The 230,511-nt window shown below is 42.8% G+C and overlaps 8 protein-coding genes across 11 annotated transcripts; 3 read left to right on the forward strand and 5 right to left on the reverse strand.

Annotated features, from left to right (window-relative positions):
- Positions 1–882: 882 nt before the first annotated feature.
- On the reverse strand, positions 883–34,117 carry mef2ca (myocyte enhancer factor 2ca). Of its 3 annotated transcripts, none has more exons than XM_069673018.1 (11): positions 33,937–34,117; positions 31,572–31,675; positions 20,825–20,985; positions 17,982–18,185; positions 9,226–9,369; positions 8,950–9,139; positions 8,819–8,863; positions 7,542–7,708; positions 5,794–5,923; positions 5,580–5,703; positions 883–5,084 (listed from the first exon to the last, which is right to left on the reverse strand). In XM_069673018.1, the coding sequence occupies exons 3-11, from the start codon at positions 20,876–20,878 to the stop codon at positions 4,730–4,732; spliced, it is 1,413 nt and encodes a 470-aa protein (XP_069529119.1). In that variant the 5' UTR covers positions 20,879–20,985; positions 31,572–31,675; positions 33,937–34,117; the 3' UTR covers positions 883–4,729. The 3 variants fall into 3 exon arrangements, with proteins under 3 accessions (XP_069529119.1, XP_069529117.1, XP_069529118.1); XM_069673016.1 differs by having other exon boundaries at positions 8,950–9,142; XM_069673017.1 differs by lacking the exons at positions 31,572–31,675; positions 33,937–34,117 and adding an exon at positions 31,208–31,478 and having other exon boundaries at positions 8,950–9,142.
- A 9,086-nt stretch (positions 34,118–43,203) lies between these two features.
- Positions 43,204–45,712, reverse strand: cetn3 (centrin 3). The gene is made up of 5 exons (XM_069673501.1): positions 45,631–45,712; positions 44,887–45,022; positions 44,491–44,605; positions 44,180–44,371; positions 43,204–43,669 (listed from the first exon to the last, which is right to left on the reverse strand). The coding sequence occupies exons 1-5, from the start codon at positions 45,645–45,647 to the stop codon at positions 43,626–43,628; spliced, it is 504 nt and encodes a 167-aa protein (XP_069529602.1). The 5' UTR covers positions 45,648–45,712; the 3' UTR covers positions 43,204–43,625.
- A 9,519-nt stretch (positions 45,713–55,231) lies between these two features.
- hapln1b (hyaluronan and proteoglycan link protein 1b) lies at positions 55,232–77,575 on the forward strand. The gene is made up of 6 exons (XM_069673196.1): positions 55,232–55,289; positions 72,242–72,376; positions 74,383–74,546; positions 75,586–75,784; positions 76,154–76,456; positions 77,050–77,575. The coding sequence occupies exons 2-6, from the start codon at positions 72,271–72,273 to the stop codon at positions 77,337–77,339; spliced, it is 1,062 nt and encodes a 353-aa protein (XP_069529297.1). The 5' UTR covers positions 55,232–55,289; positions 72,242–72,270; the 3' UTR covers positions 77,340–77,575.
- Positions 77,576–88,380: 10,805 nt separating this feature from the next.
- Positions 88,381–117,321, reverse strand: vcanb (versican b). Its single transcript, XM_069673892.1, has 14 exons — positions 116,928–117,321; positions 113,046–113,220; positions 112,722–112,849; positions 111,872–112,165; positions 105,803–106,573; positions 101,758–101,948; positions 100,327–101,641; positions 98,981–99,094; positions 98,745–98,858; positions 93,717–93,875; positions 92,631–92,713; positions 91,141–91,285; positions 90,295–90,477; positions 88,381–90,206 (listed from the first exon to the last, which is right to left on the reverse strand). The coding sequence occupies exons 1-14, from the start codon at positions 117,319–117,321 to the stop codon at positions 90,001–90,003; spliced, it is 4,272 nt and encodes a 1,423-aa protein (XP_069529993.1). The 3' UTR covers positions 88,381–90,000.
- Positions 117,322–121,130: 3,809 nt separating this feature from the next.
- Positions 121,131–150,076, reverse strand: xrcc4 (X-ray repair complementing defective repair in Chinese hamster cells 4). The gene is made up of 8 exons (XM_069673733.1): positions 150,007–150,076; positions 145,714–145,857; positions 143,523–143,713; positions 138,729–138,895; positions 136,914–137,045; positions 136,400–136,542; positions 131,895–132,036; positions 121,131–122,232 (listed from the first exon to the last, which is right to left on the reverse strand). Exons 2-8 carry the CDS (start codon positions 145,853–145,855, stop codon positions 122,130–122,132), a joined length of 1,020 nt encoding a protein of 339 aa, XP_069529834.1. The 5' UTR covers positions 145,856–145,857; positions 150,007–150,076; the 3' UTR covers positions 121,131–122,129.
- A 10,980-nt stretch (positions 150,077–161,056) lies between these two features.
- zcchc9 (zinc finger, CCHC domain containing 9) lies at positions 161,057–165,661 on the reverse strand. Of its 2 annotated transcripts, none has more exons than XM_069673586.1 (6): positions 165,359–165,661; positions 162,619–163,075; positions 162,367–162,517; positions 162,194–162,286; positions 162,042–162,110; positions 161,057–161,315 (listed from the first exon to the last, which is right to left on the reverse strand). In XM_069673586.1, exons 2-6 carry the CDS (start codon positions 163,051–163,053, stop codon positions 161,203–161,205), a joined length of 861 nt encoding a protein of 286 aa, XP_069529687.1. In that variant the 5' UTR covers positions 163,054–163,075; positions 165,359–165,661; the 3' UTR covers positions 161,057–161,202. The 2 variants fall into 2 exon arrangements, with proteins under 2 accessions (XP_069529687.1, XP_069529686.1); XM_069673585.1 differs by lacking the exon at positions 165,359–165,661 and adding an exon at positions 164,154–164,216.
- LOC138602420 (zinc metalloproteinase nas-4) lies at positions 165,034–167,185 on the forward strand. The gene is made up of 7 exons (XM_069673893.1): positions 165,034–165,045; positions 165,233–165,306; positions 165,393–165,503; positions 166,118–166,290; positions 166,452–166,533; positions 166,599–166,720; positions 166,989–167,185. The coding sequence occupies exons 1-7, from the start codon at positions 165,034–165,036 to the stop codon at positions 167,183–167,185; spliced, it is 771 nt and encodes a 256-aa protein (XP_069529994.1).
- A 5,083-nt stretch (positions 167,186–172,268) lies between these two features.
- On the forward strand, positions 172,269–173,855 carry LOC138602198 (alpha-2B adrenergic receptor). Its single transcript, XM_069673624.1, has one exon. It carries the CDS (start codon positions 172,269–172,271, stop codon positions 173,853–173,855), a length of 1,587 nt encoding a protein of 528 aa, XP_069529725.1.
- Positions 173,856–230,511: the final 56,656 nt, after the last annotated feature.

Genomic DNA, 230,511 nt, shown 5'->3' on the forward strand with positions numbered 1-230,511 from the left:
TATACTCATTTTTGCTGTCTTTACTGGCTCTCCTGAATTTACCTTTTTGATCAATAAAGTATTGATCCTCTGTAGGTCATTAGTATTTTCATTCTAAAAGTCCAGTTGCCTTTTGGATTAAGCTTCGAATATATGTATACGAGTCACGTCAGGTGTCTTTTCCTCTTTGTCCTTTTCAAACACTTTACAGAAACTTTGTTACATTCAGTAAATCTGAACTTTTTTACTTTGGGAGAAAACTTCAGGAGAAAGAAAAGCAGAGTGAGCAGCAGATGAGACAAGAAACAGAAGGAAGATGAGATACTGAGAGAGGGAAGTACGGAGGCCCTGAGAGGCAAAAACAAAAATCTGGTTATTTATTTTCTAAAAATGTCGTCTCTGTGTGTTTGTGACTTAAGAACAGGTACCAGCGTACCTGTGGAGATTTTTTTTTTTTGTATAATAATCTGTTGAAGTTATTTTTTTAAACTGTGACGATACATTTACAAACGTTTAAGTAGTTTTAGCTAGAATAACTTCCTTATTAATATGTAAAATACGTTTTCCCTGTCAAACAGGTAAAAGAGGTTTTGGCAGGTTACATTTCTTTAAATGTTTTAGTGTTTGTTTTTGCAGTACTCATTTCTTCCACAAGAGGCTGCAGTCAGTACGACGACTTTCACCAGATGTTTAATCTTAATTGCCTCTCAGGGTTTTCTCTGGAAGAGATTAGGAGATAAAAACGTGGATATAAAAACATATTTGTTTGATCATTTCACACTCTTTAAGTTTAGAAGCTGTGTTTATATTTTCCTGCCGTCTCTTGCGTGAAAGAAAAATGGCATGCAGCCTTTTTAAAGAAACAGAAACAAGAGGAAGCAATGACGACAAAGCACTCAGACGTTTGTAACAGAGCCTGTATATTTTTGAATATTTTTCTGCAAAATACAAATACTAGCACATTTGTGAGTGAGGGACTTTTCTGTACATGATCTGACTGCGACAACAGTTTGATTTTCTGAGAATCATTGTCTCCAAAGTGGCGACAAAGGCCAGCTTATGCCGCTAACAATCTCTTTAAAGAATATTACACTGGTAGTTATAATTAGAAGCATGTAAAGAGGGAAGTGTACATGAACAGTACAGAGGACATTCACTGATGTCGCCAAATACAAATTAAATCATCTCATCAGGCAGTTACTCATTAAAGAATCAAACCAAAAACACAATAAACAGGCTATTTCACACTTTGGTTAGTTGACACTCCGCCTTCCACCTCCACCCGCTCGCAGTCGACTCCGCCCGGAGCCGGAGGACGAGCTCCTGGCTCTCCTCTCCGCCCGGGCGGCTCTGACCGGGCCGGTGTGGTTCAGTGAATCTGAGCTGGAAGTCACCAACACGGTCATCGTAAAGAAAAGGAGTGCAGAAAAACACATGTGGGCTCTGCCCTTCAACACACGGCTAACGAAAAGGCAGCTAGTGCAGCTAACAGGGGGCTGGAGATGAGAATTTAGACGGGGGCACGTTCAGACAGGCGACCGTGGCCGAGGGTCTGAGCTCCAAATATACAGTTTGTAAACCAAAATATTCAAATGTGACCGACCCTCAGCCACCCTCCGTCTGCTGCAGATACAAACTGTGGACGTCAGTCAGACCGTTCGGCTCTCTGTGGTGTTAGAGCAGCTGAGGGCAACAAGTGTTCACCACGCCTGCAACGACTTTGTAGAGTTACAGCAAAAACATACAGCAGAGGAAAGGAACCAAAGTCCTGGATTTAAGTACAACTTTCCAGTACTTCAGTGTTTTTCATTCTCTAATACTCCTCCTCTTATTGTTCACAAGGTTTTTACTTTGAGCCGAATTAACCTGAGATGTCTTTTCTCTCCAAAACAAACTGGAGATAAAAAACAGTAAAATCACTGAATAAATCAGTTTCACGTTTAAAATGAGCGTTTCTCTGATGCTCTTTGGCAAGATGTTTGGGGCTGGGAAACTTTAACCTAAGGATGATTTAAACTAAAATCCTTCATCCTTCTAAATAACAGAGCTGAATCGACACATAAGTGACTTAAACCAGGAAAGAGGTCAGCTGGAGGAGTCTTAATGTCCGGTCTGCAGGTCGTGTAGAAACTAACATGTAAAACATGAGATGCAGTGGACAGAAGGATTTCTCCCACGGCTGCACATTCTGTGTATATTTGACTACAAAGTCACTGCAGGAAGCTGATGTTGTGCTTTTGCCCTCTGTGTGATTGTCTCTGTGTTTCGACGTCGCCTCTGACACCGGCCGAACAGCAAACTTGAAACTGACCTAAAACCTCCCTGAAAGTTGAATATAAAATGTCTCTGCGTTTATATTACGGTAACTTTATTAAATAGAGCTGCAGACATCCAACAATATCAATTTGATACAATAAGGAATTCAAAAACACAACACTATAAACTTTGTGCAGCAAAGCATCGCTGTCCTGGTGGATATGGCTTTAAGGAGTGCAATCCTGACTCTGACTAAATCCTGCAAAGCTTTCTGCACATGCTCGCTCAACCCCTCTCTCTCTCTCTCTCTCTCTCTCTCTCTCTCTCTCTCTCTCTCTCTGTACGAGGCCATGAGGACGTTTGCTTCAAACTACAGAAGCTTGTTTGTTTCATAGGAAAAGAACGCAGGTTGTTTGATTTTCTATGGAAGCAAAATCAGGCCAAAATAATATAAATCTTTTTTAAATGAAATGCGTCCTCTGTTTCCCCGGCCGTGAAGGATCCATCAGGTGTATCCTTCGTGGCCCAACGTATTTGTTTTAAGTCAATGGAATAGCTAGTGTTACACATGTTTAAGAAAACGAAAGTTAAATTATCTTTGAAAAAATTGGTTGAGTTACGCAACATTAGTTATGCTAGCTAGTTAGCCCGCTAGCTACCTGTTGCTAGGTGACAGGAGGGGCGTTTGGTGACGCAAGGGTAGACCAGACCGTCTCATTTCAGTTCGGCTTTAGCGTCTAAGCAGGCGATGAATGGAGCATCCTCCGTGGACCGCCTCCTTCGAAGGCTGCAGCCCGCGGACTGGGACAGCTGTGGTGTTTAAACTTCCAGAAGGGCAGATGTTTAATTTTACAGATGTAAAAACTTTGAAATAAACAATGAAAATTTGAATAGATTATATACAATGCAAAGAATTGCACTGAGATGCATTTAGATATTTTTAAAATTTGGATTAAGTTGTGCCGTTTAGTGGGAATTAAAATGTGCAAGCTGTCGATCATCTGGTTTTTTTGTAAATGATGTTAAAAACACGGGAAAGAAGTAAAGAAAGGAAACGTTTTGTCTTTGTTTTTTAGGTTTTCATCCGTCTTGTTTTGTTATAAAGAATGTAATAGTTGGTCCTGTTTTCAGGACGTGTGTTTGTTTAGTGTTCTCGTGCTCAGACGCAGCTTCTTTTGCTCGATGTTGCAGAACTTCTAAATAGTTTTTATCATTGGTTACCGTTTTTATGTAGTCTTGTAAAAACACTTTGTAAACCGCTTTTGAAAAGTTTTACATTGTAGTAAATTCAGACTGTAAATAAATCATTTATAATAAATTAAATTCAGTGTATAAGACGCACTTTTAATAATTTTTTTTTCATCTAAAAAGTGGGCTGCGTCCTGTTTCAAATGCAGAGAGGTATGTTATTGTGTTTCAGTATTTCTCCCGACGATGGCGCTGTAATGCGGCGTCATGATCGCCACAGCAACCGCCTCTCTCGTTACTGTAGCCTGAGCTCGACTGCAGCGCCGGCAGCGAGCAGGACCGCACACGCACGGTGAAAGCAGACGGCTGTGATTTGTGTGTTTTGAATGTTTCAAATTAAAATAAATTGAAATAGTGTCGAACACACACGCTTTTCTTAATAAATAGCTATAGAAAACTTTTTTCCCCATAAAGCAGACTGCATTGTATATTCCGGACTTAAGGGTAACAACAGTAATTACTAGTGTCAGATTTGTAGTCTTTTTGTAATTTCTTTGCTTCCATAGTTTTATGTTTGTTGATTGCGTTCACAGAAACAACTGTGAAAAACGTTTACACATCAAAGCTTCTGTTCTCCTCTCTCACACTGAAACCTCCTCGTCTCTTTACTCTCATCATCGCTCCTCCCCTTCCTCTCTCTGTACTTCCTCTCTCTTCCTTCCTGCTTTATTCTGACACTCTTCACCCTCCATACATTCATGTTTAAATGTGCTTTAATATGTTGAACCTGCAACATGGCGTGGACGGAGCTCCGCCTCGGCACGCCTGCTCTCGTGCATGTTTTATTAAACTCACCAGTAGCTTCAGAGTACCAGACTTCTTCACTTTGTTAGTTTGCATACATGTGTGCACATACTGAGTGTGCGTGTAACATATTTACTTATATTCCCCCGACCCCTGAACACACACACAAAACAAGCAGTACATGGACAAACTCTGCAGCTGCATGTTCGACTCAGACGACGAGGATTTATCAAACTGCTGAAAGTGACGTTTAGTGTCGGAGATTCTTGTCGCTCTTCATCGTCAGCGGTTTGATAAACCCTGATCCTCGTCTCTCAGGAGTCTCCCTCAGGTGTAGCTACAGCAGGACATCTCTGACTGTCTGCCCCCCTCACGTACACGTTACCGTTAACATTTAGCACACCCACTCAGTACAGAAGAATATGATAATAATAATAATAATAACAACACTATAAGGTAACTTTGCTAACACCCCTCCCCCTCAGGCTGTCGGCCCCTCCCATCATGTCGCCCACCCCTCTGATAGCCTCATCCGCTTCACCGACGGGCTGTGACGCTCCTCCTGACTGGACAGAGGCCGGAGCAGGAAGTTGTCGTTGCCGTGGTGATCTTCGCGGTCCTCGCTGCCTTCGTACGAGCTCCCGCAGCTGGACGCCGCGCTGTCGCCCGGGGAGCGGCCCGGCTCGTTCGGACCCCGGCCCAGGGCGGAGGAGTATCCCGCTGTGGTCACGCCTCCTCCGAGCCCCACGCCCATCATGCCGATGCAGCGGTCTCTGGGAGGGGAGGCCGGCTCGGACTTGATGTGGAGGTGCTGGTGAGCGGAGGGGAGGTTCAGGTTCGAGTTCTGACACAAGTTCCTGGAAGAAGAGCGGCCCAATTAAAATACATCTACTAAAAGTTCTTGTTTTTGTCCCTAACAGTTATTAAGTGTGTGACAACATGACAGAAAGGATCCCTACAGAGATAGACCTTTTTGTTACAGAGGAAGATGATTGTTTTAACCACAAACAGACGTTACATCGCTCTCTGCAAACACACCAGACTCCATTGAAAAAAAACGTAATTTAACGCCACTGAACTCAGGAGTTGTTGGTCTACTGCTGCCTCCATCTGTTAGTTCGTTTGTGTTATCGTGTGACTTTGGTGATTTAAATAGTAAGTTTGGATCCAACAGTATATTTATGTAACACAAAATAACACAAACAAACTAACAGTTAGAGGCAGCAGTGTTAAAGCAACTACCTTTAAAATGACTGTTTTTATCATGGAGTCTGGTGGCTTCAAAGAGAGTGATGCAACGGTTTAAAAAAAGACGTCATACTATTCAGAAACATTACGGAGAGGATGCTCACCCCATGTGTCCGAGTGCTGAGTGCTGCAGATTCTGGATCTGCTGCTGCTGCCAGCTTGTCATCGATCCAAGACCAGAACCTCCGAACCCAGACAGAGAGGAGAGGTCGCTGCCGAGGGAGAACTCTGAGCGGGACACACAAACGCACTCATTAATCAGATCATACAGGATGAGGCCTCTGCTCTATTACAGGTGCGTGTTTCTGCTGGGCTCACCTGTGCCGTAGGAGGAGGAGAGAGTGGACGGGTACCCGCCCATCCCCTGACCCGGCAGAGTCTGAGCAGAGAGGGACACGGCCGGGGTGGAGAGAGTCTGAGCCGTCTGAGAGTGATTTATTCTCTGGTTCTGCAAAGAGAAGCAGAAATCTTTCAGCTATTGAGCTTAAATACAGAAGAAGTACTCAGATTATTTACTGAGGAATACAAAACTGTGAAAAGAGACAAATAAGGGTCCTGAATGCAGAACCTCATTCAAGTATTAAAGTATGAAAGTAAAACTGTTTAAGTATTATATACAATTTTATAAAGCTATCTGACTATGACGAAGTATCAGGGCCACATTAAAGAAAATAAAACTCTTAACCAGACCCAGAAACAGACATTACATCGTTCTCTTTAATGCCACCAGACTCCATTAAGAAAAACAGTAATTTTAGCTCAAAGAACTCAGGAGTTGTTGGTCTAATGCTGCATCGATCGGTTAGTTAGTTTGAATCATTTTGTAACTCTGGTGCTTTAAATGGTGAGTTTAGATCCAACATTATATTTGTGTAACACACAATAACAAAGAGAAAAAAACTGTTAGAGGCAGCAGTGGAAAAGCAACTACTGCTAAAATGACTGTTTTTGTCAATGGAGTCTGGTGGCTTCGAATGGAGTGACGCAACGGCTGTTTCTAGTTTTACAAAAGGCTTCATGGAGAGGATGCTCACCTCATGTGTCTGTAAAAAAAGCTGTCAGACTATGACGGAGTGTTAGAGCCACATAAAAGGAAAAAACATCTTTGAGAATAAGGACAGAAAAGTGATTTTATGTGAAAATTAGGTGGCTGCTCTTCTGATATTACCCTTCAAAATAAGATTAATTTAAATTACGACTTTATTCTCATAATCTCAGATGTTTTTCTTTAATGTGGCTCTAAAACTGTTGAGTAGACGTATAAAACTGCAACGGAAATATTCAAGTGAAGTGCAAGTACCTCGAGTTTGTTTGGTGCTTTCTGTTCAAGGATGAATGCACTCAAGTATTTTAATTATACATTTACATTTTTTTAGAGGAAATATTTTTCTTTTTTCTAACATATATTTGACAGCTGCATTTACTTTAACTTTCCAGACGCTGAACAGTCGACTAACAGAACTAAAATGAACGTAGAGACGAACGCACAGCAAACTAACAACAAAGGGTTAAAAGTATGCAACGACAGAACAACATAGAAAGTAAAGATAACAGGAGCTATAAAACAAACAGGATTATAAGATACTACGCAGGAAACATCGACTCAGATAAAATGCTAATAAACCTCACGAAATAGATATTAATGTTCAACAATAATAAAACAAATAAAAGACACAAACGATGATGATAAAAAAGTGTCATTAATAAAAACATTAAATAATTAAACACAAATTAAAAGACCGATGAAACAGACTCGTTTGTTTAGGCCGTTAAACAGACGTACAGCATTAAATTAGCATTAGCATTAGCATTAGCATTAAACTGCTGCTCACACATAGATGCATTAAATAAACTAAACTAATGAAGGAAGTGTGGGGACTTTTACTTTGAAACTCTTGTGTCTAATTAAAGAAACACTTACCAGCATGAGATCAAAGTCCTCACACTGCGGCGCAGCGTTAAAGCACAGAGTGAGTTTCATGCATGAACAGGTAAATACACACATTACAAGATGAGACGATCAGACAGGGACGATGTGTGGATGTTAAAGGTCAAAGGTCACTCACGATGGTGGGCATGTTGCTGCACTTGTTGGAGGGGGGCATCAGCGTCCGCAGGTCGGGTTTGCGGCTCATGTTCAGGTGAGGAGGACTCTTCTCCTGCAGGCTCTTAGTCACGCCTCCTGGAGACAGCAGCCCGGGGGAGGAGCAGTGGCTGCCGTAGCTGCCGTTCACTGAGGACGAGCACAGGTCAAAGGTCAAGTTTACATGAAACTTTTATTATTATTGTTATTTTATATTTTATTATGATTCACCACAAGTTTACTACTGTATCTCTGAGTGAAATATAGAAGGGAACTATTTTGTTGGACTATTAGGACATAATTTTATTATTATTAACAGATATCACTTTTAACTTTTAACAGTTTTTTTTATTGTTATTAAAAGAACTTGTGAAATCTCTGGCATAAGAATTTCCTTTGAGATTCATAACGTTCTATTTTATCTTTTAATTTAATTTCAGATCTTTATTTAATTACATTTCTCATATTATTTGGAACATTGTAAATTACAAGCTGTTTTTCACAATACTTTTATTCTTATGTGTCGTCGCTAATTCATCACAAGTCTCAAATGTTTTGCAGCTCTGCAGCTCACTGCAACTTTCATGATCAACTAATCAAATAGTTTCATTAATAAAATCTCTGAAAATACAGTAAAAAAAGTCCATGTGTGTCGTCTTCAAATAATTTATGTTGTCTGTCTACAACTAAAAGAACTTCTTCTCCAATAAAACAAAACTAAATTCAGACGCTTTTACAAGGAAATGTGCCTAAAAGTGACTTCAACTATTATTCAGTTATCAAAACAGATAAAAAATGTATATTCTGTTTATAAACTAAAAGATTTTGTAACATAATTTAACATCATATCAGAGAAACTCTGCAGAAATCAGCAACAAAGAACGGATTATTCTTCCATGACGGACAAACGCGAGTTAAAAATAAATAAATAAATAAATAAAAACATTGCACACAATCAGGATGACAAGATTATGATTACGATTCATTTGTAAGCACATGTTTTCATTTGTAATATCTTTACTTGTTAAATAAATCTTAAATTCCTTTTGTGTCCTTTGATATCGACTCTCGTGTGTTTGATGTCACCGTGCAAACCAAACTTCCTCCAGGACCTTAAGATAAACTCGAGGTGGTAAATTTAGCTTCTCTTCCCTTCATGAAGGAGATTAAATGCTGAACATAAACATGTTTAAACTTTCACTTTCTCTCTGTAAAGCTCTGATTTATGTCTGGAAGATTATAAAGAAGGTGCCGTCGTACCCACGCTGGAGACCACCGTGCCGGGCAGCTCTGATCCCATCAGTCCTGCACACAGAAACAAACATGCTCAGATTCATGAAATCAAACGTCAGGATTATTTAATTCAACAGATCATGTTCATGTTTGCACACCTGCGTTTCCAGCACTGGAGGGCCTCTGAGGGGACATGCTGTTCCTCTGCAGGTTGGGGTGTGTGTGTGAGACGGGCAGCAGGTTATGGTTAGAGAGTCCGCAGCCGACGCCGGGGTGAGAGTACAGCAGCCCGCCGGGGTTACTGCCTGGGATGGAGACGCCCATGTCGTAGTTAGAGGGAGGAAGACCCTGCTGGACGGATCAGGACGAGTCAGCTGGTTAATATAGTCACTGATGTGAGCAGGAAGCAGGAGGTTAGAGAGGTGGAAACTTACGCAGAGTCTCTGTCTGTTGATCATCAGGTCGATGTCCTCGTTGATCTTTCGGTATTTGTCGTCGGACTCTGGGCTCTGACCGGCGGAGTCGTCGGCCTCGATGTCGGGGCTGTCGCAGCCGTTTAATCCTTTCTTACGCAGAGTCTGATCAAAGGAAACACACAGGAACACATCCTGATTAAAACATGACGTTAAACAGTCACTTACAACTTTAAATGTAAAAGAAACTGTCCTTTATTTCAGCCTCTCCAATGTGAACACTGTCTGTTCTTGACAGCAAATTAATTTCTTTTGGTTTTGGACGAAACAAACATTTTACAGGCAATAAATAAAAAAACAATCATCAGATTATTCAGTAATAAAAAAAAGTTGGTTGCAGCCTTGATTGGCTTTAATTTGATGCATAAAACTTGTTGTCAGTGTAAAAATCACTCCCCTCATAATATTAGTGTTCAGGACCAAACAACTTAAAAATCCTAAACACTATATAAATAACAAAATAATAAAGTAAGTTTAACAGTAGTAAAAGAAAACGTGCTGTCTTTCACACGTATAATGTCTGTCTCAGACCTCTGAAGCTTCATATTAACTTCATCCAAACTTAAAAATGAATTTAAAGCAGAATAAGAATTTTGTCTTCCTCATTCTTTTAAATAAAATCACTTTAGGGAACAGGAGGAACAAAAACGACGACCAAAAACCCGAAATGTAGCGACCTCCTTTAAATTGAAAACAAGCAATGTCTGTTTCAGCCACAAGAGGGCGCCATCTGAGCACATATCCCCACAGTGACACTTCCCAGTGTCCTCATCCTCTAACTTTAAGAGTCGGACTGCAGTAAATGATTGAATACAAGATGCACAATCATAGCCGACATGTTTCTACAGAGTAACATAAGAAATATTTATTTTAATGTGTGTAAACTGTACATTAAAGTGTGGACGTGTCAGACGTGTCGGTTCAGTCGAGGATTCTTCTCAGTGTTGTGAAATCTCTCATCTCATGCAGGTATCAGATGATGATGTGTTTGTGTACATGTGCTCAAACACTGACCTTATGTGTGAGTATTTTCAGGTGTTTACTTACATCTTAGTCTCTACCCCACTACGTTTATCTGACAGCTTTATTTACTGTGCAAATCCAGATTATTTATATTAATTATAACAATTCTAAGTGTGTGACAATATAACAGGAAGGATCTCTCTAGAGGCCGACCTTTTTGTTACAGAGGAAGATGATTTTTTTAACCACAAACTGCAGTAACATCGCTCTCTTCAAACACACCAGACTCCATTGCCAAAAACAGCATTTTAACCTTGCAGAACACGGGACTTGTTGGTCCACAGCTGCCTCGCTTAGTTAGTTAGTTTGTATTATTCTGTGATTTTGGTGCTTTAAACGGTAAGTTTGGATCCACAATAATATTTGTTTGACGCAAAATAATATATTCAAAGCTAACTGATATTGGCAGCAGTAGACCAGCGACCCTCCTGTTCTGCAAGGTTAAATTGCTGTTTTTGTCAATGAAGTCTGGTGGCTTTGAAGAGAGCGATGTAGCGGCTGTTTCTGGTTTAAAAAAGGGATTTACTCTCTACTAAAGGGACTTTTGCCTGTAACAGAGTATTTGTACAACATGATATTACTACTTTTATGTAAGAAAAATACTCCGAGTACTTCTCCCACCGCAGTGTGTGTGTGTGTGTGTGTGTTGTACAGTTTGTGGTTTGGCTCTCAGTCTCCTGCTTCAGCACTTCACAGCCCATTAGTCCAGTCTGTCACTGGATGACTGCAACACACACACACACACACACACACTGGGCTCAGCGGTTGGCCCAGTGCAGCTATCCCACTCATCCCAATCATGTCCACCTGTTTGGCTGCAGAGAGGAGGAGTGGGGGTCTGTGGGGAGGGGAGGAGGTGGAGGGGGGGGACGAGGGTGAGGCAGCTACCACCAATGCTAGCGTCGCGACCGGAGGGATGGCCGTAGAAGGCTATTTTTTGCTCGGCGGCGGCTCTCGTCACTCCCATCCCTCCCTCGCAATCTGTCAATCTGGCTCGTCTATTAAAACATAAAACCGACTCCAGCAGCCCACTTCCCCCTCTTCAAACACACACGCGCACACAAACACACACTCGACACCAGAATACACCCACTGCTTCCTTTTTCAATAAAAGAAACGGAGCTGGTGTGGGTAACCTCCTCGATGCATCCTGGAATAGATCATTTCCTTTAAACTTGCTATAACTGATATTTCTGTCCTCCTGTCTGCTGCAGGAACAAACATTAATATTCATCTCTTTTATTAATTATTCAGTAGTTTATTTACACATCCAGCAGAAACAGAGCAGCATGCTCATTCAGGGGAGCGGTGTGATGAATGCAGGTCTTATATTCTCTTGCTTTTAGCTCTGTTTTTGGTCTCCACCAACTCCGAAACAAGCTACCGCCAGTGTTAGCTCAGTTTCTTTCTTGGTTAGATTCCTTCAGAGTTTATTTCCACCTCTGGACTTCTCAAATTGTTTAATTTGATTTATTAAGACATTAAAATACCAAATATTTCATCCTTCAAGGGTCATCCTCTGACCTACTGGAGGGGTTGCGAACCCTAGGTTTTAAACCGCTGGTGTAAACACAGTCTTAGTACTACGACGATTTCCCACTGAAAGATATATCACAGATTGGATATTGAGGCATGAAAGTCCTCAACTAAAGTCCTTCAAAACAGCAGTGGGGTAAATATTCTTTGTACCACTGGCAGGAATGTGTGTGTCAGGGTGTGTGTGTGTGTGTGTGTGTGTGTGTGTGGTGGCAGGTGGTTCGAACAGCTTCCTGGAGGGACTCAGCTGAGACAGCTGAGGAGGGAGGAAGATGCCATAATATCATACCACCCTCCCCTCCCTCCCCTGCTCCTCCTAAACCCCTCCACACCTCCGCCCTCTCCGCTCTACTTTTCCATCGATTGTATTCTTTCTTTTTTTACAGTTGCAGTTCCTTCTTTTGGACTCTTTTTGTGGGTGGTCTCATCCTCCTCCTCCTCGTCCACATAAGATGATGCTCTGAGGTGTACAAGTGTGCTCCAGTGTAAGAATACCACGCTGTGAAAATACTCCACTGCAAGTAAAAGCTGTTGGAGTCTTAATTTCTACAAAATGTTTTGGAATGTCTCCAGTAGATTTTTTCAGCCTGCAGCTGTGAAACAGGCTGTAACGACTGCAACTAAATTCTCAGATTGTTACTCTAAGTGTGTGACAACATCACAGAAAGGTTCCCTACAGAGATAGACCTTTTAGTTACAGAGGAAGATGATTGTTTTAACCACACACAGACGTTACATCGCTCTCTGCACACACACCAGACTCCATTGACAGAAACAGTGATTTTTCCTTGCAGAACACGAGTTGCTCATCTACCTCTGCCTTGATTAATTTGTTTGTTTGTTTGTGTTATTGTGTCTGACACAAATATTTTGTTGGATCCAAACTAACGTCTTAAAAAAGACAAAGTCACACAATAACACAAACAAACTAACAGACATCCTGTGTTCTGCAAGGTAAAATTGCTGTTTACGTCATAGGAGTTAGGTGGGTTTGAAGAGAGCGATATAACGTCTCATCTTCCTCTGTAACGAAAAGGTCTATCTGTGTAGGAAGAGTAACATGTTTCCATCATGCTCTTAAAAAGCCACCAGACTCACTGACAAAAACATTTTACCTCACAGAACACGGGAGTGGTTGGTCTACTGCTGCTTCAATCAGTTGTTTGTGTCGCTGTGTGTTACATGAATATTGTGTTGGATCCAAACTAAACACCAAAGTCACACAATAATGAAATAAACTAATAAATCAAGCCAGGTAGAGCAGCAGCTCCTGAGTTCAGGGGGGTAAAATCAGTGTTTTTCTTAATGGAGTCTGGTGTGTCTGCAGAGAGCGATGTAACGTCTGTGTGGTTAAAACAATCATCTTCCTCTGTAACAAAAAGGTCTATCTCTGTAGGGATCCTTTCTGTCATGTTGTCACACACTTAGAATAACAATCTGAGCCTGTCAGTGGAAACAACAAGAATTTTAGTGGACGACCTTTGACCCATCAAGGATTATGTTGCAGCCATTACAGCTGGATTCACTGCTGCAGGATGTAGAAATCTGCTGGAGACATTTAAAACTTTCTGTACCTGTGAGTCATTTAGACTCCAGAGTAAAGGCCCTGGCTTACTGTTTATGTGTTAATGTCTTACTATAACATCTCTGTTCATATTGTATCTTTTCTTATTCAGCTTATTGTAAAGGGAAATATTCTGCATTTCACAGCTTCTTGTACACAAGTCAGATCCTAAACTGCGTTTCAATGGTACAGAACATGTGCTCTGTGCAATGGCACTTAAATCAATCTATTAAATATATAAATATATAAATACATTACCTTTAATACAAAGGATTTAAAGAAAACTACATGATTACATATACTGTAGGAGGAAGGAAGCATGTATATGGACACAAGACACAGTAAAAGTACTGCTTAAAACAACTCTCCTCCTCCACTGTGACGAGACAGACTGGACCGGTCAGAAGGAAACAGGAAGGAGAGAAGAAGAAGAAGAAGTAGAAGAAGAAGAAGAAGAAGTAGAAGAAGAAGAAGAAGAAGAAGAAGAAGAAGACGAGGAGGTTGTGGAGAACCAAGACTCGGTTACTCAGCCTTAACTTCTCTTCCTCCTCCTTATTTTCCTCCAGCGGCTCACACAGTCATACACTCGTACACCAGGCAAACCACAGTCACACACTCACACACACACACGCACACACACTCACAGCCCCGTCATGGCTATTCTTAGCTGTGTACTGGGCTATTTTTAGACCACTACCGGTTTCCAGCCATTTAGCTGGGAGGGATCGCAGCCAACACAAAGGAACTGGACTAACTCTGAGAGCATATGTGAGCGCCTGTGTGTGTGTGTGTGTGTGCGTGTGTGTGCTGAAAACTTCATCTGTTTCTAATCTGATACACACACACACACACACACACACACACACACACACACACACACACACACGTCAGAGCAGCAAAATAAGGTTAACAGAGCAAAAGTGAGGAATGCAGAACTCCTCCGAGTTAAAAATAGCAGCAAAGTTCCCAGGCTGAATGAACAAATACAATACGCTGATAGTTATCTAGCATGTAGCTTACACTTACACACACACACACACACACACACACGCACACACACAGGGGCAACATGCCAACCCGCCACATGAGGGGGAAAAAAAGATGACCAAAACAAAGGAGCCTCTCTTCGACTAAATTCCTGTCTGGCAGATTTTTCATTGGCGCAGAGTTTTTCACAGCTTTGTGCTCGTACTATCAGACAGTCAGAGGAACGGTGAGAAGTGAATAAAAACTGCACAAATCATCGTTTACGTCATTAATCAGGCTGAAATACTACAGTATACTATTGTCCTCTTCTTTTCCTCTCAGCTTGAAGGATTCTGCTGTTTTTTCTTTGTCTTACGTGATGGAAAATCGAATCTGTCCGAGTTACAGACTCTGAGTCACGAAACAAGTCTGCTCTGAAGACGTCACTTTGGGCTTCAGGAAGTTGTAACAGACATATTACCACCTTGTTCTGACATTTTATAGACGAGGAAACATCACCAGATTAAGTAGCTGCAGAACTCCTGTCTGACACGTGCAGCATACACGCTGGGATAAAGCTCCAGCATGTAGATCCAGTGTTAAATATCGCCATGTTGTTAGCTCTGACCTTTAAAGGCTCAGCCAGTCCGTCATTCACGACGCAGCGCTGCGAGAGTTCAGCTCGGCACTGTGCCTCTCGTTTGCTCAGCCTTCGCTCGGAGTATCGTGCATTTGTTCAGTCACATAGTTGTGTGTTGTTCTGAGGCGCTCACAGGAGAGTCGTTCAGTTACACACACTCACATTAGGATCATTCTGTTGGAGACACTAGGTGCTGGTTCAGTTAGTTTAGCGGTTTTATTTCTATATTTTTCTTCCACTTGAAGATGAAAGAAAATGTTATTAGCTGTAGTTTAGAGTCCTCCTCTTATTGTATTTATCGATTGATTTGAGCAGCACCTATCAGTTGTATTTTCCTCACTTTTGTCGTTGTAACTGCCCTTCTCTGTTAGTGAAAAATGTTGATTTTACCAAACACAGCTGGTTTCATGTTGCTTCTCTTTCCCCTCACGAGCCGGGTCGTAACACACGCTCACTAGCATGTTGTTTGCTATCCCTACTTGATAAACGACCTGTAATCAGCTAATCTTCGATGCTCTGACACAGTGTTTGCTGGTGGCAGCGATATTACACCTGTCTTGGCAGCACAGCACAACTTGTTGAGTGTTGATACCTGTTCTCATTCTTTATAAAGCAGTAACCAGTCTGAGGCCTTTCCCATACTGGCATCTGCATTGAAACAAACGTACATCTAATGCAGAGGAAACTTCTGAAACATCGGTGCAATCTTCTCATAAAAATAGGAATATGCTAAAGAGTAAAAAATAGACAAAGTTCAAATAACTCCTGGAGTGTTAGCAAAGGTTTTCTACATCAGAAATGTGTTGGACCAACAAGTGTTGTTTGTTTATTTAGATTAATCTGATAAAAACAAACAAAAACATGTCAGATTGTCTTGTAGAGATTTTAGGGACGTGATGCATTTGTAAATACTTAAAGAAAGGACATCCCCATAAGCAAAAATATCAGTGTAGACACCAGCTGACCTTTTCTTTTTGCAGAGTTCAGAGGTTTATTAAACTTACAGCACAATACTGCATCATAAAAGAAACCATTATTGTGTTAAAGAACTAAACATGCCCTGAAGAAGACTTTGGCCACACAGAGCACACCTACTGTACAGATTAAGACGAGTAACAACATCTTAGTTGAGTCAAACAAATGAGCTTTACGTCTATCTTCTCATCTCCTAGAAACGTTGAACTATTCCTTTAACACTCCTTTAAGAGAAGCTTGTTTCTCTCTCTCTGGCACGCCCGCCTGTGACCTTGGCACCGCGTCGTGCCATGTGTTGTTGTTTTACCCCGAGAGGTTACACATGTTTCTCAAAGACTTCTATCCGTCTCATCCTCCATTCAGAGAGCCGCAGATTAAACCTGCTGCGCTGGCAGAGCATCAGAAGTGAGCAGCTAACACGGGAATCACCGCAACCATGTGTGACAACACCAGGCCTTTAAGTCCATTTGAAGCTAATAAAACACACTCTGCCTTTTTTCCCTTTAACGTTTCCAGGGATTATTTGGTTCCAGCTTCTCATATGTGAGCACTTTGCTGTAAGCAAAATATATTTGCACTTCTGATCTGTCAAAACGTGACATTAAAGACGTACAATTGGGACATTTTTCACTATTTTTTGACATTTTTAAGGCAAAGTGATTAAAGTGAATCATAAAGAATGACGTGCAATCACCTGTTTTCTAATTTTAGTGTCTCTCTTGTTTTATCTGCAGAAATTTAACTACCCTTTAAACATTTAAAAGTTGTGTCAACAGAAACAAGGTTAGGCACAAAGTTTGGAGGTGTTTTGGTTTGGTAGAAGTGTGCGAGGGTTTAGAAATGTGAAAGTAAAGGACTTAAATGCAATTAAACTGACATATGTTCATGACCTAAAAGCACAAAGACACTAAGAGAGAGAGAAGAACGTGAACACACAGGAAAAGTAAACGTGATGTGAGCGTGGACGGGTCAGTAAATCAGCCGGCCGGTGTGCACCGTGTGGATACGCTGCACAGATGAAGAAGAGGCTGCCTGGGCGGATTAGAGTAACGAGCTAAACTGGATTGCGATAGATTACGGAGGATTACAGAGCGTGTAAGCCGGGTTCTGACGGGGCCGGCCAAGAGTCCATGTGGTGGGCTGCGTGGAGGGAAAGCTCAGGTACAAACACACACACAGGATGTACATGTGCACACGCGAGCGCACACTGGTCTCAAGCTCTAATGCCAAACTTTCACTTTTATTTTGAGGGTCTGCACAAGTTCAAGCAGGTTTCCTGTTAGCACTGTTGTGATTAATAATACTAACAGCAGCCTTTTTATGTTTGTACATTCTGATAAATAGAACATAAGGAATAAAAGTTTGCATCTCCGTCAGTGCAGCAGCAGCAGCAGCAGCAGCAGCAGCAGCAGCAGACTCCTGCCTGCTCTTTGACTCCTGACAGCTTAAGTTTGACCTTGCTGACATGTCGTGCTTAGCCACAGAGTCCACAGTGTGTGAGGGGTGAGGGTGTGTGTGTGTGTGTGTGTGTGTTAGCATGTGTCCAAGCAGGCATACACTTGCTATTGTGTTCTGCTAACACTATTACATAAGTCCAGGCAGACCAAGGTTCAGTGCAGAGCATAGGCCGGCTGTGTTGCTCTGTGCTGTGCAGACAAACATGAACACGGTCCAAAGTAAAGCTGAGGGTCCCTGAAGGGGGCTGAAAACATGCACTGCTGCGTTTCGTTAAAATAAAGCAGTTTCATAACATAAGGAAAATAAACCTGTTTTACATAGTTTCATTTAACGTAAGTTGTTCGTTTTAAATCTTGGACAGATGCAGCCATCAGAGTTTTCCACAAGCGATGGCATTCGAACTCTTTTATATATACACATGTATATATTTTAACCCTTGGAGCTTAAGTTATCCGAGAAACAAGCTAGGCTAATTTTGCTTAATAAAAGGACTTCACTAACTTCTTTTGGACTCACTCTTATGCCAGCAGGTGTATTTATGTGTGTGTGACTTACGTCCACGATGTCGGAGTTGGTCCGGCTCTCGTGCGGCTCGTTGTATTCGGTGTATTTGAGCAGAACTTTGTCCATGTCGGTGCTGGCGTACTGAAACAGCTTGTTGGTGCTGTTGAAGATGATGAGGGCGATCTCACAGTCACACAGCACGCTCAGCTCGTACGCCTTCTTCATCAGACCAAACTTACGCTTGGTGAAGGTCACCTGGACAAATGAGAGGAAAGGTAAATATGGAGAAATACATTTTAAGATGTTAGGGGACATACTGAAGCATTATTAGCTGTTAGCTAGTTTAACAGACCAACAGGAATACTGTCTGTTTTGCAAACAACTGTCTGTGTACTCTCTGGGTTCACACTGACATTTTGGCTCTCCTTGTTATTAAATGAATTGTCAGAAATTCTTCTCAAATATGAACGACACCCACAGGATGAATCTCAAACATTATACTTGCTTAACATGTTAGCATTGTCATGATTAGCTTGCTAGCATTGTTATAATTATAGCATTGCTGTTGCCGGCTTTCATTACAGACTCGCAGAGCTGCTAGCATGCCATTTATATCATAGACAGAAGTGCTAACTGTTAGCATGCTGAACTGGAACCGTGAACATGGTAAACATAATGCCTGCTGATGCATCTACAGGCTAGATCAGTGCTAATCAACTAATGCAAGTATGCTAAAATGCTAAGCTTAGATAGTGAGCATGGTAAACAAAACTGCTAATGTCGCCTATTTACATCGTATGCTAGTTCAGGGTGCTGACGGGCAAATGTTAGCTAGCTCATCAGCAAACCTTAGCTAGCTGACATGGTAAGATGTAAAATATGGCAAAAGCATGTTACCGTTGTGGGAGCATGTTAGCATGCTGATCTTGTAGCACTGTACCTACAGTAACCAGAGCCTTAAAGAGCTGCTAGCATAGCTGACGTCTCTTTGGGCTCTTTTTAAAGTTAAGTGTATTTCGTCAACGTTTCCAGACATCCATTTGTGTGTTTTTATTTCAGTACAATATGAGGTGAAGAAGTTTAGACCCTTAAAATCAATCTGCACTTAAACTACTTTACCGCACATTAATAATGTAACTGAATGCACACTTGATGTTCACTGTGAACACAAGTAAAAAGAATGGAAATCAATGGCTGTCTGAGATGGGAGGAAACGGAAGATTGAGGTGGCTAAAAATAGCTTCAACGGTTTAAGACACGAGCAGACACATTGTCAACAAGCACAGATTATTTAAACCCCCTTGTTTGGGAGGTCAAACCGAATACAAATGTACCTGACATGTTTTAAATAATTCCCTCAGTGTACGGGAAACCTGGGAGCAGACTACGGTAAACACAGAGGGTCAAAGTTGAAGCAGGAAGCGAGTCAGGGATGGATGTTTAGTATGGACACTTCAGGTAATGATACCTCTTTTTATTCTTATCATTCTTTATTTTGTCTTCTAAATAAGTTTGATTAATCCGGACGTTTGTTTGTTGGATGTATTTCTAGCAATAATAATGCTTCTTCAGATCTCATTATTTAATGCTCAAGCTGTAGTGAACCTTGAACTTGTTTCTGTCACTATCAGAGTAGAGCTAAAAGTTATAAACACACTTGTACGTTTCTTTACAGATAATGCTAAACAACACACACATCATTATACCATCACACAGTCGAGGGGAGGACTGTGACGAGGTCAGTCCTGCCCTCCTGCGGGGGTCAGGAAGCACATGTGCCTGCATTTCCTGTCATAACAGGAAGAGAGGAACCGCTCCCCCAGACAAGACTTGAGTGTGTGTTCAGATGTGTGCATTTGTGTGCAAAAATGCAGTTAAGCTCCATTGACAATAATCTCTCATCTCTAATATCTTCTGCAGTGAGCCAGCAGGTCGTGATCGACACACCTCGTAAGAATCATGTGACACAATGTGACCAGTCTGAGGAATGTGTGTATTTATGTTCTTCATGTGGCTGCTCAGTGTCTCACAGAGGGAATTAAAGTGTTTAAGTTTAAGACATCATCATCTGTTAGAGGGATGGCTGCGTCACTTGGACACGGGTGACCTTCGGCTTGATGCTTCTCACAGCTTCAGTTACACAAGAGGAAAAGGTATCGCTACTTCAAAACAGCCAAGAGTTGAAAATGTAATGAAATTAATCACATGTTCTGTGTTCTATATTAGCTGTATCTTGAGAGCTGTTCATCCCATCGACCTCATGCTTGGCGGCCATATTGCTGCGCACCGAAAGGAGGGAAGTGTCTCAGACACAACATTCTGTGTCCACTTGCCTCTGGTTTGATGGTCCACCATTTTTAAACTGTTTTTCGCTTCTCTTCCTCCAAATTCGGAGTGATCGTCACCACATGTGGCACAGACCACCTCTGCAGCAAGCCGGATTTTTCTTTTTCCATGTAGTTTTCCTAAAGCCAGCCTTGAGAGTTTGGTCAAATGTGGTGGGCGGAGCTTCAAGATAGATGTATTTATTGATCCTTGATCTGAAGCTGAAAATTGACATTTATTCAGGGCTTTCTGAATCTGTTAAATAAATGTTTAAGACATGAGCGAAGTCTGGCAAGAAAGCACAGAGAGAAGTGGCGTTTCTGCTGAGATCAGTTGGACGCTGAGCTGAACACAAACAGAAATACTCCCACAGATATTTGGGTGTATGTCAGTGTAGCGACTTCACAGCTAACATGCAGATGGTTCAGCACACAAAACAAATTCATGCAAATGATGGAGGGAAAAATTTGCTTCTCTTTTTGTCTTAAAAGCTGAAACACTGATGTTGGGATGTATTTAAAGGTGACGCGAGGTCAGCATGTACGAGATGCATGTCTTTGTATACTCACATGTCTGTTCCGTTCATCCATAATCCGTGCTATCTGAATCTTTTTCCGCCCCATCTTGACTATTTTGTCTGTTTTTCCTTTTCTTCTTCTTCTCTTCTTCTCCTTTAATCGACTTTCGGCTCCTCACAGTTCCTCACTTCTCTATCCCAAACTGCTGGCTCCTGCAGACACAGAAACAAAAACAAACTCATTAGAGTTAAAAACATGTTACCAAAGCATCAGTCACTCACACATGCCTGCACACGGATGACAGGAAGAGGATCAACTGGTTTCAGGACACTGTGTCACACCCGAAGAGGTGGTGTGGCAACATGGACACTTCTCCATGGCGACAGATGCAAACAGAAACATGTATGAACACAGCGTTTAATCAGGAAAAGTTGGACTGGGTGTGGGTGTCATGTCTGATATAATGCAGAGTTTAACCGCCATGCACGCACAGGCAGGCTGCACTGTATCCCCCTGACACACCCAGAGACGCAGCTTCCTCAGGGGGTTACTGTACCCTCAGGAGGAAGTGAAACAGACGGGCACGTCGGCATGCAAATAACCAAGAGCGATGCGTTTGTCGTTTGTCTCTGTCAGACGCTGTGTTAAAAACATCTGCAGGTTTGACAAACCACATTGAAAGACGGGACTTTGTGTTTCCCGCTCGCCTGAAGCTGAGACGGGACGAGCGGATGTGGTTCAAAAATAAAATAAAGTCAGAGACGAATCAAAGTGTTTTCAAACTGAATAAAAATAATAGGTAAATAACAATTAATAGGTTAATTGTGGTTAACTGAGGTTAAAGTTTCTTCAGGGTTTACAGGTTTCTCTGAAGTGGAGGAAGTTTGAAAAGATGAGTTTGATGTTTGCTTTTAAAGCGAGTTAAGACACCTGTCACTCGAGTCTTTTAATGGGACTGTGTTTCAGATATCAAAGCGGTCAAAGACGGGACACTAGCTGTTGAGATTATAACCTCGAATGGAACAAAGTGTGTTCACTTTGGAGAGAGAAGCTCAGCTGATTATAATGCTGTTATACTTGTAGTTGTGCTAAAATAAAAAAACAAAAGGAGCAGATTCACGGCAGCTTTCAAGGTCAAAAGGTCAAAGAAAAACACATTTTAATGTGTGTGTTACTTAAACAGATCAAGGCTATACACTTACATTTCAAAACAGGGTTAAAACGAAAACCTAAGCGCCCCCCAACACACGGTTTGTGTGCAGAAACTACATCGATGCTTACGCGACTGAGAACATATATCACATGACCACTGTGGTACACTGAGCATGTGCGTGCTGGTGCAAACAGGAAGCAGAATGTTTACTCTTTCTGTTGTTGCTTAGTTGCAGAAACAGCCATGATGGAAATTTAGACCAGAAATCGAACATTGGTGTTTTCTTCGTTGCTGTCCATGGTCTCTCTAAAATAAAACGAGAACAGTAAAAAATAAAGTGTTTTTGTTTTTCTTCCAAATGAAATGAGAAACATGTTCACGGCCTGCCCGGCTGCTTTTGTGTTTCTTCACCACATTTAAGATGTAACTTTGGTTTGTTTCATATTTTCAGAACTGATATAAAATAATAATAATAAAAGTGCAAAAATGACTTCCTTTAAAGCGTTTCCTCGTTGGCAGCAGGTTTCACTCATGCTGCTGGCTGCCTCAATATCATGTGTGCATGACTAAAGTGCATGATGTGTGGAAACATCAGCACACACAAACTCACACTTTTTCTTGCTGTACGAGAAGCACCACAGCCGACCCCTTCAACCTCCTCTGAACTCACACATATTAAACCCCGCCCCCTTTTGTAGCCGTGAGGAGAAGTTCAAATAAGTCGCTGAAGATTACTTTTTACTTTTACCCTCAAATATCGGAACTTTCTACTCCTTACATTTTAAATCAGGCTCCCTCCTTCAGCTTTAATGAGAGGAATTATCAGTTATTTTGATTCTCCACAGAGCGTGTCCCGTTATCGTAAAGATCGATTTCAGCTTCAATGTTTGGGACAATAACTCACAGGGAAGGTGATTTGTTGGTGTATACATCGGGTCACATCACACAGGACAGACGTGTGACATGAAGAAAAGGAGGTGACAGACGTGTGAAGACAAACAGACAGAGAGGGAAACTGCAGCGTGGACAGGAGGCGTCTAGTGAGTGTGATGTCTGTGTTACAGTATATATTTTTTAATTCTGTTTAAAGTTGGAATGATTTCAGTTTAATAGTCTCCAAATATGAGGTGACTTCAGTTAGCTTAGCACAGAAACAGCCGGCAGAAATGTCCTTCAGAGGGACCCGTCTTACTTCACACTGTGAGGACGTTTCACAGCCTGGACGCTGCACTCTCACTGCAGGACACAAGTACAATAAACAGTCTTTTTAACACAAGTATCTGTATCTTCTACTAGACTAAAGAAGGAATATTTGCCTCCTCTGGTCGCCCACCATCCTCTTGGGAGAAAAGTGATATTGTGTCTATTATTGGTTTGATTCTCTGCAAATCTTTTGTTAATCTCTTGTGTGCCACAGGGCCTGAAACACAGGACGGGAGCTCAGAGAGCACAAAGAAGTGACAAAATATGTGTGACACTGTGCAGGACTGTCAGTGCATGCAGTGTGTGTGTGTGTGTGTGTGTGTGTGTGTGTGTGTGTGTGCCATGTGACCCGTGTGTCGCTCCTGAAGCGGAGCTTAAGAGCTTGGGTCGCCGAGTTAACTGGATGTTCACACACGCTGAGACAGACGCACACAAACACAAACACACACGGCAGGTTTTCTTGGCAGCTCGTCGCTGTCATCGCGGCAGGGCCAAAGAGAGAAAGAAAGAGAAAAGGCGTGCTCGCTCTCAGAATATGTGCCAGGCCTCAGGCACGCGGGAGGAAATGGAGAATGAAATTGGGATTCGTGAAGACGTAAGACGATGACGCAGGTGTGCTCTCCGAACAAAAGTGACGAGATGACGACCGCGGAGCTGCTTTCAAGTCCAAACACCTCCTCAAATGTTCCTCTTTCATTCATCTCCCTCATCATCGTCATTATAAGAGTTATTAACAGCTACATTATGTAAAACTAGAGCAGCATTACCAGATTGATCTCATTATTGACTGATTACTTCGTCTACGAGACGTCTGAAAATAGAAAACGTTCACGTGTGGCATCTATAAATGTCTTGTTTAGTTTAGCAAAGAGACCAAACCCCAGAAACATTCCTCCTCCTTTCAAAGCAAACAAGATACTGATGTTTTATAAAAGAGACGAACGAGGAAACAAGGAGAAAACACAACAACACGTGTGCTGCACAATAACCACTGTGACGGCTTAAACAAAGAGACGTCACATGCAGCTTTTCCTGCTTCTGACATGTGTCGTGTGTGTGTCTTCTTCCTCTGAGCCAAAGGGAGAAAATATAAACACCACGTCAGTGAGCCATGCTTTAGTACTGGGGTGCATGTTGCTTTATCACCATGAAAACACACAGATCTTCAATAAGAGGACCAAATACAGAAAGCCGTTTGTTCATATCATCTTACTTGGCTCCCCTTCTGATGGCAGACAACACATCCTCATACCTACGTTTACCTCCGTTTACCTACGTTTACCTCCGTCCTAGAAAACATGTTGTGGAACAGTTTGGACTATCCGGTTAAGTTCAGAAAAAATCTGTTACGGTAAAATAAATGTGCTTCTTGCGTTTTTACATTTCCTACATGGGTCCCATCATGTATGAGATTTGGTTTGATTAGGTTTGGACATAAAAGTACTGCTGGGTTAAGTCAGTGGTTTGGGCTTAGTTAGCTTACGTATGTTGGGTTAGCTTCTGTACGTGAATAACAATGCACATGTAACTTAAGTGACGTAACATACAATCTGTAGGTACTTGGTTTGATGCGGTTTACACACCAACACTACTGCTTTAAGTTTAGGGTAGGAAGAAAACAAGCTATTCATGTTAAAACATTTTCTACTTGCGTTTTTTATTTGACGTACATGCGTAAGATTACGTACGTGATTTAAACTACGTTATTCACGTAACTTAAAAGTGTGGTTTGGTAAGGTTTACACACAAATTTACGAGGTCAAGTTACCTACTTACGTACGTGAATAACAAAGCACATGTAATTTAAGTGATGTAACATTTTTTCGTACACTATAAAGTTTGGTTTAATGAGGTTTAGACACCGAAACTACTTGGTTAAATTTATGGTAAAAAAAAAAACAGAAGTTACAAAATATTTTCTGCTCCTGTTTTTTTTTTTTTTTTACGTTACAGGCGTCATTAAAGTGACATTATTCACACAACATAACAGTTTGGTTTGATTAGGTTTAAACATGAAAACTACTTGGTTAAATTAAGGTTAATGTTAAAATGTAAAGTAATATTAAAAAACATTTTCTAATGTTTTTTTAATTTACGTATGCGTTACAAAACGTACGTGAATTAAGTGACGTCATGTATGTAAGAGATGTTGTTCACGTAACTTAAAAGTTTGGTTTGGTTTACATCATCAAACCTCTTGGTTAACTTAAGAAAGATTAAATAAGTACTTTACTTACATTAGTTAAATGACGTCGTAGGCTACGTACGTATGTTATGTTCATTATCAAGGTTACACAAGTAACTTCAAAACAAGTTTAGGAACAAAAACACTGAGTTAGCTGTAGAGAAAAGATTCTTGTGTCAAAATAAGCACGCAAGTTAAATAAGTTAAATAAATTACGGTATGTACTAAATTTAAAAGAGGTGAACGGTGACTTTTTGTTTCACATGGACTCGTATCCATCGCTGCCGACCGCCACCCTAAATGTACTAATAATTGTAAATATTGGTCATAAATAACGGCACAAATGACCAATAAGGTTATATTTTTGTCTTATCTGTCGTGTGCATTGTATTAGACAGTGAATTGGTTCGTCTGCCAACAGACAACAGTTTTTATGATCAATAAATAAATGATTTCCTCCTTCAGCTCCTTAAATGTGACGGCTTACAGCTTGTATCTGTTTGACGTGGCTGTAATGTTGATTGATTATCATTTTACAAAGAAAGTGAAGATGTCACTTAGAGCTTAGGAAACTTTTTCAGACATTTTAATGACTAAATCTGTAATCGATTAATACAGAAAATAGTCCTCAGATCAATCAACAGTGAGAGTAGTCGATAACTGCAGAGCCGTGTGATTCCACCTCGCTCTGTTATGTTCTGCTCCTTGTTTTCCACATTAGTAATAACTGAATACGAGCTGACAGCTTCTGATATGAAGAAATAATTGATGTGTTTTGCTACAACAAAAGCAAACACTTTGATTAAGCGGAGCGACGTGAAACTATCACACTCATCTGCAGCGAGCAGCAACACGCCAGCCGGAGAGCATTACATGAATATCTAGAGTGTGAGTCACGCTGCCTGTGAGCCTTTACCTCGCTTCACGAAAACAGAACAAGGATCAACACGGTTTAAATTTAGAGCTCCTGCAGACGAGCACACTCAGCATGTTGTCGTGAAAGAGGGAATTTTAGGCCAAAGCGAGACGTGAGGAGCTGAGGGAAGATTGCATAAAACAATAAAAATCAGTGTGTGGGTGTGTGCTGGTATCTGTAGGTATGATTTAATGCAGAGCTTGATCTTTTCCAGGATGACAGCAAATCTCCACCCAACTCACCCTCCACACGCCCACGTGCACAAACCTCCGTGCTATTTTTAGGCTCAGTGTAAAGCAGAAGGACTCCAAAAATAAAAGAATGAACTTTTTACCCCAAACAACAATACGACCGGTTTCTGGTTTCACAGACAGAGAGCGACTGTTGAACAGAGGGAGAGATGGAAATCAGCCATCTCACGCAGTCCTCAGCTGCTCCCATGCCAATTATTTTCCAACAAACCTGCAGAGGGAGAGTTTGGCTGTATGTGGAGGCCTGTTTGCATATGTGCTGTACATACTGTGTGTGTATGCAGCACGCAGCGAGGGCTAATGGGTGACATGTGGCAGTGCCCTTGTATTCCTTGGCAGGACACTCTGCACGTCTCGGTGTCGGACAGCCAGGAAGGGTGGGTGGTCGGCGGAGGGTGATGGGTGAGGGGGGAAGGGTGTTAGATCACAGCATGGGGCTGACAGACAGGAGGTGGATGGACAGTTGTGAACAGTCCCATCCGAATGTCTGAGGCCTTTTTTAGACCTGCTCTACCTTAGAACTGACCTCTAAATCGAGTAAATAGAAAAGCAAAGACGTAAAAACGGCTAATGTCTGACAGAAGGTAGCTAACAAACATCATGGAGCTGTAAAAGTGCTGAATAATTAGAAGTTCATTACTTGCCAAGAGTCAGATGGAAAGATGGACCCAATTACCAATTCTGTACGCTAAGTGTGAAGCTACCGCCTGCAGCTAGCTGACTTAGCTTAGTAACATGAGTGAAAAGACGGGGAAACAGCTAGCCTACAGTCTTTCCTGTGAAGAGTTAAAATGCTAGCTGAGCATTATGTCATATTTTTCTTATCAAACTCATTATTATTATTTTTCTTGTTTGTGCCGAGAATCAGATGAAAAGATTGATACCACTAGCCTGTCTGTATGCTAAGTAGGAAGCTACCACCTGCTGTCACTTAGCTTAGCATACAGACAGTTAAGAACAGGAAATAGCCTTCAATCCTTTTCTAATAAAAACTACTATGATTACGATTTAAGGCCTACCTAACTTTACACAACAAAACCAAGCTGTCTCTCTCCAAGAGAATGTTGATATTTTATCTGTTAGCTTGTTGCTAGTTAGTTATCATTCCTTGCTGCGGAGAAAACTTTAGGGAAAACAACTGACAGTGTAGATGTTGTGCGAGCATCAAATACTCTCCAAATTGAGGTTTCCTCCCTCTGGCAACATTTGTGCTTTTACCTGATCGCTAAAACTGGTCTTTGATAATGCTAAAGAGAAAGGAAAGAGCTGTTAGCATCGCTAACATGTAACACTCAAAGTAAACACTGTCAGATAGGCTGTCTTACAGGAGAATAGAAAGTAAATTCATCTCCAGACGCAGGGTTAGTAACAGCCGACTGAGTGAAGTAGTTCTTGGAAATAAACGGTACCCAGTGGTTCTTAAGAAGACGGGAGAAGGATCTACAAACTTCAGATGGTCGGCCATGTTGTAAAACAAATGCAAAGCCTTGGTTTGATCCCTACAGGCAACTTGAGGTACAAGTATGTTTAGTAGAGAAGGTGGATTCTGTAACACAATCCAGCTTACATTTACATTCAGTTAGTTTTAGGCCAAACTATATAAACTCAATGAACTTTGAAAGATAACACATGCAGTTAAACTGACGTACTGACACAATGACACAGGTTATCCTCAGAATGAAACATTGTAGGTGCAAACAGTTTGTCAAAGTGACAACTCTTTCTGACTGAATAACCACATGACACTGAAACATACACAACATTCGGTGTACTGTATCACATCACACACAAGCCTTCCTCTGTCTGAGCCTCTCTGACTGCAGGCTACTAAACAATATGTTGTGAACTGCTCTCATTACTGTGGGGACGATCATGAAGTGTCCTCTTTATTATCATTTATAGATCATAAACACAGAATTCCCCCTCGGCAAAATGAGGGGCTTTTCATGTCAGCATGTGTACTTGAATTTAGGCTAATTATAAAAGCGCAGTAAGTTTGATGGTCATGTTTGGATGTTTGAAACGAGGCAGAGAAACACGCCAACAAAGATCAAAGTGTCTCATTAACTTTAAAAAATAAATACGGGTTGAATTTGTCCCTTTTAAGGTCTCAAATGTCGAAGCAGGAAACTTGATCTGATAAATGTGGCCTGGTTAGGGATGCCCCCCTATAAGCAGTGAAGTGAGTCACTTTGTGGTGCAGACACCACAACACATGCTCAGCATACGTGGATGATATCACACCAACATCTGTGACATCGTGACAGCCTCTCTTTTAAGCTAATGTGTGAGATTTTTAGACGTCAGGAACCTTTAGAATCGTAATGTGTTACGTTTGTTTTTAGTATTAAAGTAAGACAGTGAGTTGTCTGTACAAACATGGGTAACCTACAAACAGGAGACGCTAACAGCTAATTCGGCTGTTTTTTTATGGTGCCAATTGCGCCATACAGGAATTGTATTTAGACAGTACTTTTCTGACACGCGAACGGCAGTGAGCTACCACAGCATCTGGAGCAACTTGAGGTTGTGTGTTTTGCCCAAGGACACTTTGACATGTGGACAGGAAGAGCCGAGGATTGGACTGCCGACCCTGTGATTAGCGGCCGACCGGCTCTTCCTCCCGAGCCAAAGCCGCCACAGATTTGTAAACAATTTAGACAACAAATTAGCAAAAACATGTTTGACTTCCGCCACATTCACACAAAAGCATAGATTATATATAAGGAGCGGAAAAGCCACCTTGACTACACCCATTGGTTTGTGGAATACATTTTTGAAGACATGTGTTTGGCATTTTTGCCGTCGGCATTTTGGTTTTTTGGGAGTGACCATAGTTTAAAGAGAGGGTGGAAACACCTTGCTACACCTCCATCTGTGGTGGAGCATTGTCAATTACAGGTAGCCCTGCCCTTAATCGTCCCCTGCTTCCTGGTCTGTGTGACTCTCAATGGGAGCATCAGTGACTAAATGAACATCACGCTGTGTTGAAGAAGAATTGAAACTAGAGACTGAGACCATAAACTCATTAGGAACATGTTTACTGAGGGAATAAATTAAGACAGAAGTAGGACCATTTTCTCATAGACCAGAGAGTTGCCCCCTGCTGGCCATTAGAAAGACTGCAGGTTTAAGGCACCTAACATTGTTAAACTCTTCAGCCCAAGGGGCTACGTCCACTTCTTATACAGTCTATAAACAACATTGGTCGACAACTATAGCGTCAAAACTCTTTCTCTTAGCTTACACATTTATTTTTATCAATGGTGTTTGTTTTTCTAAAAGTTGGCGTAGCAAAACCGTGACGTCAAACTATGGATCTACCCTGATGGAAACTTCTAAAGAAGTCCTGGCAGAAAACAGTCCGAAGCGTGACGTGGTATGATGCAGGAAGATAAGATAAGATCACGTGTACTTAAATGATCGGCAGAGAAACTTGTCTTTGGCTCCAAGCTGCTGCATCACGAAACACATGCCAACTACGTCACAGCGCACGGACACACCTGCATAAACAAGCTTAGATTCACATGCAGAGTGTGAGACACAAATAAATAATAAATCCAAGGAATCAAACCACGTGAGTAATAGTCAATGACTGATAAATGACAGTTACCAGTTTGGATGGAAACACCAGCAATACGCGGAAAGATTTTACAACGTGGGCTTCAGGAATGTGGTGTATTAAACACTCAGTTCATCTGTTACCGAGGGTAAATATCCTGAGTCATAATAACACTATCATAACGCGGGTGGGCTTCACAGATCCTGAATTAAAAGGGAATCATACAGAATAAGACCCATGAGGAGAATCGATAATGGGCTTGTAGAAAATATCTAAAGATCGGAGTATTGGACTACGATGTTTTCTGTTATATGCAAGTATTTTAATTTTTCACTGTTAAACAAAAATCAAAAGACAAATAATCACCAAATGTTTGATAATCGAACCGTTTGGGAAAATCTCCAAGCAAAAATGTCAAACAATTCTTGCTCCCAGCTTCTTTAATGTATTTGCTCCATTTTCCCATCAAGTCTTTCGGTTTTCAGATGTTTGACCAAAGAAGCAATTTGAAGACGTCACTTTGGACTTTTAATTAACTTATAATTTTTGGCTAAACGATTATAGTGAAAACAATTAGTGGATCAATTAATACAGAAATAATCATTAGTCGCAGCCCCAGACTGTACTTAAAAGTATTGTTTTGATGTTACAGAGACTGTAATGCAGATCCACCTGCTTTTACTGCATTAAAAAAGTTAAATTTAATGCAATGAATAAACATTTACCTTACATTAAATAAAAAACAAGTACTGCCTGGCTTACCGTCTCGCGATATTATCCAAAGTATTGTATCAAGTATTGCGATAAGTATCATATCACCAGATTCCTACAAAAAGCCTAATCAATAATGGTCTTTGTATTAAATCTTACTAATCCCCACCTCTACCACAAGAGAGATTAATCTGCTCTAAAGGGGGCTAAGGCACAAAGGAGACCCTATTTCTAAGTTTACCCATGTCCCCCAAATCACTAGCTCCGGCCCTGACTCTTCACATAATCATGTGGTAAGAACATCTCATTTTAACGCAAGAAATTTCACTTAAAAATGCCCCTAAACAGAATGATAAAAAATAAAGTGATCATCAAGATTAAAGTAGCTTTAAATGCAAATTCTGGTGCCCATCTTTACAAACTTTCTCCCACTATAACATCAGTTCTTCTTACCCGAGTGTTGCTGTAGAAAAATAACACACCCGCACTCTCATTCCTCACATGGAGCGATAGAAAAGTTCCGACTCTCCTCACGAGTCTCTGCCGGGGGAAGTCTGCCGAGCAGCCCGTTACCCGAGACTCTGCTCCTGGCTGTGAAACTCTAAACGTCCCGGCGAGAAAACAAACCGAAAGTTCTCCGGAGATGTTTCAGCTGCTCCTGACTTTCTCTGATGTGAGCAGAGTTACAGAAAAGATCCACACTGAGACTCGAGGAGGAGGATTATCCCGCTTCTGTTTGTTTCCTGGCGTGTCAAGCCCGCACGCCCAGCATCACACACACGCGCGCGCACACACACAGGTCCTAGAGCTGTCTTACCTCTCAGCTCTTTACTTCCCTCTTCCTGCGTGTCTCCGTCCAGCGGTTCAGTCCATCCGTGGGTCTCCTGGAGCACGCGCGTCTTCAGGCTCGTCAGAAAGCACCTGGAGGGCAGGAGGCGGCATCGTCACGCGCGCGCACACACGCGCACAGAGGAAACAGACAGAAGATGAGAATCGTGAGATATTTTGTTTGAAGTACAGCCTGATGAAAAAAGCTCCCTAAAACTGAAGTAACACCAAAGTTAGAGGACAGAAAATATATTTTTATCTCAATAATTATTTTTTAATTAAATTCATGTTTTCAACAGGTTTAATGTCTGTAAACTGTGAGAATACGCTGTTAAACGCTTATTGTAGTAATAAGGCTCACCACTGCCTCTTAGTGGACACTTTTGAAACTACACCTCAGAGGAAACGTACTTTTTACTCCACATTTACCTGACAGCTTTATTTACTTTACAAAGAAGGATTTTAGAACCAAAACCTGCGAAGAGCTGACAAACACATCCAACAGTTTGAACAAGTCCAGCTGAAGCTCTTAGTCTTAATAACTTCGGACTGTTTTGTTGTTCGTTTTATGGTTCTAGCTTCTTATATGTGACGATTTGCTGCTGTTCCTTAAAATGATTTGAATAATTTGAATGTTTTTTTTAATATTTTAGAGTTCTGTAATGGTGGTTGGACAAAAGAAACATTGTGAAGGGGTCACTCTGGACTCTGACAGAAAAGTGTTTGTCATGTTTCACACATTCATTTCATCCATTGTTCTTTGAAAATAAACATAAAGGCTCCTTTAGTGATTTTTCTTTCTCCTGTCATGCATGAGATATCTATAAATGCATGAGTACATTACTATTCTTCACCTAAGATAATACTTCACTGATACCCTGAGAGGAAATTCAGGATATAAATAAACTGTATATATAAACTGTCATTTCAAAAATATAAAAACCTAATTTCACAAACGTCAGAGTCTAATCAAATAAGATAGAGTCTAATAAATATGTAAGGATTAGTCTTCTTTAATTTTATTTAACACAATCCCATCTTTATTCACGTGGAGAGGCTGTCCTCTCTGAAGTTACATGAACTTATTCATCTATTGATCTGTTTGACTTTTATGTGGTTTAAGAGACTTTGAAATGCAGAAAAACATTTTAAGTCAACAAACATATATGTCATATAATGAGTCATATAATAAACATGTATAAACAATATAATAAAATAATAATTCATAAAATACATTTTAATTAGATGACAGCTGCTCTGTGAACTGTGCGACTCTTTGTCTCTACCTGTGTTTAAATGTCTTGTCACTTTTTATATACGTTCACATTTATATTCATATTTATATTCTACTGAATTTTTTTTTAATTAATCAGACTTTTGGAAATGAGCTATTCCTTTTCTTTACAAGATAACATGAGCAAACAGCAGCCCTGTAAAATCACGTGTTCAAATGCTGCCATGTAAACGTAAAACACAACAATCCTCAACGGAAACAATAAAAAAAAACAAGTTCACATCAGGACACGATTTACATTTGAAACACAATCTGCAAAATTCACGTGGCACAACTTTTAAAACCACATTATTGAACTAAGTCATAAAACATGAATATATATTATATATCATTTCACCACAGCTGCAGCTGCTGTCTGACAAAGCTTATATAACCATGAGTGTTAAATATATTTAAAGCAGCTGTAGTCAATATTTTCATCCTAACAATGGATGAACTGACTGAGTTATGTGACACAAGTCGCTCTAATGATATTTAAGTATGTCTCTCCGTTACATAATGTGTCCACCAGAGAGCGCTGACACGTTATCACGTTATCTAACCCTAACCCTTGGCTTGGTCAAAAACTGTGTATTTAAGGTTTCCATTTTAATCTTACATAATGTTGGTATTGGCCTTCAGTACTGGTCGAGTTCTGCTGATAAACTCACTGTACACGACCTGCTCAGCAGTAAACAGACACAGTAAGAGATTTGCGTGTGAACATGTTGGAGCATTTAGCGGCTCAAGAGGCAGATATTTTAGGTGGTGGAGACCAAAAACAGAGACAAAAGAGAGACAATATTGTCGAGTGACCAAAAAAGTAAGTTGGCAACTGTTTGCTAACATGTTAGCTGAATCAACTTTCTAAGGTCAACTTGTTTCTGCTGCCCCCAAGTGGCCAAAAGAGGAAGAAGAAAAGCTGACACTGCTGCTTTAATCTCTTAACTTGATCTCCAACTTTAACACTTCTTTCTGTAGGTCAACATGTTTCTCTTCTGTCCTCTAGAAATTTTCCTTTAGACTGAGCAAAAAATGCCTCATCAATCACCATCCACTCCTCCTGATCCAGCTCTCTCACCTGTGCTTTTTGTCCTGTCTTCACCTGGAAGGTTCCCCAGCAGCTCCAGCTGTGGGTTCAGTCGGTCGATCCCTTGTATCAAACAAGAACGGATTAAAAAAAGGAAGAAAGAAAAGTGACATTAAGCCAGACCAGCTGGCTTAGAGGAGAGGGGGACCCAGAACTGGGCTGCGTTAGGATCTGAGCTCAGACCGCACTGAGCCGAGGTAGTCTCTGACGCTCAAACACCGCCCCCTCCGTCCTGTCGACACACTCACACACACACACACACACACACACACACACGCACACAGTTACAGTCGTACACTCACACCCTGTGACCTCCGGTGTCCGAGCGGGTCGGTCTGTGGAGGAGCCCAGTCACCTGTCGTTGTCACTCGCGGTATATTTAGCTCGGAGGTGTCAGTGATGCAGCCTGTGTGTGTGTGTGTGTGTGTGTGTGTGTGTGTGTGTGTGTTTCTCTTTGCGTGTGTGTGTGTGTGTGGCAGAGAAAAATGTGTTGCTGACACTCAGGGCCTCGGCGGGCCTCGCTGTAAGAGCCCAGGATTACTGCTCCAAAGACCGCCGGCTCTACACATTACATCCAGAGAGAGAGAGATCAAACCTGCAGGCTTGTCCTACATATCAGCACACGGAGCATCTGCTGGGCCCGGGATTACACCCAGCTGTCCCCTCCTGTCACAGGGAGGAAGAGGAGAGCAGCAGGGTTGGTTGACTTGGGTGATCTATGAATCCATCGGCTATCGGTGCAGAAACACGGCTGAGTCATTGAAAAGCCCAAAACCAACACACCCCCGCTGGTTTCCTCACCAAAGATAAGTGGAGCAGGCAGGACGGAGGGAGCTGACTCACATCCTCCTGAGTCAGGTCATACAACACCAGGATGCTCTTATTGTTATTCAGCTGATGTATGACCTGTTTAGGTCCTCTGATTCTCGCCTGATTACCCAATCCCCATGGATCCGTCCCTTAACAGGTTAGGGAAAGCAGGTGTGTGCTGGAAAGACTCACCTCTGAGCTGCTGGTCCAAATTTGTTTGCAAACTAAGAGAAAAACAGCCTCTCTGTGTCAGTTTCATGTATTATGACTGTTTAAAAAAGTGACTCAGCCACTGTGACGTTCGCCGTTCTGAAGCCACAAGTTTGGCATTTTGTCCATCGCCATCTTGTTTTTTTGTAGCCAGAAGTGACCATATTTGGACAAGAGGGTGCAGCTAGAGAAGAGTGAGGGCTTAGCATACGCTCAGTTATCAAAGTTTGACAGTTATGTCAAAGGCTATTTCATTAGCTGGCTGGTGAGATGGTTAATGAGCTAGGCTATCAAGCTAGGTTTAGTTAGTGCAGACACAGATACCTGCTATGTACACTACCAGTCAAAAGTTTGGACACATTTTCTCATAGAAGCGAATGGGAAAGTGTGTCCAAACCTTTGACTGGTAGTGTATGTGAACAGAACTTTATCACTCCTTGGACGGTCTGTTAGTCCAACAAAGCGCACAGATTATCTGTCTGATATTTACATGAACAAATCTCCAAAAGGCTCCAACAGCACAAACACGGCCCAGAGGTTACGTTCAGTGACTGAGTTAGCTGAGGGGACACCTAGCAGACAGCTAGCAGCTCCCAGCTGTCACTCAAAGAGGCCACGCCCCTTTAATTTAAGCCTTAATATAATGTAAACAGGTGAGCTGTATAAAGATTCTCCCCGTACAGTTGTCATGAAGAGAGAAATGAGCTATAGAGACCCAAACTGTTTTTTGTACCAGGCTGTAAACATGTTTATTTCTGCTGTAAAGTTTAACATGGGGCTCTATGGGGACTGACTCACTGCTGGAGGCAGCCTCAAGTGGACACCAGAGGAACTGCAGAACATTTAGTTTAAAGCCTATTTCTAGCTAGCCAAAATTAGCATCGAAATTAATATTAAAGATGATTTTTTGGGGCTTTTTGCCTTTAATTGATAGGACAGCTGAAGATAGACAGGAAACATTGGGAGGAGAGCGCGGGGACAACATGCACCAAACGATCGGCAGACCGGGAGATGAACCTGCGATAAGTGCAACGAGGACTGCAGCCTCTGTATGTGGGGCGCCTGCTCTACCAACTGAGCTAAACCAGCGCCCCACATCAACATTAATATTAACATGAAGCACGGATGCACCTTGATTATCAAGCTAGTTCTTTTGTTAGCCGCTATATTTGCGTTGGCTAACCCCTCCAGCTCCACCCTCTCGTCCAAATATGGGCACTTCCAGCTCCTGAAAACCTAGAGGGCGACGGACAAGATGCCAAACTTATGACTTTAAAACCATCCCCTTCTCATTTATAGTTTATGGTCTCTTACCAACATATTTTAGAAATCCACTATTTAAAGTTCTATTTTACATCTTGATTGTCAGCATTCTGCTCCACCGTATCAAAGATATAATATTCATCGTTATGTGCAGAGGATTCTCTTCTCACCTGGAGCCTTTCTGCTCGGTCCTGCAGGTCAGAGAGTTTCAGTCAGTGAGGACCTGGTGATGGAAAGGAAACAGTTGAAGCGTGAATGATAATTCCTCCTTAAAATAAACGTTGTGCTTGATTTCCCTCCTACAACACACAGAGACGGAGACGAGGGCAGGCTGTTAGCGTTGAGGCTTCAGGGAATGTGTAAAATGTTCTGGTGTGTTAATTTAACATGTTTTAATTTCCCCTCCGTGGGTTTGCATCCATCCTTTTACCTCCTCCTGAAAAAATAAACATGCTGTTCATGTACCCCCTCCCTTCCCTCCCCTCCCTCCCCCATCGAGCTGTTTAGACTCCTGTCCGCACCGTTTAGACCTGAGGAAAGGGGGAGGAAATGAAAAGAGGTGGGAAGGAGGGGAGACGGCTCACAGCGATTGTTTGTACTTCAGCCTGTCTTCAGGAAGCTGAGAAAACATGAGGCTGAAAATGAATTATGGCAGATTTGAGCTGTCAGGGAAATCATTCTAGTTCTGGTCGGACACAGAACAGTAGATCCATTTTTACCTTAAAGTTATATTATTTTAATGCACGGAGAAATCATTTCCTATAAGATGACCAATAAAAATCTCTATCTAATCTCATCTCTGATCATAATTTCTTACCTTAAAAAAACATCAAGGCGTGCTTATGCAACACATTCACTCACCACAAGGTAACCTTGTTTCAAAGTACCCTGAACGTCTGCTTTAAGGTAGGCCTTAGCTTCGTTTCTAGGTACCCTTCATAGTCGGTTTTAAGGTAAACAAAGCATCAATTCAGCATCTGTTAAGTTATCATTAAGTGGCTGTTTTAAGGTACCCAAACGGGTACCCTTTAGAACCCTTAAGTGCCCTTCAGTGTTGGTCTTAGGGTACCATTTTGTGTTGTTTAAGGTGCCCTAGGTGACTTTTTTAAGGTAGGCAGCTGTTTATCATCTTTTATAAAGTATACTTTAGCTTCTGTTGTTAAGTTGCACTTAGTCATGGTTTTTAGGTACCCTACAAGGTTGTTTAAAGTCCTCTTTAGCACATGTCAGAAGGTTTCCTTTAGCAGCTTTTTTAAGTTACTCAGGCTGTTTTGATATGCCTTTTAGCAGCTGATTAAAGCTACATTTTAGCATCTGTTATAAGGTACCCATTAACATCTGTTTTAAGATAGGCTACCCTTGAGCATCTGTTTTACCATATCCTTAAAGACTGATCTAACATCCCCTGTAGCGCCAGTTTTCAGGTACTGTTTAGCAGCTGAAGGTTCCTTTTCGTAACTATCATAAGGAATCCTTCGTTGTATCCTTAAGGGATCCTTTGCTGCTGTTTTAAGGGACCTTTCAGTGCCCATTCTAAGGTATCTTTCAGTATTTGTTACAAGGTACCTCTTTGCGGACACATTGTTTTCTTTTTCTTGACATTATCACATTCGTTTTCTTATTCTTTTACATATTATATATCGTCTGCATGTCCCATTGTTTCAGGGTTTAAGTACTCTTGTCTCAGTGAATTGATGTCTGCATGTACAGTATATGTATGTGTGCGTAGCTTCATATGTAATGTATAACTGTGTGCTTGTGTTAGCCGGAGTGCATCCATGCCTGCTGTCTGTGTAGGCAGATAGAGTAGGAGGTGGATGAGGTGTTGTAGAAACATAAACAAGCAGTGACAGAAGCAATAAGCTCTGAGAAGAGAACCAGATGTTCTCACAGAAAGATCCAGAAAATATTATGACTGGAAACATTCTGCTGCGTCCGCCTCGTCTTCAGCTTCTCCTCGTCTGACGGATACTCTCCTGTTCCTGCAGTACAAAGTGAAGATCTGATACGTCCTCCAGACAATAATTACACCTGCTTCAGACCAAAACAAGAAGCAGTGTTTTAGTTAAGACATGAAAGTTAAATGTGTGTCCTGGTTAGAGGAAGGGGCCGGACATCGTTACCGAGGCTCCACCCCCCGATCTCTACTGCACACACTCTGAATACAAATAACGTCACCGGCACAAGATGGCAGCGCCCCCATCAGAGGATTTTAGCTTCAAATAAGTACAATGAGAGGTGATGGAGACGCGTCGTCCATCTTTTCGTACAGTCTATGCTCAGACTGTGGTGCGTATGAGAGCTCAGACTGCAGGATCAGGTCCGCTGTGTGTGTTGGGTGAGGTTGGTTGTGTGTGAGAGATAGAGTTACTGTGAAAGCCATGAGCGTGTGTAAACTAATCCATCCTCACCCAACTGCCGAGCATAGTCCACGATCCTCAGCATGTCTCGAGGCATTCCTGCTCATGTCTGCGTCCGCTCCCACAGTGCTCGTCCTCCACACGGACCTGTTACTGTACAGAAACACAGTTTATGTCATGAACTAACATCAAGAAATTATTAAAAAGGTTGAAAAGTTTTCTTACACTTAGAAGGTGGGTTAACCTGCCTGATCTTCAGTGGTGGAATGAAACTAAGCAGAAGTATCTCAGTACTTCTGCTCCACCAAATCTCAGAGGTAAAAAATGTTCATCTCTATGTTTTTAGTATCAAAATTGTCACATTGTTTTGTCAGCTGAGTAATTTCTGGTCGTTCTCCTGAGATCCCCACTTATTTATCTCGTTATGTCGAGATAACGGGATCATTTTCTGTCGATAGAAAACAGAGCAACAGGCTGCTCGCTGTGAGGTCACAGAGCAGGACACGCTGCCATCGCCCACACTGAGGAGGTCAGTTCAGCCCGTTTCTGTGTTAGTTCGATGTTACGGTGGGGCAGCTTTGTTATCTCGAGATAACGAGATAAATTAGATCACGAGAAAACAACTAGAAATTAAATAAAAATGGAGCGTGTGGATGCATGTCCCCTTAGGGCTTCCATAGTTTATTAAACAACTAAATATTCAATTTAGAATTTGAGTCATGATTAAATAAAGGAATTATTTTAGCACAAATAATTTAATATCAAAATAGCTGCGAGAGTAAAAATGTGCATCAAAAGCTTTCAAAGATATTAATATTATTCTCATAAATAATAAACTAAATTACATCAACCAATAATTGATTGTCAGATTATTAATACATTTTTTAGAGTTTGAAAAAGTTGTTTTGGGATTTCTTTTATTTGTCTTTGTGTAAATGTAATTTAATTTGTGTATTTAATTATAATTTAACATATTTATATTTGAATGTTTTCTTGCTTCATCTCTTCAGTCAAACGTAATAAACTTGAATCTTGTGTGTTTGGAGGAGGGGAGCTGTGGAGGCAGACGAACTGAATCAACGAGATGTGATAAAAGATTTCAAAAAACAGAATCGATGCTTCTCAAGTTTCACTTCCTGTTGATCAACGAACCAGCTGATTATTTCAGCTCTAAAGAAAACAGTGTGAAAACATTCATATTAAATTCAGAACGAGCTGCTTCAGATGCCGATCATTCCACGGCGTAGCTCCACTCATGGTGGCCGTGCAGGTTGAGGTCATTCTTACGGGAGGGGTCAAAGGTCACGGCCCCCACCTGGACGCTGGAGTCACACTCCCAGCTGACAGACGTCGTAAACACTCTGCATCACGCTGACATCTCTCTCTGTCCGACAGACGGGGGACTTGTTTGTTAGCTTTTATCTTCAGAGAAATTAAAATGAAACTTTCAGGACGAGTCAGAGTCAGTTCAACTTCAACATATCGGCCCCCTCCTCCCTCCACGTCCCCCTGTCTGAGGGGGGGTCGCAGGGTAAGTGTTGTCACATGGTCGGCATATCTGCTCTAATGACTGACAGGTGGACACAGAGCTGAACTGTGGTTACTGATGAGACGCTGCAGAGACGCCCAGCGAGCAAACACAAGGACACGAAGCGGCGAAACACTTGAAAGGTTCAAACAGTGACACTCATCTCAAGTGTTTTATTGTGACTCTAAAAGACGAGTCAGGGACTGAACGGGGGGGCTGAGTCTTCTGTCTGACAAAGACATTACAGGCGACATTCAACTACTGAAATACAATGATGAGGTACTTGTTCTTTACTTCAGTATTTTCATCGTAACTTAGCAGAAAATGACATTACGGTTGTGCTACAGTCTCTTCTTCTGGTGATGTTACAAAGCAGTCTTTATCTTCATCCCCTCACTAACTGACCTGTAACTGAACCAGGACAATGATCTGTTGTGACATTGGTTCAGCTCTTGTTAGCAGGTCTCTGGTGAGCTGCACATACTGGATGTTCATTAACAGGACGGCTGACAGAAGGAGTATTGTTCTTTAATGTTCAAAGTACTGACTGCTGCAGTTATTCAAAGCGGCCCGACAGAGGTAGAGAGGAGTACGAAGAAACGCAGAGAAGCTGAGAAGAAGAAAGGTTTGAAATGTTCAGACTGAGCTGCAAAAATAAAGCTTTTATTTTCAGACTTTTTATTACAATAGGACCTTTATAAAAGATTTAAATTAGCCAGAAGCGACCATATTTGGACAAGAGGATGGACACGTCGTTGCTATGACTTGATCCTGGTTTGCAGGTTACAGATAGCGTTCTTTAATCCCAGGTAGCCCCGCCCTAAACCCTCCCCTCTTTCTGGTCTGTGTGACTCTAAACGGGAGCATCATCGACTAAATGAACATCATGCTGTGTTGAAGAAGACGTGAAACTAGAGACTGAGACCATAAACTCATTAGGAGCCTCCATGTGCTAAGCTAACATGCTATAGCCCGAACTGAAGAGCAATCAGACCCTGACGAGGTCCACCAGACGGATCTATTTATAGATTTCTCATCAACACACGATTACAAACATTACAAAAGAGTGTGTGTGTGTGTGTGTGTGTGTGTGTGTGTGTGTGTGTGTGTGTGTGTGTGTGTGTGTGTGTGTGTTTGTGCAGTAGTGTTACCCACAGGGGGGCGACTGCGAGGTTGTAACTGGGGAGGAACTGGTTTGGTTTATTTCTGGAGCATGTGGACCAACAGCTGAGCATGTGCCGGTGCAAGGGCAAGTCCTGCTGTCTGTCCCTGCAGGACGGACCAGATCCAGGTTTTGATTATCAACATCAGAGCTGCTGACCTTCAACACAGTCCCTGCAGAGAGTGTGTGTGTGTGTGTGTGTGTGTGTGTCTAAGAGTCCATTATTACTGCATCGCTCTCATTTGTCTCCCTCAACTTCAGACCTCGATTACACAGGAGGGGAACCACAGAGGCCTCCGCCCTGTCATTGTGTGATTGGCTCATGTTATTACCAAAGCAAACTTGGTTGAACCACACTCGTCTTCATCATGTGCGCAGCAGACGAGGGGCTGAGACGGAGGAGAACCAGAGACCTTCACTTAAATCAGTAGTTAAAGGTCTGCAGGGACACAAATGACAGGGAGCTCAGGAGGACCCGCCTAAAGGGTTTCTGTGGTCGGGATTCTGCGTCTCTGCTGCGAGCAAAGACGGTGACAGCAGCTTTACAACACATGCATCATCACAGAGAGTAACCTCAGTGTTGTTTTAAAGTCAAAGTTTGTATCTGAGACTTTGTGGTTTTAAACATGAAGAGGGACGTCTTCAAAGATGCAGAAACATCCATCTCACAGCACGTAACGCTTACGTCAGACTGATCTTTAGCTGTTCAGTGTCACCAAACTCACCATCAGGCTTTAAGAGGAGTCATGATTGAGTGCCGCCCTCTGGTGGACAGCTGAGGTACAGCAGGACTGTCTAAAACGTCCTTATTGTCCTGAGGATGTTTGGCATTCATTTATTATCACTATACCAACGAGTTAGTCTTTCAAACGTTACACTGCCAACATTATAAATGCCAACGAAGGGGACAGAGCAGACCTGGAGTAGAGCCGCTGTATGAAGACATTTCTTGTCCATCAAATGACAACAAAGAGACAGAAAAACAACAACATGGAAACCATAAAACACAAAGAGCACAAAAGAACTAAAGAGGCACAAGAGATGCAAAGCAACTACACAAGACACAAAGTGAACAGAAGCTCAACAACCACAGACATGAAACTACTTAAGAGGCGCAGAAGAAAGCGTAAACCACCTTAAAGCAGAATTATGAAGAGAAAAATAAAAACTAAAGATGTGCAGGAAGAGAGAGACATTGACCAAAGAGCTGCATGTAAACTATGAAGACACAAAACTATGAAGAGACACAAAATGACACAGACAGCAAACACACAAATTGACAACGGATGTAAAAAGAGCAGAGAGCTGAAAAACTGGGACAAAGTAAACCAAGGGAAGAGACAAAACTGCTAAAAAAAGAGCCGCAAAACGACCACGTTACGCTAAACATCTACGAAAAGATGCAGAATGATCAGACGCAAAAATAAGAGACACAAAACAAAGAGGTGCAAAACTACGAAGAAGAGACACAAAACAAGATGATACTTAAAACAGGTGCAAAAAGAAAGATTAGCATCCATCCATTATAAAAAAAACAGTTATTTTTGGCATACTACACATGTTGCTTTTGTTAACATACTACATGCTACATTTAGGCCACGTCAGTACGCACTGCTAGTGTTGTACGGCATCTCAAACACAGCTACAGACAGACAACCTTTCACGCTCACACTCACGGACAATTTAGTCACCACTGACCCTAACGAGCATGTCTCTGGACTGTGGGAGGAAGCCGGAGTACCCGGAGGGAACCCACGCATGCACGGGGAGAACATGCAGACTCCACACAGAAAGGCCCACTACGTCTGAACCGGGATTCAAACCAGGAACCTTCTAGCTGTGAGGGGACAGAGCTAACCACTGCACCACCGTGCAGCCAGTCACAACAATACAAACACACAATAATAATGGAGTTATAATAAGACTTGATGACAAACTGACTTTATTTATACAAAATAAATAAAACATTCAAACATGTAAATTCAAAACACAAATATCAGGTGTTTTTTCTGAAGAATAAACAGACTGAAACACAAACTCACTTACAGTGTGTCACACTGAACATCACATCGCGAATGTAAATCAGCTGTTCATCTTAGCGTCTCAAACGTTTGTCACGCTGTGTTTATGAAGACACACACAGACAGACCTGTGTGATATCAGCAGATGACCCATCAGGACGGACTCGAGCATCGGGATGCATGTTAAACTTTTCACACAGTCTGGCCAGTGAGCGAGTCCAGTCCAGTTCAGACCCTCCAGAGTCCAGCACAGTCACACATTCACCTTCATAATGTTCATGATGTTCAGCCAACATGGACGAGCAGTCCGACCACATCTCTCGTCATCAGGAGTCTCCGGTCATGATGGAGAGAAACTCGTCCTGATTTACTGCAAAGAAAAAAACTATTGTGTCATTTTGATCATTGATGCTCATTTGGAATATATCAAGGAAATGCAACTAATACAGACAAGCCTCATTAATTATTATGATTAAATATCAATGTACTCATTATTTGGTTGGTTTATCATTTATTAATCATGACTATGAAACATCCGAAAAGAGTGAAAAATGTTACAACAGGCCACAAAGACGTCTTCAGACGTCTCTCCAACAGTTTTCAAAGATTTTCAGTTTGCTTTAACATGAAGCTGAAAATAAACGGAGTATACACGTTACGTATACTCGGTACAATCTGAGCCCCTTTCTGACCTTGTTTTTGAGCCACACTACTCACTGAGTCGGACAACATTTCAGCTTTGTCAGGCGCAGTTTGCTGTTCAGTGTCATACTTAAAAAATAAAACTGGGTTGGATGTGCAGGAGCCAACAAGACAGAAGGCTGAACTGTTTGTAACACTGATGATCCAACACGCCTCTTCTGAGAGCTGGATCACTTACTTTCTCCGTCTCCGTCAGTGTCGAACTCGTCGATCATGCTGCGCAGCTCCTCGTCGCTGATGTTCTCGCCGAGTTCTCGAGCGACTCGTCTCAGGTTCCTCAGACTGATCTTTCCGGATTCATCGTCATCGAACAGTTTAAAGGCCTTCATGATCTCCTCCTTCGGGTCTCGCTCCAGGATGCGATCAGTCACTGCGGAAACGTGAACATAGGTATTATACTGAGTGTCATAAGTCATCCCTTACCTCTGATCCCATCATATTTATTGTTCCAACTCTCTGGAGAGAAAACTAAATTGAAGACAAACTTACCGACTTCATTAAAATCATCAAAAGTTATTTTGCCGTTTCCTTCTCTGTCGTAGTCTTTAAGGATTTTCAAAACATCCACTTTCTTCACTTCAAAGCCGAGCGCCCGCATGGCCACCTGTTAGGGTGTTTTCATTATGGCATACAGTTCATTTAAATACAGATTTAACACATTTCTTCTAACATTATCCAGTTTTCTGATAATCCTGTGAGCAGAAATGTCTCTAAGAGATATCATTTTAGTGTCAGAGAAAAGGACAGAAAGATAAGGCTGAAGGTTTGGGCCTTACAGGGAGAACAAAAACACTGGATTCACAGGATTCATAACACAAGACAACACAGGGGCATATTTTCAGAACAGAATATCAAACTGCTGTTGACTGTAAAGTTATTGCCGACCTTCAGCTCATGGTAGTCGATTTCTTTGTCTTTGTCAGTGTCGAACAACTCAAAAGCTTCTTTGATTTCATGTTTCTGATCCTCTGTGAGCTCCCTCCTCTTCTTGCGCTTGTTTTTGTCCGCTGCAAGATCCGGTCTGGAAAGAAAGATGACAGTGTCACACCAAAAACTAAGGAATATGTGTATTTGATTATGAACATTTCCCAAACATAATATAAAGATTAAATAACATAATTTAAGCTATTCTGCCAAGCGTATTGTCCATTTAACTAAAGACTAACTCACCAGGAAAACATGATCATTATATCTGTGAAATTATTGTTAATATCTTAACTGTAGAAATTATTGGTCCTGCATGAGATGCTGCACGGTTTTGTGCATTGCTGATAGTTTATAATGAAAGAACTCGTGCTTTATAAATGCATAAATTCATGATAATTATGCACCCTAAAAGTGCGAAGCAGTTCACTTTTAGCATCTATATTGCAGCCTGACACTTGGAACTAAGTAAGCTATATGAACAGCTAGCTACTATGCTAAATACATTTTATTTATGTCACGATTATACACTTTCAGGTGGTTTGTTAATTGCAGATAAATTAGTAGTCAAACACTGATGCTAACAGCCAAACATGCTAATAGCTAAACTGAAAGAGCTAACATTTGTTTGCGGCTACACGTTAGCGGCGTTAAAATATCCGGACTGGAGAGATTAATAATTGTGGAGAACAAAAAGTACTTTACCGGAGAGAAAGACTCATTCTGTGGTGAATTTAAAGGATTCACAGAAACGTTTCAGCCGCTAATCACACAGATATCACAGCAACACAACACAACAACAAATCCGTTTATCCGCGCTCACAGGGGCGCTTCCTATTGGTCGCTGGTCACCAGGCAGCAGTGAAGTGTTCCTTGATTGGTTTAAATTCTTCTTCCTCTACTGCGGGTTTAACGGCCGTTAGAATCATTAGTGTGTTATTACCGCCATCTAGTGGAGATAGTTTGTCCCGTTCTCATGAAACGGCTCAATTATGTTCTACCAGACTTCAGTCGGCTAATCGTGCTCTTGTTAGTTGGATTAATGGCTTCAATTTCCTCTCTCATTATTATTTTGTCGATTGAAACTAAAGAGGAAATATTGTACTGTTTCTTGTACTCGACTATGTTCACAAAGACTGCTTGGTCGCTGCCCTATTATGTGAAGGGGACATTTTTTGTCTTATTCTTGATGTAATCATAACTGACTCTTCTTTTATATTCCCCTAACTATTTCTCACAATACTCTGAATTTAATAGTAGATTTCTTTCTGGGAACAGTCACTGCAGACCCATCACATCCTGGACACATGTTCTACCTCTTCTCCTCTTGGAGGCACCACTGAGCCAAAAACAAGCATCACAAAGGAGCATCCTTTCCTCTAAATAGAGACTTTAGAGTTACTGACATCTGCAGGCTGCAGGCTATGTTTGCTTTAATTGGCAGGTTCAGATGTGTTCAGTCCCACTTTCTAAATAATTTCTTACCATATATTACCATAAATTATTGAAGAGCGTTGCATTTGCTGCATCTGTCAGGGATATGTTTGACCTTTGACCTTTGTATATTTAAATGAGGTACGTATGTCTCGTTTCCTCACGTGTAGATGACAGAAACATTTCCCAGAGCTGTTTTCTAATCCATCCTGTCCTCATAAATTCAGCCTCTTCAAAGGTTCTCTTCCCTTGTTGACCTCTGACCTCCTCCTCAGCTCTATCACGGATTTCCCACAGAGAGTTCTCAGCAGCAGCGACGGCTCGGTGTGAATGAGGAGCCGCCGGGTCTCTGCTTATCTGCCGGCGAGGCTCCTGCTTCACATGTGTGAGCTGAGATAGAGGCTGGGAGAGAACCCGTATCTGTTCCTCAGAGTCTCGTCTTCGCTGTGACTCGGCCTCTCCCTCCACACTTCCTTTACCTCCGCTCAGTGAGGACGCAAGACAGGAGGGACGTGAAGTACCTCGGATTTACATTTAAGAGCAGTACGTGAGTAAGTGTCCTAAAAATGCAGCGGTGTGCACGTGCAGAGCGACAGCAGAGTTATCTGACATGATTCCACATTTGTTTAAAAGTCAGTCCCACCCAGCTGAGGAGGATGAACTCCCGTAAGTGTACTAAAGCTTTCTATCGAGGAGGAGCGGCCTGTGACTGATGGTGCACAAATATTCTCTATTTCAGTAAATCAGGAATTAATTAATTCATAATTGTTAAATAATAATTGAATAAAATACTTCAAGTTGTTGCTTTTTTTGTCCAGAAACCTCTGAGGAATCTTTTACTATGTTATGACAGTCCGTCCAAAAGATGTTGACATATTTCTCTCCAAACTACAAATATAAACTTCAGGTCGATGCTCGAGGAAGAGTCAGGATTCATCCTCTGAGGACCACGAATGTCAGTCTCTTCTACATACAGACTCCACCAAACATCACTCCAATACAATGCAAATGTTATCTTCTCATGCTAGGGGGATCACAAACATACGGAAGCCCTGAGCGGACATGCATCCATACGTCCGTACTCCGTTAATATTTAACATTACGGTGTTGCGGCTCTGTTATCTCGAGATAACGAGATAAGTAAGTTGAGATCTCGTCGTCATCAAGGGAAAACAGAGTCAATAAAATTTATGGATGCATGTATGGATCTGCTTCGGGCTTCCGTACATGTAGGGTTAAAAAAGTTCTGCATCATATTTAGCTGCAGCACATTAGATATTTTTTAATAAAAATATTAGTAAACCAACAAACAGAGTGAGTAGGTGGGTTATTTTAACTCTTTAGTGTGAAGATTAAGCCAATAATAAAATGATAAACTGATTATAACACTGGAGCCCTTTTCACATGTGCACAATTTCCAGAAAATTTCCAGACAGTCTGCCCCTGAAATTTTCCACAGTTGCCCTTTCGCACACGTCCTTCACAGCCGCAGATTGTCCATGTCAGACAGACTCATGGTCTCATGACGTAAGAAGTACTCTGTGGTCCCCGTAACAATCTCGTTGTCGGCCCTCACAGCCAGACGCTCCTGAATCTCTTCATCTCTCCAGTCTGCAGTAGCTTTGGTACTTGTTGACGCACCTTTTGTTTGTTTGATCAGATTTGTTGTGTGTCGCTCTTCTTGTTTCACACCGGTCACATGATATAAAGGCCATCACCGCGCCCACTCGCTCGCCGTGAATGTTCCTGACTGTTACCTGCTGCGTTCACACGTCGACTCACCCCGACTTCTTGCGGACGTTCACCAGGAGGCTGCAGGAAAAAGTCTGCAGAAAGTCAGAGTGAAGAATTCGTCTGCTTGTGTTCACACATGCAGCCCACCCGGACAATGTGGAGACATTTTCAGGAGCGCAGAGCATGCTGGAAAGGGCTTATGAGATTGCAAGAGTTTCTCGAGATGCAACACCTTTTCATCTAAAATAACCTTCCTCTGCTAAAAGTAGTCCCTTGTGTTTAAAAATGACTTCATGAAGTTCACTCATTTCTCCTTGTGCACGGAGCGGACCTCCTGCAGAGTCCTGATCAGGACTTCAGTAAACCTGGTGTGAGTGCCGTCGTGTTCTGACAGACTGAATCAGAGTCTGTCAGAGTCAGAACAGAAGCAGCTTTCTGAGTCCCGCCCTGCCCCCCCCCCGACTCCATCCTCCGCTCTGTTTACACCACTCGTACTCCGGCGGCTCGCTCTCACATGTGAGCGTCCTCAAAGAGCCGCCTCTGTGCTGCAGCTGATTCTGGATAAGGTAAATACTCGCCTCACTCATTATAACCCCCCCGCCCCCCCTCCTCGAGTTCCCCTCTGGAACAAGGAGCGAGTTCAAGGTGAGGGAGAGAGAGGAGGCTGAAACTCGACCTGAGTCTGAGAGGTGGAGGTCGGACAGAAGCAGCTGGAGTTCACACACAGGACAGAAGCTGCTGCTGCCTTCACTGACCTCACGTGGACTTTAATATATCTCATGTTTAACCTGCCGCTCCCACTGATTCATTAAAGTTATTTTAGGTGTCACAGGTGTTTTTTTACTCACACACAGATTATCTGTCTGATATTTACATGAACAAATCTCCAAAAGGCTCCAACAGCACAAACATGGCCCAGAGGTTACGTTCAGTGACTGAGTTAGCTGAGGGGACACCTAGCAGACAGCTAGCAGCTCCCAGCTGTCACTCAAAGAGGCCACGCCCCTAATGCTGCATCACTTTAAGCCTTAATATAATGTAAACAGGTGAGCTGTATAAAGATTCTCCCCGTACAGTTGTCATGAAGAGAGAAATGAGCTATAGAGACCCAAACTGTTTTTTGTACCAGGCTGTAAACATGTTTATTTCTGCTGTAAAGTTTAACATGGGGCTCTATGGGGACTGACTCACTGCTGGAGGCAGCCTCAAGTGGACACCAGAGGAACTGCAGCGTTTGGTGCTTCAGCGTTGGCTTCATTTTCTTTCCTGGTTGCTGCTTGCTGTAACAGAAGCTTACACACTTTTATATACTTGAACGCACACAATGATCTTCTCCTAACCCTAACCGAGGTGACCTGCAACTTTGCGGCTTCAGACATAAAAAGGTCGGACTCACAGAACTGAGAAATGTTCAAAACTTCAACAACAGAACAAAAGCTGTCCACAGACGAGGAACACGGCCGGCGCTGTGAGAGATCTGAGACGTTGTTTTGCACGTTTGTTTTTACATTTACAATAAAAATCTAATAAAAAACAACATGTGAACAATAAAGCTCTTCTACACCATGAATTGTGAATGGCTGTCCCCACATGTCAGATGTTGGGGTGTGGCTGCAGCATGTTAAAGTCTCAGTGTTCATGTGTGTGTGTGTGTGTTCATGTCATTAAGGCAAATTCCCCTGAACTCCACCCAGAGCGGGACAAAGACCCCCTGTACCCCCGACCTGCTCCCCACCGTGTGGACGTCAGCAGCTTTAAGACGTTTGAGAAGCTGTACAACAAAGGGAGACAACTACTGATCTAAACTTTACAACTCACCTACATCAACCAGTTTTAAAAGAACATTTGTAACATGAGAGAAGGTGTTAATCTGAGCTCATGTGGCTCCTCAGATCAAAGCGGTTGAGGACAGTGTTTGATCTGTTTAACACGATGATCAGCCGATTCTAGTAACAGAAGAAAACTCAAGATCAGAAGCCTTCAATAAAAATGCTGCTGAACAGTAAAACAAAGCTTTAAACACGCAGCACGTCGAGGATCTGCTGCCTGTTTGAGAGTAAAGGAGCTTCATGCGTGTCTCCCGCTCACTCTGCGGAATCCGCCCCGTTAACTGCTCATTGTGTCGGTCAGCGAGCTTCAGCAGAAGGTTAAAGTAATAAAGGGTTGAAAAGGTCAGCACGAGCCTGTCAGCTGTAACGGCTGAACAACAGGATCCTCTCAGAGTAAATCTTCCTCTCATCTTAATGAGTTTGAGTCTCAGTCGTCTGCTGTCCTGTGATGGAGGCCGAGCGGAGAGAGCACTGATGCTCTGAGAGGCTGGAGTGTGTCACACCATGTGGACAAAAGTGTGTGGACAGAGGAGTTATATGCTCACATCGATTCCACCCGATTCCTCTGCATCCAGCATTTTGTTGTTTTACTTGTAATGAGAATCTTCAGACTGCATGCGTCTCTCTACTGAGTGCTTTAGGAGTTTTCTGAGGTATAAAAGGTGCAGGAGAAATGAAGCTTCACATCCAGAGTCTCTGAGACTAAATGTCCCTCTTTTGTCCAGAAAGACTCGACATATGGACCAAAAGGTTTGTCCGAAGTCCAGAACACCTCCAGACATCTTTATAAAACCTATTTTGCAGGATAAACTTCTCCACAACAGAAGGTGCGTTTCGATCGCAGGAACCAGGGTCTAAATTAAGCTCCCTGTGAAGTCCCTGCTTGCTCGGGGGGTAGTACTTTCCAAAGGTCCAGGAACTTTCAGGGCGGGGCCTGGAGAGCTGATTGTTTCTGATTGGTCGAGTAACGTTTTCATTTCACCCGCCATGTTTAAAAGACTGCAGCTGCAAACTCACTGGGCCTTTCCCACAGCTGCTCCCGACACACTTCCACTCCGATAGCACGCTCACGTGGAGGCTCCGCCGCACTGAGGGCCGTCCAAAACCTCTGAGTGTGGAGCGCGTTGTTAAACCCTCCACCAGCGAGTCTGCACCGACGCTGACTTACTAACCAGGTGCAACGCCAGGTGTTATTGCCCGTACAAACGAGGACAGCTTAAATTAAGATGAAGATGAAATCATAAACTGACCTGAACAGGCTGTAAAGACTCGGAAGCTCGGGATGATTTTTTTCCCTCCTAATGTGGAGTGACTTTAACGACTCTGCCTCACTGGTGTTTACGCTTTTGTTATTTGTATGACACGTAACCATGGTTACACGTTTCCTGCCTCCGCTGGAGTGAGGGGCGTTTGTCTCAAAGCTCCGCGCTGCATTTAATCCTTCAGCTAAATGAAGAGCGCTCCGTTCAGCTGCGAGTGAAAGGCCCACTGTTATCATGGTGCTTTGAGATGGATGCTAACAGGCTAACTGTAGTGTCGCATGAGTGATGATACCGGCCCGTTCGTCAGGTTTCATGGCGTCATCTTTGTTCCATGGACTGGCGGTGTAGTGCAGTTTCTTTTATTGCCTAATTTAATGTGCATAATCTTCCCGACTGCAGGCCGCTGTGGAAACGCAGACAACAATGGGCCACAGGAACGGGTTTATGTTGAATAGCACCGAGAGACCGAGAGGCTCTGTGAGAGCTTTTCTCTCTCCTCATTTATTCTTAATAGAATTAAATGATCAATCAGAACAAACAAAGTGCAGCTGGAGAAACAACACAGAAAACAGAGAGCAGCTAGAGACCGGCTCAGTGTTCCCAAACAAATCTACAGTACTGCTATTTGAAGGTTTCCATTAAAGCTGCTTTAGACTTTCACTCCATTTCATGTGACAGCTTTGGTTATGAGCTTCTTTAACTTCTCGTTCTTCACAGGACAAAAGAACGATTTCAATCCCTGCAGATCAGCTGTAATGAGCTGTGCACGGACCTGAAACACGCTGTTGTTCTGAGCTCGTGAAAAGACACATGAAGCTACAAACATGAGAAACTTTTAGATGCATTTCTGTAGAAGTTAAAATCTGAACATCTGCAGCAGTAAAATCAACAAACACATGAATGCAGCAGCGATTAAAAAAAACATCAAAAAGTTAGGTCAGGTTTTGAATGCAGGACTTTTTCAGTATTTTGTCAGTGTTGTTGCACGACTAACGGCTCACACAGAGCTCAAGTTTGGTACACAGGTGATCAGAAAGGTAATGCATTCAAAGGGGCAGAGGCAATGGTTAAAACACAAACACACTCACGAGCATGAGGGCCGCACCGAGGCGACACGAAGGAACAAACAAACTGGCAACGAGAGGGAAGACGCACAGGGTGCACACACAGACAAGCAGGAGACGAGACAGGAAATAAAACAGGAAACTTGAGTGAGTGCTTTTACCAAAGTAAAGGATCTGAACACTTCTGTCACAACTGTTGAATCCTCGACATAACACTGAAGTCGTCTCCAGAGGAAATCTAGCAGCTCACATTCTAATTAAGACGTTTAATTCCCGCTGTCATGTGGAAGCCTTCATGAATTGTGTCCTCAGTAACTCTGAGAAGCTGAGTCTGATCTGACGTCTGGCTTTACGAGTCTCTGTACCCCGAACCAACACATGTGCAGGATTAAAGAGGGACACAGAGTCAGTGAGATGCTGCACATCAGGTGACGGTGAGGCAGAAAGAGAGAGACAGGGATGGAGAGAGAGAGATGGAGGGATGTGATAATGAGAGTGTAATTAATGCTCGGGTGGATGTGTTGTGAAAGCATGCGGTTCATCTGAGCGGAGACAAACCCAACAACCAGGACTGTTCCTCATTAATGTGAAGGCTGGGTGCACACATGTAGACGGAGGACACGTCCCATTCAGCTCAGTGTCTTGAAGAGCACTTCCCCCCTCCACATGCACACGGCGATCCTGGTTTCATTTCACATTTATAAAGCAGTTACAAAATCCCTGTTTACACGATTGTTTGTGATGCTGTGAGTCAGAGCGGGCGTGTCTCTGTTGAGTTTCTGGCTGCTTCACTCTGCAGGATTTATCCTCTCAATCTGATCATGAGTCAGAGAAGACAATAACAAGTGTTCTCTGCCTGTGGACCAAGCATTCAGACTCTACTGCAGCAACAGTACAAATACAACGCTGTGAAAAGACCAGCCCAGTTTCTCTTCCAATGTGGCGGCTGTGTAGGAACTCAGCTAGCGTCACTTCCTCCAGCTTTTTGTTTTGTACTGAAGTCAGGTGACGTACGCCGTGTCCCAGTCAGGGGCTGCGTCCTCCCAAGGCCGTATTTGAAGGCCGATTGTGTCACAGCGGTGCGTCAAAGGCGTTCCTATTTGACAGGCTCATCAGATGTGTCCTCCTTTTCCCGGGCCATGACGGATCCGTCGGGTGCATCCTTCGCGGCCCAACGTATCCCAAGATTCATTGCACACCAATTCAAACGAGATGGCGGCCTCTTACACGGCCGAGGAATACACTTCATCTCAATCAAACAGCCAGCGTTACACATGTTGAAAAACACGAATGCCTTTAAACTAATTTTCTTTAAAATAATAGTTTGTTATGTTTGCTAGTTAGCCTGCTAGCTACCTGTAGCTAGGCGACTTAGAAGCCGACTTTTGTAACTTTCCTACCTTGGTTACAAACCATGAATATGTTAGTTAAATCCAAAACTGAAAATGTGTTTGTGTAATGTTTGTTATGTAACCAACGTGCTGCCATCAGTCCTTTTCCAACCTTAGACAGACGGCCAGCTCTTCTGCGTTTCCAGTGTAGCTAGCTGTCAGAGATAAAGGACTTCCTGTTCCGTGAGCTGCATTGTTAACAGTCCAGTTACCGAGTCGAGATACGTCTAAGAGCAGATCGTTAGCTTAGCATGTCTGTTTTTTTAGAGGTTAATAAAAAGATAAATCGTCATCAAATTTCGCCGATTGGAGACGGGATGCTCCGCCCCTTTTGAGCTCCACAGGGACTGTTCTTCCTGCGTGCGACCGCAGCCTGCTGCTCGTACCTTCAAAGGTTTCATCCAGAGGCAGCCGGATGGTCGAAGTTGTTGACGATGCTTTGAAGCCTGTTGGACGAGAGGAGAAAAATCTTCAACCGTCTCCAGCTGCCTTTGGGATTATTTTCTTGGACCATTAACCGTGTGTTGATTTCTGTTGCATGCAGGCTCAAAAAATGCCAAATGTCTCTAATCAAGCTTCATTTTAAAGTGCAGACAGACGTTTCTCATTGAGTTTTACTAAAGTCATCTCTTTGTTTTGCAAATCAAACCAACATGGCATTTTTTATCTTTGCTAACTTCACGAAGGAGCCCTGCTCGAGCACGTAACCTGCAGTGTCATATTTTGATGCACATGGTCACTAAGCAGCAATAAGAAAGATCAGGTGCAGAAACAGCGCTGAGATTCGTGTTTCAGAACAGACAAATATGACACATCCAAATAATAAGCACACAAGTGGAGGTGGGGGTTCTTTTGGGGGGGCACTCTGTATCATGACCTCCTGCCTGCAGCCGTGCTGTTACATCGGTCTGTACATTAGATTTGGATCAGTTTCAGGTTCAAGTTGTGCAGTGAAATCAGTTAAACCTGTTTTCTGCATCACATCATGGACACGGCTTCTTATTCAACAAACAAGCAGAGAGAGGTTAGAGCCAGGACGACGCTGAGGGTCTTAATGAATATCAGATTAACTAATATAAGTGGACTTACAGATGCATCTGGCAGGTGTTTAAAGCAAACATTAGATTGGAGCAGATGTTCTGTGTGAGCTCTTTAAGGTTTTTATGGGACAGAGCGTCAGGAGGAGCAGAGGAACAACTCCCTGCATCCATCTCACATTGAGCAACAGGGCTGGGGTCCTCCTTTGTTTCAGACTGAAAAACAACTCCTGCAGCTCCACATCAGGTCCGCTTGTGTTCCTCTGCAGTGATGCGGAGCAGAGCGAGAGCCCCGAGGACACACTCCTGATCGCACACAGTTTGGAGCGACAGATGTGGAAATAAAACCTGCAGGTTGGTCCGGAGCTGAGCGCAGTTTTACATACATTTCACCTGCATGCGTCAGAGCGCACACTCCTCACACGCAGGCGGAGGAGGAGTGCGCGTGTTCGCTGCTCGTGCCACACTTTGGTTACCTCCAGTTGGACCCAACAGGAGACTCTGCAAACATCCTCACCGCCTGTTTCTTGCTACCTTCACGTGCGTAACCGTTTAGCGCTTCATTCCGCATCTGGAGCGCCGGAGGAGACAGACTTCACGCGACACAGAGCAGGTACAGAGTTTGTTCTTGTGTTAACGTCTGTAACGATGATCTTAAAGACATTTAAGATTCTTTTCCTCTTCATTTGACGGGTTGTGTTCTAAAGTGATGGGTGCGCGGTTCTTTTTGGCACTTTGCCCGAAGAGTTACACACAGAGAGGACAGAGGGGGATCTGGCACACAGAGACCACTCGGACACCAAACCACAGCGCCGCATGATTGACTGCTTTATTTATTGGAATAACTCACGAATAATGGGGGCGAAAAGTCTGAGAATAATAACAAATAATTAAAACATTTACAAGGAAGGAAAGTTTATTAACTGTTAAAACAACAAATCTCTTTGACATCTTCCCAGTGTTAATAATCAATGTGTCAATCATTTAAAAAGGTGCATTGAGTGACAACCTGAAGCATCAGCTGATGTTTCTGTAGATTCATGAGTTTGACAATGTTTGGTTGAGTCTTAAAGTTCGTCCCTAAAACAAGTCAAACAGTGACTCTGAGATGTGTTAGTGTTTTGGACTCTGATGCATTCACTGTCTTCTTTTCCTCGACCGAGTAATCTGAGCGATTACTCCCTGAAACAGAAAACTGGACCTTTTGCAGATTGAAACAATTTCCCTCCTTGATATTTGAAATGTGATGTTAGAGTACGACTCTCTTTGAGGTCTGGTGACTGGAGGAGAGTCCTCATCAAACAGACAGACCTGCTGTTCCTTTGGTGCATGTTTCGTCTCACAGCTGCAAATGTTGTTAAAGGAGATCCAACAGAAACTCTTAATGCACAATAATCCAGACATGCACAGGTCGAACATTTGCACCGCGTTCGTCTGTCGGCAGAAGCAGAGTTAGATTCAGGTTGACTGCAGAGGATTGTTTGTAACATCTGAATGATGCCGACATGTTCATGTTTTATAAGAGAGAGTTTATGTTCACACAGGGCTCTGGACGTTTGACTTAAATGCTTTAGACCTGTTTGTCTGTTTGTATGAAGTCTGTTTACCTGCAGTGGAGATTATAACTTGTTTGTTTCATATGTTAAGAAACAAAGTCGTGCTTTTACATTTCTTGGCCAGGTGCAGTGACTTTCAGGTGTGTTCAGAGAGTTTCTTGCACAGAGCGACGACAAACAAAGCCGATGCAAAGACATGAATGCACCAGACTTTGAACCGGTAACTTCAATTAAGAGTTCAGAAAGAGTCGTGTCATTCGTGTAGCAGTCGGCCTCCAGCCCAGAAACTCTGCCAAGCCGAGCCTGATCCTAACAGCTCATCACACTGGGCACTGGTCAGCCTCAAGGAGCTGGAAGCAGCAGGAGAGTTCATGCAGACGGGACAGCTGTGTGGACACAGACGTGACTTCCTGAAGGGCGAACATTAGCGGCTTGTGCTCAACCAAACTTAAACTTGTGGACGTAACACGAGGTTACACACACCTTCAGATCTCCACATGTGGCAGCTTCTAGTGAAGAACGAGAGATTGTTTCCTCCTGTTTCCAGTGTTTATGCTAAGCTAAGCTAACCAGCTACCGGTTGGGGCTTCATATTTCACTGTGAAATGTTGAACTATTCCTTTAAGTCCTCTGATTGAAACCATTCAGATCTTCATTCTGTGTAAACAACAGTGAATTTCTGACATTCTCCGTTTGATTGACGGCTTTATTGGCCTGTCGCAACTCGCGTCCCCTTCCCGTCAGTCTTGTGGAGAAGCGGCGTGTGAAATCGTCCCCGCAGCGCTCCATAAACTGAGGTTTCGATCCCTCGCCGCCCGTCAGACGGTCGATGGTGTTTGTGAGAGTGTTCATAGTTGTGGTCGAGCGTGTCGCGCAGCGAGGACGATGATTTAAACCCAGAGAACGTGGAGGGGCTGTGAGCGACACTCAGCCCAACAACCAAGCTCTGTGTGCTGGCTTAGACTGAGCGGCTCCACCCTGACCCCCACCCATTACCCCTGCACCCACCCAACACACACACACACACACACTGAAGGGGGGTGTATTCTCTGCAGCGACACACACACACAGTCGACTCCACTCGGAGTAAATTGCTGGTGATGAGGAAACATGAGTGTGTTTCTGTTCTTTCAGAGGAGCGCTCTGTTTTCTGCTCATGAATAGAAGTTTGTGTTGGGTTGAGAAACGTGTGTTTGCTGCAGCTTTAAAGGAAATGTGTGTGTGTGTGTGCGCGCGTGTGTGTGTGCGTGTGCGTGTGTGTGTGTGTGTGTTCACCACTATTTGAGCAGTAAACACCTTCTTGAGGACACATTTCTTCCGTTTTAGCTCAAACCTTAATGAGGCAGGTATTAAAGGTAAAAACAGTCAGACTTGCTCACAGCTCAAACACGTGACAGTCAGACGAGCCACAGAGAACACACAGGTGTCTTCAGGTGAGTGAAGTCATGTGACTTTGGTGAAGGTGTCTGAACATGACGTTCTCTTTCCCTTCCCGCTCAGGTTCACTCCAAAGCTGTAACGATTTGCTGATTAGCTGATAATGAAATCAATTGCCTGCTTGTTTGATAAGTACGGAAGCCCTAAGCGGACATGCATCCATGCGTTTTATTTTCTCCAATGATTCATTTCAGTTGTTTTCTGGAGATCTCGACTTATTTATCTCAAAGCTAACAAAATGTCAAAGCTGGTTTTGTCGTGATAACGGGATCATTTTCTGTCGATGTAGAAAACAGAGCAACGGGCTGCTCGCTGTGAGGTCACAGAGCAGGACATGCTGCCATCGCCCACACTGAGGAGGGACGTTAAGTTTCTGTGATTCTTTAGAGGAGATACGAGTTCTGATCATGTGACGTTACCGTGCTGCAGCTTTGTTATCGAGATCTCGAGAAAAGAACTGAAATGACTCGTTATCACTGGGAAGTGAATAAAATGTATGCATGTCCTTGTCGGGCTTCCGTAGAGTAAAGGAAAACCGTGTGAATGTGAAAAGTCTTCTTCCATGACAGGAAATATTTTTGACATTTGAGAAAATCAGCTTAGCGTTTTGATGATTGAAACTGATTTCACCCGTTTGTTTTATTAACCAAGCAACTAATAAATTAATCAAGCCAACGATCTACGGATTAATCCATCAGAATACTAAAGTTGGGTCATCTACGGAAGCCCTAAGACTCAAAGCAACCTATAGTCCGTCATGTCTCTCAGCTGAGTCATTGCAAGAATTTAAAACTTATAATTTCCTCTTCTAGGAGCATAATTTGATGTTTTTGGGTTATAAACTACAAAAATGTCTCCCATTGATCTCCAGTACAGATTGGAGATACAGGAGGTAAACAGCAGTGCTGGTTTGGGTCGCTGCATTCACAGTTGTACAACTCAAATCGTCCTCTAAGAGTTATTTAGGAGGGACCAGGCTAGCTGTTTCAAGCCTTTATGCTAAGCTAAGCTAAATGCCTCTGCAGTATCTTGAAGGACCGTTTAAGTTTTACACCGTTTATAAAAAGGAAATGAGACGTCACCCTGAAGACAGCAGCATTAGCCTGTTTAATATCAGACGTAGCTCTGGCCTGTGACCAGAGCTGAACTCTGACCTTTGCCTCTCACCCCTGGCACCTTGAGCTGGGGGTATTAAGCGAGGATAAAACCCCACATACACACCGTCCCTCACCCTAATCCTTCTTTAAAACACAATGCATGCTGGGATGGAGAGTCAGATTAACTTTTAACTGTATGACTCCGTCAGGGTCAAGGCAGCAGTTAACAGAGAGGAGAGAGGGGTCGTAAATTAGCCTCTCACAGGGGGAAGAGGGGGAGGAGAGAGGGGAGGGGGGTTAAGGGTGACAGCAGAGATTACCTGCTCCTTTAAGTGTCAAATGTCCCGGACAGAATAACTGTCATGATTTAAAGTTCAAAGGTTTTATAATCAGGACGTAAAACTTGTGACTCTGCAGAACTAGACAGGGACAATAATTCAGATTGAGTTTCTTTATTCTGTCCCAGAAATTCTCTTTAAAGCAGCTGCAAAAATATGAGCATCAGGAGTTAGTGTCTTCTTATTTCCACACACGACCCTTCAGTATTATCTGGTGATCCTCTGCAGGGGCCCGAGCCCTAGTTTTGGCACTTCTAAACTGAAGCAGTTTGAAGTATTTCAAACTGGACTACGATGGTAAAATGCTGCTTTCACATTGATGACTGTCATTTCTGTGCATATCATCAATAGTTAATAAAACGTGTCCTCAAACCGAAACGACAAGAAAAGATCAGCTGTCAATCAAACGATGTTTATGATCCTTGGATACTGAACAAACACATGAAGAAGTGGATTTAGTATCAATGTGTCAACAAACAAAAAACAACATTCAAAATCAATCTGTGGCACGGGGGGAGAGCGGATCATACACAGGATCAAACTAATTGTACAGGTCAAGAAAAAAATACGGTTTCTTTTCTGTTTATTTAACAGTTTGACAATCCAATCCAACTTTATTAGTACAGCACTTTAAAACAACCACAGAGGAGCAAAGTGCTGTACAGAAGAGAAAAACATTTTACAATCTTCAGGTGTGTCCTGCTAAAAGAACATTCACCTTCTCGGCGCCCGCCCGTCCTTCACCCGGTGCAAAAGCTACAGATTCTGTCCAAATGAAAACCGAAATACTGAAATATATGAATAACAAGTATGAGTATCAAACTTTATCTGAAACGAAATAGCAACAAATAAATAAAGAAATGATGAAATGTAAAATGAAATGATACAAAACTACGTGAAGAGCTCGTGCAGTGGTTTACGTTGTGAAACAGTCGCAGGTTGGTCGCGTGCAGGAAAAGATGATTAGAAACTCATAAAGTTACAGAAATGAGTGAAACACAGGAAGAGTGTAAAAGTGTCATCGATCTTCTCGTCAAACTCTCAGACTGAACATGAAGAACTGTTTACCACAATGAAACACTTTTATTTAAATGTATGTTTTACGTGGAAGTTGAGCCGAACTGCTCGTTCATGAAATAACTTCAGAGATGTTTGGAGTTTAATACTTCTAAAGTTTGAGTCTGTGCTTCAATCACAGAGGAGCGTATGGAGACTCGAGGTCAGAGGGGGGGTTCACATTCAGGGAGTCTGCTGTTGAAAACCTGAAAACTGTCCCATGTGTTCCTAATGAATTCACACGGAGCGTTCTGATTGGCCGTTGGAGCCTTTAAGCACTCTTAACACTCCAGCTGCGTCCCCGGCTGCCACACCTGCCCTCACAGCCGCCCTGTGCTCACACTGAGGACTCTTTGTGGCAGCCATGATGGTGTGACGTGACGTGTAGGTACTGTGGACCGGTTTGAACCCACCGCTCTGACCGCTGAGGAAAACATATGTGAAACTGACTGAGCTATTTGTGAATACCAGAGGCTGTGTTCGGCAAATACCCCGCCCATCACTTCCTACCCCACCCACACACAAATACCTACCAGCTCTCTGAAGTGTCGGTGGACTTTTCCAGAGCAGGTTGTCCCACAGCTGCTCTGCCTGTTACATCAGGGTGTTCCCGGGCCTCTGCAGAGATGCTGGATGAAGCAACTTTCCTGCATCAGGCCGAAAAAAGGAAAGACCCACTCAGACACGAGAGTTCAGTTTACATTTACAAAGAAGTGTGACGCTTTTCTTTACACCACAAACAGACGTTACATCGCTCTCTTCAAAGACACCAGACTCCACTGACAAAAACAGTGATTTTAGCTGCAGAACACAGGAGCTGCTGATCGACCGCTGCCTTAAAGAGTTAGACTCTTTGTGTCAGGGTTTGACTTTGGTGTTTTAAATGGTTAGTTTGGATACAACACAATATTTATGTTACACACAATAAACATAAAAAACAAACCAATCTTTGCAGCAGTAGACAAGAAACATACATTTTCTGCAAGGCAAAAATGGCTGTTTTTTTCCAATGGAGTCTGGTGTGTGTGCAGAGAGCGATGTAACGTCTGTGTGTGGTTAAAACAATCATCTTCCTCTGTAACAAAAAGGTCTATCTCTGTAGGGATCCTTTCTGTCATGTTGTCACACACTTAGAAGAACAATCTGAGCCTGTCAGTGGAAACAACAAGAACTTTTTGCACCATAAAATAAGTTAAAAAAAAGGGCTTGAATGATCCTCTCACTCAGTTTTACACACAGACAGATGGCCGGTCTTATAAAAACAGAAGTGGTGATGGTTTGAATCCCTGCAGTGGTGCTGGGCGTGACCTCTTATCTGTGTAAGTGTCAGCTGGGTGACCTGAAATGTTCTCCAGAGCTCTGAGCTGCAGAAGTCCTGGTTTAGAGACGACGTCACTGAGATAGCAGCACCGTCTCTCAGCAGCCAGAACAGCCTGTCGGGTTATCACCTCTGCGTGTTTATCTACACCAGTTCAGAGTGATGTCAAATGCAGAATTCACATCTGTCCTGTAAACTAAGTGCACCAAAGATCATCAGCAATGTCCCTTTAACCCCCCCAGGGGTTTCTGCTTCGACTTTACTGTCGAGTTTCTGAAACTGACAGTCGTGCCCACTTTGACGCAGCACTTGTACAGGGACTTGGTCAAAACCTCAGCCACACTATGTGCTTACTGCTAGCAGGATGAAACATGCTAAACAAAGATGGTGACCATTAGCATGGCACGCACACTCCCACGCGGATGTTAGGGAACTACAATGCAAACTGTCTGACTTATCAAAAGCATGACTCAAGTGACATCACTCGAGGACAGTTATCACACCAGAGACTTATTACAACTTTGTACACACGCAGCGGTGCTTCACAACACCTGGAAACAAGTGGAAGGTGAAAGATTAGTTTTTTCTTTAGGGAAGTTAATTGTGACGTCAGAGCTAAAGCTTCAAACTGTTCTTTTGTGCTTCCATCCTCAACATGGTGGATCTGAGGTACATTAGGACCGGCTGTGGCCTCTGCTCTGCGACATACCACAGACAGAGAAATACAACACAGAGCTTTACAGCATGGTCTCGTTTCACAACATAAGTCAGTGTTAACATTATGACATGCGTGTAATAGAGTCCATACGTTAATCTGCCCTCCTGAGAGCCGCTGAGGCCTCTGACATCACACTCATAGAGGCCCGGCTGGGTCTCACTCTGCAGACGTCAAAGGATGTTAAACTGAAACATCACCTGAACTTAACTTTTAGGGTAAAGGTAAAGGTGTAAAATCCTCTCAGTCAATCATCGTCATTCTTTTGTTGAAGGGTAATACTTCTGTTTACTGGCTAATGTGTATCTTGTTTATTGAATGACAGCAGGGATGTTTTCGGCTTGTGACCGTGGCCTCCACATGTTCCCACATCCCACAGTGACGACTTGAAATGTTTTTTTGTCCCATAACCAGTCGAAAAATCCAAAAATGTTTCTGTTTAGGAAGATAAACAGATTAAAATCAGCAAATCATCACATTTGTGCTTAAAAGATCAATTAATCATCCAAGTGTTGGATTAAGATTTCTGGTGTTGTGAAGCAGCCCACATGGTGCCAAACATTTCCTTAAGAGAGCTCATATAAGTGTTGCGTGCTGCTTTTTAACCGCGGTGCAGAAGTTAACCAGAAGTGCGTTAGACAAACTCACCTGTGAACCTTAAAGTGTTTTCTTTCATCAAACCAGGAAATGTAGTTTGAAAACTCCTCTGATGAAGCAGAGACCTCACCTGTGTGTGGCTTGCTTCTTCTTCTTCTGGGTTTTACAGCAGTTGGCGTCCATGTAGTTGCATTACTGCCACCTTCAGGTTTTGCTTTCCCTTATTCTCCAACTGTATGAATTCCTTTTGTCCGCTCCAGTTGTCTTTAGAAAAACCAACACCCACTTTGTCCCGTGCTCAGGTTCCACCTGCACACATCGCTCTCTACTCGCCCTGTTGTCCATAATCTTGTCTCTGGTGTTTCTTCCTGGTTGTGCCGACTTCTTTGCCTCTTTATGCTGCATGAGGCAGAGATTTGCTCCTTACTGCCCCCTGTGGCTGAAGACAGAAACAAAGATACTACGAATGGAGGGAAAGGCGAGTTCAGTGGTGTTTCTTCTCATCAACCACAGGGGGCAACAGTGAGCATATTCCACACTGGTGGACAATCATGAATATGAAACACCAAGGTGAAGTTTACTCTTCATCAAAGGACATTTCACCAATAATTTTCAGTAAAACAAAAAAAAAAAGACTTTGAGGATGAAGAGTAAATAGTTTGTTAAACGTACGTCTTTATAAGATCTGCACTCAACAGGAAGTATCCATGACAGCGCTGTGAAAGAGGAAGTCAAAAACAGGCCAAACATGCAGCATGAAATACAGTTTATCACTTAAAGATCCGACAAACAAGAAGCACCAAAAGTGCATTTTTTAAGTGTGAATAAAATGTTACAGGCCTCCGGTGCAGCCAGCGGATATCAGGATACATCATGTCGGATATCCTGCCAATACTTCCTGTTTCGTGCGTCGTCATTGTTTATAATCTGACCTCCAGAGAAATTATCGCGTGATTTTGCAATTGTCGCGTGATCTTGTGATCTCGCAGCTGCTCGGGCCAGCGCTTGTAAAGATGGATGTTTTCACCACCTGGCTTGTTAAAGTCTCAGATAAAGTTTCACCCAGTCAAAGAGCTCAGGACCAGATTTATAGAGTCGTTCACTTCACACACCCATAACACACACACACACACACACACACACACACACACACACACACAAACACACACACACACACACCTGGCCTAGGTTACAGATTTGCAAAATAATGATCATGACTATATTTTTTTGTGAAGTCATGGTGTCTGTCCTCTGACCTCTTTTGTATCAGGTATCTGTTTCTGTTTAGAGTCTGTCCAACATGTCCGCCCTGTACAAACCTCTGTTCCGCACTCCTTTAACTGTTAAACGTCATGAAGTCTTCTTTGTCTTTAATCTTCCATCTTTTCTCTCGGTTCGTGCCCCCTCGGGTCTCCGTCAGACTCGAAGGCTTCTGCTGTTTCACACCTCGTTTAGCTCTGCTGCTGGAGGAGGTTTGTGAGGGTCGGGTGGCGACTCGCTCCCTTCTCAGCTGCCTCATAAATATCTGACAACAACAGACTCAAAGCAGCAGGACGTGCCCTGTGTTTCTGGCCTTAGACTTTGATGTCTCCACAGTGCCAGGACGTTTAATTGCCTGTAAAACTGAACTTAAAATGTCCTTTTGGATTTGAACTGCAGAGATACACCCTGACCAACCACGAACACCAAACCTATTAGAAGAACTGCTCGTGTCATAGATGTGGTCGGAGGCTCTGATGGTGCTGATGGTGCTCTAAGTGTGTTTTCTTCTGACTCACACAAAGCAGAGCAGGTGTGTCTCTTCACTGCAGCTGCTGATGCACTTTAGGTTTATGCTTCAATCACAAACACTCAGACGATTTCCAAAAGGCATGCCATTACTTTTTATGTCATTTTGCAGACTGAATCTGTCCATTTAGACGTCTGAACTTGCTTAAAGGCTTTATTGTTTGGAGAAGAGGTTAAAGGTCGTATAAACATGAGTCTAATGGACTGCATTAGTCGTGTAGAATAAAGAACAGAGCGTTACCAAACATGGAGTGGAAACTTTCTGTGTGTGCCGGCGGCTCGTCTTTGTCAGTTTGTTCTTTCCTCATGATTGTGTCACGTTCACAAAATGCCAGAATCCTGAAGGTCCAGCATTTTAAAGGTTTCAAGACTTCCACCTCAGATTCACACAGCAGTGTCCGAGCAGTGTGACAGTAACTGTGTTAGACACACGCTGCCTCTCCGGTTTGTTTTACCTCACCTCGCTTGGTTCTCTGACCCGCTCTGCTGTTGTGAAACACTTTCATAAGTTTGTTTTTCGACTTTGCAGCCAGAAAACGACACGAGAGTTTTGACTTTTGCCAATGTTGGTGAAGCTTTGGACCGTTTCACAAAACCTTATCCTGCGTCTTATTATGATTGTGCATTGCTAAGATGCATACATTATTTATACATTGGCTCTTATTGGCTCTATTTATGACTACTTGTACTTTCTCTACTTTTCCACTGCAGATCATTTGTGCTCTCTGCAGGAGAGTTTTAGCTCAGCAGTGCAGCATGAAACATCCATTTGACGCCTGCTTTTAGAGGCAGGAACTGAACGTCATTTAACGGATAAACTTGAGCTTTGTGCATTTATATAAGTATTAAGATATGTTGGCTGCTGTTTATGGGTATTCCAGATCTGTCACTCTTTGCCGCTGCAGACCGCTCAACCTAACTACCTAAACTGGGCGGGGTTGTGCAGAATGTCCCGTGAGATTCTCCCCGACCAATCAGTGGTCAATGCACGCAATGTTTCAACTCCCCCTTCTGGTATCACCTCAGCTCGCTTGGAGCCTTGAAGAAGGGATACTTTATTAATCCCCGAGGGGAAATTCAATGTCTTCACTCTGTTATTATTAGGAACATGCTAGACACAAATAGGCCATGAATACACACACAAACAGGACTCCATGGACATGAGCGCTAATTGGAGAGATGTCAGACTGAGGGGGCTGCACATGGACATGCGCCCCGGACAGTTGGGGATTTGGTGCCTTGCTCAAGAACACCTCGATGGCGCCCAGGAAAGGAGCTGGCACCTCTCCAGCTACCAGCCCCCAGGTGTGAGCGGGGTCTGAGGTGTTACTAAAAGAGTGCCAGGTACGGTCCACTTTTGCAGATGTAACTCCCCAAAAAAAGAGACTTCCAAGAGAGTCAAATAGAGCCCTAACGTGCAGTTGAAATGAGGCATGAAAGTCTACAGTCAAGCTAGCAGCGCTGTATTAGCTGTTGTACCTAGGCACAGCTAATTACGGAGCTAAATGCTAACAACAGTGTGCTAATGTCCTCACCATAACAATGCTAAAGTGCTGAATTTAAGCAAGTTTGTTGTTTATGATGTAACCGTCTTAGTTTAACGTGTTAGCATGCTAGCATTTGATAATTAGCTGCGAACACAAAGAACAGCTGGCGCTAACAGGAATGAATGCTCTGCAGGTTTTTGCTCCAACCGAACTCTTTAAAATGGAGCTGATGGTGGCACTAGAGGAAAGGTTTGGTCCTCTGGGGATCATGAATGTCTGCACAACATATGATAGGAGTCCGCTCATTGTTGAGATGTTGCAACATCACACTGACGCAGCTTGAAGAGTTCCTCCTGTTAGTGATGTCATTCATTGATTCCCTGCAGGATTGTGGTGAAGAAATAAGTCGAGTTTGCAATAAAATTATCATAACAGAATAATTTATTTAAACTTTCAAACGCAGAAACTGCTGACCTTTCAAAATAAATCCCCTCCAGTATCAGAGTGTGTGCGAGTGCATGTGTTTGTTTTCCTAATAATCAGAGGCCGGGTGGAGTCCTGCTGCTCCTCAGGGACAACAGATCACTGCAGAAACAACTGCAAGCAAATATCTGAGTCTTACCCCATCACTGGATCTGACCTCCTCCCAGAGAGACATGCTTTCTGTTTGTTGTTTTCTTCTTGTTCTGGAGACGTTAAGGCTCAGTGATATCTGAACATACTGTCGCGAGGCGCTGGGGACTGAAACTCATTAAATACACCCAGAATGAAACCCTCTCTGGATCCCTGCACGGTGCCTCACATGTTACGCTCTCTGCAGACACAAACTGTTACAGCCTCACATGTCATCGTACCCGTCTATGAGCGGGACCGGCAACATGTTTGAGGACAAATAGGTGATGCACTCACACCTGGCCTGTAAAGCCTCGGCCTTGTTTACCCTCCACACAGATGGACGCTGAGGAATGCTGTCACATCTTCGATCTGCTGTGTGTGTGTGTCCAGAGATCTCACACACACACACACACACACACACACACACACACACACACACACAGATGATGTCTTAGCCATGTGCAGGTTTACGTCATAAACAGCTGAGTGTGTTTACAGGTAACACCTGCTCATGTTGCTAACCAGTGGTGGAAGAAGTATTCAGGTCTGATATCCAATGATACACTTCATATATAAACTCATCCTATCAATGATTTTGTCGTAAGACGCGAAAAACTGCGACAAATTTCCCATCTGGAATGAATGGGATGAGGTACAAAAAACTCGCAAATCTGCGACGTTTTTCAAACATCTCCTGCTCTGGCCTACGTTCACCTAGAAACACCATTCAAACTTTAAAATGTAGGCACGGGTCTTGTCTATTTAAGTTGTATTTGTTGTATTCTTTTTTCCTACGATGTTTCGTTTTTGAACGGTGACCCTTTAAAGATGGTGAGTTATTTTGGAAAAATTCAGGATTTATAATGGGTGTGTATTGCGGAATGTTCGTGCAGAGCTAACTGACAGAGTGGAGAGACTCAAAAAAACCTCTCAGAAATTCTCTCTTTCTCTGACGACCCCAGCCACAAATTACACAGTAGAACTGTGATTTTTTCACAGAGTTGTAGCCACACTTGTCTTCTTTCTCCCAATGTGTCTACTTTATCAGTAGGATTTACGGTTTTTGATTTATCTGCCCCTAACCGACAAGAGTAGCTCTCAACTGCTCCATTTACTCCAATGTTAATCGGGAGGAGGATTTTCCAGGATTTTCAAAACTGCACATGTTTTTAACTCGCTCCTATTACCACATTTTAGAAGCTAGGACCACAAAAACTTATGTCTGTGTTCTTTAAGGCCTTTCTGGCTTGATGGTCAAGAAATTTTGCCGATATCATGTTTGGTTTTGAAGAAATGGCAGTAGTTTGACGTCCTAAATGTGAGCCAGAAATCACGCTCAGATCAGCTGTCACAGACACCAGCTGTGGTCACATAAGCCGTTTCTAGGGCTTTCCGACAACCATCACCGTGGCAACCGAGATCAGCTGGGCCAATTAATTGTTCAGACTCCAGCACAGCCCACTCTCGCGATTTCCCAATGGGGAATTGTCTAGTTATTATTGTTGCACATTAAAAAATCATAAAATGTGAGATATTTTGGGTTTATTTTGAAAGTCCAGCCTCAAAATTCTTAATTATAATCACCTACTTCACCGCTTTATTTTGAAAGTCTGACTCGATGGTGCTTATTAATTATTGCTAACTTCACTGCTTTATTTTGACGATCTAATCTGACTTTGCTCATTTATTATCATTAACTTTAACCTCACTGCTTTATTTTGAAAATTAAACCTGGCTTTGCTTGCTTATTATAAATAACTTAACCGCTTTATTTTGACGATCTAACCTGATGTTGTGTACTTTAAATCGCTGTCACCGCTTTATTTTGAAAATGTGACTTAGCTTTTTTACTTTCCTCTCGTTATCGCTGTATTTTGAATCGTCTGTTCGAATATCTCTTACTGCTTACTTTACCTCTTTATTTAAAATGTCAGTGCTGACGTCACATATTTAGAATGACGATCTTTACAGCTTTAGTCCAAAAATCAAACCTGATGTAGCATTATTATTATTATTATTATTATTATTATTGTTATTGTTAATAACTTTATCGTTTTATTTTGAAGTCCTAACCGGACTCTAACTTGTTTATTCATTATTGCTATTTTTTTTGGGGCTTTATTCTAAAAGTTAAAGATCATAGTTAACTACACCACTTTATTTTGAAGATCTAATCTGACTTTGGATATCTATCGTAGTTACCTTGACAGCTTTATTTTGAAAGTCTTACCGGATGTTGTATATTCATTATCACTGACTGCGTATTTGTTATCTCTAACATTACTGCAATATTTTGAAATTTTAACCTGACATTATTTATTATTGCTAATTTTTCTGCTGTATTTTGAAAATCTGACCTGTAATTGCACATTTATTATTGCTAACTGTACCGCTTTATTTTGAATATCTAATCTGACTTTGCTTATTTATTATCATTACCGTAACCACTTTATTTTGAAAGTCTAAACAGATGTTTATTCATTATCACTAACTTCACCGCTTTATTTTGAAAATCTTATCTGACTTTGCTAATTAATTATCTTTAACTTCGTCGCTTTATTTTGAAGATCCAACTTGAGGATTTATGTTGATTACTGCTAACTTCCCCTCTGTATTTGAACCTAACCTGTGGTTGCTAACTTGACTGCTAACCCTGCGTGTGCTGAACTGCACTGACCGGGGACCTAAAAGAGACTGACCAAGCTGACATGTTGTATTAATGGTTTAAGCTCAAATGTAAAACACTAATTTATGAAGTCTCTGTAGCTCTCACATAATTGTACTGGAGTAGAAATATAATCTGTTATGACAGACGAAGTCTCCTGTACAGAACTGATACTCCAGATTTGAACTTAAGTACAGGACTGTTAATGGAGCATGAAACTCCAGCTCTGCATCATTTCTGCTGCTGCAGAGTCCTCTCCTCCTCCTCCTCCACCTCCTCTCCTCCTCCTCCTCCTCCTCCTCCACCTCCTCCACTCTGCTTCAGCTTTTTTTTCTTGCTGTATCTCATCATCTTCATCTCCCTCCGTCTCCTCTCCTCTTTTCTCATTTCACACCTCAGCTGCTCCTCGTCTCCTGCAGAGAAAACTCAAAGTTTTCACCCTGTTTCAAAAGGACAAATCACATCTTCCTCCACTCGCTCCACCTACTTATCCCTGCAGCCCCCCCCTCCTCGTCCTGACCCGGTATGCGTAATGACTATTTTCAGGCAGGGAGGGGTAATCAGAAATGTGTGTGTAACTGGCACAGTGTGTGTGTGTGTGTGTGCTGCAGTTATTCTGCTGACTGCAGGAGCTCCACCTGGCAGAGGGGGCCGGAGCATCAGCAGTTTGGGATGGTGAATGAAGATAAGGGTGGAAGAGGTGGAGGGGGGGGGAAGAGGAATCAATCCAAATGACTACCCCCTCACACACACACACACACACACACACACACGCACACAGTGATCACACACACACATACACTCCCTGAACTCGCACACAAGACTCAAAAGCCCTAACATACACTTTCTATGGAAGCCCAGGGCTGCCAATGTTAAAATCAACTCATTTAATGAAATTGACTCTAAAACAGTCCATTAGGCAGTTTGTTATATATCTGCCTACATCTGTTTTCATTTAACAAACTGTCTCAATTAAAGTATGCCGAATTAGCTATTAGCACTTCCTGTTTGCAGTGCTCCGATGCATGTACACACAGCTATCACTGGATTACTTTGTCAGTGAAGAAAACGTAAAAATGACATTTTTCTAAAGCAAGTTCTGCAGGTACAAGGAACGTCTTTTACTAGCTACAACTTTTATGTGGATTTAAATATATTTATTGACAATAGACAAAAAAAAAAAGTGTGTCCATTGAAAGTGTAAGTCGTAATTTTTGTAAAAAATATGTGTTTAATGTTTGTGTATTTAAATTTGAGTTATGACCCAGAGAAGGAGTTTGATTTTAGTAGCTCAAGCCCAGTTTAAAGTCTCCTTAGCCTCCCAACCCTGGGGGATTGGGACTCAAAGCAAGACAACAAATTAATTTACTTTATAATTAAATTTTAAAATCAAAAAACATTGTTTCAAGTGTCGTTTCAAGTTGTTTCAGAGACTTCAGTTAAATATTGGCAGCTCTGGACTTCCATAAATCAAATGCCTAAAGTTGAAGTCAAACAGTGAATCCCTCTCTCTTCTGGATGAGTGTGTAGAGGACGGGCTGCAGTGAGTGTGGGGTGTGTGTGCGTGTGTAAATGTAGCCTGAGGTGTGTGTGTGTGACGCTGCACTGTGGCACAGTCTCCCTCTGAAGTTGTGGGCTGTCAGTGTGACCGGGACATGCTGCTTCCTCGCTCTGCTGGATGACAGGAAACGTTTACTGCACAGTATGTAGACTGCAGATTCTCATATTAAGGAGTGTGTGCTGTTCTTGTTGTGTAGCTTGTGTAGTGTGCGTCCTCTGTTGTGTGAAGCTTCTGCAGGTTGTGCAACGGAGGTCGATTGTGTGGGATGATTGTCACAGGCTGATTTTTGTATTGAGACAAGTTAAACGAGGAGGCTACGGTCGTGTGTGTGCAGATGATCTGAGTGAGTCGCCTGCAGGCTGCTCTGCTCTCCTGCAGTTGTTACAGCGGGGAGGAAGCAGCACTGCAGATAGAAGCACTGGGTCACACTGTGGACGAGCGTCAGGGCTGGAATAAGACAGAACTAGAGGAGGAGGAAATTTTATTTTAGTCTACATTTTGTGCATTATGTATAAAAACAAAAACGTTACTCGATTCTTATTTCAAATGCAAAATGGTTTATTTTTGGAATTAATATTTAGTGCTCAGGTTTGTTCTTGATTATTTTGACATTTTGGACTATTTTTCATGATTTTCACGCTTATTTTTGACATTTTTACTTAATTTTCAAAATGTTTGCTTTAATTTTTGACATTTTTGCAACTTATTTCAAGATATTAGCCTTTATTTGAAACATTTTTGCCTGTATGTCTGTATGTTAGACCATCAACTTTTTATTTTAGACATTGGTGCTTAATTTTCAACATTTTTGCTCGTATTTTAGACAATTTCACTTAATTTTCAACATTTATTCCTCTATTTTTTTTGGTGACATTTTTGCTTTTATTTTAGACATTTTTACTTTGTTTTCAAGATTTTGGACATTATCGTTTACAATTTGAGTTAATTTGCAATATTTTCTCCTTCATTTCAGACATTTTTAGTTGCTTTAACATTTATGACATTATTTTAGACATTTATGCCTTTATTTTCAACATATTTGATTTTATTTTAGACATTTCTACCTAATTTTTTAAACATTTTTTCCTTTATTTTTGACATTGACATCCTTTATTTCGATATTTTCATCATTTGTACTTTAATCCAAATATTCAAATATAAATGAGTCCTGACTTGATTACATTTCTTCCTAAACCTCTCAGTGAAAATGTGAGTGTGTTTCTGAAGCCCGGCTCTGGTGCTCAGTTGAACCGGTCAGAAAAACCACCGGACCCTTCCCCTGAGACTCTCTCGTCTCTTGTGTAACCCCTCCCTCTCTCCTCTGTGTCTCTGCAGTGACCGGCCCCACAGTTTGGTGAGTGAAGATGATTCCTGTGCTGCTCTGTGCTCTGATCTCTCTGAGTGTAGCACAGAACGACTTAGACATCCTGTACCCCGAGCTGGAGCACTCCAGAACCATCTATGTCACAGGTGAGTACATTAGTTTACTGCTGAGTTTTACAGCTCTTCTTCTTCTTCTCTGGTGTCCTCTCTGAGCTTCGTTCTCGACACTCTCTCTGCAGCGTCGTCTGTTTCCTCCGTTTATCAGCTCATCCTGTGGCTGCGGCTCGCTGATAACGCTGCTATGTGGGGATTATTAGCTCAGGGAGATAAAGTTATCTCAGCTGCACCTACAGATGAAACTTTGTTTGAACAGGTCCAGAACTCAGATACTGTAAGAAAAACACAGCTGAGGTACCGACAAGTATGCTGCTTATGATTTATCTCGAGATCTTCATGTGTCCAGCTGACGTCTGGAATTCAGCCAGTGACACACAAAGCAACTGGTCTATGTCACTGTCATCATCACGCAGTACAAACAGCCTGGCTCATTTAGCAAAGGGAACGTGATGTAAACTCTTGTTCCTCCACACAAGGTTTTACAGAGCTCACAAAATGCTGCGTCTGCTTTTTCTTACAGTGATTTAGTGAACTCTCCACTATCTAGGCTTTGACCCTTGACCTCTAGGAAGTCAAGAATCTTAGCGTTATATGGGTGGATTTCTCTCCTGTGTCATTTATGAGGTCTGAGTCTGTTGGTCTGATTACTTTTGTAACTGATTACTTTTTGTAACTACTATCTTCAGATAACCTTAGTTCTACATGTATGTGGTGGATAATGCATCGAAGTCGCAGCTGTTAACATCAAAACAATCGTCATTTACAAACATCAGAAGTGGCAGCTATAACAAACACTGATTATCTAGCTAGTTATTAATTAATAAAAGGCTGAACTGACAAACAACAACAAACTAGTTTCAAATTAATCTACGACGCATTAATTTACATGTTCATGGTTCGAATCCCGGTTGAGACGTAGTGGGCCTTTCTGTGTGGAGTCTGCATGTTCTCCCCGTGCATGCGTGGGTTCCCTCCGGGTACTCCGGCTTCCTCCCACAGTCCACAGACATGCTCGTTAGGTTCACTGGTGACTCTACATTAGGTGTGATGTGAGTGCGAGCGTGTTTGTCTCTATAGCCCTTTTTACACTGCGGTAACGAAGCTGCACCGTTATGCTGCCATTTTACACTGGACCACGCAACGCCGGCGTGAAGCCACCCCAAAATGTGCGCGAGGTGTAAACATAAAGCACACGCCGCTGTTCCGCCCTGCCGGCTCTGCTGTTTACACTGACGCTGTAACGCTCTGTTACCTCCAATGCCGCCCAATGACCGCTGGGATTAACAGGATAAGCGGTAGATAATGAATGGATGGATTTTTAAACAGTAAATTAATTACCAATTTATAAAGTCGTCATTACAACTCTATAAAACAACTTACTAAGCAGCCTAATGTCTAACTAATAACTGATAACTAACTAAAACTAAGAACTAAACTATTAAGTGAAAACTATCTGATAACTAATGGAAGACTAAAATAAAGCTAACCTGCTAACTAGCTTACAAGCTGAATGCTTTAATGATTCTGTGTAAAAAATAAGGAATAAATAAAAGGGAATAAACACAGTTAAAGGTAACAGCGCTGATAGTGACGGACATGAGAATCAAACAGCAGTCTGATGATTCAGGAAGTGACGGAGAAGAAAAAGCCGACTGTCCCTTTAACGTCCACCAGTACAGAACATCAGAACATCAATGATCCATCAGGTGAACTGATGGACGTTCGTGCTTATGCAGCACTCGGTGAAACGCTGCGGTGGTTAAACAGCTCTGTGAGTCTGTTAGTGACGGAGGCTGAAGGTCACAGCTGCAGAATCCTCTGATGAACAGTTAAAGGCTCTCGTGTGCACAGAAACAGAGCGCGTGTGTTCTTGTTTAAACATAATTAGGCAGGCGAAAAGCAAGAGGACATTATTTAATGGTTCTGGAGGAGATTATTGATTTCTTTCACCCTGACAGGACGGCACAGATACAAGCTGAAGAAGGGAAATCAAAACAGGTCCAGATGTCCTTCATGTTTTTGTGTCTGTGTTTCAGAAAACGGCCCTCGACTCTCGGTCGCAGCAGAGCAAACAAAGGTTTTGTCGAAACGAGGAGGGAACGCGACTCTACCATGCAGGATCCAAAGGGACCAGTCCATGGCACCGAACCGAAAGATGAGGATCAAATGGACCAAGCTGACCTCAGACTACCTGAAGGAGGTCAAACATTCATTTTATAAGACTGCTGTCCGAGGTTTCACAGGTTCTGTTTAAAGTCGTTATGAATAGTGAACTTTAAGGACATGAACACAACAACCAATAGGAGCGCTCTCTCCTGCATTAAGCAGGAAGTAGATAGCACACAGAGAGGGGTGTGTGGAGGGCTGCTGTCACTGTAACTGAATGTGATGCCATAGTTGGACACTGACTGGTGTTAGCACATGGTGTTAGCATGGCAGCGGTTAGCTTCGATGATGAACTCATAACAGTTTGAAGCAGGGAGGATAGAAGTGATTTTGTAGTGGCCTGCTCGCTCGTGCTGCTAGCTCGTGAAGCGTTTTTGCCTCAATCAAGCTGCAGCTTCTGTTTCAGCTCCAGTGTTTGTTTTTCTGCATGTACATTTCCACCAGGTGCATGATGGGAAATAACTGCAACAGTAATCTAGCACTAGTTTTTAACAATGGGGAGTTCAGTGTATGTTCATTAAGATTCTTGCCTGCAGCTACTGTCTGTAGTGCATCCACGGGACGCCGTTCCTAGCTTTAGCACTGATTGACAGTTGGTGGCAGTATTGCGTCAATAATTGCAGCAATACACTTGTAATAAGATGGAGAAAGAAGAGTACAAGGACATGTAAACATGCAAACCTTAGACGGTAAATAAAAAGTAAACGTAGCCACCATTGATTTGTGGAGTAACATTTTAAAGCCTCAAATTTGTCAACTTGGCTGTTGCCATGTTTGTTTCTGGAGCCAGAAGTGACCATACATGGACATGAAAGGTTTAGCTGGACATGAACAAGGTGTCAGCAAACACTAAACTATCAAAGTTACGCAGATTGTGCTCAAGGATTTTCCCCCAGAATGAGCAAACAACAAACAAACAAGTGAACAAGCTAGGTGTGGTGAGCACAGACGCAGATACCTGCTAACAATTGCTAACACATGAATAAGGACGATTTTCACTCACCTAGAGATCTTGGACGGTCTGGTACATGAAACCAGCTTCACAGTCTAACAGAGAAATCTTCTTCATCCAGGTGGATGTTTTTGTCGCGATGGATTACCACAAGAGGAGTTACGGAAGCTTCCACGGACGCGTCCACCTGCAGGGCTCCTCCCCCATGGACGCCTCTCTGGTTATCACAGAACTCACCCTGGAGGATTATGGGAAATATAAATGTGAAGTTATCGACGGGCTGGAGGATGGAACAGCGGTGGTGTCCCTCGACCTTGAAGGTAGAATAGTTTGGTGGAATTACTCTTTAAAATGTCTATAAATGTCATTGTGCTGTAACAGCGAGCTAAATTTAGCATCCTGAGCAGCGAGTGCTCGGGGGAAAGTCATTCAGGAGTTTGTTCCGTAAGCAGAGTGTGCATCAGTGTCGGAGCAGCTTCATTATGTGTGAGAGCAGCCAGAGGATCAGCCATTACTGCCTGAAGCCAAACGCTCTGGCAGCAGGCTGACGGAGCGGCAGCTGTGCTTACACAGCAGGACGTGCTGTCACTTTCAGTCTTTACTTTAAATAACAAGATGGAATAAAAGTCCCAGAGGACAGATCCTGGTTTTGTCTGCTAACTGAAGCTATCACATCTTTCTCCCTGTAGGTGTCGTCTTCCCTTACTTCCCCCGTCTGGGTCGCTACAACCTCAACTTCTACGATGCTGAGCGGGCGTGTCGGGAGCAGGATGCCATCGTGGCGTCCTTTGACCAGCTGTACGAGGCGTGGAGAGGGAAGATGGACTGGTGCAACGCCGGCTGGCTGAGCGACGGGACGGTCCAGTACCCGATCACTGTCCCCAGAGAGCCCTGCGGAGGAAAGAACACGGTGCCGGGCGTCCGAAACTACGGCCTGAGAGACAAGGAGAAGAACCACTATGACGTGTTCTGCTTCACGTCCCACTACAAAGGTGAAGGGTCATCATCTCTTTATGTGTGTGTGGTTCCCTTCATCTAACCAGGCTGCTCCTAAAGACAATAGTGGAACAAAACTCAGACTGTTGGGTAATCTTTCAGAACACATGGGATCAAACGTCCGCCATCTTACCTTGGTATTGGGGAGAGGATTTCTTCTTCTTCTACTTCTAGTGTTTGACAGTTGGCAAACCAGCTTAGAGGTTCATTACCGCCACCAACTGGACAGGAGTGAAACACAGGAAGTGGGATTTGATCAGTCAGAGAAATCCTGTCACATAAATGTCTCTCAACTACGACTCAGATGGACTCGTTCATACCGAAAGAGCCGCTGTAAGGGATCAGATCGATTAGGAATGTAACATTTCTAGTTTCCTGCTATTTGATGATAAGAAATCGTGAGGAGAGATGAAGTTGTACAGGAGAGTCTTGTTGGACTGCAGAACTAGCTGCCATAGTGGCGACCTGCCCGTCCATGAAGTCCCTGAAAGAGATGTAATCAGCTGTTTATTTCACAGGGTGTAATACACTCTGCAGCCTATAGGGGGCGTTTAGCTGACTTCATATCTTGTTCCTTTTTGTCTCCCAGGTCGGTTCTACTACCTGATCCACCCCTCTAAGTTAACCTACGACGAGGCGGTGAGGGCGTGCCAGAAAGACGGAGCTCAAATCGCCAAGGTCGGCCAAATGTACGCCGCCTGGAAGCTGCTGGGCTACGACCGCTGCGACGCTGGCTGGTTGGCCGACGGCAGCGTCCGTTATCCCATCTCCAACCCCCGCCGGCGCTGCAGCCCCACAGAGGCCGCCGTCAGGTTCAACGGCTTCCCCGACAAAAAGCACAAGCTGTACGGAGTGTACTGCTTCAAGGGCCACAACTGAGCTGCAAACACACACTCAAACATCCTGCACACACACATCAGCATGCACACACACACATTCATTCACACACTATTAAGACTGTTTGGAGGTATGAACAAACTGTGATTCTTTATTTCATGGAAACCTTAAGACATTCTTGTCAGATGAGTCATGTTGTTGTAATCTGGGACCTGATACTCTACAAGGGGTAGTTTACACATATTTAAGGTTCATATTATTTAATCAATGCCTTTGAATTGGGGTGGGTGGGTTGTTGTGGGGGGTTAGGGTGGGAGGATATTGTAGCTACAGCCATACTGTCATTCAAGACCGGACTCAACACGTCATCCAACAAAGAAGAACACGTCCGACAGCAGAGAAACTCCTAGTCGGACGGATACTTTGGGCACTTAATCGTTTTGTTCAAGACCTGGAACAACAACGACGAAGCCATGAAACACATGACAAGAGAGAAAAGCTCAAATCCTGCGATACTTGTTTGGTAGGAAAACAAGCCTAGCACAACCAAACCAATCGTTGCCGTCCACATTTTAAGGGTCATTCGGATATTTTTTAAACCTGGGGCCAAATTGCTTCGATCTATTGGGCTCTAAATGACTTATAGATACGAAAAGGATTGGATTAGACCCGATAGTTTGCAGCAGCCTGCAGCCGTGAAACAGGCTGTAATGGCTGCAGCAAAACAGGCTCAGATTGTTATTCTAAGCGTGGTTAATAAAATCATCTTCCTCTGTAACAAAAGAGATCCTTTCTGTAATGTTGCCACACAAACAGACGTTACATCGCTCTCTGCAAACACACCAGACTCCATTGATAAAACTTGACTAATTTTACTTTATGGAAGTTGTTGTTGGTCCACCGCTCATTTGATCATTTGTGGGGGGGTTCTGATTTTGTGAGCTTTAAATGGTTTGTTCAGATGCATCATTATAGCTGTGTAACATACAGTAGCACAAAAATCACAAGCCTTCAAGGCAGCAGTAGACCAGCAGCTCCTGTGTTCTGAGAGGTAAAATAACCGATTTTGTGAATGGAGTCTGGTGTGTTTGCAGAGAGCGATGTAACGTCTGTTTGTGGTTAAAACAATCATCTTCCTCTGTAACAAAAAGGTCTATCTCTGTGGGGATCCTTTCTGTAAGGCCTGACAGAGAACTTTTAGTGGACGCAATTTGAAAAATTACGATTAAATTGCAGCCTGTTTTGTAGCTTGAAGCTAAACCTCTTTGTACTCGTGAGTCATTTGGAGCCTTAATGTATAAAGATTTGGCCCAGGTCGAAAAATACCAGAACTCCCCTTTAACAAGGTGCTACAGCTGGTACTTTGTACTTCATCATACCGTCCAGTGTTTTATGTTTTTATACAAATGTGTTGGACCAAACATCAGTCTCATCACTTAACGGATAAGGAACAGGAACATGTTAGTATCACTTATGTTTTTCTAAGTAAGTAGAATGTTATTATCTAGAAATGTATTTCTGTTTATGACTATTTTTTAATATACTGTAGAATTACTTATGTATAATTTTTTGCCTTTTTGGCCGAACTATCAAAGTCTCTTTGGTTTACATGAAACACAACACAACAAGAGTGGAAGAAATTCTCCACGATGCTTCTAAAGATTTTTGCACTGAACATGTAGAAGATGCTTTAGGGAGGAAGCAAACAGTAGTTGGCCGCGTGCAGCAGTAGAAAATGCCTGGCATGAATAAAAGCAGACTGTGCTGCAGAGTCAGTGTTACAGTGGTTAGACCTTTGAGGCTGTATCTCTGTTTCGCTTCATCTTAGACTTCAGAGCATGACGTAGCTTCTACAAGCAGCTGTCAGTGTAGATCTACACACACTATCTATCTAGCGCCTTGATAAACTGCTATTTTTGATACAAATACTGTAGTTTCTTATAGTGAATGAGTAGAGCCGAGGAAGGCCTCCTCTGTGACCTCTGCCCCTCCGTACGACCCCGCGAGTCAGCCTGTTTAGGTTCCCTGCAAACCTTTGGGGACAAGTCAGATCTGATCATCAAGACTTTTCGTGATCCCTCACACTTTTAGTTTCTGCCAGGTGTCTCAATCAAAACTAAAACAAAAGAAGTCTTTTGATTACATCTTGAAGAAGCACAGGATTATGGGAGTTGTTGTCTTCATTGTTAAACAACCATCGCATTGCACCAAGTTTTATTCATGTCACATTTATGTCATTTCATTCGAATAAATTAGCATCACATAAAGTTAGCTAACGTAAACAGCTAACTGGCTTCCTTCACGAAGCCCCTGGATTTGCGGAATTGACTTTGTAATCGCACCACCTTTAAAACGTCCTCAGTTGTGCTGTTACAGTGTAGTGTGCTGTGTCTGTACTTCAATTAGAAAGATTTCAGTTACACATGCGTGAAATTAACAAAGGAGGGAATTAAACGTTAGCTTAGAGGAGCAAGGCAACATACCGTCCTGGTTTTGCGTAAGGGTCCACCACGTTGAACTTAAACTTTCGTAGTCCCTGCCTGAACTATTAGCAAAGAACTGCGTGCATGTGACCTTATTGGCCCTTCCCAGATTCAGCACTACAAAATACGGATCTCATGTTGACATGTTCGCAGATTGTGCAACCACGCTGCAGAAACAATAATCAAGTGACTAAATGTGACTAAAGTTTAACCAACCACAGTCAGGTGCCACATTTAATCCTTTGAAGATGCTTAACATCTCTGGAGCGAGAAGATAACGCGTTGAAGGTTTGCGTAGGGAACACTTAGTGACTGAATCGCGCAGCACCGTATGGAGTGCTGAGGTCACAGATGGGACTAAGCCAGGCTCTGAGGGAGCACGCTTTTCCTGGCAGCGACGGGCTCCCTGATTGCTATCTAAGCTCTGACCTGTCTCTGAGGCACCGATCGGACCCAGCGGGCCTCCAGCCAACCTGCACCCTCCTGCTGAATGAGACAGAAATACAATACATTCAAAACACCAAGAATTCCTGCGTGGAACCACGAAAAGGCTTCTTCCATGTAGGGGTATCAGAGTGTGAATGGTGCACATTGATCAAGTGTAAGCTCACTGTACACGGTCCCAGCTGGCCCGGACCCTGGGTTAGGTCATCCACTCGGGCCTGGTGCACAGTTAGCTTTACTTGGCTCCATCTTTGACGAGCCACCGAACAATCAGAGTCCTGCCACCCTTATCTCTGAAGACCTGCTGCACAGACTCATTGAAATAGATCTCTGTAATGATTAGCCATGAGACACTGTGGAGAATAAAATGGTGGTTTTACAGAACAACGGCTTTGGTGTCTTCTGCAGTGCTGCAAAACTGACGTGTTTTATTTTCTGTTTTTGTACACAATTTACAAATATTAAGTGTTTATGTGTTACAACATAAAGAAGTCTCTGCTCCAGCCAAGAAACACTAACTGCTTTTTTGTGTTCAGATTTAAGAAACAAGATATTATATGTTAATTATTTTAAAGTTACAGGCACCAGTGCATTATGTATAAGGCGTCAGTTAGCAGTCAGCTAGTTCAGCAGGTGGAAACAGCTAGCCTAGCTCGTCAAACAATCACAAAATCTGCACACCCGCAGCTCTAAAGCTTATTTACTCTGAGAATGAGAAAGTGTTTATTGGTCAAGATTAAAGGTACAGAGTGACTGATGTTTCTGTAAAAAGCAGAACGTTCTTATCATTCATCCGGACGCTCTGATCTCATCATAAAAAGGACAAACACAAAAGAACACGTGATTCTTTTTTCACTTCTCCAAACTCACAAAGCTCACACAGCCTGTTTCCTCCTGGATGTGTTTAAATCTGCACACTTCAGGAGCCAGAGGATGATTCTGTTCTCACCTGTGCACCTGAACACCTCTGACTCGTAGGTCAGTTTGCTGTCAGCTTCAGCACCATGACTGTGCTTGATTTGGATATATGTTCTTAATTGAGGTTTTAACAAGATATCATTTAAACATTTTTATTGTGATCGAGAAAATCACTTTTTTCTGCTCGTGTTCAGGCGGCATGAGAAATGATTCCTGTATACTGTCAGCCAGCGTCCTCAGAGGCAGCATGAAGCTCTGCAGCCCGCGGAGACGTGAACACTTCACTCCAAACACAAACCTGGTTTGCTCGACACAGTTAGGCAGAGATTTAAAGGTCGAGTGAAGCGTATGTTTGTGAATCATCTGCATCATAATTGTTTTACTCTGACCTGCCTCATGTGATCTCTGAGTCTCGTGTTCTTCTGTGGGGATCGTTTACCTTTGCTGAATCGGACTAGCACAGTCACTGTACCAGTAAAGACACCACTCATCAGTTATCGTTTGACCTTTGACCTTAGCGTGAGTGTGTAATCATGGAGGAACAGCTGAGAGTTTGTTTTATGTTCATGTTAACGGTTCACTCAGTAGTAATGACTTCAAACCGACCGGACCGCTGGAGCCCTGCTGCTCATATACAGCCTGTTTACCTCACCTGTCAGCAGGTGATGATGTCATGAACAGTGAGTGGTTCAGTTTACGAGGGTTTCGACAGTAGGTCATGAGTTACGGTTTAACGAAGCCTACTTTCACTTGTCTAGGCTTTCAGGTGTCCTACAGGTACTTTCAGGTGTGTGGAGGGTTCATGCAGGAATGTTTGATTTGATTTCACAACCTTTGTTTTCACAGCAGCTCCAATATTTCACCGTCACTCCTGGAAGCATTTCCTAACATCAAACACTTTCCATACCCGCTCATGACAGGTTCTTATTGAACTCATGAGTAACTTTAGAGTTTTTAAAGTCTCTTTTTAAAGAATTATTTAAGATATAATCTCACAGATCTCAGTTGATGAGGCAAGTCCAGCCTCAACAGATGGGAGTCCAGTTTCTGTGTCTGTAACGCAGACAGTGAAGCCTCCAGAGCAGCTCCACCACATGTAACTCCTCTCTCCTCCTGTCCTTTGTCACGGCTCCATACTGTCCCCAAGCATCGGGGAAGTGTGACGGTCCAGGACGAGTGTAACCCCTGATTTTACACATAATAAGGTCAAACTATTATTCACACAGGATTGTGATTCACACAGAGGTGGAACTGTTTCTGTGATGGTTGGAAAGTCTGAGCGTGACACCTCTCATAAACACGGCCCTGCAGTTTCCACCAGCTCTCTGCTGACGGCTGTTAGCGCTGCTGTTTGGTTTTATTGCTATGAGGCTCAAATGTCTGCATGATGAGTTATTTAGATAGAAAATAATATTAAATGCTTCAATAAGACAAAGTGACTATAATCCAACAGAGATGCTGTGTCAGCTGCAGCACAGTCTGGGGTGCATCTCTTGTCAGTTTCTGTCGTCTCATTTGTGCAGGTTAAGCGTCTCAGAGGCCTGTGGTCAGGTGTTAGAGGCCGGGAAGGATGTGGCTTCACCCATTTGTACAAAGAAAGTAAAACAAAGTCAACAGACGGATGAGAGAGCTGTCAGTCAAGCACGTTTTGTTCACGCCCCCACAGACCTGAGAGGAGGTCCAACAAGGAAACATAAAAACACCTGAAGATTTTACACACAAATGAAATCAGCTGTTTATTAAATATGAAGCATTATTATTGATTCAGTTACCAAACAGGGAAAGAACTTGTACTGAGCAGCACACAGTCGATCAGATCAGAAGCATTTATTTATTCACTCAGTTTAAATCAAAGTCACAACACAGTTCAAATTCTTTTTCAATTGTTAAATCACTTTTTATTTGTTCTTCTCTGATCAGATTAATTTAAAGTCTCCGATTGACCTACAAGCTGCATGTTTTTGGACTGTGGGAGGAAACCGGAGCGCCCGGTGGAAACCCACGCATGCACGGGGAGGACATGCAAAGCTTCACTTCTTACCTCATTCCTGAACGACGCCGACCCGGTTGCAGCTGAAGGTCCTCTTTATCCACGAACAGAAGCGCTGGCAGATGTTCTTCTTCTTCTTCTTCTTCTTCTTCTTCTGTTCCTCGTCCTCGCTTTCCTCCGAAGTCATCGCTGGTGACTGAGGTGGTGCTGAGTCACATGAGACCTCCGATGTCTCACTGGACCCGTCCTGCAAACTAAACACACACACACGCGCGGTCAGAGTTTTGCTCCTGTGATTGTCATGAACTCATAAACACAGAGATGGTAGAAGTTCTCTGATCTTAAAGCAGAAGCAGTTATTCTACAGTTTAGAAAGTAAAAGTCCCTTACCTGTCTGCTCTCTCCTCATCCTCCAGCTGCAGCGTGTTCTCGGAGGCTGCAGGCCGGACCTGGATCACACGGCATAGAGGGGCTGTGGGAGGTGGAACGCTTCCCTCCTCAGTCGTACGCTTCCTGTGTACAAACAATCACTGTTAGTCTGATGTAAAGCTCTGAACCTTTCTGAACACTGCAACAGAAATGGTCCACCAACATGGAAATACTCAAAAACTTTACTTACTGGTCTTCGTGGTCTTTGTCATCTTTGTCGTCTTGGTGGTCTTGGTGGTCGTCTTTGTCATCTTGGTTGTCTTGGTGGTCGTCTTTGTCGTCTTGGTGGTCGTCCTGGGTGATGAACGGATGAGTGAGGACCCCGCGGGGAGTGATCCTCCGGCTCTCATCCACTGTCAGCATGGCCTTTAACAGCTCGATGCACGGCTCTGTCTGCCTCAGCTTTGCCGTTTATTTTCCGATAGATCTAGTTTAGGAAACAAGTGTCAAATCCACCATCAATCAGGTCATCCTCAGGATTCATAAAAAGACACTGCACTGAAAATGTAAGAACTTCACGCTTACTGTTTTCAGGTCATCCGGAGGGGACAATGTATGTCTCCTGAGTGTGACGTCAGGGCTTTCCCCCGATACTCCTCAGGTGTCTAAAAGAAAAGTTCATTGAATTGATTTTAATGTTCTTGTTAAAACAACTCATCAGCTACCGTTTGACAGCATCTACATTATTACTGAGCCATGTCCTCGCTAAAATCTCCATTTGGTCGTGTTATAAGACGGGATTGCAAATACGTTGTTTTCATAACTCGTAGGCTCCCCTTTTCTAGCTAACGTTACTGTTAATGAGCCAACGATACCGTTCGCTAGGAAGTGGCACCTTCTCCATGTTGTGGTGTAACACAACAAACCGTAACGCTGGCGAGGAAATGGTTGAATTGTACCTTTAACTGTTGTTAAATGGGTGATAAGTAATAACTTTTCTCCTAACAGTCCATTGTCTTTACAGTTCCTGATCAATCCCAACGCAGAGACGTGATCATTAGATAGATTCATTAAGTATGATTAGCAAAACTAGATTACAGCATTAGAACAACATTTGTGCTTTCCACCCCGAGCAAGACGTCAGAGGAAAGATCACCGTGTGAACATGTTGAACGAGCTCATTCCTACCAACCAGCTGATCCAAACACACTTAAAGTCTGGTGAGGATGAAACAACTTTTAGTACCTGAAGCCTCCAGGTGTTGGACTCCGTCTTAGTGAAGAACCGGTGTGTCTTTCTCCCCTGGTTGAGAAGATCGTCAGGCGGCACACCCAGAAGATAAACTATGAACTTCATCTGGAGATAAAAGAGCGTCACGTCAGGATATGCAGCAGGAGCGCTTCGTTTCTCGTCTGCTCTACATGCTAATGCTAGTACCTACTGCCAGAGCTAACATTCAGAGATCTCTAGAGCACTAAACATCCCATAATGTCCCTCAACCCTCCTGAAAGTTCACTTCAACAAAGGACAAATCATGTTTTAGTGTTTGTCGCTCACGACAAAAGCTGCACTCAATCTTTTAGGAAAAGAGTGGACAAAAAAAAGTCAGATTAGCAAATGACTTACTGCTTGATATTCAGAGTAGGTTTGGATCATTAGACAGCCAAAGCGCATGATGAAAACCACCTGCCCCAACGCCCACATATCAATGGCCTCTGAAAATGGTCGGCCCAAAGTAATCTCTGGAGCTCTGTGGAAGAACGAATCACAATGAGCCACACCGTCATATTTTAGGATTCAAAGCACACACAGAGAGAACATCTCACAAACCGAATGAATGAAGTGAAAACGGTCCTTTCTCTGCTTCTTACCTGTTACCATTCCCGGCCTGGCTTTAGATCTTTTTATGGCCAAGCCGAAGTCTATCAGCTTGACTTTAAAGGGTCGTGTCCTATTCACCAGCATGATGTTGTCTAGTTTAATGTCCGTATGGATCACCCCGACGCTCTTCAGTGCTTAAAGCGTCTGACTTGTTGTGACATAATAACCCTGGAAACACACTTTCTAATCTGGTCAATTTGTGCAGATCACCATGTTTTAGACGTAGAGCTTCATCAGGTTCTTTTTCAGGACAAAGAAAGAGGCCATTTTGAATAAACTGGATGACCCACATGGAGCCATCAGGTCACTGTATAGAAGGACTTATAACTAATAACATACAGACTATCATCAGGGCTCCACACACCTTCAGTATAAATGGACAGTGGATCATCGTGTACAAAAAGCACAGAGTAATAAAGAGGCTCTATTGAAGTACACTGAAAAATATCCTCAGCGTCATATTAATTAGTAGCTCATTATATGCTTCTTGGCCGCATACATGACATCATGCTAACAGACCGATGCTAAAGCTAACAGGTCAAAGGCCAAACATCAACATCCTCATCAGAAGATCCATGTAGAAGACGTTTAACTAAAAAACATCTTATAGTGTGAAGATGATTAATCCCAACATTAGTTCAGTATTATACGCACAGTGTAAAATCAGACTGCTAACATGAACATGAAAATGAGTGCAGTGAGCTTCTTCATGCTGCATAAAAGACAGAGTGTTAACACCTGTGTTGTTCTTGGATCAACATGTGAACAGACAAGATTTCCTTTGACACATTTTTCAGACGCCTTGTTTTTAATTGCAGCGTACGGGGAAACCTTAGTGGGACCCAAAGACAGGACAATAAAACAGTTCATAAACCACGACTCTGCCTTCGTCTCTTTACACAGGGCTCAATGAGTTCGCCTGTTATCCCAAATATATCATGACAACTCATGAGCAATCAGATTGGAGTCACATTAGAAAATAAGAGTCAGCAGAGTTCATGTCGGCTGGAGCCGGGCAGTAATTGGCTTTAGGATGGCTGTTAGCGGAGGGTGCCAGGTGTAGTTCCTGGGTAATGCAGTAATGTGCTCAACGTGTTTCCAAAGGGAGGAGCGCCGTGCTGCACGAATGTTTTCCCCACAGGAACACCGAGGCCATTCATGGTGCTGCTTACAGCTGAGACTGAAAAACATGCTGGCAAAGAGCTGGACTGTTCGGGGAGCGGAGCGACGGCATTCTGGTGACGTATTGGTTTTTATGTTGATTCATATTCTCGCGCTGGTTTCTGGAGGGCGTTTGTTTTTAGGTGGCAAAGGTGGAACAAGGCAGGTGTCAGGCCGTCGTTTACTAGCACTCCGAATGTACAACAATGACTATAAATAAGCTTACGTACATTTTTCTTTCTACAGTTTTACAGATGTAAAAGTCTAAAGGCTCAGACTGAGAATTCAGGAGGCGCCATCTGCTGACTAACAAGCGTTTCACTTGATTGATGGCTGCATCAAAAAATACAACTGTTGGTGTTCATGCTTTTCTTGTCAGTAACTATATAAATCCCCAAATCTGACAATGATCCCACTGGTGACAGTGTTTATTCAAATCCTTCCTTCTGACTCAAAGAGCTTCAATTTTGTCCAATAACTATTAAAAACACATGAGTTAGCCTCAGCTGTAGCTTCTTCAGACTCAGTCCGACAAAGACCATCCTGCTGCATCCAAATACTCACAAGAGCACCAAATGTGAATAAATCCGCCAATGAAAATAGTCCAAAACAAATGACCTGGTCTCATAAATCTACATACAAATAAAACTTCTTTATGAGTGAAGGTTGCATCAGGTGACACGTCAAACTCTTCCATTAACTTCTAATAACAATAACTTGGATTTATAAGGCGCCTTTTAAGAAAACCCAAACGAAAGAAACACAAGTACAAAGAAGACAAAGTGAGCTGGGTAACGGTCGTTATTGATTGTAGGTCTTGTTGCAAAGAAGGTTTAGAGCAGTTTTTTAAAATGAGTGAATGAGTGAGTCCCAGAGGGTGGGGGCCGCCACACTCTCTCCCCTAAAGTCCACAGGTCGGTGTGGGGAATGGCAAGCAGGCCTGTGTCTGAGGGCTGCAGATTCCAGGATGGGGTAAAGGGGTGGAGGAGGTCAGAAAGGTACTGTGGGGCCAGGGCATGGAGGGGTTTGTAGGAGCGCTTCTGTAGAAAACAGATGCATCCACACATCACCTTGTTCAGTCATAATGGCACCGTTTAACACTGCTGCATTCACACATTTTGGACGTGCTGGGGGTTCTCCTAGAGGAGACCAGACGGGTTGTACGGGGCAGTTATGTCCAATCTGGGGCCTCCTCATTTTCCATGGAGGTCCTACGTGGGTCAGCGTAGATGCTCGACACAGGGCCCAAAATGTAGGACTGCCGCCCATGAAGTACCCATGTTTGCAGTCTAAATGGTATGCCCATCTCCGGCCCATGTTAATGCTTCTGGGTTGTCCAAGTGAGCCCAAGTATCGACCCGAAGTAGAAGCCCCATCTGAGCCTATGCCCAAAGTAAGCCCACCTATCCCAGGTAAGCCCGTATGGAACCCATTGTGATGTTTTGGCTGGGTTGGCGGCAGCAGAATAAGCTACAAACACAACATACAAAAGCGTTTTACACATCCAGAAGTTACAGAGCAACGTGATAAATGAGCAACAGTCTCTCTCTTTCAGCTCTGTTTTTGGTCTCCACCACCTCCTGAGGTGATGATCTGCCTCTCTAGCAGCTACACGCTCCAACATGTTTATCAGCTTACTGCTAAGCAGCTAACTACATGAAGGCTGAAGCCTTATGGAGCTTTTGGCCTCTTGTCCTACAATATTGAAGCAGCACAGTGACATCTGGTGGTTGGCAGAAATTACAGCAGAACACTAACAAACTAACATAAGAGCACATTGTTAAAATAACAGCAGACTCATGTAAGTGTTGTAAAATAAAACAAAGAACACAAGTGGTTTTTATAAGAGTTTGTATTATTGCACACGCAGCTGACAATGAAACCAGGATGATTTAACAGCAAGAAACAATGATTACATAAAAAAGCTCTTGTGCCACGGATACAGTGAACCTCATTAACCACACGGAGTAGAAAAACATTTTAAAATGCATATACATTGAAAAAAAAAACAATATATAAAAATGAAAAAGCATGAAGAGCATGAAGACGAGAAGGTAAAATGATAAAGAGCACATAAAATCATCTTGTGGAGCTCGTAGAAGTTTTCACATTCCCTCATTTGTTGGATTTTAACACAGATTCCAGATCTGCAGCACAAAAGCAACATGTATAAAGGCTCCAGCCAACACTCTTCATGTTTAAAAAAAGTCAGCTGGTTGGGTTGTTTTTGAGTCGCATCAACAGCTCGACGAGCTAACATCGCTAATCAGATGCTACGTGCAGCGACCAAACATGACAGAGTCTGTAAACAGCAAAGGAAGTCATCGCTAGCAGAATCGCTTCGGTTCCAACGACCTTTATTCAACATCACAGTTCATTCATAGTTTAAAGTATACAATAAGTTAAATTCATATGGCTTCATATAGTATCTATATTATAATCCTATGATTAATAGCATCAGCACACACACGCACGCACGCGCTACACTGCACATTCATAATCGTCTCCTCTGCTCCGTGTGTGTGTGTGTGTGTGTGTGCTGCTCTCCCTTTTAAAAACCTTTTGTAGCTAAAATATTTTGTACAAAAATCTACACGGGACATCGGCCGGGACACGGGTACAATGTGCTGTGAGAATAATTTAGAGTGAGAGCTAGATTAAAGGTATCCTGTGGAGCGTTTCAACCTGCACGGTGAGAGCCGTGTTCTCGAGGATGGGTGCGTCTCATCATGCTAACTGCTCTAATCCTCTCTCGTCCAATAACATGGGAATTGATTGCACTTTTCCATCATGGAGGAAACTCCAATTCCTTAAATGCACTATGAGGAGACGAGGAAAGAGGAGGCTTCTGGAGGATCTTTAAGGGTGGGACACAGATGTAAGTCTTTTATCAAGTGCCTTTAAGTATAAACTCCGCACCTCCACATAAAGAACAGGTCGTTACGTTCCCTCGAGAATCCCCGGACTGCAAAAAAGGATCCTGGAGTAGGTCTGTACTTCTTCCAATAATTAGCTTTGTAAATGTTTTATGAGGAAGGAAATGCTTTAAACAAACACACGAGGCCTGAAGGAGAAAACAATGAATGTAAACAGAAGTTTGTTTATCAGAAAGTTCCACAGGGTACTTTTAATATTAGGTTTCGCTTACAGACTGTGTTCAGAACGGGAACACACTGATGACTGACAGAGCACTCAGAGGGTTCAGTGTGCACACAGTGACGACTTTAAGGCACCGGGTTTTGCAGTATGGGGCATTGAGAGCTAACTACTCACTAGTGTTACGATTCAGATTCTGGTGAAGCATGTCCCTTTTCCTTTAAAGAGTCATTGATAGACAGTCCAGTGCTTCTCTCTGTCTATCGATGCCTCGGGAGCCACAGAAGCAGCCGGTTGTGTTTGGCTGCCGTCGCTACGCTTCTTTAAAAAAACCACAAACCCCTCAGCGTCTCATCTGCTCCTAGGCGTGTGTTTGCTCATCCTCGTGCCGCTTCGCCCTCATGAAGAGACGTTGAAAGAAGTTGTAGCTCTGCGGCTGCTCTTGGATCTGATTGTGTTTCGGATGAGTCTTGGTGTGATGGATGTGTTGGTTGTAGGGCCGGTTCTGCTGCTCGCTGTTTTTGCTGTTGTGGCGCCGCAAAGTCATTGACTTGTGGTAGGTAGCGGCTGAGGAGACGGATGGAAAAGAAACGTGTTGAAAAATAGAAAACATTTGTGATTCTGAACGAAACTTTTCTCAAACATGAGTACTTACGGCTCGTGCAGGTGACTTTGGGCGTGTCCCATTGGCCGTTGGCGCGGCAGCGTATGGTGGGGGCGTGTCTCTGGATGAAGCCTGGTTTGCAGTGATAGCGCAGCAGGGAGTTGATTTCATAACGAGGCTTCATGGCCCCGAACACGCGAGCATCTGTCACCACGGGAGGCTGCCCACACGAGACTGAGCGGGGGGAACACAAAGATTTCACTGTGTGATGTTTAAACTCTCTTTACTGATGACTCATCAAGCTGTGAGCACAACGCTGACATCATATCACCGTAATCTTCTCTCTCTTTTAGCTCTGTGTTTGGTAGCCACCTCCTGAGGGAAACATCTGCCTCTTTAGCTTCTAAATGCTGCACTATGTTCACCAGCTGGTCTCGAACTGTGTCTACCTGCTGTTTGATGCTGAGCAGGAAGTCATCATGTCCCTTAAATCACTACAAACTAAAGGTTTTGTAATTAATGCATGTTTGCAATGATCTTCCATGGCATGTATGCGGCCGCCCGCTTGTTGTGAACATGTTTTACAGCGCACATAGCATAATGACGTCATCGACAGAGGTAAAACAAGATGATGCGAGAGCTGGAAGCCTTCCCTTTATATTTCTAGAGAAAGAAGGCTCGAGTGATTAAAGTTTTTCTTTTAGATCAGTTTAAACAGGATCATGCAGAAAGCGCAGGCAGCCCTCTGGAGGTCTGAACGCTCCACAACACCAAACTCTACGTCTGAAGTGAGACTTCACAGAGATCCTCCACAGCTACAGCAGAATTTAAACAGTGTTCACAGCCCGAGCTGCGCTGTGTTGGAGTGTGTATGTGTGTGTATGTGTGTGTGCATACCTGTCCCCTTCTTGCAGGTGAACGTCAGGTGATAGTTGCAGGGCACGTCGTTCCACTGTCCTCCCTCGTGCCAGATCATCACCACACAGTCCTCTCCTGACTGGAAGAAGCTGTCCGGCTGGTTCGGCCTCCAGAAATCATATTGCTGTCAGAACAAACAAATTCAATGTTTAACTTTAATATCAAACACCCAGACACATGGAGAAGTCTCTGTATCAAGACTGATCAACGTCTGACACCACCAACTACACCTACGAGCAGATGTTGCTCATGTCACACACACACACACACACACACACACACACACACACACACACACACACACACACACACACGTGTGTGTGGATGTAATTCACAGGGAAAGCAGACAGTGGTGCTACAGGGACAACAAACAAAGTTTACATGCAGGAGGAAATCCTCCACAAGCTGCTTCAGTTTATTCAGAATAAGCATGAGAAAATGAAATCATGCATTCTACTGAGTACAGTACAAAACATGCTTGTGCAAGAGTTAGGACACATGGTGACCCCGGTGAGGGTGTGCCTCTGCTCTGAATGATAACACATTACGACAGCAGCGTCCCACCAGTGTCAGGTTTCAGGCTCTCGTCAGACCTCGATTTCACCGCAGCTAACACAGCTGAGCGTTCCCAGTGTGATGTATGAGAGCGTGACATCATGAGTGAGAAACATAGATTAGTGCAGCGGCTGGTCTGCAGAGCAGGAGCTGCAGCACGGCAGGCACACAGGAAGTGTTTCTGGTTTGTTACAGTAGAAGAAGAGTGATGTTGAATTTGAAAAAGCTTCTCATCTTCCTTGGCAAGTTTAAATAGTGGTCATTATATTATACTGACTAAATACATTTTCGTTTGCACCTTAAAGGCGTCAAAAGAACTTTAATCGATGAGGATGGTTCGTTTAGAAAACCTTTCAACCTGTGTGCTTCTTTTTGATTGTCTGATTTTCATGTATTTTCCCGTTTTTCTCACTCACGATGGCCAGTTCTCACGAATATCAGGACCAATCATTTCCTTTTGCAGGATGAGGCCATGTTTGCCTTGCATCACCTCCCAAACTCTTTCCTGCATCCTCGGCTTAGTGCCACCCAAGATGATTGTGATTGGAGATGATGCTAAGATGCTGATAGGTGTAATTATTACCATGCTAACATTGCTAATTGAAACAAAAAGTACAGCTTATGCAGGTGTCATTTATTTTGCAGGTATTGGAAAGTTTAAAATGTTGACCTTAGGTTGGAGCTAAAACGTCCCAGGATTCATGACTGGAACATGAATCACTGAACCAAATTTTGTGCCGATCCCTTTATTGTTTTGAGATGTTTCAGTTTAAACCAAAATGGTGGATGAACGGAAAAACACGGAGCAAAAAACACATGACAAGCATGAAAATTCAGGCTTCCTTCTCCTGTCAAAGGTTAAATAATCAGACGCACATTAAACAGCCACAGACTGATCCACTTATGCGTCTTACCATTGGCTTGCCATCAGTCCATCTGAAGTCTCTCTCAAACATCTTGTCGTTGAGGCCGAGCCACTGGTAGTCACTGCCCAGACCTGAAGAGGTGAAACACATCAGGATCTAACTTTGAGTCTGTATTCACTTAACTTTTTTATACAAACAGGAAACAGAGCAAAAACTCTGGATTGAAAAGAGGAGTGTGACAGAAGAAGACGGAGTAGGAGCTGAAGTGTTGATGCCGTGTTTTACAAGTCTGTGGTTTGAACATGTGTGTGGCAGCAGGAGCAGCGGTGAATAATCCGAGTGTGAACAAACAAGAGCGCGGGGAGCAGAGGAAACGCTCGGGCTCAGCTGGCTCGAGTCCATCGCGTCTCAGTCAGCAGCTTCCCCAATAAACGGAGAGACAGTCTGCATGTTGCTCAACCACTGAGCTTTGATCGTCCATGGAAACACTCTGTTTAAAGGACTTTATTTTATCGTAGGAACACTCATCATTGGATTAGAAAACTTTCATGGCTGGCCTCTTGCCAAGCACACAGGTTTCTTAAAGTGCTCAGGCCTTTAAACAGTAACTTTATAGTTCTTATGGGCAGAGTAGCTTCAAGACATATACCTACTCTTAGAGTTCTGTTTATCAACGAAAGGTGCAGAAAACTGTCGATATATAATATTTTAAGAACAAAATCGGCGAGCAGTTTTGGCCTGGTAGCACAGATTTACAACAGACCCACTGAATCTTTCGTCTGTGTGCTTGTAACTAAATATACTCTCGTCAAACGTGATGCCAGCTTTGTAAAATGCAATAGCTGTTTACAGCTTTGGTATTTATTTTTATGGTCACCATATATCTACTTTTCAGACCCTGTGTGGTTGCAGCCTGTTTTCATCCCCAGGTTGGGAAGGGAAGAGGCCATGCTTAAAGGTGTTATAAAAGACACAGAGGGATACCTTAAATCAGCCTCTAGTCGGGACCTTAAACAAAACATTAAAGGGCATCTTAAAATGGACTACCTAAAAGAAGATGGGCTGGTTGTCCCAAGGATTAGCTTATCATATCACAGGAAGAGACGTGGTTCAAGAGCCACATCATGGACTTACGGTTGACAAACATCTGCTCCTCTTGCGACAGGATGCTGGTCAGGTGGGCGCCGTGCAGCCGACACTCCCTCTCAGCGGAGTCCCAGGTCCGACGGTGAGTGAAGTACTTGTAGCAGTGAGACTGAAACTTCTGCCAGCCAAATCCACACACCTCAGTGTCTGCAAAGAGGGGAAACAGTTTGTTAAAGACCTACAGCGATAACATAAATCATGAAAAATAGAACATAAAATACTGTTTAATAAGGTATTATGTCATGGCAACCAGCAAACAGACAAGCAGACACGGCAAAACCCAAGGTAGATCCTTAGCAAGCACTTAGTCACTGAACACTTAGCCTCTATCTACTAAAGCCTTAAGAACCATCTAGCAAACTCTCAGTAACCACAGAGAAGCGTTTTAGCTGCCACTTAAATGGTGCTAAAGCTTTAGCAACCACTTTTTAGCAAACTCTCACACCCACAGACCAGCACATGAGCAACCACTATGACCAACTAAAGCTAGCGCAATTACCTGGCAAACCCATAGCCACAAATTAGCTACAACCTTGAATGTGTGGTTGCTAATACTGAAGCCATCGCAACCACTAATAATAATGTAGCAGTATAAGCTACAACTTTAAAAATGAGGTAGGTAATACTAAATCAACTGCAACCACCTAGCAAACTCTCAATAACCACAGACAAGCATATAAGCAACCACTTTGAAAATCTCTATTAGCTATAACTTTGAAAGTTTTGTAGCTATTACTAAAGCCATAATAACCGCCTAATTAACTTAATAAAAACAGCACATAAGCTTCCACTTTAAACATGCAACCACCTAGCAAACTCTCAAAAAACACATAGCCACATAAAAATGTGGGAGCTAATACTAAAGCTACAGCAATCACCTGGCAAACTCTCACGAACCACGTTGCTGCGTATTAGCTTGCACTTTGGTAATCTGGTAGTTAATACTGAAGCTAATGCAACCTAGCAAACTCTCAAAGAACCTTATTTATACAGTCTATGTAAAAAAACCCATAGCCACATATTAGCTACAACCTTGACTGCCTGGTTGCTAACAATGAAGCCAAAGCAAACACAGAGCAAACTCTCAGAGAAGCATTTTAGCTGCCACTTTAAAAAAAAAAAAGGTTGCTAATGTTTAAAGGTTTAGCATTAGCAACCACTTATATAGCAAACTTTTACAACCGCAGACCAGCATATGAGCAACCACTACTACCAACTAAAGCTAGCGCAATTACCACATATCAGCTACAACCTTGAAAGTGTGGTTGCTAACAAGGAAGCCAAAGCAAACACCTAGCAAACTCGCAATAACCATGGAGTCACATATTAGCTACAACTTTAATAATGTGGTAGCTAATACTAAGGCCATATCAACCACCTAGCAAACTCTGAATAAACAGCTAGCAGCATATTAGCTTCCAATTTAAACATGTGGTAGCTATAGCAGTCACCTAGCAAACTATCAAAAACCACGTAGCAGCACATTAGCTTCCACATTCAAAATGTAAACAACTAACAAGTAAGTGGGTACAGATTCTTCTGACATGCAAAAACAAGACATGTTTAAAAAAATAACGTACATTATGTCACATATACTGCAGTAATGATGCTTTATAGCACAGTTCATAGTCGAAACAACCATCCAGTCTCAAACAGGATTTTGTCTTGTTTACTTTTAGCCCGATTATATAAATAACGTTGCCTACAGCACGTTGATGTGGACCTGTGGATTGAATCAATGAATCAGTTGCAGCTGCACAACATTGTGTTTGTTTATTTCTCATCAAACTCTGTTCTTCAGGGCAGAGAGACAAAGAGAGACATACAGAGAGAGAGAGGAAAGAGTGTATCACACAGTTGGACTTCATTAACCCTCACAGCTCTGTGGTTGTCTGCAGGTCAACACAGAGTTAATGTGAAACAAAAACATGAAGTTAGCTGTACAATGACTGTTAGCCACATAATCAGTCCTCTGCTTTGTCAGGTTCAGTAAACAACGGCTGTTTTGTATCAGGGGCTTCAGAATAATGCGAGCGTTAATAAAGCTGTGATGGAAAGTTGCTGTGGAGGCTTCAGGGTATTAGCCACTGTCGACTGTCCTCATATTAATAACTCCACTGTGGAGCCACCTGGAGGGTCAGGTGAGGTCTCCAGGAGCACTAACAAATGCAGGGCTTTAACACACAACTCTTTCTGGCAGTTTTAAAGTAGCAGATTCATCCTAAAAGCCAGAAGATAAAGGCGATCTTGATTGAGTCTGAGGCCGCATTTAGCTGTATTTACCACTGATTCAGTGCCACACAGCTGCAAAAGCTTTCTGGCAAAATAATGGAACAATGATCTGTTTTTACTCCTTCTTTCCACTGGCAGAAGCTACGAGAGGACAGCTGTGTCTGTGGTTCTCTATTAGCATGGGTAAAATATACAGTGTCGTGCTGGTAATTAAAGTTCTGCATTATGTTGTGCACATATCCTGCATACATGGATACACCCTTCAGACGAGGGATTAGGGTCAGGGGCTTTCCACTTCTCTGACTCCACCTTCTACAGAATGATTGACAATAACAAGTGTCAAAGACAGCGTTGTGACCAAGTCATCTTTGCTCAAGTCCCAAGTAAGTCTCAAGTCATTTGGTCCAAGTCTCACGCAAGTCTCGAGTCATTTTTTCTTGGGCAAGTCAAGTCAAGTCACAGGTTATGTCAAGTCAAGTCACTTTTTTTCCACCCAAGATGCAGCACTCTTTCCTGTAGTATCCAGTCTTTATAAAGAGGAAAGACAAGGTGTTAGCAGCCCGATCATGACAGTCACATAGAGGGAGCTTTTTGAGTCGTCCAATCATGATTCCCAGTTTGCGCTGCGTACATACTTGATAGTTAGACAGAAACTTGACAGCATTGAAATTTATCATTTTATATTTAACAAGTCATCATGCCTCCAGTCCAAGTTGCAAGTCATCAAAACAGTGACTCGAGTCCAAGTCACCAAGTCTCAAGTCCACATCTCTGGTCAAAGATGAAGACAGTTTTCAACCCACTCATTAGGTTAGCATTAATTGGTTAGCTAGCTAGCAGCAAAGGAAATAAGTTAGAAGACGCTTTTGTTTACTTTCTATAATTGAAGATCTATTACTGTACAATACTAATGAATTTTTAGCAAGATATTATACCATTGTAAACAGTGTCTCTGCCGTGCTAGATTCAAAAGGACATCTCAGGATATCTATGTTACTAAAGATAAAATCCTGCATCTAGTAAATGTTGTACTATTGATGACAGAGATAGCTAACAACGTTAAAAACCATTATTACAAAGTAAATCCACAGTTATTCAACAGTATGTTTAATAGCTGGAATCAACTCCACCTCAGCAAGCTACAAAATAAAATCCTGTTTATGTTAATGCATCTGCATTAATACTTAAATTGATAATAAGTAAAATATTAAATTAATTAAGTTGTGACGGGTATTTTTGCGATATAGATACATAAATGTGTTGATTATGTGTGCAAGTGCATAAAAAGTATGACGTTTGCTTCTCTGTTTGATATATTATTGGTTGCCTTAACCCTTTAATAATCTGAATTAAGGTCAAGAATTTATTGTAGGCAGCAATAAAAGTTATTAAATCTGTGAGTTAAAGAAAGAGAACTGATGCATTCTCTGTTTAATCAGCTGTAAGGTCAGTGTTAGGACTTACAATAACAACCAAACCCCAAACAAAGAATGTGACCGTATCAATGTAGTCTTTAAACCAAATGACATTTTACTTTTGTTGTAAAGAACACTGGAAGAGACATCTTACAACTCTCTGAGAGCTGGTTAATCTTCATGGAAAATATTAATCCCTGGAGTCTGCTTGTAGTCCTGAACCTCGATTAGCTGCTGAGTAATGGCAGAAATATTGGAGGAGAAGCTGGAACTAATCTCTGCTGAAGAGCCAACGCCCAGAGCTGGAGGACAGCTGAGCAGAAGAGGCTACACGCGATATCCACCTGTGTGTCAGTGTGTGCACGGGTGGATGCTACATTTGTTGAAGCTTCAAACCGCCTTGCACCGTTCGTGTCACGTAGACTCTGACACGAACGGTGCAACAACATGCGATCACTTAAAGCACTTGTTTCTACTTGATCCAGATTGCCATTCAGCATCACAGGAAACCCCACGGAGGTGTATCTTTTTGCGAAGGTAAGATCCACCAGTCTCCATTGACAAAATCACTAATTTTACCGAACACAGGAGGAGTTGCTAATCTACCGCTGCCGCCGTCGGTTAGTTAGTTTGTGTTATAGTGTGACTTTGTTGTTTTAAATGGTTAGTTCACTATATTTGTGTGACAACCATTAACACAAAAAAACACACCAACAGAGGGAGTAGTAGACCAGTAACTCCTGCTTTCTGTGAGGTAAAATTACTGATTTTGCCAATGGAGTCTTGTGGCTTTGAAGAGAATGATTTAACAGCTGTTTCTGGTTTAAAAAAAGCATCTTACTCAATAATAAAAAGCTTTCTCTGCAGGGATCCTGTCTGTGATGTCGTCAAACACTCAGTAACAATTTCAACCCGTCAGTGGCAAAAACAAGGACTTTTATTGGATGTTCTTTGATGGTGCACATTTGCCCCCAAGGATTACATTGCAGTCATTACAGCCTGTTTGAAGGCTTCCGGCTGAAACCATCTACTGGAGCATTCCAAAACTTTTCTGTACCTGTTAGTCATTAAGGCCACCAAAGTTTAAAATGACTGTATTTCCCCTTTAACATGGGTAGCTTTGGCTATCATTCACGTCAGTAATAACATGACAGAAATGTAGCCTTACAGATGATGAGACAGGTTGTAAACAAACCTCCTATTACCTCAGTGAGTAAATATTATGACAGCTGATAAGAATGATGGCCAACACTTCAAAATAAGACCCAAGTTGTCCTTTAATTATTTGTCTGCTGAAGTCTGCAGAAAAACCTTGACTTCGTACATTTTCTGCGTGACAGTAGCACTTTGTCATCACTCAGACGCTGACCTTGTTCGCAGCGCTCTCCTGCATAGCTGGGCAGGCAGAGACAGGTGAAGGAGTTGCCTCCATCCAGACAGGTGGCTCCATTCAGGCACGGGTTACTCTGGCACTCATCGACATCTGCAGACGCACAACACAAGCCTATATTATCCAGCATCATTCATCTGTCAGTATGGGGTCAGTAGGGTTAGTTAAAATAGAGGACTCTATGCTTGTGTGTATTTTAATGTGTGTGTGTGTACCTGTTTCACAGTGCTGCCCGGTGTATCCAGGTGCGCACACGCAGATATTTTGTGCTCCTTTTTTGTAGCAGGCGCCTCCGTTCTGACACACGCTGGTTAAACACGGCAGGAGATCTATGGAAATGACATAATTCAAATTAACATATTGCATCATTAACAGTGCTGTAATGAATTTTAAGTCACCTGCCCTGAATTCAATTTATCTTTCTGCCCTACAACGCCAAAACACAACAGTTGCTTCAAAAGACAAGAAACATAGCTAACCTCAACATTTTGAGGGGTTAAAGGTTACACAGTTCAGGACCAAAACATCCATTGTGTGGTAACTTGTCCAGCATGCTACAATGTTAGAGTTTGGGCAAAAGTTAGCAGCTTGGTTCTGCTCTACTCTATAGTTTGTTTGGGGAAGTACAAAGTCCAGGTTCTCCAGCCGAACGAGCTAGCTTTCCGTTGAGCAGACTCAGTCGAAGGTGGTTTGTCCGCCTCCAGAATCTTTCTCTCGTTAAATTGTGTAAAATAACAATACAGTAAAAATCTAACCTTTGTGCTACTTAAATATGTTTTTCAAATTGGGTTACGCTCTGCTACACGTTAGCAATGCTGCCCCCTTAATCTAGATATCTTCAACATGGATCATCAGCTGGTATAGATGGTGCCAAAGAATTGTTAGCATTAGCATCAGTCCAATAGCACATCATGCATGTAGCTACCAAGCATATCCATATATCCATGATACTTTCAAAATGCCAAAAAAGACCGACTCATAAGGTTAGCGTTATTTGGTTAGCTAGCTAGCAGCCCAGGCAAGCAAAGGTTAGCAAAGGAAAAAAGTTAGCAGACGCTGAAATTAAAGACCTATCACCTTACAATAATATCTCATTTTTATGCTAAATGTTTGAACATTAGATTTGTAAAGAGTGTCTCTACCGTGCTAGATTTGAAAGGAGCGCATCTATGTTACTAAGTTTCTCTGTTTCCCACCATCAAATGTTCAATTTATGTTTCGTGTTTATTTATATATACCCCATCTCGCCCTTATAGCTTACTGATGTTACTATCTTTGAAAAACATGCGATGAAACTCGCAGGCAAGACTCAAGCTCCATTTCAATATCAGCTCTAACCAATCTGTTAGAATGTAGGTGAACGTAGGACCCTGGGAACATACACCAAAGCTTGATAGGCATAGTTTAGACAAAGGTCCACAGAAGGCAGCTGGTGCTTTCACTTATTGGCACGGTTTCAGCCAGGCGGAGCAGCAGCGGTAAACCAGAAAAATAAGCTGCTGTGATGTTTACACCACTGAAGTAGCTCTGAGACAAACCACAAACAATGAAGTTCATGTACCTCTGACATCCACAGTGCTGGCCTCCAGAGAAGGAGCTGCTTCAGTGCCGCTTTCCAGTTGCTCTGTGGTCAGGGTCATCTGTGGTATCTGAGGCCGCGACTGCACCATAGAAGAGTCTCTGTTTCCGTCATAGTCTACGAATTCATCCTCAGATAGATGGGTGGCAGCAGGGTCTGGGACCAGGGCCCACTCGGGGACAGAGCGGGAGCTGTGGTCGAAAGTGTATAACGGCGTGGTTCTTGTGGTTGACTGCTCGGTGTGGACTCTGTAAGACTCGGTGGTGCGTTGGGTTTGGTATTCAGACGTTGTGGGTGCAGGCTCTGTGGTGACCGCTGGGTGTTTCTTATCATCTGTGGCAGCAAGAGAGAAGAGTGTGGTGGATTTTGGTGTTCTGGGTTCTGAGGTCGTGACCTCTGTGTCTGTGGCGGGTGTGGTTGTGGTGTGGTCTCCAAAAGTCACAGCTGCCACATCTGGGAAAACAGTCGCAGTAGAAGAGACCCCTGTTGGAAGGTCAACCAGACCACCCTGTTCCCCAGAAACCTCCCCCTCTCCGGACAGCTGCTCTTCACCTGAGCCTGTCTCTGCTGGTTCTTGTCCTGAACCCTCGTCTTCTCCTCCAGAGGCAGACCCTTCCAAGTCTTCCGTTTGGGGTTGTATGGTGGTTTCCTGTGACTTTGTGTCTGGGCTAAGTGTAGGAGGCTCTGTCTCTCCAATTTCTGTCTCATCGGTTATGACAACAGAATGGATCCCTGCAGCTTGGGTTGGTACAGCGTCGGCTGTGGAGCCCTCCTCCGCCCCACCTGCCTCTTCAACAGTTTCACAACTTGAAGAGCCTTCAGAGTCCTCGTAGGTGGAGACCCCATCAGTCACAGGCTGGGAGACAACTGGAGTGACTTGGCCTGAAGTGACTTGGCCTGAAGTGACTTGGCCTGAAGTGACTTGGCCTGAAGTGACTTGGCCTTGCGCTGGTGATGAGACATGGGGCATGTAGGGGGTCATGGTGGTGGTTTTTGATCCTGTCTGATCCCCTGGTTCTTCAGTTTTCAATCCCTCGAAGTCAGAGTCAGGAAAGACATCAGTGGCGGAGTCTGTTACTTCATCTGGGTATATTTCTGTCGGAGGAGTGGCACCATCACCGGTTTCCTCTGTAGGTATCTCCTCTGGGTGGATATCTATGGTCCCGTAGTCAAAGGGAGTCACATGCTCCTCCCCGGTATCTTCGTCTCCTTCTCCCACCTCATTGGACAGGACTGGAGTGGCCGTCTCAAACTGATCTCCTCTGGCTTCCTCTGGTAGCTGTGGCGCAAAAGTCACCTGAATGGATCAAAGATGGTAGATGAGTAAATAAAGTGTATTAATTTGGACAGAACAACATTATCATTTTAAGCACAACAATCTGTTAATTCAACACGTCACTGTAAGGACGGTACCTCGTGTTTCCCGTTGACAAAGCTGACAGCTGGAGGCAAAGTGATGGGAGAAGGCTCGAGAGCATCGATGTCTCCGCTGCCCAGAACGGCTTCACTGGTGATCTGTGGTAACAGGTCGTTGATTTGAGAGAAGGTGGAGCCGTCGATGGCGTTTCCAGGTTTGTTCAAGAAGTCCAGGATGTGGTCCACTACTGACAGTTCAGGAAAGAATTGAAACAAATACAGACGTTCAGTCACTCGTACCTTTTTGTGAACCTTACTTTGAGCAGTAATCATGTTTTGCTTTTCAATTAACGACAGAAGTCAAACTCTCTAAAGCAGTCAGTCGATAAATACCAACTTAATCTGCAGCTATCTTTGGGTTTTGGACAAAACAAGACATTTCACGAAGTCACCAGTGAGTCATCTGTGGATCCTTAGTGTCCTTAAAATAATCAGATGATAAAGGATAGACTGAACACTTTGATTAGCATGACCGCACCAGGTCCCCCATCTGAAAGTAGCTTTGCTTTTTAAATATTTTATTAAACAAAATATACAAAACTATAATTAAATGAGCCATGCACTATGTCAGGTTTTACTTAGATAAGGAATAGTGTAACTACATCTGCAGGGAGCTTGAGGACCCTGTTCTGTTCGGTGAACCACGAGTCTACAGGTCAGAGACACAGTATTGAGTATTGAGATTTGAAACCCATTGCAAAAAACGTTCCTTGCTCGGTGCCTCAGTTGTTGTGCAGGATCTCGAGCAGCTCGTGTCTGATGTTTATTAAAACAAGGCCTCGCTGCAGATCTTGATGTTAACAGTCGGTTTACGGTGAAGGTCAGTCGATGCCGGGGGGGCTGCTCCCAAACAATGCACGCCTGTGTCTCTTCATCAAGACTTTATGGTACACATGGAAGCTATATCGTGGGAACTGGAACTGCAAAACGTGCAACGTGACGCAAACACAGACCTGAGTTTAGTTATTGTGTGCGATGAAGAACAGAAACACACACACACACACACACACACACACACACACACCAGGAGCTTCTCTTTGAACTGGACCGATTTAACTAGTTAACCAGTGTTAGTCGACACATGTCGCCCAAAGTCAAAAAGCCTCTGTGTGACTCAGAACCGACACAGGAACAGTTTCTATTAAAACACTCGATGCCCAGATTTTCCTAATTTCCTCAGGACGTGGAAACACTGAGTCGCTGGGCCTCACACGTGAGTGCCAGCTTCATGTGATGATGTATTACCTGCAACTGAATCCGCCTCCAACATTTCAATAATAAACAAAGCTGCTGAGAGATGGCACCGCTCGGCTGGGGGCTAACAAACACAGGAGGGCTGTAATTTGAGTGACTGGCCCCTGCACCAAACCCCCAACTCACATCCAGTGATTTTGGGGCTCATGGGACACCAAGGCATGCGGCGTCCCGGGTGCTTTATGATCACCATTTATCTTATTCAGAGCGGGAGGAAGGAAGTTGTTTTTTCATGGATTCAGTCTTTTGTTTTAATGTTTTCTCCTCTTTTCTCAGACATGTGCCGGGCAACAGAGCAGCAAATTGTCAAAAACAAATAAGTTGTTACAACAATCTTGAAAAAGGAATATTTGAAGACATTTTCACAACAACATCAATAACCCTCTCATATCTGTCCCTTCATCCAGCAAGGTAACAGGCAACTGACTAGTAGAGGTCTGTGACATGAATAAACTTATAATCCAAAACCAAGTATAACAGGGCCAGAGCTGATACGATACGATACGATATGATGCGATACGATACGGATACGATATGATACTAGAACATGCATTTAGAAGTGATGATGGTACTTTATAATCCAAAACCCAGTAATACAGGGCCAGAATTGCAGATGCCGATACTAATACAGATACGATCTACACGATACGATACAGATACAGATACAGATACGGATAAGATATGGATACAGGTACGATACGGTATGCTACGAGGACATGCATTAAGATGTGATAATGGAACTTTGTTAACAAACACAGGTCTACTCTTTGATTCAATACAAATGGTACAAGTATTTTTGTGGTGCCAATCTTATTGACGAAAGAATCGATCAACAAAAACAAACGTAGCTCATGGCCAGATATCAAGACATTAACACATTTCTAGCTGACTGCTTTCTTAAGACAATCGAGCCGAGTTAAAGTTAGCTACCCGGGCTTTTGAAAAACACTGATTTTTAACGGTTGTTGTTGAGGAGATCTCTGTGGATAATGTCCTTTTAAAATCCTTTGAACAATTAACACCAAAGTTTGTCGCTCCTGCATTTCTCTGCCAACAATGACACAGCTAAACTCAGAGATTCAGCTGATAAAATGCGGGTCGACTCAGAGTCTTCCAGACTGGAAATTCGAAGTATGGACTGATAAGGGGAAAGCCCTACTTTTAATCTTTTTCTGGCTTACAAAACAGTATTAAGTACTGATATCGGAATGCAGCTTTTCAAAGATAAGGAGCAAAAAAACTTCCCTGAAGTCCTTCTGACTGAACTCTTGGACTTTCCAACAACACTCAGGCACCCTGGAGCCATCGGGCCCCTGGGCCTGTGCACGCTGATCTCTTCATGTACACCAAATACAGACTCATGTGGGAGTGAAGTTATGTTGGGAGAAGTTTTTGGTTAGTGTAACTCAGGAAGCTCCTGAGAGAAAATAACTGTAAGGTTAAATATCTGTGGTTTGTTGTTGGCTCCTTCTACAGATAATGAGAGCTGAAAGTTGAACCCAGCTATTTAGAACCGCTTGCTCAAGAGAACAGCGGCCAATCAATCAGACCAACAGAGAGTCTTTGACAGTGTGAGAAACAGAAAGAAAGCTTACTCTGATATGTTACAGTCTTCATATGTCTCTGCTGCTCTCCCAGCGGACTCACCGTGATGTGTTTACAATATGTTTAGCTGCGAAATTGGCCGAGCAGATACGACTGATTTCATAACTTTTCCGTGTGTGTGTTTGTGTGTGTGTGTGTGTGATGTCTGTCTGCAAATATTCACAAAGTACCAAAACTCTTATCTGTCTTCCTATGGAGACAACAACCAGCACTGTACAAACATGAGGTCAATGAGAGAAAAACGTTCTTGCTGAGAGATCGAACTGCTATGTGGGAAATGTGAGACTGCCGGGTCCCACAGCTCAAAGGGCTTATGAGATGTGAAAGGGGAAGTAAATGACAGAAAACTGAAGTGGAAATGTGAGTTTGTTTTTAAATGGGATTTAATTGACTAATATGTAGAAAACCTTTCGGAATTACTCCAGTAGATTTCTTCAGAAAGCAGCAGTGTAATCCTTGTACCAGATCAATGTTCATCCACTAAAAGTTCTTGTTGTTTCCACTGACAGGCTCAGGTTGTTCTTCTAAGTGTGTGACAACATGACAGAAAGGATCCCTACAGAGATAGACCTTTTTGTTACAGAGGAAGATGATTGTTTTAACCACACACAGACGTTACATCGCTCTCTGCAAACACACCAGACTCCATTAACAAAAACGGTAATTTCACCTTGCAGAACAGGGGATTTGCAATATGTGCATTTCCTGAATTGGTTAGTTTGTTTGTAATATTTTGTGACTTTGGTGTTTTAAATGGTTAGTTTGAATCCAACACAATGATTGTATTACACCCAATGATACAGAAAACAAACACTTCGAGGCAGCGGTACAGCCGGAAACTCCCAAGTTCTGTAGTAGTTAAATTACTGTTTTTGTCAATGGAGTCTGGTGGCTTTGAAGAAGGCGTTATAATGGCAGGATCTTACTTCAAAGAAAGGGATTTATCAGTTGGAATCCTTTCTGTAATGTTGTTAAACCGTTAAACTGATTCAGCAGGATGTGAGATGAACGAGCGAGCCAGAAACATCAGATTGGTCTGTTCATCAACCGACAGGCTCAGCAACGTGTTGCTTGTGTCAACACTTGCTCTGGTGGTATTTTAGTGAATTTTCCTGGACTTAAATTTCATTGTCATTGGGAGAAATGACCGAAAAAGGGAATACAGCAGAATCCTGTAACTCACCTGATTGATTCTGGTCGTGCACGTTGACGACTATTACATGGACTGGTTTGCCTGATGAGTCCCCGTCTAAAGGAACAGCCAGTTGGTCGATGTCGAACGTGGAGGCAGTTCCAAGAGTGACGTCCTCTTTAAAAACTAAGGCAGGATGTCGGCCCTCCTCGCCGGTCCCCGTCTCCGGTGTGACCTCTTGAAGCCATGAGGGTCTCGATGTGGTGTCGACCCCCAGCCCTGGTGCAGAGGTGATCCCTGGAAGATCTGACGGTATCGGGGTCACCATTGCTCCCACCTCAGCCCCACTAGCGCCGTCATCGCTGCTGCCTTGCTCCCCGCTGCTCTCACCTCGGCCTGACCCTGCCTGGCTTCCCCCCTCTCCCCCTTTGGAGATGTCGAGCTGTGGGGGCTGTGAGCGGGTGGTGGGTAAAGGAGGGATCTGAATGGGGGGCAAAATGTCTCCTCTAAGTGGTTTGGACTCAACCCTATGTGAGTCAAAATCCTTGACATCGTAGTCGACAAACTCGGGGGTGGGGGTCACAAAGCCTGTGGTGTGGTCTGACTCTGTGTGGGGGGCTGCGTGTTGGTCCGGTGAGGCAGTGTGTGGTCTCTCTGTGGGTGAGAATGCGACATGAGCCGGTCTTCTTGTTTGAATTTCTGCTCTTTCGGGATCTAAGGCTGATCCGGGGACTGCTTTACTGGGAGCGTGTGTGGGGCTGTCGGGTTTGAGCTTAGTTGAGGTCATCGGTGGATTCCTGGTGGTCGGCTCTGGAGGTGCAGCTGGAAGAGAGGAGCAGAGGGGATGTAAAAACCAAAGAAACAACACTGGCTGTCAGCTAGCCCTGATCCTACGCACTGCTTCTGACCATCTTCGGTTCAGACAGTTTTGCAGGATCACATGACCACTAATGCCCAAATGCCCCAAAACAATCATCACAAAAGGGAACCATGAACCCAAATGAGTCTCAAAGGTGATTTAAGAACAGAGAACTAAGTTTAAACAACACACTTTGACGAGATTCTTTCCCACAGCGACCTCAGGCTCAAGGGCGTTAGGGTAAATGTCAACATGGTCAGTGTTATATCCTACAGGTAATTAAGCGAGCGCCTTTATTCACAGGTTTGGTTTAGGACTTACATTAAATGTCCAGGAGTCAATTTATTAGGAAGCATCTGATGACAGAAATCAATAAACCCAATCCGATCGTTTCTTTTGAACAGAATGGAATGTCTTACCTGCCTGTCTACCTGTGCACATTCTAGTTGTCATTGCTCATGAGCTGATCTTCCACAAGCTACAGCTGGCGAGCTAGTTGCACAAGAACGGCAGAGGTTTTCGGTTTCTGTATTTTTAGTTGGACACATTCAACATCTTCACTCATGCCTTTTTTACAAAGTTGCTCAACCACCCTCGACTCTTTGGTCCTGATTTACTGAAACTGGGGGTTACAGGTTGGTTCTGGAACAGAGCTTTGGGTTTGCATGCAGTCTTATGCAGCAGCGACGAATGCCACCACAAAGAGCTGAAATGGTTTTTGCCAAAAACTACATTGTGTAACTTCAATATGAAACAATAACGGCTGCTGAAAATGGCTGAAAATCAACCTTTAATCTAGTGTTGCGCTAAACAATGTACCCAAGCCAAGTCAAGTTTTATAATTGTATCATAAGTGGGCTAAAACATGCACCTCCTTTAAAACAGGTCGGTCGAGCCAGCGTCAGTTATACCACAGAATGTTTACAGAATGATTCAGTATTTTGTGACTCAGTAAGAAAAGAAAACTGCACTATGTGGAAAGTGCTAATCACACAGCTGTCAGACAGATGTGGCTTTAAAAGGAAATGTAGCAGCTCTTATTCTTGAACCATGAAGTCACCTGTGAGAAATGAAACAGGCCCGGAGACGGCTGAAACAGAGGAGTCACAATGAAAACCTGAATGGGGCCAGAAAAGACGAGAGCTAACAAGCTAACCTTTTCTGTTGCTATTTTCTGCAGTCGCTTACACGGTGAGCTTCCATCTCTCTTCTCTAAACACACTTTATTCACAGTCCTGAACAGAGCTAAGGCTTTTGTTGTAAAGCCCTCTTTAAATTAGCCTGTGATGCTAGCAGAGATTTATATCTCATTATGATGGAACACATACCACATGAGAACAGACAGGAAATAAGATGCCAAACACTCACACAATAGTCTGCTTTGTGCAGGTCTAAGTGCTGACTTCATGTAGTCCTGGGCTTTGAACGTCACTGACATAATGCTTTAATAAACGCTGTGCAACTGACTCTCCGCCGTCCCTCCCTGCTGCCTGACAGGCTGGGGCACCTATGGACAGACGTATGGGTGGGAGGGGTGGGAGAGTTGGTGGAGTTCCCCCTTTTCTCTCTCTCCCTCTTAATTTTCCATTTTTCATCCTACACTCTCAAGCAGATACATTTATCTTACAGCTAGACTTGTTTGAGCTTTGACTGTTGCCTTTTCAGTTTCATCATCTCGTTTTTACCTCTGTAACAGTTTATTGACATCTTACGTCCCCTAAAAGTTCTTGTTGTTTCCACTGACAGGCTCAGGTTGTTATTCTAAGTGTGTGACAACATGACAGAAAGGATCCCTACAGAGATAGACCTTTTTGTTACAGAGGAAGATGATTGTTTTAACCACACACAGACGTTACATCGCTCTCTGCACACACACCAGACTCCATTCAGAAAAACACTGATTTTACTTGGCATAGCGCGGGGGTTGCTGTTCTACCGCTGCCTTGATCTCAAACCTTTTTTATGTTGTTAACACATTTACACAAAAAAACTAACCGATTAAAGCAGTGATAGACCAGCAACTCCCATATTCTGCAAAACAAAATCACTGTTTTTCTCAATGGAGTCTGGTGTGTGTGCAGAGAGCGATGTAACGTCTGTGTGTGGTTAAAACAATCATCTTCCTCCGTCACAAAAAGGTCTATCTCTGTAGGGATCCTTTCTGTCATGTTGTCACACACTTAGAATAACAACCTGAGCCTGTCAGTGGAAACAACAAGAACTGAAACTCCCGCTGCCTCGATTGGTTGGAGTATCTTTAGACTGTTTTTATTCATACTTTAACGACAGCAAACATCTGAGTACTTTTTCCACTACTGCTCATAAAGGTGTTTACTGCCTGCAGACTCTGTCGATCAGCTGCGGTCTGCTCCGGTCTTTCACACCATGAAGACCCTGGCCGCATTATTCGGCCCCGCCCAGATATGATGTCATGTGTTTGGCTGGCTTACAGTCATCTGGCTGGTCTGGGGTCTGTCCTCACACTGTCACTTCACTGTACGTTACCTCTCTGCTGCGTACCCAGCAGAACACATTGCACAGCTTTCAGGTTCTGAAAGTACCTCTGCGCTGCCAAACATGTGACTGTTTGCAATTATATCATCTGTAAAGAATCATACTTGAGAGTGTAATTGGTTCCTGTGCTGCTCACCTCTCTCAGGCTCTCTGTTTAATGAGGATGTTAGGAGAGCTAGCGCTGTACTCCTGTTCTTTTCCACCTCCTCCTCCCTCTGTCTGTCTGTCTGTGTTTGGGCAGGGTCCAGCTGTGAAGCATTAGGGACCTGTCCCCTTTCTGCTGTATCTGTGTTAGAGTGCATGAGTTGGGTTTTCCCCTCATAAAAGTGCGTGCCCCACCATAAACAGGGCAGGGGGACTTTACTCTTCTCCTGTTTGGGTTTGTTCTCTGCAGTTTGCGGCTTGTTTGTGCTGCAGGACACTTCAGTAGTTATGTAAACGTAAGTAACGTTCGTGAGACAAATGTGTCAGAGTTTGGACATTAGGAGGAGGGTCAGCTGGGGGCTTTCACAAAGATTCAGCGCTGACCTAAATTCGTGCAGATGATGAGAAAGGACGGGAGGAAACCTGTGCATGCTCACCTCGATAAATAACTCATCTTAAGATTCATCGTTCATAGTTTTCTTTCTGTTCTTCAAGGAAGTCTCCTTAAATTGGTACAATTTCATCCTGACTCAAGTTTGAAGAAAGTTCTGTTACCTATCTCTCAACTGACCCTTTGCTAAGTCCCGCCCCCCTTGGTTACTGTTGCTATGCCTGTCAAGCTTCTGCAGTGAGAGATGTTATGACGGAATTAATCGCAAATTTCTGGAATAATAGTTCCCAAATATCAGAGAGAAGTCGACAGAAAGGACGACAACACACATCTGAAAGCTACATCCAGAATATAATGTGTCAGAGCGTTGAGGATGAAGAGGACATGAACATCGAGGCAAACGCTCACCGGTCCCAAAGCAAGCGTCAGGCACCCCACGTCTCGACAATTCATGTTAAGGACAATCATAGACAGGATCAACATGTTCTCATACAGCAGGGTAAGTCAATATATATTGTTTTATTTGAAGCTAATGTTTAGTTATGACTCGCTATAACTTTTATTATCTAATATGTTTCAGCCCAGTGCGAACAAGACTCCCTTTTTCAATTAGTTTAAAGCGCATCAGGATATCGCTCGCAGATCGTGGCTAAGTAAAAGCTAAAAATATGACACCCCGCGATTGGACATTGGCTGTTAAAGGGAGGGGCTTAGCGAAGGGTCAGTTGTCCTCATCATTCAGTGGTGATCTCTGGAGGGTTGTCACGATAACAGAATTTCAAACTTTGATACGATACTAGTAAAAAGAAAACAATACTCGATACCGGTTTCGTTACCATGGCAACAAAAATATATAAGTCCTAGAAACAAAAAATGAGGTAATTTTCCTGTTTTTAAATTCCAACCTTGCAGTGCACAGTGCAGGTGCCAAGTCACTAAACACACACCAGATCACAGACACTGTTAATGGTACTGAAAGGCTTCATGAGCAGGATTCTCCATATTAAATATTCCCTCTTAATCATCTCTGCTGTCTGCGTCTGCAGAGGATCTGCCCTTCAGCTGTGTTTCTTATTATTATTCTGCTGTTTGGGGCGTTTCTGGACGTCCATCACAAAACGTCTCCATGTGTCGTTCTGTGAGAACAGTCGGCTGTGTCGTTGCTGTCAGAGCTGCAGGTGTGACGGAGGGCGGAGCAGACAGACACACAGTAAAAACTAAACCCTGTCCCTTCCTGCGGGGTCGTACGGAGGTGTAGGCGTGTTAGTTTGTTGTTTAACTGCTGTGAAACAACCAGAACATAATGTCTTATTTCTCTGTTGGCGCTTGCTCTCTTCACTTCCTGTCTATGTCGCTTGACCACAGCTGCTCTCCCTCTTTTGCTGGCGGCAGCTTTGGGTTGAAAATCTGACTGTAGATCTGCTGCTGTTTTAAAACTTCGGTACCTTTTGGTGCTATCGAATGTAAAAAATAACGGTAGATTTCATCGTTGGAGGGACTTTTGGACACAGCCCGACACAGATACTGATCTTAGAGGGAGCAGTTTCATATAGTTAATAAAAATAAACCTTTTCTATGTGGCTTGTGTACTGATCTTTCAAAGGTAACATCCTTTAACCAGAATCAGCCTGAAGCTGCTCTCTGCTCACTTGCTCTCTTTCAAGCCACCTCGCAGACACGGGAGTTGCTGATCTCCTGCTTCCTCGATTGGTTGGTTTGCTTGTGTAGTTAAGTGTTTCAAAAATATTGTGTTGGATTTGAACTAACCATTCAAAACACAGAAGTCACACAATAACACAAACTAACCAATCAAGGCAGAAGTAGACCGGCAACTCTTTTTGTCAATGGAGTTCGGTGGCTGTGAATACACCCTTAGAATAACAATCTGAGCCTGTCAGTGGAAAAGGACCTGTGACACTTTAAGGTTAAATGCTCAGAAAGGAACAAAGAAAATCAGCTGAGGACTCAGTCCCTGTGTTTAAAAAACAATAATGTTTTAGTATCAGCTGTCAGTCTCTCTGTCAGGCCTGCTGTTCTGATTCTCCACACCGATTGGATCCATCCCTACAGGCTTAAACCTTTAGATGACCCACAGCAGGATGCACTCAACACCAGCCAGAGTACAAACTAATATATCTGAAGGAGAAGTGTGACCTCCTCCGGCTGAATCTTCAGTGATGTCAGACAGTACAGTCAGGTGCTTAAGTCTTACCCTTAAAGCAGAACACTCCATGCTGCTCAGACTGGTCGGGGTATCCGGTCTGGTTCTTGAACTTGTAGAGCGTGCGGACCCCCAGCAGGCCTCCTCCACACTGAGGCTTGGGGACGGTGACGGGGTAGCGGACGCTGCCGTCGGACAGCCAGGCGTAGATGCAGCTGTTAAGCCCCGCCCTCCAGGCTGAGTACAGCTGACCGGGTGAGGCCAACTCGGCGTCGTGCTTCTTACACTCCATCAACGCCTGCTGGAAGGTGAGTTTATCGCTGAGGTCGGGGTAGAAGACCTCGCCTTCACACAGCAGAGAGAGAGAGACACAGGAAGTTAATATTTAAAGCTGAGGTCGTATTAAATTCATTTTTTATGGTAAAAACTGTGTGTTGCTGCATTTCCTGGCCTGCTCTCCCTCGAAAAAGACATCTCTGACCTCACTGGACAAACCTGTTTAAACAAAGGTTCAATAAAAACACAAAAAACAAGCCTGGGCCACCAGTGCTTTGAAGAACAAGCCAATCAGTCGGCTTTATTTGTGGTTTTAAGCCTCAGACAAACCAAACAGACACCAAAGCACGAGCAGCGACCGAATCCAACTGATGGGTCGCGTCATGTTGCCTTTTTCTGGGCCAAGAAGTTGGACTTGAACACACCACAAAGACTGCAGCCGAAAGCCAACAACCATGAACGTTCTGCGGCTGCTTGGGGGACATAACCCTCCATACCAGCAGGGGGCAGTAGTCTGTCCTTTTTGCACCACTCTCACTTACAACTAACAGTTTTACATAAATTAAGCTTCCCCTTATCGAGAGCATGTCTGATTAAATTATTAAAGTTGCTTGCACTCATTTACCTCGTAGTTTGTCCACGTAGCAGTACACGTCGTAATATTCGGTGGGGTCGCGGATGCCGTACGATCTCACTCCTGGTTTCTTCTCTAGGTCACCTGAGCAGCCGGGACGGGGCACTGTGATTGGGTATCTGAAAAACAATGAAGGTTGCACAGAGTTTAAATGATAGAAAGTCAAATATTTGAACCTGACTCAAACAAAAATGAACTTGTTTAAAGCATTTTGTAGAAGTAAGAACGTGTGTGATTAAAGAGGAAGAAACAGGCACGAGAATTATCACACAGTAAACATGTTGTGTATGAAAATGTTCATTTTGAGACACACACCTGACTGACTGGTCGGCGAGCCAGCCTGCGTCACACTGGTCGAAGCCGTCCTCGAAAGCAGCCGTCAGCTGTTCGGGTTCGGCGATGTGGGCGCCTGCGTCGTGACACGCCCTCACAGCGGAATGAAAGTCCAGAGTGTAGCGGCTGGTGTTCGCTCTGTAGTGGAACACCACACCTGGAGAGGGAGCAGAGAGACGAGGGCGTCAGAGACAGAGCAGGTTTACAGTGTCCCGCTTCATGATGTCGTCAGCGCAAAGTTTTCTTATTTCACTTTTTCAGAGCTGTTTTAGTTTCTCTAAAAACTTTCTAAAGTCACAAACTCTTAATTTAAGTGTCAGATATTAGTTTTTATTTTACTCAAAAGTGTGTTAAGCCTTAACACGTAGGTAACAACGTTTTTATTATGCGTCTTGTTGAAAAGCATCTTGGGAGTCGTAGTTGATTTCCTTCAGTTTTTATGTCCTCAGGCTTCTTTTCGCTTCGACTTTTTATCAATAAAACAGATATTTTCTGATCAGTTCACCTTTAGTGACTCAACATTTACATTGTCTCTGAGAGAAAAGTACTTTTACTGTAAGTGTCAGAATAAATATCTGCTTTGTAGGTCTACTGCTTAACAACAAACGTCAGAGGAGTCAATGTCGTGACTTCCTACTCGATTCTTTTTAATGTTTATCTGTAACTTAAAGAGTAAAGCTTGTAAACCGAACACACACCAGAGCGCGTTTAGCTGACGCTACACTTCCGTGCCTGTCCCTGAATGTACCTTTAAGATACATAAAAATCATCAACAACTGCACAAGAGACACAAACACAAACTCATCATTAAAATCAGAGGGAACTAAACAAGATACAAAATATAACACGATACCAGAAAACAGGAAGCCCTTGTTAACACATGACTTACACAGACTCGAGGTCCAGATAAAAGACAAGACAAAGTAAGTTACACTAAAGCACAATAAGTTCATGGTTTAAAATGTTAATATGCATTATATATTTAAACAATTAACGACTTATTAGGAGACAACTGTACGAGTGTCTCATGAGACTACATGACTGAGTTTAACCAAAGAAACGGTCACAGTCTGTGGCTGGATTTATGGAACATTTAAGAAACAGGCTGTGATAGCTGGTTCATTTAAAAACAACTGGAACAGTCCGTAACACTTGTGTATGCTATCATTAAAAGTACTAAGAACGTTATACTTCATCCTGCTCCTCTTCAAACATGTACAGTTTGCTATGTGTTCAATTTTGAAGAAGAAATAATTTTTCATTTACATGTTAGAAATCCAAACTGTCCCTGTGGATCCAGTTTGAGTTCTGCAGGTAAGATACTCCTTATGTTCATCCCCTGGAAGAGGGCTGTTTGTCCCCTAAAGGATTTAGTGATTTTAAGAGCCCTTAAACATTTGATTAAACTGACTTTATCTGAATTATTGCTCCAGAAAAACCTACATGTGTTGATACCAAATAGAAACTAAGACGATTTAACGTTTGGGAAGACAGCATCCTTTTTTTTTGCTCTTTGACATGATAAAAGCCAAAAATCCACAAAGGAAATGAAGAAATATTGTACATTTCCTAAACCTGGATGAAACCATCATCACATTTCAGTGTCTCATCCATAAAAAAGACTCCAGGTTACACCAGAGAGTCCTCCTGACAGAGACAGAATAACTCCAGCGATAGAGACCCCCGATCATTACCCGACAGTCCACAGAAACACAAACCGCTCATCTCTTCCAGCTGTCTTCCTCCGAGTGTATGTAACTGTTGTCTGGACTCATTAGCTCCTTTATTCTGGGCTGGATGGGAGGGTTCATTTCTCTGCTGCGAGGATATCCTGGCAGAGCTGAATAGGAGGCTGAGATGTTAAATGGAGAGTTGTGTGTCACTCATAGGGAGCGTCTTTGTGAGGAGCGTCCCAACAAAGACTCCTGTTCACTATTAATGTGGAATCTGTGTAAATGTCGGAGGCAGAGTCTCTGTGGGGTTTCCACTGGATGAACTCTGACGGCCGAACCCGAGATATGTTTGAAATGCACTATAGTCCACAATATGAAGTCACTGTGACTTTCATGTACAAACTACCACAGGGAGATTCACCTGTCAGGCTGTCTGCCTGCTTCACTGTGCACCAAAGTAGAGCTGAAATGAGTTGGTTGATTAAAGGGTAATTCAGGTCTTTTAAACATTATAAACATTATTTTTTAACATATTTTGGGGTCTAAATTGCTAAAAGGGACAAAGAGTTTTGGAAGTAGTTCAGCCTGCAGCAGTGAAACAGGCTGTCATGGCTGCAACATAATCCTTGATGGGTCAAAGGTCGTCCACTACAAGTTCTTGTTGTTTCCACTGACAGGCTCAGATTGTTCTTCTAAGTGTGTGACAACATGACAGAAAGGATCCCTACAGAGATAGACCTTTTTGTTACAGACTTCACATCGCTCTCTGCAAACACACCAGACTCCATTCATAAAAACAGTGATTTTAGCTCTCAGGACACAGGAGCTGCTCGTCTACCTCTGCCTCAACCTGTTTGTGTTATCGGGCGGCTTTATTGTTTTAACCGGTTATTTTAGATCGCACACAAAATATAACAAATTTAAACTAACCAATCGAGGCCGCAGTAGACCTGCAACTCTTGTATACTGCAAGGTTAAATAACTGTTTTTATGAATGGAGTCTGGTGTGTGTGCAGAGAGGGATGTAACGTCTGTGTGTGGTTAAAACAATCATCTTCCTCTGTAACAAAAAGGTCTATCTCTGTAGGGATCCTTTCTGTCATGTTGTCACACACTTAGAAAAACAATCTGAGCCTGTCAGTGGAAACTTCAGGACCTTTTGGTGGACGACCTTTGACCCATCAAGGATTATGTTGCAGCCGTTACAGCCTGTTTCACTGCTGCAGGATGAACACACTAATGTAGATGTTATTGTTGTACATGTGCCATTGCTGAGTTGTTCTCTTGACGTCACTACTGTCTTCTACTACAGCTTTCATTAAGTGTTTCTTTGTTTTGGCCACTGGGGGACAATTTACAAGCTGTGACCACAACGCGGACTTATTATCACCTTGTAAAGGTTTTTACAGCGGCCTTGTGAGTAAACAGAAGATTATTCCAACATCAGCAGTTACAGAGACACATAGCTCTGTTTTTGGTCTCCACACTCTCCTAAGAGAAATATCTGTCTCTTTAGCTGCTAAACGCTGCACTATGATCACCAGCTATAGTCGCTTACTGTGTCTGTTTACTGTTTGCTACTGAACACATATGTCACAGTGTTTTTACAGCTTGTTTGGCTTGGACAGGGAACCAAAACAATGAGCTAAAAGATGCTAAAATGCTATTTACAGCTGCTATATTCGTCAATAATGAGCACATTAATACCACTGAGACATCGGTGAGGTTTAATAGTTTAAATTGGTGTTGCTTGGAATCTTTTAATTGTCCTGAATCTTTCATTGGTTGTTTTATCCGTCTCGTTGTAATTACCTTTACCTTTAAGTATTCAGAATTTTCCTTGTTTAATTGTTTTCCTGTTCATCTCAGGATGCTCTATTTCTGTCCTTTGCACCATGTAAATGTGTTTTTCCAGGATTTAAAATAATGAAATAATGAAATAATGAAATAACGATAATAATGACGGCACCTTTCACATAAAACATCGTCTTTATCCATAGTAGATATAAAAACATTGATTGAAGCAGCTTTACAGGAACAGTATGTGATGAGAGCCCCTCCTGCTTTGTCAGGTCTCTGCCAGCTCCAAACATCTGGATTCAGTCACTGAACACGTTTGTGGACTCTCACACTGACTCCTAATTCGACCTATAAAAGAGCAGCGTTGGCGGCGTGTGTTTGTCTTACTCACCACTGACATTGAGGCTGACGGTGCCCTGAGTGTCCTCCATCCCGTGCATCACCTCGCAGCGGTACTGCCCCGCGTCGCTCGCCCGGAGCCGCACGATAATCAGGGAGGCGTCTCCGACGGACAGCGGGTGGCTGGGCACCGACACCCTGTTCTGGTACTCCTTCCCCACCTTCACCACCCCGCCCTGCGCCACCAGCACCACCTTCTCCTCCGCCTCCTCCAGCTTGGTCCACTTGATCCTCAGCTCCTCCTCCGGGCTCTGGGTGGAGCGAGGAGGAGCAGGCGTGGTGTGTGAGGGAGAGTGTGTGGAGTCAGGTGTTATGGAGAAGTGGCACGGCAGCACCGCCCGCCCCGCCAGAGAGCTGGACGCAGAAGAGGTCTTCTCCATCATCATCATCGGAGGAGCTGGAAAACAGGATCCTGCATGTCAGACACGAAGCAGCAGCTTTAAGAGCTGTCTGTTGGATATCATTCATATTAAGGTTTTAGTTATTGTTAATGTTTTGGTACTTTTACAATAAAAAACTTTTATTTCAGTGTTTTTATTTAAAGATCATCAAAGTAAAACAAAAACTTCAGGGTCTGTTCCTCCTGTGAGTCATGTGAAGTCGTCTTAAGTAGGTGTTAAACACAGTGAACACATGAAGTAACCCTCGGAGCAGCTTTCACTTAAACAAAGGTTCATGTTTCAGAGCGAGGCTGAGAGGACAGGACGGAGCTTTGGCAGCACAAACATCTGCAATCAGACGTTTCCTGCTGCAGAGAAGCAGCCAGGTGCATCAACCAGTTTCCACTCTGTCAGAGCTGAACCTGCAGGCTGCCTCGGGTCTGATTACGACTACGTCACAGAGACAGAGAGAGAGAGAGAGAGAGAGAGACAGAGAGAGAGAGAGAGAGAGAGAGAGAGAGAGAGAGAGCATGACGAAGAGGAAAAGTGGTGACATCATTTCCTGCTGGAATAACTCACCTGATGGAGGACGAGCTGAACACACACACAGCAGGCAGAGCAGGTGTGTGAGGATGTGAGGGATCATCTCAGCACGATCTGCAGAGGAAACATGATGAGTGATTCAAACTTCTGATCAGTGATAAGCACTTTTAGATCAACACGTATTGATCTTATAGATCAACAGAGGTCTGAGCAGTCGTGAAGCACTCAGTTGTTTTACATCAAAGTTAGACTTTGAAGATTTCACTGAATCAAAGTCTTAAAACAGTGAAAGAACTCGTTGGGGAGGATCTTCTATTTATATATCAGCTATATTATTCATTTGGTTTGATCTTCACATACACTACATCATTGCAATATTATTAGGAAGCAGCAAATGAGCTGAAAATGAAGAATGAAAACATTTTGCTTCTGCACATTTCAGATCCTTACACAGTGTAAGGACTACAGAAAATCTAATAATTGGTCTCTGATTCGGTTTAATCCATAAAAAAGTCAAATTATCTCACGAAACTTTCAGAACATGAAACTTTTCTTCGTCATTAACAATCTGACTCGATGAATACGCACAAAGTTTCACAGCTGGACACAAGATGTCTCCTGCTTCACTGTAGTCTCAGTGTTTCCACATCACAAGCTTCTAAAATGCCTACTGCACCCTGATTGGCTGCAGACTAGCTGTGATGTCACAAATCCTGCAGGTAAAACCAGCTGCTGTCTGAGATTAAAGGTGAGTGAAGAGAAACTTTTCTCCTGAAATCAGACTGTACACACTGATAACTTGCTCTGCTGCAGAACGTTGGATTCTTTAAGTATTCTGCTTCTGATCCTGCTGTTCACATTTACAATGGAATACTGACCTTCTTTGTTGGGGAAGATCTGCAACTAAATCATATTTTCACCACACAGACTTTGCTATTAAATATGAGCATGTATGTGGGGGAAGTGTGAAGTTTTACTGGAGTGTAAATATATATATTGTCTTATCAACTGTCCAAATATATGAATTAACTTTAAAATAAGACAAGAAAAGCAGCACATTTTCACATTAGAGAAGCTGCAATCACTTCTTCCTCCACTGCACTGTAACTTTCTGTCTGCATGTAAATTCACTAGTTACACTTTCCACACAGTGGTTACTTTAATCTGTTTTGCACTCTCACTTTTGAAACCCTGAGCAAACTCTATAATAAGCGTTTCACCTTTAACAAACACTGTACCGAGTACCGAGTCTTATATCTTGGTCTATGACAGTTTATTATGATATTTCATGATTTCACATGGGATCTTCCAAAAGCAAAAGTCTCTAAACTAAAGAATTCATATTGATTTATATTATTTTTAAGATACATTTTGGGCAAAAGTGAAATCAGACCAACTCCCGGCTGGTTTGAGGGACAGATGTGTGGTCACAGCTGGAGCAGATACGCGCGCAGCTGCGGTGATAAAGCTTATCAAGTGATCAATTGCTCGAGCTGTCAGTGGATGTAAATGCACCTAATTAGTCCCCAGTGTCACTTTCAATCAATGAGTCCGTTATCATTGAGCTGTATCAGTGTGGGAACATTCCTGCCCACCACCCAGAAAGACCCCAGCTCCTCCGGTGGTAGCAGGGAGAGGCATGCAAAATACAGCATCAAGTAAAAGCAATGCCCTGAAACTATCGAGCAACTCGTGTGCACGTGTTTCAGCGAGTCTCACGAGATTTAAGCAACATCTAAGAAAATTCTGTGCACGAATTTCTGCAAGAAACGTGTAAAAATGTCATATCTTACCTTGTAAATCCTAAAAAAAGAAGAAAAAAATGTCCAAAATCCAGGTGGCTCTTCTCGGTTTATCACCTGAAACTTTTCCTGCAGATTCTCGGAGGTCCCGCACAAACCGCAGCGTCTGAAGGCTCCTCTCTCTCAGCTGCAGCAGATGTCTGCCGGTCGGACCTCTTCTTCCTCCTCTCAGCACTGGCTGCAAGTTCAAATCCACTTTACACCCGCTATTATCCACACATTACGAAGAGGAGGGGCGCACATGTCCGCACACACCCCCATAGTACACCGCCCAGTGCAGGGAGGGGGGAGAGAGGGGGGTGTGACAGAAAGAGGAACAGAGTGAATGAGAGGAAGAGTGGGAGGTGGAGATGGAGGAAGTGAGAATGGGGACACCAGGAGAGACACCAAGAAGGAGGAAAGAGAAGCATTAAAGGGTCGCTCCACTCATTTATCATCCCGCCTCCATAAAGTTGGGATGACTTTCAGGAGACAGGTTTAAAAGACATCATAAAACTCTGTGCAGTAGATGTCGCAAAGTCCTTAGCTTTTATCCAAAGTATGGAACAAGTCAGAAAAAAACTGGATCCTACATGTCCCATAATGCAACTCCATAGAATCTTTGCAGTAGGATCAAAGCCGCCTCCGACAACAAGACTCCACAGGTCCAAAACGATCGATCCTGATCCAACACTAAACTTAATTGACCTGTTACTCGCACAAGTTCGACTGCTGGATCATCTGTGTTCATTTTTGTCGATGAAACACAAACTGCAGATATGAACACTTCCAAACTGTCTAAAAACCAAACACCGTTGTGTCTGGTTGGTCTTCTCCAGGACCTGTGTCTGATGAACTCTCCTGCTGCTTCCAGCTCCTTGAGGCTGACCAGTGTCCAGTGTGATGAGCTGTTAGCTCGGATCAGTACCAGGATTTCTCTGATGGACACCAACTACCGGCGTTCTGTCTCAGCTGTGGAGCGCCTGTCCATCTGTCTTCGCTGAGTGGCAGTTTCACTGTATCTAGCAAGTCACACGTGGGCTGAGATCTGTCTCACTACAGCGCGATGAAGCCAAAACAAACAGATGTTACTGAGATTTAATGACAAACAAGTCTAAGTGAAGTTGTATCCTTTAAGAGGCTTCTGTGGTTCTGAAGGCGGTGGCCTGAAGGAGGTTATGGATATTACTGCAGATCGCAGTGATCCATTGAGCTGATAAAAAGTTCCTTAAAGAGGATCCAGCATTTCTCCGGGAGATTCTCGGGTTCTCTAAACATACCGTTGAAAAAACACTTCATGCATTAGTTCTACTCATGTAGGCTCCTGCCTTTAAGACCTTCAGATTATCAGCACTACTTGCAAGATTTCCCCTTAAAATATAGTTGATTAAAAACACACCCTTTTAATTTACATGAGAGAATCACATGTTCACAATATTTATTGTTACAAATATTAAAAGGACAAGTTTTTAAATATGTAGAAATCACATTTCATCACCAGTTCATGAGTCACAATACCAAAGCAGAAATCAGACACATTTATAGAAACTACACTCCCTGATCAGAGGATCTTCTCGTGGTCAATTAGAAAGTCAAAGGGTTTGTTGAGGCGGTTCTTGCAGTCCTTCAGAGGTTCTAGGGATCATTTAAGATTAGTAGGTGGTTCTAGCAAACATTAAGGATGTTTTAAGGTTCCTTTTAATGATTGTTGTTGTAAGGTTCCTTGAGGTAGTTCTAGAGTTCCTTTAGTAGTAATATTCCTACATATTCAGGGGGCTTTAGTGCACTACATGGTTCTTTAAGGTGGTTCTAGATATCCCTTAGGTGGTTTATGGTAGCATTACATGGTTCAAACGGCCCCTGCAGGGCTCTAGGGTTCCTTAGGGTGGTTGTAGTGATCTTATAGGATGTAAAAAGTTTCCTTTTATTCATTCAAGGTGGTTCTAGCTATCCTTTACAGTGTTTTAGGGGTGGTTCAAGGCATCATTTAAATGTATTAGGATCTCCTTTGATCTTTCATGTGGTCCTTTAGGAGGTTCTAGGGTTACTTTAGGGTACACTTAGGTTGTTCTTTTGATCCTTTTAGAGGTTTTGTTGGTTCTTTATATGGTTCAAGCATTACTTTCGGATCCTATGGTGGTTCCCAAGATCAAGAGGAACTGGTAAGTGGCTGAACACCACTATCTGCCAGAGGAATAATTTCCAACCCTCTAGTAGAGTACGACAGATTTGGAGAATCTACGACAAGGAGAACTGAAGCTGTTCCAAGTGCTCCTGATGGAACAACACCTCCATAATACACTGTTTTATTCCATTATTATTTGTCACCTATCTGCATGTTGTTACAGATCTACAGTAGTTGCTTTTAAATCATTTGAGTGCATCACCCTTATTACATAAATATGGTATAAAAATATGACACCTTTATCAGTATAAATCAGTGCTGTCATCATGTTCATCTCTCTCTCAAACCAGTCTGAAAGCGAAAGGTCAGAAGTCGTCAAACAGGTCCTCTGCATCTGAAGTTGCTGCTGCAGCATCTGTGGAGCGCCGGGGAGTCGGCTGCTTACTGGATCCTGCAGGGGGGTCGGGCCTGTGCAACACACACACACACACACACACACACACAGAACGGGTCAGTGGGCTAATGAAGCTGGTTTACAGGAGAGTTTTCCTGTTGAGACGGGAAGTGTATCATGTGGCCCATAAGGAGCAAGACTGGAAACACATGGGCAACTTTAATACCGGTGTGTAGACATGTAGATGTGTAGATGTGCCTGTGTGTGTGTGTAATTTGGGCCCAGCAGCTCCCCCACCTTAAGTGCTCTACATCAAATGCTGGACTTGACTACCTGTGTGTTTTACCACGTAGAGCCTCGAGTTCTCCTCCAGCTTCTGCTCTACACTGCGTGCTCAGTTATTAGGCAAGCTGCACTTTTGAGGATTAGTTTTATTATTTAAGAACAACAGCGCTCTTGCTCAATCCAAAATGTTAATAAACCTCAAACCTGAACATTTAAGGAAGTGAAAGTGAGGTTTTGGCTTATGTGCGAAGAATATCTGTGTGTGCACAATTATTAGGAAACTATTAGTGTGCAGAATCATTACGCAACTCGAAGAAAAGCAAAAATATTCCCATCTCACGTCTTTATTTTCATCTTTTAAAGCCAAATAATAAACAAACAACTCAAACTTTCTTTCTTCTTTAAGGCCTTTACTGGCTCGCCACGCAGTGGAGTACTTTGATGCATGAGATGGAGCATTGTCCTGCATAAAAAACATGGTCTTCTTGAAAGATGCAGACTTTTTCCTGTACCACTGTGTGAAGAAAGTGTCTTCTAGAAACTGGCAGTAGGTTTGGGAGTTGAGTTTGAGTCCATCTTCAACCCGAAAAGGTCCAACAAGCTCATCTTTAATAATTCCAGCCCATACCAGCACCCCACCTCCACCTTGCTGGCGTCGGAGTGGAGCTCTATGCCCAGTGCTGATCCAGCCACGGGCCCATCCATCTGTCCCATCAAGAGTAACTCTCATCTCATCAGTCGTCAGATATTTCTTGGCCCAGTCGTGGCGTTTCAACTTATGTGTCTTGTTCAGTGGTGGTCGGGTATCAGCCTAGTCTTACCTCGGCCATGTCTCTGAGCACTGAACACCTTGTACTTCTGGACACTCCAGGTAGTTTGCAGTTCTGGAATATGACAGCACTGGAGGATAACGGGTTCCTGGTAGCTTCACGTTTGATTCTTCTCAAATCTTTGGCAGTTCATTTGCGTCTTTTACTCTCAACACGTTTCTTGAGACCCTTTTGGCTATTTGCAACCAAACGTTTGAAGGTTCTTTGGTCACGTCCTATTATCATGGCAATTTCAAGAGTGCTGCATCCCTCTGAAAGATGTTTTATAGTTTTTGACTTCTCAGAGTCTGTTAGATCTCTTTTCTGGCCCACTTTGCCTGAGGAAAAGAAGATGCCAAATAATTGTGAACACCTGATATAAGGTGTTCCTCATTACACAAATGCACATCACCTAGTAAGCTTAAATCCAATAGGCATACAAGTTTATTTAGCTTGGAGTTGGAAAGTATACATAAAAATAACGATATGGTCAAAACACCCTAATAATTGTGCACGCAGTGTATAGACGCTCATATATCCTGCCTTCCCTTGAATGTAAAACCATGTGATGTTTAGGGTTCAGGAAACAATATGTCAAACATGCAGAGGATGAAGGAGGGATCAAGGATGCACAGTGGGTAGCAGAGAAAAGAGGGCAAGAGGAGATCAAGGACTTGAGAAGGACAACACAAATGTAGGGCAACTTGTAGACAGCTCTTCATCCTCGGGGGCTGCTGATTGTAAAGGTCTGAATATTCAGTCTTGAGGGAATAGTTCTACGTCACGGGTCGTTTGCTTGTTGGATCTTTTGCCAGTTAGACGGGAAGACTGATATGACTCTAATATCTACACAACAAGTATGAAGCTACAGCTAGCAGACTGTTAGCCAAGCCTAGCATTAAGACGAGTAACAGGACGAGGCAGCAGCCCTCTGTGAGAAAATCCAGCTACAAGCAGTGACAGGAAGTATGGGGAGGAGAGAGTGGGCGATAACATGCACCAAAGGGCCCAATGCATCGAGGACTTTGCCTGCTCCGTACCGGCACCTCTGCCCATTTTTAAGGGTACCTATTTTGGTTGTTACAGAGATGGCGGATGCCAGAGTTGCTTTGGCTCATGTATTCAATCAATGTACCCTTCAAGGTTCCTCTTTAGCTTAAAGACTATCTACTCCTAACTCGACCAACAAAGAGTACTTCTACATGGCTACAACCCTTCTTTGTGTGATGCCCATTGAGCTGCTGCCACAACACAGGTCAGTTAAAAATGATGCCAAAGGAAAGATTCTTCGATAGATTGCTCTTTTCTTTTTTTGGAGTTGGTTGCATTCGGTCTGAAGAGCTCCTCAGACGATGTGTTCCCAACTCTGAGACATTTTAGTAGTCCATGTGAACCACCCAACGTGCGAGTTAAGTTAGGATCTGAAATATGGAAGGGGAATGAATCAAACAATGATCAGGTCGCTTAAGGTCAAGAAAATATTGCTGATTTCCCCTTCTGTAAACCATCCAACATGCAGCCCCTCTCTCCTCCAGCCTTACTGCATTTATGAATGACATATGAATCTCAGGCCAAGGTGACCTGAGGACCAACAACAACCCGGAGAAGCACTTTGAGCTGTAGGTCACATGCTTTTTTAAGAACTTGAGGATTTTCTAAGAACAAGAGTACAAGATTGCCGACTCTCTCCATCCAATCGGGCCTCGCTGTAACGATGATTAGCTGAATGAAAGAAGGCGATGAGAGAAAGGAGAAGAGAGCAGAGGCCCTGAGCTTGTTTAAATCATTACCAACTGTAAGAGAAACAGTGCCGTGCTCCTGGAACCAGTTAAGAGGAAACAAGAGACGTGTTCACTGGAGAGAGGGGGAGCTGTTTGACGCTGCCACGGAGGACCACCAGAGACTTGAACACATGGCGGGAGGGGGACGTGACGAGAGCGGTTTCAACCCCGAGAGGTGAGGTTAAGCTCAGGCATTGGGCACACAGGAGCCCCCACACAGAGCTGGCCTGGTGACATACCAGAGCTGCAGCATGTTCACCAATTATATGCTGATTTTTGGCTTAACAAACTAAACAGAGGATCAGTTTGGTTCCAGCTGGGGAGGTTGATTAGTTTCGTCTAAATGAAAGAATTTATATCAAAAGATCTGCCAGTTTAACATTCAGTGCAACAACTTCATTAAAACATTGTTTTACCCTAAAAGGGAATTTCCTTCATTTCTAAATTGGGCCGTATTTCTACAGATTTTGGGCTCTGAATGGTTAATAGCTACAAAAAGTTTTGGATTGCTCTTTAGATTGTTTCAGTCTGCAGATGTGAGACAGCCTGTAATGGCAACGTAACCTTTCAGGCCAAATACGTCCGATCAAAGGTCGTCCACTAAAAGTTCTTGTTGTTTCCACTGACAGGCTCAGATTGTTATTCTATGTGTGTGACAACATGACAGAAAGGATCCCTACAGAGACGGACCCTTCTGTTGAGGAGTAACCAGACTCCATTGATAAAAACAGTAATTCTACTGTTGCTGATCTACTGCTGCCTCGATCCTTAAGCTTCTGGTGTTGGTTGATTTAAACTTGTGGTTGTATGAACTTATCTTTTAAAACAATAAAGTCACGTAATAAACATCAAACAAACTAACCAATGGAGGCAGAGGTAGACAACCAACTCCCAAGTCTTTGGAGGTAAAATGACTGCTTTTGTCAATGGAGTTTGGTTGCAACGTAATGGGTGTTTGACCCTACTCTCTACCAAAAGGTCTATCTCTGTAGGGATCCTCTCAGTAATGTTCTCAGACACTCAGAATAACAATCTCAGTCTGTCAGTGGAAACAACAAGAACTTTTAGTGGACGACCTTTGATCCATTCAGGATTATGTTGCAGCCATTACAGCCTGTTTCACTGCTGCAGGTTTAAGCAATCTACTGGAACAATTCCTTTTAAGATTGTTTAATTAGTTTTGAGAGGACTGAAGGGGTATAATCATCCAGTATTTGACGATAAGTATGAGAATCATTAAATGTTAAGCTTCTGTTCTTGTGAAGCAAAAATTTGTTGTAACCCTAAAATCCTTCTTCAGGGGGTCCTGATCCCCCGGCTGGGAACCACTTAGTGAATTAATCCCTCTGACGGATCATCAAAAACTCCATCATACAACTGTAATACACTGAACAGCTGAGTCTGATCATATTAGAAGGACACAGCACAACAATCAGAAGTCATACGACCACTCATTGTGCTTTATACTATGAGTGTAAAGCACAATGCAAACACACAGTGAGGCTGTACCAGGGCTGTGTCTTGTAGTGATTATCTGTGATGGCTAGGAGCAATGTGTGATCATTTACAGAACCAGTCCGTGTGTTTCACTCAAAGTTTCTTTTCATGGGAAAACAGTCTTGAGAGTACACAAACAATTAAGATCTCAAGGACGTGTTAGCAGGAACTGCAATGAGTCAGAGATGAGACTTTGATCAGCAGAACTGTTTAATACAACTCAAAACTTCTGCTTCCTCAGAAAATAAGAGAAGTTCAACCATTTAGGAAATACATGTTTTTAGCTTTCGAGCTGAGAGTGGGATAAAAAGATGTCTCAAGCACAGAGCTGGGGCAGGATGTGTTTAGCTTAGCTTAGCATAAAGACTGAAAACGGGAGGGGAAAGTTAGCTCTGGTTTTTAATCCACTGTTTTCCACTTTGATCAAACCTCTGGCTGGCTTCTCTTCCACTACAACATGTGTCAAAATGACGGACAGATCCGGATTTCCGGAACATAAACACATATGATTGTCAACTTCTCCAAGAAAGGATGTTTGGAAACACAGAGTGGGGAAAAATACGAGTCCTCCCAGTTCACATCTTTACAGTACTGGTGCCAAAATCAGTGATTCCTGGAATGATGCTAAAAAGCGTCTGGAGGGAGATTGTTTAGGAAACCTACAAGTATTGATGGTCTAAGTGTTGGTCTCTGACAGGCATGATGGAACTAATTCCAAGTTTCCTGTTGGTCAACAACAACAAAGCAAGAGTTCTAGCACCTAACTCCTCCTGAAGCCTAAACCTGTTGTTTGTACACTTTGCTTGTGGCTAATAGTATCGTGTTACAGGTGTTGTATCTTTGAACTTGTGAGCTGTTTCCCCCTGCTTTCAGTCTCAGCTACGCTAACCACATCCCGACTCCAATTCTGCTTCTCAACATAGCACAGCTCTGACTCTACTTGACTTGATTCTCCTGGAACTGGTACTTTGTCTACTTGGTGTTCCACAGACAGTCTCTGCTGACTGTCGGCAGCAGCTGTGTTTCTGTCTTCAAGGGGACACAAACACCGGCAGGAATCTAACTTAAGCGATACATTTATGCCTCTTCTGTTTAGTTACTCGCTCTTCATGTGTACTTGACAACTTTAACTCTTTTACAAAGTCACCACTGCAGAATGAAACTAGTGCACCAAAGAAAGTACCAGGAACCAGGTACTATCCCGTCTTATGTCATTGGAAAATCAAAAATGAAAGTGAGTCAAGTCGAGCTGTACCATGCAGAGGAAATGAGTTTGTGCTGAACACACCGAGAAACGTTCCATCTCACTCTTTACAGAAGCAAATGAGATGATTTTCCTTTAATGACTCATCTTCATCTTCTGCTCGTGTCACCTTCTCCTAACTCTCCTCTTTGACTCCCTTCACTGTCTGCTCCTCCTCCTCTCTCTCCTCTGTGTGGACGACCTGCATGCAGAACAACATGGAGGTAACATTTGAAGGTGAACGGGTTAGTGATAACGAGTAGTGATGGAAATGGAAAAAACAATAGCTGGGTGTAGGACTGCCAACAGCTCTGAACCCCCCACCGTAAACAGCCCCCTCTCAGACAAAGCCTCTCTTCTGCAGGTCGCGTTTGCCAGCTCGGAGGGGGGGCAGCTTCTGCAGCGATCAAACAGCTGCTCCCCGGCTCACTGCTGCTTCTTGTTGAAGCCGTCAGAGCTGGTAATAAGCCCCGGTAATGGGCACCACTACCAACTACTGACAGCAGCTGGGGATGGATGGCACCACTTACGGCCATCTGCATGTGGCACAGTTTACAGTGGCTGGCACTCGGAGGAGCTTGGACTCGGTATATTCCCCCCTCTGTTAGAGGGACACAGGGACAATGTCAGATTGAGACATGTCTTTGGAGTATTTTCTAAACGGCCACGTCCAAAAAGACGCTGGCAGACGGGAGATACGGGAACAAGAGTCTGAGTATTGTGAGGCTTTGGATGTGCAGCAACAGGGACTCAGAGCTGAGATGGTCTGACTCTGAGTGTAGATACAGAGACTAAAGACAGAAAAGAAGAAAGTTGCATAATTGTTTCTTTGAAAGCAGTGACTGACTTTGGCTTCAGCTTTGGGTCATGTCCTCGACTTCCCTTAGAAATGCCCCCGCTGCACTGTGCTCAGACCGGAGAAGAATGGTGTTCACCAATACCCAGCAGATTAAAAGCCTGGTTCACTTTCTCACTTAACTCTGGTGGTGTCGAGCTTTGAAGAGATCTATCTGTGAGCTCTAAGAAGTCTAGATTCAGACGTCTAAATCACTGCCCACGTCACCAGTCTGTTCACTCACTTCAAATTGTTCTGATGTTGAGCTCATTGATAGCACTCAGAGTTTTTCTGCAGGATTTAGAATGGAGACGCCATCTTTCTACAAGACTTTCTGCAAACCTAAGTTGACCCCCAATCGTCCTCAGCATTGGGAGTTTGTTTTAAGAGTTCCTGTGAGGTATGCTGGCACAAGCATGAGAAAGAAAAGTCATTTGGGGGACGACTTAGAGTTTTTTAACGTGCTGAAATCCTCCATCGGTAGCGTTTCCTAATTTTCTTTATAACGAAAAACCTCGAGGTTTCCTGCAAATTTCTGACTCAATTTAGCTAGCTAGCTAGTTAGCATCCCATGCTTGCTCACCCATAGACTGTATAAAAAGATGGCCAACATGACAGCTCCCTAAAAGTGAAGCCAAAGCCTCTCTATCGCCCCCTGCTGATTGGCTGCAGTATAGCTCATAAAGCCCGCCTCCTCCATTAACAGATGGGACATGAGTCAAACTACAAAATCAAATACACGTCAAATACATTTTTCTAAAACATGGTGTTCATTTTGACAAGTTTACTTCTAATTAGTTATTTGATGCTATAAAAAGGGGGCGTGGCCTCATGATTGACAGCTCTGCTGACAAATGGGGCTCCTGCAGCGTTCTGTTCCCGAGTAGCAGAGTAGAGGAGGAACGGCGAGAGGAGACGTAACTAACACTAACACTACAGTCATTGAACTTTCCATCAGCGTGAATATCTGCTTCAGACCGACACAAGAAGCTGTTCTGCTGCAGACTGAGCCCACCTGAGGGCTCCAACACGCCAAGGACACCTGAGGGCTCCAACACGCCAAGGACACCTGAGGGCTCCAACACGCCAAGGACATAAGGTAAAGGTGTGTTTGGGTAGAGGACTTCTGCTGCACACACTCTGGATACAGAATTTGTGGGTTTTGGCTTCACTTTTGTACAACGAGAGGAGGAGGAGACGTGTCGGCCATCTTTATATACAGACAATGGTTTGTTATACCTGACCCTGTCCCTGTAGTTCTCCTGGAGTTTCAATACCTTCAGTACCTAACTTCAAATATCTGCATATAAATGAAGAATCTGCCGGCGCAGGGTGAGATTTTGGTATGAGAAATGTTGGGTGTGTGGATTATCTAAAAGAGGGATTAAGATCTAAAGAAATGGACAAATAAAGCCCAAACTATCTGCAGCCTCCCGATGGTTTCCACTCACTCATTAGTGGATTTGTGTGTTCACATAAACTCCAGAGTGGAAAAGGTCTTTTCTCCCGAGGCTGCCTCCTTCGGCCGGCTCATCACCAGCTGCTCTGCCTAAAGCCAAGCAGCATGTGTTTGTGTGCTTAAACAGATAAAACCGATAGAACAGACCAGCAGCACAAACCATAAACCTGCAGGATAACGCGGCTCTTTTATCACCTATAAACTGAGAGAGAGCTGAATTTGATATTCGCCCTCAGAGGAATGTTGTAAATGTGATAACGCCCTAAAGGTGGACAGCTGGGCTTTCTCTCTGCACGGAGCAGGAGGAAAAACTCGGACACAGGAACAAGGTCACAAAGAGAGGTAAAATAACGGCCTCGCAGATGTTTGCCTCCACCGACCAGTCAGGCTGCAGTTTACATATTTTGTATATTAAAGATATTTAAAAGAATACATTAACCTTAAAACAAAAAAAGACGGGAGAGTTAGAGGTAAGGAAATAATACCAGAGAACTCAGTAGACTCCTCTCTGACAGCAGAAAGATGCGAGAGGGGTAGAGCGAGGGAGAGAGTGTCCAGTAATCGATCGCAAATGGCGTCATTTTCTCAGATGAACACAAAAAATTAAAAAAGACAAGAGCTAAAAATTCGGAGAACCTGAGATATCGCGTTCATGAGAATGGGATGAACGTGAAATAACAGTGATCTTTACCCACTAGTTCATCCTCGAGGCAAAGTGGACATTTCACAGATTTAAAGGTGTTTTCTCCTGAGGTATCAGTCTCACAAGAAGGGAAGTATGGACGGACACACACGGCGGCAAACAAAGGCACAGATAGTTGGACTGAAGAGAGGACAGACAGGCGGTCAAACAGCCTACAAGCAGATGACTGTCCAGACAGACAGACCAACAAACAGAAGGACTTAAGATGGACTTATGGATGGATGGACAGATGGATGGATGGACAGACGGATGGATGGACAGACGTATGGATAGTAGGACGTACGGAAGGACAAACATGCCGAAACATAAACAGACGATTAAAGAAATGAACCCTCTTGTTTCTTGGATGTCAGTGTGTGTCTCCCCTGTGAAACACACACTTTGCTGCCACATTCCTTCACATATTTACTGATTGTGTTGTTGTCAAACAGAGGTTTACAACCGACTGCAGCCATACGAGTGACATTATCTTTGCTGCCCTTATTCTTGTGTGTTTTTTTTCACGTACAGACCAACAGCAACCTGGGGGGCAAGTCAGAAGAGAACGACTGCTAATTGGGTGTAATTACCCGACATAAAGTAGATCCCTGACAGGCAACTTTTATTATGTTTGATTTTCCCATTCGGGGGGGGGGGGGGGGGGGGGGGATGGAGGAGGGGGGAGGAGGTGAAGGAGGAAGAGGAGATGGAGGAGGGGGGAGGAGGTGAAGGAGCAGGACAAGAAGAGACGACAGAGATGGTTCAGCAAAGGAAACTGATAATAAAAAAGAAGCTGTGAAGATCTCCTCTCCGTGTTTTGTGCTTTTGTTCCACAATAAAGAAGGGAGGTGCATTACAACCTCAGCAAAGTGCATTTAAATAGAGTAACTGTGTTTGGTGCTATATTTGGTTGGAGGTGTCCCACCCTGGCTTAATGAACACATTTGATGGTATCTGTATGAGCGGTTGCCTAGCTACAGAGCCAGTAAACTTCCAGGCAGACATGAAGTGAAACCACAAAGCAGGAGAAGATGATGATGTAGGAGGAACTACTTTTTCACACATTGTCAAAACAAACTGCAGCAGCACAAACACTGAACACGACACGTGTGAATGACATTACAAGTGGCGGTGCAGCGCTGTACCTCTTTCTGTCTGAGCTCGGTGGGTTCGGTCTTTTGACCGCAGGGTCCGGGGCCCCGAGGTGACGAAAGCGCCGCTTTCGACAGGGGGCCACGTCTGTGATGTCCTTCAGGCTGTCGTCCAACGGGCTCGCAGCGGAGGACTCTGAGGAAGGAAGAGTAAATTGCTTTTGATGTGTTTAACCTTTTATTATTTTTCTGGTTTGTGAGGCTTTACATGAAGGTTTAAGTTGTTTGGATTTTATTCTGTTTCCACAAACAGCACAAGAAGATCTTTTACTGTTTTTCTGATGTTTTTTGTTCAGAATATTTTCAGAGGCACTTTTTGTTCATGCTCTGTGAAAGTTTGACACCAAACAAACTTTACGTATTTCTGTCTTTGTGAAGCACTGTGGTTCAAAGTCTGTTCGCTTTTTAAGGTACAATATAACTCAAATAAACTCTTAAACATTCTTTACTTACTAGTTGTTTTATTTATTACTAGTAAAAAACTGAAGAAGAGGTTGTTGATGTCAGTGCCCGTCAAAGGCCTGAATGAGTCCGTCCAATCATTTCATTCAGACTGAAATTATTCGCTCCCTGCACAAGAGGGCGTCTATCAACTTGCAGGGTAGGCGTGGGGTGCATTCCTGCTTCCGGTAGAAGTTTGTCGATGTGAGGAGATGACTCAGAAGAAAGCAGAAGATCTGGATAGGATTAACGTATCAGCGGCAAGAGAAGAAACCGTCATTACATAGTGTGTCTCGATGTGTTAATTCCACAAGAAACAACTCGGAGATGAGCTTTCCTCGGTTTCCAGTCGACCCGAAAGTACGGGCTCAGTGACTCATTAAGATCTGCAGAGACAAGTCAAAATACTCGCCTCTGTAGTAAAGAACTGTCTGCCTGCATGCCGTCTCCCTCTGCACCATGAACATCATGCTGTGTTGAAGAAGACTTGAAACTAGAGACTGAGACCATAAACTCATTAATGTTTACCGAGGGAATACATCAGGAGAGGAGGAGGAACGTTTTCTCATAGACTTGTATTGACTGCAGAAGTATCTCTTGGTTTCATAACTAACAGTTCTTTACATTTCTCTACAGTGTGAGCCTGAGAGATGTCGCCCAGCATCTCACCAACATCTGCTCAGCTGTCTGCTTCTGCTTTCACCACCTTTCTGTCCTTAAACGTGACAACGACGGCGCGAGCGTGTGGAACAACAGAGAAGCAGATGGTCCTCCACCTGAAAAATCAGCTCGTTCTACAGGGACAGAAAGGAAGAGGAACCGGCGGCTGAAGCTAGCAGCAGGAGGACCAAAATGTGGAAACACCATTAACAATGCAGAATCTCTCATCTCTTACATGAATCACTGATCGCTGATATATTTCTCTCTGCTCTAGTCTGCGGCTGGTTTCCACATCGCCCTCCGTGTTTGCTGTGAATATACTGACTCGGGTCTCTGAAGCAGTCTGTAAAAGCTGCTTGTTAAACTCAGTGACCCGACTGACCACAGAACAAAGCAGGCAGGTGTCAGAGTGCAGAGAAGAAGCTGACAGATATTAAAGCTTCTTTCCTTTCATCTGGAGCTTTGTAAAGTTTTCATTTCAAACAGAGGACGAAACGTGTAAAGTAAGAGAGGAGGGACAGAGAGGGGCAGTGAACACCTCCTAACAAACCATCAGATTTCTTCTGTTTGCTCACAAGTGAAACACTTTTTTTCTGATGCTAAGAAATTTCAGAGTCCAGGAAACAGAACAGAATGCTCCGTTTACAACCAATTCATTCGTTTTAAATCCCACCCCATGTAAATATTTGACCTACTTTTCTATTCTGTTCTATTCAGATGCTAAGCTGCTACTCATTGTGTCAGCACTACTGCGCAACGATTGGTCGACATAGTCGGCCAAAATTGCTGACAAAATTAGTTACAAACAAATTTAATTTCCGTCGGTTACGTCATCGTGCGTGTTTTTCATGCTGTGCGCGAACATAGCATCGCTCTCGGAGCTGTGCTGTTGAGGGGTGAGCCATCTCACATCCTCACTATCTCTGCTGAGAGTTGTTCATGCAAAACAACGAGCGGGAAGTAACAGGTAAACAAAACATGGCAAAATGACAGCAGCCGATGCAACACCATCGCGTCCTAAACCTTGTAAAGTCTGGGAGCATTTCAGCCTCAACGCTGCAGAGAAAAGGATCGCCTGCAGGATCTGTAAGCGGACCTTCATTATCACGGGAGCACGTCGGTGATGCACGAGCGTCTGAAGAGAAGCACGATGGAGTTGTGTTCCTGATGTATTTTTTCTATCAGCTCTTTGTCTGTCGTTGGTTTTAAACGGACAAAAAGTTGATGTTGGAGTTTATTTGTATTTATTGTCTTAATTGTTAGTTAGCACATGCTCAAAAAAGGCTCAGACTAAATAAGAGACATTCAGTCATTGTGCAATTCATTATCTGATTAGTCGTTTAATCGTTTCAGAAATTGATGAGGAGTTGACCTCAACCAATGAAATGTTGTTTTGAAAGGACCAACCCGCACAGACGAGTCACCGTTAGTTGCAGCTCTCTGTGCAACGACAATAAAGCTGAAATATTTATAAGCAAATCAAAACAGTTTATTAGAGGATCACAATTAAAAACCTTTGTGGTTAAAAAATTGTTCTTTGTTAGTTCAGCTGTTTCAGACTTTTTACTGTGTTGCACCATTTAACACACTTACTTCACCAGAATGGGCTCAGGGACAACTTGACTTCCACAATAGATGCTTTGTTGTGTGAATCCAAACTCTCACTTTCCTGTAAACACGGCCGTGCACACACAAACTGAAAGCACCAATTTCCTAAAACTTCCCCCTCTCCTCCTTTTAGATCTGCTGGCACAAACTGGCAGCACGCGGCCGCCTGAGTCACTGTCGTGGCAACAGAAACAACAAAAATCTAGAGAGCTTTTCCTCATCAGACGGCCGGGGAAACCTACGACGCCCTGACGTATCAAACAACCTGGCTTTGGACGATTTTACATGTGTGAGAAAGTGGAAAAATCAGGGAAGTAAACAGTTCTGACGGGTCAAAACTCCCCTAAAAAACCCTCTAATATGCAACTTATTTCCTGCCCCGATGTGTCTGTCTGTAACGCACACCTCCATCCATACACGACCCCTCCTGCTGGTGCCACATTAATCACACACAGAACTCCTGGGAGCTGCAGTCTGCAGGCTGATGAAGTGAAACGTCAACGTTAGAAGCTGCTTGTGTTTAAAGGTGTTTCAGGATGTCAGCTAACAGAGGCCCGCTGCTCTGCATTACGTAACTCCTCAGTGATGTCATCGTCTGTTTCTGGGCACACTCAGCTTCCATGACAACAAGCGACCCAGAAATATCATACTCATAGTGATACCTTAGAATTTGAAAAACATAGAATTTTCTGTTTTTCCGACAGCTTTGCAGACCTGATTATTCAGATGCTATGAAGAAAGTTATGTCACTGCTCTCGCCAGGTGTTTTCCAACATCTGCAATTTTCTGCTTCGTGTCATTTAATGTTGACTCATGTTCAAACGGCAAAATGAAGTAACTTTCTGCAGATGATACGTTAAACGTCCTGTCTGAAAACTCACTTTGAAACGGCCTCGTTGTGTTACGTATTTTCCTGGAAAAGTTCCCCTTTGAAGGGATTTCTGAAGCTTTTAGTTACGACATTTGAGGAAGTTGAGGGTTGGTGTTCAAGAGGATCCGCAGCTTGAATGAAGACGAGCAGGTAACATCATGCAGGAAACACGAAGACATCACAGGCCTTTGGGAATGTTTAAACTCTACACAACTAAACTACAATACATAAACAGACTATCTGTGCTGAGTCCATCCAGCATTGATGAAAACGTCAGCAAACACGAAACAACTTTAGTGCAACTTTTCAACTTGTAAGGTGGTCAATGAGGAGGCGTTCATGTGGGCTCTTCTAAAAACAGTAAACTCGATCCCACTGGTCATCAAAACACCCGCTAACACCCGCTAACACTGGCTTTTTTGCTTAGTGGGAAAGGTTACAATCGACATTCAGACCCGGGTCACATGACTCTGCAGTAGACCCGGGTAATTATCACGTCGGCTCCGATCGGCATTGATGGGAACACTAAACCCGTGTCGACACGCTAATCTCCGCCCCCTTTCCGACGCGATGCTGGGACGTGCACAACTACAAACTCCGCCCGTCTCCGTCTGAGCAGCGCTTGAACATCGTTCCAAATGTGTCTGCACCAAGTTTGATAAACAGACTGAAAGAGTAACAGATACAATAAAGACCTAACCACCGTAACATCTTCACTGGTTACTAACCCTGTCTCCGGCGTGTTTGTGACGTCAGACGGTGACGCAGCAGAAAAGAGACCGACAGGAGGATACTTCACTGGCAATGGGAAAAGAGACGACCTGCATTTATTAGCGGGTCTTCCCGGGTCTGAAAAACCTGCGTCAACGCGCTAATTTTGGTGGGAAAGGGTATCTGTAAGGCAGATCAGAGATCTTACCCCGGGTGGATGAAGTGGAGGCTGGAGTCGGCTGCTCCTTCTCTGGCTCCTCATCAGTGCTGCCTCCATATTCATCGTCCTCCTCCTGAGCTGCTGTTCGGTCTGATTTGACTGAATCCTCGTTTTTCTTCTCCTTTGAACTCCTACAACAGAGACCAGAGAGGGCACATCAATTATTTAGTTTTCAGTATTCATAAAATTCAAATACTCAGGATGCCGGTTTAGCTCAGCAGTCCCATTTACAGACGCTTCAGTCCTCGATGCAGCGGCCCAGGGTTTGACCTTCGGCCCTTTGCTGCCTGTCATCCCCACTGTCTCTCCCCCTGTTTCTGACACTATCCACTGTCCTCTCCCTCTGAATAAAGGCATAAAAGGTCAAATAAGATGCAAGTACCTTAAAATTTACCTCCGGACTGATTAAAATCAAGAGATAGTGTGGCACAGTGTAAGTCCAGCTCAGTACAGCTCAGTTTGAAGGAGACACACAGCGTGAGTTTCAAAGGTTTTAGCATACCTGGTTTCCTGTAGGTGTGTGACGGTTTCCTGCAGACTGCGGATCTTGGCTTTCTTCTCATTCAGGACCAGGACGAAGCGAGAGTACAGCTCCGCCTCCAGGACCTCTTTACCACCAGCATACCTCTTCATCCTGCAATACACAGCAACACACACACGTCTTTAATCACTGTGTTATTACTCTCTATCCAAAATCATCTCCTGGATGTGAGGAACAGTACACGAATGTTTCCCTCCTGCAACTTAAAACCAGAGCTGCTAATCTGTGATGGATGGAGCAGTCAGAGGAGAGATTACAGAGACATCAGTCATACAACAAGAGCTGTGCTCTGTGTTAATTTGGATCGTAGACTGTGTATAAGAAGTGGACGTAGCCTTCGGTTCAGAAAAGTAAAGTGCCTTAAGCCTGCCTTATTTCTTACAGCCAACAGGGGGCACTCTATGAGAACATGCTCCTCCTCCTCTCCTGATTTATTCCCTCAGTAATCATGTTCCTAACGACTTTATGTTCTCAATCTCTAGTTTCAAATCGTCTTCAACACAGCATGATCTTCAGCAGGGGAGGGTTTAGGGCGGGGCTACCTATGATTGACAGGTCACTACCAAAGCGCTCTGAAAAATGTATAGATCAGCGTTCTGTTGAACTAAAAGACACTCTGAGGAGACGGCTGCTCATTTTTGTCCAGTAAGAACATTTTGTTTAAAGCCTGTTTTTAGTTAGCCACAGTTAGCATCCCAATTAATGTCACAGTTACATGAAGAATGTAATATGCACCATGCTAACCAAGCAAGAGCTAGCAGTAGCTTATAATTTCTCTCCAGCTCCAGCCTTTCGTCCATATATGGTCACGACTGGCTCCAGAAAAACCAAGATGGCCACGCCAATAATGCCAAACAGTTGTCCACGAACCAATGGGTGATGTCACAGTGTCTCCGCCCACTTCTTATATACAGTCTATGGTTTTAACCCAATCCCACATACATTGTCCTGCTTCCCACAAATACACTAGGGCATTAAATGTGAATTCATCCGCCACTGAAAATAGTCCCAAACAAAATTTCTCCTGTTTGATAAAAACCACAGCGAGCAGCTGTTTCAGGAAACGACTGAGCCTTTTTAAGTGTTGTTTTTTAAAGATATGTATCTTCACTTGTAAACGAAGGAGCTGAGAGCTACAGACAGGAAGTCAGACCGTAATGAGCCGGAATAAAAGGTTTGGTTTCGGATGTTTTATGGGATCTGTTGACAATTACCCAAATATGCAACAATGGCAGCGGTCTTCTTTCTAACCAAACATTAAGTGTAGTGAGGCAGACTGTCATTGACATTACTGGATGGGATGAACATTGGCACCTCTGTGAAATCAGTTCGTAGCTCTCAGTGACGTACAGCTGACGGCAGACGGCCCCCCTTTACAGTGTGACATGAGTTGGGCAATAATTCGGAGGAAACTCAGTGATGGATTTTAGAGGAACTAAAACTTGTGATTTTGACCTCAACATGTCGCAATTCTTAGTGTAAATAACTTCACTTTCCTACAGCTGGGTGTCAAACCCTTCAGCTGTGAAGTTATGATACCCAATTACCTTATTCTTTGATCGTGTGTTTCCTGTTTTCAGTGGTTTTATTGTCGTTGTTGTATTCAGGAAAAATCCAGCCATGTTTGTGTTTTGGTTTGTGGTCAGTGATTCTGGTTCTTGTATTATAAACACCTCATTGTAAAGCACTTTAATTCTTATGTGAAAGAGACTACATGAATAAGGTTTGTTCTTCTTATTATTCACTGTGGTTGTTCTGTGCAGGGTGTGTTTTTACTCTGCAGCGATGCGTTGCTGCTCTCCTCTCAGCCTCTCGTTCTCCTCCTCCAGTTTGTGGTTGTGGTGCAACAGCGTGTTTCCTCTCTGCAGACTGTGGAGCAGGATCTCTCTCACTGCCTCCGCTGGCTCTGGGACGGCCTGCAGCAGGACAGAACCCAACCGGAACTGGAAGAAAAGAAGAAACACAGACATCAGAGGTCCCCACCTTGTTGTTAGAATTCAGTAGAAATTGGGAGACTCACTACATGCCTCCCTGGTTTGGTCTACAACTCCTGAGATCAATACCAGGCTCTTCAGCGGCTCCACTTTCTTCACTAGCTACTGTCTAGCTGTGTCTGCCTGCTGTGTTTGGATGTGTGCAGGTAGTGAACAGGACTTTTTAGAGCTCTTTCAGTACAAACAGATGCCCGATGCTGCTGGCGACGAGTTTAATGAGAGCCGAGCGGTGGGTCATAAAATCAAAACCATGTAAAGAAGATTAAAGGACGCCAGAGTTGAGGGGAAGTGCAGAGTGGGGTGATAATCCTCTGTGAGTTCATCACTTTATCTTATATTACTTTGATCCATAGTTAATATGAAAAACACTCATTTAACAGCTTTAAAGTAACTTTCACATGTTGTTATATATTTCCAAGTAAATGGTTGATTTTAGTTTCTGGTCACTGACCACTCTCCCCCAGGAGACAGTTTCCCCTCAAATAAGACGGTACCATGTTTACGCACAGATAAGAGGCAGAGCAGAGACTATCACCGCTGACCTCTGTGACCATCAGCTCCCTAAATAACTGACCTTTACAGGCAGAGGCGCAGCTGTGTGTCTGCAGGGGTGTGTGACTGCACAGACTGGATAAGAAGACAGATAAAATGTGTTGTTTCAGCTTCTTAACAGAAAGATAAAGGGACAATTCGCTACAATATTTAAAGATTTAACTGCTGAACTTACAGACTTGAGATCAGTTAGAATGGCAGGAATATGACTATTTAAAACAAGTTCTCACAATGCTTTTCTTCCCTGAACAAATGTATTAAATGTACTGAATTCTGGTCTTATTCAAATCAATGCACACTTAAAATTATCATGTTAACAGGAAAAAGGGCTAAAAAAAATCATGTCAATCCACCTCATACAGATATTTCTCTAAAAACAATAACTGTGAAACTCAAGAAGGAACCAGGTATGAGGTAGGACTCATCCTCTGGGGACCAGGAATATCTTGTACCAATCAAACCAATGTATGTTTAGATATTACACTGAATAGGTGAAAACTCTGACCTGTTGGTGGTGCACCAGGAGAAGTCAGGGGATCATTAAAGTCATTACAATTCGTCCTCTGGGGAGCATGCATGTCTCTAAAAAAATGTCCATCTATCCAATAGTTGTTGAGATATTTCTCTATAAAAGATAAATGTGAACCTCAAGCTGGAACTGGGAAAGAGTCAGATGTTGGCTTTAGTCCGTAGTATTTATCTTCTTACATGTCAGAATTAAATGTTGTGCCAACAAGGAGGCCTACATGTTGAAATATAACACTGGATAAGTCAGAGGATGTTACCCTGAGAAGAAGCCAGGATCATCAGAGTCATGAAGTTTTGTCCTCTGGCGAACACAAATTTGTTTATAAACCTTTCATGACAATCCATCTAAAAGTTGCCGAGATATTTCAGCCTGATACTCGTTTAATATTGACTTTAACTAAAGAGGTATTTAATGTAGAGACGTCTCAATGTGATAGAAACCAACTGATGCATCTCACAACCTTCATCTTCTCTCCCACAGAACTCTCATGCTTTGTGTTTTTCTCTCACCTTGGTTATTTACAAGTGTCTTATATTTGCCAGCTATGACTTCACCTCCTCTTAGAAATATTAAGTAAACACGGCAGACCAAAGTGCCACTTGAAATGAAAATACCAATTATAAGTTCCTCTGGCAAACACTTCCAGTTGTTGCCTCATCACAGACACTGAGAATTGCATCTGCAGTTACAAACGTACCAGAAACAAGAGATTCAGCTGTTAGATGAAAGCTCATATTAAGGATCTGAGCTGTAGAGCTACTGGTCAGACCATGCTGTTGTTGACTGGTCTGAGACACCAGCGTGTTGGCTGCATAGTGTTGGCAGAAGCTCTGTTGATGTGGGCAAAGGTTTCCCATGCAGTCATAGAGACGCTACTGTTTCAAAAGCTGTTTCTGACTCACTGATTTACACTAATTAGCTGCCGGACACTTTTATTTGGGGAGAGACCCGTGAGTGCGACTCCACCTATTCTAAATTTACTACACAGTGGGTGATGTTGGTGCTAATATAGAGCTGGTGACTGTTAAAGACATTAATACAGAATGAGCAACAGGAGAAATATACAGCAGTGTTGGAAAGGTGCTGACCACGGTGGGATAGTCGCACACTTGAAGCCATGAATACTGTCTTCTTATTGAGGGACACTACAGCACAGCATTCGTGCTCTCAGAGGACAAACCGTAAACACTTTGATGATCCCCAGACTTCTCCTTATCCAGTGTAATATTCAACGTCTACTGTTTTAAATGGCACAATATTTCTTACAGACATTCATGCCCCAAGAAGATGGATTCCCCTGAGTTTGGTGAGGTCCAGACTCTTCCCAGGTTCCACCAACTGGATGGTTTAACATGACGGACATTCATGCTCCCCAGAGAGCAAATTGTAAAGGCTTTGATGATCCCCTGACCCTTCCAGATGCGCCACCAGCAGGTCAAAGGTTACGCTTATCCAGTGTAATACCTCAACATACACTGGTTGGATTGGTTTGAAACATTCCTGGTCCCTAGAGGATGAACCCTCCTGAGTTTGAACACCTGTCCTTTTTTTTTTAACGTCCACATAAAGTTTACATTCCCACTTATAAGTGAAATACTTAAAAAACGATTGTGATTAAATGTAGTTAAGAAATTCATGTTCCCCTCAGGATGAGCTGTAATAACTGTGGTTGTCTGCCTTTTGGTTAGCGCCATGATTAGCAAATGTGCGCTAGCTAACTCCCTAAGCTAACAAAGTGAAGGTGGTAACCATTATACCTGGTAAACCTGGCTGTTTAAGTATCATAATTGTTAGCCAGTTAGCTTGCTGATGTTAGCATTTTGTGCAGCCTCACAGAGCTGATTTAATTGCGGTTGAGTCTAATTGTTGTTTACAGAGATTGTGTTTTATTTACGATGTTTTTAACAATATTTGTTGCGTAAAATGTTTGTTCTTGTGCTGTCTGAAATTCTCTCTCTGGTAGAGGATTAAGATATTCTGTTCTACTCAAATTAAAGGATTCCCTGAAAAATACAATGTGGGTTCATCTGGTTGTAATTATATTACACAATACTGTATCAGTTTGAGCAGAGGATTCAAAAACAGGAAACATTTGGAAAACACAAACCAGCGTTAAAACCAAAAGTCTCAGTGTTCTCACAAGGTCTTACACTTATTGGAGCTGAAAGTGAGCAGAGTTACGGGGAACGAGCTGACAAGATGCAACCCTACAAACACACACATGTTCGGTATGCTAACACCTCAGGTAACACCTGCACGCGTGTGTGAGAGTCTCACTTGTGGGCTCTTTTGGTGTTTTGTAGCGCTGAACAGGAGCTGCGATTAGAGGGGACTGGGCAGGCATTAGAGCCAAGCCTTTCATTATGACTCATAACTTTATGACAGATGAATTACTGCTTGTTTTTTTATGTTGCAAGAGAAACACCCCGAACACTTCTGTAAATCCACTGTTTTGAACTCTCGTTTTTATAAGACAGACGCATCGATTCATTTCCTCTCTGCTGCAACAGACGCACTTAGCTTTCCATTCTGTCATAACTGCCATGGCAACAGAGGTTTTGTGTCTGCATCATGAGTAAGTGTGTGTACACGGCTGACCCCTGAACAGGAATTATTCAGTCAGTTGCTTCAGACCATCATGCTGCATAAATCCCCTCTGATTTCTTTCACAATAACATCTTTACAGTGCAGATATATTCAAGGGAAATTCGGGTATTTTTTAGATATTTTGGGGTCTAAATGAATAATAGGTATTCCGGTAGACTGCTTCAGGCTCGGATTGTTATTCTAAGTGTCTGCCGTTCAGTCGCTCTCTTCAGAGCCACCAGACTCCATTGACAAAAGCAGCGATTCTACCTCACAGAACGCAGAAGTTGCTGGTCTACTGCAGCCTTGATCTGTGAGGGGTTTTTTAGTGTTATTGTGTGACTTTCTTGTTATAAATAGTAAGTTTAGATTCAACACAATATTTGTGAAAGACACAATAAAACAAAACAACTAAGTGATGGAGGCAGCAGTGAAGAAGCCTGTCTGAGGTAAAATTGCTGATTTTGTCAATGGAGTCTTTGAAGAGAGCGATGTAACGTCTGTCTGTGGTTAGTTTCTGAAATAACACTAAGAGCTAAAGGTGAGAGCAGCCTCAAGTTTCACACTCGATTCATCACTTCCTCCACTCAGTCAGGATATAAAAACACTTTTTCTCTGGAGCTTTTAAACATCAGAGGAGGATTAAAGAAGGAGAGGTGACGCTGTTATCTTCAGCACAGACAGCACTGACGTCATGTGACCCATCGACACCTCTGACGAGTCTCTAATGTCAACAATTAACTCATATTTTACTGATGATCCCGCAGAGTCAAAACACACGAGCCCTCTCTGAAATTAACCTTCTGACTGGAGGGAAACTTAAATAAACACACTCATACATCAGCTCCAGCAGCTGTCTGAGGAAACCTCTGAGATAATGTGAGGATTAATGACGGCAGCTTCACTCACAGAGATGTCCCTCTGAACCTTCTCGTAAGCCAGAGTGACGGTGGAGCTGCGGCCGGGCGGAGACGGCGTCAGGCTGAAGCTGTACGTGGAGGAGGTGTCTGTCTCCGTCAGAGCCTGCTGGAGGTCCTGGATGTACCGCTCCGTCTGCATCTCCAGCTCCTCCGCCTCCTCGCGCACCGCGGCCTCACTCACTGCAAAGAGAATCAGGCTGAATGAGCAGAAAGAAGAAATGCGGTGCAGGAAATGTAGCACAAACAAAGAACTTTTTAAGGTACTTTTACTTTACTTGATTTACATTTTATACTACGTTTAGCTTCAAAGGGAAATATTGTACTTTTACTCTTTATTTGACCGCTTTAGTTCTTACTTTATCTGCAGATTCAGATAAATAACATGAGATAATTGTTATTTAGATGTTGTTTTAAAAGGTCAAGAATAAGTTTAAAGTAACACAGTGCCAGTGTAAACGACAAGTTTGACCAATGACATTAGCCCTTATTACATTGCGGTTCCACCACAGCGCTGTTACAATGCTCCGCTGTTACGTCGCCTTTGACATTTCACTTTGAAGCAAGCAGCACCTGTTCAGTTCTAACACCCGGTGTGTGCTGTGTCTTTACTGCGTTCCAGCGTTGCGTAAGCAAAAGGCTCATGCCATGTAAGCAAAAAACGTGAGCTTCACGTACACACACGGCGCTGCTACGCCCTGCCCGCTCCACCGTTTACACTGACGCCTCTGTTAGGACCTCCGATCTCAGCTCAGAGGACCTTAATACACCTGGTATCAACATGTGGTTTTCATGATCGGATCACAAGTGGACAGACTTATCTACAGGTCTGAACACACCCAGGACGGATTGAAGACACATTCAGATCCGATCACTCGGGCCACATACGGAGGTGGTCTGTGACGCATTTATCCACATACGTCAGTACGTGGCAGTGTAAACGCACATGCGTTCTGGGCCACATTAAGCACCGCCCACTCCCTCCATATCCACGGCAACGATCACGTGGATCGCTCGCCTCTCTTTCCTGTCTAATGTTTCATTTCTCTGCTGTGTCTCTTGTTTTTATTAATTTCTCATGTCACTCCGGCTGTGTAAACGCAGATTTACGCAGTATGCACGGCAACACAGACAGATCGGGTCTGTGTTTATTCAGTGAGGAGACTGATTTTAAGTATTTAAGACAGGACGATCCTGAACCGACGAGGGGGAGAGGTGGCGCGGGTCAGAGATGTGATCCACAAGCATTTTATCGCAGTTTAAAAATCAAGTGATCCTTCTAGTTATCAGAGTTCAATCATGCAGCGCAGTGAGGACACGGATGTGAGTGTGTTTCTCATGCTCTGTACCTGACTCAATAACGTCACAATCTGTCCATATTTCCGCGCACAGTTACTATAAAGTATAAACTTCTCCACACGCCGTCATATGTCCATTTGCCGTGTAGTTTATATATGTAACTGATAAACACAGAGCTGTTAGAGGAGCATCAGGCTTCAACATTAGTGTCATCACTACATAAAAGATGAGGCGTAATAATCCCGCCTTGAACTGGCAGTGTAAAAAGGGCTCTGAGCTGTTGCTGCAAAGTGTGGAACATGCTCGTAAGGACTCAGGTCTCTCCATCCATAAATGTGTCCTTTGCACTTTTAATGCTACGCTACATTTTTAGTGCAACTAACTACCTGCATATATCGAGTCCCTGCTTTGAAAACATGTCTGTACGTAAAGGTTTGTCTTTGCTCTCCCTCGAGGTAAACAACAAGCTGTGTAACATTAGCTGATTTTTATTTCGGGCACCTTCAGCACAAGAGCAGCTAGTGAAAAGTGTTTAACTGTATTAAAATGAATGAGGAGTCGTGAGCGGAGGACGTGAAGTATTGATGCTGATACGACGAGAATAACGGCGAGTTTGGATCTTCAGGCTGTTGTAGGTCAAACTAATAAATCTACCACCAAGTGTAGCTGTCGGAGCAGCTGAAAAGGTCAAAGAAGACACACTCTAAACTCTCGCCAGGTGATCAGAGTATGTGTGTGTGTGTGTGTGTGTGTGTGTGTGTGTGTGTGTGTGTGTGTGTGTGTGTGGTCAGACAGGTGAGGTTGTCCAAGCATCAGGTGAGCATAAATCTGTCGTGTTACGATGAGTTGTGAGTTGTGAGGTCACGCTGAGTGACTTTTTTTACCGTCTCCTCTCCAGGCATCCTGTCCATCAGTCAGCAACAACTGGAAGCCTGAGCTTAAGCCCCGCCCCCTCCAGTCCACCCGCAGGAAGTAGGAGGAGTCAGGCTCTGACGTGATGTGGACTTCACGCACTGACACCTTCATCCCTGCAGACACAAAACAACACGTACGATGTTATTTACACCCGCTCTGATTAAAATAAGAGCAGCAAATAAATCAGCAATGAATCGATGAGCGAGCAAAGATTATTTATGTAACATCTTTTACAGGAAGTCGGTGCAGAGATGTTTAAATACATGTAATATGTGACCATCTGTTTGACTGTGTTACGAGCCGAGCAGCAGCACTTTGGACAGTTTGTAGGCAGGGTGAGGCGGGTTTATTGAGGCAGGTAACAAGAGAATTACAGAGCTCGAAACATGATGAGATAAGAGCATGAATTATCATCTCCATTTTAGGTCTTTACACAGCAGTACAAGGCCATCTACACTGACCTTAATAGATCTGGTGCCAGATGTCTATACGAGTTTTAACCTCAGCAGCATCCAAAGAGCAGCTGATCGTCTAAAACGCACCTGAAAACCTCCCATAAGATAAAAGCAGGGACCTCTGTGAAAGAGGCTTCACACGGCCCTTTACAGTTAGATTTATGTTGTTTTCTGTTCAGTTAAAGTCATTGTAAACTTCTTTACTGTTATATTTGTAATGCATCAGATCAAAAACTAAACAGGGGAATCCTGTTCATCACTTTGTGCCAGGCCGATTCTCGACAGCTCTGATTCCTGGAGGTTCCTCAGAGCTGCTGCAGATCTGTCATAACACCTCCAGCTGTTCTGACATCATTTTCCTGGCATGTGTCACGGCCTGCTGTTCACGTGCCAGCCAACACTTTACGTTCTGCTCAGCGAGGCTTCAAACTGTCCAGGAAAGCAGCAGGAGAAGAAAAGCTCCTGAATGTGTGTCTGTATAACCTGTCATCAGCGTGTGCAGGGGGCCCATCTATTGTTTTATAAAGAGAATGGGAAAAAGGATCTGTAAACCATCAGAGACCCCAGAAGGCCTGGCCTGGAGAAACCTCAGATCCCCCACAGGAGAAAACACACAAGGTCTGCCTGTTGTTGGTTCATTTACAGCTGGACCAGGACTAGAATATGTAGCATGAAATTATAAAACCCGGAACCCTCGAATAATCTGATAAAGTAATTGTAGCTCCCCCGAACAATAGTTATATAATCATAACTAAGCAAAAACACACAGCGGCAGTCACAGATATTCTGTGTATAGAGAGGTGTCTTTAGCCTTTCCAAACCAAGATTACCTGGCTAACTAGTTACATAACAGCTACGCTAACTAGCTTGTAAGCTACAAAAGTATTCTGCAATACTTCAAGACCAAGAGTTTGCTAACCTTTAGCTTTAACCACTTGGTGTGGTTGCAAATGAAGTAAGAAAAAGCCTCCATCAGGGCTTAAACATTTATCCAATCAGAGTTTATTCTAACTTTATAACAGTTTTAATCCTGCAATACGAAAACAATCCAGTGAATCCAACTTTTTGCATTCCTCCTTTTCAAATGAGGGTCAGGTAGAGACGCTACAGGGAAGCTAGCAGCTAGCTAACTAAAGTTAAAAATAATCTGCTGTCAATTCAGCAAAATCAGCGCTAAACATGAGAAGCTGCTTTTGTCCAACTGCGATTGTTTCAAAAGCCTGGCAGGCATTAGAACAGTAACTTGCAGAAACTTAGCAAACAGTCAACTTTGAGTTAGCTCTCGTTACTTTACGCTCGACATTTTGTAAAGTGAAATGGTACGACACATGGCACATAATGTATTTCTTTTATTACTCCTTTATAAGCAGGTTTTTTACATTGTTTTCTTCTGTCGCATGATCATACTGCAATGACCATTAAAATGAAAATCATTGTGCAGCCCTGCTATTCAAAATTGTATGAAAAATGTCCATGTTTGGACGATGCGTTCTTCTGCATGGTAGGAAACAGGCAACCCAAACAAACATGGGGAGAGTGAACATGACACAGAACGTTTGATTATTTATTTATTTAACCAGGAAAAAGCTCTCGAGATTAAAACTCTATTTTTCACGAGTGTCCCGGCCAAAGACGGGCAGCAGCACATTCACAACGTTTCTGACAAACAATGAGCAGCCACACAAACAAACATAACACAGAACACGTGACTATAATACAATAAGAAACATGAAATAACAAGTCAAACCATCACATTTTGTCTAAAACAATCATAAATATATCAAGCTGAACATCTACAGCCAGATGTGTCTGCCTCCAAGTTATTCAAAATCACCTTAAAAGCATCCAATGAGACCCGTTCCTTTGGTTCCAGATCTTTTGTAATTTGTTCCAAGTAAAGGAAGCAGCAAACCAGTTCGGTTCTGACCTTTGGGACAGACAGTAAGAACAGGTCATTCCGACCATCTGAGACAAAAGGAGGAAAATAATCAACTGTGAGAAAGCACCTTTTATTTCCCAGCATATAATTCAAAATGTATTAATAAAAAGGCCTTTCAGGGATATTTAGGTTACATCACACAGCCCTGGTCCTTTTAGCGGGACAGCTAATGCTACTGGAAAATTCTGTTACATAAAACAGCAAAGCTTTGTTTGGCTTTAATTTTGAAACTGTCCAGAATCTTAGCCGATTGTTTGGTTTGGTCGGCCAAAACTACCAGACACAAGAGCGGGTTCTTTCCACAGGGCAACAACACTTTTTTATCTTATAACCCTGGAACACCAACAAGTTACTACAACACTAGATATTTTGTTGTATAAATAAACATATAACTTTAAAATCAAAGCACAGAGTCTAAACTTTCATTTGTACCCACTTTATTTATAGAGAGCCTACCGTTACATTATTCATTTAGCATATTTGCACTCTTTATGTCCACATCTGTTGTCTTTGTCTTGAGCTGGACGTCTGTGTGACATACTGGACCGAACTGAATCTGATATTAACTTTTATTTACTTGATGATCTTATTTTGCTGCTGTGTAACGTCTGAAATCTAACACATAATTTATATCTGTAATTTGCAACTTGCTGAACCTGTCTTTATGTCTCAACGGATAACAACAAAAAACAACATGCAAATAGAAAACAGATTAGGTCTGATGTGTTCACTTCACTGAAATATGCACAGACCTCATGCTACAATGAGAGTTATGTAATTGTTAAACATGGGTTTTCCTTTAGTGCCGTTTGGTCGTGTAATGACCAAAGTGAAAATGATGAGTGCAGCTTCATGCTAACATGTCATCAGGCTCTGTAAGCACTGTAATGCACTAATACACAACCTCTCATTAGGTGTAAGTACAGAGCACAGCAGAGAAACTTGCACCTCAGTTAGCTGGATTCTAATGACCGACCACAGCAGCGTGCCAACATCCAAACACAGCTGACACATGTTCCAGCAGAGCACAACAGCAGCCGCATCTTTAACAACATCCTTTAACACCACCTGCTTCAGAACTAAATATACGCAGGGACAGAGCAACTCCTCATTTCACAAAGGGATGCAGGAGAGAGACATTTCTAGTGTTTACAGTTCCCTACACAACACACAGAGAAAGAGTTACTTGATGTAACCTGGGGGAGTTTCAATCCAACAATTAAAATGTACAAATGGTGGGTAATCCCACTGTTTTTCATTTAAAAATCACAACATAAAGGCAATGCACTCTCTCTCTTTTTAACAATTAAAATGGCTTTATTTTCACGGCATAGCCATGTTAGACCTCATAACAAACTCTGAATTGTTTCAGTATCAAGTCTCTGTCAGGTAACAAAAAATGTTTTTTGTTTAAAGTGTTTCACAAGAGATTATCTTGTGGGTTTTTTTGTGGTTCTTTTATGTGTATCCTTAAAAAAGCACCTCAAACGAACTGAATTTGAGTCCAGGAAATGTTTCTATAATTACATATTATAGACTTCACTTCATACTTTCTTAACCACTGCTGCACAAAGTGATTATCTTCGTTGGTTTTTATGGAAACCTTATTTAACTTAATCCAGTCTCTTATCGACTCCGTTTTCAAAAGTTCAATGGGGTTTGGTGTCCACCTGAACCTCAAATGACAACAGAGACTGTCAGGGAAAGTCTCCCCCTCACAGACAGAATGAGGAGCTAGCTAGTTAGCTAACATTAGCTAACCGTGTCAGACTGTTTGTAAACAGAGTCTGAAGCTTCAACACGTGATGAGACACAGAGAAAAACACTCAAAGAAACCCCCAACAACAACATGTTTGTTTTTATCTTACCTACTCCTTCACTTTGATCGTCCAAAAGAGTTTTTAGTGGAGTAAAAGTGGAGTTTGGATTTGACAGCTCGGAGATATACCGGGGAAGTTAGCTGCCACGTCATCATCAAGCGACGCAGCTAATGAACTCAATGAGGTGGGCTGAACCGAATACTGATACCCAGGATAGGGTGTCAATTCTGGTCTTTCTATTATTAAAATAAGATATATATACTACAAAATAAGTAAAAGTAAGTAAGTAAAAGTTCTTTTGACTAAATGTGTCATTTTTACTCCACTCCATTTGTGTGACAGCTGTAGTTATCTTAGACACACAAATCTAAAAATCATATTAAATATTATGACAATGCTTTAATTAATATAATCTGTTTAATATATAAAATATCATCCACTTCAATCAGCTACAAAATTAAAATGCAACTTACATATGCATCATTAATATATAATATCTACAGTATGATTTCTGATACTAAAACAGAGGGGACATTTTTAATTGAGGGTTTTTCATTTTTATTATTTTACTTAAATTTTTAATGCAGGGATTGTTCTGCCATGCAGTGCTTTCATATTGACTTTTGATAAAGGAATACTCGCTCAACCACAGGTAAATTCATGAAACTAAAGAGGTCCTCAGTGATCGCATAAACACACCTGCAACAGAGAAGAGAACAATGCAACTGTAAGAAGAGAATTGGTGGGCTCAGGATGCTTCCTAACCATTCTTGAGAATGATAACAGATAATAGGAATATGCATACAAAAGTAAGGTATTTTGTCCCTTTGACATGCACGGAAACTTTGACTGCAATAACCAGGACAGCCAAATCCACACAGACAACTGTTACTCCTGATGAGAGGAAGCAAGCAGCTAAAGTTGAAACACAATTTGTTTCCCTCGGTCCGTGTCCCTCTGTGTTGTTTTGGTTTCCTTGTCAGAGAGGCTAAGGAAACAAGCTGTGTGCCACATGTTGCTGAGAGGGAAATGAAGGGATTACATGATTTGAGTTCTGCAAACAGAGATTCTTTCCAGGAATAATTGCTTTAAGAGGCTGCTCTGGCATTAAAGCACTTTGTATTAAGGAAAAACATGAGACAGACCAAGGTCTCGATCACCTGTTTTTCTACAGGGATTTACATTATGTATACGTGTGTGCGGTAGTTCAGCAGTTCACATAGAGCAACCTGCAGCTCTTCCAGGTGGCCTTTAAGTGCATGATCACATGTGTAGGACTGTGGGAAATACTACATTTCAGTCAGTTAATCTCAGTAAATTCTGATGTGGACGACCACAAATGCCTTCATTTAGGCTACTAATTGCTAAAATCCCTCACGAGAACAGTGATTGTCCAATTACAGCAAAGCAACCAAAGCTATGTTTGTTAGTGTTTGGATTTCTTCACATGTCCAAGCTCACTCTGCTTCTTGTTAAGTCTTTCCAAAACCAAAAAACACAAAATCACAAGAGAAAAAGGGTAATGAATGGTGTTTGTCTGCTGACGCTAGGCTATAGGCTAACTAGCTAAATGTTTGAAATAAGGTGGTAAGCAAGAAGAAAAATGAGGTATGATCCTTATTGTGATACTACTTAGGGTGACAGGAGTATCCCAGTGTTACTTCAAGTTAGCTGATAATAAAACTACACACTAAAAAGTCCAATTCACAACTATTCATGTGCTGCATTTCTCCAAATCTAAGCCTGCCATGGATGCTATCAGAGTTTAAGCTAAGTATGTTCAGCTAATTAGCGTGCCACCAACAGGAGTAAATAGTTACTTCAAGGATTCAAGTAGCCTGAAATCAAATAACCAAATATTTTATAAGAAAAAAAGCTAACCCTGGATTCTATCAACGTTTAAGCTAACAGTAGTTTGGCTAACTAGCTTTAAACACTTAAGCTACAGGAGTTACCAAGTGTTACATTCATGGTTTGAAAAGCATGTAATCCAACAACTACATCATTTGTTGGATTTCACTTAAATTGAATAGCCCCACTCTCTTTCTCATGGTACAACTTTCTTAAATGTACCTCTGGAGGGCGCCAAAATTGAGAATCTCTTCTCAATATCTATATCTATAGAATCTATAGCCTTCATGGTTGCTTTATTTAGATGTAAACAGGCTTTATTATTGATTTACGGAACAAAGATAAAAACCAGGGTGGCTTTTGACTCCGTCTCCATGAGAAAAATGTGTTATCTAAGGCTGATGATAAACAGAAAAGTAGGACAGTGTCAGATGGACATTAAAACAGATAAAGAGCTTAAAATAAATAACAGAGGCACATAATGAGTAATACAAATAGATAAACAGGAATGAATTAAAGTAGAGGCCAACGAAAACATAACTTTTTTATTATTTTAGTTCATGTGGGAGAAAACCAGTAATCCCAGCAGCGTCCACCACTTAAGGGTAAGAAATGCAGCCCTATCAGACTAATACAGGAAGAAACTTTCCTGCTTGGTAAATGACTTAAAATGAACTAGCCACAGCTAGCTAGCATATTTAGCTAACGTTAGCTCCAAGAGTTCCCTCAGCTGACTTTAAAATATCTCCAGGTGTCTCGCTTTAAAACAAAGCAAGTAAAAAAGATCTTAAATTTGCACTTGATGGCTACGTGCATGACATTGTGCTAACAGAGTGAAGCTAAAGCTAACAGGCTACATTAAAGAGTCGTCATCATCAACAATTGACAATCCATGTCAAAAACATTGAAGTAAAGACACATTATTCTTCATTTTGTGTTTGTTCATATCAGTTAAATTGCTCATAAATTGTATGTTATTGTTCTACTAAAACAGTTCTATGTAAGGATGCTCATGTTCCTCCATGTGCTCAATCATTGCCCTAATATAAAAGAGCAAAACGACCTCTTCATCCTGCCTTCAGGCCTCCATAATCCAGACCCAATCAGTTCATCAAACTGGCTTCCAGACGTCTCTGTAAACACGTGTGCTTGTTTTATTAATGTTGTTATTAGGTTGTTGGTGGTATTACAGTCCAGCAGATTCAGTCCTCTGTGGCTGCATGAGATGAAGTCTTCCCAAGTACTTTTGCAGGATGCTGAGTGTTTTAATTTGGCTTTAAATATAAGTGTAGTAACATTTCTGTGAAACAATGCTCTTTTGTCTGAACAGTAATGTAGATGGATTTGTGGTCAAACACAACATGACATCTTTGTTGTTCCTGGAAATGTTCTTTATACTGGCTAAGTGACGCTGTGTTACTCAAGACATGAAGAGTTTCTCCTCAGCTGTGTCTGTGGTTAAAATTAAAACTCTGCTCTCCAGTGGGATGTTAGCATGTTGGCTAACCGGCTCCTAATCGTTTCAGACCATAAACAGAGTCAGCACCACAGAATTCAGACCTTATTCTCACAGTTGGAGGCTGGTTAAATCTGAAAGACCCCTGAGGGACTGGCGATAGAAAAGGTCAACAAACCAGCGCTCTCTTCTGGGGCCTGGGTCATTTATTTGGATTGGCACTAAAGGACGGGGTTCTGGTGCCTGCTTGGTGATGTGGGTGTCGATGGGAACCAGCAGAGAAGATCAGGCCTGAATAGTAAAGTACAGTGTTTGGAAGGAGGACAAGAATCAACTCTAAAGGGTAATTCTGGTTTCATTTAGTTTCGATAACATTTTACTCCATCAGTGACGTCAGCACACTGTGTGGTTACTGTGACTTGCACACAGTGTTACACAAGCCGAGGAGGACAATGAATATATATGTTAATTGTTTATATCCAGCAGCAGGTTGTATCTGCAGAGGTAGGAAAATAAGTGATTAAATCCTGCTGACCATCAGCGCTATCTGTCCAATGAACTAAACATGCACTGTGAAGAAGAAGAAGGAGAAAGAAAAGAAGGGGAAGAAGAAGAAAGACAAGAAGAAGAAGAAGAAGAAGAAAGATAATGAGAAGGAGTAGAAGAAGAAAATGTTCTTTATACTGGCTGACTGACACTGTTACTCAAGATTTAAAGAGTTTCTTTTCAGCTGTTTCTGTGGTTGAAATTAAAACTCTGCTCTCCGTTGGGATGTTAGCATGTTGGCTAACCGGCTCCTAATCGTTTCAGACCATAAACAGAGTCAGCACCACAGAATTCAGACCTTATTCTCACAGCTGAAGAAGAAGAAAGACAAGGAGAAGGAGAGGGAGAAGAAAGACAAGAAGGAGAAAAAGGAGAAGGTGAAGGATGAGAAGAAGAGGCAGCGTGTGGTCGCATTAATTCCGATATGATGGTTGAGGCTGCATGGCAGACAATCAGACCTGCATCAGATTTAGGAGCACATATCAAAATGATTGATTGATCGAGTGATTAGGTTGCATATGATTCCTTCTGTTCACAGTGTTTTAAATGTTCTCTCTGCAGTCTGAGGGAGGCTTCTTCTTCCTGTTATCCGATGGAATAAGCCAAATTAATTGTTATGAAAAAGATGTATTTTGGTCCTGCATGATGAGAAAGTGACTCTAGTGGACCCGGCTAAATCCTTTAGTACTTTCAGGGAGCCTTTAGATAAACAGAAACATGTTCCCGGAGGCTCCTGGCGTCTCCAGAGGGCCCGACAGACAGCTCAGCCTTATTAGCTCCAATAGACTCCTCACAGTTTCTGATGTGCTCTCCTCTGTCATTAACTGCAGCTCCTCACTTTCATCTCCTCCTCTGTTCCTCTCAGGGATCCTTCCTTCCGCCCGTCTTTAGCATGGCCTGCTCCTCGTAGCCTGCAGCACACACATGTGCTCGTATGTGTACATGAGTCAGGCACTTTAGGGCAGATCCTGCAGTAATGACTTCCAGCTCAGTCTGCAGGTAACAAGCACTTCCTGCTGCTTGTGTCCGCCCGAGGACAAATAATGACCAACTTACTGCAGCTCAGTCTGTCTGAGTCACACGCAGGTCCCTTAGAACAACTGATAATATCAACACATCATGTTATCAGACACAGACACAAGGTTTCCAGCTGAAAATGGTGTTAATGGTGTTCTTAAACCTGAACCCTTTGGTGCCACCGGACTCTACTGACAAAAAGGGTCATTTTACCTCTGGGAGTTGGTGGTCTGTCGCTGTTTTGATTGGTAGGTTTGTTCAAACTAGCATGAAACATTGCAAAAAACCTAAATAAATGCATTTGGGTGGAATCAAAAGATCAGCGGATTTACTTCTATGCACGTTTAAACACATGCAAATTAACAAAAGCACTATAAAATAAATAAAACAAGCTGACACTGAACTTGACAGAATGTTTAGCACCAGTAAAAATCAGAAAAACCCCGGATACTGAAAGTACATACGTGGATTTCAGTGTCTTTTTATTCAGTCATAGACCAATGAGGTTTCCATTACGCTGCCATGCTGTAGGTTTACATCGGGGCGTTGAGGTCAAGATAATTAACCTGTGATGTTTCTGTGAAGTTTTGTGACATTAGCAAAAAAGCAGAAACTCCCCCTCGGTTACTCTTCCTCAGTTTAAAACAGTCCATAAACGTCTGCAGGGAGGGTCATTAGGACAGGCCCAGTTCTGAAGTTAGAGGCACCAAAGAGGGGCCAGCCCGGGGTCTACAGGGTCTCAGCAGGGATAAAACATATTTATGATAAATGGACCTCAGTGAGCCCAGAAACTCGAGTATCAGAGAGCTTAGCGTGGGATGAATCTGGTTCCAGGCCAGCCAGCATCTCTGTGATACGAGAAGCATCAACACAAATACGTCAAATGAGTCAGAGGAGAAATCAGTGCTTTCCAACAAGTCTGAGAATTGAAATCGATTGTAGGAGGCTCGGATTATATTGTGAATTTTTCTCACAGTGTTCTTATATCCTGTTTCTAAAATGTGTACATTTATATAAAGTTTGAATTTTTGAACATATAATGAATTAGTATGTTTTTATTATACTCGACTCTAAATGTAATATTTCATGTTTAGGTGTAGAATAGCCTATTTCATGCATTTTTGATAAAAACGTACTGTCGCTTTAAGAGAGCGCACCCTGGAGCACGTACTTGTGTGAAGCTGTTGAGCTGTGGCATCGAGTGGAGGCTAGGCTCGGTTTATAGTTCGTAAGTTTTATGTTATCCAGCAAAGAAAATTCAGTGGATTAACCGACTTGTGACGGCTGTGGAATAAAGTTGTTTGTGTTTATTAAACTCTACAACGGACGTCGAGTGGATTTGTAAAACTACAGCAGGTGGACACGTGTAAGCCGAGGCCAGCTAGGTGGTTTTTTCTGCGGTAACATCGATGTTCTCAGATGTATTTTGCAAATGAATATCAGTCCCTTTCCACTTGCTTTCTAAGATCGATCTGAGGATTTCAGCTGCTATGAAAAAGGTGGATAAATGTTTTTATATGAAGCATGAGTCATTAGTAGCCCGTGTAGACGAGAGGTGGGAATCGCAGGGTGACTCACGATACGATATGCGATACCTGGCCCACGATAACGATGATATCACGATACAGCGATTCAGCGATAATTGATATATTGCAAGACAATCATAAAATGATACATCACGATGTCTGATTAACTGAAGAATACAAAAATGCCCCTAAAAATAATTAATGTATTATTCACTGCATTTGGTGTCAGTTTCACAGATTTGAACTCAAATTGAGATAAACTATGATGCGCTGACTCAAACTGACGGGGAGATCTGTTTAGAGCAGTGAATCTTTAAAGAATTAAAATATCAATATTTGGTGCCAGCGATATGATAATTGTATCGTTCCAGTCGGGGCGACGATATATTGTGATATCGATATTTTGTCCCACCCCTAGTGTAGACGCTAATGCTGCATTCAAATGGATTCAGGCAGACGATAGACGTCTAATTTAGTGGAGGAGAGCAGGACGGTAAAATGTGAGGCCAGCAGAGATTGCTGGCAACGGTAACGGCAGGCTGCATTGCCGTGCAATGTTAAAACTGTTTTAACTTTCTGCCGTCCCCCGCAACGGAATTTAAAACCGGATGTGACGTACCTCCCTATCACAACAAGAAAACACGACACGGAATAAATGTATATCGATTATAGTTTATTTAACATCACCATAGCAACATCTCGTCACGCGTGTTTCGTTATGCCATCCTGCCTTTTCGTCGGAGTGTTTGTTTACTTTCCCCGTGCCGTGGTGTTGTCCGTCTGCCTGAAACCATCTGAACGCAGCATAATGCTGAACTGAAACGAGACGGTCTACAGAGGATTAACACCGCTCCTGTCGCCTAGCAACAGGTAGGTAGCTGGCTAACTAGCATACATAACTAACGTTGTGTAACTAAACCTCTTATTTTAAAGATGATTTTAAGTTTCAGGGCTCTTTTCGTTTTTTTTTTTTACATTTGCATCGAATTAGTTGAAAACGACAACTTTTACATTTAAAGTGTATTCCTCGGCCGCTTGAGAGTCCGCCATCTCGTTTGAATTGGCGTGCAACGAAACAGGGGATACGTCTGGCCCCGGGGAAAGGACGACGCATCTCAAGGAGCCTTCGAAATGTGGCAGCCTTCAACGCGCTGCTGTGACGCAATCAGTCTTCAAGTACGTCCTTTGAAGGCTGCAGCCCCTGAATTGGAAACCAGCTACAGTTTGCTCATTACTGGCAGCTCACGCAGCACACTCGGCATGTCTCTCATTAGCTGGCAAAGCATTACGGCTGCCAATCGAGTATATCAGCTATAACTGAGGGAGTCCTTGAGCCAGAAATCCAAATAAATACTTATCACAGTGGAATAACATGCAACATACTCAGAGGGTATATCAGGATAAAATCTGGATGTTGCAATCTAAAGACAGAAAGACAATAGTCTGAGGAAAGAGCCCGCTCAGCCTCCTAAATTAGATCCAGGACACATCAGTGAATGAGCCCTCTGTGTCTTTGTTATGAGGCGCGCACACACACACACACACACACACACACACACACACACACACAGCCCTCCCTCCCCCATGGATGAAAACTTTCGGGGTAAATTGTGTAATCAGCCTCAGTGAGCTGGCAGCGTGCACACTTCTCTCTGCCTCCATGAGAACGCGTCAGGCTCTGTGGAAACCAGACGCAGGGGGTCCTCTGAGGGTGACCTCCAGGAGGGGTCCCCCACATTTTATTTACTTTATACTTCACTTTTACCCAAACAGGGGGTCTCTACAGGGAAACAAATCTACTGCATGTGAGCTACTGGTGAACAAACAGAGTCGAAGATATGAAGTATGACGCATGTGGTAGACCAATCAAAACTTAACTCACATAATAGTCACATAAAGTACAAGTGCCTCAAATTCTTACTTAAAGTTAAATGACAGAACTGGTCTGCAGCAAAATAATACGACAAAGCCAACATAAAATAAGTGTATGAATCTTTCCCTCTGGGAGTGATTTTACTGATCAGGTTTAGATCCCTACAGAGATTCTTGTTCTGTAAAAAAACTATTTCTGAACCAAGAAAACAGCCGTTAAATCGCTTTTTTGAAACACACCAGACTCCATTGACAAAAACAGGAATTTTCACTCTCAGAACAAGAGAGTTGCTCTTCTATCGCTGCCGCCAGCCGAAAATATTTTTTGTTATTGTGTGACTTTGGTGTTTTAAATTTTTAGTTAAGATTCAACAGAATATTTAAGTAACACACAATAACACAAAATGATCGGGGCAGAGGTGGACAAACGACTCCTTTAGCCTGTGTTATCTAAATTACAGTTTTTGTGAATGAAGTTTGGTGTATTTTTTGGGGGGGCTGTTTTTCTATATCTGAATGAGGCTCGAAGGAAGGACAGACAGACCGTGTCCTGTGATGTTCACATTAAGGCAAATTTCTGATTTTTGTTACAGTACTATGAAGATAAAATTGACTTAATATTGCTGCTTTATTACAGATCATAACTGTCCTTCTATGTAGGATTTTTCTTTGCATATTGTCAACAACTCATTCAAACTGGGCCCCTCCTCCTCCTGGGCTCTTCATCACCAGAAGCTCACTCTCACTCTCTCGTGTGAGAACACGCCCACCCCGTCGAGTTAACACTGACAGCATAACGGTTACCGTTGCACTAGCATGCTAACCGCTAGTTAGCTTGTACCTGGTTTGAGGCACCTACCTGTCCAACAGAAAGAAGCTCTTTCTCCATGTTCGCCGGTCTTAATGAGGCCCAGTTGCTAATTTGGACCACACTCACCTGTACGCTGTGATTGGCTCAGGGAACCACGACAGCGCCCCTCCTGAAAACGTCCTGTGCAAAGCAAAACAACAGAATAGATGCAGAGGGAAGGGTCTGCACACACACCAACACACATGTACATGTACAACACATACATAAGTGATGATTTATATTATATTGTATTTCTAAATATATATTTATTATTTATATAATATATATATATACATATATAATATATATTATATATGATTTTTCTAGGACAATCCTACTTAACATACCTTTAAACAGGCTAAATTGTAATCTGGAAATCGTTACTCCAGGTCTGATGAGTTTGACAGTTAAAGTGTTTTGTTGTGTTTTGAGGGACCACTTCTGTCTGCTGTGGAGTTCCCAGAAACCTTTTGCATCATCAGTGATGTAAGACCCTTTTAAACACTCTCTGGGGGTGTACACACACACACACACACACACACGAGGATCGCTGCTCTGTATCGTGGAAAACAAAAAGCTCCTTCTCCATTGAAAGAAGCTGAAAGGCGTCCCTGCTCTGTGCGTCTGCAGTGTGTTAGCTCCTCTGTAGCTGCTGACGCATTCTGTTTAAGGGGGGATTCTTTTAATGAGGTCGGGGTGCTGACAAACGTATTGATCGGTCACATCAGGCTCCGCTCTCCTCCTGCAGTTACAATCATGAACAGACGCACTTTGTTCTCACATTATTCTCCAACGTCCATGAAAGAGAAGTTTATCTTAAACGTCCTTTAAAGTGAGAAATGTGTTTTCTGTTCGCGCTGTGAGCGGGTGTTCATGTGAAACACAACAGAAGAACAAGAACAACACATGTACAGTTTTCGAGGAAATACAGAGAAGTGATCTGTAAAAGGGCACAGAAGAGAACCTGTGCAGAGCATGAGGAGTAACAGGCTGCAAGAACAAGTCAAAACAAGGGATATTAAATGTGAAATAAAAAACTAACAGGTTTATTTGTCTTTGCTTCTTTCTGCACCAAGGATTCTGTCACCGCCAATTATAGAGTCACCATCACATCAGTTTCTTCTGCTGCTGCAGCTGAGACACATTGCTAGATCCTGCACATTTAACCGTTATGATAGTTGGTATATTTAAGGCAGGACCTGCACTTCTTATTTTACCTATTCTTTAATGCATGTGTCACCAGGATGTACTCAACTCTGCCCACATCAGGAACTGAGCAGCAGCATGACACCCTGCAACAGAGACTCAGTGAGACAGTGCTGCCTCCGAGTGGCTGAGTCTGCACTCTACAGCTGCAATAAAGGCAAGGGAAGTCAAAGCACCATCTTTCAACCACAAGGCAACGCTCAGTGCTTTCTGTAAGACAGACAGAAAAAACTGAATGACACATTGTGAGAGTTAAAGTCTGTTTCAACATAATAAAAACGATCAAACTTAAAGGTTCAGCTTCAACAGTTCAAAGGTTCTGATTCAGTCTTTCAGATCTTTATGGTTTAAATTGAAGCAGCAGAAGCTAAAATATCCTGACTCAAACTACACAAACACTAAACACTACATGTCCCATAATGCAACTCAACAGTGTCTTATAAATTCCCGTTGCAGATGATCATAGTATGACGTAAAGCTCTAAAACAGCTGCAAAACAGAGAGTTGGCGCAGAGGATGAACCGAGTTGAGAATGAATAAGATGCATCTCTCAGTCAACTCGAGGGCCATTTACCAACTTCACCAACAGTTTTCCTCAATAACTGCTAATCTGTAAAAGAGTCTGAGCGAAAGTTTTAAAGCTCTGGAAAAAAAAGTCTTTGGAGGGGAAACGGAGACGAGTTTGTTGGTTTCAAAGGAAACGATGTGTTTCTGCCAGAGAACAACAAATCTGTAGTCAAAAGTTTAGTTCCAGCAACAGAACAACAATCGGGCTTTAAATGTACAGAAGCAACTCTTTATTTAAAGGCTCCTTATCAAATATACACAAAGAAACACTGCACGTGAATGTTAATGAGTCTGTTCATTAGAGTCCAGAGAAACGTGTTTGATCTGTGGATGAATCAGCAGAACTCTTCAGATCAGAACGTCACCACTTTAGTCTGTTTGGGTTTGGCTTTCTTCACCGGAACGTGGACTTCCTCGTAGTCTGCACTCATGTTGTTGGACAACCAGGCGACGGTCACCGAGTTAGCTGGAAGGAGAGAAAGTAAAGATACATGTTACCACCTGTGAAGAAGCTCTTTCTGAATGTTTGTTTTGATTGTCCAGTATCTTATTCCGGGGGACGGGGGGGGGACAGGCAGTGTCCAGGGTGGGTGGGGTCTTTTGTGATACAGCTGGCTTTCCTACGAAGCCGACCAGTGCATGTGTCACTGAGGGGTGGTAGTGTGGTCCCAATCACCCGCTCTTCCCCCTTCACCACCCGCTGTCCTCTGTTGTGCAGTTGTTAAAGCACACTGTGCAGCAGTAGCTCAGGAGGCTTTCAATGGTGGCCTGAAAGCTTTACATACTAACATAAGAGGAAGAACTATTCACATCCCTAACGCCTGCAGACACTCCTCTTTTCCCAGGTTTCTCATGTATTTGAAGGTCATCTCCCAGCACCCTAAAGTGTCACTGTTCCTCCTGGCCCCAAGCTTTACATACATCCATCAGTCCTGTCCAGTGCCAGATCGTCTATCAAGCAAAATCTACACCCAATTGTAACCCGTCTGTCAACACAACCTGGAAACCTACAACCCGAGACAAGAGGCGGGTTTTCCTTTTTAAGTATTTTATGGACAGAAAAATAATGTGGCATACTAATAAATCAGGAAGATAATAAGTCGTTCCAGAAGAACTCTGTGGTGTGAACAGATCCTGTAACCTTTGTTAGGCAGGATGGAGCCCCTTCACAATAAAAGAGAGACAGACTCACTTGCTGCCTGATGCTCCGGACAGTCCTTCTGAAAATGTTCCACTGAACCACAAACACGACAGCAGCCTCCTGCAGACAGACAGAAAACCATCATTCAAACTGGTGTTACATTAATTATTATAATAACATGTGGTGAATGTTGGAGTTTGTACCTTGTGCGTAGAGTCCTTTGGGATTATCTGGGCAGGCCTTGGACAGGTGTCCCGTCTGACCACAGATGAAGCACTTAGCATACGGGTAATCACCTGAAACAGAGGAGACTTAAGCATTAATAAAGCAGCAATAAATGTGTCTATTTATGAGATCAGCTGTGTGTCGTCCTCACCCAGAGCCGGGTCCACTTTGGCTCTACATTTCTGGATCTCGTGTTCGGTGGAGCCGCAGCGGTAGCAGATTCCTCGGCCCATCTCCTCGTCTCTGTCGGCCTCTGGACAGTCGGCCAGACCATGGCCGGGCTTCCTGCAGTTAAAACACAGCTAGGGGAGGGAAGGAAACAAGGAGAGAAGGACAAAAGGAGAGGAATTAGAGGAAAGACAGGAGATCAGAGAGGATATCAGGCTGGTTTGAAATCTCTCACCATGTTGCTCTTCTTGTCTTTCTGCCTCTTTATCCTTCTGTCCTCTCTTCTTCTGTCTTTTTTAAGAGCGGTCTCCACCTCCTCCCTGATCTCCCTCTCCTCCTCCCTGCCTCCTTTCCCTCCTCTTGGCAGCGGCCGTCCGCTCTGCTGGAGATACTCCATGAAGCCATTCACATCCTCGTTGTCATAGTCCTTCTTCTTACGGTTGGGTTTTTTCACTCCTGATCCGCCGGGCTGAGTCCCTCTCAGGTGGTCCCTCTGAGGTCCTTGGTTAAAACCTGCAGGTCCACCCCATCTGCCTGGTGGACCCCTTCCTCCTCCTCCTCCTCCTCCTCCTCCTCCTCTACCCCCTCCTCCTGCTTTTAGTCGATTCCATGGAGTGGCCTCTGCTGGCTTGTGTTTATGTACATTATTTGCTCGTGCCCACCTCGTCATGATGGCACTGAACTCTCTGAAACTGAAGAAACAAAAAGGTGTTTTTAAGGTAAAGCTAATGTAAGCTAGAACCAAACTTAGACTTAACACACAATGAGGAAAGGGTTAGTGATGTGACAGCTCTGACAACAGCACAGTAGGTTCCAGATTGGGCTAATTTTCATTAAACTGTTTTGGGATAGTTATGATCATTTTAACCCTACAAATAACAATTATTTTCATCATCTATTTAACCATCAATATTTATAGGTATTTGGTGAAATTAACTTTTAAACAATAGCGAAAAATGTAAATCAGTGTTTCCCAAAGCGGCAACACGGCAACTTTAAATGTCTTTGTTTGTCCACAACCCACATTTATTCATTTTGCTGCCATAAATGAGAAAAAAAAACATATGCAAATAAAATACTAGTTTTAAACTAACCTACTAATAGTCGCAGCTCTTCATTATTTGTCACCAAGCACAGTGACCTCCTTAGCACCATTTAAATCAGGCAGCAATGCTTGCTTACCAAAATAAAAGCTTCAGCTGCATTTTATTCTCCAGTGTACATCTCTTAAAAGAGCTTCTTCCGAAGATGAAAACTTGCCATGACAGTGATGTGTGGCTACTCAAAACTAGCTCACACTAACATTATTTCATCTTGTTCTCATAAACTGTATGAGCAGCAGCAGCTGTTAAAATATACGATATAATTATAATTTAATAATTTAATTATATATAATTTTACCACCTTTAACAGGAAGCTACTTCGAAGCTAACTAAAAGAAAAACAAACGGTTGATACTAAATACAGCGAAAAGAGTCAAACATTACTAAACTGTCTGTGATTGCTTAATCGAAGTGCTATTAAAATATCATTTAAATGAATTATAGTGAAAATAAAATAGAAATAACTTTGTTGACGTTATTCTAATGAAAAGTCTGTTAGCACGTCAGGTAGCAGCTAGCTAAAAGCAACAACGTTAGCTTCGTTTTTCATGGAAACAAGTCCGATAGTGAGATAACACAACACCAGAACATAGTTTGCGATTAAAATTAAACTTTTACTTCAGAACATACAGCGTTAAAATGTTAATATATGTATAAACAGCATTACCCTGAGAAGTTTTCAGCCCATGTGTATATATTTTGCCGGAAGTAATACTTCTTCTTCTACTGCCTTAATCATTGTTGGCATTGCTGGCGCTTTACTGCCACCTGGTGCTTCGCGGTGTGCACCAACAGGTTGAATAAAATAAATACTAACAAATTAATCCTGATTTTGTGATCAAATCAAAGCATCATATTTTACTTTTTAAAAATTGGGGAATCTACAAAGTAAGTACAGCTGTGAAATGTAAATATTGGAGTTAAATCGGAGTGTATATTTCCCTCTGACATGCAGTAAACATGTCCTCCTCTGAGCTTCAGGAATAAATGAGGCCGCAGCAGCTCACAGCTGATTTTACTTAACACAACAAGCATTAGTGTGTCTGTGCTGACCTCTGAGATCATGCTGCATCTGCTCCTCACTGCACTGCTGTTTGTTGAATACACTAAAAATGGTGAGAAATCAGCATGCAACACTGTCATTTCACTCTCTGGGAAAGCAAACATTTAATGTAACTCTTTTATTGTGTTTCAGGCGACTGCGGTCCGATAGGGGAAGTTAAAAAAGGTACAGCTCAGTCGGATTTAAGTCTGGACTGAAGGATATGTTGATGTTCATTTAGATTTATGTGTTTCTTTAAAGTTAAGATGTGTTTTTACAGATCTCCAGGAAGACTGGTTCAGCAGAGCGTTACATTATATGGATTCCAACCCTGAGACTTTAGATGGTGACGTCATTTTAGCCCGCAAACATGGATTTTATACTTTCATGCATTACATTTGCAGGTGGGAACAAAGCTTGAACAACGGGTAAATGTTTTATAATCTTTCATCACTTTTTGTTGACAGAGCTGATGATCAGAGACTACGCTCTGTCAGAGGGCGACATGGTGTTGTCAGTGAGTAAATCCAGCTAATCTTAATGTATTAACTGCTGTACAAATCAAACTGACTAACCAGTTGGATTACACAATGAGCAATGACTTAAACAAACCTGCACAGTTCTCAGCATAGTTACTGAGAACCCAGAAGCCCAGTGGACATTTCTTTTGAACTGACACCCTTGTGTATTATTTGACCCTCCAGAGTGACAGGAACGCTGTGGAGAGTGTGTGGCCCACACATGACATACCGTACGTCATCGGCCCAGAGATAGGTAGGTAAATATTTCACATCAATGACACCATTTCACAGGTATGTGTCTTTACTTACTGGAATCTTAATTTGACTGTTTGTTTCCAGCCAGCCGGAGAGACGACATCCTGTCTGCGATGGCGATGCTTTCTGACCACACCTGTGTGTCGTTCCACAAGAGAACCTCTGAGACAAACTACCTGCTGTTCACAAAGAGCAAAGGGTGAGGGAGCATTTTAACCATCAATGACAAACCAGGGCCCTACTTTAACATATTTTGGCCTATTTTATTCACTCCAGTAGATGTGTTCATCCTGTAGCAGTGAAACAGGCTGTAATGGCTGCAACATAATCCTTGATGGGTCAAAGGTCGTCTTGTTGTTTCCACTGACAGGCTCAGGTTGTTATTCTAAGTGTGTGACAACATGACAGAAAGGATCCCTACAGAGATAGACCTTTTTGTTACAGAGGAAGATGATTGTTTTAACCACAAACAGACGTTACATCGCTCTCTGCAAACACACCAGACTCCATTGATAAAAACAGCGATTTAAGCTCACAGAATACTGGAGTTGCTGGTGCCACGGTTTAAGTTTATTTGTGTTATTGTGTGACTTCTTTGTTTTTAAATGGCTGGTTTAGAGCCAACAAAATATCTGTGTAACACTAAACAGGAAAATCACAACTGATCAAGACCAGCAATGCGAGTGTGTGGGAGGTAAAATTGATGTTTTTGTCAATGGAGTTTGGTGGCTTTGAAGAGAACAATGTAATGGCTGTTTCTGGTGTCAAAAAAGAGTTAAGGTGACATTAAAACATTTTGTATCTGTATTCTAGCTGTGCGTCGTATGTGGGCTTCATTGGTGGAGAGCAGCCTGTGTTTATCGGGCCGCCGTGCATTGTGGGTAACATAGTCCATGAGCTCCTTCATGCTCTGGGCTTCCACCATGAACACACGAGGACGGACCGGGAACAGTTCATCACAGTTCTTCCTCATAACATCATGTCAGGTAGTGTGTCTGTGCTCATGTGTTTACATCATCTCAAGGTGTTTAAGGTCTCTGATCTGATTTAAATATTAAATATGAAATATTCTTTATATCCAGGTGTTACAGTGAGATTTAAGTTCAGCTCAGATCAATGTGACAACAAACTAACAGATGTGTTTCAGGGATGGAGAGAAACTTTAAAAAGCGAAAAGGCGAAACCTTCAGTGTCCCCTATGACATCACTTCCATCATGCACTACGGCAGGTAAAGAGTCAAATAAAGTTAATCATATCTCTTTCCTGTTCACCGACTGTTGTTCTTCCTCTCAGTGGGTTCTTCTCGGTGAACGGGCTGCCCACCATCGTACCAAACGGTGATGTGAAGGGTATGGGACAGAGAGTCAAACTGACCGAGAGAGACATCGAGAGAGTCCGACACCTCTACGGCTGTGGTGAGGAAACTCTGCTCACTTCTACTGAGGAGGAAAAAAAAACATGCAGCAAAGTCAGAAACACACAAACCCAGAAAACGTGCAAAAGAAAAACGCTGTAAATCCAGTCAACACAACAGAGGTGCTTCAGGCCTGCAGGGGCATCGTTTGTTTCTACTGGAAACTGCTCGGCTTGTTTCAGTGGGATTGCCCTCGTCGGTACACACTAGCTTTAAAAAGTTTACAATTCTGTTAAACTCTCCCGTCTTATCTCTCATCTCTCCACCAGACATCACAAAACAGGAGGTGGAGAAGGAGACCGGAGGCGTAGAGAAAGAGGAGGACTCGCATGTGTACAGGAGCAGGATCAGAGATTCTGCCAAAAAACAGGAAGACCACACGACTACAACCACCGCTGCAGCAGCCACACTGCAGCAGCAACCTGCTGCCAGTGGAGGGAGCAACATCACCAGCAGAGACGCTTAAACTGAGACTGAAGTATTTATTAATAAAAACAGAATATATATACATACACAGAAATGTATGTGACTGATTGTCTTTATTGATTTGTTTTCTATCAGGCAGTATTCTCAGCTTCAAGCCTTATCCTGTTGATACATTTGTCTTTAATTTAGTCATCTATGAAAGCATTAATTGTTGCATTTATTTAAATGATAATATAAGTGATATTTACAGTGATGTACAGTGTAGATAAGCAGCACTCTGCAGGTTTTGTCCTCATTGTGTCGATATGTTCGACCGCTCCCTCCGTCTCTCCTCTGATTGTCTGTTTGTCGTCTGTCTGCTGCCACATGTCAGAGTAAATGTCAGAATCATTTTCCTGACTGACAAACGGAGCAGCAGGTAAATATTTAGTCATCAGGTGATGATACAAGGCAGCAGCGTCCTGAAACGTTCATTAAAGCTTCGTTCTGGGACACAATTTAACTTGTGTGCAATTTTTAGAAAAGTGACTAGTTGCACCAGAACAAGAAGTCACCTGAGGACAGTGGAAACGAGCGTTTCTACCTGCAGCTGCTGAGTCGAATACAACCTGTAAAGGGAAAAGTGGTTTTTCTATTTCTGAATATATTTCACATGTAGTTCTGAAAGTGTTGAGAGCAAACACAGGTGGAATATTACGGAAGCCCTAAGAGGACATGCATCCATACATTTACTTCACTCCGTTTTCCTGTGATAACGAGTCATTTCCGGTTATTCTCTGTAGATAACGACGCAGCAGCACCGAACGTCACATGATCATAACTCGTTTTATATTTAATCTATAAAAGTCTGGTTACTGTAAAAACAAAACATTAAAGTTTATAAATCCTCGTCTCATCGTCTCGTTCTAAATTTGAGTCACGTTTCAAACACTTTGTGCATAACAACCTTCTGATCATCATTTACCTAATTGTATTTTCCCTGTGTGCTATTATAGTATTTACGTAGAGAATCTGCTTCTACTCACTAATTGTTCTAATATTGTGTGTACAAAACTGTGACATCAACAGGAAGTGATGTAATACGTCAGACATCCTTTAAAGAGCGACATCAAACTCTCTCCACCAGTGAGCTTCAGAAACAGAGAAGCTAAGCTGCTTTTAACTTTTCATACTTTTTCATGCATTGTAATGTTTCTCACCTGAGCAGGTCCTCTATTTCCTTGGTGCATTGTGGGTAAAAAACATTGAGCATAACTTGTGTCTGCTTTGCATAAAGCTCAGTGAGTCACTGTGTTCACACTATGAAGCTGTCAGGGTGAGTTCGTGGAGTCACTGTGGAGTCTGTTTGTCCCAACATTAAACTGATGAGTTTGTTACTCAACAAAGTTTCCCTTTAATTGTTTGAACCAACAGAGTCAAATGTCACTGTGTGTCACTGCAGCGACTCCTCATTTAACTTGACCTTTAACCCGGTAATGAAGCCTACGTCAGGTTCATCAGTGGAACCTGTTTATTAATGAAAGTGATTAAAACATAATAAAAGTGACGTCTGTGTAAAACTCTGCTGGGAGACAGTTTGAGAACTTTAACGTCACAAATGTTGAATAAACATCTGATTTCTGTGACTGAATCAAAGACGAACGTTTGTGGCTGAAAGAACAGAGCGTGAGGATTTACACAATCAGCATGTTGATGAGAACATCTGAAAGGAAAACAACTAAATGAAGCTTATTGAAGATATCTGATCTTTGAATACGTGTAGGAGCAGGAACATTCGTGCTTTTCCTTCTATATTGTAAATGTGATGTTAACGGGCAGACACAAGCAGAGAAACTGAATACAACATCAATCTTGTTTCTCCTGCGTGTTTCCACCCACAGAGAAGCTCCTGGTGTGAATACATTTACATTAGATTAAATATTCATTACAACACAAGAAGTGTTTCTACAAGCAGACAGTCCTGTAGGTATCTGTGAGCTGTGTGGACGTCGCTCTGGACTCGGTGTTAAACTAGTTTGTGACTCTTTAGAGGCGAAGACGTCGATGCTCTGGGCCCGGTCGTTCAGAAGGTTTAATCTGGATAACAACGTTCTGTCCAAGATCACCTGATGTCCAGGTTTTTCAAAGTAACACTGGATTGGATCAACTTTAGATACAGACAGACTTTTAAGGATTCCCTCTCACACTTTGTCCACAGCATCACAAAATAAAGATCCTAACAGCTGCCTTTATTTGAATATTTTAAATTAGATTTTGATGCTACTTGGTGAAACATCTTGTAGAGACAAATCCTTTATTTCTGCGACAACCTTAATGTCTATGTGATCCATTATGTCACGGTGGAGGTCCTGAACAGTCCTGACAGGAGCTGAGGAAGTATTCAGATCATTTAGGCTTCTGAAGTCAAAGTACTGAAACCTGAAAATACTCTGTTACAAGTAAAAGTATGTAAATAGAATCAATAAAGCTTTAACAGTACAACAAATGTTGTAATATTCCAGTTAGCATTAGTGACACCTTGACGAGGCTTGTTTTGTACACTCAAATCATTAAAGGAAAAGGATCAAACCTTCACACCTGACGGGCTGGAAGCATGACACGTTTTTAAATAAAGACTTCAACAGTTATAAAAATAATTGCTTATTAAATTATAGCAAATCTCATATTCTATAAACTCTTCCTATCTTTTTTAATTGATAGAGTAACTAAAGCGTCAGTTACACGATGTGAGAGCAGAATCAGAAAGTGGCATGGAAATGAAATGCATCACATTTATAAAGTACGTGAGTAAATGTACTGACAGACGCGTGTTTCACCTTTGACCTGATTCCCACATCATGAGGCGCAGCGTCGTGGTGAGGACCGTTCAGTGTCTCCGTTTGGAGAAGCTGTGCGTAAAAAGCGCGTCCTCGTTTATCCGGTAACATCCGCATCAGTTCCTCCACGTCTCCCTCAGTGCGCAGATCTGTCTCCAGCGTCCGGACTGAGAGCATCAAACCGGGACGTGAAGAGGAGCCCTACACGCGGATTTATCTGCTTTTACTCATTGGGATCTACTTTTAAAGAAAACTTTGGTCTCGATCTTTTTATTAATCTTCACAGATCGAATCTGGATCTATTTTTTCAACAGTTTCCTTCATTCCTGACCTTCGCTTTTTTTAACCCAACATTAAGGGGAGATCAAAGCATCCAGAGTGGACTCACTGCCTCGTGTCGTTGCTGCATCACCGGAGAGTTTCATCTTTATTCTGCAGATTTCTGAGAAGACAGAAAGAAGAAATTAAAGTTTTAAAGTTGTCGGCACGGAATGACACACTGACGCACCTGAGAGAAGAGCTGCATCTTCCAGTAAGTCTGTGTTTGAGGTGATCTTAAGATTTCATCATGAGATAATTCTTTTTTTTATATTTCTATCAGACCATTGGACGAAATTAAATGTATGCATTATTATTATTTTCTTTAAAATAAACAGATATACAAACTGAACATTGTCTGTTACAGTTTGGGAAACTGATTTAAAGAATATATCGACTAATAATCAGCAATCGAGGAAGTAGGCTATGCAGTCAAAACCTCCTACTGTCCAAAAGAAAGAGTCAAATGATAAAAAGACTTTTATAACCAACAAAATATATGACATGTTATTCATAAAAAACATGAAAATCAACTGAACAATTTGTAAAAACAAACATTTCTCTTTAGTGAAAGTTTTTAATTTGAAGAAAAATCAAAGATCTGTTCATCCGTCTGTACGTCCTCCTGTCCCTGCCTCACAGTCACTGGTCTGACTCTGCAGAATATAACATCCAAACAGAAGTTTATTTACTGTACATCTCAAATCAGCAGCTGTAACGCAGACTACACCCTCTGTCCTCACAGGAGCAGTGTGTAGGATGACTGCAAGAGACTGCAATCCTCAGATAACTGCTCCCCTTTAGCCTTCACTTCCAAGCGAAAAACAAAAACAAACAAAAACGACTAAGGGAACAAACTGCTGTAGAAACATGGCGTGCAACATGGCCGACTCCGGGCTCATTCTTATGTAACAAAAACAAAACAATTCCTTTTTTCAGGTGATTTTATACAAATGAAAATAAACTTATCCTGATCTTAACCAGCGGAGCTTTAAGATTTTTATATTACAGCCTAAAAAAAGGGCTCTTAGCTGCACTAAATGGTTAGCTACAATGCTAACGTTGCTGGCAGTAGATCACAACGTTCCACAGACTCAAAGTTTGTCTGTGTGTCTAACAAGAACTCCCTAAAAACATCCTGCTGTACTGCGTCAGAGTGTTTTGTGTCTGATGCACGTTCTCATTCACACTTTGGATAAGCTAGCAAAAGCGTAACGTAGCGTGGCATAAGAGGTAGTTTATGAAGCTCATGTTTGTGTTAACCTGCAGATTAAAGCTCCAGCAGAGCTCAGCCTGATGCTAACTTCACACAGAGATCATTTTATGTTGCACTGCTGCAACCATGACTAGACCTCCTGCAGATTTATATGTGACAATAGTGCTAAAAAATATTCCCATTTACATATTTATGTATATTATGATGGACTGAATTATGTCCAACAACAAAAATCTGCTCAGTTTCTGTGTCCTTGTTCTTATATAAATGTAGTGGGCCTATATATTATTGCTTAAGCCAAAACCACGATCTTTTCCTGACCTGTACCACATCGTTTTGGTGCCTAAACTGTGACTCTACGCTTAACAAAACAAAACAGTTGCTTTGGTTCTGTTCAACCTTAACCTAAAGTAGAATAACTACTACTGAAGTACAAGCACTGAAATCGTTCCCACACACTGGGAGTTCTACCGTAACTTTGAAAACCTACTAACTGTGCACGTGTGCTGTCTCTCCTGAATCTTATGATCTAATCAAAATAAGAATTATAATAAACGATGCATGCAAAGTAACATGGATCCAACACTTATCCTGACCATGAAGCTCTCTCTGTCTCGTAGATCCTCCTCACGAGGGCCAATGGCTTCACCTTGACCGAAACCTCCTCCTTTTACTGGGGACATCCTGTGTCTCGATGGTTTACCGCAGATCCACCCTTCAGCCGTCTCTCACCTTGTAAAAGACCTTACATAAAGTTTCCCCTGGTCGCCAACATGACAGCTGCTCCAGAACCACCCTGCCTGACCGAACTCGCCGGACTCCCCAACAGGAACATCAGCCTCGTCTCAGTCAGCCCGACCTGCAACCAGAGCATCGCCAAGACTCCGCCTTACACGCCGCAAGCCACCGCAGCCTTCGCCATCGCCATCACCTCCATGATGATCATGACCATAGTCGGGAACATCCTGGTCATCATCGCCGTCCTGACGTCCCGGTCCCTGAAGGGGGCTCAGAATCTTTTCCTGGTGTCGATGGCTGCAGCAGATATTTTAGTGGCAACACTCATTATTCCCTTCTCGCTGGCTAACGAGCTGCAGGGCTACTGGGCGTTTAGCTCCATCTGGTGTGAAATCTATCTGGCGCTGGATGTCCTGTTTTGCACCTCCTCCATTGTGCATCTGTGCGCAATAGCGCTGGACCGCTACCTGTCGATCTCCAGGCCTGTGTCCTACGGCACCAAACGCACTCCCCTGCGCATCAAGGCATCCATTGTCGTGGTGTGGCTGATCTCTGCGGTCATCTCTTTCCCTCCTCTTCTCACCCTGGACAAGAGCAAAGGAGGTGACGGGGTGTGTGAACTAAACAGCGAGCGCTGGTATATTCTCTACTCAACCATTGGTTCATTCTTCGCCCCATGTGTGATAATGATTCTGGTGTATGCAAGGATTTATCAGATCGCTAAAAAGCATACACGCCATCCGCCAGGACATAAGAATAAAGCGACAGCAGGAGGAAATGCCAGCCTCGCAAGCAATGAGACACCGGCAAAGTTATCTGAGCAGTCGCAACAGAACGGGAATCAAGTAGGGAGGACTGCCAGCCAAAAAGAGAAAGTCCGGATCAAAATGCCTGGCTCTGATTCCACCCCGTCATCACCTCAAAAACCCCCTGACAATACCTTGAGCCAGGACACTCAGCACTACCCTCCTGATTCAACCACCACTCTTGTCCAAAAATCCAGCTCCTCTCCCTCATTACCACAACATGACAGCCAGATCGTCTCCGCTGTTCCTCGCAAAGGGTCCCAAACACATTACAACAAAAGGGAGGAATCGCTTCCTGACAACGCCTCCAGCTCTGGGTCTGACACCGAAATGGACGTGGGTGAGGAAGGGGCTCTCCGAGACGACAGCAAAGAAGACAAGAGCAAGAGTGACGAGAAAGAGTCTTCCCAAAGAAAAGGGTTCAGAGTTCAGGTGCTGAACCTGGCCCACAGATACAAAAACACTATGGCCACATCATCTGGCACCAAACTGGTTCCAGAGGAAACACCTACGAAACAGGGCACGCCAATATCCCGCCGCAAGGCCATGATGAACCGGGAGAAGAAGTTCACCTTTGTCTTGGCAGTAGTGATGGGAGTGTTTGTGATCTGCTGGTTCCCCTTCTTCTTCACTTACTCCCTTCAGGCGGTGTGTCCGGATGCCTGCAGCATCCCAAACCCCTTGTTTAAATTCTTCTTTTGGATTGGCTACTGCAATTCCTGCCTCAACCCGGTCATATATACAGTCTTCAACAATGATTTCAGGAAGGCCTTCAAGAGGATACTGTGCCGGAACACGAAGGGTACGTTCTTCTAGAAAGGAGTATTATAACTCAAACTGCTAGAGGACAGACGGACCGTTTATGGGACGATAAAACTGACTTCTTTCTTTATGTATTCGACCGGGATCGACCTTCTTTAGCAGCGACATTAACACTTGTACATTAAGGAGGAAATTGCATCCATTTTCTCTTCCCCTTGTGTTTGTCTGAACGCTGTCGGCTGAGTCAGAGCTGCTCTGACAAAGAGGAAGATTTCAGAAAACCCCGGTCAAGTGGCTCAATCAATTCTCTTTAATGTTATTTAAGAATACAGCCTAATTGTGTTCAATGACTCTGAAGAAGAGTGATATGATTATATTTTGAAACGGAAGTCAGGATCTGTGTTACAGGGTCTGTGTTCGGTGATTTAAGTACAAACAGGACTATGATAGAGTATGCGTTTTAGTGTGTTTGTATGACTGTGTATGCATGGGAGTTGAGGAGGGTTGCCTTAGGGTCTAACTGGAAGAGAACAAATATCACTAAGTGTCCTTTATTGGAGATAAAATGGGCACTCAAGGAACACAAGATCAGGGATAATGTGAGCATCCTCCTCTGTGCCTCTTCTCTCTTTTCTGTCTCTGTTTCTTTCTTCATCTCAAGCTGTACCCTGGGACGTGTAAATTATGATGGATAGTGCTTTTTTATTCCCTAGTCTCTGTGAACTGCTGGATGTTACACCTCGCACTGGGAATCTCTCATTAAGGTTGTAGCCAGGAGGCTTTAACTGTGAAAAAACTAGAGCAGGAGCGTTGAGGCTGCATGAAAGCTGGGAACTCGACTTGGAGGCAACACAGCGTGAGACGTTCACTTCCCCCTCTTCCTTTAATCTTTCCTCCGCTTTAAGGTTTGTTTTTTCTCCTCCTCTAAACTAAAACTGACCCAGGGAGTCAGTGCTTTTGTTTTAGGTGAGCTTCTGCAATTCAAGGTGTTTTTTAATTGAGATTATTTGCAATATTTAATGAACATGATGGACAGTGAGCTCCGTGCCCTTTTCCGTGTGCTCGCTGCCGAAGCAATACAGACTGTATCTGAACTCTGCGCTGACCCCGGCGATGAGCAGAATCCCTGATGAAGACGCTCCTCCTCACTCTGGACTGATCTGGTTCTGTGGGTGTATGAATACTGTATGTGTGTGTGGCTGAGTTTGCAGCGGCATGTTTTTGAAAAATGCACTTCTTATCTTTTGAAAGCCAATAGAACTTTGCTTGACTGAAGCATCCAGTACTGTATACACATGTAAGATAACCCTGGTGGTGGAATCTGCTTTTGTACAGTAATAGCTGAAACATTAAGAGTAGTTGCTTATTGCTTTAAAGTCCAGCTGAAATAAAAGTTTTTTTCTGCAACAAATGTGATCAAGACTAAAGTGTGTTTAGAAAAAGCGAAGCGATCTTTATGCATAAGGGCAATTACCTTCTTGGTTCATGCAATGATGCAAATCGATGCAAACAAGAGCAAAAATTCGCAGGATGCTGTGCCGAGAACGACGTCCTGAGATTGCATTTTAAATTGTTGATCCAATCAAAATAAAAACATTTAAATAAATGTTGCACGTCTCATCTTGCAGACAGGAAAAGGATTAATTTTAACTTAGTAAAAAACACGATGTCGTTGCTCCTGACACAGTTATTGTCATTAAATCTCAGTAACATCTGTTTGTTGTGGCTTCATAGCGCTGTAGTAAGACAGATCTCAGCCCACATGTGACTTGTTAGATACAGTGAAACTGCCACTCAGCGGAGACAGACGGACAGGCGCTCCACAGCTGAAACAGAACGCCTGTAGTTGGTGTCCATCAGAGAAATCCTGGTACTGATCCGAGCTTACAGCTCATCACACTGGGCACTGGTCAGCCTCAAGGAGCTGGAAGCAGCAGGAGAGTTCATCAGACACAGCTCAGGAGGAGGAGGGGAATCAAACGAGCTCATCGAGCCTCTGGATGGTGTTATGAACTAGTGATAATGGTGTTTGGTTGGAGACATATGGGTGCAGATTGTGTTGTATGAACCTGTGATCAAACCCGCGTTGGTAGCACAAGGGGAAAATTGGCTGGTCTGAACAAAGCTTTAGAATCTACCATGCTAGCAACTCTGGGAAACTATCCTTTGAGTATGCTAACGGCAGCATACTTTCATGCAGGCACGGTAATGTTCAGCAGGTACAACATCTAACTCTATGGATTAGCCTTCTAACATTTACTAATTATCAGTAACCACACCTGAGGGTGAGTCTTACAGGAGATAGACTTTACAACAACTCATTGCTCCCCAGTAGTTGACAAAATATTCCCCTTACTTAAAGACTGACCTGCCAGTGTCAACAAGTGTCCAGTTAGATGCTAAATTCTGCAGTTCTTAACTGCTAACAAGTTAAAGTTGCTCTCTAAAAGTTCCCCTTGGTTTGCTTCTTTGTCATTGGCCCACTTCGCATGCTCATGAATTATTTTAAAGGCCTAGAAAACCTTTACCAAGATAACTGCCTTATACTAAAGAAGTCATAACTCAGGTGTAATGACCTTGTTTGCAGTTGAGGTCCTGGTAGCAAGTATTTCGGTCCTTTCAAGAATTTGTCGGCCCCAGGAAGTGACAAAGCAAAATTCAACCCTGAGGCTGGATCGCAACTGCTAACATGCGATCCAGCTGTAAACATGCTAGCGCTATTCAAATGCAATCATGGTCACAGTAGCTCTGTAAGTAGCTAACAAGCTCGCTAACTGCCCGAGCTAGCTAAAGGGACAACATACACTTCATGCTAATTATTTTCACCACCAACTCTAGAAACCGTGAATGTACTTGTTTTTAATGAGGAGTGTAAGCAGACAGAGGATGTCAAAGAAAACATGCATGGTGGCTAACACAACTAATGAGCTAATAACAGTCTCCTCCATCTTGGACTCTTCGTTAAGGGAGCGCTGCAATTTATTATAAGCCAACAGCTCAATTTTGTGCCACAAGTTAAACTTTGTTTGAATCATTCATGTGGATTTACTTACTACTGATCTCTAGCCTGGGAACATGACGAATCTGCCTTGTAGCATTTTCGTAAACAACCAATATGGCCGCCGCTTAGGCCTAAACATTCTGAATCACCTTGATATTAAAATAACTGTGAAGTAGTTCCCATACAGTAAATGATAGCTACTTTATCATGTCATGCCAAAAGTCTGTGCATTATGTTGAAGCCGTATGACTCGGATGTTTGAATTAGCTACCTAGCCTAGCAGCGCACCGCTACATCGCATGTTTTGTTGCTCGACTGGGTAGTGGGGTCATTTTAGAGATCGAAAATGAACTTTTAAATGCCAGTCTGACTCATCCAATCAATTTAAATGAAATGAAATGATCTCACTGTTAATTTCAGCTGTTTATCACTCACAAATCCTTCTTCCTTCAAATGCTATTAATACATTTAGCTACAAGTCTTTTTTTACAGCATGAAGGGACACATTGTTTATTTCAGCTGGACTTTAAGGTTTAGAGTAGTTATCAAAGTACCTCTCTATATTGCCTTGTACCTTCTTGTATCTTCTCTCTCTGCTCCTGTGTTGTTGTGTCCCAGTGCTATGCTTTTATTTTGAAATTCGCTTCATATAAAGGGTTGAATAAAGGACATGGTGAGACTCTATAAACGCTGCTTGTTGTCTCAGAGGAGGGCGGCTGGGTTTGACTGCGAGCACTTACTGAGAAAAGAATAATGGAATCAGACAATTTACTATCGCTGCTTTCTGTCAGAGTGTTTTAGAGGAATTATCTTTGTCTGCTTCAGTGACCTTTGACCGGATTATAAGACACAATATCTTGACTTGGATGTTTAAAAAGAGGTAGACTAGATCTGAAGGAAATATAAAAATAAAACTAGTGAAGAGACACGTTTGCTTTAATTGTTATGTAAGGTGTCAGAGCCGTCCAGCTGTCTAAATATTAGAGTAATACTGACAGCTATCGTCACCTCCTGACTTGATATTTTTTCTCCTGGAGCTAAATAAACTTCTTTTATTTATTTAAGGATGGAAGAAATAGAGAGAGTAATAAAGAGTCCTGAAAAAGATGATGATGCTTTATAAAAAGATGGCCGACATGACAGCTCCCCAAAAGTGAGTCCAAACCCTCTCTATCGCCCCCTGCTGACTGGCTGCAGTATAGCTCATAAAGCCCGCCTCCTCCATGTTAACAGATGGGACATGAGTCAAACTATAAAATCAAAATACACGTCAAATACATGTTTCTCAAACATGGTTTCTGTCATATCGCCTCTGGGGACACCGCTGAACGTGTCGGGCGGTAAGCGATAATCGACTTCCTTTTCCGCTTGCTGCATTGTTACAGAAAGAGAAACCGTTCTCTTGTGATTCACTTGTTATTAACAGGTCTGACCTTTGCCCAAATGTCAACATCATAATGCAGATTTGTAAGAAGTAAAAATTCAAGCTTTGTCAGCTCTGTCCTCAAGAGGAGAAGAAAATGTTTAAAATGCTCGTTTGATCGATCTGATGCATTCGAGGAAGTCCGGAAATCTGAACGCTGAACGGCTTTCGTGACACAGCGTCATCTCAAGTTAAATTTTGGATCTAGAACAGATTGTTAGCTGTTAGCTGTTAGCATGATGTCTGTTTATAGAGATTAATAAGAATATACGTCGTTGTTGTCAGATCACGCTGATGGAGCCAGGATGGGATTACGGTGGATTACGTTCCGCCTGCTTTTGCTCTCCTCACTGACTGTTTCTCCTGCACACGCCGCAGCCTGCTGATACGTGATTGGTCAATATTGCTCAGACTACAGGCGTGGTTTAAACGGAAACCAGAACAAAGAACGGAAATCCACGTCCCTGCTGACAGATTCTACTATGTAGACTTTTCTACTATTAAAGGAAGGCTAATCACTATGGAGTCATTGGAGTGCCATTAAAATAACAGATAAGGAAATTAAAGTGGAAACGCAAACAGGAATAAATACAAGACTAAATAAGTAAATAAAAAATGTATTAAGTAAACAAGTGAAAAAATACACGTGTACAATCACAAAATAATATATTTAAAAAATACAGAATAAATTGTTAAAATATATAACATATATATTAACATTGATTATGCTTATTGTATTTTTCTTTATAGTTCCACATGTTTTTGTTCTTTTATATATTTATCTTAGACTTAGACTTAGACTCAACTTTATTGATCCCTTTGGGATGACTCCCTCTGGGAAATTCAGTCTCCAGCAGCTTATACAGTACAATACAATAGGAAAGAATCAGCACACAGAGGGTAAAAAATAAAGATCAAAATATATATATCTATCGATATATATATATATAAAAAAGTACAAAATTAGATAACAAAATATATAAAATATACACTCTTAGAAAATGTACAAGTAAACAGTGGGTAATAGTTCAATTAAACTAAATTAGGTTATTGCACTGTGGTATTAGGTTATTGCACATATTTCCTCACTTTCATTTACTTATTTTTTATATTTGCATATTTTTAAATGTAATTATCTCTAAATATATTCCTTGCTATTTATTTGCTGTTGTTATTTTTTATGGCACTCCATAAGTAACCTCTGATAACTGATATATATATATACAGTATATCCTCCGAACGTTGAACTGCAGCGTCTCTATAAACTGTGCGGCTCAGCGGAGGAAAGAGAATCGCAGGTTTATGTGAGAATATCCAAACATCATAAAGTCCACTCGTCAAAATATCTCATGCTGTGCTGCAGGAATTCAAAGACAGAAATATATCATCATCATTTCTGTATATTTATGAGCGTCTCGTAGCTCCTGGGCATTATGCTGTTGGATTTTTAATGCCTTTTTTATGACGCCATATTAAGCTCTCTGCCATGTGACATCATTTGTTTCCGTCTGTCACGATGTTCAGCAAAGCCTCATAAATCAGTTTCTGCAGCAGGAAACAGCCGAGGGACATTAAAGCATGTTGACAGCACATCATACAAACACCTCGACACATTCATGCCCGTGTAAACTGTAAAACTTGGATTTATGTGCGTCTGGTTTTATAGCTACAAGAATGTCAACACTGGACGATTCTGCTGCATCCTGATTTATAACGAGACTATTTTAATTCTTCTGTAATATAAGCACACAGAGGATACAGTAAGATTACATAACAGAGCAGTCTGGTGATGTTTCTGTCCTTCTATAAATGTTCGCCGAGTGTTTCTCACTTGGTCAACAATTCAGGATTAGTCAGCCAATAAAAAAGTCCTTAAGGGTCTTTAATTCATGTAGACCTCCCCACCATTACCCTCTGGTTTCTATCCATCCATTATCTATACAGCTTATCCTGTTCAGGGTCGCAGGGGGGCTGGAGCCTATCCCAGCAGTCACTGGGTGAGAGGCGGGGTTACACCTGGACAGGTCACCTGTCAATCACAGGGCTGACACTTAGAGATAAACAACCTTTCACACTCACACCTATACCGGTAATTTTAGAGTCACCAATGAACCTAACGAGCATGTCTGTGGGAGGAAGCCGGAGTACCCGGAGGGAACCCACGCATCTGTATGCGCTGCATCGTTTACAGTCCAGTCAGCAGCTCGAGCAGCGACCGTGTGTTCAGATCAAAGGTAAATTCTCCCTCCAGATGTGTCTGCTAAATAAACGCTGTCATCTCTCGGTTCGTCCCATCCCCCGGAGGAGCGCCCGTTCATCTGTCTGTGCTGAGTCTCAGTCTCACTGTAAACAGGAAGTTACACAGAGGCTGCACTCTGGCTTACTGCAGCGGGATGAAGCCCTAACAGAAACAGATTTTCTTGTGATCGACTTTAATTAACGGCTCTTCAGTTTGCTGAAAGAACAACATCATGATGCAGATTAGGAACAACATGAAGCTTTGTCAGGTCTGTCCTCAAGAGGAGAAGAACACTACTTTAACATGAGACGGAGGGCGGAGCCATCGTTTATGATGCATTCGAGGAAGTCGGGAAATCTAAACGCTGAACAACTTTCGAGACACAGCGTCAGTTTGCATGCAGATATCTGTTTATCGAGATAACATGTACTGTAACTGATTATTTACATTCACAGCAGCTCCAACATGCTGATCTAACATCAATATGAACAGTGTAATATCATCATACAGAATCAGGTTTCAGTCACAGGACACTTTTTACTGCTCAGTTTATTTTACTGATAACACTTCAGAGGTCTGACAGGCGATCACCTGGTGCTCCTCACCTCTCCTCTCACCTCTCTACCTAAAGAACAAAACCCTCCCTGAGTTTGTCTTTGTGCCGGGGTTACTACAGGTCAGTGTAAAGGCTCGATCTGTCTGCTAACATTAGTTTAATTGAAGCCACAGTTTGCATGTCTCATTGTGTCTCCTGCATGTGCGTGTTCAGCCGCCGTTCCTTACATGTCAGTGACCTCGGGATCACACGGGAGGCAAAGTGCTGTGAATAATTCAGACAGATTACATATGGATGCTGCTCGCTCAGAAAGGTTGTAATGCTCGTATTTAAAATTGTATAATGGAAACATTTTAAACAGTCGCTCGTTTAAACCCCCAGACTGAGCTGTAATCAGTCAGACACAACAGCACAGAGAGGGTTTACTGTTTGTGTGTGTGTTAAATAAAACAATAAGATTCACATGAACAGAACAAATAAATGTTCACAAAGACGAGCAGGAAGTCTCTCTGGAGGTTTAGAGACGAGAAGAAGACCGTGCTGTTTAACGGACAGGAAGGAACGTAGAATAATCCAGTCCCTAAAGAAAATGTTCTTTATGTTAGGAAATTTGCTTTCTGAAAATATGGCTCCATCATTCAATGTCTGTGTTTTAAACTGAGACTGGAGGTGGTTAGCCTAGCTTAGCATAAAGACAGGAAGCTGGGAACAACAGCTAGCCTAACTCTATCCAAAGTGAAAAACTAAACATACATAGACATACATACAAAGACAACAGGACTATGAATACTACTCTAATAACACATTTTATGTAGTATCTTTCAAGACGCAGTTAGAAGGTGACATTTAACACACACAGCAAATTAAACAAACTGAAAGGAAACCATGAAAACGTTGAGCGAACACAGAGAGAAACAAATCAAAAGGCAGTTTTTAAAAAGTTAGACGAGTTAGCAGAAAATACAGTCTCCACATTCAGATGAAACTTTGGCAGCTTTGTGGTTTATTTCTGGGGTACACTATCCACAGTAAAGAGGGTATCATGTTTCTCCCTCTGGCCTATTCTCACCTGGCCAATAGACTGAAATCTGTGATGACATCACAGATTTTTAAACGGCTTTTCTCTGATTGAGAAAAATTACAAATATAAAACCTACCTGGTTAAAAAAAAACATTCAGCAAGAGTCATAACTGTCAGTGTTTGTCTACAGTTTTACAGATGGATCTTTTAAGGAGGTGGCCTGAGGGGGAAAAAAACAAGGGGAATTATTTACCTGTAATACCAAAAGTGGCCAGCAGGAACAAATAGATGCAAGGCTATGTTGCAGCTGGACTCCCTTACAATACGGTTGTTCACTTACGCCTGGATCCCACAGGATTGACTTTTGACATTTCTAAAACTCGTAACTTTACTGCTGCACGGCTGGACCCGCCACCAGACTCCCTGCAGTGACTTCATCTGACTGTTGATCGATTCTCACATTGACCAGAACGTTACTAAAATATATTGACGTTTGGAGGGACTAAACCAGGGCTACTCAATTAAACTTGAAAGAGGTCCAGTTAGAGATTTTGTTTCTCAGGCAAAGGTCCGGAACATCATCATGTCTGACCTGCGTTATGATTCAGGACCATACATTTATATATTCTGAACGTCAGTCAAATCAAATAAAGAAAATACAATTAGGCTAAATAGTTTTTACAACAATGCTAATAACTTTAACACAGAGCTCTCATAATTTAACAATAATAATAATGAATACTTCAATAATGGTAAGGAAGGTGTGTCTGTGTGTTCGGGGGTTTATGCCCCAGTTTGTGATGGAAGTGTCTTTATTTGTGAATGAAAACAAATAATAAAATGTCTGGTACTACTGGTAGTAAAATGTTGTCCATGCAGAAACCAAATGAAGGAGAGAGACAGCTTTACCTCTTCACTTAAGCTGCTGTCTCTCTGCCTCCCGACAGAATTATCAAATATTTGACCATAACAGGAGGATTCACTTTATATTTTATTTCATGTTTGCCAAATTTTATTTTATGTTTTGCCCAAATGCAGTTGCATTAGACTTTTTCTCATGGTGAGTTTTAAAACTGACGATAACGATGAAATAAACAACATTTAAACGCACTGTACACTGACGGACTGCTGGAGAGAGCGAGAGCGAGGGGGGGAGAGAGAGGGCACATACCGGTACATGTAAGAACAGAAGTGCAGACACAAGAGGAAAACTAGTCATGAAGATGAAGCCTGATGTAGCTCTGTGTAACTCTCAGGTTAATCAATGAAGTGTTTGAACTAAGCTGCAGCCTGGAGTCTCTGTTAACAGAGACAAACGGAGTGACAGTGTCAGACAATGTCCGTGTTTAATAATCATATACGAGTCTGTCCAGTCTTAAAAACTCGGTTTTCTCTGCTGCTCTCATTTTAGAGCATGCCATGTCTACTTTTCCCTAACTCACTTATTTTCTCCCACTGTCTCTGTAACTCTCCTGTCGGCTGGCTCTTCAGTCTGTGTCTGTACTCTCACAGTCTGTGACAGATTTGATTGGCTGAGTAGCGTCATGTGTGATTATTTACAACGAATTCATTGGTCTGCGACTTTCTTGGACCCCAAATCATTACCGCAAAGACAAAGAGCTGCGCAGGTTAAAATAGATGCGCTTGTCAAAACTGTAAATAGGTCCAGGTTCGGAGACGACGGCAGTTCGGTCCGGATCCAGACCGCGGTCCACCGTTTGGGGACCGCTGGACTAAACTATGTCCAACAACTCTCCCTACCAGCCCCGTCACGTTGAAATGCCATATGTTTAGAGAGTCAGAGGTGCCGGCGCTGCATCCTGGTCCTAATGTTACATTATGTTACCAACACCTGCAAAGCGTATATACCTTGTACATCTCTTGTTTCATTGGTAGACAACCACAAATGTAAGACAACATTACCGCGCCCTAACCTGCCAGGAAGAAGTCACGCATGTGTCCCCATAACTCTGTTTTTTGTTGACACGGACGCTGCTGATGTAACCTGTTACATAAAATGAAGTTGATTTAAGAGTCTTATGTCACATAAATTGATCAAACTATAACCTTCTAAATGGGAGGACACGCTGAAGAAGCAGCCAAGAATAACAGTAAAAAAACATGTTAGCTGAGGATTAGCAAAGTGTTGGCTAAGCAAAGTACTGTAGGCCTTGTATTGGCTCTCTGTCTGCTCATGTAACCGGGGAATATTCAAACTCCTTCAACGAAACACCCCAAACATGTTCATTGTTGAAGTACTGCTAAGCTAACTAGCTAACGCAATGCTAATGCAAACTTTGGAAGTTCCAATGTTTTATTTGCATTTGTACATTTACATTTATTCTACTTGCAATTAAAGTTTTTGGATTGTAGTACTTTAAGTATAGCTTTCAAACTATTCACACACTATTCAGAAGCTGGATTTCCACACAAATTCCACAGGTTTTTTTCTGTTTTCATATCATCAACACACTGAAATCCTGAAATAAGAACACTTTTAATGAAGTCGTGTCCTCAGCCATGGTAGAAGCACAAAAATCACGGGATGATCTCCAGATGAGCAGATAATCAACCTCGGAGCTGCAAACTGAGCTGTAGTTTGTGTGTTGCTCTGTTTAACTTTGATGTTATCGCGTGATTTCGCAATTCAGCTGAAAATCCAGCTGCTTGGGCCGGGGCTCTGCTGCGCTGCGGATCAGACATGCTTTCTGTAGACGAGGGCTCGCGCCGTCCCCCTATGGGATCCAGGCATTAGGATGTGTTAGCTTAGCTTAGCATACAGACTGAACCAGGAGGACACATTGGTGGGAAGTAAGAAGGTACACTTGACTAAATACAAGTATCTCAAATTTGTACAAAGTCAAATGTACCTTCTTACTTCCCACCAATATTTCCCCCTGGTTACAGTCTTTATGCTAAGCTAAGCTAACACATCCCATATCCTGCGACATACTTTACACACGTTCTATGAGATAGATGTCCACTTTGCTCTTGTAATTCTTTAAATGTCTGAATAGCTGATTTATAAGGATAACCTTTTTGCTGTCCAAGTAGCAACGTGTGGCTCACAGCCGCTCCATGAAAGGCCACAACCTGCCGGAGCAGAAAGAAACACCCCGATCACTGGCCTTTTCTCTGTCTTTCCCCACTCTCTGGATGTTCTTCTCTCCCTCCCCGCCTGTGGAGCTTTTATGGAGGCTACTACCTCTGCCTGAGGCGACAGCTTCTCGGGGAAAGTGACAGGAGGCAGCGGGAGGCAGCGGGAGGCAGCGGAGGGGAGGAAGCCGGGCTAATGTGTGCTAGCTGTAAGAGCCAGGTGACTGCAAGGTGACACGCTGTGATTTTCAGACACGGTTCACAGTCACGGAGCCTCAGGAACATGAATGATATACAGTATGTGCACTGAGGGGGTAAAACGTTTGTGTAACCTGAAACTTTGAAGCTCCTTTATTTCTTATTTTATCTGTTTTTTATCCATTCAAATAGTTCTTATGATGTTTTGCTCCGTGTCTCTCTGCCGCTGTAAGGAGAGTTTCCCCTCAGGAAGTAATAAAAGTTTTATCTTAGTCTCTCTCGTGTCGGTTGTAAGGAGGAATGTGAGAAAGAGAACAAATAAGAGACAGAAAAGCACCAAGCAGATTGAAAGACGAGTGTGTGTGTGTGTGTGTGTGTGTGCTGTAATCTAATTGTGCGCAGTCCAAACAAATAAGGATGTTATCCAGTTAGAAAGTAGCCGTTGTGCTCGGGGGTCTGCTGTGACATGGTTAAATGTCAGACTCCATCTCTGCAGAGACTAATGGGAAAAGACTGGAAGAACAAACACACACAAATGGTATATTTAGTTTATTTATACTTCAGACACTTAGAGCTACATTAATAATCCTAAACCCACTGTACACTGCCTGGTTAGCTGTGAACAGCACACAGACACACCTAGAGACCCGCTGGTGATCATAGTGGAGCATTTAGCAGCTATAGACACAGATATTTCACTCAGGAGGTGGTGGAGACCAAAAACAAAGATAAAAGAGGCTCAGTGTTTGACTCACATTCATCACAAATCGAAAGCTTTGCCTTCAGGGTCAGCTCCTTCACCTGGTGGTCCGGTACAACGCCTGCATTACTGCTGATCCTGCACCAATCAGCCTGTCAATCTCATGATCCGTTTCGCCCTCTCTCATGAACAAGACCCTGAGATACTTGAACGCCTCTGCTTGAGGCAAAGACGTACTCCCCACCTGGAGGGGGCGAGCCCCCGTTTTCTGGCAGAGAACCATGGCCTCAGCTTGATGAAGCCAACAGGAGAACATCATCTGCAAAAAGCAGCGATGAAATTCTGAGGCTGCCATAGGTTGGATCTACGTTCCAACCCATCATCATGAGCTTTGGGTAGTGACCGAAGGAATGAGATAGTGGATACAAGCGGCCGAAATGAGTTTCCTCCGTGTCTGGGCTGAGCCTCAGAGAGAGGGTAAGGAGCTCGGACATCTGAGGGGAGCTCGGAGTAGAGACGCTACTCTTTCGCATCGAAAGGAGCCAGTTGAGGTGGTTCGGGCTTCTGATTAGGATGCCTCCCGGCCTCCCTGTGGAGGTTTTCTGGGCATGTCAAACTGGGAGGAGACTCCGGAGCAGACCCAGAGCCCGCTAGAGTGATTATATATCCCATCTGGCCTGGGAACGCCTCGGGATTCTCCAGGAGGAGCTGGGTCACCTTGTTTAGCCTGCTTAGCCTGGTGGATGGATGGATGGATCATCAGGCAGATACAAAAAGCACTCCACATGAATGACTATGGACATTCCCTTTCACAATAGTGTAGTGTACCTCCCCTTAAAGCCATCAACCATCCATTATCCATACCGCTTATCCTATTCAGAGTCAATCACAGGGCTGACACACAGAGACAGACAACCTTTCACTCTCACATTCACACCTACGGGCGATTTACAGTCACCAATGAACCTAACGAGCATGTCTTTGGACTGTGGGAGGAAGCCGGAGACCTCTGAGGGAACCGGGGAACATGCAGACTCACAGTCTCCACACAGAAAGGCGCCTTAAAGCGATTTGTTCACTGCACAGACAATCATGAAGATTGTTTTCACTGACGTACAGACGTCGTAAAAGTTCAGACAGTCAGACGGAGCTCACTGAACCATATTTGTGTAACAGAGTAGAGTTTGGTGAGAACCTGATTTCACAACATTTTCTGTGATTGTTGCGGCCAAAAAAAACCTGATTTTGCAGCAGCTTTTTAAAATAGCTGCATCGCAAGTTGTGATGTTTTCTTAACACATTTCACATCCAGTGTGAGCCACCGGGACAAACACTCCAATAAAGCCATCTATTGGCTGAGTGAGCTGTTTGTCTACATCGCCTCTGGTCGATTTCTGGGACAAGAAGCCAAATAAAATGTGTGAAAACTGACGGAAACTAAACCTAATAACCATGAAATGATTTTGAACATCAAAGAAGTGAGTCTGGTGACGTACACGACTTCACGCTTCACAGAGACAGAATTGCAAGAGAAAAAGTTGGTTGAATTTGCAGGAACGCAACTTTGCAACTTCCTGGAAGGACTGGAGAGGAGTGTTTGACTGCGGACGCTGGTGTGTGAATAACAAGCCAATGTCTTAAGTCCTTTTGTACGGAAGCCCTAAGCGGACATCATCCATACATTTTATTTACAACGTTTTCTGGACTCCATCCACTGAAACTTCCTCCAAGTGTGGACTAAAGGGCGTGAAATGGCACACAAAACATGTGTTGTTATAGTACGTAAAAGTACGGAAGCCCTAAGTGGACATGCATGCATCCATACTTTTATGTTTTCCCGTGATAACGAGTCATTTACGGTGTTTTCTTTAGATCTCGACTTATTTATCTCGAGATATCAAAGCTGGTTTTCTCGCGATAACGGGATAAGTCTCTGTTGGTGTAGAAAACAGAACAAGCTGCTCACTGTGATGTCACAGAGCAGGACGTGCTGCCATCGCCACACTGATGAGGTCACTTCAGCCTGAGTTTTTTGTGCTTTGCAGCTCTGAGGATACCAGCTACAATCATCTGATGTTACGCTGCTGCAGTGTAAGTAAGTAAGTGACTCATTATCACAGGAAAACAGAATACATAAAATGTATGGATGCATGTCCACTTCGGGCTTCCATACTTTTAAGGTTCTTAGTTTTCTACGTGCCCTTCTCTGATAATTTCTGCTGTGTGTCTGATAATAAAAGAAGGTTTTAACAGCGTCCATTGCTCCCTGTAACCGATGCTTAGGGACATCTCTGCTACGTTGATCTGGAGTTAACAGTAACAGATGAAGTCGATTATTGCTGCAGCTTTTCTTTAATCTGTGCAGGAAGCAGAGAAGAGGTTTGATAATCTCTCATCCCTTCATCTACATATTCATTACTTCTCCTCTGTCCTCTCTGCAGCAGCAGAAGTGTGGGACTTTCAGGTGTTAAATAACAGGTTGGGAAAGATAACAGCAGCTGGAGAATATATTTAGTGAATAGTACCTGAGTTTTTTCGACAGCCTGCGGAGTGGATGGAGTGTGTGTTGGAGTGTGTGATGGAGTGCGTGTTGGAGTGTGTGTTGGTGCGTGTTGGAGTGTGTGTTGGAGTGTGTGTTGGAGGGCCGTTCAGCCGCACAAGGAGCTCATAATTGATTTTGGGACGTGGTTGAGCGTGGATCTTTACACGAGCGCCTGCTCTCGGAGCGCTCGGCTCTTAGTCATGCATTTATGCTGCTGGCGAGCGGAGCGATCTTGGTGAGGCGCTTCCTGCTGACGCTGCAGATCTGAGGGGTCACAGAGCCGTGTGGCGCTCTCACATTCTCTGGAGGTTTTTCTGGTTGTTTAGCAGTTTTTCAACTTGACTGGTTGTCAACAGTGTTCACTCTGCTTGGTTCAGCCATCTGTCCACAGGAGCAGATTAAAGATTAAAGGAGCTGTTGTGGAGGTCCGTCAGTGAACACGCACATTTGAAGTGTTAGGTAACTCACACATCAAACAGAGATTTAAATTTAATATCCTCAAAGGGGTCAAACAACAATTATTTAAGACAGACAGCTTGAACATTAAAGTTTGACTATAATCCAAAAGTCAGCTCATACAGCTGTGACAGTCCAAATACACACCGTGTACACTGGGCACTCACGAAGAGATACACCGATCAGCCAAAACAATATAACCACCTGGACTCCAGCAGGCCTCTGAAGACGTCAGCAGCACATCCTTTAAGTCCTGTAAGCTGCGAGGTGGGGCCTCCATGGATCGATTGTTTGTCCAGCACATCCCACAGACGCTCGACTGGATTGAGATCTGGGGAATCTGGAGGCCGAGTCAGTGGCAGCATGCATTTTCCTGCTGAGAGAGGCCACTGCCATGAGGAAATACTGTTTCCATGAAGGGGTGCACTTGGTCCGCAACAATGTTCAGGTAGGTGGTACGTGTCAGAGTAACATCCACATGAACGGCAGGACCCAAGGTTTCCCAGCAGAACATCGCTCCAAAGCATCACACTGCCTCCGCCGGCTCGCCTTCTTCCCAGAGTGCATCCTGGTGCCGTGTCTTCCCCAGGTAAGCGACGCACACGCAGCCGGCCATCCACATGATGTAAAAGATGATTCATCAGAGCAGGCCGCCTTCTTCCGTCGCTCCATTGTCCAGTTCTGATGCTCACGTGCCCGTTGTAGGAGCTTTCGGTGGTGGACAGGGGTCAGCATGGGCACCCTGACCGGTCTGCAGCTATTCATTCAAAACCTGGTTCGAAGCCCACGTACAGGTGTTTTTTTTTAAATATATTTTATGGGCATTTTTTCCCTTTATTTGACCTGGACAGCTGAAGAGAGACAGGAAGAGAGTGGCATCCCGTAGTCTCTGTATCCGGCGTTGTGCGCTCTACATCTGTCCCACTCCTGTAGAAGCAGCATCACAGGGACGCCTGCAGGGACTTCTATTACAACGGTTTGTTTTGTATGTGTCCGAGTGAATGATCTGCGACTGAATGCTGGACGATAATGCCTCGCTTTACCCCTCAAGTACCTGTTTGTTCTGCTGCGGTGAGAAGGGTCTCCAGATAATCACATGCTCTGCAGAGAGACAGAGAGAAAGCTGAGAGTCTGCCTCCATCTCTTCCTCCGCTGCACCTTCTCATCAGTTTCACATGTGACATCAATCTTTGACCATTTCGAATCCCATCCTCTGACCGGGGAAAACAATTTTCCACCTTTCTTTCAGCTCTGTCCTCTTTTTCCTCTCTGCACGGACGATTTCATTTTCTCCTGATCACATCGAGGACACTTCTCCTCACAGCTGACGTCTTCTTATCCTCCTCGGGGTCATGCTGTGAGATAACCTGCCCTCGGCTCAGCCACGTCTAAACGCCCGGAGGAAACGGTCTCCTCTGACGGCTGCGATCAGTGCTCCCAGGGCTGCATGAGTGTGCTGCCTTCAAGTGTCTTTGACAGTTTGTGTTACAGAGGAGCTTTCAGAGGCTGAAATCTGTCCAGGCCCGCTGATTTTCACGCTGCGTTTGCCTTCAGACACAAAGAAAGAGCAGTTTTATTGTTGCTGAGCTGAAGGCTCAGACAGAGTGTGACGGGGTTCATTTTGGATTTTGTATTTCTCACTTTCCCCCCGAACAATCCTGCTTTTACATGAATGCACAAGGAATAAAACTAATGATATAAAACATACTTTTAATACTTTAACTGCATTTTCCTGCTTTCAGGGGATCTGAATCGTATTTGTAAGTTTGTTTAATCCTGGATGAGACCCCGTTCGTTATGACCAGCTCAGTAAGGCCATAAGAAGAAAGGGAGGTCAGCTCAGTAAGCCTGTGTTAAATAATAGTTTAATCCAAAACCTGGTTCGAGTCCCGGTGCAGACGTAGTGGGTCTTTCTGTGTGGAGTCTGCATGTTCTCCCCGTGCATGCGTGGGTTCCCTCCGGGTACTCCGGCTTCCTCCCACAGTCCAAAGACATGCTCGTTAGGTTCATTCTCTAAATTGCCCATAGGTTCGAATGCGAGCATTTTTCTCTATATTTCAGCCCTGTGGTTGACAATCAGTCCAGGTGTAACTCCGCCTCTCGCCCAGTGACAGCTGGCATAGGATCCCTGAAGAGGATGAGCGGTGTAGATAACTGAGGGATGAATGGAAAACAAAAAGGATATCAGGAGCTCGGCTGTTCAGGGAGGGACAGAGACCTGAGATGAAACCTGGCTTTTATGCTCTTCCATCCAGGTGCAGCCAGTCAGCAATCACAGGTGGGCGGAGTCAACAGACAGTGCAAACAGAAGACCAAGCCATAGCAGACCACAAGCGGTGGACCAAACCACTGTAACAAAAAAAGAACAGCAACAGCCCGGGAAACACAAAGGACAAGGGCCGTCACTGCAAATATTTCACCCCCTGCCATAAATCGACTTCGTCTGTTCCACTCCGATCCTGTAGGTGGCGGTAATGCACCTCGAAGCGGGTTAACAAGCTGTCAATTATCTTTGGAAGAAGATGTTCTCCTGTTTCGTTTCGAGACTGTCCGCACCAAAGGTACGACGCTAAGGCGGTAGCTTTTTACGACCTATTCATACCTTGTAATGTAGGTGGGGACCTCTAGTGGCCATTGTCAATATTACAGAAGAAAAGGCAGCAGTCAGGTGGAGCAGTATTAGACCGATAGAGTCAGATTTTGGTGGTGATGAGGGAGGATGGATTGATTAAACAATGGCAGAACTTTGACCAAGACATCCAGAGTTTGGAAAAGTAAAAGTCGCTGAGCTGCAGGTGTTAAAGTTTGATTTGTTGATTTAAAATTTATTTTCAGGATAAAAAGGACAATAGATAAGAATTAAAATGTCGGTTTCTAATTGTGTAAACTCTCCTGTTTGTGTGGAGGTAAAGATTAAGTGAAGTCATGCACAGTCTGTCAGATGTAGGTTAAATCCTCGTGTCTAAGTGGTTACTCCTGCTCAGCGCAGACGTGTAATTCATCATGTGATCACCTGGGAGCTCGTATTGTGAGTGAGTCGGTTGATTAATGTGCTTTTTCTGCTCAGACTGTCTCATTAGAGCTTTCTGAAGTGTAACTCTTACAGGTTTGATGAATAAAAGCCCAGTTAACATGTGGCCCCCTTCTAACCCCACAAGGTGTGAATGCAGATTCTCTGTTTCTCTGCTGCCTCTGAAAGTGTGATCACAGACGTCCAGCTGTCAGACAGGAACCACAACTTAACCCTTATTCTCCCGTAGACACATTTTACTCTGTAAAAACCTCATCGAATGTCCGATCTGGACCCTCTGACGGGCCAAAGAAAAGCTGCATTGAGATATCATCAGGAATGTTCCAGACTGTTCTGCTTATCTGTGTGAGTGAGTCCTGTCTGCTTGTTATGTAAGAAGCTACTGAAGGATGTGCAGCTTCATCCCTCCATCACATGTTTCAGATTGACACTGTTGGCCTCGTTCCTGAGCTCAGACTGAAGATGTTTTCAGTCTTGTGTTCGCCGTATGAAGCTCGATGCATCGGCCTGTTGGCTTCTGGCTTACACATCTCATGATTGACAGCTCTGTGGACAAATGTGGCTCCTTCAGCGTTCTGTTCCCGAGTAGCGGAGGAACGGCGAGAGGAGCCGTAACTAACACTAACACTACAGTCATTGAACTTTCCATCAGCGTGAATATCTGCTTCAGACCGACACAAGAAGCTGTTCTGCTGCAGACTGAGCCCACCTGAGGGCTCCAACACGCCAAGGACACCTGAGGGCTCCAACACGCCAAGGACACCTGAGGGCTCCAACACGCCAAGGACACCTGAGGGCTCCAACACGGCAAGGACACCTGAGGGCCCCAACACGCCAAGGGCACCTGAGGGCTCCAACATGCCAAGGACACCTGAGGGCTCCAACACGGCGAGGACACCTGAGGGCCCCAACACGCCAAGGACACCTGAGGGCTCCAACACAAGAGGACACCTGAGGGCCCCAACACGGTTAGGACACTTGAGGGCTCCAAAACAAGAGGACACTTGAGGGCTCCAATACGCCAAGGACACCTGAGGGCCCCAACACGCCAAGGACACTTGAGGGCTCCAACATGCCAAGGACACCTGAGGGCTCCAACACGGCGAGGACACCTGAGGGCCCCAACACGCCAAGGACACCTGAGGGCTCCAACACAAGAGGACACCTGAGGGCCCCAACACGGTTAGGACACCTGAGGGCTCCAAAACAAGAGGACACAAGGTAAATGGAGGCGGGATGTCGATTCAGCCGATCTCTAGCTGCAACCAAAAACAAAGCAGCGTGTGGTCGACCCCCCTCGACCAGCCCACATCTAATATGACAGGATATGAAATATTGCTTCTGCAGGCGAAGCTCATCCATCAACATTCTCTTATTTGTGATTGTGCTGAGTCTTTGACAGCCTCACCAGCTGACTTGCATCCTTTGTAACGAGGTCACTGGCTGCATCTGAGGTCTGTTAATAAGGCGAGGGAGGAAACTCCCAAGAGCCTCAGAACAGAAGCTGCAGGGTTACTACCTGCCTACTCGCCTGTTTGATTAAAAGATTTACACGCCGACATCAGAAGAGCTTTGAGGTGAGTCCTGTTTAACTACCTGATCCCGAGGCTCGGCTTTTATTGGAGCCGCTTTTAACACATTAAATCCTTCATTAATGTCAAAGTTATGTAAGAGCAAGTCCTGCAACACTCAGTTTGTCCTGCATGGTAACTTTGAATTTATGAAGCTGGAGAACAAAACATACCTGAAGTCTAAAGAATATACTACAAACACATGAGGTAAATCTCTCTATAAATTCTACACTAAAATCAACATGCAGTCCCCACAGTGTTCTCTACAACAACACAGTGAGCCCAGGACAGACTGTTAATGTTTGATGTTTCTAGGAAAAGATCACAGAGCAGTAAATTATTGTGAAATGTTCACCTCATATAAAGTTTAAACGGCATATTATGAGCACTGTTGTTATATCATTATATCAGTGAACATTCTTCCATATTCTGATTTGTGTATAAGACAGCGAGATAAATAAGATCTCCAGAAAACAACCAGAAATCACTGTGTGTGTATGGAAGCATGTCCCCATGTCCCCTTAGGGCTTCTGTACTTTAGAGAATGTGACTAAGGTCTTTGAAATGTTAAGTTTGACTTCCGCACAATTTCTGTGTAAAACACAACAAAGCAAACAGACTTACTGATGGAAGCAGCGGTAGAGCAGCAGCTCCTGTGTTCTGTGTTTTTATAAATGGAATCTGGTGTCTTTGAAGCGAGCGATGCAGCGTCTGTTTCTTGTTTCAAAAAAGCATTTTACTCCATCAAAAAGGTTTACCTCTGGAGGGATCCTATCTGTAGTGTTGTCAGACACCTAGAATAACAGATAAGATAATCGTTTATTGATCCCCAGAGGGTAAATTCGGGTGTAGTAATTGTAAGCCTTTACGGCAAACACGCCCAATCAAAGGCCGTCCACCAAAAGTTCTTGTTGTTTCCACTGACAGGCTCAGATTGTTATTCTAAGTGTGTGACAACATCACAGAAAGGATCCCTACAGAGATAGACCTTTTTGTTACAGAGGAAGATGATCTTTTTAACAGACGTTACATCGCTCTCTTCAAACACACCAGACTCCATTGAGAAAAACACTGATTTTACCTCTCAGAACACGAGAAATGCTTTGATACTTCTGCCTTGATTGGTTAGTTTTTTGGGTTACTGTTTGTCACACAACTTGTGTTGGATGTGACATCAAAGTCACACAATTACACAAACGCACTAACTGATGCAGGAACAGAAGACCAGCAGCTCCCTGTCTGTGAGGTTAAATCAGTGTTTTTCTGAATGGAGTCTGGTGTGTGTGCAGAGAGCGATGTAACGTCTGTGTGTGGTTAAAACAATCATCTTCCTCTGTAACAAAAAGGTCTATCTCTGTAGGGATCCTTTCTGTCATGTTGTCACACACTTAGAATAAAAATCTGAGCCTGTCAGTGGAAACTACAAGAACTTTTAGTGGACGACCTTTGACCCATCAAGGATTATGTTGCAGCCATTACAGCCTGTTTCACTGCTGCAGGATGAACACATCTACTAAAGTTTAAACTTTGACGTCACTTAGACCCCAAAGTAAGTGGTTTAAAAACACCTGACTTCCCCTTTAAGTCTGAGCTAGCAGCGTATAAAAGCTCCCTCAGCTCCACCATTGACATAATGACAAAATAAAGAAGCTTCAGGGAGACATGATCAGGCCGTAATTCAGCATCATGTGACCAGATAATCGATCCGCACAGAAATACAGGAGCCATCGTGGAAACACACATTTTAAACACACACTCAGATATATGACCCCCCACACAGAGACACAGTGGCAAACTAAAAGCCTGATGATGGCCATTAATTTGAGATTACTGTACAGAGCACATTAAGGTGAGCCGACATCAGGGTGGAAATGAAAGCGGTCGGCAGAATCATTAACCACAGTGAGATCTGTCATGAAAGAGGGAGAAAATGCCAGCTCCCCACACAACACACACGCTTCATCTCTGAACTGCAGATAAACATGAAACGCATGGAAACAGAGCGGATGTTTCCAGGGGTTAAATTCCTCCACGATTTACACCTTTAAATACATCTGAATGTTTTTCCTCCGTGAAGCTTCTGCAGGAAGAATAACAATAAATCAGAAACATTAGCTTCCATTAGATGGAGAGGAGGAGGTGAACCCGTCGGAGGACGAGGCGGGAGAGGGAAAAGAGAGGTGAAACGTGGGGGAGTCAGCTGTGAAAACGACTGGAAGCTGGAGCTAAAATAAAAGGATGAGAGTAGGTGGTGCAGCGTGGATTTAATGGGACGCTACAACAGAGAGTGTGTGAGGAAATGTAGGAAGAGGCTGACGGAGTCATGGATAGAATTTGCTCTCTGTGAAATAATAAAGATGTAGAGCTGTTTAGAGAAAAGGACTGAGGTCATTTTATTTAACAGGTTAGTGATGATGAGGATGAGAAGACGACCTCGGAGGCAGCTTGATAATAAAAAGAAGAGTCAGTGTTCACCATCGCTGCAGCTCGGTGTGCGAGGTTGAGCTCATTTTAAGCAATAAATATGTTGTCGGACAGCTTAATCTATAACAGAGCAGCCATGTTTTATAGACTCAGTGCTTCTTTTGTACGTAAATATCCAAGAATTGTTTAAATAACCATAAAAAATACAAGTTAGCAAAGCAAAGGAAAAGACGGCTGTTTGGAGTTTAAACATTTTCCTCAGACATATTAAAAAAAAAACTCTATGTGACCATAACGAGAATTTATCATCCGAACCATCCTGCAAAATAAATGAACTTCAATGACCTCTGCCTTTTCAGATTAAGAGATTAAAAGTACAACTCCCTGCTGGCTCCTTCCTGCACGCACATTCAAACCTCTGCAGACGATCCAGAACGCAGCAGCGCGACTGGTCTTCAGTCAACACAAAGCGTGTCTCTCCACTGCTCATATCCCTCCGCTGGCTCCCAGTCGCCGCTCGCATCAAATTCAAACCCTGTTGCTCGCTTACAACACAGCAACACAAACGGCTCCTGCCTACCTGAACGCCCTCATCCAGGTCTGCACTCGGTCCCGCCCACTACGCTCTGCCAATGAGAGGCGCCTGGTGCTCCCATCACAACAGGGCCCAAAGTCTCTACCTTCCCTTCACCTTTAAGAAGAAGCTAAAGACCCAGCTCCGTCATGAACACCTCTGCACATGTTGACGACGACGGCGACGTTGATGTTGAGGATGGCAACATTGTTAGTGACAACAACCACCGCGTTGATGAGGTCGTTGATGGCAATAACGAAGATGATGATTTCGTTGTTGATGTTGATTAGTAATATAAACTAATAATAAAAACTGACGACACGTTTTGTTTTTGTTAACGAGACGAGACTGGACTAAAATGTTAGCGGTCGGCTGTCGGACGTTCGAAATGCACATCTTCCCCCTCTGTGCGTCTAATCTGTCTGTCAGAATACAAGCAAGGCATTCCTGTGTCTAACATGGAGGTGGTTGTTAACTTCCTCTGTTAACTCTTTCTGCTTCGGGCTCTGAGCGCGCTCACAGAGACAGGGACGTTTTACGTGTCATGTGACGTTTCTTCCGCACAAAAAGGAGCGACCATCGGCTGTCTGCTTCAGTCAGACTGTTTAAGCGAGAAGCGTTGATGAAATGTAATCTTTAAATACTGTGTCTTAACACTGATGTTGATTACAATGTCTTTTTTCTTTTTAAAGAATAAAAGGAATATATCTGCTTGTTTACACGCTGTGCGTTGCTGCTGTGCGTTGCTGCTGTGCGTTGCTGCTGTGCGTCGCCTCTGTGCACGGCCTGTCAGCACCTGAAGCTGTTTGTTGGCTCTCACTGACTTTGTTCCCTTCTGTCTCGATGGTTGCTTGTGTTGCATTAATTATCAGATGTACGTCGCTTTGGATTAAAGCGTCTGATAAATGAAATGTAACATTGTAAAATGTGATTAAACTTTAAACTGGTGGGAGGAACCTTTGTGAAAGGAACCTTGCATTAAAATAAAAAGCATCTGCAAAGTCTTGAGTTTGGTATTTTAAGGGTCAGAAGAAGAGAATACAACACACAAGCAGGACAGTTTAAATACCCTGTAACAAACCTCATTCACTGTTTTCAGGTCGGTTTTTTAGGGTAGAAATAAACACCTTTGCAGAATCCATCAATATAAAGGTGCTTTTTTGTTGATATATTTGTGTTGTGGGTGTTTCGATTGTATTTGTCATCTTTGTTCAAAACGATAACTATTCCCGATGTTTCTTCATCCTGCTTTGTATTCGAGGATCTGGTGGCGCGGTGCTTTCTAGCCCACACCAGGGAACGGGTCGGGGGGGAACTGAGGCTGTTGGAAGATGCTGTGGGCGGAGGGTATGCGGGTCGTCCACTTCACAACTTTAACGCAAAGCAAAAGTCACACGATGTGTGCATGAGGAGAGTTTTGTCATCATTTGAAAGTGAAATGAGTCCACAACAGACCGTTGGAGCAGCTCTCCTCTCACTCAGGCTAGTTCGACTGAACGTGTGAATTAATGCAGGAAAAACAGACTCATGAAGCCTCTGCGCAGTGCTCTGAGGACGCCGCTAACAGACGTTCCTCTGAGTGTTTAAACAGAGCTGCCGTCAGACCCTCATTTATCATAATTGATGTATGAATTATGTATAATCGCGTCCATCTTTACTGCTCCTTCTTCCCCTCTTCTCTCTCTTTGTCTTCAGAAGCTCTAACAGCTCTTTTTCCGACACCATCAGACGAATGATTCACTCACCAGGAAGACGAGTGTGGTTTTCAATATGCCACCATTAAGAGCAGCGCGCACACCCGCCTCTGGAGGACTCCCACATTGTGAGCTTCTCCCCTATGGGACCTTACGTGGGTGCTATTAATTCTGCCGCGCTGTGGGAAGCCTTTGTGCTGCCTGTCTTTCACTGTCAGGCTGATTGTTTCCATTCAACGCCGACAGAAACACCACAGGAGTCATCTCACTGCCGATGTATAAACACCTGCAGATACACCGGCTCTGTGAGGGACATCACACCTGGAGGGAGGTTTCTTTAAGGTGTACGTGGGGGGGTGCGGTTGCAGTAAAAAGTCTGATCTGAGAAGTCTATGAGAAAATGCTCCTCCTCCTCCTCTCCTGATTTATTCCCTCAGTAAACATGTTCCTGATGAGTTTATGGTCTCAGTCTCTAGTTTCAAGTGTTCTTCAACACAGCATGATGTTCATTTAGTCCCTGATGCTCCCGTTTAGAGTCATCAGAGTGCAGGGCAGGCTCTGTCGCCTCAGAGCTAAAAAGTTCCTGGTTCGAATCCCGGTTCAGGCGTAGTGGGCCTTTCTGTGTGATGTCTGCATGTTCTCCCCGTGCATGCGCGGGTTCCCTCCGTGTACTCCGGCTTCCTCCCACAGTCCAAAGACATGCTCGTTAGGTTCACTGGTGACTCTGAATTGCCTGTAGGTGTGAATGTGAAAAGTGAAAGGTTGTCTCTACGCGTCAGGTGACCTGCTGGGATGACAGCTGGGATAGGCTCCAGCCCCGAGACCCTGGACAGGATAAGCGATATAGATAATTGATGGATGGAGGGTATGCATATCTACCGAATGCATTGTTCAACACCATGGATGTCCTTACTGCAGCTTTACGTAGGAAGGAGAAATCCTTATGGAGAGAGAAAGACCGACCCGCTCTTTAGCATGACCGCTAATCTCAAGCACACACAGGTAACATACACTGTTGACAGACAAATCACGGATAAATTCAGACCTGTTTTAATCCTGGTAAACACTGGGACAGTTGAAAAGTGCAACATCTTAAAACTGGTGCAACCACAGACAAACAAGGGCCTCTGATCTCTGAAATCACAGTGCCTTTCAATACCGTGAAGATGAGCCTCGCTATCCAAGCTAGCAGGCATGCATTAACTGATAACTTAACCCCTCGCTCCCATATGGTCCCCCCTGGCTCAAACAAACAAGATGGCAGCAGACAAAAATGTTTCGAAGGGAAATCCCACAAAGCTGTGGGTGACATGGCTTCAGCTACATCCACTTCTTATATACAGCTTCTGACTCGAGTAATTGAGCTGTGCTTCATTTCACCGCTGCTGTCAAGGCGGCTTTCTATTGGACAGCAGCACAAATTCTCATCCAGCAGTTAAATTACTCGTGATAAAGTTTACCTGCCGTACTGTCGTCGCACTTGGTGTGACCTTTACGCCTTGAGACGTCCTCTGATTGTATGTAGCTATTTCAGGTATAGACAGTTACCCCGTCATGCTAAGAGGTGGATTTACTCCATGTACCTGCGCGCACACACCAGCACCCCTCTGAACCTACAGTGTATGTGTTGGAGGCGATGGAGCATAGAGGCTAAAACTGAGCGATGGTTCTGAAAGGGCTGATTTGCCTCCTCACACGGGGGTGACAGAGTTTAGTGAAGCACAGATGAACGAATGTGCTCTGCAGCAGCCGTGGTATTAGCTTTCAAACACACACTCACCACACTTCCTACAAAACTCAACTTTACTCTCTCTCTCCCCCACACACTCTCGTCATTTTCCAGCTGCACTTTGGACCCTTTCTGGAACAAAAAGACAGCAATCACAGGTCAGAGGCAACGATTCACGCTGGATGTTTCTTCCCTCTGTGAAGTCTGAGTGCTTCTAACCAGAAAAAGGCTTTCACCACTTCCATTTGGTTTTTATTGTCCTGCAGTCACACCGCACAATATTTCCATTTATGATGCTGCAGGAGACGCAGAACGCTTCAGAATGAGGACACACACAGAACGTTTCTATGTAAATAAGTTAAATTAAGACTCAGTATGAGAGACGATGATTTAAATACAGTTATATGAAGTGTTAATGAGCATTAGTGTGGCTTAATGATGACTCTGTTGGGCTAATAATATATTTATGACATGCACATTTTTTCATATTCACTCCTCAGGCTTCATCTGCAGCTACTTCTATGTCTTTGTGTGTGTGTGTGTGTGTGTGTGTGTGTGTGTGTGTGTGTGTGTGTGTGTGTGTGTGTGTGTGGAGAGAGAGAGAGAGAAAGAGGACGGAGAGAGAGAGAGAGAGAGAGTGTGCAATGACAAAATGACTATGGCAACTTAAACAGCATGAAATTGGTGCAATGATGCATTTCCTCCACATCGTCAGATATTAAGTCGAATGGTTCCAATGGTTCTAATGTTGTAATGGTTCTCAGGTTTCCATTTGTTTCAATGATTTCAATGGTTCTAATGCTGTAATGGTTCCAATGGTTCCAATGATTCACATGGTTCTAATGGTTCTAATGTTTCCACTGGTTCCAATGATTCCAATGGTTCCAATGGTTCTAATGTTGTAATGGTTTCAATGATTCCAATGGTTCTAATGTTGTAATGGTTCTAATGTTTCCATTTGTTCCTATGATTTCAATGGTTCCAATGGTTCTAATGTTGTAATGGTTTCAATGATTCCAATGGTTCAAATGTTGTAATGGTTCTAATGTTTCCATTTGTTCCTATGATTTCAATGGTTCCAATGGTTCTAATGTTGTAATGGTTCTAATGTTTCCATTTGTTCCTATGATTTCAATGGTTCCAATGGTTCTAATGTTGTAATGGTTCCAATGGTTCTAATGTTGTAATGGTTTTAATGGTTTCAATGATTCCAATGGTTCTAATGTTGTAATGGTTCTAATGTTTCCATTTGTTCCTATGATTTCAATGGTTCCAATGGTTCTAATGTTGTAATGGTTCTAATGTTTCCATTTGTTCCTATGATTTCAATGGTTCCAATGGTTCTAATGTTGTAATGGTTCCAATGGTTCTAATGTTGTAATGGTTTTAATGGTTTCAATGATTCCAATGGTTCTAATGTTGTAATGGTTCTAATGTTTACATTTGTTCCTATGATTTCAATGGTTCCAATGGTTCTAATGTTTACATTTGTTCCTATGATTTCAATGGTTCCAATGGTTCTAATGTTGTAATGGTTCCAATGGTTCCAATGATTCCAATGGTTCTAATGTTGTAATGGTTCTAATGTTTCCACTTGTTCCTATAATTTCAATGGTTTCAAAGGTTCTAATGTTGTAATTGTTCTAATGGTTTAAATGATTCCAATGGTTCCAATGGTTCTAGTGTTGTAATGGTTCTAATGTCTCCACTTGTTCCTATGATTTCAATGGTTCCAATGGTTCTAATGTTGTAATGGTTCTAATGTTTCCATTTGTTCCTATGATTTCAATGGTTCCAATGGTTCTAATGTTGTAATGGTTTCAATGATTCCAATGGTTCAAATGTTGTAATGGTTCTAATGTTTCCATTTGTTCCTATGATTTCAATGGTTCCAATGGTTCTAATGTTGTAATGGTTCTAATGTTTCCATTTGTTCCTATGATTTCAATGGTTCCAATGGTTCTAATGTTGTAATGGTTCCAATGGTTCTAATGTTGTAATGGTTTTAATGGTTTCAATGATTCCAATGGTTCTAATGTTGTAATGGTTCTAATGTTTACATTTGTTCCTATGATTTCAATGGTTCCAATGGTTCTAATGTTTACATTTGTTCCTATGATTTCAATGGTTCCAATGGTTCTAATGTTGTAATGGTTCCAATGGTTCCAATGATTCCAATGGTTCTAATGTTGTAATGGTTCTAATGTTTCCACTTGTTCCTATAATTTCAATGGTTTCAAAGGTTCTAATGTTGTAATTGTTCTAATGGTTTAAATGATTCCAATGGTTCCAATGGTTCTAGTGTTGTAATGGTTCTAATGTCTCCACTTGTTCCTATGATTTCAATGGTTCCAATGGTTCTAATGTTGTAATGGTTCCAAAGGTTCCAATGGTTCCAATGATTCCAATGGTTCTAACGTTGCAATGGACCTAATGGTTCCATTGGTTCAAATGCTTCTACAGGTTCTAATGGTTTAATAGTTCCAATGGTTCCAATGAGGCCACAGGTTCTAATGGTTCTCACGGTTTCAGTGGTTCCAGTGGCTCTGTCTTGTTTCCACATTACAACTTCGAGGGTAGTTCCAGTATTTTTAAATCAGGGTCCCATTTTTACAGGTGCACTACAATACAGCAATGCATTAGAGTACTCAGATTACTTTGTTGTAACGAGTAATATAACACGTTAGTAATTATAGTTAGTAGCTATAATTCAAGTAATCTGTTATTTAGTTACTTTTTCATAGAAAGTAATCTGTTACTGGATAAATGAATTGCTGTTCTTCGCCGAAGCTCTGTTTCTGTTTCTCTCCTCCTTCTTGGCAGGTAGCTGCGTACCAGCAGAAGGTAAACACAGCTGTGTCAGTGCGCATGTGTAGCTAGCTAACTCAGATAGCGAGCTGTCAGAGAGGACAGCGTTTACTTTGTGGAAATATTCACATTATTCTGAATGTTTGGGTGAAAGGGACGAGAACAACATGACGGTGAAATGTAAGCTGTGTCTGGAGGAGAAGTGCTCGTCAGCTGTGAAGAGCTCGACTTCAAATGTGAAGAAGCATCTGCAGCTAAACACAGCTCCACAACACTGGTGGGACTGAGAGCCTGTGTTGTATTGTTGCCATGGAAACAGCTGCGCCTAATACTGTATGCCTCTGCCCAGTTCACTGTCAGACTGTTAGACACAATATAACCTTTACAGCTCTTTATTATGCTGTCATTCCTGTTATTAGGCTGCAGAGTCACAGATTATGGGCTGTAAACGAGGCGATGCAATGACCGTAGAGTCAATAAATTCAAAGGTAGACGTACAGCAGGCTACACGCCGTCCTGACAATATAACCGTAATAAGTTACTTTTCACAGTAGGTAACGCAGAAACGTAACTGGTTACTTTTAAAAGGTAATGTTTCCCAACACTGCTAATCGGTACAACACGTTTGAACCAGCTATGTACTTCTATTAACTTTAAGTTAAAGGAAAACAATAAGATGTAAACCTGCACCTCTGATACCCAAAATAAGATAAGTATGAACATGTTAACATGTGCAGATTACCAGTAAGACCAGAAGAGAAGCAGAGCAGAGGAGGACACATCTGCAGGTCTAACAGGGAGCCACTTATGTAAGACATTTCAATTTAATGTGGCCTCTAATTCTTGTAAATGGAGGGAGAGAAAATCACTTATTCGAATGCATCATATGTATGAATAAATGAAAATGAAGAGCTGGTCATCTGGAGCACCTGAATATATAATAAAAGAAGCAGGATTGGCAGTTCAATACTCAATATGCCCTCTCTGAGGAAGTCTGAGAGCATGACGAGGCTGACTCATCATCCACACCACTGATTTATCACATCACATGTGTGATATCAGTACATGGGTCACTGCATACTGTACTATCAGAAATATACAGTACTGAAATCCATACAGCACACGAGGAGCTAGAGGCTGAAAAATGAATGAAATGTTAAACTTTACAGCAGAAATAAACATGTTTACAGCCTGGTACAAAAAACAGTTTGGGTCTCTATAGCTCATTTCTCTCTTCATGACAACTGTACGGGGAGAATCTTTATACAGCTCATCTGTTTGCATTATATATATATACATACATATATGTATATGGCAGCCAGTGCAGGTTTGCTAAAACTGCACTGATATGCTCTCTTTCTTGTTCCTGTTAAAAGGCTGGCAGCAGAGTTCTGAATTAATTGTAGTTTATCAAAGGATTGTTTTGGAAGACCAGTGAAAAGAACATTACAATAGTCGAGTCCGCTCAAGATAAACCCATGAACAAGTGGGCTATGGACTTGTTGGGAACAGCCGAACAGAAACTGCCAAACCTTTGCAACATCTGTAGATGAAAACAGCTTTGCAACTTGTTTGGCTGTTCCTGTCTACCCGGAGCTGTACATGACAAACAAACTGTATATATAGAGACCAAAAAGCCCATTTGTGGGAGCAGATCGGCCAGACACTAAATGATGCTGGTAAGTGTTGTGCTTGTATCACCCTACATGTTGTTGTTAACTCTGTAGTAAGTTAAACTTATTGGTGTCATAGAAATGAAACCTGCCGCACAAGCACTTCATCCCAGCGCTCCACAGCGTCCTGCCAGAAAAAGGAGCTATGTGGACACGGGGCCTTCTGTGGGATTTTGATGTTAAATTAGAGTATAGGAAAACACTTGGGCTTGTGGCTTCTACCCGCCAAATTTAGAAAGAAGTACTTCTAAAATAATAACATTTCTGCTTCCCCACTGTTTAATTTCATGAAGTTGGTCTGCATCCAACTCTTTATTTTCATGGACCCAAATGATGACCAATCCTTTAGCTGTTTATTACAGCCAAACCGGTTGTTAAATGGCAGTGTGCCATCAGCATAACTGTGGAAATTAAGCTATGTTCTCTGATAATATCACCTTAAGGGAGCATGTATAATGAAAAAAGCAGAGGACCGAGGCAGCTTCCCTGTGGAACACCAAAAGGTAATTCCTATTTCCCTGAAACACAATCTCCTATACTGCAAAAAAAAGACAAAAACCAAATTCCCTGGTATGTAAGCGAGGAATCAAGTGAAAGAAGTCCCAGAAAGGCCAACCCATTACTCTGGGCATTCAATAAGACTTGTTTTTGCTAAACTGTATCAAAGGGCAGCCCTTTGTCTAATAGAGCTACAATGGAGATCTTGTTAGCATCAGCGCTAATCGTGAGATCACTAATTACTGTGGTGAGGGAGGGCTGTAATTTGCCCTGAACCCTGACGGAAAGTTCTCAGAAATATTATTGTTGTACAGGAAATGTGTAATTGAGTTAAAGAGAACCTTTTCCAGTATCTGACATAAAAATGGGACATTTGCTAAAGACCTGTAGTTATTTAGGACATCAGCTACAAGTCAGACTAAGATTTAGAGCACAAAGCATTCATCACAACCGTTAGGATGGACATGAAGGCGGTATCATGCAGCTGGTGTTTCATTAGATTCCTGAAGGGTGGGTGCATTAAAACACTGACTGTAAACGTCTAATGAAAAGACGGAGCGCTGCAGCTGCTGCCTGTGATTTCACACTTCACTGAACGTAAAGTTCATTATTAAGTTTAATGAACACTTTTGTTTGCTGTTCGTAAATAAACAGTCGTTGTGTTCACTGGAGATTATCTCTCTCCTTTCCAATTAATTTCTCTCCTTTAGGAAGAGGAATTTAGTGATATACAGGCGATTCTTTTAATTAGTTGACTTATTTTTGGATATCTGATTAGCTGATTCAGCTCCTACACAGGCTAACACTAAGCTGTGAGCATCCGTCTTTATGTCTAAATCCCATTTGCACCTCGTCTGCAGCAGCTTTTCACAGCCATACTGACCTTTCAGAGAACATACTAAGAATCAATCATGAATAATATATATAAGAATGACCGCGTCACTGCTAATGCAAATATATAAATATATACATAAAGAGATGACCTCCTGAACTGAACCTGAACTGTATGTGAGTATAATGAGGAAAAAATGGTGAGTACTACATCTATATGGTTAGATTATTATTCCTCATGCATTCATGTAAAAGCAGGATTTTACTGTTAGAGTTGGTCGAGGTGGAGTGACCTTTGTACAGGAGGCCTTTTTGAAGACACCTGTCACTCAAAGAGGCCCCGCCCCTAATGATGCATCACTTTAAAGTCGAGCTGAAACGGCATTTCGAGAGTATCTAGCTTCCGTATCGTGACGTATTTCCGAGTGAAACAGGACGTGCAGGCGGGACATATCATTAGAGGGATTTGATTTGATCGTTGAGAAGTGGGCGTAGACAGACGTTCTCCACAGCGCAGCAGCTAGCTAACTGACCGAGCGTTCTTGGTGCTCTGCGGATAAATGTTGCAGATTGATTGGTTGAAATTGTTTGGTGCTAACTTACGTAAGCACGCGTGAAATTTGGTTTTACCGGAATAAAAAATGATCGGATTTTGATATAAGAATCCGAAGAAATTGATTTTCTGTATGTTTTTTGGCCTATATTGTCAAATAGATGCACAATATTACTGGGGATGTGATTGAAAAGGATTAAAATGACATTTTTAATTTCACCTCGACTTTAAGCCTTAATATAATGTAAACAGGTGAGCTGTATAAAGATTCTCCCCGTACAGTTGTCATGAAGAGAGAAATGAGCTATTGAGAACCAAACTGTTTTTTGTACCAGGCTGTAAACATGTTTATTTCTGCTGTAAAGTTTAACATGGGGCTCTATGGGGACTGACTCACTGCTGGAGACAGCCTCAAGTGGACACCAGAGGAACTGCAGGGTTATAAACGTCAGTGTTGGCTTCATTTTCTTTTCTGGTTGCCTCTTTATAAGAAGCCATATCAAATATTAAGGAAGCTGTGGAGGATTTCCGATGGGTTTAAGATATTGTTTGGAGCCCGTGTTACACCCTGCTGACTGGCCTGATTGGTGGAAGGATTAAATTCATCCATCCACAGGGGATTACCCTCCTAAACTACCAACGTACTGAAGATCCCCATGATAACACAGAGGAGGATTTAGTGCCATATACAAGCTGAAGTTAGAGGCTAATTTCCCTCCTGCAGCTGTGTGAACTCTGCAAATCCAAAAAGAAAGCAACTTGAGAAATGATCAGAAATATCCATTTATTTCACAGACTGCTGACCCAGCCAGCGGAGGCACACAGCGAGGAAAATCACAGAGGAATAGATTCAATCTCACTTTATCTTTCTTCTTTTCTCATCTATACAATCTATTTTTCTCCCACTGCTTCATATATTTGAGTTATTCAGTCATCACAGTGATCAGTCTTCTATGAGTCGGTGATAAGGTGCTGTAATATCAGGTTTCCCTCCTCAATCCCACTCCTCCCCTCAGCCCCTCCGTTTCTCTCCGGGTTGGTTATTCAGCTGTTATTATGGTTACAGAAAAGGACGTTTTCACAGATAACTCGAGATACGTTTCAGTTTCTTCTCTGCAGAATTTTATACTTTGTAAAATATTGTATTAAAGTGTAAATGCACAAAAATCCACTCATGCATCCTGTTTTTTATTCATCCCCCTCACAGCTGTCTGGTAAATGCAAAGGCACACAGCGATGTTGACCATTCCCACTGAATTACAGCCGCTGCTGAGTGAAGGGTACAAGCTGGCATTTCCGTGGCTTTCAAAGAGCACAGCGTGCAGGCTGAAGAGCTGCAGCGCTGCCTCCGTAAAGACAGCTTGACTGTGTGCTGGCTTTTTCTGAGTCCAAAAGGTGAGACTGATTAGAGGTTTGTGGTGACCTGCTGTCACTGCCGAGCTGGTGGACTGCTGCCTCTGCGTGAACTCACGTGTTTATGAGACATAACTCTGTATCTGCTTAACTTAACAAATCATAAATCAATGTCTAATTGAATTGCTTACTAAGCCTGCCTGCTTAAAGTATGATGCTAATTCAAAGCTTCATATTTCACTGTGTGATACCTGTGCAGTAGCTTAGCATCATTTACAGTTAAAAAAACTCCTCATTTTTCTCCCCCTGGTGCTCTGCGCAGGCCCTCACACAGCCTCTGCCTGAAACCACTCAGTCAGCTCTGTCCCTTTAAGAAACCCCGCCCCTACAAGCCCACTTTCTTCTGATTGGCCAGCTCTCTGAAGCCTGCTGAGGCTGTGTAGAAAAAACTGTGAGAAACCTGGCGTTCACAGCAGCCTGCAGACTGAGCTGAGAAGCCTGGGGATTACTTCAACATACTATCACCAAAAGATTTGAAACTTCACCCACGTTTAGTTTGGACATCCAACATTGTAAAATTATATATACAGTATGTTTCAAAATGTGAAAGAGCATAATACCCCCTCTTTAATAACTGTTTATGTCTGTTAATCTGTCACATAAGGAAGTTAATAGTAAAATAGTTCTTAACACAAGAACAAGCTCTTCAGCTAAACAGAAATTTAACTCGGTGACTCTCGGTTTGTTCGTTTAAAGCTGCGTTTTCCCCAAGTAGCAACAGGGCTGAGAAATGACGGCAACAGATAAGCACCAAAGCCTGCAGTTCCTCTGGTGTCCACTTGAGGCTGTCTCCAGCAGTGAGTCAGTCCCCATAGAGCCCCATGTTAAACTTTACAGCAGAAATAAACATGTTTACAGCCTGGTACAAATACAAGTACTCTATAGCTCATTTCTCTCTTCATGACAACTGTACGGGGAGAATCTTTGAACAGCTCACCGGTTTACATTATATTAAGGCTTAAAGTGATGCATCATTAGGGGCGTGGCCTCTTTGACTGACAGGTGCGAGCTGCTAGCTGTCTGCTAGGTGTCCCCTCAGCTAACTCAGTCACTGAACGTAACCTCTGGGCCGTGATTGTGCTTTTGGAGCCTTTTGGAGATTTGTTCATGTAAATATCAGACAGATAATCTGTGTGCGCTTTGTTGGACTAACAGACCGATTAGCAGCAGTCTGTGTCAGTGCTCACCGTATAATAATAATACAATAATACATTTTATTTGTATAGTGCTTTCCATAGTACTCAAAGTCACTTTACATTATTAAAAACAACAAAATAAGAACAGAAAAAAGCACAATAAGAGGAACTATGAGAAAAAGAATCAACATCAGAGGTTAAACGTTCTAAAAAGGTCTTGATCTGCTTGTTAGCTCAATGGGTGTTTGTCATACACTGATTTATTTGTGTCGGCCCAAGCACGGAGTCAGGACTGTTTCACTCTTTTACCCACAGAGAAGACGGAGGGTTGTAGTGATGAGAAGACCTGCTAATGAATTAGCCACTGTCGAGCTTTGATAACTTCCTGTTCCTCTCCAGCTCCACCTTCTCCTCCACGTATGATCACTTCTGGGCCCAAAAAACTTACACGGTGACATGAAAAATGTCAGACTCGTATATAATGTTACCTTTACAAGTCTAATTTTATCCCTGTTGATTGTCTGTATTCGTGACGTTGTCGAGGCTGTTATAAGCCGATGACTCAGAGGCACGTGTTACATGCTATGACACTGTCAGCTGCGTCTGAGAACCTGTCAGTGTGCGAACAGTCAGTTTTCATTCCTTAAACAAAGTCAGTCTTTTCTAAGAAGCTCCAGGAGGCTTGCTCTTTCCTTTGTAACCTCCGCAAAAATAAAATGTTTCCTACTGCCCCTTTGTTTTTGAGTATTAGAAGCTGGAGTGGACGCACGTACAACATGCAGACTCGTGGATCTAATACTCCAACTTTTCTTTCTCAATTGTTACACATCCCTCAACAGCACACTGAACGAAGGTATATTTCCCTTTGACCTAATCTTTAACAAAGAAATATGTGAAGTAAAGTCACATTGAAGTTCTCTGTTTAATTCCCTGAGAAAGAGTTTGACAGCAGAAGCTCATTTCAGTCAACAGAAGGTGGAACATCTGACAGAGGTTACACAGAGTCTGGTCAGTCCGTAGGCAGGAAGTTCAGCCGTTGTATCTCAGCCCGAGGCCGCGATGAGCAGAAAGAAAAGGAGATCAATACCTGCCTGTTGGAGGGAGCTGGAGGAAGCTGAAAGTGAAGAAGAAGAGGGAGGAGGAGGAGGTGGATGTGGGTGTCAGTCATCATTAGATCGGCGGTGACGGACGAGGAGGCGAGTGTGCTGGGAGAGCCAGGCTCAAAGGTTGGACTGAGGGCAACAAGAGAGAGAGAGAAAGTTTCAGTAAATGTTCAACTTTCTGTCCGAGTTTTTGTGTATTCTGCGCTCGCTCTTCATTTGCATGAGTCATGACTATTATCATCTGAGAGTGCTGAAATGGGGGAAGGCGTTCCTGTCAGCCCGTCCACATATTACAAACCTTGTTGGGAAATCTAGTCACCATTTTGTCCCGGGCCGCCCTCCTGGAGCACATATATTACAGCTGTTACATTTATTCATGACTTTTATGTGGCCTCAGACATACAATGCCACCTCCAGAGATGGAAAAGTCATTTTAAATCAGCATGTGAGGCAGAGGAACGGCCCTTTGACTCGGCAGCAGAAATAAGGAATATAAATGTAAGGACAGGTATGAGGAGGAAGAAATATGAAGACCCCCTCTGCTCGCCCTCAGCAGACGTATTGTATGATTTACAAAGATGGAGCTGTGTATGTGCAGGCGCTGTGAAAAGGCCGGCGGCACCATGTTTATCTGTTTGTAATAAAATCCAATCTCAAAGTGTCACAACGTCTAAAAACACGTCCCCTGTTCTCTGACACCAGAGTGAAGGAGCGACGGTGACGGAGTCATGTTCTGATCACAGGCAGAAAGAAAACATCAGTGATTCTGTGTTTTTACAACGGACATGGGTTTAATGAAATATCTTGTTAGCATGTAACAGCAACAGAAAGAGTCTGCAACAGAGCCTGTGTCAACAAGGCCGGACAACAGCTACGAGAGTGGAAAACATGTACGAGGACAGCGTTAGTTTTCTCGGTAAGCCTATTTTTATTATCATCATTAAGTTGATTGTATTATTCACGGCTCATCATTGCGTGATGTTATTTCTTTTATTTTTCAAGGAATCTGCAGCTAAAACTGCTGTAAATTAAGTTAATTTAATATTTTAACTTGGAATGCTCTTAATGCTGTTGATTTAGAGTTACATGTGAAGCAACACAGAACAGAACTCCATACAGTCCGCTACCGCTGTGACAACAGAATGTTACACCGTTAACTGAAGCGCTCCCTAAACTAACAGCCCCTCCCCCAGGGGGCGATGGAGAGGTTTGGCTGCACTTTTGGTGGAGCTGGCACATCATGTGATGAGCGCCGACCTCTCAGCGGCAGTTTACAGTGGAAGAGTAAACAACAGAGATGGTCAGAGAAACTAAAGTCAAACGTCTGGAACAGAAGACGAAGATCTGGTCCCCTGAAACGGCTCGTCAGCGCTTGTTCGGTGGTGTTTCAGGTTTAAGTGATGTGAAGAAGAAACAATAATCAGCAGAGAGGTCATGAAACCTGCGTCTGTGCCGCAAAGCAACACGACTAACCTGTTGAAGCAGCTGAAAGAACAAAGTGCAGCATGATGAGTGTGTGAAGGCCGAGAGGAAGAACGAGCTGCTCCCCGTCCTCCAGCGTCGAGTCAGACATCCAGAACAGAGACGCTGCACAGAGACACCCTCTCCACCCAGCTCCCACAGACACTCTGAAAGAAACACCATTTATTTAAATGATCGTGATCATCATTTTGGCCATAACCGTGCAGCCCTACAAACGTCCCCCCCCACTGTCTCTCATTACCCCGAGCAAACCACATCAGTCCGCGTGTAGGAAATCATTTGACAGAGCATTTCCTCTGAGCGTCTAGTACTGCTGCAAATGTCAAACAATGCTAACAAATGATTTCAACCTGCTGAAATATGTGCATCAGACCAGAAAGTGCCCTTTCACATCATCTGGAGGGCAGATTTATTTTGTTCTTGTGTAAAGGAACATTTCTCCACCTCTGAATTCAGCGTGTCTGGAGGTCTGACCCCCCAAACCTTCCATGTCAAGGATCAGATACGTTTAGGGGGTTCCCCCTGGATGTAACCGGGGCCTCTGTGTGTCTACTGACCAGCCTCGGACACCTCAGTGACTCACAGTGAACATCCTGTTACCTACAGTCTAACTGAGCCCTGATGAGTACTATCACCTCTGCGTTAAATGAACTAACCAGACCAGGGGGGACTCACAAAGCTCATGATTGAATATATCCCATGGACTCTTCTTCTGCAGAGTTGAAGGAGCGACATATAAAACACAGATCACATATTCCATCCTTCGTACCTGCTGATGAATCATGATTGCTGAAGTGCAGCTGAGGGTCGCATGAGTCCCACTCGTGTGACTGCAGCCTCTGAGCCCTCTGAATAACCCTCTGAATACTGCATGCCCTCAGTCTCATTTATTCAGGGAGGTCGCCATATTAGCTCTGTATGCATCTCTCGGCCCGCCCTTAAATTGTTCTCTCTCCATTTGTCACACACACACACACACACACACACACACACACACACACACACACACACACACACACACACACACACACACACACACACACACACACACACACACACACACACACACACATTTATACAAAGAAGCACTTATTCAGGATGGAAATTTAACTTTTCCACTTTGCAGGAAACTTTTAAGGAGCACTTTCTGCATATGAACACCTTAAATCATCATTATACCCACTCACCCATCGTCTCCTGCCTTCATTAACTGCGGCTCATAAAGAGCTGGAAGAAGAAGATGCAATATGACAGGGAGACAATGAGGAGTCTGCGTCGTGCGGAAGGAAGGCTGGAAATCAGCTTGTGAGAAACTTAATAATGTCTGTTAAATATTAAAATACATCCTGCAGTTTATCGACACCTACACGGCCGTTTATGAAGACAGGAAGAGATGTATCATCGTACTTTAATAACTCCATATCCGTTATTTCCCTCTGCATTCAGCACAAAGTGTTCCTGTTTTTGCATTCGAGAGGACGTGTCAGGTGTGTCACCTGGCTGTTTACATACGTCTCTTATCATAACTGCCTGCTAAAGCACGAGCTACTGTGTGCGTGACTAATGTGCAAACAGTAATTACAGCATGATCCATTACAGCACTGTCTGCACACGGCCTCTTTTTATCACACTGTGTGTGAGTGTGGGAGACATGTTTCAATGTTCAGTGTGAAAACAGCAACACACGAGCGGCCATCTTGGCTCCTGGGATTCAAAAGTCCTTTCACTATCTGTCGGATTTGTTTGAAATGTCCATCCATCCATTATCTATACAAATTACCCTGCAGGGCTGCGGGGGCCTGGAGCCAGCAGTCATAGGGCGAGAGGCAGGGTTCAACCTGGACAGGTCGCCAGTCAATCACAGGGCTGACACACAGAGACAGACAACCTTTCACGCTCACATTCACACCTACGGGCAATTTAGAGTCACCAATGAACCTGACGAGCATGTCTTTGGACTGTGGGAGGAAGCGGGAGTACCCGGAGGGAACCCACGCATGCACAGGGAGAACATGCAGACTCCACACAGAAAGGCCCGCTACGTCTGAACCGGAATTCGAACCAGGAACTTTCTAGCTCTGAGGCGACAGAGCCTGCCCTGCACTCTGATGACTCTAAACGGGAGCATCAGTGACTAAATGAACATCACGCTGTGTTGAAGAAGACTTGAAACTAGAGACTGAGACCATAAACTCATGAGGAACATGTTTACTGTTTAACGCATGCACGGGGAGAACATGCAGACTCCACACAGAAAGGCCCTTTTTGTCCAAACCGGGATTCAAACCAGTGACCATCTAGCTGTGAGGCAACAGTGCTAACCACTGTTTGAAATATGTCTAAACTTAAATATCCTCTCCCTGCCACAGCGGGGTAGTCACTGTGGCTACCCAACATGCTGTTTAAATGTAAGATTAAAGTGTAATAGATGAACAGAAGGGTTCAAAACATATCGCAGAAGTCTGAATTTATCACAATGAATAAGAAGAATTATTTCATGTAAGCAAGCCTTCTCACTCAGTGTGTGTAAATGTTACCTATGGGATGGTACCCTGGGTATAATGGCGGTGCTTTCACACCATTTTAATGCGATCAGATATCAGCTCCCCTCAGATTAACTGCCGTCAATTTAAGATTATTTTTAGGACATCTGAAGAGAGACAGGAAATACGGGGAGAAGAGAGTGAGGGATGACATGCAGCGAAGGGCCGAGGGCAGCCTCTGTCTTTGGGGCACCCGCTCTACACACTGAGCTAAACCAGCCCTTGGTGTCACTAGTGGTACTACTTTCCCTGCAGACCCTCCGGTATAACTGAGACGTCTGTAACTGCTGACGGGACACAAAAGGTAGTTTTTCTTTATATTCTGAATTTTAAATCCTTTTAGATCTGATCGTTTAAACTGGTTCACGATAAACAGCCAACGTGAGTCAGAAACAGTTTCCTGGTGGATAAACATTGATGAAACATGGCCGACTGGAGGAAAGCTGTCTGTGTGATTTGGATGAAATGAAAAGTGAGTCTCATTTTCTTTTGTTCTGAATCCTGATGATCTAAGAGGGTTAATTATCTGTGAAATGGCTCCACTAAACCATCGGATGACGCCTGCAGAAGAAGGAAAGATGGTTTTTACTTTAATACTTTTATAAAACATGTATCCTGATTTCTTCACTGCTGTAAATGTCTCTTTGAGTGATTTGTAACTTCAGTTTTCGATGCTCTGACGCTGTGCTTTTCTCATTTGGACAGTTTTTTCCACCTTTACGACGTCCTGTTCAGGAGTTATACATGATATTCAACTATAAGTAATTCATTCTGTTATTGTCCTTGCTGCTGTTCTTCTCTGTGTGCACACCAGCAGGCCTCCTGGGCCCCACGCAGCAACCACTAAATGGCTTCCTGTCCTTTCAGCTGTCACACGGACTCACAGCTGCAGCTGCTCAGTTTAAACCAGTTCACAGAGAAGTGATTTTATCTGCTGGTTGTTTAAAGTCCACCTGGCTGAAGCATCGCTCACACCGCTCTGCTTTATGACCTCATCTGTCTCCTCACATACCAGGATGAAGGTGTACAGAGGAGAGTGAAAAATGAGCTGCAGGTTCTTCTTCTGCAGTTTGGAGGATGTGAGAAGCTTTGGCTCCAGTCTGCATCAACACACAAGTGTGGGAGGGAGGGGGGGAGTTTTAGTGTCAGTCATTGAGGTTGTATAAATCTGAAAGCACCTTGATTTCTAAGACATTTACTCCTTTAATGAAAAGTCAGTTGACCAAAAAATTGCTCCATTTCAACTCCAAAATACTTTTGCAAAAGGTTGACTCAACCTGAACTTTGTTATAAATAAGACTGACAAACATTTCAACAATTATTTTTAGCTTCATGTGGAGTTTGCAGAAGAAGAAAACCAGGATAAATCCACACTCCTCACTGCTGAGGGTTTGGAGAGGACACCTGGAGGATTCAGAGTCCTACTTTTACAAGCGATCAAGAAAGGTGCCATAACCAGCATGTCCCGGCAGATATCAAGAAGCACACTTTGGTTTGTTGGCGTTCTCCTTCTGCAGAGCAACAAAGAGAGTTTTTGGGGCATCGGTTCATATTTTACACTCATCAGCAGAATGTCTCGTCTGACAACATCAAGAAGCATCTTTTTAAGGAGCCTTCTCCCAGGTTTACTCCTCAGAGTCTCCAAAGGAAAGAGTGAACACAGGCAGGATTATTCTCCACTCATCAAACAGGTGAGCTGAATGGGAGACCTTGAAGTAAATCTTCCCTGTAGGTTTATACAGACTGTGGGGAAGGTGAAGCTACTGAGGTGGAGACGCAGTTGTCAAGATTTGTTGCTGAAAATGGAGTAGCATGTTATAAATACCAGAGTCTGGAAACAGGAGCCGGAATCTCTTCAAACAGATACAAGACAGAGAGGAACAAACTGTGGCAGCAGCCGATACAAGCAACGTAAGAACTGGGCCACCACTCAGAGAGGCAGGCGTCTGTCCGACTCAGTACCATTACTTATTCAGTCAGGTAAAGACAGGTAGTGATTGGTTGTCACTTTTTTATCAAACACTATAAAAACCAGATTAATCTCCGGCAAGCTCTGTTCTAAGAAGGTCTTTTTATGATTTCTAAGCAGATTAATGAGTTTATTTACAATAAGACAATTATATCCTCAGGAAGAGTAAGTCACACTGAATCTAAAAATAAGTGCATCATTTCTGTGTGTTACACTTTATGAGTTATGACTTCAAGAAAGGGTGCGATTTTTGACACAAATTGCACCCATTTGGTTAATATACTTTTTTTTTAAAGTCAAGGTGAAATGAAAAATGTTATTTTAATCCATCAAATAACTAATTAAAAATAAGCTTGTCAGAAAAATGAACACTTGGACGTAAATCAGCATGATAAGAACTAACTATAACGACTGAAACCATGTTTGAGAAAAATGTATTTGACGTGTATTTTGATTTTATAGTTTGACTCATGTCCCATCTGTTAACATGGAGGAGACGGGCTTTATGACCTATACTCCAGCCAGTCAGCAGGGGGCGACAGAGAGGGTTTGGCTTCACTTTTACGGAGCTGTCATGTCGGCCATCTTTTTATACAGTCTATGGTCACGATACGGAAGCTAGATACTCTCGAAAAGCCGTTTCAGCTCGACTTTAAAAAGCTGAATTTCCAATGATTTGTTCAGATTTGAGATTCTCGATTAAAGTGTATTCTCTTTCTAGAAGAATAATCTGGAGACAGAACTTAAGCTTGGTTAGCTAGCAAGGCACAAATATACTCTGCTTATGTTATTTCAGCAAACAAAACAAGTCTCACTTTAGAAGAGACAGCTGAAATCTGATTAAAGAATGTCAAAATAGGGGCGCTGGTTTAGCTCAATTAGTAGAGCAGGCGACCCAGAGGCTTCAGTCCTTGACGCACTGATCGCAGGTTGAAGAAAGTAGCAAAAAAAAGTTTAAATAAAACGTTAGCTTGATTAGCTGGCTAGGTACGGATAAAATGTGAGATTGCAGACGTCATTTCAGCAAGAAAAACAAGTCTCATTTTAAAAGAGCTTGCTAGACATTTAAAAAATAATGTGGAGACAGAATGTTAACTTGATTAGCTAGCCAGACACAGATGATCTGATCTTCACAGTTCAGTCAGCAAAACAAGTTTCATTTTAAAAGAGCTAGCTGGAAATCTTCAGAAATAATGTTGAGGTGGAACGTTAGCTTGAATAGCGAGCTAGGTAGGTATAGATAAAATCTGTGATTGACAGTCGTCATTTCAGTTGAAACAGATCTTATTTTGAAAGAGCTTGGTAGAATTCTTAGTCATTCTTTGGCACGTATGATCTGAACTTCACAGTTCAGTCACCCAAACAAGTCTCATTTAAAAAGAGCTAGCTGGGAATACGGAAAAATAATTTAGAGATACAATGTTAGCTTGAAAAGCTAGCTAGGTACAGATGATACAATCTGCTTCTGTTGTTTCAGTCAGCAAACCAAGTCTAGTTTTAAAAGAACTATTTGCAAATTATCAAGGAGACAGGCCATTAGCTTTATTAGCTAGGTACAGACGATATTTGCAAGTAAAAGCTCATTTCAGCTAGCACAGCAATGCTAGAAATCTTAAAAATTATCTGAAGACAGAACGTTAGCTTGATTAGCTACCTAGGCACAGACAATAAAATCTGCTACAACAGTTATCAAACAAATCATTTTAAAAGAGCCAGATGCTAATCATGAAAAAATTACTTGAAATAGCTTGTTAGCTTGATGAGCTAGCTAGTTAAAGATGATATAATCTGCTTTTGACAGATGTCAGTTCAGCTGGGAAAACAGTGACGGAACAGAAATAAGAGGCTGCTTTTGTTGTGAATTGATGACCCATTATTATATATAGAACTATAAAACTTGATAGTAAATCTGCCACTGTGATCTTCGCAAATTGCACGACATGCTAATAAGGAAGCTTAAAAGGAACAAAGCAACATTTGAGTAGAAAAGTTTGTATTTCATCCATTGTTTTAATGTCAGTGTTGCAGGGGACATTATCACCTCTCCTCCCGGATGTGATGCTCGTCTCACTTTAATCTTGTTCATCTCCTCCAAGTGAGATTGATGTCATGGGAAAAAGCAGATCAATATCCGCGTTCCCCTGGGGACGGAGATTAATGTGGCACGAGGAGCCGCTTGAAAGGCAGTTAAGTAGAACACTTCCCCTCAAGGAGATCATTCATGTCTTAATTAGCTGTTAACGGGACAGAAAGTGACATAATATGTGTGCATGTGCTCAGATGTCCTGATGTGTGTGTGTGTGTGTGTGTGTGTGTGTGTGTGTGTGTGTGTGTGTGTGTGTGTGTGTGTGTGTGTGTTTCTGTCTCATCAGCGTTTGATTAGACTTAAATTCCCTGTATGAACTCTCCAGTGGGCAAAGACGCCCGTGTTACTGAGAGTCATTAATAAAAGATGATTGGAGCACATTCACGGTTAGATGGTGTTAATATTAGTGTTTTCACCCTGCTAAATCTGCCTTTAACTGCAGAATAATAATATGCTGTGAGTGCTTACTCTGCAGCCAGGTCCAGTGTCTCACAGCCAACTCTGGTCACATTTTATTGATCAATAATCTTCCTCATCGTCTATCAACGTCTTTTTTTCTGCCTCCACTTCCTCAAATGATAGTCTCTGGCTGTGTGCCGTCTGCAGGAGGAACTCTGAGATCTGCACCCAATTCCGAACTTTAAGGCAAGGTTAAAGAACTTTCTTGAGAACATAAATCCTTGCTTGTCACTTTAAAGGAGTATAGCAACAATTTAGTTTGAATACAGGAGGTTTACAAACTGTGACATGCAAAATCTAACAGTTTGGCTGTGACACATTTAAGTACATTTGCCTGATTGCTGGAACATAACTCTGAAAACAGACATAATGTACAGTCTTACAACTTACACTTTTTTAAAGATATTTTTATGTCAGATTTCCTTGTGAATCAACATCCATAAATCCCAAGAATAATGTTTAGGTAAAGCTGCTACTTTTAACTGCAGAACTTTCCTTAAAATTATCATGTTTTTAAATTTTCTTTAGTGCCAAAGTATCCAGAGATAGTTGTCTGCACACCGATGGGTACACTCACTGCGATCAGGAACGTCTTATGCCTAATTCGGCACACTTTTAATGGCGCCACGTTTCCGAATACAGGCTTAAAAACAGGGCTCAAGTTTCTGGCCCATTGTCTGACTGTGATCATAGACAAAATTCACCTTATAACAGAACCTCGAAATGATCACGTTTTTAAATTCTCTCCGGTATCAAAGTGATCAAGTCATAGTGTCTGTACTTTCATTGGTACACTGCAAAGAGGAACGTCTTATAGCTAATTCGCCATACTTTTAATGGCGCCACGTTTCCATACACAGGCTGACACACAGGGCTCAAGTTTATAGCCCTGCAGTCTGGCTGAGCTTCTTTAACTGCCGTTTGCACAACAGTTAAACTAAAGATGTCAACGGCAATGAAATCCTTTGTTCACGTGTACAACAATGCCCAAACTAAATGTATAAAAAGGAAATCAGAACACAATAAGAAAGAAAAAATAGAACTATGGTAGGCAGATGGTTGAATTATGAGTACGGTGCAAAAATAAAGAGATGTAAAACATTACCTGGGAATCTATAATAGCTGTGGACTTGTGTTATACTACCACACAGGTGGTGCATACCTTGTAGTATAGCACTAACTGAACCAGTGAAAATATTATAATTTCTATTTACATCCCAAAGAGCGTTATCATGAGACTTGTCTTCCTTTATTTCCCAATAATAAGTATACAGACAAAATTATAGCAGTGACATAATGCACATTATTATGTTGCACTGTCAATATTTTGTCCTGAAGCACTCAACCTGCTGACGTATGGACGACAAACTCAAGCAGTGCATGTTGCAGGAGACGTATAATGTTGTAGTCGTCTCCAGACTGACAAAGAACATATATGTAACTATATAACGTTCACATCATATTGAAGTTTATACGTCCATGCACTAGAGACTATTTTTACACTCTGTTCTAAATTCACCTTCATAACACGTTACCAAACACTTCCCTGCTTCCTGTAGACACCAAAAGAGCTTCCACGTACATTTCTGAAGTGGCCCACTCACAAATATACAGTACTCCATGCTATTGTCAGGATTATGAGTCATGCGCTTACACAACATTTCGTCCTGCAGAAGCATTTGTGTGTAAATATGGATGAAAAGCTTCTGTCGTCCCGTCTTTGTGAGCGTGTTGTTGTCGCTCTCTCTGCAGGCCCGAGCTGGAAGCTGCCGGGGCAAAGCTGCAAAGACGAAGCTCGGAGCGAACGCATCAGGCTGCAGAAAGAGTGGGAGGACACGCCATTGTTTGGTAAAACAAGAGTTTGTCAGACTGTGTGAGTCAGGCGCTGCTGTCATGTAACGGTTAAAGAAGAGCTTTGTTTTATTCCCTGCAGTGAGACTGTGTTTACGAAGGTGATTAACACCAGTTAATGCTCCTGAGAGAGGATGAATGGAGTCACACTTCTCTGCGATGGAGGACAGATGTTTAACCAGCTGCAATATTACACACAGGGCCACTATGGTTGAAAATAAAGTGGTTCAGCTGATATATTAAAGAACTGATTGGTAGTAATAGGAGCTTGGCGCCAGGTTGCATATCTGTGTGAGTGTGTGTCCGTTTGAGTTATTCACATGAATATGAATCCTTCCAGTTTACAGCCTCCTGTGCTCCAGATATCCTGTGAGCAGCACAATCAGATTAAAGCAGACCAAAAGGTTAATTGCCGGTGACATCATGGCTTGTTAGAGCGGAGGAGACACGTAATAAGATTGTCTGCTGATATTTTACACCACAACTTAATCCTTGATTGTACCTCCTTATGCTTGTGCCCCCTCACCCCGAGCAGCTGCGGCTCTGACAGTGAACACTGATCACTTCTTTTACTGTCGACCCGAACATGTGAAATCAAGTATGTAAGAACATCACAAGAAATAACGTGTTATACAATGTACATACATACTACGTGGTTCTATATGTAATATGTAATCTACATATCTGTCTTTGTGTTTATCAGACAGTCCACCACTTTAGTGCGGAAATATCTCAGCAACTATTGGATGGATTGCTGTAAAATTTGGTACAAACATTCTTGGTCTCCAGAGGATGTATCCCAATGACTTTGGGAATTCTCTCACTTAACCAGCTCCTCCAGCAGCTAAAAGTTTTGACGTAACCAGTAAAACATCTCAACTGTACCATTTAAGTTGGTAAAATATTCTGTTCAGACCTTCCTGGTCCCCAGAGGATGATCCTGAATTATGAAGCCAATATCTTGACTTTTTCACGTGACACAACTCAGGGTGGGTCCTGATTTCTGAATATTACAATAGTCATTAATTTATTTTAAGGAAACCAAAAGGTTCATGCAACTTTTATCTCATCTTAAAAATATATTTTTCCTTGGTTTTAACCGGCGCGTCGTTGTAATGCGGTATTACTATCACACGGTGGCTGTAGCGCATCTGAAAGCTGTTTGCTAACCGCCATTAAACAAGAAAAGAAAAAGAAGCATTAGTGCCGCAGAGATTTTGGCAGCCCTCAGAGTTCTGAGTGGAACTAGCTCATCATCAGTCTACAACGACTGTGCACATTTGGAGTAAATCGGTCTCTCTGTCTCCTGATGTCTGTTTGTGTTTGCTGGTCGAATAGTTCCCAGTGAGTATTGAATAGTATGTTTGCTTGAAATGCCCGTCTCTAGGCTCAGCCTGATTTACAACTGTAGAATTGATTGATATATGTGAACAACTACTGGGTTAATTGCTGTGAGATTTTATTGTGACATTGATGTTCCCCTCAGGATGAACTCTAACAACTGTTTCCTTGTTTTCCTTTTCCTCTCGCGCCATCATCAGGTCAACTTCTGATGTGTCTAAAACTTTGGTTTTTGATGAAACACCTGTAAAACTTTCCTTCTCAGCTGTACTTTCAGGTAAGTGCTAATTAGCAACTGTTAGCATGCTAACTCACTACACTAAGATGGTTCACGTGAAAAGTATCCTCATACGATGGAATATCTTACAGAAAGTTTGCATGTTTTAATGCATCTTATGAAATGTGGCCTGCTGTAAGTATTTGTCCTTATACCTACGCAAGTTATGATGTATGGTATAACCCACGTGACCCTGAACACGTCTGGAGGTTTTCCTTGAGGTGGATGGAGGTGAAACAACACATTTTTTCTTCTTCTTCAGTTTCCACTTGGAACAACTTTTTGTGGTTTTGTTCAGACACTCGGTTGTTGTTTAGGGTTCAAGAAGGTTCAAGAAGGTCAGTGGTCTGTTGATTATGAAAAAGTAAACCATGACTTGAAGCACAAGACAGCGTACAACTCTATTAATATTTTACTAAGACCACAACCTTTCTTACAAAGTGCTTTAGTTTCCAATCCCCTCACCAGAAGACCTCAGGTGTGAAAGTCTGTGAGCACATCCTCCACCTTAAGACCCTCCATATTATTTATGAACACAAACATGCAGCACATTGCCCGTGAGCACAACAGACAGCAGTTGTTTCCCATCACAATGTAAGTGAGAAGTCGTTGATAAACATACGTGGGCTTCTTCAGGCTGAACAACCATCCAAAGAAAGATGAAAAACTGTCCCTCACTTAATCACAAATGAGGAGGAGGGAGATGACACCTTATGAACACACCTTCTCCATGCTAACTGCAGCTAGATGCTAAGATGTTGGACAAACTTAGACAATTGGACAAATGAGTTTTGTGCGTACAAGAGGGACTTCATGCCTCATGATGGTGCGAGAGGAAGGTCAAGGACATTTGGTAAACATGACATCATGTGGAAATGTGTCTACTACCTTCATGACAGCTTCACATGGATAGTGTCCCGAGGAGAGAGCTGACCCTCGACACATCAGTCACACTGTAGGGGAGAGACTTCATTACTGTAACATTTAACCTGTTTTAGCTTCACTTTTAGGGAGCTGTCATGTCGGCCATCTTTTTTCAAAGTCTACGAGCTCAATGTGACATGACTTGACATGAATCAGAGTGATGGGATGGCGCTAACCTCTCCTTAGAAAATAGTGATTGTTAATACTTGTCGAGTTTCTTTTTCTTTGGATTTTCACTTCTTGTTGAAGTTGTATCTGTAGTCATCCATCTTTTCTTTGTTGGTTCAGCCATAGTAGATTACTGTTTACTCGCAACACTTGCAGAGAGCGGAGAAGCAGCCGCTTAGCTCCGCCTACCCTCTCTGGCAGACCAACCACTGCTGGCTGATGGAAAACGCGTCACTAACTGGTATTGAATGTTGTAATTACTCAATATCTGACCCAGTGGAAGCAAGTAGATTGAAAATAACAGGGGACCTGAAATAGAGCCCTGTGGAACCCCACAGGTGAGAGGGGGTGCATGAGGAGGACGAACCACAGATTTTGACTGAGAAAGATGTTTGTTAGGTAAGAAATAAACCAGTCCAAAGATGCAGTGGTGATACCAACAGAAGATTCCAGGCGTTGATTAGAATTCTGTGTTTGAAAGCTGAGCTAAGAAATCGAGTTAAAACCTGCAGTAGGTCATTAGAGACCTCGACCAGAGCGGTCTCTTGATTTATAACTGCAGGTAGAAAACAAAGGAGAGGAGGGAATGTGCCGATTGTCTGTGGTGAGTATGAGTGACAGGAATGAATGACAGGAAAATGATCAGTTCGCACATTTCCCTGTCCTCACATACTTTCCTCTACACCATGCATGTTAATTGTGCCAGAAAGCCCAGTCTGAAGGACGAGACGAGATAAAGCAGACAGAAAGGACGAGCTTTGAAGAGCTCACAGCTCTCTCTTTACACGAGGAGGAGACAGATACGAACACAGACGGAGAGGCGAGTTTAGAGGATGCTAGCTGCTTCATTTGGCACATCATGAAAGGTTTATCAAAGAGGTCGCAGAATCAGAATAACTGAATATATTAACTGGAATAAATCAACAAAATGATTACAATAAGTTAATTAAGCAGACATCTGGTCCCCTGCCATCTTTTGTAAACGTTGTTGTGCAGGAATTGTTATTCTCTAATTCACTGAGAGACCTTTAACACATGGACTGACCTCATGACTCTCTTTGTTCCGAGGTAAAATCCTGATTTCACAGGTGAGGTTCTTGCTGCCGTGTTTAAAAGAAGAACCGAGCCTTGTTGGAGAAAAGATGCTCTCAATGAAGCGTGTTTTTCTTTCCCCTGCAGCATTAATCATCAAAGATCACTAATTTAGCTCTAAAGGGCTCTTTTGCTTGTTTTGCTTGCTTGTTTTTTGGCCTGATTCCATTTTCCTCCAACCTCATTCATCATCCTTATCATCAGCTCTACACCTTTGTATTGTTCAACTATACATTCATCAAGCTTCACTTTTCCCTGTGGAGTAAGTCTCATTGAGGAAAGATAATGAGTGTCAGTACGTAGTCATAGCCCTGCTGTTTATCGCAGTCAGCTTATTACTATAAATCAGCTCAAGTGTCTTGTTAAACTATGAACGGCAGCGTTATCAGAGGGTCCACGTGTTGTGTTTACTGCCTGCATTTATTTTGTGTGAAGTCTGCTTTTAAAAACACAACGCCACAATGTGCATCCAAACTGCACATTTTCCTGGAAGTTATAACTTTGTTAAATGCACACAAACATGATACTGATATTTTGGATCTTCCATGTTGATCTTAAATAAACATCCAGAAACCCACGACGAAATCACGGGAAAAAGACGCTCCAAAGAAGACATTAGAATCACAACCTTCCTTGGGTGGATTTTCTTAAGTCTCAGAGTTTCACGACTACGGACAAAATGCTAATAATGATTATTTATTAATTTTAGGCACATTTTTTTATTGTACTTTCACATTTAATGAACAGATCAACACATCATTGCATCATGGGTAATGTCAGTGTGTCTGTGGGAGCTGGGTGGAGAGGGTGTCTCTGTGCAGCGTCTCTGTTCTGGATGTCTGACTCGACGCTGGAGGGCGGGCAGCAGCTCGTTCTTCCTCTCGGCCTTCACACACTCATCATGCTGCACTTTGTTCTTTCAGCTGCTTCAACAAGTTAGTCGTGTTGCTTTGCGGCACAGACACAGGTTCCATGACCTCTTGGATGATTATTGTTTCTTCTTAACATCACTCGCCCTAAACCTGAAACACCTCCAAACAACTGATGACGAGCCGTTTCAGGGAACGGGTGTTTTGGTTTAACGAGTGACTCGCTCTCTTCCTGTTTTAGCGTAACAACAAGCAGCGTCCAAAACGCGACTGAGCGTTAGTCGCCTTCATGACACATTTGCACAAACAACACTTCAAAGACGAAACAGAAAAGTTTGAAATCGTAATAAAAAACAACAAAGAGGCGTTCACGGGGACAGCTACGTATTCTCTTTCTGTTTTCAACAGCTGCTGTAACCACGACAACCACATTCGGCTGACAGTCGCCAGCTAACATGGTCACTTGTTAAACTGAAACACCGTCACTGTTGTTCACTCTTCCACTCTAACCTGCCGCTGCGAGGTCGGCGCTCATCACCTGACATGCCAGCTACCCCGAAGGTAAAGCCCAAACCTCTCCAGCGCCCCCTGGGGGAGGGGCTGTTAGTTTAGGGAGCGACTGATTTGATCTGCAGCAGAGTTTTCTACGGGCGGAGCATTTTAAACGTCAACATCAACGTCAGTCAAGTTTATTTAATCGTGAGGAACCCAAAATTGTGATCAGGGTCGATATTTGATTAATTGTGCAGGCCTAATATCACCATCTTCCTCCTGCAGGCCAATCAATTAGCATCTTCTTTAGCCCCTTCTAATTTTACCCCTATAAATGTTCTGTCAGGTATGAAGTTGCAGGTGTGAAACTCCTTTTTGCTTTGTTATCTCCAGATTTACTTGTACGAAGGGTTTGATACTAAAAACATCCACTACCCTCTGAAAGATGTCCTTCCTGTCTTCCTAAATGTCCAGGTAGATTACAGCCAACATGTCTAAATATAAATTCCAAAGTTAAAGAAAGGACAGTCCCTTTAATTTGTTATCAGTATAATGTATCTGGACAGCCCGCCTGCTTCCTGCATACCTAACCTCCTTACACTCTTCTTCTCTTCCTGTTTTAAAGCTTTCAGGTTTGTTTGTTTCGGAGACTCATCACAGAAATGGATCCCTTTCATCATCAGCCAAAATGCAGTCTGTCCAAGCAGTTAGCTCCGTCCCCAAAGGTTTGATTTTACTAATTGATCTGGAAGACAGACATTAACGTTTATTTGAAACAAGGCAAGAAGGTGTGTGCCCGTTCTGGCACTCAAGGAAAAAACATTAAGAAGGTTCATTAGTGTTTGATTATTTGTTGTCTCTGAAATAAAGCTGACTGGATTCAGTGTTTTATCTCTGCTGAAAACAGATTTGAGCTTTTATTAGGATCGTTGCCACCAGAGAGCAACGGTAGGTTTTTTCTTCACGCCGTCTTCTCACTAATATTCTGCTTTTACACAGTTAAGTTAATCCTATGTCTTTGTACTCATGACAGTTGAAGTCATTTCAAAAAGCATTATTGGCATTCAAGTTTTGGAAAACAGTTTTGCACAGAAGCTCGGTCACATGGTTTCCAACCATTTGTAATTCTCTAATTATTGTAGTGTCATTTTACACCTGTACGGGAAGAGGTCACAACAAGATGACGCAGGTACGAGTGCAGTCAAACATCACATGTTGGAAAAAATGTACAAAAACGTGATAAAATCTGTTTTCACTGCACTTTCTACCCATCAATAAACCAACTTTCTGAACTGTCCTGAGCGCTAACTTTATTAGCATCATTTCACCTTCAAATGTTTGCCATTTCGTTTAAATCTCGAGTCCTCGATGTGACGCCCTCGAGTTCGACTCCCACCCTCGGCCCCTTGCTGCGTGTCCTCCCCGCGCTCTCTTCCCCTGTTGCCGACACTACCCTCTGTCCTGTCACTCAGTAAAGGTATAAAAGGCCAGAAAAGTTGCTTTTCCTCTCACATATGTTTGCATGAGCAAATTGAAAATGCATTTCTCATGATTTATCACAGAGCTGATTCGATCGTGAGCTACTGTAGTCAGACAGCTAACTGCTAACTCAGATGGAAACTACCGCTAGTTAGTGACAGCTGGCTAACTGGCTTGCTAATAGGGATGGGCACTACAAGCAAAAATGCTGTTTGACATTCACTGGGAACTATTGGACTATTTTCAAAGTGTTGTTCTCTGGATGTTCAGGTCCGTTTGTCATTACTCAGCATGTTTGTAAAAACATATATTCCTGCTTGTGATGCACTTTTCACTCACATTGTGTAAAGTGTTCACAGACTGCTCCTCCAGGCCGACCCCTCCTGTACCCCCACATATTTAACCAAGCTGCACGCGCTGCATTTAAATCAATTAAAACCCTAAAACATGAATTAACTTTGCCAACATATATTAGGACTGAACCGACGGCTAATGGAAACAAACCTGCAGCAAATTCTGACTGATGACGGCGACCTTAATGTTTCTCACACTATTATAAAGTCCATACATCAACACGACCTTTATGAACCATAAACAGTCGGACACGGTCTGAGTGTCAGAAACAGTCGAGGTTCAGACCAACGACATGATAACAGGTTGAGTCTTTGAACATGCTGACACATGAGTGCAGACCCAGGAGGGGGTTGGATTGTTTTTATTTAATACTGACTTTATTATCAGAGACAGCACATTAATCATTTACTGTAAATCCTAATTAACACATGCTGTGACAATAAAAATACAGTTCTGACATTAAAGGTATTAAAACAGGGAACAGTGGTTTTAATGTCTAGTGAGACTAATTAAGATAAATCAATGTGATGTTATTTTTCATCTGCATCTTAATAACAGCTCTGTCTTTGTTGTTGAGCTGCTCGAGCGATGATTAAAATATGTCTTTAATTTCTTTTCCAGATCCAAAGGGAGGGTGACGCGCAGTTTAGATTTCTAGTGGGACATCGCAAGGACTTTAATAAGTAAGGCAGTGGAAGATCTGAGCGTTCATGTTGGCACAGACTTATGTGACAGTGCTTGATTATGTGAGGCTTTGTAGATGTGAAAAAGGACTTAAAATCAACCTCTAAAAGAAACAGGTAGCTGCTGCAGTGTTCACTGCTGTGGTATTCTGTGTTACCTGTAAACTGCTAATAACTCCATTTGTAAACCTTTTATCATTACACATTTTTAACTCATCAATTACGGCTTACATGTTCAACTGTTCAGCCTACTACCTTACAGTTTCTATTGTTTATGTTTTACTTTAAGCCACCGATTATTAGCAGTTTATCCATTACTAGCTAACATTCTCTATGTTTTACCCATAACTAGCTAACCTTTCAACTATTTCCCCATTAATTTTAGATACATTTCTTTATGTTTTATCATTAGCAGCCAACATTTCAAAGTGATTAAACGTTAACGTTAACAACCGTTTGACGATGAGTAAAAAATGTTAGCTAGTGGATAAATTGATTAAAATGTTAGCATGTAACAGATAAGCATTTACAAATTTTAGCTAGTTATGGATAAACAGTTGAAAAAGTTAGCTTGTTAAAATCTTCAACCGTTTCATACTAGCTAACATTTTCAGCAGTTTATCCATTTGTAGCGAACATCGTTGCTTACTTCCAGCTGATCGTAACCTTTTTTGTTTATCACTTAACTATTTTAACTGATAATCCATCGCTAGCTAACGATAGCAAATGCTCTTATTGATGCTGTATAATATCTAAACAAAACTAAAGGTTTTTTTTTCACAATATAGTGCTGTGATTGGCTAATATTCACTGCCTCAAAGTTTGTCTTCATGGCTTTTTGCCAGGAAGACATGTCGGAGACAGCTTTTAATGTCCCGAACCACAGTCTCTTTCTGCTGTGATAATTTGTTTACTACGTACTTGATTAGGTGTGACTACGGTGGGGAGAGGCGTCCTGACGTATTGCACACCTGCGCATGCTTCATCTGCGTCACCTGTTGTTGAAATGACATGCTACTACGACTAATGCATCTGTCTCGTTCTCCTGGTACCTTAGCGCCAGGTGAGCGGTCTTAGCGTGACAGTTGACATTTAAGAAGATGGCACAGCACCGACTGTTTTAGAGCGGGTATTTACCAATGGAGTGGTGCTAATTACTTTGATATTTCCTTTAGAGCTGATGTGTTTAAACTACGTTGAGCAGGATAATTACTGTTGACTTAGACATATATTTAATTCCTCTCAATAGAAACCACACCCTAATTTAAACATGCCCTGGTGAACTTGTGTCTTTAATAATGCAGAGTTAGGACTAAAACATTTGAATTGGAAGTTTGTCTCATTCGAAATGAGGCCAATTTGGTTTCTACCAGCGAGCATGTCCTCCTCTGTCAGCACGCTTTCTTTCACAGGTGTTGAACTGTGGCCTTGTTCTTGTTACAGCTCACACCCTTGAAAAATACTCCATGTTAAGTATTAGGTTCCTCTGAAAACATCAGGATCAAATAATATTTATAAGAAAACTTGTAAGCAATTGTTTTACGGCTTCATTTTTCACTTATCATTAGAAAATCAGATCGTAGCCAATTACTGTAACTGATCATTACCAGTGGTTTGTTTTCCAACTGCAATGTCATAATCCAGCATCATATTGTCATTGCAAGGTGTTTAACCCTAAAGCAGCTCTGTAGTCACACCACCAGGTTGAGTCATGTGACTGACAAGATGTCAGCATGAATCTTTCCTATTTCTGCCATTCATCCCATTGGACAGTGGTTCTCCATCATTTATTAAATGTCTCATGTTAGCACTATTTTAGCCAAATAGCTACCCCTGATAAGCGCACCATATTATACATCTTTGCCTCTTTCTCCGTGTTTTCAGCTGCTTTGCTGCAGCTTTTCAATCATAAATCAATTTTCTTTATAATCAACTGGTATTCCGAAATTAAAACATTTTATGGCAGTCATTGATTCACCATATTCCATGGTGGCCATTTTCCTCTGACATCATGCCCTGGGTGGGAAGCTCAAAAACAATGTTGTACTGCTGTATTTCAAGTTTGCAAATCTTATAAAAAATAGGGAATTGTTTTTAATGTAGCCACTTCCAGAGTGATCAGCAACTGAAGTTTAAGTTAAAACATGTTTCGTAACCCATTAGCTAACACAACAGCTAACGTTAGCATTCAGCCACTTTCTAGCTAGCACTATTTAATATGGTAATAAGATACAATAGGAAGGGTTTGAATTCAAAGGTAGCTGTAATGCTACTTGCAAACGGTAGTATAAGCTAACTCAGGCTAATGTAGGGTGCTGGTTTAGCTTAGAAGTTAGAGCAGGCGCCCCATATACAGAGGCTACAGCCTTCG

The sequence above is a fragment of the Semicossyphus pulcher genome, unplaced genomic scaffold, assembly GCF_022749685.1.
Source record: "Semicossyphus pulcher isolate SPU_LCO1_2020_fin unplaced genomic scaffold, fSemPul1.0.p SCAF_22, whole genome shotgun sequence".
NCBI classification, from domain to species: Eukaryota; Metazoa; Chordata; class Actinopteri; order Labriformes; family Labridae; genus Semicossyphus; species Semicossyphus pulcher.

Coding starts and splice junctions, on each gene's coding strand:
- vcanb (XM_069673892.1), bottom strand. CDS start 117,321: ATGATGATGGAGAAGACCTCTTCTGCGTCCAGCTCTCTGGCGGGGCGG. Junction 113,221..116,927: donor CGTCAGCCTCAATGTCAGTG/GTGAGTAAGACA, acceptor CTCCCTCTCCAG/GTGTGGTGTTCCACTACAGA. Junction 101,949..105,802: donor GCACGACCAGAATCAATCAG/GTGAGTTACAGG, acceptor CTGAACTGTCAG/TAGTGGACCACATCCTGGAC.
- LOC138602420 (XM_069673893.1), top strand. Junction 165,307..165,392: donor ATCGGCCCAGAGATAGGTAG/GTAAATATTTCA, acceptor GTTTCCAGCCAG/CCGGAGAGACGACATCCTGT. Junction 166,291..166,451: donor TCCTCATAACATCATGTCAG/GTAGTGTGTCTG, acceptor GATGTGTTTCAG/GGATGGAGAGAAACTTTAAA.
- hapln1b (XM_069673196.1), top strand. CDS start 72,271: ATGATTCCTGTGCTGCTCTGTGCTCTGATCTCTCTGAGTGTAGCACAG. Junction 74,547..75,585: donor CCTCAGACTACCTGAAGGAG/GTCAAACATTCA, acceptor TTCTTCATCCAG/GTGGATGTTTTTGTCGCGAT. Junction 76,457..77,049: donor CTTCACGTCCCACTACAAAG/GTGAAGGGTCAT, acceptor TTTGTCTCCCAG/GTCGGTTCTACTACCTGATC.
- zcchc9 (XM_069673586.1), bottom strand. CDS start 163,053: ATGACGAGGTGGGCACGAGCAAATAATGTACATAAACACAAGCCAGCA. Junction 162,518..162,618: donor AAGACAAGAAGAGCAACATG/GTGAGAGATTTC, acceptor TCCCTCCCCTAG/CTGTGTTTTAACTGCAGGAA. Junction 162,111..162,193: donor CAAAGGACTCTACGCACAAG/GTACAAACTCCA, acceptor GTCTGTCTGCAG/GAGGCTGCTGTCGTGTTTGT.
- cetn3 (XM_069673501.1), bottom strand. Junction 44,372..44,490: donor TGATGATTTTAATGAAGTCG/GTAAGTTTGTCT, acceptor ACGTTTCCGCAG/TGACTGATCGCATCCTGGAG. Junction 43,670..44,179: donor CACTGACGGAGACGGAGAAA/GTAAGTGATCCA, acceptor TTTTCTTTGCAG/TAAATCAGGACGAGTTTCTC.
- LOC138602198 (XM_069673624.1), top strand. CDS start 172,269: ATGACAGCTGCTCCAGAACCACCCTGCCTGACCGAACTCGCCGGACTC.
- xrcc4 (XM_069673733.1), bottom strand. CDS start 145,855: ATGAAGGTGTCAGTGCGTGAAGTCCACATCACGTCAGAGCCTGACTCC. Junction 143,714..145,713: donor GGATGCCTGGAGAGGAGACG/GTAAAAAAAGTC, acceptor TTCTCTTTGCAG/TGAGTGAGGCCGCGGTGCGC. Junction 137,046..138,728: donor CAGCAACGCATCGCTGCAGA/GTAAAAACACAC, acceptor TGTGTATTGCAG/GATGAAGAGGTATGCTGGTG.
- mef2ca (XM_069673016.1), bottom strand. CDS start 20,878: ATGGGGCGGAAAAAGATTCAGATAGCACGGATTATGGATGAACGGAAC. Junction 18,186..20,824: donor TGGATGAACGGAACAGACAT/GTGAGTATACAA, acceptor TCATTTGTCCAG/GTGACCTTCACCAAGCGTAA. Junction 5,924..7,541: donor GCAGCAACATGCCCACCATC/GTGAGTGACCTT, acceptor TTCTCTTTGCAG/AACCAGAGAATAAATCACTC.